The sequence below is a fragment of the Felis catus genome, chromosome C1, assembly GCF_018350175.1.
Source record: "Felis catus isolate Fca126 chromosome C1, F.catus_Fca126_mat1.0, whole genome shotgun sequence".
NCBI classification, from domain to species: Eukaryota; Metazoa; Chordata; class Mammalia; order Carnivora; family Felidae; genus Felis; species Felis catus.
Genome location: NC_058375.1, coordinates 139,854,315 through 140,112,613, shown reverse-complemented (window position 1 = coordinate 140,112,613; position 258,299 = coordinate 139,854,315). Strand labels below are relative to the sequence as shown.

General features: G+C 41.3%; 1 protein-coding gene across 12 annotated transcripts; it reads right to left on the bottom strand.

The window, feature by feature from the left end:
• Positions 1–99,913: 99,913 nt before the first annotated feature.
• On the bottom strand, positions 99,914–247,931 carry LYPD6B (LY6/PLAUR domain containing 6B). 12 transcript variants are annotated; one of them, XM_045033755.1, is made up of 9 exons: positions 247,861–247,889; positions 226,723–226,780; positions 150,708–150,780; positions 128,259–128,434; positions 126,854–126,923; positions 109,044–109,194; positions 106,181–106,279; positions 102,419–102,549; positions 99,914–100,657 (listed from the first exon to the last, which is right to left on the bottom strand). In XM_045033755.1, the coding sequence occupies exons 6-9, from the start codon at positions 109,171–109,173 to the stop codon at positions 100,493–100,495; spliced, it is 525 nt and encodes a 174-aa protein (XP_044889690.1). In that variant the 5' UTR covers positions 109,174–109,194; positions 126,854–126,923; positions 128,259–128,434; positions 150,708–150,780; positions 226,723–226,780; positions 247,861–247,889; the 3' UTR covers positions 99,914–100,492. The 12 variants fall into 12 exon arrangements, with proteins under 12 accessions (XP_044889690.1, XP_044889688.1, XP_044889689.1 ...); XM_045033753.1 differs by lacking the exons at positions 226,723–226,780; positions 247,861–247,889 and adding exons at positions 166,784–166,849; positions 166,964–167,138; XM_045033754.1 differs by lacking the exons at positions 226,723–226,780; positions 247,861–247,889 and adding exons at positions 166,789–166,849; positions 166,964–167,138.
• Positions 247,932–258,299: the final 10,368 nt, after the last annotated feature.

Here is a 258,299-nt window from a genome sequence, read left to right as displayed (position 1 = left end):
CCCTGCGCGGCTCGCCTCGCCTCACCCTCACCCTGGCTAGCAGTTGAGTGATGGAAAGCCTGGCAGTGTGAAATGGCCCCAGCCAAAACTTACTCCTGGCCACCCTCGCGAAAGCCGCAGCACCTAAGAGCTGAAAAGCAAGTCGCGCTCTGGTTGAGGGCAGACCTAGACCGCTTGACGTTTGCAATAGAAAACAATACTGCGGGGTGTAGGATGGAGCGGTGGGAGAGAGAGCCTGGGAGGCAGGTCTTCGTGAGAAAGTGGGAATCTAGTTGTGAGTTTTGGTAGGCAAAATTCTCCCACCCTCTGACAAACCTCCCTCCCAGGTAAAGCTATCCCCCCCCCCGACCCCCTGCCAATCTCTCGGAGGTATTGATTTTTCTCTTCCTTGTTGTAAATCAGGTTTCACTCTCCTGAACTTTTCAATCCAAAGACTCAAAGTGGAAAGAGAGCACGACCTTACCCTCCTCCCCTCTTAGCAAGGCTGGGGCTGGGGGTGGGGGTTGAGAGAAGGTCCCAGGGAGGTCCCCCCCTTCTGCCCAGGGTACCTGGTCTGCAAGACTATCTTCACTGTAGGACCCGCTCCAGGGGCCACATTTGCCCATCTATGAGGCCCCACTTCTCCGTGGACTTTCTATTTTTCAGGCTTCTTTTCAGGTGGGCCTGCTCTGAATCTTCCTGCTTCTGCTCTTCCCATAATCTACTCCCCCTCAACATATCGGAGCCCAGTATCTTTCTTAAAAAACTTCCATCCCTTTCCTTCTATTTGTAAGGGATTTGGATAAGATATTTTTGATTAAAGCTCCTGGACCTCAGAAAATTTTTCTCTTACTTAGTGTATGTGCACAGGTTTACACAAGCTCAGGGTTCCGGTGGGCAAAAATAATTAGCACTCCTTTGGAACCTCTGCACACACCAGGTGATCACTGCCGTGCTGTCTTCCTGCAGGGCTCAGCACGTTGAATGAGCTGTGAACACGAATTAATCAACCTGAAACTGGAAATGTCTCTCAGCAAGTAGGCAGGTTACCTCTGCAAGTTAGAATCTGGTACTAACAAGAGCGCTTGTGTGTGTGTGTGTGTGTGTGTGTGTGTGTGTGTGTGTGTGTGGTGCTTGGGGGGGGGGGGGGGGAGTATCACTGCTACTTAGTCTCCAGGGAAGAAATTCCTTCTTCCAGGGTTCCTGTCCATGTACCCGGTTCACTTGATTTTTTTACAAAGCTGGCTCACTCACCTCATAGTTTAGTCAAAACTTAATATTTGGGTTCAAAATGAAGTTCAGTATATTCATGCGGTTTATGAGACTATCAGTTCCTGATGGAGATAGAATCTTTAGGATCTCTTTTTAAAAATGTATTTTAAAAGAATGATAGGCGCACCTGGGTGGCTCAGTGGGTTAAGCACCGAGCTCGGTTTTGGCTCAGGTCATGATCTCATGGTTTGTGAGTTCGAGTCCCATATCAGGCTCTGTGCTGGCAGTATGGAGTCTGCTTGGGATTCTCTCCCTTGCTCTCTGCCCCTCCCCCACTTGCACTCTGTCTCTCTCAAAATAAATAAATAAACTTAAAAAAAAAAAAAGAATGAGATTTGTCCTTGAAACGTCAGCAGTGGTATCTCTGTGTGCTAGAATAATGGATGATTTTTTTTTGTCTTCTTCCTTATACTTTACTGTATTTTCTAAAGAACATATAATACTAATCAGGGGGAAAAAATTAAATATGTTAACTCCCAACACACAATACTCTTCAGGCATCATAAGAGCTAAAATATTAAATCCTCCTTCTACTTTACCCTTCACATCTTATCAATCACTAAGTCCCACAAATTCTGTCTCCTAGAATAGTCCGGTTCAGAACTGTCCTGTTCAGCCTCTCTGCTGCCACAGTAGCACCCTTGTCGTCTCTTACCAGGTTTCAGCAACAGCCTTCAGTCCTCTACCATCCAGTCAGTAGCCACGCTGCCTTCTCTCCTGTCACAGAACAGCGTAAAATCCAGCAGTCCCCCAAACTCCATTGCTATGAAGTTCAAACCCAGCCTGGTTGGCAAGGCCTTTGCCTCCCAGCCTGAGCCCAGCCTTCCATGTTGGCCTCATCTCCTGCCCTGACACTTGTTTCTCCACGCAGGATGATCCTGCCTCCCTGCAACTTTCCATCCTTCCCTCTTGTGTCATGTGACTTCACATGCCCATGGCTGAGGCTATACAGTGCTGGAATGCCGCTCTGCTCTCCTTCCCTTCACCCTCCCCTGCCCCCAAGCAGCGGGTTCCTATCTCTGCTTCAACACTCAGTGTAGGGGCCCCTGGGTGGCTCACTCGATTGAGCATCTGACTCTTGATTTTGGCTCAGGTCACGATCTCACAGTTCATGAGTTCGAGCTCCTCATTGGGCCTACTTAGTATTCTCTTTCTCTCCTCTCTCTCTCTCTCTCTGCCCCTCCCTTGCTTGTCGTCTCTCTCAAAATATATAAATAAGCTTAAAAAAACATTTTAAAAAGTCTCATTTCAAATATTACCTTTTTTACGAAGTCTTCAAAACTGACAGAGCACAGGCAGCAACTCCTCCTCTCTGTACCTCAATGGCATGTACTCTATTTATCTAACAACTATTTATGTAGCTCCTATTATGTGCCAGCCACGATGAAACAAACATACATCACATTTATACTCCTGGAACACACCCTGAGAGAAACAAACATTAAACCAAGTCACACGAATAAATGATTGTAAACTGAGATAAGTGTGATGAAACCACTACATGCGCAAAAAAAAAAAAAAAAAAAAAAACAAAAAAAAAACAAAAAAAAAAACCCTGCATGGTTTACTTTGAACATATGCCAACCATAACTCTTACCACATTGTGTTATAATCTGTTGATTTTTTTGTGCAAAGTTCTATCTCCCATTATATTCACCTGTGTAATCCCATGTAGAACACATGCTCATAGTATGTGCTTAGTAAAATTCTTTAAATAAATGGATAAATAAATGAATGGGTATTTAAATCCCCATAAAGCATTTTATTTCATGTATTTACATGTTATTATTCTATAAAATCTAAAAGACTTTGGTTCTGAGTTTTCTTTTTTCTTTTTTTTTTTAATATTTTTACTTATTTTTGAGACAGAGAAAGACAGAGCATGAGCAGGGGCGGGGCAGAGAGAGAGGGAGACACAGAATCCAAAGCAGGGTCCAGGCACTGAGCTGTCAGCACAGAGCCTGATGCGGGGCTTGAACTCACAGACTATGAGATCATGACCTGAGTTGAAGTTGGATGCTTAACTGACTGAGCCACCCAGGTGCCCCTGGTTCTGAGTTTTCAAAATTCTTATCATTAAGCCCTTGTCTCATCTTTCTAATTTGGTTTCCCCAACATAAATTATCTCATTTCTTCTCACTTGATGTCACATTTAGAAGATACATCTAATGTACTATTTGTAGACAATTTATTGTTGCCAGAAGAAATTTATTCTTTTGTTTTTTATAAATTTGGCTTTTAACATATAAAAATCCAATTTTAAGATCCAAAGCTAAAAGACACAAAGCACCATCCATAAAAGAAGAAATATATTGGACTTGGTCAAAATCAAAAACGTTTGCTTTGCAAGTAACACTATTGAGAGAATGAAAAGAGAGACTGGGAGAAAATATTTGCAAATCATATATCTGACACAGGACTTGTAACCAGTGTGTTTAAAGAGTTCTCAAAACCCAACAATAAAACAACCAACCAAACTGGCCAAAAGATTTAAACAGACATTTTCCCAAAGAAGATATACAAATGGCAAATAGCACCTGAAAAGATGTTCAATATCCCTAGTCATTAGCAAAATGCTAATTAACACCTCAGTGAGATGCTACTATACACTTATCAGAATGGCTTAAAACACACATGTGCGCACACACACACACATGCACACACACAAATGCTGATGAGGATGCAGAGCAGTGGAACTCACGTCCATTGCTGATGTGAGTACAAAATGGTACTCTAAAAAGTTGCACACCTTTCTCTGTCTCTCTGTGTCTCTAAAAAAATAAACAAACATTTAAAAAAATAAGGGGGGGTGGTGCCCAGGTGGCTCAGTCTGTCAAGCCTTGGACTTCAGCTCAGGTCATGCATGATCTCACAGTTCATGGGTTCGAACCCATGTTGGGCTCTGTGCTGACAGCTCAGAGCCTGGAGCCTGCTTCTGATTCTGTGTCTCCCTCTCTCTCTCTTTGTCCCTCCCCCACTTGCACTCTGTCTCTATCTCTCTCAAAAAATAAATAAATGTTCAAAAAAAGTTTTAAGTGTCACAGCTGTTCTAAAGCTCAATATATACTTAGCTATATGACCCAATACTCCTACACCTAGATATTTACCCAAGTGAAATTAAAGGCCTATGTTTGTACAAAAACTTGTTGACAAATATTTATAGCAATTTTATTATTAAAACCTTGAAACAACCCCAAAGTCCCTCAACTGGGGAATAAATAAAACTATAGTACATCCAGAGAAGAGAATACTACTCAGTAATAGAAGGTACAGACTATTGGTACAAACATTATCTACCTCAACACATCATGCTAAGTGAAGGGAAATACTCGAGAAGCTTAAATACACACGCTGGTGGGAATGGCAGAGCCATGAGATAAAAGAAGTCCAGGTTTCTCGTGACAATGGGACCATGGTTTGAGGTCTGGATGATCTGTTTTTACATGAAGGCAGTTGTTTAAACCATGGTTATTCCACTTTTCCTGTCACAAAGAGCTAAACCTCATTTCACCTAATATAATGAGGGCGGGAATTAATCAATTAATGAAAATTTCACTAAACTGTAGTCTTCGTGCAAGAAGAAACTGTGACTCTCTTATTCACTGAAATATCACCGATGCCCCACACAATGCCAGTACACAGAGTGGATACTCTGTAAATATTAGTTAGGTAAACAAACAGAAAAGGATAAAGTTGGGATTTTACAGGAATGTAACAAAATTTTCCATTCAAAAGAGTGTTTTCCCCACTCAAAGTAGCTACTTTGGTGCATTACATTTTTCATTCCAGTGACGCTGCTCCTATTTCAAAATATATTCACTTTCCCCCTTCTGCTTATTAAAATATCGCCCTTTCTTTAAGTAAAATTGTTTCCTTTAAATAAATTATTCACTCTCTTTCTTTCTCTCAATGAACAAACAATAAATTTAACATGTTTTCACATTTTACTCATTTTTCAATATCCCAATGTCCAATTTATCTTCTTTTCCTCTATCACAAATATCAGAAATTTATATAACAGGCACACAGTAAAAATAAAAACCCAGATTTTATGCAAAGCTTGAGAGATTTTTGGCTCAAAAAACCATCATATTTCCAGATGTATCACTAAAAGTAATTTTCATTTATTGGACACTGATGGTTGACATTAAGCTCTTGAAATATCATTAAAATATTTCTGCTCTAACCAGTTTGCACAGTCAAGTGACTTTTAAAAAATCATTTACAGCTAAGCTGCTGTTATGGAATTTATTATAAGAACTCAATTTTCTCTACCAGTTTTTCTACCAGGAAACAGTAATCCTGGCTGCCAGTAGAGACCCCTCAGTTGCTTTAAAACATCAATCAGTTTTATCACTTGTTTCTATCAGGGAGCACTCTTTGCATAAACACGATACGATTCTGTATGGAATTGATGCTGTAATTCTTCACATAAATAAGGTTTTCTCTTAACGACCATCTGACAATGAAAATACTAGAAGTTAAGGAGAGGAAGTTGAGGGAGATGGACAGATATATGTAAAATAAACAGGATATTGTAAAGAATGAAGCCAGAGAAGTCTAAAAGTTTCATTACTTTCATTTTTCCAAGTTTCTATCACTGTATCTGAGGTCAGATTATGCAGTATTGGTTGAATTTTTCCCTCTGCTCTTAATTCCACATTCAGGGCCAAGAAAAAATGAGATAGGTAAGATTTCAAGAGGTTGGGTTTCCATCATGTCATTAACTTCTTCCCTCATCCCCATTGCTGATACCTATACTTCCATAATGAGAGCAAATTTCTTAGCCAGATGGCAAAGAGGGTTTATCCTGCATTGAGTGCTAATCTGAACCACAGTAATGGCTGCAGGAAACACTCTTGACAAGGATCATGAAGGCAATCTGATGAGTCCATTAGCAAACCTTTGGTGAAGGAGAGCAATCATAATTTCAATTTTAGCCATGTGCAGATTGAGGTGGTTGCAAACATCCAGATAAGGCTACCCAGTGGGTAGATGGATATGCAGGTCCAAAGCTCAATAGAGATATACATTTTTGAGAGTTGTGTATAAAATTCAAACTCTCGGGGCGCCTGGGTGGCTCAGTCAGTTGAGCGGCCGACTTCGGCTCAGGTCACGATCTCGCAGTCCGTGAGTTCGAGCCCCGCGTTGGGCTCTGTGCTGACAGCTCGGAGCCTGGAGCCTGTTTCAGATTCTGTGTCTCCGTCTCTCTGACCCTCCCCCGTTCATGCTCTGTCTCTCTCTGTCTCAAAAATAAATAAGCATTAGAAAAAAATTTTAAATTCAAACTCTCACTTCTGTCCACATGACATTGTGAACCAGTCATGTGCTTGTTCCCTCCAAGCCCACACATGGCGTCTGTACCCTTCTGAGTTCACTACTCTTCATAGCTATCACAACAGATAGCTGTTGGAACAAGATATGAAAAACAATTTCATCACAAAGTATAGGATTAATCCAGGTTTAGCACTGTGTGGGTAATACAATACTGTGTGGGTAGCTAAAGAAGTTGTCTATGCTAACAAGTCACTGACCATGTTGTCTAGGTTGGATGAAGAAAGAAAAAAAATCAAGGATGGATTTACAAATGAATTCTTTTTTTCTCCCTTGTCAGTCCCAAGAAGTGAAGCCAACACAACTCTCTGTCCCTGTGCTAACCAATTCTTGGACTAGGCATACTTTTCTCCCCATATGTTAAACATTACTGAGACCAAACAAAAATAGCCTAACTATTTGCTACAGGGAATACCCGCGCCTAGAAAATAAGACAATGAGCCTATTAAACTGCTTCAATTTCAAGGCTAACTTCTCATCAAGTGAGTACTTCAAGACTCTCCCTTCACTGTGCCTTCCAAAAGTATTATGTCATCAACTCTGCCCATTCCAACTAGTTCTTGCTTTTCAAGACTTGCCTTGAAATCCCAGCCAAGACTCAAAAGTTCATAAATACCTGTAGAAATAAATGAAGGGAACCCACAGGAGAACAGAGGCTGTTTATTCAAAGTTTGCTACAGCAAGAGAGTCAGCCACCATCACTTGTATTTGGCAGAGACTAAGCACTGACAGAGAAGTGGTAAAACTTTATAGTTAAAAAAAAAAGGAGGCGGGAGGCTTTGGGTATGTTCTGATTGGAAGTTGTTGTCATGGAGAAGCTGGAGGCAGGCTTCTCTATGAAAAAAGCAGGGCACTCTATGTGACTGGTTTGAGAAGCATATATGGCTTTCTGTGGCTGGTCCTGAGTTGGGGCAGAGGGGGTAAAATTCAGGGAGCTTTTAGTCATTGACCAGTCCTGATCATTTTGGGCTAGTTGCTGCAGAGGTTGTGGGTTAGGTTTCTGTTGTTATATACCCTCTGACCATTGTTCCTTTGTATGTTCAGTCTCTCATCCATACCCTAATTTTCCAATTTTGAATCTCTATTAAGACTGTTCAGGAGGTGTCCATATTGCAGTAGAGCTAATAAATTTAGCCATGCTTGATCTACAGGTGTTCCTGGCGGTCTTTTGAAGAGTCAATAGTGAACAGTTCATACACCTAGTACTACAGGTTGAATGTTGTCATAACTATCTATCTCCTGCTTTTTCCCAATGACATATTACTTCCAACAAGGAAAGAGGATTTTCCAATAATATCGTAGAGTTCTCTAGCAGCCAGTCCTTCCTTTTCGGTGAAAAGGCATAAAGACACAGTCTTGCAAGTCTAACACAAAAGAGCTCCTTTGCTAACATTCTCCATGACAGGTAGATTGGGTAAATGTAGAGACGTTCTAAGAGTGACACTGTGAAAGTACTTAGAATAATCAAGTCTTCAAGTGTTAAAGTTCCCTGGAATTCTGTGTTAAAAGAGTAGCAGTGGGTTTTGCTGACACAGTAAATTCATTCTTTTACTAAACATTGAACAAAAGGTACATACTAGAAGCTGAAAAGACAATGATGAGCAAAACAACACAAAGCTGATGCCATGTTTCATTGAGCTTTCAGTCTCGTGAGGCACAAAGTCTTGATCAAATAATATAGCAAATAAATATGAAATATGAGCATGTTAACAGGAGAATCTGGGAGGTCTCAAGTCCCGAGGTCTCAGGAATCCCAAGGGATTCAACACCAAATTTATCATATAATGTGCCCGAACAGAAAGTATTCATACATAGACATTTAAAAACCCATCGAAAACAGGCTTAGTCGATCTCTGCTTCCAGCTAAGACAGAACAATGGGGATTGAATTTACCCTCCCACTGGAAGCAACCTAAAATTTGACAATATCTGTATGAAACAATGATTTGCAAGATACTGAACACCAGACGAGAAAGGACAGCAATCCCTGAGGGATGGGAAACATTATCTACAACATATTTACTTACTTGCCAGATTTCTCTCTGTTGGGGATGGAAGTTATAAATCTAGAAAGAGTAAAGAACAGAATGAACTCTGAAGTAACTGATTAAAATTTGAGGTGTTTATATAAACTCATTTTAAAATTTAGATAGATAGATGAAACGTATGCATATATGTGGTTGCATGTTTGCTTTCAGAGATAGACATAGATACAGATATACATATCAATATAGATATAGTCTTTTCCCCTAGTTCTATTTGAAAGGGCCTAGAAGCAATCACTTGGATCACAAGCAGCACACGTGTATGGCCAGCACGCTCAGCATCCAATCTTGATTTTTAAATTCCATTCTGCACCAAAGCACCCAGGGCTCCTTAGAAAAAATGGCTGATTCCTGAGCTAAGGTATGGAAAATATATGATGAACCAGGAATATCCTGCTGTGATAGAAAGTACAAAAAGGCTCAGAAAATAGGGGAAACATGTCAAAAGGACACAGGAGCCACCTTAAAGGGGCTGCCGCTGGCCTAATCGAGGACAATTTGAACATTAAAATAAGTAACAAAACATTATAGCTATAAAATAAAAATAAATGAGTAACAATATATAATTTATATAGTTATATATAAATAATAAAATGGTCACAAAAACAGAGTCCAAGCCCCCAACTCCCCCACCTTGAACTTGGGCAAGTAATTTATCTTCTTCAATTCCTTCCTTCTTTAACTTCTTTAATTCCTTCCTTTAGAAAGTGGTGCTAAGAACAATGCCTACACTGGAGAATAATTTAAGAATTAAATGAGATAATAGACGTGAGAAGTGCTTTGGGACCAAAGCACCCAAGCAGGCGTTTATATGTTATTCCCAGGACTTGTGTACAAGAAGAGTTTGCAGCAATGTGCTAAGCACACCAAGCTGAGAGTGGGTTGTTGCTAGAGTACCTCACCAGAGCCATGGCATGTGTATGCATGCGTGTGAGTGTGTATGTGTGTTTGTGTGCTTGTGTGTGTGTGTGCGTGTGTTAATGGTGGGATTGGATTTTCATGCTCCAAAAGCAATAATCATGATGAAGAGCCCTGCAGTGAAGGTGGTGGCTCTGAAAGCTGAGTTAAGAGTTAAGAACACACTCATTCGCCTGGGTGGCTTAGTCGGTTAAGCGTCTGACTGACTCAGGCCATGATCTCATGGTTTGTGAGTTCCAGCCTCCAGTCAGGCTCTCTACTGTCAGCACAGAGCCCGCTTCTGTCTCCCTTCCTCAACCCCTTCCCCATTAGCACTCTCTTTCTCTCAAAAGATAAATAAACATTTAAAAAAAAAAAAGAACATGCTCGTTCAGTAATTAGTATGCAAGTCATGTTAACTATGGCTAATTCTATGAACCACATTTCCAACCCATCTAATGGTACTGAAGGAGAGGGAGTTAAGTTATCCTAAAGAGATGGCAGCTACAGACCTTTTCCCTGCAAAGGCCAAACAAGGTAAATAGCTGTGAAGTATGTTCCCTGCAAACTAACCACTTCTGTCACCTTCCTCTCCAACCAATCACTTTAAAAGGATGACTTCTGTCTACAGTTAACATTATTTTCTTTTGCTATTAAGAAACATGAAGAAAACGTATGAGCAAAATCCTTTATACATATAACCTCTATACTAACATTTATTTAAATTTTTTAAAAAGCAGAAAATAAAAGAGGAAAACCACATACACTTCCCCCGCAAAGAATCCCCAATAGAAAATGCTGTCGATGTTTCTGTTCCCTGGAAGAGATAATAAAAAGAGCCCCCTCGCCATTGTGTAGGGAGGCCTGGGTGCTGGGGCTGCCCTTCAGGGGTGCAGATGTGGCCTCAGAGACTGGGAAATGCTCATCAAATGCCCAGCGCTCCTACATGGCAGGCAGGATGCCTTCCCCCTCTCATGTCCTGTCATTCTTCTATCTCAGCAATCTCTTTGCTGTCTCACTGGCCAAGTGCACTCCTTTCTTGCCTTGTTTCTTGCCCTTCCATCTCAAATGCCTTTTTCTGTTCTTGCAATAAACCTTCTACCTCAATTTCACAGAGCTTCATTAGGTTTGATGAAGTGAAGAAAATATTATTTGCCAAATTTTTAGTGGAACCTGCCAAGAGCTACCACTATTCTGTGGAAGAGTCAGTAGAAGTGAAGGACTAGAGCCCGTTTTCCAGAAGGAAGGGTGACATGTGAGGCTTTTGCAAATGGGGGAAAGTGAAGAGCAGGGTCTATGAGACCATCAAAGACTGGGCTGTGTGTCATGTCATCTCTCCTTGTGCCACTTCCAAATCAAGGATCGCAGGTGTGACAGGTCACCTTGTCCTTACTAACTTTGATGACAATCAGGGCACTTAGTTCAAAGGTCTTCAGGGGGGGTGGTGGTGGCTTGGTTGGTTAAGTGTCCAACTCTTGACTTCGGCTCAGGTCATAATCTCATGGTTCCTGAGTTTGAGCCCCACGTGGGTTCTGTGCTGGCAGTGTAGAGCCTGTTTGGAGTCCTCTCTCTCTCTCTCTCTCTCTCTCTCTCTCTCTCTCAAAAATAAGTCAATGTAGAATTGTCTTTTAGAAAGAGAGAGAGAGAGAAAGAGAGAAAGGGAGGAAGAAAGAGAGAGTGAGAGAGGAAGGAAGGAAGGAAGGAAGGAAGGAAGGAAGGAAGGAAGGAGGAAGGAAGAAGGAAGGAAGGAGAAAGGAAGGAAGGAGAGTACTTGGAAGGAGGTGGGTCTTCTCTGTTACTGCCAGTTCCTGGGTTTCTACACTGCTTAATGATAGCTAAACGTATCTCCAGCCACCAACATGGAGTGAGGGCAGGGCTTTCCCTCTCACCTTGTCTCATCTAAAGCCTCCACAATGTGTGTATGGGGAGGAGGGTAGAGAAGGAATAGGGCCAACACATAACTAGTAATCCCCAGAAAAGAAGCCACCTGCCTGGGTGGCTCAGTCGGTTAAGTGTCCAACTTCAGCTCAGGTCATAATGTCAGGCCCGTGAGTTCCAGCCCCGCGTCAGGCTCTGTGCTGACAACTGAGCTTGGAGCCTGCTTCGAATTCTGTGTCATCTCTTTCTTTCTCTGCCAGTCCCCTACTCACACTCTCTCTCTCTCAAAAATAAACATTAAAAAAAATTTTTTTTTAATTCCCTACTAAAGAATTGGGTAGCTCACAAGTAAGTTCCTGTGGGAAGTTGGAAATTTCACTTAATCAATCCCTGGTTCTACATATGGAAGCACTTTAAGACTTAGCCTTTTAAATAACAATGCCCCCTATGAATTTCTTTTTATCTCTTTAATACCACTCTTTCCCTGAACACCTTTAGAAGGGGGAGTTTCAGTTCATAAAATCTTTGTTGTACCCAACGAACTTGAGGGCCTTGACCTTCTGACGGCAGTTTATTGAGGCCTCTTTGGTTCAGCCATTGCTAGTTCTGCTAAAGTATAACTCTCACACGGTTAAAAAAAAACATGACTCTGATGCAAACATAAAATGGGTATGTGTCAAAGACTTATTCAACTCATTAGTTAATAAGGAAGGAATAAGATAGTAAAAGTAACCCAAAGAGCATTTAAGAAGTGGGAATGTGTGTTCACGTGTGTATGTATACATGCATAATTTAATAAAGAAATACTAGGATAAGATTGCTAAGCACAAAACTGGTTTATAAACCACAGCCTTAAGGGTTATCTTTCCCTCTGGACAGAAATCATTCATATTTCTACCAGAAAAAAATCTACACGGTAACATGGGAATTTAATCAATAATAACGGCTGAGTGTAACTAAGTACATTTCCCAAGATAATCTGAGGTTGGCTTTGCCCCTGTGTGGTGCTAAAAGGATGTGCTAGTCACATTTTCTCCTTATTTCTGTTTTACATAATTTTTGTGATCTTTCTTTTTTTTTAACAAGAATTTTATTTTTTTAAGTTTACTTATTTTGAGAGAGAGAGAGACAGAGAAAGCACGGGGTGGGGGGAGAGGGAGGGGCAGAGAGAGAGAGGGAGAGAGAGAATCCCAAGCAGGCTTCACCTTGTCAGCACAGAGCCTGACACAGGGCTCGATCTCACAAACCGTGAGATCATGTCCTGAGCCGAAGTTCAGAGTCAGACACTTAACTGACTGAGCCACCCATGTGTCCCATTTTGTGATATTTCTTAGGGGAAGGAGATATGCAACAGTCCCGTGAGTCATGGGAAAATGAGTGTTTTCATGCATTCCAGTCTTTTCGCCAGAGAGAGTTGCAGCTGGCTTCCTCAACCATACACCCAAGAAACTCACCACGGTGAGGTTATCCTTTCACAGAAATAGCACATTCTTAGAACTAGGGTTTATACCATGGGTTTGCATAAATTTAAGGAGCAATAGGAGTCCAGACATTCATGGTTGAACATGTTTTAAAAGTTATAATTTGGAAGGGATATAACGAAAAACAAACTGGGCTTACTTCATCAATTTGCCCGAGTCATCCAAAGGATTAAGCAAACAAAGTGTTATTTTTATAGATCCACATGAAAACTCTAATGACCTTAAAATGAAGCAACTTAAAGGAAAAAAAAGAAAATAATTCACATTCTAAGGAGATATTTAAAAATATTAAAATGACAGATGGATGAAAAAAAACATAATGAGGCTTTGAAAAATCCAGAAATTAAAACATCAATTCCTGGAAAAATGGCAAGTTGACTAAGCTATATTAAAAGCTCTCCAAATAAGTCATTGTACAGGGACCCGAGACTAGTTCAGAGGCCAACAGAGTGCAGTAGTGCATATTCCAGGCCTTTCTATGACATCATTCATTTCATTTTTCTGAACAGATGAAAACCCTTCTCACCGTGCTTCCTGTTCCACTCACTTTTTCTCTTACAAACTATGCAAAAATAAATTGAAAGTAGAGCAGGGCAAAGCAGTGACAGCTCATCTCTCATCCCCCTGGCACCAGCGGGGCGGCTAGAAGGAGGGCTGGCAGCTGGATACATCTGCTCACTCACACTTCCACTCAGTGGCTGCTGGCTTCCTCACAGCATGGCGGCCGGCTACCAAGGGTGGCGGTCCCAAGACAGAGCCAGACGGAAGCCCTTTGTGACACACTGCCTTGCGTAACTTAGCTTCAGGACTCATGCAATGTCACCTTTGCCAAAATTGTCCGGCTTGATACAAATCACCAGATTCCACTATTTGACTGGAAGAGTGTTGAAGAATTTGAGAACGTGTTTTAAAACCACCGCCAACAATGCTGCCTTGCTAGTTATCTTTTTTTTCATTTATTATACTATGTTTGGTAACAATGGTGGGAGTGGTGAGGGCTCAAACTGGAAACTCATGTTTTTGCAGTTTGGGGAAATTTTATTGATTTGAAATTTTCCTATCCTCTATTTTGTATGTTATTTCCTTATGTAATGTCTCTTAGATTTTGAACCCTTTAAATCCACCTCCTAATTTTCATATCTCTTCTCTCCGATTTTCCATCTACTATGTCACTCCTTGTTCTAGATTCAGGGAAATTCCTTCAATATTACCTTCCAATCTTTTTAGCATATTTTGAAACTTCTGCTAATCTACTTTTCATTTCTAAGAGCTCTTTTTAGTGCTCTGTTCTGATTTTATGGTAGCCTGTTTTTGTTACACAGATATAATCTTTCTCATTTCTCTAAAGATATTTACTAATTTAGCTTTTGATTATAAAATATTCATATATATGCAAACTTAGAATAATACAGTGAATGCCTCCCCCTCCATGTGCTCATCACCTTACTTCTCTTAGGAGCTAAAAGGCAAGCAAGAGCAAAGGCTGTCGTGCTGCAAACAAGGGGTTAAATGAACATCTGTATCCTAAAGCTGGATCTCAGCCCTTCTTCCTGTTCAGTTATCAGAAGCCTAACCCCCATATTGGTTTCCTAGGGCTTTCATAGCAAAGTGCCACACATTGGGTGGCTTAAAATAACAGAAACTTGTACTCTCATAGTTCTGGAGGGTAGAAATCCAAAGCCAAGGCATCCTTCTGGAGGGCTCTGAAGGAGAGTCTGCTCTGTGCCTCTCTCTCTCCCGGTTTCTGGTGGCTGCCAGCAATGCTTGCCACTCCTTGGCTCGTTGTGTCACTCCAATCTCTGCCTCCCCCGCCACACAGAAATCTCCCTGTGTGTCTTCCATCTCCTCTATTTTCTCTTCCATAAAAAGACAGGATACCAGTCATTGGATGAAGTCCCGCCCTAATCCGGTATGGCCTCATCGCAACTAATGACAAAAACCCTGTTTCCAAATAAGACTACATTCTGGGGTTCCCGGGGTCAGGACTTCAACATCTCTCTCTCTCTCTCTCTCTCTCTCTATTTTTTTTTTCCTGGATAAAATTCAACCCATAACACTCCCCTTTGTAGGAGATCAAGTAGTGGGCTTCACTGAACTCTTCCAAACCCTGTGATTTTCCCAAGTCAAGCAGCACTGGCCCCCTGTCTTTCAGGCCTTCCCCTCTTAGAATCTAAATCTTCTGGCAAACATATTCAACAATACTCTTTTCTATAACTACTCTCACATATGTCAATGCATTTCACCCTTGAATACTCACTTGGAAAAAAAAAAAAAAAGAAAAAACTTTAAAGCATTTCCCAGTGTCCCAACCCTAACTCACACGTGTCTCTAAAATCTGCCAGTCAGTTTTAAGTCCATTTTACAGCAATGTAGGAATTTGGTAACTTTCTACTTTGTCTTGATAAGCCTGAGCTGAAACTTGAAAGAAAACCTAGAGTATAGGATAACCTTTCAATTACTTAGCAAATTACGTTTTTGTTAAGTATTCCTCATTTTTTTCACACAGGCACATAGATACACATGTCTTATCGTGGATTTCTGTAATTATAGCCTGTATTTCTAAGCCAGGAATGGCATATGTGTGCCTGAGTGTGTGGTGGCTTCACACAGATTTCACATCCCTCTCCCCATTTTATAATTAAAATGCAGATACCATCGGGTGGGTAGAATCCTGAGTAATAGCCTTTTGAACAGGAGCCAAATTTCTACTATTGTTCTGTGAGCAGCCCTGTGTCTACTGGTAAGTACTGAGTGGCTAAACGGTTTGACTATATTTCTTCTGCAGATGTCACACCTTGTCACCAGCCACCCCCACCTCAGTAAGAACACCCTGCAGGCATTTGTTCCCTTTGAGTACATGCCACTCTCCACAGAGCCCTTCTACAGGATAAAACATGCTTTGCACAAAGTCCATTCCTGATTCAATAAGGGGAGCATAAAAAGCATTCTTCTCGGAGGTAAATAGATGATCTAAAGTGTAGAGGATACAAAGTTTTGCATTTTTTTCCACTGACTGCATCTTATCAAAGTGAAGATTCTTAATGCCAAATCATTAGCAACTAATGGTGTGCATTAGTTAATTTACTGGACTGAAAAGAAAAAAAAGAGGGGGGGAACTAATAAGTGTTTTGGTCGACAGACATAGGAGTCTTTCTATGCAATGAATGGAGTAAAAAAGCCTAGAAAGAGGTGTAATTTTCTGTATTTCTTCACTCTTTGCCTGGGGCAACATAGCCCCTGTCTTTGAACAAGGTCAGGTGCATTGTGCATGCCCAGGGTTTGAAGAGCATTGAAAGATTCCTGGAGGGGGTGTATCCCAGTAACAAATGGCTCTGTGGGGGAGGAAAAGGGACCCCACACAGGCTGCCTCTTTATTCCCCAAAAGAAGAGGCCTTGCAGGCTCTTAACTAGCTGGGGTGGGTTAACACCTGCTCTGAGAAAGAATGTACTCTCTCTCTGGTCACAGGTAGCTGACTTCTTGATGGGCAGGGCTGGAGGCCCTTTACATGGGGAGTTTTTCTCCTTAGATATCACTGGAAAATGGATAGTAGACAACTGTGCAATGTTTTCCAAGTTGAAAGTCAGTAGGCACTAACTCTCAAAGCATGTAGCAAAAAAAAGAGAAAAACCTAACAATGTCAAATATATACATATTTGTATATTGCATACATAGAGTGTATATTGAATACAGCTGCCCATTTTTATATTTCAACATTACATTTGAATATATAAATATTTTTTAAACATCATGGTGCACTTGTTAGAGTAATTAAAGAAATCTGAGATGGGTGGAGCAAATCAATCTGGGTTGAGACATATTGAGGCTCTCTGTGTATGGCTACCAAAAAATGTGTCATTTGGGGAATATTTTAATGATAAGTCATTTTCCCTGCCTTTAAGCAGTTAGAATATTATCTTGGAGAATGGGACAAGCACACACATAACATTTCTAACAAATCAGTAAGTACCAACTTATACAATGTGCCACAAGTATTAATAGAAGACATAAATGCTCAGGCTCTGCCAACTGGAGGAATAAATAAAAGTCAATCATGGTAGAGGATGTGGATCTTACTCCAGAGACTTGGGGTTGGAAGAAATGTCATTTATTTACCATTTTGAAATGAATTAATTCAGACTTTCATAATGATGAAAAGGCGGTGAGTTCACCTTTCTGCTCTGAACACAGAGCAATGACAGATGAAATATTTAAAGACAGGAAGAAAGAGAGAGAGAGAAATAGAAAGAAAGGAAGGAAACCAGGAAGACCCAACCACGCTTTGGTATCAGATAAAATCTCCATGGGCCAGACACAAAAGGAAAATATAAGTTGTGTACTGGCTGAGCCTTAGGAGTAGGCAACGGTGACTGGGGGCTCCGTTCCTACTGGACAAGGAGTTCTAAATGTGAATGAGGTGACTTGGAGCAGAGCCAGACTTCCTGTCTGATGCCAGAGGCAGACAGGGCTCCTTCTCTACTGGGACTATGGCTTCAGATGAAGCTGTGAGCAGCCAGGAGACAAAGGGCAAAGACAAAGTGTTACTCCCAGGAACTAAGCCAACTTCTTACATTCTGTAAATAGATCTGCTATATCCCTCAATGACCCCTAGGAGACCCTAGGGGCTGTACCTCCCAAGTTCAATTATAAAGGCTGGTTCTGGTTTAGGAGAAGGAGGGCTGGGCTAGGTAGAAACAACCACCAAACTGTCAAGGAAGGAAAAGTTTGGAGGGGATATTTGAAATGAGCTTGCAAACCAAAATTCCAAAACACAGGAAGAAGGACTAATTTCTCAAAGGACAGCCAATAAACAAAAGACTTGGAAAGAATAATTCACTCCAACTGAAATTCAGTTTAGAGACTAGTCTGATGTCAACATAAATTTCTTGAGGATGTTCAAAGAGATACATAAAGGCATTTATGATCAAAGAAATAAATTATGGAACAGAAGTAGGCAGAAATGAAATGAAAATGAAACAAACTAAATCACATCCTGAGTTCCTACATTGCTAGAAGGAATGGAAGTCAGTCCAGCCTCGGTCATAATCAGACGTCATCCACAACCTAGGAAGCAGCGATACATCTCTGAGGCTTCTACAACATAAATGGAAGGTCTCTACCATTAGTCATCTTGGTCATTGCCAATATTGATATTGTCCAGGCCCGAGAGCCCCCATGATGACTTAACTACTGAAGTACAAAGGGAAAGAGATCTCACTGAAGCTGAGGGCCTCCTAAGGCAAGCCTTTCTAGCCTGCATGCCCTCAGAACTGATGTCATTGACTTGACTTGAACACCGCCAAGGATGAGGACACGGATCCTACCACTCTAAAACACCTATCACTTCAGTGTTTAAAATGCATATGTTCTCAGGCTCTACCCAGAAACTGTGATTCCCTATATTTGGCTCAGGGCTTAGAAATTAGTGTTTCTAACAAGCTCCCTTGGGATTCAAATGCCATAGGCACAGAATTTGGTAAACCCTGATATTGTTTACAGTCCTCATTTTTCAAGTGATGAAACCAGACAGGACCAGGGGGAACAATGCCCTGGTCACACAGTTAATTTATAACAGAATAAAACCTAACTCTTTCTTCTGTTTAATTTGGGTTTAATTCCCTCTTCCTTTTCTAGTATCTTAGAAACTAAAGTTGTTGATTTGAGACCTTTCTTTTCTAATATAAGGGTTTGCTGCTATAAATATCTTCTCAAGCCCTGCTTTCGTGTAATCTCACAAATTCTAATAGTTGTGTTTTCATTTTCATTCAGGATAAAATACTTTCTAATTTCCCTTTGGAATTCTTCTTTGACCTAGGGTAATATAGAAGCATGTTATTTATTTTCCAAATATTTGGAGATTATCCAGATATCATTCTATTATTGATTTCTATTTTGATTCCTTTGTGGTCAGAGAACACACTGTATATGACTTGAATCCTTTTTAATTTATTGAGATTTGTTTTATAGCCCAGAATGTGGTCTCTCTTAGCAAATGTTCTCTGTGCCCTTGAGAAGACTGTGTATTCTGTTGTAGATGAACAGAATGTTCTAATAAATGTCAGTCAACTCAAGTGGGTTGGAAATGGGTTCAAGTTTCCTTGCTGATTTTCTGCCCACTTGATCTATTAATTATTGAGAAAATGGTAGTGAAATCTGCAACCATAACTGTGGCTTTGTCTATTTCTTCTTGTAGTTCTATCAGTTTTGGCTTCCTAGATTTTGAAGCCCTGTTATTAGGTGTATAAATGTTTAGGATTGATATCTTCTCTTGTTGAATTGATCCTTGTATCATTTTGAAATGGACTTTTTTGAGTACTTGGCAATATTCTTTGTTGTGATATCTACTTTGTCTATTATTTATACAGACAATCCAGCTTTCTTTTACTTCATATTAATATGCCATATTCTTTTTCACCTTTTTACTTTTAACCTATTTGTGTTTTTATATAAAGCTGTTTTCTTACAGACAGCCTATAGTTGGGTCTTGCTTGTTTTATCTATTCTTATTATTTCTACATTTTAATTGAAATGTTTAGCTTATTTTAAGGTGATGATTTTGATAAAGTTTAGGTTTAAAATCTGTTATCTTCCTACTTGTTTTCTATTGTCCCTTTTCCCTCTTATTCTGCTTTCTTTTGTATTACTTTTTATGATCCCCCTTTGTCTCCCACGTTCACTTATTTAGATACATCTCATTTTTTAAGAAGTTTCTTTGCGGTTTACAGTTTATGTCTTTAACTTGTCAAAGTCTACCTTGAATTGCTATAATACCATTTCACATATGAGAACCTTAAAAACAGCATAGTTTCAATTCTTCTCCCTCCAGGTTTTGTGCTATTGCTGTCAGACATTGTGCTTCTGGCTGTATTTAAAACCCCACATGACATTATTATTATTCTATTTAAATAATCGATTATTTATTAGAGGTAATAAAATAACAAGAAAAATGCTATATCCTTACCCATGTAGTAACGATTTCTGGTGCTCATCATTCCTTTGTGTAGATCTATATTTCTGCCTATCATTTTCCTTCTATCAAAATGGCTTCTTTTAATATTTTTTTGTAGCATGCAACTACTGGGCGTCCACTACTGAATCCTTTCTACCTGTGTATGTCCACCTTTATTTCTGAAAGAGGTTTTTGTCATGTATAGAATTCTAGGTGGACAGTTTTTGCTATTAGTACTTTAAGGATACTTCTCCACTGTCTTCTCACCTCCACTGTTTCCTATGAGAAATCTGTTGTCACCCTTATTCCTGTCTCTCAGTGTGTAATGTGTCTTTATTCCCTGGCTGTCTCTAAGATTTTTATCACTGGTTTTGTGCATTTTGATTATTCCATGCCTTACATCTATTTCTGTTTCTTGCGCTTTTGATTCTTTGAGCTCCTTGCATCTGTGGCTTTATAGTTTTCATGAAATTTGTAAAATATTCAGCCATTATCCCTTCAACTATGTTTTCTGTCTGTCTCCTTCTCTGTCCCTTCAGGGACTACAATTAAACACATATTAGACTGCTTAAAGTTTTCCCATAACCCACTGAAGCTCTGTTCATTAATTACTGAAGCTCTGTTTGTTACTTTAATTCCTTTGTTTCCCCACCCTCTATGTTTCATTTAGGACTGATTCTACTTCTGTCTTCAGGTTTGTTTTTCTTTCCACAATGTCCAATCTGCCATTAATCCTACCCCGTGTATATTTTTACCTCAAACATTGTAGTTTTCATATCTGGGAGTTCAAATTGCATCTTTTTCATATATTTCACTTGTCTACTAACAATCGTTAGTCATTTCTCTAGCACTTTGAACATATGGAATATAGTTATAATAACTGATTCAATGTCCTGGTCTGTAAATTCTATAATGTGTCAGTTCTGGGTTAGTTTTAATTGATTTTTTCCCCCCTTCTCATTAAAATTCTTTGCATACCTGGTAATTTTTGATTGGGTACCAGAAATTAGAATTTTGCTTTGTTTGGTGTTTGGTATACATATCATATATATATATATATATATATATATATATATATATATATACACATATATATATGTATATATATACATATATATGTGTATATATATATATATATATATATATATACACACACACACACACACACATATATATATGGTACATAATATTTTTGAATTTTGTTCTGGGATGCAGAAACAGTCCGATCCTATCAGGTTTTGCTTTTAAGCTTTAAGTAAGACCTGAGCAGAGTTAGTCCAGGGCTAACTTTCCCCACTATTGAAGCAATACCCACCTGACTACCTGATGCTCAGTGACTGATGAGGTCTGTGAGAATAGGTGCAAGTCCTTGCCCTTTATGTTCCCTCTAATACTTTCAGATGGTTCTTTCCCCAGCCTTACAAGCATGCACTGATCAGTAGTCAGTTGAGAAGCTAACCTTCAGATCTCTAGAATTTTCCCTCTCTAGCTATTTCCTGGCCTCCCTGACTCCCAGCTCTATTTCCTCAACTTAAGGAGATTTCTAGGCTCTGATGGGATTCCCCTCCCTGCACCACATCTGAAAACAAACAAAGCAAACCCTACAATTGCCCCCAGCTTATTGCTTATAAAGATCTGGAAACTCTTTCTGAGAATTTAGAAGCTGGGGCAACTGTAGGATTCACTGCATTTTTTTCCTCTCTCTCAGGTATCACTGGTCTTTGTTACCCTATATCCTACATCTTGAAAATGCTTGCTTCATATATCTTGTTCGTGTACTTAGTTGTTTTGGGTGGGAGGTAAACCTGCCCTCTGTTATTTAATTTTTACCAGAAGCAGAAGTCTCCTCAAATACATTTTTAGTGTAAAGAATGGAATTTATATAAATGAAAGTATTATGAAATTATTGGCCTGATGTCACATGAATGTGGCAAAAACCACTAAAAGCTTTGTAAATGACTGAAGTTTACAAAATACCCGTGTATGCCAAATTATTTACTACACAGGGAAGTAACTGAGGCCTCTGTGAGGCAAGAGATGTGAAGTTCACATACCTTCTTAGTGGGAGGAGTAAAACCAAATTAATTTTTCCTCAAATATGTGCAGTATTCTTGCTAACAGTTTGCTGTTTCAAACTACCCCAAACGTGCCTATTAAAAAGGAGAGATATCATACTCTTATAAAATAAAAATATACCTGATGAAATTAGAATGTCTTTGCATTCAGAAGCCATAAAAAAATGACCATTGTTTCAATCTATTTGAACCGTTATAAAAACTTTTTTAACCTCCATACAGACACTTCAGAAACAAAATTATTCACATTCTTTCCACTGAAATAAAATACTTTTGCAGTTCATCTGGAAAGGAAAGGATCGTGTCATGTTAAGTGATCGAATCTGATACCAGCCTAAGTCACCTGTTGCGAACTGTTTTCATGAGGGACAGGAAGACAAGTCAGCTGCCTCAGAAGGCACATGCTTGGCCACTAGCTCTCCAGCTGGGCAGGTCCTTTAATCTGGTACGATCATAGGTACAATCTCCTGAAACCTTCAAGGTTTCCAAGGGCCCATGGAAATATTTGAGATGTGGAAAAAGAATTGATTGCTTCCAAATGTAAAAAAGAAAATCACCAAATTAAAACTAATGCTTTTATTCCACTAATGCCACAGTGGAACGTGTGGATACAGCTCAACTCTTATGTTTCTGTCTGCATTTAATTCAATGTGGGTTGTCCGTTCATTTTAATTTGCTTGATATTGATGTGAGTGGGAAGTCCACAACAATGCTTAGGGCCAAAAGGGCTAAAAATCTTTAAAATGCCCAAAATTCAGTTACTGAAATTCCAGAGAAGTATTCAGTGTTCCTAGTTAGAAATAGTGATAAATGCCACTAAATACAAGGTTTTTTTTTTTATTTTTTTTTTCATCGTTTTTATTATTTATTTTTGGGACAGAGAGAGACAGAGCATGAATGGGGGAGGGGCAGAGAGAGAGGGAAACAGAGAATCGGAAACAGGCTCCAGGCTCCGAGCCATCAGCCCAGAGCCCGACGCGGGGCTCGAACTCACGGACCGCGAGATCGTGACCTGGCTGAAGTCGGACGCTTAACCGACTGCGCCACCCAGGCACCCCATAAATACAAGTTTAGTTAGGGTTTTTTGGTTTTCATTTTATCAAATGGGAACGCGGCTTAGGTGATTCCAAATTGGTTTGCACTTTTGTTAACTTTATCTGTTAAGCCAGTTCTCAAACGGGATTAGAGAAATCCACATCCCAACAAAAGTAGGTCTTTTTAAAAAGATCTTCTGTTAAAGACTTATAACAGATCTGAATTTCCCCCACAGCTTCTGAAGTATAATAGCATTTATATTTCTTAATATGTCTAAATAAAATTAAGTCTGTTTCCTACATGCCTTCACCACAGTTAATGAGAAGTTTGGTTATCAGGGCTTCATCGCCACTGTTAGATCTTAGAAGAATCCCAGGTTTATATCATCCAGAAGTATGGAGGACAACCCAGTTGGGGGTGGAAGCTTTCCTTAATTTCACAGACCTTTAAGGATATAAAACAAACAAACAAACAAACAAAAAACTAGTACTGTTTGCAGTCTCTCCAATAATCTTTTACATCCTCACCAAGCTCAGCTAAGGGAACCCTAGTTGGGACCCCCACCTCTATGCTGATTGACTCCTTGTTCTGCAGGTACAGTCATCCCCATCTGAGGTTCTGCCTCTCCAGAATGTTGCATGGCAGCCACCTCATTCTTTTGCCCAGTTTCGGGGAAAAGGACCACACCCCAGGGTCAGGCTTCTTTCTTCTTCCACACACAGAGCACCAAGTCGTGTCTGCTTTTACAGAAGGCAGCCCATTCTATCAATGGGTCCAGAGCAGTGTTTCTTGTAATGTGACCCAAAGAACCCCGGCTGGTGCCAGGTAGCCACACCAAATAATCTGCACCAAATAACAGTTTCATGTGAAAAAGCACCTGAGCAACTTTGTTCCCTTCCAGTTCACAAGTTGGAAATGTAAGGGTGATTACGACTTTTACTGAAATCCCATGAGATCCTTTACAATAAGCCCAAGTTTACCAAGAAGCCCCTGATGAAATAAGTGCCAAAGGGAATGTGAAGAGACATAAACTAAGAAGAGACAAATGTAAGAGACAAGTCCTTGGTGCTCTAGTCGGTAGCATTGAGCATTAACTAATGAGCCCTCTTCCAAAAGGCTGGAACAGCCTTCTCAAGCAATGTCACTCAGAATGCTCTGTTTTCTTCAGCTTCCCCGGTGAACAGGACGAAAACCAGCTGAAGAAGTCTCCTTGTTACTCACAGGGAAATGTGAACACACCTTTGAGCCAATGAGATGAAGAGCCCAGCTTTATGCCGCTAAAGTAGTAATGTGGTTGATGGTAAACGAAATCGTGTGACGAAATTTACTCTTTAAAAAAGCCCCCTGTCACTAGTACTCATGAACACAGTTAGACATTTTAGGAAAAGCTAGGGAAATTTCTAAGAGAAAAGAATGAGCTTAGCAAGTAGGGCACGACCCTAAAATCCGGTAAAGGCTTAAATTAGTACCTCTTTTCTCATGCTAAACATTCCCAGGAATGCTCAAACTCAGCCTAATATATTACAGTATTGGTTATTGGTACATTCTTTTTCTTCCAGAATTTAGGGTAAGTAATAGGATCTGATATCAAGAACATGAACTATTCTCAGAGCAATGCAATATAACCAAGAACTAGATTTTTTAGATGCTTCCAAAGAGCTGCTTCCTCAGTAGCTCTTAACAAACTGGGTGCATGTTTGTCTCTCTGTGACTGTGTGGTCTCTTTATTCTATACTATGCAATTAACACCTCATTCTACCCAATTCCATTCTCTATACTCGACCCTTTTACACTTTATTTTGTCAGTATAAAACATAGTTAATTATCACATTGTCTTCTCACTAATCACTATTTGAGATTGTTTTCCTCACTAAATGTTAAACTTCTGTAAACAAAAAATATTGAAACTCTTTGGCATACCATCATAACTAAAATAGGCCTAAGTACCTAAGAGTTACACAATTACACAATCAATAATTAATGGACTCTTAGGTTTAAACCACACATTTAAAAAAATGGACCAGAACTGCGCTATTTCTTAGTCCTGCCTCTATCCCCCAAATTAGATATAGCCTCAGAGATATTGCAAAATAACAGATCATCTGTTATAAAATATTTTTTCATTTTTTCAAGTTTATTTATTTTTGAGAGAGGCAGAGGGAAAGAATGCCAAGCAGGCTCCACACGATCAGTACAGAGCCCAACGTGGGGTCCAACTTACTAACTGTGAGATCATGACATGAGCCAAACTCAAGAGCTGGACACTTAACTGATTGAGCCACCCAGGCACCCCCTTTTTTTCTTTCACAAGTCCTTTTTGGGGGCACCTGGGTGGCACATCAGTTAAGCGGCCGACTCTTGAGTTCGGCTCAGGTCATGATCTCGCCGTCGTGAGTTTGAGCCCCACATCTGGCTCTGTACTCACAGCAGAGCCTGCTTTGGATCTTCTGTCTCCCTCTCTCTGCCTCTCTCTCTGTCTCTCTCTCTCAATAATAAATAAACATTAAAAAAAATTATTTTTAAAGACTCCTTTTTGGAAAACACTGGTCAGGAAAGTTCAATACCCCAGAGACGGTGACATCATAGGAAAGTAAAGCTAAAATGGACTTTTTCACAGGAATGAAATCGTCTTAGTTCTAATTTGAGTCCTTTAATTGGACTGATTAGGTTCAGAAGGACAGAATCGTTTCTCAGGCCTATCTGGAAGAGTTAAATTTGGGGCAGGTAGGAGTCCAAAGATACAAAGAACATGGCCCTGGTCAAAGGTCCTCCCAAGACAGAAGGCTTTATCACTCAGCCTGGTGAAACTTTTAGTGTCTGTCACTACCTCCAGAGTCCCTGGTCCTATCTGCTCTGTGTTTCAGAGACAAGATCACTGAATTGCAGGCAGATGACCTCAGTCGCTGAGTGAATCTGTCGGGCTTACTTTTCGTTGTCTTAGTATGCTTTTGTGAACCAGTTTCCCTCCTTCCCTTCCTGTCTGGTTTGCATCACTGACAAGTTCCACTTCTCCTCTTTTGAAAAAGACATTCTTCCTGAGCCCTGCCCGCGCAGAAGAGGACATTCCACTTCGAGATGAGCTGGAATGCAGCCTTCATCATAAAACAATTGTAAGTGGTTGAGATAAAGCACCCAATAAAGCAGCTGGAAGTAGAAAAAGGCAGAAAGAATGTGTGCCTTCTTGTGGAGCAATACTCCCCATCCATCAGCTGAAAAGGAAAATCTGGGACATGGCTTAAAGTTTTCATTAAAATGCAGTAGGGCGTCAGGAAGTAGGATTTGGACCGACAACAATGAGATATTTTTCTTACAGCTCCTTTCCTCTGAACAGCCTTCCTGTGGGCTTCAAAGTTCTCTCTCTGACCAAATTCAGTGAAGTTGCTTTTTCCTCCTCTCTTTGATTGAACCGGAGCTTTGGGAAGGGCGGTGAAGTAAGCCAAAATGAAATTGCCAAACTTATGGTTCTCGAGTAAATGAGATTTTCTCTAATGCTTACCAACTGTCACCAGGTCAGATGGATTTTTCTGCTTGAGGTCCCCTGATGCATTAATTTCTCTGCTGTCTTATAGTATCCCTCTGAAAGCAACCCAGCCGCCATAAAAACATAAAAAGAAAATGCACGACATAACTGGTGGACAAAAGGACAGTAAGAAATAAAAAGTCAGGAGAGGGCATTAAGAAAGGTCTTTAGAGGAGCATGCCATTTGCTTGGTTTTCAATTCAGGGGACAAGTCACATGTCACTCGGCTCGCACCCACCGGAAAATGCATCATGTGCAAGGTCTAGGCCAGCAAAACCCAGAAATCCTAAATGGTAGCTGTGCCTTCTCTGTTCTTGATTCATTTAATGCGGTGATTTAAAACACAAACAAACAAATAAACAACAACAACAACAAACCTTTAAAGTGGTGAGACCATAATCTGTAAAGAAGCTGACGGTGGAGCTGCACCAGCTGAGTTACAGGGTCTCATCCATAGTGCTTCCTCTCCCCACAGTAGCCCAGACAAGCGTCCAAACAGATGTACCGTTGGAGGCACAACTGGAAGGTTTTAGTGACCCAAACAGTGGCAACACAGGATTCAATGTCTCTGAATACAGATGGCCATCATCTAAGTCGGAGAGCAAGAAGACACTCTCTAAGGCATTCATGTATGGCTTCTTACTCTGGTTTCTTGAGCCAAAGGTCAGTATAGTTTTTCACAGATACCATAAGTCACCTCCCATCGCCTACCATCTAACCGCCCTCATCTTCCTTCTTTCAAAAAACATGTTAACCAATGCGTATTTCATGCCTCTCATATCCAAGGTACTGTCTGGTCATGAAAAATATATATAAGTAATAATAAGAACAGTAGTAGTAGTAATAGCAAACACTTATATCACACTTACCAAGTGCCAGGCACTCCCCTAAACTCTGTATATGTATTATGTATTATGTATTATGTATTAGGAAGTCATTCAAGGAAACAACACTCTAGGAAAGATATGATTATTATCTCCAATTTACAAAGAAACTGAGGCACATAGAGGTTAAGTAATTTTCCCAAAGTCACATCCAGCAAATGGAAGAGCTGAGATTTGAACTCAGGCAGTCAGGCTCCTGAATTCGCACTTTTGGCATTTGTTGCTTCATGCGTCACGTCTTTGTAGATAATAAGATGAATGAAAACATTCTCAGTCATCTCATTATCTATGCTGCAAAAGAGATGTTTTTGCTCCTAGAGCTCCAAACATCTTCTCCTATTTGGGACTTAAGAAGGAACTTACATAAGAAGACTGTATCTCTCTCAACCAAATTATTCACTGAACACCTATTCTTTGTCAGTCATTTTATATCATCAATATCGTTAATAAATCTTTCTGAGCAGATGTCTTTGCATTAATACAAATTCTTTAGATCAGCTTTGGGTCACAGCAAAACTGAGGGGAAAGCACAGAGATTTCCCATATACCCCGTACCCCACACAAGCAAAGCCTCTGGAGTACATCAATGAAAGAACTGAGGGTTACAGGAATTAATTTGCTCACTGATCTATAACTCATGATCTATAACTCAGTTGTGGCTCACACCCATCTCACTGTCAAGACCATGTCCTAACACTTTCCTATGCTGTAAGTCTTGCCTGGGAAGTCGTCAAAATTGCTCATTAATGCCTCTGGTTAATGTTATGAATGCCATGAATCCCCTTCTCCAATTTCCTTCTTGCACTGTTTATGTCCCCAGGTAATCCATACACCTGTGTATATATTTTGAAACATACATCTACAGCCTTTCACTTAGGGGCCATTGGTCATCTAAAGCTTAAGATGTGGAAGAAGGGCAGATGCTTCCCTCCCTACATCAGATGTCATGAAGAAGACACATGGCAAGATCAGAGACTTGTGCACTCCAAGTCCTGCGGTTTCCCACTGCTTCCGCCTAACCCCTGAACTCTCACCTGCTCTCAGAGGCATCTGAAAGTCTGAATGTTTACAAAATGCACCACAGAGTTCTAAGGACTTGACCGAAGCCAACAGGCCATGACAAGCCAGGTCACACCAGAAGGGTTGAGCCAGTTTTGAAACTGGACAAGAATAATGGCTCTGCCTCCATTTCAGTTGGTGTTCACTTCTCTTTCCCATGAAACCAGCAAACAAGAGGTGCAAATAACAGACATGTGATTAAAAACAAAGTGAGAGGCACCTGGGTGGCTCAGTTGGTTAAGCGTCCAACTTCGGCTCAGGTCATGATCTCACAGTTCATGGGTTCGAGCCCCGCGTCGGCTTTGTGCTGACAGCTCAGAGCCTGGAGTCTGCTTCCGATTCTGTGTCTCCCTCTCTCTCTGCCCTGCCCCTGCTCATGCTCTGTCTCTCTCTCTCTCTCTAATAAAATAAACATTAAAAAAATTTTTTTTAAAAACAAAGTGAGTAGTTCTTTCCATGATAATCAATGGTCCAACTGGAGTCTGTCATGTTGGAGGACCTCGACCCACGGGCATATGGATTTATTATATAGCAGCGCCCTGGGCTGGGCCTGCTCCACATGTAAATGCCATCCTGTCACTATGTGAGAAATTTCTTACCCCAGTCCTACTTCTTGAGTTCTATCACTTACTGTGTCACTGGGCCTACAGCAGGCCTGGGCACGGCCTACTGTGCCAACAAAATCACTAAGGTTGCATGTGTAGGTTTAAAAAGCGCTGTCCCTTCCAGATGTCACCGAGTGTCTTGTCTGGGCTCGGGGTGAGACTCAGTAGACTGTCAGCTTAAACAACACTCCTTCCCTAAAAATCTGCGTTTTAATTAACTGGGATTTTCTTGGACATCAAGCCTCCTGTCGTAGATGTTCAGTGACTTCCTTCATTACCCGAGAACTTGAAGATATTTAAAACAGGTGCCCACTAATTTCCCTTGATTTTTATGGGACCCTGGAGACTCACGTCAAAGAACTTGAATCCTGTGTGCAACAGGCCTGAGACAATACAGACTCATTGGATGCGCTAGGCATCTTCAAAAAGAAGAAAGGTATAGGAAATGAAAGTTAAACCTTTAGAGAAAAATCCCCCTGAGGGATGAAGTCTACTGAGCGAGAAGGGCTGACACTTTGGTTCTGAGTTGGGGGTTCACGTCCTCACAAGACCACCCAGGTACAACCCATCATGACCCCAGAATGCCTGAGATCTTTGTGAAGGAGAGGGATGGGGAAGAGAGAACTTTGTCCTTAGAGCCCCCACAGCTCTGAGGTAGGAAGCACTATTGAAAGAGCTGATCAGACAAAGCGGAAAGTACTTCTGGAGTGAGTGGCGGGGAAGAGAAGCAATGGTGGTGGTTAGTTAGAGGGAGTCAAGAACTGTGTGAACAGGACTCATGGGCAGCCTGAAGGTCAGTGGTCTCTGGGGCAGGGTGTGCATGGTCAGTGGGCTTGTCCCAGCTCCCATGGTGACATACATGCGGTCAGCTCCAAGGAGAACTGACAGCAGTATGGGCAGTGGCAAGGGCAGTGTCCAGGGGTCCAAGTGACAGCAGAAAGGCAAAGTGGTCGGGCTGCAAAGCTGCAGGTGGTGGCCCTGGTCGCCTGTGAGACAAACCCCAGCCTGGAACTTCTGGAGGAGGAGTCACTCTGTTCTGTACCCTTAAAGCCTAAGGAAGGAGTGAAGAGGGAACTAGGGACATTCAGGTGACACCTGTAATGCATTTAGAGATTCTCCACCACTAGGGGAGAGAGGATCATAGGAGAAGGTCGGATATCTTGCCAGTTAGGCAGGCAGGGACTTTGGAGCACAGAGGTTCAAGCTATTACTAAAATATGACACACGTACAGCCATCACCGTGTGAAACCTGGGACTTACAAATTATGTACATGACATTTGAGTTTTAGTCCAAATAAATATGCTGTCTGTGTTATTTGGAAGGAGTACTGGTAGAATCATATTTCAGCAGATAGGTCTCTGGAGTCCTCTGTAATTCATACTCTTCCTAATTTGGCAAACGTTGATTGTACATCAATTGTATGCCAGACAGTAGGCCAGGGTCGAGAATACAATACTACATATACGAAAATCACTGTGGTAGAATGTCTGACCTCAGTAATCTCAGCTTAGTGGGGAACTGACCTATTAAAGCATAAACATGGTGATAAGTGAGAAGTGTCACAGGAGAGGTATGGCTGTGTATAGGTCGATTCAAAGGAAAGGCTTGGGGATAGAAAAAGGTGGCAGCATACTGGACGTGCTACACAGGTCTTTATAGGTGACTCTGAGTTTGCTCTGACAACAAACAGGAAGAAGGGCGTTGTAACTCTAGAAGCACATAGAGAATGTCCAGCATAATTTCTAGGGTCCTTTGCTCTGCTCTGTAGCCTGGAAGTTGAACTTCTTTTATTATTATTGTTATTATTTTTTTAATGTTTATTTTTGAGAGAGAGCATTTGCGAGCAGGGGAGGGGTAGAGAGAGTGGGAGACAGAGGACCCAAAGTGGGACCCACACTGACAGCAGAGAGTCCAAAGCAGGGCTCGAATTCCTCAACCATGAAATCATGACCTGAGCTGAAGTCATACGCCCAACCACCTGAGCCACCCAGGCGCCCCCTGTGGAACTTCTATGTACTGCATCCTCCCTTGTTCTCTGTCTTAAGCTGGAGGTGAGAGGACAGCTCCCTCTGTGCCTGGCCGGGGTTTTGCAGAGCTGTGTTCCTCCATCTAAGACCACAACGGGCCCGGCCCAGGGCGCCTGGGTGGCTCAAGTGGGTAAGCATCCGACCTTGGCTCAGGTCATGATCTCACAGTTCCTGAGTTCGAGCCCCGCATCGGGCTCTGTGCTGACAGTTCAGAGCCTGGAGCCTGCTTTGGATACAGTGTCTCCCTCTCTCTCTCTGGGCACCACCCCCCCCCCTTGCTTGTAATAAACATTAAAAAAAAATGTTAAATTTAAATAAGACCATAGTGCCCTGGCAAGTTCTGGTGACAGAAGGGAACAGTTACCAAGAGGGGCAAGTTTAGCAGCTGCCTGCTGTTGCTGGCCATGGGCTAGTTGCCTTCCCTTACTGTCCATACCTTTATCAAGTACTCTTGAACTTTCATCACCTCTGTGGGTGCACAGCTGTTCCTCGTTGGGACCCTGCATGCTGCAGCTTTCTAAGCACAGCACAGCGGATAGTGTATGCAGAGGAGATGTGAAATGGCTCAGCTCATTTCAAGAACTGCCACTAGTTCAAATGGCTGGAGGTGGAACTCAAGAAGCAGAGAGAGGGACTGACGCTGGAGAGGCTCTGGGGGGCCAGGCTGCAGGGACCCTCCTGCTGGGAGAGGAGTAAGAGACCTTATCACACACTCGGCTAATACCAGTGGGGTTTATGTAGTTGGCTTTCTGGTGATTTCCTCAGAGTTCCTCAGAAACTCATATAATTCATGGCTTTGGATTAAAGGCATTGCCCTCCCACTGAAATACAGAATAAAGCTTTCAAATAACCTGCTTGAGAGGCAATAGAACTCCCTCTGTGTTATGCTGAGAAGCCCCATGATTTACTCTTAGGGTTGAAAACATAGGACTTAGTTGAAAGAAGTAGTTTTCCCCCTCTCAGTACAGAAAGTCTTTAAACAAATCATCTGCTGTGGATGCTGTGGATGCTCCAGAGTTGACTGCTTCCCTAGAATTAAAAATAGTCATTATTCTTCATCTTTCCTCTAAACAACCCCTGAATTAACCTGGGAACACGAGCCAGGTGAGAGTGATTCCAAGCTTGGAGAATAACAGGTATCCATACATTCCACATTCCTTCTCGAACTCAGACCTTCGTGTTCTCTGAGACTAGGAGGAGAATCAAGTGCGAGTGCTGTTCTTTGCTATTGAGCACATTGTATTTCACATAATAGGATATTGTTGGTGGGCTGACTGCTCTAAAACAAAGATACTTTAGATAAGCCCTCCAGCCAGCCCTGGATATTAAAGGTGGGCAGAGCCAACACCCATTCCCAACCCCTTTATCCTTTGTAAACTTCTGTCATGGAGAGTTGGAAAGTTAAATATTCACTTTACCCCCTTCCATTACAGAAAGGATACGTGGTGAGATTCTGGCTAATGCAATGTAAGTGGAAGTCTGCTGGGGGGTTTCTGTGAAAGCTTTTGCTTTTCTCATAAAAAGGGACGATTGCAGTTGACATCATCCCCTCCTCATTTCTTCCTAACTTGAACTGGGAAGGGCTGTCTGGAGCAGCAGCAGCCATTCTGTAATTCAGAGGTAATAACTATGAGGACAAAAAGGATACAAAGAGACTGAAATGAAAATGGCATTGCTGAGCAGTTAAAAAAATTACCATAATTCTACCTCTACATTTCTTTTTATATTAGAAACGATGCAGGCTACCGTTTGTTGGGCAATCTGTTCTTACAGCTGAACACATTCCTAACAAATACACAGGAATCACGAAAACCCACAGCTATTCCATACCTCTCATTTCTCAATTAGAATCAGTGCTTTCTTAAGATAGCATGTGCTCCCATAATGAGCCAGTATTTTTTTCCAGAATTACCTTAACCTGTTTCTTCACAGAAATCAATGGTGTTACCTTAACTGGCCAGCTTGGAGTCCATGGTCATCATTACAATCAGTTTTGAAAAGACCTTCCCCCCTCTAATCCCTCTTCCCACTCTCATATTCAATTGGCAAAATCCCAACACTCTAGAAATCCAACTATCCCCCTTTTCCTTGCAGGCGGCCAAGCTGCCCAATGTTGTACAGTGGTTTTACATTAAGTTCATAGTTAAAACCTCAAATGGGCCCACAGCTCTGCCCAAAAATCTAACCAGGGCTTGCTTTTCCTGATGGTTTTCATGCCCTCTACTCTCCTCTCAAATTTCCTCTTCAGTGTTCTCTCTCACTCTCATAATTTACTCAGAAACTAGGAACTGTCAAGGAGCAAACCAGGGAGGCCTCTGGACCAGCAGCGTCAGCATCACCTGGGAAACTGTCAAAAATGCGGAGTCTCTGGGCGCCTGGGAAGCTCAGTGAGTTAAGCGGCTGACTTTGGCTCAGGTCAGGATCTCAGGGTTCGTGGGTTGGTGCCCTGCGTCAGGGCTCTGAGCTGTCAGTGTGGAGCCTGCTTGGGATTCTGTCTCCCCTCAGTCTCTCTCTGCCCCTCTCCCACTGGTGCACACGTGCACACTCTCTCTCTCAAAAATAAATAAAACTTAAAAAAAAAAAAAAAATAAGGGCAGCCTTACCTTTTTGGAGATCTCAGTCCCACAGTGTGATGGTGGCTGTGCTGTTCATATCACCCATGGTATCTTGTAATGGCTGTGGAGGCTTCTGTTAAAAAAAAATGCAGAGCCTCAGGCTCCCCCCCCCCAGACTCCTGCATTTTACAACCCCTGCCCCCCGGGGTTTTACATGCATGCGGACACTAACGTTTGAAAAGCACTACTCTTGACTTTATCCCTTCTTAAGAACTTTGTTCCCTTTGTTATTCTCATTCTCCTGAGCCCTCATTTGCTTTTCCCTACTGATACAATCATAATCAATTCTGTCTAGTACTTCCGATCTGAGAGAATCAACACACCCCAGGGGCCTGTATTCCTTTGCAATGACTACTCCCTTCCCCTGTCTCCCTTTACCACCTCCCTGGGTTAGTCCTCCATGGACACTGCCTCTGCTTCCTCCTCTCCCGTTCACTCCCTGAGCCATTCTGATTTCTGTCTCTTCCATTCCACCAAAATGGCTGTTGTTGAGGTCATCCATCACCTCCATGCAGCAAAACCCAATGCTCACTTCTCTGATGGCTTCTCCCAGATCTCTCATGGCTGGGCGCTCCTGCCGCAGGGATTCTCACACTGGCCTTTTCCAACCTGCATTCTTCCACTTTTCCTCCTCAGTGGTTTTCCACCACCTCCTCAGTGGTTCCGCCATAGTTGTGTTTTGGCCAATTCCTCTTCCTTTACCTCCCCACTAATTATTGGGATTCCTAGGGCTTCATCCTGGGCCTCTTCTCGACCACGTCCTCTGGTGATCTCATCATGACTTTAAATATTACCAAAATACCGATGTTTCCCAAATGTGTATCTGTAGGCTCTGAATTCCTGACTGGTTCATTGCTTATGTGACATCTACATGTGGAGATCTTGTAAGTATCTCAATGCTGTCACGTTGAAAACTGAACTTTGGATTCTGAGCCCGTCCTCTCAAAAGCTTTTCATCCCTCATTCTTCTCTATCTCAGCGAATGGTACCACCCCCATCCAGTGGTGTAAGTCAGAGACTTAGGAATCATTCTTGATGCCTCTTCCCCTCACTCTCTACAATCAATAAAACTGTCTCCTTTACCGCCCAAGTATATCTCAGATCAGTCTCCATCTGCCCATTTCACCACCTTAGCCAAGCCACCATCACCTTTCACTGGAATCACTACAAAATCCTCTTAAGTGGGCTCCCTTCTTTACAGTGTTGCTTCCTCTAACCTATTCTCCATACGGAAACCAAACTTGTCTTTTAAAAATATAAATCTGATTAAGTACCTGAGCTGTGTAGAACTCTTCAATAGCTTCTCACTGCATTTAGAGTAAAATTCAAATATCTATAAACTGTCCACATGATGTGATTCCTGCCTACCCCCCTGCCATTCTTCCTCTCTCCTTCTATACTTGGCTTCCCTTCACTTCCTTGAAAATGTTGTCTTCTGCACATCAAGGGACATACTGTTTTCTCTTCCTGACTGCTTTAATCCTCCAAGGACCAGCTTAAATGTCTCCTCTTTAGAGAGCCCTCCCTTCCTTAACCACTATATTTAAATACTCCCCTACAGTCGCTTTATTGTCTCTTCATTACATCCTGTTTATTTTATAGCATTCATATGTGCATATTTACTTACCTGTCTACCCACTATAAGCTAGACTATGAGCACAGAGATAATACCTGCTTTATTTCCCAACGTGAATCTGGTACCTCACAAGGTGCCAGGCACAGACTGCCAGGTACAAGGTCACCTGTCAAACTATCTCCATCTTTCCAACAAAATAGGCCTGCTAAACATGTGTTTTCCCATGAATAACAATTTATTTTTTTTTAATTTTTTTTTCAACGTTTATTTATTTTTGGGGGGACAGAGAGAGACAGAGCATGAACGGGGGAGGGGCAGAGAGAGAGGGAGACACAGAATCGGAAACAGGCTCCAGGCTCTGAGCCATCAGCCCAGAGCCCGACGCGGGGCTCGAACTCACGGACCGCGAGATCGTGACCTGGCTGAAGTCGGACGCTTAACCGACTGCGCCACCCAGGCGCCCCATGAATAACAATTTAAATGTAACAAAACACAGTGACCTAGCAAAGACTTTTGAAATTGGAATGGATAGAAGTTGGAGAAAATGCTTTAAAAGTTGCAGGAATTGTTCTGTTTCTCAAGGGGTGGAAGAGTGCTTTAATCTTTGGAGAGGCAGCTTTCCTGATTTGAGAGAACTGTTAGAAGTGAACCCCTTGCTTTGACATTAAAAAAAAAAAAAAGCAAGTACCTACCAAGTTTTTCTTGGATAAACTTTTTTTTAAATTTTTTTTAACATTTATTTATTTTTGAGACAAGGAGAGACAGAACATGAACAGGGGAGGGTCAGAGAGAGGGAGACACAGAATCTGAAACAGGCTCCAGGCTCTGAGCTGCCAGCACAGAGCCTGACACAGGGCTCGAACTCATGGACCGGGAGATCATGACCCAAGGTAAAGTTGGCGGCTTAACCAACTGAGCCACCCAGGCACCACTCCTTGGATAAACTTTGAAGTGATCATTACCTAAAGGCAGATGTTTTAGTCTGGACACCAAGCCCTCCAGGTGAGCTGAATGACGGACTGTGATCACAGCCGAGCATGTGCTTGTATTATTGTTCCCCCTCGTTAATGGGTCAGGAAACTGTGTTACCGTGCAGCCCCTATCTTGTGCTTTGCCTGCCGTTATCTCTTGTTCTTTGGAAGGCATGGCATATTGCGTGTAAAAGCTCACTGCGACATGAAGACGGTAGGAGTTAAAACAGCAGCAGCTGCCACTATCAAGAACCTGCTCCAAGTGAGTCAGGCACTGGGCTGAGAGCCTGATATATACTGCCCCTGTTTGTCTTTCTTAGTCTCCATTTGACATTAGGAGAAAATGGGGCTCAGAGTGATTCAGTTATTTTTGAGATGTAATGCAGCTAGCTACCTAGCAGCAGAGTCGGAATTGGAACCTAATTCTAGGCAGTGTTAAGGGGGGTGTCTTAACTAAGTAGCATGAAGTCTGTGTTGCACACTAAGCAGTGATCTTCACCTCTCCGGGGGGACAAGCACTAGAGGAAGCAAGTCAACAGGACTGGACTGGACTGGTGTCCACCCACGTGAGATGTCACTGTAGGCTGAAAGCACGGGTGTTAGCCAATATGAGTTGGCTGAGTCATTCTCCTACTGGTGCCAGTGGGCGAGGCCTACTCTTGTGAGGGAAGCAGGCTTTCCCTACACAGAGAGTGCATTTCCACCGTCAACTATCTAGGAAATACGTTGCTTCTGGAACAGGAAATAAGGGTTGGAGAGGTGGCCCTTAGACTAAAGAAACTAGAAATTGCAACCCTTCCCTGGGCCTTGGCTCTGAAAGTTGGACATGCTTGGAGAGGTTGGAGCAGCCTGGCCTCTCCAGTGGGCCAGTGGCTGTGAGTATTGTTGTGTATAGCCAATCTAAACACAGCTGTTAAATTATTCTCTGCTCACAGTTGTGGCATCCGGATCAAGAAAAGACTCTTCTCTCAGATTTGAAGAGGAATGTGTTTTAAAAAAACAAAAAGGAGTCAACAGGCCCAATGTGAAGTTGTGCTGAGCCCTACCTCAGCAAACCAAAATTTAACAGCTAACTTAATTGCAGTTTCCAGCCCCTCCCAGAAATGTAACCTTCAACCAGTCAATCTGGAATTATCTAGTCAGCACTAATGAGGTAATCCACCTAATAGACCCCTTCTGTCACCCATAGGAAGGAGACTTGCCCTGAAACAATGTGCTCTTTCCTTGCCCCTTCCCCATTTCTGCCTATAAAATTTTTCCAATTTGTACAGCTCCTTGGGGCTCCTCTCTATCTGCTACATGGGATGCTGCCCAATTCATGAATTGTTGAATAAGGCCAATTTTATTTTCAAATGTATTCACCAGAAATTTGTTTCTTTAACAAATGACCAAGGGAAGAGCGGCTACCCCCGCCCTCCTCACAAGGCCAGATCAATGCTTCATACAGTGATCTGAGGGAGACAGAACCCTGGTGCTTTCAAAAGTGTCAGAAGCAGTGGTGTGGCAACATGAGAAAGAATAAAGAATGCTAGGGACCTCCTTCAGGGACCTGTTTCTGAGCACTGGCAAGAGAGCGCTGCAGGACCCAATATAATGGGACATTTTGTCTTCACCTCCTGGATGACAAGAATCTAGTCCCTCTCATTCATAATTTATTACTTAATATATGTGAAATTATATTTCTAGTCACAGGCTGGTGAGACCTTTTCCTGTTTAAGGTGGCATTCCTTGACTTACAACTGGCATTTTGTGTTTGTATTTCAGTCAGAAATCATTCAGGTGCCGTGACAGAAACCCAGCTCAAACTACCTTATGCAGAAAAGGGAACTTGCTGGCCCATGTATCTGAAAAGAAGTGGCTAGGAGCCTGCAGCGCAAATATATCTAAGGACTCAATGCAATCCTCTTTCTCTCTCTCTCCCGGCTTTGCTTTTCCCTGTGCTGTCTTCATTCTTACGTAGACTCCCCCATGTTGTACCAAGACAATCCTCGCCAGTCCTAAGTTTCACTCTCCTTACAGCCAGCAATCCCAAAGGAAGTATCAGAAAGGGCCACTTCTCCAAAAGTTTTCACAAATATACTGGAGTAGACTATGATTGGCTTGGCTTGGCTTGGGTCACATGCCCACACCCGAACCAATCAGAGCTCAGCTAAAGGGATGGGCTATTTTGGCCAGCCTGAGTTGTGTACCCCAGAGGAAGTGAGGCCATGGGATTGAATAGCTGCACCACTTAGGGAAAGGCAGCTAGCTCTTGAAAGGAAGAGATGCTGAACTGACAAAATTCACTTATGTCCCTTTTGATGAAAAGTACATAATCAGCTAATAATTTAACCAAAGGCTTTTACCAGTAGGAAATGGAGATGCTACATGGATGTGTGGGCACAGGGAATATAGCAGAATGACTAGGAAGAAAGGAAAAATCCAAGGGATAATAAAAGGAAAGGGATGACAAGAATTAAAAAATAAGGGTGAAAATCTGTTGATTTCAAGGCAGTTGAAAATACGCTATACACAGTATAGGTATACATGGTTTCCTAAAGGTACAGAAATGATTCCCAGAGGTGAAGCCCCGGAATGTACAACCCAAGACAAAAATCATCCCCTTCAGTCCTAAGGGAGAAATGAAGGCCATTCACAGACTGGAATTTAAGATACAAAGAGGAAAGGTGGCCATAAGAAATTCGCAGATTTTAGATTTGTTCTTTGTTACTTCCTGTAAATTAAATTTCTATGCAGGGGATCCATATTTTAAAATAATCACAGGAGTTCTGGGAAAGGGAAATAGGCCAACAGTGGCCACTTTCTTTGAAGCAGGCTACCAGTGGGATCTCTATATAATCAAACTGATACAGTGTTTTGCATGCAATACCTGGCTTGGCCAAAGACAGAAAAATTCAATCTATGTGTTAGTGATGATCTTGAGACAGTCTGAAGAAATCTTCCCAAAAGTTTTTGATCAGGTCCAACTGTTAAAGACAGCCTGGATGTGGAATCCTGTTACACAGATAAGTATCTGGAATCAGGGCAGATTTCATAAACCATAAACCATCTAGGAGCAAGCATATAAGTGTCTTTACTTCTGAATCCCTTTAAAATAAGCATGAACGTACAGAGAGTGAGGCGCCATACAGAGGAGAGAAAGATTTTAGAATATATTGCAACTGACATTTTATTTTTACAAAGAAACCTGAACGACATAACGTAGCAACATGTGTTTAATTCCGTACGACACGTGGTAGCCATAAGACTGTTGGAACATAATCACGTGACAGAAGGGTGATCATGATGGCTTCAGCTGAAGGAGGAAAAGAAAGATATATCTTATCTTCAACATTTCCACTCATCTTCTTTCCTCCACAATCCCTCTGTACCCTTATCTACAGTCATCTTCATCTTCAGCATCTACAATGCTGGGATTTTCCCTGGCCGATAGCTCTTTCAACTGCCATGACATCTAGTGATATGAAAAAGAACAGAAGTCGGGGTGCCTGGGTGGCGCAGTGGGTTAAGCGTCCGACTTCAGCCAGGTCACGATCTCACGGTCTGTGAGTTCGAGCCCCGCGTCGGGCTCTGGGCTGATGGCTCGGAGCCTGAAGCCTGGTTCCGATTCTGTGTCTCCCTCTCTCTCTGCCCCTCCCCCGTTCATGCTCTGTCTCTCTCTGTCCCCAAAAAAAAAAACAAAAAAACAAAAAAACAAAAAAACAAAAAAACAAAAAAACAAAAAAACACGTTGAAAAAAAAATTTTAAAAAAGAAAAAGAACAGAAGTCTAGAATAGGTGAGGAAGATCCATGGGGCTATGTGAGTGACGGAAAGGAAAAAAGGACACCATAGGTGTCTTCCTCTCACTCAGCCCCTCAAAGAACTAATCAGTTCCATTACAAGTCATCAAAATAATTATTTCATTGAAACTTAAACACCAGCCATCATCCCTGTTACATCATTCTCTAGGCGCCCCTCATCTTTCGACTTCAAGAGCTAGGATGTTATATCATGTGGTTCTGAAAATAAAATACTAATAAATACCACACCATGCAGATTCATTTTAATCAGCTCTGTCTTGAAATAGCTGTTTACCAATTTTGCATAATATAATTAAATGCCCAAACACTATATTTAAGAAACATTAAGGGTATCACTTATCCTCACGGGAGTTGGGAAATTCCAAATTTAGAATGTCTACAACCCCTGGAGTTGTGAAAATAAGATTCTCCATGAGGACAGCAAATTGGAACAGGAATTAGATAGTACAGCTCCCTTTCTATTAAATGCTGTGATACATCAAGAACACAAAAGGCAGGAGCTCAGGAAGGCTTAGAATCTGGTTCAACATTTCCTCCTTTAGTGAATCCAGTCCACAGAGACTGAATTTAATATTAGGTTTCAGAAGCTCCTAGCCATGAGGGTTTACAGAAAAAGGAAGAGGAGCGTGGTGAAGCAAGTTAGTTATTTATTCTTCTTTCTAGACTATTCCTTCTCCATCATTTGTTGTCTCCCCACTCCCTCTAACACCAGGTAGGAAACTTTAAGGTCATCCTTGATTTCTCCCGCTTCCCTGATGCATAGCTTTGACAGTCTCACGTCTGACCATTCCTGTTCATTCCACACAGCATTTACCCTAGTGAGGTCTATGTCGTGTCTTCCCTTATCTAACATATTGCAAGGGTCATTTGATTGGTCTTATACCCTCTAATATAATTTTATTCCAGTCCTTGTTCTTCATGCTACCTCATCTGCTCCTAAAATGGTATGTGTTTCGCTCCTTCTACTCAACTCCCACCAATATACCTCAAACTCTTATTGCAGGAATTCAAATTTCCAGGCCACGTTCCTAATATGTTTTGAATGCTCCTTGACTAAAATATCCTATTTCAATAGAATCAATCTACTTCTCTCCTAACACAGTAGGTAAAAAAAACCCCGGCAGAGTGCTTAGCACATATAAGGGAGGTTAGGAAATATTTAGTTTAACCTACTGGGAATAAAATAAAGCTATTTTATTTTATTTTATTTTATTTTATTTTATTTTATTTTATTTTATTTTATTTTATTTTATTTATGGTGTGGACTTGTGCCCACACCATTCCTCCTATTTAATGCTCTCCCTTCTCTTTGCCACTTACCAAAATCTGATTTTTCTTTTAGGAGGTCAAGTTTCAGCCTCTTTCTTGAAGCCCTTTCTATCCAACCTGTTTTGGTCATTCCCTCTCTAAACTGCAGCAGTTGCCTGTTGCAAGAAGTATTTGTTTTCCTTGCGAGAGAAAGCTGGAATATTTATCCACCAAACCCCATCTATCACTGCTTGAGCTCTGCCTCCAGGAACATTGAGTCTCTGGCATTTTGGCCTGCGCCATGCATGGGCCAAGAGTGTTTTCACTAAGCAAAACCCTCAGCAAAACCCAGCAGGTCTTGCAGTAGAAAACTTCAGAGGTGAGTGCCTGGGGATATGGCAGGGAGCATCCTTTCATTGAGTCACAGTGCAGGGCAGCACTAAGGGCTTCCCCACTGAATACACCTCTTTCAGATACACCTCTCCTTGCCCTCCTGTTGTAGCAGTAACCCTATTCCCTCAACATGTCAGCGTCCATAACTCTAGTGGCTCCTATCCCTGATGGCCAGCCTACTGGCATGAGGAGTCCAAAATAACTAGCGGCAGCAGTGGATTAGTATGATGTTCTGTGGAATATCAAGATAACTAAGATCCTTTTGGATTATAGCCTGTCAGAGAGCTGGACAGGTAACATAGCCCTGGGTATAGCTGCCATCCCAGGTGAAAGGAAACTACTTTTGAACCTACTTCCTGACGCATTCTGAAGGGTGCATGTGCCAGATAGTCATATACCAAGTTCAATAGGTCATGTTGATACATTATGGTAAAGATACCACATCAGCAAAATTGCTGAGACTGAGGATACTACTCGATTAAGTTTATGGTGGTCCTCCATACTTTGCCACAATCCACCTGGATTCTTCAAGGGATACACTGGTATATTATAGAAAGCAGTATAGGAAACACAGAATACCCTGTGTTTATACTGTGTCTGAAGCTTATCTACAGAATCTTTGGCATCTTAATGGAGGTCATAGGAATGAAAAACAAAGCTTCTTTCAACTGGCAAGAGTTGGAGACCTGAATCCATTTTTTGGCATTCTATTGTTTTGCTCTGGGAAAACCACCAGAATTGATTATTAATTCATGCAAATGATAGATAAGATTATCAGAAATAAGAGTTTTTGAGAGTCTCTGGCTATGCGTTGCTAAACTATTAAAAAGTTACCTCTGTTAGTAACACTGAAGAGATATGGGGCTGAGACCTCAAAATATGAAATGGGGGTGGGGTGAGCCTATATCCCATTTTCACCAGGAAGGAGGAATGGTGGTCACCTCTGGACCAGGCTGGATGAAGCTTTGACTGTTAATGTCTTTTACATGATGTTAAGACTGAATACCTCATACTTTGGGGAATTTAGCTGTGGATTCTGATATTTCTTTGGTGAAGATAAAAACCCAGGACCAGGGCTTTCCTTGGGAGGAACTAGCTCTTTCTATTCTCAGTGGTCCTGGGAAGAGTCAGCTTCTAGGACAAGATAAAGACAAAAGAGACAGACTTTCAAGGAACTAATACTTTGAAAAGGAGATAAGCATATAAACAAATGATTACTAAAATGAACAATTAATAGTAAGAACGGGAGAACTGGGTTATCATTATTTTCGTTACAAGTTACCTGCCCAAACAGGTTTAGCCTGAAATCCTATGAATCAGTTTCACAAAAGGGAAACACACAACCCATATCAAGGATCCACACAACTAGAAAGCATCTTATCCTGAAAAATAATTTCCAGGGTGATAGAAACTATGCCAGGAAGAAATGGGCTAAGGTCTAGGAAAAAGGAATGAGTAAAAGAGCTCAAAACAGAAGCAGCGTTCGTGTTGGGTTTATTCCTCTCAAAATCTTTGATAAGACTGGTGAACTGTCACATACTTATATTGATGCTGCTTGAAGTTTCCTACAGTACTAAAAAACAAGTTACTCTCTAACCAGACTGGGCACGTGTTTGGAGGGACATGTCTATGACTGGTGCTCTCCTTGTCATAACCTTCTTCTACTGCTTATGAGACCCAGCGGGGACCCCTATAGTCCTTTCACCAGAATGGGAAGTTTTCTCTCCACACCGCTCAGGGAACCTTCTTTTGTAACATTTTTTGATTTGCTGTATCCCAGATCCCTCGATCTCCAAGGCAAATACATGTACTGAAGCTAGTTAGAAAACCAACACTTCATGTGGTGACATGTAGTCACCCCTACCTACAGAGCACGTGCTCTTAGACCCAAAAGACGCTTTTATTATTCTACTCCCACTGGACAGATCCTAACTATTGCCAAGTCTGTTATAATACAAAGTAAGTATATTGGTCCACTCTTCACATCGCATAAAAAGATACTAAACATCACACCTGGGAATTTGGTACCTTCTTTTCACAAATGTGTCCCTTTTTCCCTTTGCTCACAGTGCTGCTAAGTGTTATCCTTTAGTCTGAAGCTAATGGATAAAGCCTCCACTCCATCTACTCTCAGCAGCTGTGGCCATCATCCAAATGAATATATGAATTAAATTAATGTGCAGTGAGTGCCTACAGTGTCCCAAACTATATTAAAAATGAGGAGTGATGGCCCCGAGGAATAAGGTCCTATTTTCTCTGAAGCTCAGAATCTGTGTGAGGAATAGATTAAAACCACTGAGTACATAGTTCACATACCAGCTGTGAACTGGAAAGATGGATACTCATAAGAGTACTTTACTCTGGTTTGGGGATTTATTTTTGTACCAATCTGCACAGGTGTGGAAGAAATTCTGCGAATTTGTAAAACTTCAATCAAAATAACAAAACCACAGTGTGAAGCACTGGCTCTGCTAAGAAGGTGTTCAATTTCTTCTTGGCAGTCCATTCCAGCCTCAAGACATTGTCACTGTAGCAGTCAGGGGCTTGCAGAAAAGAGAAGGCATGCTCTGGGTGGATTCTGGAGAGTCTGTAGGGAAAGGACTCTTTACAGACCCTTGAGTGTGATTAAAGAAAACTATAGGCAAAGATGAGGATCCCAAGGGCAGCACCAGGGGAAGTCATTACCACCCTAAGACCTGATAGGAGGAGTGGAGGGGAGGGGAGAGGACATGGTATTGGAGGCTGGGTAAGCTAAAAGAATGAAAGGGGATCCACAGGGGGAGGAACAACTGTCATGGAGGGCCATAGCCCTGACACAACCACAGTGCCAAAGTCGAGGGAGGGGGGAAGAAATACTCTGGCCTCCCCTTCCTCCTGCCCTTTGATCTCTTGCATTGTCTCACATTGGCCAAGTCCAACCAGAAACCAGAAGTGAATGGAGCCCAGATGGTGTAACCTATAGGGTCAGGATAGAGGAGGGTGGAAAATGGATTTGGGGAAAGACAAATAGTGAATGACCAGCCAATCACCATTTAGAGCAAGACCAAAAACCAACCTCTATTGAACTGTCTTTTCTCAGTCTCAGAAAATATATCCCAAAATGTAGCGGAAGGAGGGAGGTCTGTGCACAAATTCATTTGGGAAACACTGGATTGATACATTTACACAGGCTTCACTACTCCAGGAATTTTCAAGTCTGCAATTTTCATGATGAAAAAAATTCTTTTTTTTTTTTTTTTTCAATAAACAATTGTTTAGAGCTAAGATGGGCCAGGCACTAGGCTGGGTGTTAGGGATATAATGGTGAACAAGACAGACACCTACATTTGCAATAGTTACAATCAAGTGGAAGGCAGACAATAAACAGTAAACAAAAAGCTAATTAACTGCAAAGTGTTTATAATGAAGTTCTCAGATAAGGATAAAATGTGCAGCATGTCTCAAACAAAAAAAGTATTTAGCTACAGAAATCTTTGTTTCTAGAATTATTTTTTTTTAGGGAGTGAAAGGCTCTCTTTTAGAGAGTCCACCCTAAGATTTCTTGACTATCAGCTACATATTGTGATCTGAAATTTATATAACTAAATGCCTAATACCTAGTTTTTGATGACATCTTTCACCTTGACAGTCCTGGACAGTCAATTGGAGAGTAAATCTGATACTTATGGAAAATGGGTAATGGGAGGATAACATGAAAAAGGAGAAGCAATATCTTAGTTGTCAAAACCATTTAAATCAACCTAGCATTTTTCTTGCAGCATAGACTTTTTCTTGGAATCTACCCTGTAAGGCAAGATGATACTGAAATGGCCATGGGTGGATGTGTTTGAGGAAGAGAAACTTACACACCAGGTTTTCAGGCAAAGTCTACAGTGGTTGGACAAACATGAGACAAAAAGCAGAAAGTCACTTTTCAGGGAGAATTTGTTCAGAGCAGACATTTACTTGACTTTCTGTTAGAGAGAAAAAAGCTTTCTATAAGAAAATGTGGGGCCAGTTGTCCTGGATACTGCTTGGTGCCCCCCCTCGATGCCTTTACTGGGCTGGTGCATGCCGCCTCAGGTGCTTTCAGTGTTGATTGCCTACCATGGGCTCCCAGTGGCCCCTTCTCACCTGTCCCCAAACCCCATAACCATGGGGTAATGGCTTCCACCAGAGACATGAGGCCAAGGCTCAACTCTACCAGAGACCACATCCTGGCTGACTTTCTGTGTTTCACTGCCTCCCTGGTAAATTTTTCCTACAGAGCACCTCAGCTAGCTATGACCCCCTGTCTTCACTCTTTATCAAGCTCCACAGGCAACTGAGAATCAGAAGGGATTTAGAAGAAATCACACAGCAAGTTAATACAGAAAGAAAGACGTTATTAGCCTTTTTACTACTCTAAGGTACAATCTTAAGGAAATGTGGCCACATGATATTAACTATTGTCACTAATACTTGCCTTGCACATTATGATTTATAATATGCTATCACAAAATATTTTGTCTTCACAGAAACCCCGTGACCTGAGTAAAATATTGGGATTCCTGTTTTATAAATGAAGAAACTGAAGTTCAGGGATATTAAGAGAACTGCTCAGTGTCTAATAGTTATTAAGTTGCATAGTGAAGATTTGACAGAGTTGGGGTTTTTTTTATGAGCACATTTGGAGCCTTTCTACTTTATTGCCTGTTTTATCCACTTTATCATGTTTTGTCATTTCCTAAATTATTAGAGTTTATAACATCAGTTTATGGTTTAGTCATCATAAACCTCTGTAGTACTATTTGTATTTTAGAACACAAGACCTTCTAGAATTCCTACAAGTTACCAAAATAGGCTGCATAATTAAACATTTACCTAATTTCTATGTAGTTGAAGTGTCCAGATTTTTATTTCTCTCTACTTATTATAAATTTGACTTGTGGTTCTGCAAAATTAATGTCCATTGATTTCTGAGAAAGCTGTGCATTTGCTACATAAAGGGTTTGGTTTTTAGAAAAACCAAACAGTACATCATTATTGATTATGTATTGTCTTCCCTTAGGAGCTGTTGAGAATGTGAATACTCTTCTAAATGGGTGCCCAGACATAACATTTTATTTAACTCATTTCCCAAACCCAGCCTGTCTCCCAGCCAACTACAGCATAGTTTACTTTAGAAATATCAATATGTTTTTCTCGGCCAAAAAAAAAAAAAAAAAAAAAAAAGTCAAACAAGAAAACATTGCCCCAAGGCTTAGCTTTTTTACTTGGAGCAAATATATGATTTCAGCTTAGTGAGAGAGAATTGAAGCCATCTCTTCTCTGTGGCTAAAAAGAATATACCCTCCATTTGCCTTATCTCCTTGAGTTTGTGCAGTTAAAAGTGACAATGGGAATATTGATGAGCCAGAGAGGGAACACAGAGCTATTGAGGGGCTCAGGCATATCTTGGAAATTATCATTCCAAATGCCTTGTGCATTTATTTCTAACTCTTGGCATGCATGAAAGAGTCAAGCAAATTTCATGTAATTGCCATGCTCTAAGGGTTCCAGAGGGAAATTACTGATCACAATTATTTACTTAAACACAAATGGGAAACTCAAGTAACCTCAGGGTCACACTGAAGCAGCTCCAGACTTGGGTTACGATTTCTAAATTAATGGGAAAGAGCAAGCAGTAAGGCCATCAGGGTGCATTGAGCAGTCTCACCATAATTAAAGATCCACTTGCAGCCAAATGACATTACCCCCTGCTCTGGGAAGGGAGAGGGTTTAGCCATTCCAGCAAATCTCTAAACATCAGGTGGTTGCATGTTCTCACCATACAATTCTATGCCTATAAGAAGGCAGGGTTCCTTCGGTGATGTTGATGAACTGATTGTCATGGGCTGTTGTTTTAATTACTTTTTGATCCTCAATAATCATGTTATCAAAGGATTTAAATAATACCCCATGACTGGCATGGGGTTTCAGGCACCACACACATAAGGTATCACTGTACAATTAACTCTAATGAGCGTAGAGAGCTTAACTCTGCAAGCTTCAAACAAACATAATTTGCAAGTCGATCAAAAGTCACTCAGAGTTGGAGATCTGTTAGATTGTTGAAAGGTACAATCTCTTTGGAAGGTTATTACAATAACAAGATGAAGAAGGATTTAGAATGGAACAAGAAACACACACGGAGCCCCAGATGACGGAAATTTACTACTGCAAATTGGACACATACATTCAGGCAATGATTTCGTCTGTGATGGGCTGAGACCATAGTCGTCATCTGAGCATTTCATTTATCTGGGTTTGGGTTACTGTGTTGTTGGTCAAGGTCAAGTCTCTCCCCAGAGATGGGTCTTCAACACAGAAAACAGACAGCCCTGCTTGGCAGCCTCCATAAAACTCTACTTTGGCTACTGGCCCTTAAAAGATGGACCCTCCACAGAGCTTATTTTTGTGAGAATTGTAAAAAATAAGTAAAGAAGAGAACTTGGGCGAATAGCAATAGTGGAGAGAAAAAAAAAAAACTTTTCAACATTTCCTTTCAAGATAACTGATGCAATTAACCAGCAAAAATGAGGAGTGGGGTTTTGTTGTTGTTGTTGTTGTTGTTGTTTTAGTTTTTAGCTCTATCTGCATAATTGCTTCTGACTCCATCTGCAGGTCTTGGTGGTGACAGATCAGACATCTGGGTCCCTTCTCAGGGTCCAGAGGGATCTCATTAGAAACCAAGGTTGATATAGCAGCAGCTAGTTTGGCCGTGAGCAAAGCCACACATCCCTCAGTTATTCTGGCATAGAGGGGGTGACAGCATCCTAGAAAGCCAAAATAACAAGAGATTTCATTTTCACTGTACTTTCCCACATGATATTTGAAAGGAATAACTGCTATGAGAAGTTGGACGATGGGGAAACTGAGGCAGAGTTGAAGAATTATTTGCCCCAAATCAGAGAACTGGTAAAGCCAGTTATCTCAGGTGCCATGTCTTTGTCAGCGAAGTGTTTGGGATTAACCACTCACAAAGATGCTTACTGTGCAATCAAGTGGATTCTCAGCAAACATCTGAAAATGACAACCAATATTTGGGAGTCTTTCTGACTTACCAATACCTTCCTTTGTCATGGATTTCTATTTCAGACTTTTTATGTGTACATTGTCAAACTGATTTAAAATGATTAGAGAATTCTGGGTGGAATATCTGGAAGATTTGGGTTTTTAAAGTTTCCCATTTTCAATGATTAATGTTAAATCTATCTTCCCAGTGTAACTCAGTCAGACTAATAGATACCACTAGGATCCAAATACCCATATTGTTGTCAGACTACAGAAAAATTTGCTTCTTCTGATATAACAAATATTTTGTATTCTTGCTATCCAATTATCAGGCATTGTGTTAATAAATATTTATTTATTTTTTTAATGTTTATTTATTTTTGAGAGAGACAGAGCACAAGCGGGGGAGGGACAGAGAGAGAGGGAGACACAGAATCTGAAGCAGGCTCCAGGCTCTGAGCTGTCAGCACAGAACCCAATGTGGGGCTCGAACCCATGAACCATGAGATCGTGACCTGAGTTGAAGTAGGATGCTTAACTGACTGAGCCACCCAGGTGCTCCTGTGTTAATAAATATTTAAAATCTGGGGCACCTGGGTGACTCAGTCAGTCGAGCATCCAACTCTTGATTTCTGCTCAGGTCATGATCCCAGGGTCATGGGATCGAGCCCCGAGTCAGGCCCTGGGCTGTGCATGGAGCCTGCTCAAGATTCCCTCTCTCTCCCTCTGCCCCTCTCCCCTGCTCGCTCGCGCGCTCTCTCTCTCTCTCTCTCTCTCTCTCTCTCAAATAAAAATAAAAGAAATATTTAAAATCTGTCAAAGTAAACTGTTAAACGTGTAATGCTAGCTTACTTGCAGCAGAGGAGAAATGCAATGTTAAGGCACTACCTGGGTTGGCTAAGCTATGTATACATGGGACAGCACAAGAGAGGCATTCAAGATAAATTGCCTCAAGCTTAGGGTCTGCAACTACCTCCCTAGATAATAGGATCAGATGCCTCTAATTCCTTTCAAAATCTGAGGCTTTCTAAATCAAAGCTTTAAAGAGTATACAAATTAAGCTACACGCAGAGAAAGGCATTTAAAGAAGTTGAAGATCAACCCTAATATTTCACCATTCCTGTTCTCCAGAAATCCATCGTTTCCTTTTATAGTTGAAAAAAAAAGAAAAAAATTACTCACTTCAGAAAAGTAAAGTGAGATCATTTGTATTTGTCTTAATGTTTTCAATGACTGATAGGCAGGTTTGTTTGTTTGAATGTCCTTTTTGTTTTTTGAAATCAGTTCATCTGTTCTAAATGTAACGCTTCATTTTCAATTATTCTAAGACCTGAGAGCATTAATTATCCCAGCAGCAAGTCAAACCAAAACACTGGTTACAGACATTTAAACTCTGACCCTAAGTAGTAGTTGCCCTTCAAGATGATTCATTTTATTTTTTCCTTCTAGAGGTCTAATCTTTCAACCCTTCCCAGACAACCTATAATTCTGCTCCTTTGCCCTCTCTAAAATTACCCAAGTGCTGTCTGCCTTCAAGGGAGATTTACTGCTCTAATGGTAGAAGCAGTGAAGGTCAGCTGAAAACTTCAGGTCTATCTGCCTGGGGACAGGAGATTCCTAAATAATTTCAGCAGTCCCCCAAAGTAATGACTGGTTTCGGTAACCCGATGACAAGCAAAACTACTACCGCGTTGTCGCAAGGAAGCATGTTTCTTCACTGGAAAGAATTCATTTGCGGAGTTTGCGAGCGTAATGACAAGGAACCACAGGGCAGAGTCAACATGGCCGGCTGTGTAACACCATAAACAAGCCATTAGAAACAACAACTGCAGAGTGTGGGGGGGCACTTGTTACCCTTTAAGCGCGCACGACATTTGATTCTCATTCCACATCTTTGCCTGGCTTTTCCTCAGGGGCGTGCAGTGCAGGCACCTGTGTTTTATCGCTCATCGTGAAACCTCTTCAGGCCCGGCTTCCTAACTTACCTTAAAAGATTTATGAGATTATTTCAGCTAAGTTCTTTTGAGGGTCTGGTCTCAGACTAAGTTAATATCTGTAAACTCTGTGAGCTAGAAACTGACTCTGATGGTGAAAGTCAATTGTTCATGGCCTGAGAGGGGCTTACCTATGCCTGTCCCCTACTTTCTACCTGCCTGTGGGTCAGCCCATCAAACACCGGAAGGACACCAGATGGGGGTGGAATGGCAGCAGGAAGTTATCAGAGGTTGGTGTGTGTGAGTACACACTGCGGCTCAGTACTCTGCCCATGGCATTGCTCGGGCAAGTATTGACAGCCATTCTTTCAATATTCACTAAGTCCATTTATGATTAACTCCTTAGCATTTTCCAGATTTCATCCCCTACTAATTACACGTTTAAATTCTAAAAATAAAACTTGTCCACGGGTATTTTGCTGCACAGTGGCCCTCTTAATCAATTTGCAGTCTCAAGTGGACAAAAAGTATAAAGGAAAACATACCAACAGCAGAGGGCAAGGCTCTGGAGTATCAGAGTTGAGTTCCTCTGATTTTGTCGTTGGCCTCATAAAGAGCATTATTTAAAAAGAGAACTAGAATTTCTTCCAATCCATACCATCTCCTTTCAGATTTCAATTTCTGTAATTAGGATCATTCAAAAAGCACCAAATGAGTATCCCAAATGCATCACTGATGCATATTAAAGAGACATGATTTCTACTCTTGAGGAACACATAATTGGACAATTTTCTACAAAACAGCCTTCCAAAATCATTCGCTTCCATTCCTTAGCCCTCATTTGCCATTCTCAAAGGGCGATATTGGCTTCCTCCCTCGATCTGTACGAAGTCAGAGATTCTCATCTCAGTCTTAAAATGTCTTCAAAGAATTGCTCCCTCTTAAATCTCTTTACTGTCTTCACTGTTCCTTTTATGTGCTGCTTCTTTAGGTTTCCACAAACTTCCATAGTCATTTAGTATCATTCTTTCCTTCCTTTCTCTCACACTGGATTCATGAACAAATGAAATGATACAAACTATATGCATTCTTAAGCTATTTGGCTTGCATTTGTCCTCATTTTAAGGTAAAACTCACTCAGTTTTAACAGCTAATTTTTTTATATCCTAGTGCTGGTATGTCTACACTCAGAAAACACACAGAGAAAAAGCTATTGGTTTTCGAAATACGAGGCCATTACCTCACTAATTGCTATTCTTGTTTGGAGCTACTTATGCAGGCTTGAAGGACATAATTTAGTCTAGCTTCCTTAAATAAGTTTCTGCCTCATTTTTCTTCCTTTATTCAAACTTGCTTCACCCCTTTTTCATCCTTCACTTTGATTATTAATCACTTGTCCTTGTTTTCCACCAAACTTAGATTAAATTTCTTAATAAAAATCTCCCCAATACTAAATCAGCATTTCCTGTGCTGCAAAAGACACAATGACTCACGCTGTGCTGAGGATTCGCCATCTACCCACAATAACATCTGTCTCCGAAAACAAAGTCAGACATATTACTTTTGTTGATTTTTGTATGTTACTTTTTGGCTTTCTCAGAGGCTCTGGATTTATTGCTCCATTACTGTGACTTGAACCCTTGTTCATCTTTGCGTTGTTGACCCTTCCATGTACTCACTGATACAATTACTTTCCTTCAGAAATGGAAATAAATCTGCCCAACCTTGGGATGGAATTATAATTTATTCCTTTGGCTGACTTCCGTGATTAGTTTCTCCCTTTTCTTGAAAAGTAGAGGATGACTTTACACACCATCTCTTTGTCCTTGCTTGTCTACTAGAGTCAACACCCTACAGCAATTCGGTAAGAGTCAAGGCAGCGTTGGTTACACATACATTTTTCCAACCCCCAATCAATTCTGCACTAGTTCTCTAAGGTCTCATCAACATAACCCGTCTGGTACTTGGCTAAGCAAACGGGCCCATTTTGAAGTTTTTCAAGGAAGGAAACTAACATTTCCCCCCCCCCCCCCCCCCCCCCCCCCCGAGTGCCTGTCACGCAGCTGTCACCATTACCACATTAACCCATTTGAGTGTTACAGTCTCAGGAATTATGTACTATTATCTCTATTTTGCAATTAAGAAATCAATCATATCACAGGTGAAGTGACTTTGCCCGAACGATGTAGCTGCTGAGTAGCAGAAGTGAAATTAATGCCCAAGTCGGCCTGACTTTAAAACAGCAGTTTTGTCTACAATACACCATACCATTCTGTCTCTAAACAAATTCTACCCTTCCAAGAAACAGAATAAGACCCACCAACCCACTTTCTCTCCCAGTCAGAATAATAAAATAAAATCCATTTTTTTTTTTTTTGTCAACAGCCCACCATATATCAGTCCCTGGTGACTGAGGCCAAGCAAGTCAATTCATGAACCCCAAGAGGGTTCATGATAGAGAGACCTTCTATAATCATTTTCTTTTTTCTCTTTAAGTTTATTTATTTAGGGGCACCTGGGTGGCTCAGTTGGCTAAGCGTCCAACTTTGGCTCAGGTCATGATCTCCCAGTTTGTGAGTTCAAGCCCCGCATCAGGCTGTGTGCTGACAGCTCAGAGCCTGGAGCCTATTTCAGATTCTGGGTCTCTCTTTCTGCCCATCCCTGGCTCTGTCTATCAAATATAAATAAAAATTAAAAATTTTTTAAGTTTATTTATTTATTTTGAGAGAGAGAGAGAATGCACAGGAGAGGAGAATCCCAAGCAGGTTCTGCATGTCAGTGCAGAGCCAGATGCTGGGCTTGAACTCACAAGCTGTGATATCATGACCTGAGCCGAAACCAGGAGTCTGACGCTCAACTGACCAAGCCACCCAGGTGCCCCTAAAATCATTTTCTATCTTTAATTCCTAAAGTTTATTTATACCTCTATCCATACTCTCCCCTTACAATTTAGCATCACCACTAACTAGCTCCCAAATCCAGGCAAAATTTATTAGCTTGTTCTTGAACGCCATTGACTTTGAGTGTACGTAACATGTTTGCATCTACAAAATAGTCATCAACCATCAGAATGCAAAAACAACTTTTTAAAATTTGATGTGTGGCTCATCTAGCATTAAATAATTGAATATGTATTTGAGAACATCTGGATTTTCAACTACATGTCTCCATTTTCTCCCAGCTGTTTAAGATTGTGAATGTAAATACTGTCTGTCATCATCTCTTGTTTGTTCTTCCTTCAAAGAATTCCTTGGTTTTGCCTCTTTCTGTCTATTCTCATGAACCTAGTCCATGGCTTTTCATTCTTTTGTTGCTCTAAAACTTTCCTAAATGCACCTTCTCGGTCTCCAATTCATCCAACACACCCTAATAGCCAGACTAATCTTTTTAAAGCTTTGCTTTCATCCTTTTACCCCCTTGCACAAGCATTTTTTGATAGTTCTGTCTGTTCTATCAGATATAAAATTCCCCAGTCTAAATGCCAATTTTCTTTGAAATTGAGCCTTGCCTCCATCAAAGACCATGCTCACTATTCCCCAGCAAAACCCACCACTCCAGGAATGTCAGTTCTTTCTTTGGTCTTTGGTCTCCACTGGAGCCTGGGCTGCACAGCCTGGGCCCCACTTCTGTCTTATGGCCATGTGGATGCCACAGTCTGGGCCCTTCTGCACATCCCACTCACGTTTCATAACTGAATGTGTGTTGACAGGATGGCCTGTCGGTGGACAGCCAGAACCTCAGGACCAGACACCAGGAAGACCTGAGAAACACCACAGGACCTGTGCTATCACAGGAACTGACAAGCCCAGGGAGAAATGAGGAGTGGGAAGGAGGGAAGAAGGAAAGAAACTGGTGTGGAAGGGTTTAACCAGTGTTAGAATTGCCGGAGCAAGGGTGGGAGGGAAACCAGTCTTGGGGAAGTAAAGCATAAGCCTAATTCTGGGACTGTGAGAAGTAACTGCAGATCATCAGCAGTCACTGAACTAACTAGAGAGATTTCTATTCAGCTCATGTGAAAGCAGACTTACAGATGCCGAAGAGTGGCCTACCGGTAGCTGTGGGCAAAAATCAGGCTGCAAAGGTCAAAAGATGATGCCATCAGGACACCCAGTAGAGCATCACAGCACTGAGATCCCCAGGGGTGATGTGGCAGCTTTCAGGAAGACCAGACCATGAGACTAATTCCTCCTTCAACAGAGGGCATATATGCTCAATCTCACGATGCCCTGCATCTCTTTGTAACTTCAAGAACGGTTTCTTTCTTGGCTTACGTGCAATTTACCTCTGCTTATGTGTATGTGCAGTGGTGGGGTGATAATGGTGGGATCTTTATTATAAATCCTAAAGGGAACATAGCTAAGCTAGAACCATACCTTGGGAATTTTTTCCTCTCTTTCTTGAAACTCATGCATCTTTTCACTCAAATCTATGTGAGTCGGGAGATCTAGGGGAGGAAATTAATCTTCCTATGGGCTCCAAAGTGCCAAGAGGATTTTCCTTTAGGAGTAGCTGGATAGTAGCAAGGCAATCCTAAAGTTGTTACCATATGATTATGTAACCTTTTCTATGGTAGGGGAAGTCGGAGTCAGAATTTGACAGCAAATACTACATCTCAGGCAATGACCTTAACCACTCTAGGTCTGACCACATTCTAACCTGGAAAAGGAGGTTTGAAGAGACTCTTGACCATGTCATCAGCACTGGGAATTCAACACAAATTTATTTTCAATGTGATGCTCCTGAGGCAAAGTCTGGGCATAGCTGTCAAATTACTTAGCCTCCTTAAGTTTCAAGTTCCTCATCTTTAAACTGAGTGTACTTACAGTCATAGTCTGCCTTATAATGTTCTTGTGAGGATGAAATAAGACCATGCATGCAAAGTCCTGAGCATATTATTTGACATACGGTGAGTGCTTTAATATTAGCAGCTACATATTGATATTGTATATAGTAATTCCTTTTCTTGCAGCATTGCTTGGAAATAACAATGTAATTTGCAAGTAACTAAAGCCTAATTCTGTATTAAAACTTTTACATATTTGTTTTTATTGAAAATATTTCTAAAATGTGCCCCACGCATGTCTATCTTCTGAATTCCCTAACGTGAGCTAAGTTCTATTCTAGGAACAGAGCACAAGGGGCTCTGTGGGAAGGATGTTGTACTTGGCACTTTAATCTCTGGGTTTTCAGTTGCTGTATGCTTTTAGAAATTAGATCCCGAAAGGACTCTGACAAGACCTAAGCATCTCAAAATTAATACCGTGTTTGTTTCAGTCTGAGTCTTTGTTTCCATAGCCCCAGAACACCTTGCAAGTCCTGGAGGGAAGGAATTAATTTGTCCATTTAACCAATATCTATAGAGTGTCTACTATGGTTCAGAAATTTCTCTAGATGCTGAATAAACAGCAGGACACAAACTAGGCAATAATCTCTGTTCTTACAGAGTTTACATTCTGGTTGGAGCTATATTCAGGCAATAACCAAGCAAATAACTTTTACATAAGATATTAAAAGGTGATAAGTGCTTGGTGGGGAGGATTATGCTTTCAAACAAATAGTCAGGCACGCTGTCACTGGGAAGGTGGCATTTGATCAAAGACATGCAGGCACTGTGGGAGGGAACCACGTAGAGTCATTGGGAAAGAGCATTTCGGGGAGAGGGAACAGCAGCCATAAGGTACTCAGGTAGGGCCTCACCTGCAGACATGGAGCAGCAGTAGGGTAGGAAGGCTGATGATGAGTAAGAGGAGAAGGGAATGGTAGGAAATGAGGCCAGACAGGGTTTGGAAGATAAGAAGGTCATTTTTAGGTCTGTGTCTTCCCTTCTGCACAAAGGGAAAGCCCTTGGAGTATTTTGAGCAGAGGATTGATTTGACCTAAGTTTTCAAAATGTCTTAAAACTCCAGATCTTTGAAAGTAGACTCTAGGGGGCAAGGGTGGAAGAAGAGATCAGTATTGTCATGATGGTGGATAAAGAAGTGGTCATGTTCTGGATGTATTTTGAAAGTAGTCTTGTACACTTTGGAAGTATAAGTTGCAAGAGAGAATATCCATAATGACTCCAAGAGTTTTGGCCTGTGTGATTAAAAGAATTGAGTTACGATAAACTGAGATGGGGAAAGCTTATGTAGAACAGGTTTGAAAGGGGAGAAGGAGTTCAATTTGGGGAGATGTTGAGCTTGAGATGTCTATTAGATACCCAAATGGCAATGTCAAGTAAGGCATTTGAATATCTGAGTCTGGACTTCTACAGAAAGATCTCAGAAACAGCCTCTCACATTAGCAGTCAATTCTTACAAAGGCACCAAGATAATTCAACAGAGAAATTAAAATACTTTCGAGAAATGCTGCTAGAAACAGCTACCTATGTGGAAAAAAGTAACCCTGCATCCCTAACAATAAGCCATGCCTGTACATTAATCTGAGATGCATCATGCAATTCATTGTAAAAATTAACACTAAAACCTTGTAGAAGAAACATAGCAAAATGTCTACACCATCTTGAAGTAGGAAGACTTCTTAGACTGGACACACCTTCCAAAGAACAAAAACAAAAAACCTATGGGAGAGAGAAGAGATTGATAATTTAGCCTTCATCAAAATGTTTAAGTTCTGCTCCTAAAATAAACATTAAATAATTTTAAAACAAGTCTCAGAATGGAAGAAGATATTTGAGATTGATAATAGAATGATAGCCCAATTTTTTAAATGGAAAAATGTCTTGAACACTCACTTTATAAAAGAAGATATAAAAATAATCAATAAGCACCTGAAAAAGTCCTTAACATCCTTAGTCATCAGGAAAGTGCAGAAAGACCCATGAGATACTACTGCAAACCCATTAGAATGGTTACAATTAAATTTGATAATACCAAATACTGGGAAGGATGTGCAATAACAGAACTCTCTTTCACACATTCTTGTTGAGACATTCAGATGGTACAACCACTATGGAAAATCATGATGGCAGTTTATTAAGTTAATAATACATCTTCCCCTTGACCCAGAAATTCCATTCTCAGAAATTTACTCAAGATAAATGAAAATATATGTCTACAAGATATGTATAAAGATATTCACAGCAGCCTGATTAACGAGAGCCAACATTCAGAAGCAACCCCAAATTGTACCAACATGTGAATGGATAAAACCATGGGGGTATATCCATAGAGTGAAGTACTACTTGGCAATATACAGGAACAAATTAACACACACAACCACATAGATGCATCTCAAAAACATTTTACTCACTGAGAGAAGCCAGACTGCCCCCTGCAATCTATGATTTGACTTACATGAATTATAAAAATTGGCAAAATTAATCTATGACGTTAGAAAAAGCTGCCTCTCTAGTAAGGTAGGGTTCACTGAGGTGACGGAAATGTCTATATCCTTATTTGGGTATTGGTTACATGGTATATGTATTTGTCAAAACCCATCAAATTCTTTTTTTTTAATGTTTATTTGTTTTTGAGAGAGCACGTGCAGGGGAGAAGCAGAGGGAGATGGAGCAGAGGATCCAAAGCGGGCTCTACTCTGACATTAGAGCCCAATGTGGGGCTCAAACTCACGAACTGTGAGATCATGACCTGAGCTGAAGTTGGACACTTAATGGACTGAGCCCCCCAGATGCACCAGAATCCATCAAATTCTTCACTTAAGATCTCTATGTTTTATGCATTGAGATATACTTTTATTTTTTTTTTAATTTTTTTTAAACGTTTATTTATTTTTGAGACAGAGAGAGACAGAGCATGAACGGGGGAGGGTCACAGAGAGGGAGACACAGAATCTGAAACAGGCTCTAGGTTCTGAGCTGTCAGCACAGAGCCCGACATGGGGCTAGAACCCACAGATCGTGAGATCATGACCTGAGCTGAAGTCGGCCGCCCAACCGACCGAGCCATCCAGGCGCCCCAAGATATACTTTTAAATTTAATTTAATTTTTAATTTTTTAATGTTTATTTATTTTTGAGAGAGAGAGAGAGCAGGTGGGGGAGGGGCAGAGAGAGAGAGAGGGAGACACAGAATCTGAAGCAGACTCCAGGCTCTAAGCTGTCAGCACAGCCTCCGACGTGGGGCTTGAACCCACAAACCACGGGATCATGACTTGAGCTGAAGTCTGATGCTTAACTGATTGAGCCACCCAGGCGCCCCATTTATTTTAAAATTTTAAAATAGAACTATAAAACTGGAACTATAAAACTTCCACAGGAAGAGAAAGTTCTCTATTCTCTCAGCACTATTATCCTCAGAGCAATCAAAAAGTACACAAGCTGAGTATGAACCTCCCAAGCCCTTAAATGGGTGTTGCTACTTGTTCTTGGACTTTGTATTGATGGGGGGAGAAGAGAAAAGAATTTTTAGAAAAGGTAGAATTAGTTGTTATGGACTCGGTGTGGCTGAGTTAGTTCCTCCGGGAACCAGTTGTACCCAAGGTTAAAATAGCTTGGCTTAGGGGCCCCTGGGTGGCGCAGTCGGTTAAGCGTCCGACTTCAGCCAGGTCACGATCTCGTGGTCCGTGAGTACGAGCCCCGTGTCAGGCTCTGGGCTGATGGCCTGGAGCCTGTTTCCGATTCTGTGTCTCCCTCTCTCTGCCCCTCCCCCGTTCATGCTCTGTCTCTCTCTGTCCCAAAAAAAATAAATAAACGTTGAAAAAAAAAATTAAAAAAAATAAAATAAAATAGCTTGGCTTAGGTAGCTATTTCTTGTATAACCAGTCCAAATTTGAATGTTCATACTAGCAGTTTCCAAAGAGAAAAACACACGCTTGCCATGAATGTTCATACTAGCAGTTTCCAAAGAGAAAAACACACGCTTGCCAAATCATTGATTCAATTATTTTGTGAGCTGATTTAAATTTTAATTCCAGTTTATTTCTTCCATTTTGCACAGATCCTAAATAGGGACTGAAATCTATCACATAACATGCAGCTGGCAGAGCAGGATCTGAGTTTTCTCCATACTTCACCGCGACCCAGTTAAGTCCAACAGATTGGCTCTGAGTCTATGAATATGTGAATATTGATTTTTTTCAAACTTGAGTTCTTTATGAGTATCCATCACTTAGTGAAAGTCTCAGATGTTATTGAGATATTTAAAGAATTTTGACTTACGTTAAGTATTCCCAAATTACTTTGATTAGGTTTTCAAGACTACGTTGAGGTGTTTTCTCCCTCCCACCTTTTTAGTCAGGCTGATCACAGTCATTTCCTAATGTGCTCATGCTCCCTTTAAGAGCCTTGAGGTTGCATCTTATAATTTGCCAAGGGCCAGGAAACTAGAAACCGAGTCCAGTATTGCATGAATAAGTGTAAATTAAGTTCATACCCAACAATAATCAAAACTAGTATAATACTGATGCAAAAATGTACTTATGAAACATCATAGAAATCACAAAAGAAATGTGTAAATCTCAGAAATTAGAATATTTCAAAGAAATGGAAAAGGGGTGGATTTTCCACCAGATGGGTGGGTTAAAAGCCTAAATATTGGGGGAAAATAAAGAAGTCTCCCTATTTTACACCAAACACCAGAAGTAATTCCAATTTGCTTAAAGTTTCAAAAGCATAAAAAAGACACTATAAAAACAGTAGAAGAAATAGACGTGAATATTCATATATTCTTGGCATGGCGTGTACTTCCTGTCATACTCAAGGCAGAAATAATAAAGAAAAAGATTGATTTTACTATATAAAACTATAACAATTTTACATGTAAAGAATGAATAAAATTACAAAGCAATCAACAGATAGAAAAATAGCTGTATATTTATGACAGCCAAAGGACTGATAGGCTCAGTATGTAAAGAGATCCTGCAAACCAGTTTAAAATCACAAAAATGAAGAATGGACAAAGAACCTGCAAAAATAACTGATAAAGGAAATGTGTCTGCCAAGAGTAAGTATTCGAGGAATGCTCCTAGACAGATACAGGACATGGGCTTTATGACTGCCACTTGGGTCATTTTATGGTCTCCCCAGTCTCCCTTTTTGCTTCTTGAATGGTTCAATTTGCCAGTTATATGCTCACAAGTAGAGAAGGATTTTCACTGATGAAGCCACATTTTCACCAGGCTTCCACTAAGCCATGAAGCCAAGACTGCACTTACAAAACAAATAGCTTGGGCTAAGAATGCAGAGTATGCACATAGGATAGATAAAAGTTTCTTGGCTTAGCTTGGAAACCATGCTCTGCCTTCATTTACATATGTGTCCTAAGTTCCTGAGGTAAGCAGCCACAGACACCAAACATTGCCTTCCATCTCTCTGATGCAGGGAGCAGGTGTCTGGAGGCGGTTCAGTGAAGAGTCCAAAGAGAAGGACCTAGACTACTCTAGAGTCATGGCTACCTCATTGGAAATCCTGGCTCACAATTTCCAGTCTGAGTTCTTAACTTCTCTGAGCCTTATTTTCCCAACTGTAAAACAGGGGTAACAATAGTACCTACTTTATAAAGTTGCTCTGAATATTTAATGAGAGTATACCTGTAAAGCACTTAGTATTGTGACTGAAGTACTTAGGAACTTCTAGTAATTGTTGGCTATTATCTCCATTATGGACAAAGGACATTAATTCCCTTCCTTTTGAATAAAAACGTGCAAAGATATCAAAGGATAATTTAGTTTCCCCTCATGTGGACATTCGTGTGGTACACCGGGACAAGTATAGCACTTGGCACCAGAAGATCTGGGCCTAGTCTCAACTCCGCCCCTAACTAATGTTAGAAGTCACAAGCCCACTCTGGACCAGTTTGTCCATCTGTTAAATAACATCGTTCAACTACATTTTTGCTATACCCCTTTCTGTCCAACACTCTGCCCTAGAGAAATACAAAGCAACAGATAAATCAGGGTCATTAAATATGGCTAATACTTACAGGAGGTAAAAATGAAGGTCTTTGAACGAATAAGTCATCGTTTTTAGAGCCTAGAAAGAAAGTATGGATTAATTTGCTAAGCAGCTGGAATTATATCAATCCATTATAGCACTGATTATGTCACATCAATCAGAAGCTCCAATTGGCAGTTAAGCATGTGTAGTTTTTTTAATTACTTAATAAAAGGAGTTCATTTAGCGTACACAAAGCATGGAGAGCTCGCTAGTGATGAAAAGTTCACAAACTACCAGCCTTGGTGCTTCATATCGATGAAGATATCCCAACTGTTCAGAGTTACACAGGAAAGCCAAAGTCGATGCTACTTTACTCTCCAGAGCAGATAGCAATGGTAATAATGAAGATACCCAATAGAATTGGCCGTTTGTAGTGAGCCGTGAACTGTCCAAATCTTATGTGGACTATCTTCTTTAGTCCTCACAACGACCTGTTTCTCTCCATTTTACAAGTAAGAGAACTAAAATTTAAGAATGGGACCCACTGTCATCGAAAGAGATGCATCTCTTGGGGGTGCCTGGGTGGCTCAGTCAGTTAAGCGTCTGACTTCGGCTCAGATCATGATCTCGCAGTTGATGAGTTTGAGTCTTGTGTCGGGCTCTGTGCTGACAGCTCAGAGCCTGGAGCTGCTTCGGATTCTGTGTCTCCCTCTCTCTGCCCCTCCCCCGCTCATGCTCTGTCTCTGTCTCAAAAATAAAATAAACATTACAAAAAAATTTTTAAAAAACAGAAGAAAGAAAGAAAGAGATGAATCTCCAGAACTGTAGCACTCCAAGAATGAAGGAGTCTACAAAGTCACGTGAAAACATTTGAAACTAAACCCCTCTTTTTCCAGGTGAAGCACTGACAACGTGCAAGTCATACACACGAAGTAGCTGCTTCCTTTGAGGCCCAAACATTTTGGAGGGGCAGCGCTTGGCAAATCACATAGGTGGCATATGCTGGCATTTAGAAAAATTAGCTGGATTGCCCACTCAAGAATTATCACTGGAACATTTTTAGTTTACTCTTGATGCCTCCTTGCTATTTAGCACCCTCTATGCTTGTAAATTCACAGAATTAGTGTGAAAGCACTAAAAAAAAACAAAAAAAAAACACATGCATTTTAGTATTCACTCAAGCAAAAGGGAATTGAGGAAGTAAATCTACAACAGAAAAAAAAATCATATAATGGTTTGCAATGTCCAAGAAAACGGTTTTCAGATTATCTCTTATTAGGAAGTATTTTGGTCATATAACTTTCTCTTCTGCTCATCCATTTATTCACTCTGTGATCATATGGAACCTGCTAACTCCCTGGGACTTGGACCCTGACCTGAGGCAGATTGTGGAAAACTTGGATGCTGAATTGATGTTGAACAATTATTTTCACCATTATCGTCGGGGTCTCTTTCCAGGGGTGTCCTTTGATCTTTCAGTACAGATGCAATAAAGATGCAGGAAAAGGACAAAAGTCAACATTGGCCACATTCAGGGCTTTGTCTTCTGGCCAGAGAGTCCAAGGTGGATTTCCAGATCAGTCTTCCACAACCAGATGCCAGTTATCCATCAGAGTCTCACCCACCATGGATGTTGTCCTAATCTCCCCCCAAAACACAGGGGTCACTTTGAAAGCACCTCCGACTCTAAGTGGCCAGGATTACTTGCTCTTTCTGTGAAAATGCCTTTCATGTGAAGATGCTTCAGAAACATAAAAGTTAATCACCCCCTATCATGGCTTGCATCTAGCAGCAGGGTAAAGAGGAAATTAAATTCTTCTTCATTCTTTCTTACAAAATGAATTAGAACCTCACTCCATCTTCGCCATCCCTTACGTAGAAAAATAGAGCACATTCCAGTGATTTACCCTCTCTGTCTTTCTCCCTCTCAAAAAGGAAAAGGTGAAACACGGACTGTTCTACAACTCAAAGTTGGAGACGAATTCAGGGACAGCTACATCCCACCAGTGGTATATTGTGAAGGTCTGGAAATACAAGCTCTTAAGAGGCTAGGTGTCTAGCAAATGAGATGTAACTTACTGACGTATTCAACATAAACCACCGAGGCCTTCATAATGAGTAATGTTACTCTACATATTTTATTATCAATATTCAGCAAATCCTTTTTGTTTATTTTTCATGAGGATGCCCAACCCCAAATTTTCCTTCTATTTCAAACTTTTTCCCAGGCTGGCCTGAGAGTAAAATGGAAGCCTTGCGTTTTACTAACTCCAGGGTGCTCAGCTTGAGCTCTATGAATAAATTATGACTCTGATCATTAAAATGTAATAAAAGCTAGTACTTTGAAACCTTACCCTAAACAAGCCTGCTCTCTGATCTTGGGGGCAGACTTCAGCTGTTCTCACAGCGGGGCCTCCTCTGCAGAAAGCCCAGGCCTCACAAAAACCATCAAACCTGCTAATCTGAAACACACAGAGCTAAACACACAGAGCCACTTCCACAGTGGGGAGCTCCTGGTGGCTCTCAGTGCTGTCATTTTCAGGCTGCCAGAGCCACCGAACTCCCTCTCCTCCCCCAAAGAACAATGTGAGATGCAGGAGTCAAAGTTAGGTTGTAAAGAGCCTATGTTTGCAGTTGAGCGCCCCTCAATTTGACTCTTCAAAAATCTCCTTGCAGGAGAACGGAACAAGGTGACTTCTCTGTCAGCTCATTCTTTGAGGGAAAGCTGTCAACCCAGAGCCCTGTCTGAAGCAGAAAAGTAGGGGGGACATAGTTCAAAGCAGAAAAGAATGAGAAGAAACACACTGGCTTTTCCCTTCCTCCAGCCAGTGTCTCCCATCAGCTGAACCTAGCCAGAAGCCAACTGATCTGGGAGCCTGGAAAACAGCAGAGGAAAGGGTGGGGAATCAAAGACAACCAGGCCCAGGAGGGCAAAGCATACTTGAAGATAACATCTCTTCTCTGTTTCCTAGTGTTCTCACGAAGCTCAAATTTAAAAATAAATAAATTAAATAAATAAATAAACACACACACACACACACACACACACACACACACACACACACACGTATACATATATATGGGCAAATACATGTCAAACTGTAAGATGTGATCAAGAAGTATTTAGTGCAGGGGGCGCCTGGGTGGCTCAGTCGCTTAAGCGGCCAACTTCGGCTCAGGTCACGATCTCGCGGTCCGTGAGTTCAAGCCCCGCGTCGGTTTCTGTGCTGACGGCTCAGAGCCTGGAGCCTGTTTCGGATTCTGTGTCTCCCTCTCTCTCTTCCCCTCCCCCGTTCATACTCTGTCTCTCTCTGTCTCAAAAATAAATAAATGTTAAAAAAAAAAGTATTTAGTGCAATTCCCAATTATGATCCTTGGTTTATGTTTTTCCTGCAGTTATTTTTACATTATTTTCCCAAGTCAATCTGTTATTTATTACTTCTTTTTTTTTTACATTTTTTTTAACGTTTATTTATTTTTGAGACAGAGAGAGACAGAGCATGAACAGGGGAGGGGCAGAGAGAGAGGGAGACACAGAATCCGAAGCAGGCTCCAGGCTCTGAGCCATCAGCCCAGAGCCCGAAGCGGGGCTCGAACTCACGGACCACGAGATCGTGACCTGAGCTGAAGTCAGACGCTTAACCGACTGAGCCACCCAGGTGCCCCTATTACTCCTTTTAACTTAAGCAACTTAGCACACAGCAAAGAATAAAATAAAGCAATACCAATCTTATGCAAGTTATCTTCCAATCTTTATTAATGCACACACAACCCTACATTGGAATTAGCTGTTGTACATACACCACTTTATGTTCTGCTTTTTTCACTTAACATCATACCCCATTCTCAGGCATTAACACGCCATGTACATAACTCTGTTAGTGCAAACTGTTAACTTGCTGTGAATTGCAGCATCATTCCTGAATAGGCCTTAGTCTTAAAATAATTGACCAAGAAACAGAAGGCTTTAGAGATGAACCTGTGTGCTAGATACGCCCTTGCACAAAAGTGACACACTATAATCTGGGAACAGAGGCAGAGTCCACCTTCTTGGCTGAGAGAATTCTGAGGTAATACTCTAAGGAAAACAGAAAAGATGAATGTGGTAAGTGACAGTCCTGCAGGAAAGAGACCTAAATGTTGCCAAGTTATTAACAAAGAAGCACGGCTAAATTTATCACGAGTGAAAAACTAAAACAGTCGAGTGAGTAGGAGACAGTACACAAAGTGGCTCACAATTTCAGCAGCCATCTCTGAAACTTGGGCTTGAGTTCTGATTCTGCCACCAACTAGTGCCACTTATTTATTACTGGGAAGGATGCTTAACCTCCACAAATCTCCATTGTCCCATTTATAAGAGGAAATGATAGTAGTATCTAACTTATAAGATTGCTTAAGAAATTAAATGAGATAATACACAGAATGCACTTAGTAAGTGCTCAAAAGTCACTCCTATAAAATTGATAATAGGTTTCTGTATCTTAAGTATTCACAATGGTAAAGCTAAATGAAGTCTCTGTAGGGCACTCAAGGTGTAGCAACCTTGTGAGAGTCAGACATCTGCAACTAGGAAGTGGCAACTCAATTCCTTAACTGTTTTTTTTTTATTTTTAATGTCTATTTTTAAGAGAGATGGAGAGACAGTGTGAGTAGGAGAGGAGCAGAGAGAAAGGGAGACACAGAATCTGAAGCAGGCTTCAGGCTCTCAGCTGCCAGCACAGTGCCCAATGTGGGGCTTGAACTCATAAACTGCAAGATCATGATCTGAGCCAAAATCAGACACTAAACCAACTGAGCCACCCAGGAGCCCCCTTAACTGTTTTCAAAAAGTAGCACTTCATTTGCACTCACTCTGACACGATGACACCCATACCTCCTACTCTAAACCCTTGACTGACTCCTGGGTGCAAGGACAAGTATCTACTATCTCCAAAAGCCTGACCTTCTAGCGTTAAATAAAGCAGCATAGCAGCCAACCCTATTTCAAGTCTCAAGTACTTGAAATTCATCTTTAATTAGATAGCAGTATCTACTGGTGATGAAAAATACTAAAGTCCACTTCCGGACATTACAAATTCTAAACTAATTGAAAATATTTCTAAAGCTGCTAATGAGAAGTAGGTTTATCCAAGTGTGAAGGCAAATCTTGTGGTCTGGGAAGGCAAGTGGCACGAAAACAGCAGGAGCCGCGCCCCCCAGGTACCAAATTCTAGGAGTCTGAAACTCCTGAACATGCCACATACCTGGCAGCTTCAAAACACACATTCCTCTTCTTAGTGTTGACCTAGGAGCAAACAGTGGCTCCTTGTTTCCTTTGGCAGAAAAGTTAGTTTCCAACAGATAGAGAACATCAAGGAGTCAATGTGAGGAAGGAAGCTTACGCCATTTTCCTGTTTTTCCAAACTTTCAGTTTTATAGGCATAATTTATGCCCCAGCAACTTAAAGCCAAGGTGCAAACTCAATACAGTTATCCATAGGTGCACCAAAAGCATGTACAAGCTAATAAGAGTAGCTTCATTCATAAGAGGCCCAAAATGGAAACAACCCAAATGTCCATAATTGAAACGGAAAAATAAATGGTGAGGGTTGATGGGGGTGGGGGAGAGGGGAAAGAGGGTGATGGCCATTGAGGAGGACACTTGTTAGGATGAGCACTGGGTGTTGTATGGAAGCCAATTTGATAATAAATTATTTTTAAAAAAATAAAATGGAAAAAAGAAAAAGAAATGGTGGTATATGAGTATGAAGGAATAATGAATGAAGGAATAATGAATGAAGCAGTGAAAATAACTCAACTACCACTGCATGTAACAACATGAATGAATCTCACAAATATAATTTATTTTATGGTGCGATTACTTTTTTTTTTATCATTTTTATTTTTATTTTATTTATTTTTTAAATTTATTGTCAAGTTAGCTAACATACAGTGTATACAGAGTGCTCTTGGTTTTGGGGGTAGATTCCCTTGAGTCATTGCTTACATGCAACACCCAGTGCTCATCCCAACAAGTGCCCTCACAAATACAATTTTAAGTCAAGAAGTCAGATATCAAAGAATTTATACCATATGATTGCTTTTATTAAAAGCTCAAAAACTGGCAAGACTCTTCTATGATGTTGGATATTGTGAGAGTGATCACCTTGTGGGAGATGAAGGGGACAGTAATTGGAAAAGCGCCTAGTTGGTAATGTTCTATTTCTTGACCTAGGAGGTAGTTATAGGAGTGTTAACTTTGTGTGTTAACTGTAACTTTGATTTGTGCATTCCTAGATGTATATTATACTTCAACTAAAAACATATTAAAATAGATTTTTACCAAATTGACTAATATGAAAAATGGAGAAATTGCCTTCCTGGATCAGACCGATGGACAATTCAACCTAACTTTCCTATAATGAAATTATGAGATAGGGGTTGTGGTTGTTAACTATGATGTCATCAGTAAGTTAAACTTCCTTCTTTTGTCCAAATAACCTGTTCTGAAGCTCTAATAATCTAATAGTACTTCTTAATGTTATATTATTTTTATTTATCTGATTTAACAAGCTTCATATATTTATTATTGCTCTGAAAAATATTTCTATGTATTAAATGAGCTTTTTTAAGCCTCAAGTGGTATCCCACCTATCCTGGTAGCCCAAAATTTAATCAGTTAAGTTCGCTTTCATTTTTCATAATATTATCAGTGTGTTTAGTATATTCTCTCCATATTCATATTTTCAGCATCAACAGTTATAAGGTTTTAGTCTCTGTTGGTAGCACCTCAAATCTGGAGTTTCTTTTTATACATGTCCTTCTGGCTTCCTGAGCATTTTAGTTGCCCTCTATGGACCTGTTCCACATTCATTACATCTTTCTTAATTTTGCAATGTGCAGTGATTCTTTACATTTTTTAAATGTTTATTTATTTTAGGGAGAGAAAGAGAGAGAGAGAGAGAGAGAAAGTCAGAGAGAGAGAGAGAGAGGGACAGAGGATCCAAAGGGGGCTCTGCACTGAAAGCAAAGAGCCCAGTGTGGGGCTTGAACTCATGAACCATGAGATCACAGCCTGAACAGAAGTCAGAGACTTAACCCACTGAGCCACACAGGTGCCTACAATGTGCAGTGATTCTTCCAGAAGAGGTGAATGAGCCCCATAGTGCCTTCTTTTTACGTCCAGCTTGATGGGCCTTTTTGGCAGCTCTAGGGAAGATAACAACTGCCAGCCTGACCAGCCTGTTAGCTCACCTTCCGTATGTGTTATTGTGAAGTATATTATTTGTATTGCCACACTGAAGCTTGTCTGTCTACCTCATTTTGAAACTCTCACGGAGCCTTCCATTAGCTTTCTAAATTAAATCCTGCTAGAGAGTCCTGGAGTTGCTTGACTCTCTTTGCAAAGTTGACGAGATCAGTGTGCATCCCTGCCTTCAAAATAATTATAAAACACTTTAAAATACATGGACCCGGCATTGACTCCTATATGACCCCACATTTTAGCCCTGTTGATCCAGAGAAGTACTTAATTCTTAGTTTACATTTCCTGGCATTAGTCTGGTGTCTTCTCCTTGATAATGTATCTTCCGAAGTCCATAATAACATATTTCTTAAAGATTTTGACATGAAACCTAGTCTATGACTTTTTGAAAATCCAATACACATACCCAATAGTGGACACTTATCCAAATAATGACAACAAAAATAGCTAACATTGGGAGCTTACCGTGTACTGAGGACCATGCTAAGTGATCACATGCTACGTCTCTCTTAATCCTTTCTAATATCCCACGAGGTGCGTACTAATACCATTCCAAGTTTCACATTTTGGGTGAGGTCACCACCCTCTCCAATGGCAGAGACTTGATATCAGTTCAGGTATGTTTGATGCCGTCCACATTCTTAACAGATTACTACCCTGCTTTAGCTTATTTAATTTCCTTAGATAATTAAACTAGATACAACACGTTGTGTGAAATATTATGAATCTTGGGGCGCCTGGGTGGCTCAGCCGGCTAAACGTCCAACTTCCACTCAGGTCATGATCTCACGGCTTGTGAGTTCGAGCCCTGCCTCAGGCTCTGGGTTGACAGCTCAGAGTGTGGAGCCTCCTTCAGATTTGGTGTGGCCCTCTCTCTGCCTCTCCTCTATTGTACTCTGCTTCTGTCTGCCCCACAAAAATAAATAAACATTAAAAAAAGAAATATTATGAATCTTCATTATCTTATATTAAAATGAAAGCACCAGGGTGCCTGAGTAGCTCAGTCAGTTAAGCTTCAGACTCTTGATTTTGGCTCAGGTCATGATCTCACAGTTTGTGAGATCGAGGCCCACATCAGGCTCCTCAATGAACGTGAAGACTGCTTGGGAATCTCTCTCTCCTTCCTTCTGCCCCTCCCCTGCTTGTGCACACATCCACACACACGCTCTCTCTCTTTCTCTCTCAAAATAAATAAACATTTAAAAAATATATAAAAAATAAAATTAAAGCACCGTAGTATTTCAAAGCTAAATTTAACTTATTTTGGGGTTGGGAGAGACTCTTAAATTAATCTTCCACCACTGCTATTGGTAATCAAGGTTTGAGTGTAAACAGCAACAATTTAAATAGTTGGAAAATATATTTTGCCCAAAGTTTTGCCACAGAGAAAAGAAGAGAAAAGAATCCACTTTTGTCTGACTTTACTGGTGCAAGTTAATGTGATCCTGTTGCTCTGAAGTTCCTGCTAGTAAACAAATACGCAGGCAGACACGTTAGCTATCTTTAATTATGCTTTTACTTTATTTTTTTTATTATCCTCCGTTCTCAAATGATAAGACAACAGGATTAGTGTGCCAGCCACATTTTTTAATGTCAATAGTATCACTTGTGCTTTAATTTTAAAGGACTAAGATAAACACCCAGATACACTCTGCCACAATCCCAAGAAAGCAGTACTTAAACTTTCAGAGAAAAAAGGGCCAACGAGTCACTGAGAACATTATTCTAACGTATATAAAAATACATAAACAGAGTCTACTAAATTGGAAGCTTTGAACTTAACAGGTAAGGTAAGTTAGGGTCACTGTGCAAGTGGCTAAGATTGCTCCTTTGAAAGGCTCAGAGGAGGACAAGGAGATTTTAAACAGCTTCATTTGAAAGGAGCGGCAAGAAGTCTGATAATGAAGAACTTCTCTACAGAAGTGAACTGGCATGAATTTCATTCCAGAAGAAATATTTTTATCCTCAACATCATTAGCACTGTGGCTGAATCAAGAAGAACGCTTGAAAATTAATTACACATAGATTCAAAAATGGAGATGAGCCAATGCACACAGGCCAAGAAAAGGCTTATTAGCCGAGGGTGTTAATGCAAAAGTACTGAGGTCATGTAATGCTCAGTGAAAACTTCACTCACCTTTGGGAACTAGGCAACGAAGAAAGAGGGCTGATGGGACCTGGAAGATTTTTATTCATTTCAAGCATAAGCCAATTTCACCAAGGTTGAACTATCTCATTGGAGGTGATAATAAAATACTCACTAGAAATAAGCTTTTCTGTGAAGGAAAAGAAAAAATAATCCTAGCTCTCCTCACTCGGACTGCCTTGTCTGTCCTAACAGCAGTTGCCAAAGGAAGAGGGCAGGAGGGAAGGAGGGAGAAAAGGAAGGAAGGAGGGAGGGAGGGAGGGAGGGAGGGAAGGAATGACAACTCTTCCTTCTTTGTCCAGAAGACACTATGACATTTCCGGTGAGGCTGCGCGTGGTATCTACATATGCCCACCGTTGTCACATCATCTCCCTGCTATATCTTTCTTCACAGTGCTTACCAATACTAGGAATTAGCACGTATCATATTATCTACCTGCTGGTCGCCATGTATCTTCTCCACTGCAACATAAGCCCCATGCAGGCAGGGGGGTCATCTTATCGCAGCTGTACCCCCGGCTCCTAAAATGGTGCCTACAACAGTAGGCACTCGGTGTGTTATTTGTGGAATGACAAATGGATAAACTGATTGGTTCGATGATTCTTTTTAATTTTTTTAACGTTTTTATTTATTTTTGAGAGAGAGAAACAGAGCATGAGCAGGGGAGGGGCAGAAAGAGAGGGAGACACAGAAGCTGAAACAGGCTCCAGGCTCCAAGCTGTCATCACAGAGCCCGACGCGGGGCTTGAACTCACAGACCGTGAGATCATGACCTGAGCTGAAGTCGGATGCTTCGCCGACTGAGCCACGCAGGTGCCCCTTCAATAATTAATTAATTACCTGGGGTATCAAAATATCTTGATTTTTTCCAAATGTTAATATCTGGGCTTCCTTTCCCCCATCAAACATGTGGCCATGGAGGTGGGGTGATGCTAACATTATTTCACCATGCCTAAGCCCAATTTAGGACTAGCCTGTCTTAAGCCCGCGCGCGCACACACACGCACACACACACACACACACACATTTTGTTTATGCAAAGAAATTCAAGCTAAAAAGAGAAAATACACTCTGATAGCAAGTGAGAAGACAGAAGCAGGCAATTAAAACAAAAAGTAAACATATACTCTCTGTAATGATTAAAGAAATAAATCTAAAATAGTCATGACATGCCAGTTTTTTTAAATCTTTGCCACTTGTGGGCGCCTGGGTGGCTTAATAGGTTGAGCCTCTGACTTCTGCTCAGGTCATGATCTCGTGGTTTGTGAGTTTGAGCCCCCTGTCAGGCTCTGTGCTGACAGCTCAGAGCCTGGAGCCTGCTTGGGATTCTGTGTGTCTCTGTCTCTCTCTCTGCCCTTCCCCCGCTTGTACTTGGTCTCTCTCTCTCTCTCTCTCTCTCACTCAAAAATAAATAACGTTAAAAACTTTTTTTCCACTTGGATATAAAGAGGCAATATTCATTTTTGTGAGCGTACAGTGAAATGAGCACTTTTCCATGCTGCTAGTGTGTGAAGCACATTCTCTTTACTACATCTCATCTCTGAGTGGACTGTCAGTCGCGACCTCTGCCCTGCCACACAGGTAAGCCCAGGATGACCACAGCACCCAGCAAAAGGTAGGAAATTGTGCTGGGAAGACTTATTCTGATTGCTGCAGATCACTATAGTGATTTAAAGATGTTGAAGTCACTTAGACAAATCAGTACCCTAGGACTGACCCACTATAGCGCTCTTCAACTGACCATAAGTGCGGCATCATCTATGGACTTGTGGAGAAGGAGAAATAAAACGAACACTGTCCTCTTTAAGAGGCAGGCTAAGAAGGATGCAAAGAAAACTAGCCTGTAAGTATCCAGGTCTCACCAGCCACAACCTCATGGAATCCCATCACTATCTAATACACTCTAAGAACTAATAATAATATCTAATACTGCTCTAAGGAAGAGTGTTAAGATTGGAATGCCCCATTAAACTACATGCCAGACACAGTGCCAGGGACTGGATATATAGTGGTCCTCTCCCTGCTTCCTTCTCCTTTGAAAGTCAGTCGCTTTGGGGAGATCTAGGTGGCTCAGTTGGTTAAGCATTCGACTTTGGCTCAGGTCATGATCTCACAGTTTTTGGCTTCAGCTGCCCTGCTGACAGCGCAGAGCCTGGAGCCTGCTTCAGATTCTGTGTCTCCCTCTCTCCCTCCCCCTCCCCCACTCATTCTCTCTCTCTCTCTGTCTCTCAAAAATGAATAAACACTTTAAAAAAGAAAAAAAAAGTCAGTAGCTTTGCTTTGTAAGTTATAACAGGTATTTACCGATATACATATCGGAGAAGATCTGAACAACTTGGTGTCTGGTATCAACATTAAAACAATTTTTAAATGGGCTTTTGGTTTGCTTTGTGTGAACACAGATTAGTTAGACAATGAATCATTTTTCAGTCAAAGCCATATGGAATTCTCACGATTCAGTCACTGTTTTCCTAAAGTGATTTCAAGTAAGTAAATGGAAATATGTTTTTTTCTATATATTTTAAAGAGAATCAAGAATAGTCTTCAGAGTTTCTCAACAAATATCCTCTTCTGAAATAGTGCACAAGGAATGTCATATGGTTAAAGTAAATACAAACACTGCAAACGTAAAATTACTGAGTCCCTAGATCTAGTCGGTAACATTTGGGGCAGGGCTGATGGTGGCTCAGTCATGTAAGAACCTTTATCCTAGACGTACTGCTACCAACTGCCGGTGGTCCCAAGAGGGGCCCACCATAAGGGATGAGAAAAACAGTTCTTCTTTTTCAATTTCTACTCCTCTTCCCTCAGCAGTAGACCATGGGTCTATTTTCTACCATTCTCTTAAGCCAAACATAATTTCCAGAACCCCTAAGGAGGAATGGAGAAAATAATACAAAACATAACTAAGAAATCTTACCCAAACCGATTCAAAATCCTTTCCATGGAAAGGCTTCATCCACCTTTCTCCTTTCCTCCATACTCTTCCCTACAAGTAACAGAATGTTTTTCTAAGAGTCTAAAGTGAGAAAAAAAAAAAAAACTTTTACTCTTAAATCCAGAGGCTCTGGAATTCCAGAATCAGTTCTGTATCTGATGCTCTGAGTTTATCTTGGCTCTCATCCTCATAATCATAAAATGGCACCTCACCTCCAAGCATCACACTCTCCATCACTCCAGCACTATCTCAGGAAAACTGGGATGTATGCTGGTCCTACTTAGAGACTGAAGAATTTCCCAGAAGTCCCAGCAGTTTGGAAGGGGCTCACCTTTCCTGAGCATATTGCCACCCACATAGGCTTCTGTGATGTGAGCAAGGAAGGTTGGTTAGCTGTTGAGTAGGCAGCAAAGTATCCCTGCCATCAATCCAGGTATGTGACAATAAAACTGAATTTCTTCTTCAGGTCTTAGAAATGGAAGAGACCTGATTTTCTGAGGGCGGAGCCAGAGCAGAAAGTAGACCTGTGTTGGTGGTTACCATTCTTCCTCCAGACTTAAATCCTCGTGAATCCCATTATTAGACACAAAACGCCGTACTCTCCCGCTTGAGTTAGTGTTCTCAAATTGCACAGAGCAGTGCCCCATGCTTGGCACAAGTATCGAACTGGTTTCCAGTGAGTGGGCATCCCTTAGTCCAAAGCATAAGCGCCCACATGCAGGCGAGGATCCTCACGCCAACAGACATATTTCAGCCTGAGCATCGGGTTGAACGGCATTTATATTCTCAGAGTTGAGAATTCCACAATAAATACCTTGAGACTTTATTCTAGTTTCACTCTCCAAGTCATAACAATGAAGTGCTGCCTCTTATGTAATCTCTAACCACTTCATTCTTTAAATAAGTTGGTGCACCTTTTACCAAAATGCCTGAAAGTTTATTCCGAAGAATAGCAAGCAGTCAGACAGATGCACAATTAAAATCCTTGTCATCCTTTTTTTTGGCAGCACCTAAAACATCTGAAAACATAAAGTCAACATCCTGCTCCAAGACTCTGGTTTTTGATGGTGGGAACACATATGAAACCTGCCCTAAAAACTCCAAATGCTGGGGGCGCTGACCTAGTTCAAGTTCAATATGTTCACAACCAAAAGAGAAATACTCACTGTCAGATTCTGACAATGATGGCCGAGGTCCAAAAACCAAGCCTTTGACATTCAAAATGAAAAAAAAAATGCTTTAAACCTTTATTATATTTCTGTTTTTAAACCTTCATTTCTATAAGGAATAATTGACATTGGAAAGTATGGATGAGAAGAAATTTTTTTATAGTTTTTATATCATGTCTTATGTCTAACGTAAGTCAGGAGGTTAAGATAGCAAAGACCAGTTGCTGGGGCAAATGGTTTTACGAGGCATGGCATGGGATGCATTCCTTATGCATGTGTTGGTAGGGTGATGATGGTCATTCAGGGTGAATTAGACCCAATCTCCACACTTCTAGGAGTGGCGTTTCCAAAATCCACGAGGAGAGAAAATTGATCTCTGTGTCAACTGCTGATCCTCTCCCCTTGTGATGTATTGAAAACCTCTAATTTTGTAGAAGGCAATGGAAATCAGACAAGATTCTTGTGTTTTAACAGAATTATAATCCCATTATTCTAAAGTGACATGTTAGAGCAGTACCTCCCTTTCCACGAATGTATAACATGCCCAAGAAAAGAGGGACCTAACTATATTTTAGACTTTGCCTCCTGTGACCATTTACCAAGGAGGATTGAATTTCTCATAAATGTGCTCCCCAAATGATGGAATGTGTACTCTAATTAAATCTAATTAAAGCTTTTTAACCAAAATTTACTATTTCATTATTATTTTGGTCACATTGCATTGCTCAGAAACAACAAGAAAATCAACTCAAACGTTAGAAAACATTCTATTCCTCATGAAATAAAGAAAAGGGAAGCTGTAACTTTACAGTGATCCCCTTTATGGCTGATTTTTTTTTTCATGAGACAACAAAGATGATATTATAGGGAAAGATAGTAATTAGGAAAGTGCTTTCCAGGAAAACTGATTTTCTGACTTAGATCATTGCCAATGGGGGGTGGAAAGCAACTTTGTACCTGTCAGACAAAAGGAGTTTCATTCTACACGTTGCAGAGTGAACTCCTTAACAGTCTCCTGCTAAGGTCTCAGAGAGAACACTAATGTTACCACTTACAACCCACCTGCCACTTTGGAAAACCTTGACTATGTCTGTGCTTTGCAGTTCCTTGTGCAAAGATTGCATATCAACTGTGTCATCCCAGGAAAGGCACAGACGTAAAATGCAGTCTTAAGATCCCGTCCAAGCATATTAGATGGTTGACAAACAGTAAAACAGATTCACGGGTAAAAATTTTCCTCTTCTTCGATAATGGTCTCAAAAAACCTCAAAAACAGGAAGATGCTCTGTGTGTGTGCTTTTAACATGCCCCATTTATCTAGCCTAAAATTGTGCATTGCTTCGCAGAGAGGCATATTACTTTAGCCTGAGGACAAATTTCATCAGACAATGGATGATTTGCCTCAAGCTTCCCAGGCAGCAGTTAGCTCAATGGGGTTCTCGGTAAAGGCACACCTCACTCAGGAAGGCAGCTGAGGAGGAAGGGATTAGAAGACCAAACAATTCCAATAAGGAGGTTTTTGTTCCTGAGCTGCCTCCACACCCTTATATTAAAAACTAAAATCCCTAAATGTGTTGTTCTCCGTACATAAATTCATTCTGTCCTCTTCTCGATATTAATCACTCTCTTCTATAGGATTAAAGATTAAACATAGATTGGGGGGGGTCGAGTTTTCGCAATTCTAAAACTGAATTTAAGAGCTGCATAGCCAAGTTACCCTTCAAACCCACAGGAATGACTCTTCCATTCGAGCACTTTCACCTCTGCATTACATAGTGGCATTAAAAAAAATACTAGTTTTTTTAATTAAATGGAAAACTATGATACATAGAAATAACACTAAGAAAAGATAGTAATTCTTGTCTATAAAACTATAAGTACTATTTATATTTTGCCTTATTTTTCAAATATTCTTCGAGATCTTCAGTAAGTATGTTATTTGCATAAAAATGCACAGAAAATAGTCATAATAATTATATTGTTGACATATTCTCTTTCGAAAAAGCTTTCTAAAAAGCTTCCGGATTTTTCTTAATGCAGATTGTATGTAGTTCCCCTTCAGGAGGTTAATTTTCTACTCAACTTATTTCACATTGTTTATTTCTTTAGATTTTCCAGATTAATTTTACTTTAGTTTGGGAAGAGCTGTCTCCTTGGACCTCTTCAACAGAACCCTTAGACGTTAGTTGAATACAAATAGGTGTTGTAACATATAAATATCTTCCAAGCATCTACGTGTTGCTCCTTTACAGAGAAATGTCTTGACAGCAGGGGAATTATTTGTCTATGCATTGTGTACACCTGTAACTAAGGCCTTAGGTGGAAAAATAATACAGAACCTGTTCTCTTCCTTGAAAGTTACATGTATTCATTATCTGCTCAAATGTTCCCAAAACTAATCAGCTGAAGTCCCAGGGCCCTAAACGATAAAGTGTGGAAGAGATGTTCTAGATCTGCAAGATTCTGAGGACAGGGTTTATCAACTTTCCGCCGCTTCCAAAATATAACTTTAATAGTGTTCCCGTAGAATACTTGATTTCTGAGGAAGGCTGCATACCAATGAGTCTGCCAGGTCAGTCAGCTACAAAATGTACTTCCAGGTAAATCATTTAACCGTGCCTTTCAATGCATTCTGAGAGCCTCCTTTAAACAGTTTCTGGATTGAATTGTAATTATTCACGTATGTCTAGCCCTTGGGATACGAGGGCTCCATGAGGGCAGAACATTTGCTTCTTCTTCCCATACAGTCCTTATGAGGGTGCTTAGTGCAGAGTAGATATTTCTTAAATATTTGTTCAGTGATTCATTTAGCAGCATATTGATTATTTTCATTTTGGGGTAAACAAAGCTATAATGAAAAATTCTGTTTTAAAGAGAACTGTGTAGGGGCACCTGAGTGGCTCAGTCGGTTAGGCATCCAACTCTTGGTGTCGGCTCAGGTTGTGAGATCCAACCCCACGTCCGGCTCCGTGCTGAGCATACAGCCTGCTTGGGATTGTCTCTCTTTGTCTCTCCCTGACCCTCCTCCCCCCACCAATAAATAAATAAATAAACTTAACTAAACTTAACTAAAATAAAAAGAACTGTAAAAAACAAAACAAAACAAAACACAAAACTATGTGATAGACACAGGTCAGCCGTGGCATGATATTTCAATATCTCCCTCTGCCCAATCCTGCTCCCCTCCCTTTCTCTCACAGGTGCTGATCCCTCATTAACATCATGCATCCTGAAGCCTGTTTCAGCATCAACTTGCAGAGAATTCAACCCATGATTGCCTGGAACTCAAATATAAGACAAAGCAGACTTCAAGGCCAAACACTTTAACGGCCTCTGCAGAAATGTCACATCTTCAAAGAGGCCCTCCCTAAAACCTCCCTAAAACAGGTTCCCTTGATCACTCACACCCACTCTACCCCTCTTCATTCCCCTGAGGTTGCTTTAGTTTTCTTCTTAGCAATCTCCCTTCCTGGATTGTGTGCCTGCTTACTGTCTCCCTGCACTAGAAGATAAATTCCATAAAGCAAAGACTATGACTTGTTCATTGCCGCACACCCAGCACCTGAGAGCACGCCTGGAATATAGTAGGCATTCAAAAAATATTTATTCAATGACTAAACCATTGCTTGATTTATTATCTTAGAAACATAAAGGGAAAACCTAAAAGCCAGTTTCCATATATTGAAATTTTAATAAGAGTTTCTTTCTATGATTAAAAAAAAAAATCATCGAATGTACCAAATAGTTTCAGCAGTTAATTGGATTCAACAGTTATGACTATAAGCCTTTGTGCAATCATGGAAATAATTACTAATTCATAAATCCCCAACAAATAAAAATCTGAGGCAGACCTAAGAGGATCATCATCTACCTTCCCTTTGGTTTGGTTTGATTTCCATAACCTCTTTTGTGTGTTGTGTTGTTTTGTTTTGTTTTGTTTTAAGAGAAAACTCTCAAGAGTATTTGTTTCAGAAAGATCTCATTCTCTCATAGGCTACAAAGGGAGCTCAGAATACAGAAGAAAAAGCAATGGCCAGGAAGAGAAATGTAGAATGTTATTTGATGTGGGCTCGACCTATCCATTAACTCACTTTAAAAGTATGTATTTAAAAGAAGGGCACCTGGGTGGCTCAGTCAGTTAAGCATCTCTCTTACGATTTTATGGACCCCCAAAGCTGTGTTCATTTTTCTTCTTTTCTCTATGTTCTCCAGATTGAATACTTTTTATTGATTTGTCTTTAATTTTTTTTTAACATTTATTCATTTTTGAGAGTGAGAGAGACAGAGCATGAGTGGGGGAGAGGCAGAAAGAGAGGGAGATACAGAATCTGAAGCAGGACCCAGGCTCTGAGCTGTCAGCCCAGAGCCCGACGCGGGGCTCAAACTTACAGACTGTGAGATCATGACCTGAGCCGAAGTCAGACGCTCAGGCAACTGAGCCACCCAGGCACTCCTATTGATTTGTCTTTAATCTCACTGACTATTCTTCCATCTTCAGTCTGATATTAATTCCACCCAATACATTTTTTATTTAAGTTATTATAGTCCTCGATTTTCAAAAATTATATAATATATAAGGAGAGATGGAAGGTGCAGAACAAAAGGGAAGTGGGATGTGGTGAAAAAGAGGAGAGATTCACCTTCAGCAATTCCATAATGAAAGAGAGCAAGAAGAGAAGACTGGTGCAAATGATGATGGGCTTTCAGATTCTTTCGCGAGGCTATTTCAGAACGCTGTTTGATAGCTTCTGATTTTCGGTGAAATATGAAGCATGTTGTCAACTAGAAAGGAAGGGAGAAGCTTGAGATAGAAGATAGTAATGAGTTGCGATCTTCAAAAGTAGGAAGTTTTCTTTCTTTTTTTTTTTTTAAGAGAAACCTTTATTTTTTTAAGTTTATTTTGTGAGAGAGCGAGAGAGAGAGAGAGAGAGAGAGAGAGAGAGAGAGAGAGAGCAGGGGAGGGTCAGAGAGAGAGGGAGAAAGAGAATCTTAGTGCAGGGCCCAGCTCAGGGCCCAGCATGGGGCTTGAACTCACAAACCACGAGATCATGATCTGAGCCAAAATCCAGAGTCAGATGCTTAACCAACTGAGCTACCCAGAAGTTTTCTTTATTAAGGATATGAGCACAGTTTGCTATATGAAGACTGTTTTCATGATGTTCTCATAATACTGAGCTACATTAATAGAGATAATTTAAAGTTTTTCAGAGGGGTATGACAGAGGTAGAGAGTGGTAATGGGCTTGAGTGCACTTGATACCCAGGATAGGGCTAAAGTAAAAAAAAAAAAAATGGATACAGAGCAAAGTGAAGACACAAAAGAACTGATCACTTATGAGAAAGTGTTAGGATCAGCGAAGTGAAAGTCACGATGGGTTTGAAGACTGGTGCAGTGAGCGTAGAGGCACCAGGAAGGAAGCCTTGGGCACAATCAAAGGATGGGATGTTTAAAACCGGTAATTTAAATTCGGTACAGTTTTTAACGAAGAGACACTTAGGCTATGAACACGGGAGGGGTTGTGGTGCAGTAGGTCAAGGAACTGAGATGTTAGGGTACCAAGTGGATAATAGGGCTTGGGGGGTGAGAAATTCTATGAGACAAAAGGTGAACCAGGTACCAGGAAAGGACGTTGAGGGAGGAGAGAAACTACATGTGCCAAGCTGTATGCAGAAGAGTCCAGGTGATGATAGATCCTTGGAAAAGAGAATGGAACTTCTGGAAAAATCTGAAACAAATAGAGAGGAAACATGATAAGACAGGTTTTGAAAGTCCCTGAGAAGGTAAGAACTGACTTCTAGAGTTACAGACCTAAATATTTTGTTCCTCCGGCAGCAAAATGATTTGTGAAAACTATGAGTGATTCTTCCAAAGGTCTCTGACACAGGCTTGGATAAGCTGATGATAAACTCTACTTCAATGGCAATACCTAATCCACCAAAAGAGTTCTTTTTAACTCATGTCCTAGGTCTAGATTTGAGGTTCCCCAACTATCCCTAAACCAGGTCAACATAATAAATTTGACAAATGTACAGAGGGATATCTGTTTTTCAATTTAAAGGAGAAATTAGTCTTAGAGCTATTTTTATCAATCAGCATGCATCTGAGTTTGTTCAGGAACAAAGCAGCAGCATGTACCCAGAAGCCCTATCACAATGAGTTAAAAATTTTTTTTTATGTTTTTAAATTTATTTTTGAGACAGAGAGAGACAGAGCATGAGCAGGGGAGGGGCAGAGAGAGAGGGAGACACAGAATCCAAAGCGGGCTCCAGGCTCCGAGCTGTCAGCACAGAGCTTGACACGGGCCTCGAACTCACGAACCGCGAGATCATGACCTGAGCCGAAGTCAGACACTCAACCGACTGAGCCAACCAGGCGCGCCCCCCCCCCCCCCACAATGAGTTTATCACACTCAAATGTGTTTTACAAATACAGTCTGGAGAAACTTACTGTACTCTTCATATTTTGGACCAATGAAGTAATATTGAAGAGCAGCATACATGTTAGAACTTGAACTCAACATGTCCAGCACAAATCCTTAATAAAGCAGCCCAGCCTCCTTCATGCTTGCATGCTAAACAAGCAAACTACAGTATGGGGTTTTCTTTTGTTTTTTAAGACTCTTCATTACCCAAAGGAAGAGCAAAAAAGTCAATCATCTCATATACATTTGCCCAAAAGGACCGTCTGAAGGTAAAGCCATTCCCATTTATAAGATAGGTGCCCATTCCATGTACTCTGGTTTTTTGACAATTTGTATTTTGATTATTTTATTTTATTTTATTTTATTTTATTTTATTTTATTTTATTTTATTTTATTTTATTTCAGTCTTCCCTGCTGCTCTTAGAGTAGAACCTGTTGTTACAAAGACTAATAAAACCTTGTTTATGCCCTCAATGTCTGACATGTAGCATGTATTTAAGAAGGATTTGTTGAGTGAATGGATGTAGGCAAGCAAAGAAGACAACTAATGTCTGGTAAGAAAATTAAAGCTGTAACCTCTTAAATCCAAGATCTGTGATAGGATAACAGTTCGTCTTCTCCATCTGTTTTCCATAAAAAGTAAGAGTTAAAATAATGTCATGAGTAAGAAAAATGATCAGACCCACTCTTAAAACTAAGTTTTGAATAGCACTGCCCTAAAAAAGAGAGTCTCAATGCTTCCAGGACAAAGGAAATAAAAAGAATTTACTGACTTCCAAAAATGTGCCAAGGAGTTGACTAGATCAAAATGTTGTAAGAGTTCGTACAGAACTTGTAGAAACAGGGAGGCATTTGATAGCTGGTCTCTGTCTTGGCTTGGGCTGCTATAACAAAATGACACAGCTTGGGTGGCTTATAAACTACAGATATTTGTATCTCACTGTTCTGGAGTCTAGAAGTTTGAAACCAGGGAACCAGCATGGCCAGGTTCTGGTAATGGCCCTCCAGATCGTAGACTACCATTGTATCCTTGCTGTATTCTCATGTGGCAGGAAGAGTATGAGAGAGCTTTCTGGGGTCCCTTTATAACTAGTAAGTAATATATAACTAATCCTATTCGTTTATAACTAGTTATAACTAATACCGTTCATGAGGATTCCACCCTCATGACCGATCACCTTCCAAAGGCCCCACCTCCAAATACCACCACACCGCTGGTTAGGATTTCAACATATGAATCTGGGATGCGGTGGGGACATGCTCAGTCCATAACAGTCTCTACTGACACTACATTGAGCATAGCGTGTCTTGGCATATTGCAGAGATTCACTCCAGAGTGACAAATAAAACAGAGATGTCGCGGTTGGCAGTAGCAGCACCATTGGGAGTTTCAGGTTCATTTCTCTCCTCCTGGATGCTATTTCATATGGCTGCGTGTACCAATGGCTTTTCTAGTCACTTCAACAGAAAACGGAAAGGGGCAAATTGTATCTCAGTTCAAAGGGAAGGAAGCTGGTATACGAATATACACTTTTAAAGGAAAAAAATACTGTGAATTGGCAATATATTCAATATATAGAAATCACTGTATCAGAAATATTAAAGGACAAAAATCCAGATTTTGCTTCCATAAATGATACGGCTAGGCAGCCCAAATAGTAGCAATGGTAATACTCCCCCTGTGCCCCACCACACATCTGTGATCCCAGAGTAATTCTCTGCATGGCCCTTTGCGGCCACAGCACTTCGCACTGACTTGTGTATTTCCTTTGTGGACATCAAAGTATTTTCATATATATGAGTCCTGTTTTTCTCATTACCATAAAGATTTACAAAAGGAGATGTGCTTCCCCCTTTTCCCCCCTTTCCTCTGTGTCTCTGCCCTTCCAGCTTCTTTCCAACTTTCTCTTTAAGTAGTTTCCAGAGGGGTTGTCTCAATTCCTAGGTCTCTATTTATGAGCACCTCCTCATCCTCACCCTTAACTTCCCGGTTCTCTCAGAATCTGAAGACTTTATTGGGTAAAGGGGAAAGCGTTCCACTCAGAAGGAACAGCAAGAATTGATCTTGGAGAAGGGGAAGGAGTTTACTTAACCCTACCTCTTCTTCAGTGTACCCCTGTGAAAAGATGGTGGTTTACTTTTAAAATAATGTCATTCACCCCAAGGCAGGAAAAGAATGTTGGGCCTTGGACTGAAGAGCAAAAGATCATATCTGATCTCAAGGAGGTGGGAAAAGAAGGGCTCATTCTAGATGTTGTATGTAGCCAAGACTAGAAATTCCTTAGGCCCATCTACCTGCCACGGTACCATAAGAGTGCCAGGGAAGACATGTGTACTTATAACCCAAAAGAGCCGGTAACTTTTGGAGCCCAGCTCTGGGGAGGCTTGGAATGACTTTAAGTGAGCAAAACAATTGAAAATAAGGACTTCAGATAAAGGTACGTTAGAAGATGAAGATAAACATATGGTCAGTGGCCCTACATCACCAAAATTCTCTTCTTTACTGGGCAGCTATCACCCCAGGCTGCCCGGCTATTGGACTTCAGTGCTGTGCACGTCTCCACGTCACTGCAGTTTCCAGCAATGGCTGGCATGGCACCAGGTGGCCCGATCGTCAGTGTTCCAACAGCATAAAGGCAGCAACAACTACCCCCAAAATAAGAGGACTTTTAGTGGACCGAACAGGTTTCCTGGATTTGTCAATAGAAGATTATCAACAACAACAACAACAAAAGACTATATCCTGGGGCAGAGTGAATACTGCTGGAGTTTTTGGAGAAATCCCAGGAAGGAGAACATGTGGGAGAGAAGAACGATATATTTGTGATCGACAGAATAAGACTCCATGGCATTTAATATGACTATTTAAAGTAATGAGCTGCTATTCCGGGCCTTGAGCTGAGGCTGGGGCTGGGCTACCCATTGCCCCTGGCAGACCCAGAGGTCATATGCAGACAACTCCCCCACAGAGCAGAGCTTCCAGAAGCTCTCTCTGGAGGGAGCAGGAGCATGTTCAGTCAGCACGCAGGACACCCCAGAAGGGCTGGAGTTCACACCCAAGAGTGACCTCAGCCAGCAAATGGTGGGAATTGTTGGAAAAATGCCTCAGGTTCCTCACTTCTCAAGGAGACCATTCTGAGGTATAACCCACACGGTTTATCATAAGGTCTGAGGGAGACTGAGTCCCAATTGCCCAGTGGTAACCTGCTTATTCATATTCTCCAGCGTGGCTTTGCCCTCTTCCCTGTCCTGCTTCCCCACTCCCTCAGAGCTTTCTGGGACTGTCGGGCACCTGGGGGGTTCAGTCAGTTGAGCCTCTGACTCAGCTCAGGTCATGATTCCAGGATCATGGGGTTGAGCCCCAAGTTTGGCTCTGTGCTGAGCAAGGAGCCTACTTCAGATTCTCTCTCTCTCCCCCTCTTCCCCTCTCCCCAACTTACATGCTAACTCTAAAAGAAAATAAGGGCCCCTGGGTGACTCAGTCGGCTAAGCGTCCGACTTCGGCTCAGGTCATGATCTCACGGTTTGTGGGATCTCATGGTTTGTGCTGACAGCTCAGAGCCTGGAGCCTGTTTCAGATTCTGTTTCCCTCTCTCTCTGCCCCTCCCCCACTCGTGCTCTGTCTCTCTCTCTCTCTCTCTCTCTCTCTCTCTCTCTCTAAAAAATAAATAAACATTAAAAAAAGTTTTTAAGTAATAATAAAATAAAAGTGCTTCCTGGGACTAGCTCCCCTCTGGAAAGGGAGAGGGAGAGGCTCCCACTCAAATTCCTTTTTTAGGGTTTGGTTTTCGGAAAACAATTAAACCTTGGGGAAGCAAAATTAAAAACAAGTGTAAACTGTGAAGGGGGACGTATATCTGTTTCATCTCTCCTCTATATCTGGCTCTCCACTAGACTCAGCTCTTTGGGGAAAGGAACTTTTTTTTTTGTATTTCTGGCACCTTCCATATCCTCATACTTGTCAGGTTCTTAAATATTTGCTGAATAAATGAATGAGGTACCAGAAAATATCCATTTAAGCTATCACAAATTCAGGTTCTGGTTCAAGAAGGCAACGTAGGAAGCCTGACTCGCCTCTCCCCTCAGAAATACACAGTGAGTCTATAGCTACAGATGGAAGTTCCTCTGGAAAAGAAACCTAAAGGCCACTGAGAAGGTAGAAGAGGCTGGGACGCAATCTCGGCATAAACCCACTCCCGGCACAGCAACCTAGAGTCTCTCCTTGAGGAGCCAAGGATGTGAGCCTGATCTCATCACCAGAACTTTTAACACCTGCACCAGAGAGACGAGCCCCCAAAACATCTAGCTTTGAAAAACAACAGGGCTCTCGGCCACAAGACTCGCAAAGCCCACAAGACCTACTAGACTGTACCCATCGGGGAACCAGCTCTCCCAGGCCTCTGGGACTCACCCCACCCTAGGGCCCAACTCACCTGCCCTAGGTGAGTCAAAGCAGTCAGCCCTGCTCACACTGAAAGAGGCTCATTTGCTTATAGTAACGAGAGGCCCCGAGAGGCGGACTGCTAATTTAACTCACACTTGTAGGAGCCTGCTGGAACACCCCGAGGTCAGAGACTGGTAAGCGCCATCTTTATTTTTCTTCCTTTTTCCTTTCTTTTCCTTTTTCGTTTCTCTCCTTTTGTTTCTCTCTCTTTCCAGTGGGCACCATCTTCACACTCTCCCTCTGCCATGCTACAGAGCACCAGTCCCTCCCAGAAGAAAGCTTTTACACACATCCAGTGCCCCAATATTTGCGGCCACGGCCAGGGGACAACCCTAGCTCGCCTGGCTGTAGGCGCCAGGGAAGCTGGTGTTCCTGAGCCTCATGGGATTGTAACGATCGGTCTCACCCAGAAAGAAGCTGTTACCTTTGTCTGGCACCAGGACTTTCTCACCTCCCGTCAGGGAACTCCTCCACCAGCCCCAGCTCTGGAGGCCAGCAGGGCTTGCTAGCAGGCCCCACAGGACTTTAACCAGTGGAGAAAGAACTCTTAAACCACTACTGCCCAGGGCATGGTGAGAGGCAGCAGACCCAGGGGCCCAGCTGTCCTGTGAGGGAGGCCTATTAGCTAATCCTCATGGCTGCGGCCTGGGGGGCAGGCTTCTAATTAACTATGCATCTAAGAGTTGACCGCATTCTTCCTTTCCAGAGACCTCAGAGAGGGGCGCTAGCTTCGGGCTCTCCCTCATGGCCTCCCCCTCCTCAGAGCTCCAGAATGTCAGTGTTTCCTGGAGGGGAGATTTTGCATGTGTCTGGTGCCCTGTTTGTTGTGGTGCCCGCTCCCCTCCCAGGGGCATCCCTTAACTGCCACTCTTTGGTGGCCAAATGGACTTGCATTGTGGGTCCCAAGGGTCTCTAACAATCACAGTTCTCAGCAGGCTACCACCCTTAGGGCACTGCGCACAGACCACAGGCTGAAACACACCCTCTGTCTTTCTTTTTTTCCAATGAACAAATTTATTTTTGTAATCCTATTTTTATTTATATTTATTGTCAAGTTGGCTAACATAGAGTGTATACAGTGTGCTCTTTGTTTCGGGAGTAGATGCCCGTGATTCATCACTTACATACAACACCCAGTGCTCATCCCAACAAGTGACCTCCCCAATGCCCATCACCCACTTTCCCCTCTCCCCCACCCCCATCTCCTGGCTCTGGTGGCCAAAGGACTTCGGTTTGCAGCCCCACAGGACTGCTTCTAACTAGCCTGGATCTAGGTGCTGAGATCTCCCCCTCAGAGACACTAACAGGTTTTAGCACATCCTCAACTACTGGGAATGTGTTATGAAAAATAAACTGGGCTGCCTGGACAATCACAAAAATTCAAGAGACAGCCGAGAGTTGAGGCAGGGTTGTATGACAAGATTCATCTCCTACATGAGGCCACCCCTTCAAGATTTCAAGACTGAGAGAGGTGGTAGTTTCATCTACCGTGTGGAAACCAACCAAGAATCAAGCAAAAAAACAAAACAAAACAAAACAAAAAAAACAAACCAAAGAAATATGTTCCTAATGAAAAAACAAGATAAAACCTCAGGAAGAAAACTTAATGAAATGAGGTAAGTAGTTTACCTGATAGAGTTTTTTAAATAGTGGTCATAAAGTTTCTCTCCAAACTTGGGAGAAGCTATCATACTTTCTTTCTTATAAGCACAGTGCTCAGTTTATTGAGTAAAAGCAAATGGGTGACAACTATTGTAGCCAATGAAAAGTGGTACCTACTTCAAGAAAAAGACATCCACTTAGTTTTTTATAATGAGAAGCAAAGATGATCTCACAGCCTAGGCCTAAGAGTTCACTGAGGGATTTTTCACCACACACACACATATACACACACACACGACCCCCCCCGCCCTGGCCCCGGTGCTATAACAAGGCCACACCAATATCATGCATGCAATGAAGGTATACAACAGAGCTAAGGCAAAATGCCTATACAAAAACATTCAGCAAAGCCTATCCAGGCTGGTGAAAGACACTCAGAGTTTACCGCCCACTCTAGCAAGTAATACCTGCTGTCTCAACTGACTAGCTGCTGCCACAGGGGAGAAACATCTGAGACCCAATGCTGAAAGACAATAAATAGCTCCAAATATCATTTCTATCCTTTCCTACTCTCCTAATATTTGCATCTTTCTCTTTTTTCCACTCCCCCAAATTAACATCTGGAATAGGTCAAAGAATGGTCTGACATCAGTGCATTCTTAGTTTTTCAGTCTTAACTAGCACTATGTTTTATATAATTATTTTTGAGGTGGGGCGCCTGGGTGGCTCTGTTGGTTAAGCGTCTGACTTAGGCTCAGGTCATGATCTCGAGGTTCACAAGTTCAAGCCCCACGTCAGGCTCTGTGCTGACAGTTCAGAGCCTGAAGCCTGCTTCAGATTCTGTGTCTCCCTTTCTCTCTGCCCCTCTCCGGCTTGCACCCGGTCTCTCTCTCTCTCAAAATAAATAAAAACATTAAAAAATTATTTTTGAGATCAACAGACCACAATGTGCCATAAGAAGTGGGGGTGGAGTCTCTTAAATGAAGTAGACTTTCCTATGTGGTCATCCTGGGGCAGGCACAGAGGCCTGGGAGACAGACTGTAAACAAAAGAGAAGACACCTTCCTTTCTCCGTGCCAGGTACAAATGGATCCTCAAATAATTAAAGCATTAAGATGCCCACTGGAGTTCTGGATGTTGAGATGTTGTGGGCCAGGTAGAGAATGAGCAGTGGCCATGAGCTGGCTGCTGGCACTAGGTAAGCAAGCCAGGGGGGAGTCAGGACTCCATGGAGTGACCCTATGCAGCCTCTTTGAGTATCAGCAGTCAGTCATTTGGTGTTGCACCTCTTCTCCAAGATCATCTAACTTTCAATGACGTTTTGCTCAGATTGGCAGCATGGTCTTAGCTATGGAGGATTAAGGGAGAAGATTCACGTGGGGGGTGGGGGCATGCCCGGCTCTCTAACTACTAAATGGTGTTAAGAGGATCAGGCAGTAGAGCGGATTGTGTTGGGGGCAGGGGAAATGGAGCAGAAGGACTTAAGGGACTAGTTCCTACAGAAAACAACACTTTGGGAGAATTTTTAGAAATGACTAGAATCACTCTTTATTTGTTGGTCCCAAGTCCCCTCAAAGTGGGTGTGCTGAGCATCTCGTGGGTATCTCTGGTTACATGAGATTACATCTATTAGTTTTGCATGGTGATGTGAACACTGTATAACTCAAGAGAAACCTTTAGTAGCAGGCCACCTAGAAGTGATTGCTCCCTCTCTTGAGTGGCGATTGCAAATATTGTCTAGACACTTCTCATCTCCTATTTGGTGGGAAAGAGCAAATACCATTTATTGATTATGGTGCTGGTTCATTGCAGTGACCAAGGTTAATGATTTGTTCCTTTACACTAGTATGATGTGTTTGTATTAATCATTAAGGTCCAGAAGCAAATATTAAGGAATTTGAACTTTCAAACATCTACTTGAATTTCTCCTTGACCTTGGCATTTGAAAATGTAATTCCTCAATCTGTGAATTCTTTACTGCCATTTGGACATTAACTTGTTGGACTTTGTCTTTTATTTAAATGTTTTACTGGGTGTTAAATTCTAATTCTCTTCATGAATTTCTAGAGCTTCTTGCTCTACACCAACCGAAACAAAACCTACACACAGATTTTCGAAATGCTTTGAAATTTGAATAACGAATGAGACAATATTTCTAAAATTTTGATCTTGGAATGTTTTTCTGAAAAAGGTCTTATCCACTGACAGTCCAAATCTCTTAACCTTCAGGGATCAGGAGAGACAACACTTTAGCCAGTCCTTGGCCTAATTCAGTTGAGTCCCAGAGCTGACATTATTTATTGAAACATAAGCAGTTGGTTGGATGAATGCCCAGGGGCCTTGGCATTATAGATACTTAAATAAATCAAATGATCCAGAAAACTGGTATTATGTGAGACCTCCACTTGAACTGCCATACCCACTGGTAAATCCAAAAGACAGGGAGGACCCTCATCCATTATAAGGGAGAGCAAGGCCAGGCAGAATGAGAGGAGGACCAACAAGTCATGTCTGGTGATAAGTGACACGAAGACCTTGTAATAATATCATGATGGGAGTAGAAAGAGACCCTATCCCTGAAATAAGAAATGCTACTTAGATGGTTTCTGGTGCAGACTTAACTTCCAGAATTCAGGCTGTTCCTCAGGACCTTGCCCTGAAGCTTTACCGACGCATACACCACAAGGTCAGACAGAAGCAAGAATTTACATTTTAATCAGGTTTTCATTTTCATTAGTTCTATCATTTTACTAAACATCCTTAACCCTGTGGTTTGTTTTGCAAAAATCTGGTTATCTTGCAGTCAGAGATTTCTCAGAAACTTTCTCCTAGGAAACTAAATCCTAGTTGAGAATAAAGAAATGCAATCCCACCATCTAAAACTTTGGAATAAAGACAAAAAGGCCTAATTGAATATTGACCAAACAAACTATCTTGTTACTCTTTAATACTCTTTCTTAAAGCAAACATTATCAGTCTGGCTTTTGTTCTCAGTTAGAAAGACCCACCAGCAAGATGAACAGGAAATTGGAAATGCTGCATTAAGATATTTAGATCGTAAGTCTCCAGAAGTAGAGCCACATTTATCTTCCAATTTAGTATGGATACTTGGAGAGACCGATGGATATTATATCAATTATCACAACAGCAACACCAGCAAACAGGCAGTGAGTTACAGCTTGAGTACATTCAAGATGGACTTCACCTCTATGAGATTTAATTAAATGCTATGCATATAAATAATCTCACACATTCTAATTCCCTATTGCAGTCAGAGTGACCCTGGGCTTGCAGCCTCTTGCTCGGCTGCATGAGTAGGTGTTGATTTGAAAACTGAGAGCAACTAATAAAAGGGTCAGGCTCAAAGGAAAAGCAAGAATTCTGGTCTGTCACCTCTATCATCTCCCTTGTGGCTCTGGGATTTTATCCTTTTATAAACATAGCCCCACTGTGTAGAACATTAGGACACAGAGTGTTTCCCACACCACTTCAAAATTTTAAGCCATTGAAAATGTGATAGCTGGCAAGTCATGGTCTCCTTAATTGAAATTCCAATGCCGGTGGAATGAATTTGATGTTGGGGAAGGTTGGGATGTGAAGGTAAAAGAGAGACCACGAGAGAAAGATGTACCTATATTGTCATATTTAGCTTTAAAAAGATCCTCCAAGGTATGGCCTCACATTTTATTTGGGGTTCTGATCAATCATAGTAGCTAGCTCACCCATCACCACTACAAGGGAAACTGCCGTGCCTCACTGCCTTCCAGAGAGAGAACCCAGGGAGCCTGCTTTCACACCTGTGAGCCATGCTCCCCCTGCCCACTTGTGGACCGCAGTTCCCTGGACTGAGGTGGCCAACCTCTAAAAGGACAAGGGCCCATGGAAGCCTGGCACAGAAATGACTTCCAAAGCAAGGAAGTGCTGAGCAATTCAGCTTGTGCAGCAGGAGTAAATGCAGAAAGGTCATGAGGTTGAGAAGTGACAAGGGTCCGGAGAGCCAGAGTCATGAAGGATTCAAATGTCTGAGTAATCAGCAGCCACACAACAGAGAGGGTCAGAGAACCGGTCCTCAGGAGGAGGGGCAGAATGAGAAGACACCAAAAAGCGGTGTGGTGGGAATGTCACATTAAAGGCAGCACAGTAGACAGAAGATCCAAGTTCTTGTGCTTTACGTGGGTCTTGAATCCCAGGGGGTCTTTAGTTCCAGGCTCAAAGAGATCTGCCTAAATCAGGTTCTGTTCTGCCGGGAGGCCTGATTCCTACACTGCCTTGTAGCTGAGAAAGTTTCTTTTCCCCACATATGCTAAGATGCAGATAAGTTAGGCTAATGCTCTTCTAGTGGGCATATTAAAGTCTCCTTATGTGACAAGCATCAAGGGCAGTATAGGAACACTTGAGATGAATTTACTTTTAACTGTCAGGTGCAATAGAACTGTTACCCATCAACATCTTGAGATGTAGACACACACAAAGAAAGGATAATTAAAACTAGCCTTTCAAATCAGCATCATTGCAAAGGTTACAAAACACTGCAGTATTGCCAGACTTGGTGAAATCAATTTCCATTTTGTTGCAGTGTGTGTCATGCAGAGATTGCTGAAACCAACAAAATGAAAAGCATTAATAATTGGATTAATAGCTTGTATAAATTAATTTGCTTATTTGCCTAAAAGAAAATTAGGCAAACAATTAATGGAATGGAAGCCCTGCACATTGCATAATGTACAGCTTACACCTCCTATTATTTTCAAAAATGAAAACAAGCATTTGAAGTTTCAGGAAATCTAACCTCAGTGAAAAGTAACTGAGAATCTCTCTGCCAATAAAATGAAATCAATTTGATGAGGGTACAGGAAGAGCATCTTAGTGACTTCAAAACCAAAGAGTAGTGTATAGGGGCGCCTGGGTGGCTCAGCAGTTAAGCATCCGTCTCTTGGTCTCAGCTCAGGTCATGATCTTGGGTTTCATGAGTCTGAGCCCCACGTCAGGCTCCTCTGTGCTGACAGCGCAGAGCCTGCTCAGGATTCTCTCTCCCTCTTTCTCTGCCCCTCCTCTGCTTGCTCTGTCTCTCTCGAAATGAACAAATAAACTTAAATTTAAAAAAAGGGTAGTGTACAGAATGTAACAGATAGACTTTAAGTAAGATGGAGATAAATCAGTTCATACTTGTTTGCAGCACTTGCTGACTACCAGTACTTGAGGGTCATAACTATTCCTCTGCAATGCCTAGGAGGAGGATGAGGAATAAGTAATAAGCACAAATGGGACATCAAATGCTGGTGATATTAAGGACTTTGTGAAATGTACTTATTGTTGGGCCAAGCCATGGTTTCCCTGCCATTGGCCCTATTACAGGAATCAATGCTGGGCATGGTGGGAGGGACAGGAAGTTGAGGACCCTCTGTGCCCATGTTTTTGTTCATAATCATATCTCTTGTCATATGCCCAGGCCACATCCGGTTCTTTAAGAGCTATGCCAGAAGTTTTGAAGACTGTTGGGCTCTAGGCTTTCTTGATTCCTCCTCTCTTCTTGCCTGTCCATTTTTATTAAGAATTCTGCCAGAGGTTGGTTTCTACCTGCTCCCAATAAAGGACAAACACATCAGAACCTGGGTACAATATCAAAGTCTTAGAAACTTATCATAAAAATTGGGAAGGAGTTTAGTCTCACGGAACAAAACAAGGGGTGGGAAGAACCTAATTCTCAAATGGGATAATATATTACATTGCAATGCCATTTCCTACTCCTATCTTGTAAATAACTCACGTTTACACCTACTGACCCACTCAATGTCATCCACTCATGCTTGGTCAGAGAGAACCACAGGGAATAAGAGCCATGCCCATTCAACCACCTGGTCCTGAGTATGGTTAGGATGTTAGGGCATAAGTCATTCAGACCCTGACCACTCCTAGAGCTAAACTGTCTAAACAGAGCTGCCATGGCTAAAGCTCCCCAAGTGTATGTGACCTGTTAGGCCAGCCATGACTGCGGCCCGTAAGGTGCCATTGAACCCCAGCACAGATTCCAAGAGAGCTAGCACTGTGGAGCCCCTCCACACTTGAGGTTTTCTGTGCAAATCTCAGATTACATTTCCCTCAAGGCACTGTGGGCTGCTCTGAGTAAAAGAGGTAAATGCTTATTAGGATTCTGCACGTGAGCCCCGAGAGCTGCACCCTGAGTACCTAACACTGCCCTTACGTTGTTGGCACAAACATGTCCCCACGTCTGACAAGGGACACCAAACCACATCAGTAACTACATTTGCAGAGCAGTTGATATTGAAATGGGGAAGGCTAGGCCTTGCCCCTTCCCTTGCTCCACAAGTAGATAAAATCTAGCATTCTTGCTTTAAACAAAAATAATAGTCAAGAAGGTTTTGCCTCAAACTATTTGACTATTTTCTCCCTAATCATGAACTCTTAAGTTTTTACCATGTTCCTTTGTTTGCAATATGTGCTTCATTATCTTATTTAATCATGGATTATCTTTCCACTTAATTAAACTCACTTTTCATTTTGAAACTTTGCATTAAAAAGAAAAATACAGATGTCATGTAGAATTATTTGACTAATCTATTATATCAATCAAATAATTACTCCCTGGCCCCAGGTAGTTAAAGATGAGACATTGTTGATCAAAATCTCCCTCATGTCTGTCTTCAAATTCCAGAATTTTTAAAGCCAACTAAGTATAAAAGACCCAGATCATGAACACTGCTGAAAAACATCTTCTAAAATCAATGTCAGACACTTGGATTTCGGATTAAATGCAAGAAAAGATCCATCAAAAGAAATGCAGGTTTACCTAACTCGGGCAAAATGCTATGTTTTTCCCTCACTTTCAACTTAGTTGTATCTTTGTTTTCCTTTGTTGGATAACATATGGAAGAACTTGCCTTGAGAATCTGATCACATCCCTGACAAATCTTCGTCTTCAGTTCACTAATAAATTCTAGTTTAAAGTAATTAGTTAAAAATGAAGATAAATAATTAATATTCAAGACCCATCTCTGACTCAAGATTGATTTCATAAAAAATCAAAAATATTTACAAATAACAAATGACGACTTCAGATAATTCTTCAGGGGGCATATGGAAAGAGAGACAACAATAAAACATAATCCTCTGAAAACATGGTATTCTTGATTGGTTTAGAGTGGAGCCCAAGGAGCCGTGGGCTCTCCAGACCTAGAGGAAACTGCTATGAGTGGAATTAAAATCCGCTCAGGACAATGAATAGGTCAACAAACATGAGAACAAAGCCGAAAACAAAGTATTTGAAGTTACCCCCTTTTAAGGTGGGTTTCTCAGTTTTCTACCTCTGCTCAACTAAGGATATTGGAAATAGGTCTGTACAGGACAGAGCCCACAGTCTTGGAGAAATGGGTGTTTCTGAAGGGTTCAAGGTTCATGCACTGAAAACACTCTCATTAAAGTCCCTAGGATATATGCATATTTTAGGAGTCAGTGTCTTACCCATCCCCATGTTCTTATTTCCTTTCCCTTATTTCTCTACATTTGCAAAGTACTATTGGCTAAACAAAGTATGTTCTATGGAATCCAGATGCTCAAGGAAGAAAAGCTTCTCTCATAGAATAGTTGACAAAGTGTTGCAAACCCTCTCCACTCCTTGGGGATTTACAATGTACATTAATCAACAATGTGGTGGAAATCGCAGCAGGTAGGAGAGTAGATAAGGTCTCCGTCTAGCTGGCCGTGTGGTTAGGGCAAATCTGCACAGCTCTGGAGGGCTCAGCTCTCTCCTCTCTAACATGAGAGTATTTTCTCAGCCACCTTAACAACTGCCTTGGGACATGGCCTAACTGTGGGGCTCTGGAGCAGACATTTCTGGCTGCCCACCCAGAACCATTTCTTCCTTCCTCTTTTTAAATTCCTCTTTTGTTCAGATATCTACCCTCTGCCAGGCACCCCACATGCCTCAGGGAACAGTGAGCTCCCTTTCGCTGAACTAAGCCAAGGGTGACCACATCCTGATGGGTACAGCTTTCTATTAAAGGTACACACCTTGGGGACCCTTACCAACCTTACTAGGACCTACTTCCCCTGTGTTGCCTATCCTCTTTTGAAGAATATTTGCATTGGATTTGAGTTTTAGTCTTTGGCCACTCTGGACGAGCTCACCTTGCCCTTCACTTTACATTGCTTCTTCCTGCCTCAGTCAATGGTCAGAACCATGGACATCCAGCTTGCGTGGAAGAGGCCCCAGGTTTCCCAGAGTTCCCATTTGTCCTAGCCTCCCAGGACCCTTCCCAGCATGACAGCTCTGCCAAACCAAGTGTCCTCCAGGGGCAGACCTGTGTCCTTTCCTTAGCTGAGGCCAAATTTCATAGACCAAAAAAGCACAAATATGGAGGGTTGTGCAGCGCTCTCAGCTTACTATTTCTAAGATGATGCCCTCAAATGACCAGTATCCAAATCACCAGTCTCATGATCAGATGCTGGCTGGAAATGCAGATCCCCAGACTTGCTGAGTAGTATTCCCGGGTTTAAGCCATGAAAGCCCTCGTTTTCACAGCCTAGGCCATGACTAGTTCACATTCTGGATTACTCCGAAGATAGTTTGGCTTCCAGCCTCAGCCTCTGATGAAATAGAGACCAAAGCAGTGAGAGAGGGGGTCTGGGAAGGAGACAGAATTACGAGGTGAAGAGAGAATCAGGAAGCATGATGGGAAGATGCTGGATGGTTTCGGATGCACATAGTGGAGTTGTGCCCAGAGGCAGGTGCAAATTATGACAGCCGTGTGCCTTCCAGCTTCACTACTTTTACCTATGTGCATGCTCTACTAGCTTTTGCTTCTGGCAAGATTTGCACCCAGACATGCCCAGCAGCATGATGTATCCGTCCACAAATCATAGAGTCGATGACAAGTAGGTGAAGAATAAAATGTCCAAGATCAAAAGGTCAAAGTTTTATTAAATGGCAATCTACATGTCACAAAACTTTTGCCTAAGAGTTAGTACTCTCACAAATGTGAAATACATTTTCCCAGTCCCACACTACACCTCATTTCCCAAGTCCGTGCCAGTTCATATCGCTCAATTCATGCTTCGTGTGGCTTTAGAAATTCTTTCCCAGTGAAGAGAAAACCACCCACCTCCTTCCCTCTTCTTATGAAATACATATTTCACAGTGACTGACACAACAGAATGTAGATTGTATGGAAAATAACACCTATAACTTCTGACTGCTAACTTCACTCAGAAATGGATGTAGGAAGAGTTTAGACACAGATGGGGGAAAAAAAGTGTTCAGTACCATTCTTTTCTTTTTCAGAAAATGAGTCATGGAAGGGAATTGAAAGTTTATTCTAGAATCTATTCGGGAGCCTAGACAAAACAGACTTTTGAGAGTTCATTCTCTCAGACCCTCCTATTTATAATTCTCTTTTCTAACAACAAACCTACCTCTTCTTTCCTGCCCCCACTACTCCAGTTCTCATTGGATATTTTGACACCAAAGTATTTTTCAGTTTCTTGCTCACGAGGGGCAAATTAGTACAAGGTCTGGGACACTTGGCCACCGTTCCAGATTCTTATGCAATGGACTAAAAAATTCATGCAATGGACTCTAATGATTGGATTTATGTCTTGGATTCTAGTTTTAAAATTACACTGGAGACACCACCAAGAATCAACTTATAATGCATAGGGCTTTCATGTTAGAACTCAAAGTCCAGGTATTAACGTCTGGGCCTTCTGGTCACCATTGCCACTTCCAACTCCACTCTCTAGTAGCTCCCAAAGTGGCTGTGTATCAGAATCACTCAAGGATTTTGTTAAAAATAGATTTTCTGACTCAACTCCAACATAAAGAATCTGAATTTTTTTTTTTTTTTGCAAGCTGCCTAAGTGAATCTTATGCAGTCACCAAGGACCCATTTACTGAAGACATTTGGGAAGCACTTCTCTGGTCTAGTGGTTCTTGAACTTGTATGTGCTTCAGAGAGACCTAAAGGACTCATTAAAATACAGATTGAACCCTCAGAGTTTTCAGTAGGTCTGGGATGGAGTCTGAGAATGTGCATTTCTAACACGTTTCCAGATGATGTCGATGCAGATCTGGGGCCATGCTTTGAGAACCACAGCTCTAACCTAGGTTATTTGTACACATGTTTATTATTCATTAGCTCTTATAATACATGGCCAAGCAAGGCCTGGGCTTCAGAGGAAGGAATTATCTTCTCAGATCAAGGGTAACACTTGGCTGAGCATCATAATCACCTAGGAGCTTTTATTTTAACACTCAGTTATTGGAATTAGGCTTCTGCTTCACCCCAGATCTACTGAATCGACATCTCCAGGATGCTCTGGGAATTTGTATTGTTTTGAAGTAAACCAGAAGTTTCTGATTACAAGGATTTGAAAACACTGCCTTAGATGAGCCAGATTTGTGACTTTATGAATAACTTATACTAAAAAAATCATTTATCTGAAATTCAATTTTAATGGGGTATCCCATATATATTTTTTTGTACATCTGGCACCCCTAGTGACTGAGCTGTATATCTGTGAAGAGTTTGTTTCCTCTGTGTGTTCCCCCTTTTGCTTAACACAGCCCTATTTTAAATGCTCAAGAGGGTGGTGGTGAGGAGTAAAATCCATGCAAACAGGATATGCAGGGTGAAGAAGAGAAAATGATTTCCTCAGGAAACACACACACACACACACACACACACACACAGAGAAACTTCATTAATCGAGACAGCAGAAACAAAATCAGGAAGGAAAAAAATACTGTCTGCTAAGGGCTTTTTAGCAGACGATTCGTCAATTATACAGTCAAAAGAAACCCTGGGGAATAAAAAGACACCAAAGATGCTATTAAAATGTTCCAAGTGAAGCCATATATAATTAATTTCAAACAAGCATAAGCTATGAAAACTCAAATACTTCAAGGTGCTGAGTGAAAGGAAGGATAAATCTGCACCAGGCTTCAAAACCAATGCGTCCAGGTGAGTCTAAGATTAAGCCAGAGACAGGGAGATAATGATGTCTGCTCCCTCCCTGTTTTATTGGAAGCTCAAGAGAGCCTTAAGACAAGATGCTCCCAGTGCATCAAGGACGAGAAGACAGACACATATAGGCCAGCACCTGACATCAGCACATAACAACTAAAAACTGAATCAAATCAGTGGAACAAAATCAAAACAGAGAAGAAAAATTCACTGACGCAGAAGACAAAGAATATAAAGGATGCAATTTGGCAAACCACTGCACAGGCTGAGTAACCACCATATAAGAACCATGGTCCCTGCAAAGCAAGCAGGTTTCTCCCTGTTCTGTTTTACCAATCCATAGGTTAGGCATCAGCAAAGTTTTACTGTAAAAGGCAAGAGAACGAATCTTTTAGACTTTGTAGGCGATATACTGTCTGTTGCGTCTACTCCTCCTTGCTGTTGTAGCATGAAAGCAGCCATAGACAACACATAAATGAAGACATGTCTGTGTTCCAAATAAAACTTTATTCACAAAAATAGGTGGCTGCTGTGGAACTGAATGTTTGTGTCCCTTCAAAATTTATATGTTCAAGCTTCAATTCCCAATTTGATAGTATTTGGATATGAGGACTCTGGGAGTTAATTAGGTCATGAAAGTGGAGCTCTCATGAATGGGAATAGTGCCGTATAAGGGAATGAAGAGCCAGTCTCTCTCTGCATTCTGCCCTGTATGAATACAAATGGTGGTCTGCAAACCAGAAAGAATGCCCTCCTCAGACACCCGATCTGCTGGCACCTTGATCTTGGACTTCTCAGCCCCCAGAACTGTAAGGATTAAAATTTTTTTAAGCCACAAAACTAATAGTGTATTTGTTACAGAAATCCAACACTAAAAGTGGTAGGACGTATGTGGCTGATGAACCATAGTTTGTGGACTCCCACCATAGGTGAGCCCACATGGTAAGGATAGTGTCATTAATGGACTGACTTGATGGAGTACTCAGTCTCCCGATGGTAGATGCTCAATTAACAAACAAAAAAAAATACTCCATTATCCCCATACATACAAGGGCAGAGTGTTTAGAGCTCACCCCAACTGCAAAGGCAGGAAATCAGGATTCTGAAAACAGAAGTTGCTGAGACTATTATAAAACGGAAAGAGGAGACAAAGGGACCAAACATTTTAGCATGTTTTTAGAAAGGTTCTCTTGGTGGCCCTGACATTCAGAGAAAAGCTGACTGCATGGGGGAGGGGCCCTCTGGCCAGTTTCTTTGAAGTGAAGCTGCTACCCCTGAGCGTACAACATGTGATAGGGCTTCATCCTCCTCCATCAGGAAGGTTTCCTGACCTTTTCAATTGACTAATTACCATTTAGCATCCTAAGAAGTATCCTTCCTGAAAAATAAAAAGCTAAGTCACTTTGGCAGAGAATTTCATAATTCAAGCTGGAATAGATTACCCATGGTGCATGGAAACTTAACTTCAGTGACCTCCTTTACGACACTGGTAAATGTTTTATCCGAGGTCGCCAGGTCAGTCAAGAAACACACAAGCATGCATTCTATACCGTATAATTTAAAAGCTTTATTTCCCCCCACAATAGTAAATGGGTTTCATATTAGTTCAACTGAAGTTTTCTTCCTATAGTTAGCTGCCTTTCGCACTGACTGTGTCATTGGTGGGAAAATTGCTTTCTCATGATGGAAGAGTTGATTTCATAGGGACACTCTGAGCTAATCACAGAAATGAGAGAGTCTGACCCAGCAGATTCTGAAGGAGTCTTGAGGTCAAGCAGTCCATTCAGCTAAAGGCCTGGTCAGCAGGACCAAAACAGGCTGCTGCAACCTCTCTGTTGCAGATACTGGCAGGATCCTCCCTGCAGAAGAAACAAGATGCAGCCCCTCTAACCAGGAAGCCTGGAAGCCAGACAATCCCCTCACTTCCTGCTACATGCTCTTCCTCCACCCTGTGGCCCGACATAGGAGTGCTTTAGCTCATCGAACAACTGGCTTCTGCTTTGGGGTCGTCCAAGGTGCACTCTTCACCAAGTGCAAGACTGGTCTTCACTCAAACGTTCAGCGTTCACACAGTTTTTGGCTTGTGCTTCGGAGGGCGGTTTCTGTCTCTCTTAGGAACAGTGGCTTCATGTCAGCAGAGGCACGGAGACCCAGGCCAGCACTGGTAGGTAGAGCGTGGGGGCACTGCTGCCGGATGTTCTCTGAGCATGCATCACGGCGAAGACTGCATTAGTGTGGTTGGTGGGTAACTCTACATTACAGATCATTCCTTCACAGCAAGACCTACACTCCTGTTACAGAAGCAAGGGGAGAGGGGAAAGAGAGTAAGTAATGGGAAGGAGTGGGAAGGGCAAAACAAAGAACAAAAGAATGCTTCCACAGCGCTGAGGACGGACAGAATTAGTTACCCAACTCATCCGGTCTATGAGATACTCAGGCCCTTGAGTACCTTTCCCCCACTAACCCGAAAGTAAGGACTATCTTGAGAGTCTTTTCATTTTAACAGTGATTTATCTGTAGCAAGCCAAGCATAAGCAAAGGAAAAAAGAGGAGGAGAAACTGAATAAGATTGCTTGATTGAGTCAACAAATCTTCTAAGGTTTGTAAGGAAAAACACTGACATGAAAATGAAAGCTAGGAACCTTTTGGATTGGCCATTGATTTTCTTTCTCAGTACTACTTGTTAAGGGATAATAATGACTTTGTATTGTCTATACTAACAACTGATTTCTATCATTACAACAGCAAGGGCTTGCTAATTATGGCTGCTGAGGAGTGGAGAAGGCTTGCTCCCTCACAGCACAAGGTGTTCTCAGAGGAAGCAATCTTCTGTCATAATACCTGGTACAAGGCTTCAACCTGATAAACTTAGCCATCCATAGAGGCTTCCAGGATGACTAAGAAAAGGGCAGCAATTCTACATGTCTTTATCAGCTGCTTTCAACCCTGGCAGTAAGAACATCAGAATCTCCTTGGAGAACTTTAAAAAAGAAAAGAGAGATGCCTGGGTGGCTCTGTTGGTGGCTCAGGTCATGATCTCCCTGTTCGTGAGTTCAAGCCCCACATCAGGCTCTGTGCTGATGTCTCAGAGCCTGGAGCCTACTTTGGATTGTGTATCCCTCTCTCTCTCTGCCCCTCCCCTACTCGCACTCTATATGTGTGTGTCTGTCTGTCTCTCTGTCTCTCTCTCTCTCTCAAAAATAAAACTTTTAAAAAATAAAAAGGAAATAAAAAAGAGCCTAATGCCCAAGACCCCACCTGAAGTTCAGTTTCAGCTGATCTGGGATGTTCCCTGACCACCACCAATATAGCTGTGAAAACTCCCCAGGTGACTCTCCAACGTTGCCAGAGCTAAAAGCTACTGGTATCAGAAGCACTTTCTGTACACAGTAACTAAATCAAATTCAAAAATCTCATAAAATTAACATACTTTTCAAGTAATTTTTTTTGTCAAACATTTCACAATTCCGGGCATATAAAAGAGTGAAATTGCTCATTTTAGAATGATAAAAAATTAAGGAGATCAACTGATCTGAAATATATCTATACTTCATCATATTAAACTAAGATCAATTCTTTCAGACTCTCACGTCCCCATCTAAGCAGAGGTAGGGGTTAAGACCAGGTTTCCTTAGTAAAAGGCATCCCCATTTCCCTCTTTCCACAACCCAGCTACCCTGTGCATTGTTCTCGGTGATATCTGGCCATAAACAAAATACATGAGCTGGTTTCTGTAGCGTTCATCACTCTCTCATGGATGGTTAGCTCTTGGGCTTCCAGAACAGACTTCAAACAAATCAAGTTCGAGGTCTAGGATGGAGCTCTGTGGTCCGGGAATTATCATTTGTTTTTAGTGACATTTTTTGTTGAAGGACAGGAAGTCTTCAATTTCTCTTTGGTCTCCACTACATCACTGTAAGGGAGTCTTTCCTTAAAGACTACATGTATACAACAGGTTACTTTATCCTTCCTGCCTTTCCATTATGTATAACTAATGACAAGTAGGAAAAACCTTAGGACAGTAACCTTACACATACACACACACTCCTTACTGTATGTTCAGAATCTCGGCTGTGGTGGCAGCCAACAAAATGACATTCACTTCTGGAGGCACATTTTTTGGTAATGGATGTACTTCTTCCGTGGCTGGTGAAGTGGTGAACTGTCAGACAGTACCGTGTATCTAGGCAGGGGGAGAAAAGGCAACGTCATGTTTCACGCTGCAAAAGAGAAACTCAACAATCACTTCAGGAAAGACTAAAACTCAGGATGATCCTTAGGTTTCTAGGCAAGAAGTTTAATGGCAGGAGTGGATGCCTCTCCTTTGGTGCCAGCTAAAGTTGAGAAAAAAGTTGAACAAGCTTTTCATCAGCACCTTAGGTCTGCTCATTTCGTATGAGAGTGCCAGCATCTCTGTCTCTCTCCCTATGAAGCACGTGTTCTAGAACTCCAAAATAAAATGAGAGTTGTAAACGTAAAATGCAGTGGGTTAGAACACATCTTGGTGTATTATTCAGCATTTGTTTCTTGTATACTAACAGACATGTGGTGGAATAGAATGAAAACAGGTGCTTCAAAGTATACATCAAGACCACCTTCCTGACCCATCCACTTCTTACTCATGCTCTAATCCTCCCTGCATGTTTGACTTTTCCGGAGTATTCCCATTTTCCTACTCTCTCTGCCCCTCCCTGCACAGAGCTAGCTCATGTCTACAGTTTTCCCTATAGCTTTAAGTACTCACATTTTACTACTTTTAAAGAAAGTGATTTCATTCAATATGCTAGGACCCGCCACTTCAGTTTTGCATCTCTCTCCAGTTATCTCAGACCAATGCAATGCCCCTTAGTTTATTGAGAAGGGACTACAGCAGCAATGTCATAAAATGGGGGGAAACCTGACTAATGTGGAGAGCACTTGGTTTTAGAGAATTCTGTCACATGTGAGCACTATTAGGTCCTTAAAGCTCACATTCTTTTGAATAAAAGATGATAACAAGTGTCCGACATTTTGATAGGGTTGTGGTAAGCTTCAAATAATATTAACACGCCATCAGCGAGGCACTCTAACAGGTATTCACTCAGTCAATCCTTACAATAAGCCTTAAGGCAAGTCATATTAATATCATTTTACAGATAGAAAAGCCAAGGCACGGTTTCTTGCCCACAGTTACATTAGACAGAAGGTGGTGGAAGATAGGATTCTAACCTAGGCAGTTTTCTAGGGTTTGTACTCTTAGCCAGAACACTATTCCGCCTCTCAGCATACCTAGTGTTAAACTAGATGATGCTTTGCTGTGCTCTAGGAGAGTAGCTGACTTCTGCCTTTAGAAGGACTGGGAACCACTGAATGTTTGGGAAAGGCATTTCGACCTATACTTCACATAAAGAAGAATCGGAAACTGGTAGCTGCATGTGTTCGTATAAAATGCCACACATGCTAAAGCACCCTAGAAAGTCAGAATAGAAGCCAGGGTAAATAAAATAAGAAATGTCATTCTTGTCATATCCTGTTACACAGAGAACCTCTCTTAACAACACTGACAGACCACAGAAGTAAAGCTCTAAGGTAAAAAGGAAACCTGAGCTGACAAAGAACAATAGCTGTGGGCCAGTCTGCCCCCGAGAAATGGTTGACTATCACGCCCCTAAATGATGACTAACTGAAAAGCAAGAAATTATACCCTCAGGTAGAATTCCAGATGGTTAGTATCTTTGGGGCTTGACTGGAGCACAGTCAAAAATGTACTGTCATGCACACTGGAATGTAGGGTCGTTCCGTGGCAGTCTTGTTAAGAGTCAACTTTTCAAGTTGGACTTGGAAGAGCCAACTTCCTTCACCCTTCCCACCTCTGGCGTTTCCTTGCTGATGGAAAGCTGCAGCTCCCTTCTTCTGCTCACATGTTTCAACAGAGATGAAACTCTGCAACCCGGAAATATCCACGCACGTTCCCATTCAAGACGGCTTTGATTCATGAATGACAAATCAGAGTACTGTGCTGTTCCTAGTAGGAACAGTGTTTGGATACAATTCAAAATGATATAGTCCATGAAGACGAAGTACAAGGAGTTGGACATCAGTGCCGTAATTTGCTACTGTTACAATCCTTACCACCCGGTTTTCAGGGGCATTTAAAGCAAATAGCTAAGAATGGTACCCACCCTCTGAAGTAAATTAGTAAAGAGAGGCATTGGCTGGGGCGCCTGGGTGGCGCAGTCGGTTAAGCGTCCGACTTCAGCCAGGTCACGATCTCGCAGTCCGTGAGTTCAAGCCCCGCGTCAGGCTCTGGGCTGATGGCTCAGAGCCTGGAGCCTGTTTCCGATTCTGTGTCTCCCTCTCTCTCTGCCCCTCCCCCGTTCATGCTCTGTCTCTCTCTGTCCCAAAAATAAATAAACGTTGAAAAAAAAAAATTAAAAGAGAGGCATTGGCCAACCTTAAAAACTTTGCAATTACTAAGATAAATTTCTGTGCAAAATGTAGAAACAAATCTCCAAATGCACAAGATACATAAATGTACTCAAACACACACACACAATTTAAGGTCACTCTACAGAAATGTAAAAGAACCTCAAGACAAAATTAAAATAATTAATTACTCTTGAAAAGAAATCATGAAAAATACTGTCCAGAAGCACGTGGGTGGCTCAGTTAAGTGACCCACTCATGGTATCGGTGCAGGTCATGATCTCGTGGTTGTGAGATCGATCGCCACATCTGGCTCCATGCTGAATGTGGAGCCTGCTTGGGATTCTCTCTCTCTCTTCCTCTCCCCTTCTCACTCATGCTTGCTCGCTCTCCCTCTCTCTCCAAATAAATACACATTAAAAAAAAAAAGAAAAATACTTTCCAAGTAGATGTCACAACCATTTGTGCTAATTTACAGCCTAAGAGTCTCAGGCCCCATAGAGGTCTGCAGTGTGTACTAATCATTGGTACCATACACTGGCTTTATCTGGAAGAGGTAAGGCTATTTTACTGCTTTATAGAATATGGTACAAATATTTCCAAAAGAGTCAAGGTAATAGTACACCAAAACTGGTAATCTTTAGCTCTAGGAGAGTTTGTTGGTCGGTCGGTTTGCTTTTCTTGGCCTTTTAGGTCTGAAAACCTAAAAAATAGTACTTCCTAAAAATCTGAATAGCCTCATCTCATAGCTCTAAGTAGAGCTTTCCAATTCCAAATCATCCCTCAGCACATCCCGTCTGCTTTACCTCCAAGTTTATATATGTTAAATCATTCGACTTCTTGTCCCTCTATCCCTACCACCATAGTCCCAGTAGTCATCTTCTCCCGCCTAAAGACAATAAAAGACCCCACTTGGTTTCCCCTCTACTTTTGTCCCCAACCACTAGGGATGTATCCGGGAGCTAAGCAAACTAAAAAGTTCTCAAATGTTTGTCAAATGAATGAATGAGTTACCAAGGCACCAACGTATCTCAAGAGTATAAAAACCCTTCTTTGCTTTAGCCAGTAAGTGTGACTTTTCTAGAGGTATCAAGCATTTCTGAAATTCTTAGAATGCCTTAGACAACACTGTGGACTATTTGTTCTGCTTGATAAATACTATTTAAGAAATCCTCCCTGGAGGCACACACAGCACACACAAACTGAGGTTATACCATCAGTTTCCAAGTACTCTCAGAGTAGTCTGATACCTGCACAGTCTACTAAAAGAAATCTGATTTTGATATAACATCATCAGCCTGTTGATATATGCTAATCCCATTATATAAGGCAGGTCTGCTCACGGCCAGTTAAGAGAGACCTAAATGAGGTATAATCACCAGAGAGTATTCCAAACTCCGTGCACTTACTTTGTGGGCACCATTTGTCTTCTGCCCATCGATTGCAGTTATAATTATCCCTTGCATTTTCACAGGTAAAACACTTGAAGCTATTTGGAAATGGCGTAGCTTTAAAGAAAAACGCACAGTGAAACAGAAAGGTTAAAAAAGACAAAAAATTTAAACATCAAAGATGGCACAAATTAGCAACTTTTATTAGATCAAACGAAATTTACAAACCATCATCCTTAGAGTTTTCGTTGCCAAGGAGCTGGAGTTAACTGCCAGACTTCGGGGCATATTTATTCTCTTTTCTTTAAATATTTTGTCTGTGCTTATCTACTATAGAGCAATGAAAATGGTTCCACAAGCCACTTTGAAACACCCATGGTATTGTTTCATTACAATTTATAATTTGGGAATAAGTGGGGGTTGAGAGCACAGGAAAGGGTGGTGGCGGGATTGGAATCAATGATTTGGTTTAGTGTGGCCCCTGAAAAGAACTGGAGTCAGATTAACCTGAGCTTGAATTCTGTTCTTCCTACTGAGTAGCTTTATCATTTTTAACTTCCAGGAAATAATAATATTTAGAGAAATGCTAACAGTGAAGATCCCCATGACTTGCAGAGGAATCATGAAGATTAAACAGGAGGCTGCAATAAAAAATATCTAGCATAGTCCCTGGCACATCAAATCCTGCTGGTTTCTGTCTACACGCACTTCCATTACAGCCATCTTCAACCTCAATCAAGCAATCTCACTTGATATACGTCAATTATCACAACATTAGACCTCAATCAGGAATGTAACATTTAATGTAAGGATGATAGCAATTCTCAGGCTCTTATGCTCATGCTGGTGTTACATAAGAAAGCAGGAATTATGACTGCTGGCAGTCTGGATTGAAAGCAACTAGAATGTCCTTTTGGTCTTTAGGTTTTTGTGTTTTTTTTTTCCCCAACCTTGTATCTTGTTATTTTAATGGGCAAGAAGTCAAAAGTGTAATAAATTTGACATTTCTTTATAAGCCATGGCATAAAGCCTTATGTAAAACTTCCAATTCTTCCATTTTTGGAGAATAAAATGGATAAAGATTAAGGAAAATGTCCGACCATCCTAGTAAACTGATCACGTTAGTCAAATATTTCTATTTTTTTAATTTTTTTAATCATAAAATTTTATTAGGCTTAAAGTTTCAAAAATTTGTCTATAATTTAGATTTTATGGAAATCTAAATGTGTTTGTGCCATGTCATTAAGCTATTAGTATACAATCATTACCAGTTTAGAAACATATAATAAATGATAGTTCAAGGTGTGTGTGGTATATATGCGATATATGTGTGTATGCACACACACACGCAGTGTCACATATAATAAAGAAAACACAAAGGGAAGAAGAGTAATATATAGGCTTCATTTAGAAGTGGTATAAAGACAGTGGGTCCCAAACCTGGCTGTGCATGAATAGTATCAGGAGAGCTTTTTTAAATTTTTTTTTTCAACGTTTATTTATTTTTGGGACAGAGAGAGACAGAGCATGAACGGGGGAGGGGCAGAGAGAGAGGGAGACACAGAATCGGAAACAGGCTCCAGGCTCTGAGCCATCAGCCCAGAGCCTGATGCGGGGCTCGAACTCACGGACCGCGAGATCGTGACCTGGCTGAAGTCGGATGCTTAACCGACTGCGCCACCCAGGCGCCCCAGGAGAGCTTTTTTAAAAAGAAGAGGGTTTGGGGGAGGGAAAGAAAAGAAAATAATTTACATCCCACCCTTCTGACTACTGAACCTCTGCAGAGGAGACCAAGGAATATGTCGTTTTAAAGGCTTTTATCATGATTTTGATACTCTTCCAGGTGTGGGAACTACAGCCATTCATCTTTATACCAATTGGTGTCTATAATCTTTCTCTAATAAAGTATATCAGAGAAGTCTCACTTGTGTGAAGAGAGAAAGGAGATGCTATATGTATAAAAGTACAAATATTCACATGTATGCATATAAAATATATTATCCTATAGATAATGTTCACTGATATTTGCTTCTGTGTAAATTATTAGTGGAAAAGTTGAATTTTATACAGCCTTTTCTAATGGTGACTATGCATATTAATGAAAATCCAAGTATTATTTCCCACCTAATTTCAAATATACAAATCTGTTTCAAAATTGTTAATGGTCATTTGAAAGAATATATCATTTAGGGGTGTCTGGGTGACTCGGTTGTTGAGCATCTGACTCTTGATCTCAGCTCAGGTCTTGATATCGGGGTCATGAGTTCAAACCTCATGTTGGGCTCCACAACCATATATAAATTATATATGGAGAAACTTCCTTCCTACAGCCAATATCCTTCTCCATTGAAGAGATCAACAAAGAACACTGTCTGCTAAGCCATTCGTGGTGACAGTGTTCAAGAGATTATTTTACTTTTTCATTTTTAAAAATGTTTATTTATTTTTGAGAGAGAGCGAGCGAGTGCACGTGAGTAGGGGGAGGGCAGAGAGAGAGAGAGGGAGACAAAGAATCAGAAGCAGACTCCAGGCTCCCAGCTGTCAGCACAGAGCCCGATGCGGGGCTCAAACTCATGAACCGTGAGATCATGACCTGAGCCAAGTCAGATGCTTAAACTGAGCCACCCAGGCACCCAAACAGAGTATTTTAACCAAGAACCATTTTGAGACTGCAGCAGAAAGCTAAAGCATTTTAAAGAAATGGAGAAAATTTCTGTCATTATGTACTACTCCTCCTCACCAAAGTAGTGAAGACTCTCTGGCTTATTCTAGGTATAAACCAAATATTCCAGAGCAGGCAAAGTTATTATAGGTGGAAAGAGGGACTTCGAATTGTCGCCCTGACCCTAGAGTCGTGAACCAGGACACAACCACTACTTACGGTCCAGAGGAGGCCTCACGTTGTAGAAGTTGATGTTCTTGGCCAATGCCCAGTTTTCTGACAAGATAAAGATCTGGACAACAGCTACAGCCAGAGCATGACGAAGGGGCAGCATTCTGACCTTGGTCATGGGAAAGTCCAAAACTCACATCTACAATGAAAAGAGAGACTGGTCTCATTTATCTGCATTTTGTTTGTCAGGAGGAGCAGGCTTTGCTTCCATTTGGGAAGCCTGATTATTCAAATCTATCCAACCATCTACTTGTTCTATAGGACCCGCACCTGTAAGCAAACTGCATTCTTTTTCACAGATGAAAGCTAAGTAATTACTGCCTTCTACTGGTCAGGCCTCTGCACTAGCCAGTTAAGCTCTAGCAGGACACCCAAAGGCCTTTCAGGTTCCGGAAGAACAAGGAACAGCACGGGCGTGGCCGCACCCCATTCCCTCACTGCCTGAGGCTAGCCGGCGTACTTTGTGCTGAATCAGCCAATCACTTAACAAACAGGGTTCAGAGGCACGTTCACCTGAAGTTACTGAACCACCTATCTGTCAAGTCCATCCTCTGAGTAAACACTTGTGTTTGAGAAATTTTGCAACGCTTTCAAAACCTGGAAGAAACCTTAAGAGTCAGAGCACTAGGAAGGGCAGTGCATAAATGTACAACGAGTTTGGGAAATAGAGTCTCTGCTGGACCCCAGAGCACAAAGACAATGCCATCCCCATCTGTGTCTGTCACACTGGGTGCAACAAGCTGCCAGGAGGTTCTAGAGAAACCAGAGTAAGAGTTGTTTGAAATGCTGATGTGATGTTAGTCCTAGCCCACAAATACTGCTTCTGCTTTAAAAGAGGTGAAGTAGGCAGGTTTGATACCCAGTGAAACAACAGACATCCGCAGCGCACTGAGGAAGATAGTACATCTTAAGTCCCACTGGTTCTACCCTCTAGAAGCAGACCTGGTAGTAAGAAAATCTTCAGGAGAGATGCTGAGAACATACAGGATCACCACAAACAGGTTCTCTTTGGCAATGGAGAGGTGTGGGAAGCAGAAAAGGATGTAACTTGGAGTCCAAAGACTTTGGTTCAGGTATTGGCTCTGCTATTTATTAGCTGTCTGACCTTGGGCAAGCTCTTTAAGCTCTATTAACCTCAATTTCCTCATCTGCAAAGTGGTTTAATAACACCCATTCTGCCCACACGTTTGGATAATTGTAAGCATCAAATATAGGCTCAGGTAGAATCACATAGGATTGTGAAAGTAACAGCACTTGTAATACAAGTCTGTGAAAATGCTAGAACCTTAGAGTTCAATAATATTGCCTGAACTCATTTTCTTCTTGCTGAATCAGCCGGTCTCTGTGGGTTTAGGAAATTTTTCAAAGAAGAAAAGTTTGATCTCTGCACATATGAGCATAATCCTTCACATGGATATTTTGTTTGAAGCCAGGATAATAACGCACAGAATCTAGGGATTTTACCTCCCCCTCGTGTTGTGAGTATATTGGTTTTGCGTGTATAGCTAATAATGCCTACCTACAAAGATGGAACTAGATAGCAGACAAAATATAGCCAACAGCATCCCCATCCCTATAGATGGCTTCTGCCACCAATTGAACATAGTCTCTAAGAAGTACTCAGTGTGAAGGAAAACCTGGAAGGTTTCGAAAGCCAATAGGGCTAAACTTCCTATACTGCATTTCAGCTCACGACAGAATGTGACCTACTGATATGTAAATACATATATAAAATTCTGTCCTGGTTCATTTTAGAAACCAAAATTGATCATTCACAGTTATTAGATTTCTAAATCTTATTTTTATGCTCTTTCTGAAGAAATGGACGTTTCTAATAGCTAACTATATTATTCCTTACAGACGAGTCATTATGCTGGTACAAATTCTCCTTCTCCTATTCCTTTCTCTAAGTTGGACTGCTCCATATTCATTGTGAATCTGGAGCTAAGGAATGAAGACCCCTGTTTTACACCAGTGGAGAAACTTTGAGTAGGAGAGACTCATCCTTTTTTCACAAATCTCAAATTCATTGTGTTCCAATAGCAACCCACATTCAAGTAATATGGAAATAATGCCTAAGATTATACATTTCAGAGTCCTATCTTCTACATTCAGTCCCTTTTCCATCACTAACAAATATGGGGCCTCAGACAAATTGCTTCAACTTTCCGAGCCTCGGCTTGCCCATCTGTAGAAGAGGCACAATAACAGTCTCTACCTCAGAGTATAGAAGCACTCAGCCGAGTGCTGGGCACATGGGCACTTTCAGGTAGAGTACAGGCTCAAATACCTGCTTCTAAACCTACTCTCTTTGTAGACCGGTGCAAGTTCCTTGACCTCTCTGTACCACAACTTTTGCATCTATAGAATGGAAGTAATGATATTAATACCTACCTCATAGGGTTGTAGGAATTAGTTAATACACATAAAGCACTTATCTAATTAGCTGTGTTTGCCAGTTTTCAATCCTCACTAGGTAGCATTCGCTGTTAAGAACATATCTCCAAACAGGAATCACAAGTCAGAACCCCTGGTTTTCCTCATGTAATCTCTATGTGAGACAGAAGCTCATTTATTCATTCAAATGCCATTACTGACATGTAGTGCATAGAAAGAAATTGTTATTACTGGACCTCCAACACGGCCTTTGCTCTCATGAAGTGTGCATTTTAGAAGGAGAAGACAGACACTAACTACGGGGAAAATGTAATTTCAGATAGTCATGATTCTGAGATAAGTACAATAGAGAGACGTGTGGGTGAATAGGAGGACCTACTTTACATATACAGTGGACCCAGTATGAGAAGAAACCACCCAAGCAAAGAATCATGGGAAAAGACACTAGGGTTCCAAGATAGGAAGAAGTGCACGTGCAGGGGGGAGGGGGCAGGGACAAAGTCAGAGGTGGTGGGACCAGATCATACAGGCACTTACTTACAGGCCATGGCAAGGATTTGGGATCTAACAAAACCAAGGAACTGTTTGGTTTTAGATTATCTGATTTTGAAAAAATGCTTGGTCTCTGCAGAGCAACAGGTCCCAAATCCCTAGCCTTATTTCTCACTCCCAGAATAAAGGGATGCCAATAACAGACAACATAGAGGAATTTAGGATTCACAAAGGTTTCTCTGAATAAAAGAGTGATTGGATGGCAGACGACTTTAAAACAACCAAATGAACAGCAAGCCCAAGGATTAGATTTGTATTTTGTTTTTTCCATTCTTCAAAACAGGACTGTAGGGAAAGTGGCATCATTACCATTGTACAAGTGAGCTTAGGAGACAATGTGTGTAAAGATCCTAGCACACTTCCTGGAACACAGTAACCCCATCAAAACAACAGTGAAAAGTTGCCATATGGACTAGTATATTTTTATTTCCTTTTTTAGCTAAAACAGCATAGCCTTATTGTATCAAAATTCGCCAGAACTGCAAAGGTTTTACCTATCAAATGAAACAAACAAACAAAACACTAAATAAAAATGTCTGCTATTTTCCAGAGCCGGCTTTATAATCTATTACCAATACTGCTTTCCCCTAAGTACCTATATCTATCTCTATCTATTCTGCAGTGGATAGGTTTGTGTTAACATGACTGTTTTATCTTTCACAACCAAAAGACATTAGGATAATGAAAAAGCAAATGACTAACTATGGTATCTGAAAGTTGTTTTACATTTAGAATCATTTCACGGAGACTCTGAACTAAAAATTATCTGCTGAGACTTTGCTGAGTAGGCTCTCACTGCAGTCTTTGTTGCAGAACAAGGTTACAGTAGAGCTTGTATTTTGCTCCAGAAGGAAAAAAAAGAAGTCTTTAAGATGAGTCAGACTAAACCATTCTGATATTTTCTCCAGGACCATCATACAGAGCAGAGTTCTTCAGAGCAGGGAGGGGTGACTTGTAAGCTTGTTAGGGTTATTTGCAAAATATTGTGTCTATATAGATTTTTCCCCCTGGGCTGAGGATCTCAAAAGGAATCTGTTAAGGAATCTGTTAATCTTAACATAACAGTTAAGAACTGCTGCTTGCTGTTTCAGAATACAACTGTCAGGATTTGGCTTCCTGTGACTTAGATGGTTTTATATTTGACACTAAGAAAGTTCCACATATACATTAGGTATCTGGTATACACTCAAGTTCAAGGATGGCTCAAATCATTCCTCCCCAGCAGAGCACAATATTTTTATCCATTTTTCCCCACAGATGGTAGGCCTGGTCAGAAACCCCTCACCTGTGGTGCTGGCCTTCCATTTGGTTTATGATCCTCTCTTTGGCAGGTAGGATATGCTCCAGAATGCCAAAACAAAGGGGTGCTTTCTGCAAAGGCAGATTCAGCAGAGATGGGCAACTCTCAGGTACTCCAGGGAATGGCAGGTAGCCAGATGTGTACATTTGCAAAGCCCACCTGGCCTATTACTGCCCAGAGTAAAGGACCTACACGGCACTTGGTCCAGAAGCGTGACTATTTCCCAGGTCTGAGTCATAATCAGCATCTTATCCTACATGTGGCATTTTCTGCCTCCACGGAAAATATGCAAAGATGATGGGGGTTTCAACAAGCAGCATGTCCTTGACATCATAAACTCTCTTTTGGGGTTTGTAGGGAAATGTAGGGAAATGACCTACATTATTTTTGAAACTATTTTTTAAGTCCCTAGGTCTAGGCTCAGTGCATGGTAAATATCCAATAAATACTTTTTTTTTTTTTTAAATAGAACCAACATCTTAGCTATGATCTTAAGGAACTCTTTTCTTAACAAGACAAAGATTGTGGGCAGTAAGGAGTTGATGGAATGTCCAAAGATGAAGAAATGGTCTCAAAAGGAATGGACTCAAAGGGAGATTTGAAAAAGAAGAGACCAAACAATGTGGTAAATACTAGTACTTCCTGCACAGTTGCTAAAAATGAGTCAGCAAGCCAAGGCTAACTCCAACTGCCAATAAAACAAATGAAATGGATAATTTAGAGGAAGCAGCTCTACTAAGTCCAACATGCCCATCAACACTCATATTCACACTTTCCTGAAAGCATCACTTATCCCGCAGTAAGACACTTTAATGACAAACTTTAATAGGCCCGGCTTCCCTTGTAAAAAGAATAGAAGGCCAAGTGGAAATTCAAAATGAGTGCTGAAATTTTACTAAGAAGGACAAGAATAGATGAAAACACTCCTCTCAAAAGAAGAAATCTGCCCAAACAAAAAAAACTTTATCGTCTGCAACAAGGATTGTGTTACTTGCTTCTGGCTATTAGGCCAGGTTGGCCAACGGAGACACTCTGGTTCCTGTTACATTTAAGAACAGTGTTCATAGGATTTATGCCGAGACCCTGTTGTAGTTCCCTTCCTTGCAGGGGGACTGGGGTTTCAATTGCTAACCTTCCTGGGCATCGAGAGCCCAGCTCCTACGCTGCAGCTTCTACCTTCTCCAACAGGTGTTCTATTTCTGGTACACAAAAAGTTCTTTTGTCCTCCTAAGTTTAAATATGAATTTCCTTAGAGATATTTAATCTAGCTTTTGTAAGTGCCGGAAGCAAAATACAAGAGAGAATTTTACCTTATACCCACCCAATCCATTATCTTCCTCTGAAAATACAAAATACCCACGGAGTACCATGGACTTTATTCTTAACAACATTCACTAGGAAAAAGTAGGATCATGATTCAACCACTCATACCAGCTTATCCAAATCTTGAAAATATTAGGATAAATCTTGCATTTATACCAGGTATTCTGCTAAGCACTCAGAAAACAATAAATAAGAGACACAATGTCCGTACTCACATACATTACTGGGGCCAAAAACTCAATTTGAGATGTGTCTGCCAAGGGTTAATACAATCATCTTAGAGAGGAGGAAAAACAATGGGCTTTAGATTCAGAAAGGGCACCCAGAATAAAATTCTGGTTCTCCTTTTTGTTTTGTTTTACAGGATCAGCATTTTTTAAAAGTTGTTGTTTAAATCCCAGTTAGGTAACATACAACATAATATTAGTTTCAGCTGTACAACATAGTGATTCAACACTTCCATACAACACCCAGTGCCCATCACACCATCATCTATTTCACCCATTCTTCACCTACCTCCATGCTGGTAACCATCAATTTGTTCTCTATAGTTAAGAGTCTGTTTCTTGGTTTATCTCTTTCCACCCCCACCTTCCCCCTGCTTTGCTCATTTGTTTTGTTTCTTAAATGCCACATATGAGTGAAATTATATGCTATTTGTCTTTCTCTTATTTCAGTTAGCATAATACTCTCTAGCTCCATCTATGTCATTGCAAATGGCAAGATTTCATTCTTTTTTATGGCTGAGTAATATTCCTGTGTGTATGTATATAAAGGATATATATATATATATATACACACACACACACATATATATACACACACACATACACAACCCTCCAATCTTTATCCATTCATCAGTTGATGGACATGGAGGCTGTTGCTGTAATTTGGCTATTGTTGATAATGCTGCTATAAACACCAGTGTGCATGTATCCCTTCAAATCAGTATTTTTGTATCCTTTGGGTAAACACCTAATAGTGCAATTGCTGGATTGTAGGGGAGTTCCATTTTTAACTTTTTGAGGAAGCTCCATACTGTTTTCCGGAGTGGCTGTACCAGTTTGCACTCACACCAACAGTGCAAGAAGGTTCTCCTTTCTCCACATCCTTGCCAATACTTGTTGTTTCTTGTGTTGTGGATTTTAGCCATTATGATAGGCGTGAGGTGATACCTCACTATAGTTTTGACTTGCATTTTCCTAATGCTGAGTGACATTGAGCATCTTTCCATGTGTCTGTTGGCCATCTGTATAGTCTTCTTTGAAAAAAATGTCTACTCATGTCTTTGGTCCATTTTTAAGCTGGATTATTTGTTTTTGGGCGTTGAGTTTTATAAATTCTTTATAGATTTTGGATACTAACCCTTTATCAGATATGTCATTTGCAAATATCTTCTCCCATTCCACAGGCTGCCTTCTAGTTTTGTTGACTGTTCCCTTCACTGTGCAGAAGCTTTTTATTTTGATGCTTTTTTTTTTTTGAAGTTTGCTTTTGTTTCCTTGCCTCAGGAGACACATCTAGAAAGAAGGTGCTAAGCTGATGTCAAAGAAGTTGCCTGTGTTCTCATCTAGTATTTTTATGCTTTCAGGTCTCACATTTAGGTCATTAATCAATTTTGAACTTATTTTTGTGTATAGTGTAAGAACATGGTCCAGTTTTCCCAACACCATTTGCTGAAGAGACTCTTTTTCCCATTGGATATTCTTTCCTGATTTGCCAAAGATTAATTGACCATATAGTTGTGGGTTCATTTCTGGGTTTTCTATTCAGTTCCATTGATCTATGTTTCTATTTTTACACCAGTACCATACCACTTTGATTATTACAGCTTTGTATTATAACTTAAAGTCTCAACTGTGATGCCTCCAGTTTGCTTTTCTTTTTCAAGGTTGCTTTGGTTATTTGAGGTCTTCTGTGCTTCCACACAAATTTTAGGATTGTCTTTTCTAGCTCTGTGAAAAATGCTGATGGTATTTTGATAGGATTTTGATAGATATTTTGATAGGATTGTATTCAATGTGTACATTGTTTTGGGTAGTACAGACATTTTAACAATATTTGTTCTTCTAATCCATGAGCATGGAATGTCTTTTCATTTCTTAGTGTCATCTTCAATTTCTTATGAAAACTACAAATTGTTTCTACATTTACTAGCCACATAACCCCATTTGTCAATAAGATAAGTGAGGCTTAGAGCCATGTGGATAAATTTCTTAAGCTGTTGTGGGGATTGGGTATAATTACATAGATAAAGTACCTTTCACTTAGATGGCATTAAAGAAATGTTAAGTGGGGGCGCCTGGGTGGCTCAGTCGGTTAAGCGGCCGACTTCGGCTCAGGTCATGATCTCGCGGTCCGTGAGTTTGAGCCCCGCGTCGGGCTCTGTGCTGACAGCTCAGAGCCTGGAGCCTGTTTCGAATTCTATGTCTCCCTCTCTCTGACCCTCCCCCATTCATGCTCTGTCTCTCTCTGTCTCAAAAATAAATAAACGTTAAAAAAAATTAAAAAAATTAAAAAAAAAAAAAGAAATGTTAAGTGTCTGCTTCCCCTCATGTATCTTCCTTCCCAGTTCTTCAGATATCATTAGCAGGAGAACAGAGATAAGATCAAGAGATATAACTGTCCAACTTCATTCCATATTAGCTGGACCAAATCTGGTAAATAGTGTTGAGTTCTATGCACTAATTTCTAAAGGGGATTCAGGAATTATCTTTCTTGCAACCAAATGAAAAGTTGGAATGAATGACTGACAAGGTTCCTTCCCCTTCTAGGATTTTATGATTTCTATGGAAGGATATTAATGAAGAATTCCAGTTATACCATAAAAAGTCATATGTAATACAGTATTCCCATATTTCAGATCCCTGCTATAATGTTTACAAGGATAACTTTAAAAATCTCATCATAGGATCAAAACTTCACAGAAATGAATATTTCATTTCCAAGCATAAGGCTGTACATTTTGTAGTGCTAAAGATGGTTTTTTCTACTACATACAACCTGATAAAATAATATCTAAAAACAGTGTTAATATTAAAATATTGTTATTATGGAAATCAACCTTAAAGCTAATCATGAGTTAATATGGGGCAATAAGTGTTCAATGGGTAGAAAATAGTCTAATCAATTTTAAAGGCAACTTTCTAAATGTGATTCAAATGTTAAGAAAAAAAAAACTAAAAAAAAAACCCTTCCCAAGTAATAGCTTTACAGCTGCATTTTTGTCAAAGACACAAGTTTACATCTTTTTTCAGAAGGCTTTGATGACACTAGAGGAGAAGGTTAAGAACTCCACATGAACAAGATTAAAAAGCTTAGATGATTGGGAATTGGAAAATGTACTCCTTTTAAAAAGAATCCAGATGGGTTTGCCATGTTTTATTGAACTATTTAGACAAATGGTAGAAACCTAATAAATATATGCTGATTAAACTTGAGAATATCCTTCACATAGGTGAAATAATTGTTGCCCAGTTTGTATCCACAAACGATTTTTAGGAGGCTTATGCCAAGTCATTTCGACATTAAGGCTCTCAAAATACAGAGTAAAAACCCTGAGAGAGGAAAGATGTGAACCACTAAACGTCCATGCATGGTGTTCCTCTGCTGTGCATTACATTTCACTTTGTACCTTTCAGGCGTTAAGGGAGATGCATATGGGACACATATTCTCATTATTTGATAAAAGGAAACTCTTCCTGGTATTTAATTCTCAAACTAATGGGCGCTATGTGTTATACAGAGAGCACCAAACAACATATGGATAATGCCTGAAATTTGTTTCAAAGAGCTGCAGAGGCATCCTTCAATTGGCCATTTCTTAAAAAAAAAAAAAAAAAAAAAAAAAGCCAAGGGCATGTATTAATTCTATAGAGGTATTTCTGCTATCAGGGAGGTAAATGAGAGAGATTATTTTCTTTTCCATGGAAGCAGGGGGTCTTTAAATTTGAGAGAAAGATACAAGTGGACTGAAGTTCTGCAGGAAAGCTGTGGGCGCACAGGTGTTTGGTACTGTTAACGAGCAATTCCACTGGCAGAACTACATAGACATAAACCAAGCAGCAACAAAGGCTGGGCATGGAAGACATTGTTTTTATGTTCCATATCCTTGCTTGCTTTGCCGAACCCATTTCTTTTAATAACCAATCAAAGCTCTCATAATAGAAATCTAGGCTGGAATGTCCAACAGCTGGCTAAGAATCCATTATTCTACATTTGTTGAGTGCAGGAATGTTTCATGCGGAGCATGCATTCTCTAATATGTGGCATACACAACTCAACTGAGAAAATTTAGCTTTCAGGGTCAGAATACAGGCGATGGCTAGGACTTTTGACTTCATTTAGTCTCAGCTGACATAAAAAAGGGACCATAAAAATAAAGCGTTCATACAGATGTCCTTCTCATTTGAACCTCTCTGTATAAATTCTAACATAAGAGAATGTCTATACCAAAACAGAAATCTTCGGCAATAAATTCATTTGGATATGTGTACATGCATATATGCACACCCACATACATACACGTACGTATGTGCTTCTACACAAACATAGATTTTATTGAATGACTTGACTGTTTAAGTGCTAATTATGTGCCAGGTTGTAAAAGTGTCCCTAGAACTCTGTATAAAAGACTGTATTGCCAATCATGTCAGCTGTTTCCAGGACCCATATTGTTATCTTTCAGTTGGGAGATCTTCAGGATATAGAATTGTTACTATACATTTGGCTTGTCATCTTTCTCCTGTGCTAGGGCTTAATGTCACTGACCATTGTTTATAGAGCTCCCACTAGCTCAACTTTATTCTCGATTCTACAGCTAAAAATATATCACACAAGTAAAGGACATGTTCGTGGGTTTCATTCTGAAAACAGGAGGGCATTTTAAAAAACAACAATAAACTATGTGCTTTGGCAAAAGACTATCATGCTGACTTTTGCATAGTCACAAAATTCAGGACAGATTATTCAAAGAACTCTCTGGAAGCTGACAAGCTTATAAAAGCAATCCTAATAAAAAATTTCTGCATTCTGCATATATAACAAAGTTACAGCATGTCACTTGCTCTATAAATTGTCACTATTACCGCTTGGAGCAGAAGGAAGTGTACATATATAAAGATATATATGTGCATAATTTCATATTCCCAGAGGAAACTGAAAAATTATGTGCATTAAATAGTGTTTTAATTGCAACAAGAAAAACTGCATTTAAGCAGTGGTTCATAATCCCACAAGGATAAAGTCAAGTGTAAATGCTGTCTAGTATAATGGGGGAAGAATGGCCTTTGTAGGCACGCAGGCCTGGGTGCAAGTTCTGATTCTGTCACTTGTTTGATCTACTCTAACAAACCCCTCTATTTCTCTGAGACTCTGTTTCCCTATCAGTAAAATAGAGATATTAAATATCTGTTTTGCGGAAAGTCATGAAAATTGAAGGAAAAGTCCCTACCCATTGCTGTTTTTGTCAAATTATTAAATCAGTTGGAAAGCTAAAAGTAGAAATTTAAGGTTGGTTCTTCTATGGATTACACACTGGAAAATATTAAGATCATGCAACACCTACTCAACACTGAAATTCAATACATGTTTTACAGCTATCAAATTCTATGATTGTCTGAGCATATATGAGAGAAGTTTGTAAAATTCCCCTGAAGAACAATTTTAGGAAAACTACCCTAGAACACACGTGGCACAATGGGCCTAAGTTGAGCATTTCATTTATCTGTTTTCTGATAAATCTGTATTCTTTGTGCTTACATAAGATGCAATGGTTCTTACAAAGTCTGCTTTAAAAAGCAACAAGTTCTGTGCTCTCACATGCATCCTTACCCATACTGACAACTCCTCTTTAAAGGCCTAGTTCCAATATTTCTCATTCATTTAACCTTACCGTGTCTGTTCCAGCCCATGGGTTAGACTCTACTCTGAAAAAAGCTTGGGTTTGTCTGGGGACATAAGACCATATCCTTTCTTGCTTAGCACTGGGTTGGGCACAACAAGTTTTAGTCCTTACTTGTAAATAAGCTAAAAGTTTCTAAAGGTCTTACACAACTGTAGGCATTACCAATAAAAATAAATTGAAAAAAGAAAAAAAGGGGTGTCTGGGTGGCTCAGTGGGTTAAGCATCCAACTTCAGTTCAGGTCATGATCTCACGGTTCGTGAGTCTGAGCTGCACGTTGGGTTCTGTGCTGACAGCTCAGCCTGGAGCAGGTTTCAGATTCTGTGTCTCCCTCTCTCTCTGCACCGCACCCCCCCCCCATTAGTGCTCTCTCAGAAATAAACATTAAAAAATTTTTAAAAAGTGTTCATTTTCTCTACCAATAGAACTTCCATTTAAATTGTTTGTGTAGATTTTAGGTTAACCATGTGGAGATTGTAAGAACTCTATTCACAGCAACTGAAGGTCTACTCAACTACAACCTAGTCTATTTCCATGTTGTTCAACACACACTATGTCAGGCTTTAAAAATGCTATGACCATCTTCCCAAGCTATCCTCACAGGATGGAAGGGAAGTGAACCCTGCCGGGTTTCACCTTTTGCCCCTTGAGACCCAACCTCCATCGCTCTCCATGCTGCTCTGTGCCTTGGGAAGCCAAGTTATGAAGACCACTCCGTTTTTTTTTTTTTCCCATGGGCTTCTAATTTGGTTTGGGTAATGGCAGAAACTGGGAGGTTGGAGAATGGGAAGAGACTGAGACTGGGGTACCTGTTCCCTGACTCACTCCCTGCCTGGTTATTAGCACATCCCTCAGTTCCTGTCAGGTGGCCAACTCCAGAGCTACCTTCTCCTGGGTTCTGACAGCCATTCTCTCTCCTTGTCCTATAAGCCTACATAACAGAAATAACTCTTCTCTGTTGCTAACTCTGGCGTCTGGTACTATCTCCTGCTGGTTTTCCCAAAGCTAGCCATACCATTATAAATAACCTATCAATTCACCAGACTGAATATACCTTTGAATGTGCCATCTGCCTGCCTGGTGTCTGACTGAGCCTTGAATCTAGTCTTAAAATACCAAGAGTCACTTTGGACCAAAGTATCATGGCTTATTGTTATAGCAGACTTATAGTAGGAACAGCTGTAGTGAATAAACAGTACTACTTTACTAGGAGAACATAAGAGCGAATATTACTGTTGGCTTATAGTAAAGCAACAATTGAATTTATGCTATAAACCAATCGAGGTAAGAACAAAGGCTTTCGAAAGAAAATGGGAATATTAAATAGATAAATCTAGCTGAAGAATATGTTATAATCTCATGCAAATATCACAAACCCATCAAAATTCAGCTTTTTCTGCTCCTACCATCACTGAAGAATATCATTAAACAAACAGAGGGATAGGGGCACTTCTGTGGCTCAGTCCGTTAAGCGTCCTCCTCTTGAGTTCAGCCCAGGTCATGTTCTCATGGTTGGCGGGCTCAAGCCTGGAGCTGTTAGCCCAGAGCCTCCTCGGGATTCTTTCTCTCTGCCCCTCCCCTGCTCAAGTGTGTGTACGCAGGCTCTCAGAAATGAATTTTTTTAAAAATTTAAAAAATAAGTAAGCAGAGCATAGGCAAAATTCTTGAACTTCAATCAAGAAGCTGCGAAAAAAGAACACACGTTGTTATGGACACAGTACTGAAGCCCACTGAAGCCTTAGTACATTCAGGTTTCAGTATAGTACCTCCTATTGCATTGTAGCACCTGTAAATATCTACACAGAAATGTAAGTGTACGTGAGTATAATAAATCCACTGTAAACTGGAATCCCATATTAATGCAATGGTGCTTTGCCCTATAGTCTCCTTCCTAAGATGTTACATTTTGAGAAACAACACTAATTTTTACGTGACTATGTTTTCTTGAAATGCCCCCTTTGGTTAGGCATCTGGTAACCTCTCATCTTCTGTGGTACCAAACCTTCCTACTGGAATAATGTTCCTGGTAGCCTCATTTTCCCAGAAAAGCCCTTTACTTCACCTCCCAAGGTTACTCATACCCACCTTTCTTAATTTTCTTTCCCCCTCCTTCTCTTCCATTCCCTCCTACCCTCACTCAAGGACAACTGAAAGAGGGTGGAGGAAAAGTTCAGCTCAAAATGTACATGGAGATCTCATCCATATTCTGTACCAATTTCCAGACCATAAAACTCCTTACTGGCAGAGAAAGTGTTCTGTGATAATGCCTAAAATAGTCCCTTTTACCTTGTACTTAAAGCACACCTTGAATGTAGATTTTAAAACAGTGGCATGCAACAAAGTCAAAAAGGCCAAAAAAGGGAGTCTTTTCTAGTTCCCTTTTGTTAGTGGATCCAAAGACTCCCTTCACTGAAAGCATCTTAAGGGGAAGACTAGCTTAGGGATGTGGTAAGGATGGCACCTGAAAAGTGAAGAACTGAGTAAGCACCCATGACCCTACTTACTACTCAGTACGCCGGAACATGGAGCCCACTGTAATTGATGCTGAGCTCACACTATTGATGGCAGATGATTTCTAGTCCAGAGTTGCAGTTCTGGGCTTTTGTTCGCCACTGTGGGTAATAACCATTCTAGCAGTAAGTACAGTACCTGCCTTTCAGGTTTACCACTCCTTGGTAACCCCCCCCCCCCCAATGCACACAGCACCCACTATGACTGCCTCATACTGTTTGCACAGGGCAGACAGCTAATAGGTGTTGAATAAATGCTTGACTAAGGTTGACTTCACACATTCATTCAATTTGCAAAGCCCATATCCTTGACGCTGAGGCAGAACGATTTCCACTTACCCTCTAGTGTCAGGGTTTGGGCAGCAGGCTGCTACCCCAAGTCATGGCTGTGCAGACTCAAATTAGCACACTATACCACATGACTGATTGTCAAAGAACTTTCCCATCGAAAACTAATTAATCTTCCCCATACATCCCTGTGAAAGGTAAGTTTTCTGTGCTCATCTGCAGGTTATAAAGAGGAAACTGGAGATGAGAAGGTCATGGGCTGTGTCAACGGCTATTAAGGGTGTCTGCTGGGGAATGAAGTCATAAAGCAGTGATCCAGGTTCAGTATCTATACCCACTCCAAACCTAGGCCTTTTCTCCATGTTTTGACCATCTTAACATTCTCTGGGCTTTAATGAGGGTATAGACAGAGTATAGCAGATATGTGTATTTCAAAGGGGGGAGAAATTATGATTTGACCCTACTAAATACTTTGGATGTATTTCCAAGGAGAATTTATAGTAATGTTTTTATTTTTGAGAGAGAGTGCAAGTTGGGGAGGGGCAGAGAAAGAGACACACACAGAGTCCGAAGCAGGCTCCAAACTCTGAGCTGCCATCACAGAGCCCAATGCAGGGCCTGAACCTACAAACAGTGAGATCACGGCCTGAGCCAAAGTCAGATACCTAACCGACTGAGCTACCCAGGCGCCCCCCAAGGAGCACTCGTATTAGAAGTCCTCGCTCTCAGATCTTTTTCAGCAAAGATATCTTGTTAGGTAGATTTAGTACTGTCTCCTGGAAAGAAGGCTGAGAAGTATCATCTTCACTGCCCTTCCTGAGATATGCATGGGGGGGCAGGGAAGGGGGGGGTTCACCCTTGCACCCACAGAGACACAAGTCTATGCACAGACTTCCCACAGAGTCTAGACCTGTGAACTGCCCAGAGCAGAATGACAGCACGGGCTGTTGCTCTGCGACAGATTTCAAGTCTCTGATCAGTTTCCCGGAGCATACATACAGCAAATATTTCAACCTTCTCTATTATCAGCCTTCCGACTTTGCCAAAGAGAACCAGGATTGGCTATTTAAAAGGGCAAAGCAAGCTTCAACCACCAGAACCATGTCCTTTTTCCTTTGTGGGTTCCTCTTCCTCATCCCACCTTCTAGATGAGGACCTGCCCTGAGTTTCATGCTCTTATGAAATTACTATTTACCTTCCTATAGTATGTTAATAGTACTACTCTCCTTGGGGACCGCCTTCACTCGCACAATTCCCATTCCTTGTCAACTTCTAAATCAAGTCTATCCCTGACCTGAGGAGGTTGGATTACCAACTATAATTTTCTCCCATTTTTATAGAGCATGACTTGGAGTAGATGACTATCTCATTTAGGGAATAACTACTCTAGATAGACATTAAAACATTCTCTATTGCTATAGTAATTAAAACAGCATAGTATTTGCACATGAGTAGTTAGACAAATGGAACAGCAAATCCAGAAATACACTCAAATACACATGGGAATCTGTTATTATCTGTTATTATCCTAATTTCTCTAATGTGCTTAAAATTTTCCATAATAAAATTTTCTTAAGGTACCAGAACAAAATATGAGTGACTTCCTTGGAGGGGTGAAAGGCCTTTCCATTTGTAATTCAAAACTCAGAAAGTATAAAATTAAAGTTTGATACATTCAATTACATTAAGTAAGTTATGTGTGACCAAAAGATAGTATGAATCGAGAAACAAGTAACAGCCTGGAAAAAAATTTTTTTCAACTTATGTCACAGACAAAACAACGGATAATCTTGCTAATATGGAAAGAACTACTAGAAATCAATAAGAAAATTATCAGTAACCTAACAGAAAAATAAGCAAAGAACATTAACAGCCTTTTCATAGAAAAATAAACAAAATGGTCTTTAAACACCAGGAGAAAAGTTAAGCATCTTTTCAAATAGGAGAAATGAGAACCAAAAGTATACTTTAAACTTTCAGATTTTGACTAGTCTCATATAAAAATGTATTCTAATTCTGTGTTTTAAGGAGACCATGGGAAACCAGTTATTTGCATACATTGATTGTGGAAAGATGACCCCTTAGAAGCAATTTGGTAATATTATTAAACTTTTTTTTTAAATTTTTTTTTATTTTTTTATTTTTTAAACGTTTATTTATTTTTGGGACAGAGAGAGACAGAGCATGAACGGGGGAGGGGCAGAGAGAGAGGGAGACACAGAATCGGAAACAGGCTCCAGGCTCTGAGCCATCAGCCCAGAGCCTGACACGGGGCTCGAACTCACAGACCGCGAGATCGTGACCTGGCTGAAGTCGGACGCTTAACCGACTGCGCCACCCAGGCGCCCCGACATTATTAAACTTTTAAATGTATTTACCCTTTACCCAAAATCTCACTTCTTGGAATTTCTTCAAAAGATGGCTTGTACACATGCACAATGATAACACTGTCATCAGAGTCATAGCAGCACTATAATAGCAAAGGATTGGAAACAGTCTGTGTCCATCAAAAAGAGTGTGTATGTGTGTGTGTGTGCATGTTTAAAACTCTGCATACACAATGGAATAGAACACAGCAAAGACGTTCCCTGTATGATGCTGTGAAAAAGCCCTAGGATACAGATTATATATATATGAATGGAGAAAGATATAGAGATGTGAATATCACGTTATTTTTGTGTGTTGGAGAGAAAACAATAAAAATTACTATATGGGGGCGCCTGGGTGGCTCAGTTCGTTAAGCATCAGACTCTTGATCTCAGCCCAGGTCATGATCTCATGGGTTTATGAGGTTGAGCCCCACGTCAGCCTCTGTGCTGACAGCATGGATCCTGCTTGGGATTCTCTGTCTCCCTTTCTCTCTGCCCCTCCCCTGCTCATGTGCTCGCCCTTGCGTGTGCATGCTCTCTCTCTCAAAAATAGATAAATAAACTTAAAGAATTACCATATGCATTTACTTATATATGCATAAATACACTCAGTAACAATATACAGGAAACTAATAGGAGTGATGAACTGTAGGTGAAGGAACAGGGTAAAAAATAGTATAAGGGATGTCTGGGTGGTTCAGTCAGTTAAGTGCCCACCTTCAGCTTGGGTCATGATCTCACGGTTCATGGGTTTGAGACCCACATCGGGCTCTGCAAGTGCAGAGCCTGCTTCAGATCCTCTGTCTCCCTCTCTGTCCCTCCCCCACTCGAGCTGTCTAAAATACATAAACATTAAAAAAAATAGTAAGAGGGGGCAAAAGTAGGAAGAAGACTTCTCAGAGTATACCCCATTTTATTGGTTTGGTTTTTTTACCCACATAAATCATAAAAGACTCAAAATTTAAATTCAAACAAAGAATTCTTTTGGCTCTATAGTTTATGATTGAGTACCTACCATCTAGTTAAAGCTCAATAGTTCTACTGGACCAGGGGCTTGGAAAAGCCAAAGATGAGATGACACAAAATAGCATTTTTTATTTGGCTTTGAAGTGTATCATGTGATGGTAGGGATGTGGACATCAGAGAATTCACCAACCTGATTACATTTTACAGATTTCATCAGTAAAGTCTCCCCGAGACCTTAGTAAGAACACGGTCACAGTGATCTGTAAGAACAGAAAAAAGTAGGTAAGATAGATAAACATGTAGAAAGCACTGCCTTCCTGCAGAAGAGAAACATGCTATCCATTTGAGTATGTTGTGGTTGTTGAGTATAAGCAACACATCTTCTGCACAATAGTCCAATAGGGGCTAATGTTTCCATCTCCAAAGTCCATTTCTATTTTGCCCCTATTCCAGACCCTAGATTCCGTGTTTAGAATGATTTAGCTAAACCATATGTAGAAGATAGTTACCCACCTTTAAGATTAAAAACATACAATTGCCATGAAAAGTATCTGACCCACACAAGATAACTAAATTATTAACATGATACATAATTTTGACAAACGCAAAACAAAATGTTTTTATACACTTAATAGCCCAGGTTGTTTGGCTGCCCGTAAGTGAACAATTTCTGTTAGGTTCCTTGAAATATTAGAAATAGCTCATCCCCATGACTCCGTTAGAGGTTCTGAGATTCCATATTTCAGGCTTTCAAGTAGAAAAGAGGCAGCAGCCTGGGAACCCTTTCTCTTAGTTCCTGGCATCAAGTCTTCATGGTAAGAGGGGGCTATGACTTGCTTCCATAGGAAAGGAAGCAATGGTTCCTTGTGCACCTAAAGCAAGGGGCAGATTCCTGCTCTTTGGCTGAGTGACAAGCTAAATATTTTTCTATACCTGGTCTATTTCTCAGGATTTCCGTTTCCTTACACATAATCAAGCGTTAAAAGTTAGTGCAAGCATTGGACAAGTCGCTTAACCTCCTTGTGCCTCAGTTTCCTCATTGTAAAAAGGAGATAAACAATAATGACCTCAAGTGAGTGACTTAATATGTCTCAAACACTTAGAATAATGTCTGGAAAATAGTATGAACTTACGAACTCAAATATTAGCTATCCACATGTAACATCTTAGAGATGAGTTTGAAACTCTCTCTTTAGAACCAGGGCTACCTCCTGAGAAGTTATAGAACACATCCCCTGCCACCATTTCCTTAGACTAATTAGCTGCACTACAAATGGAAATTACTTTCATAACTTAAGCTTTACTAGTGTTGAATGATTTACATAATCCTGTAGCTAGGAGGTCCCAGAACTGCATTCCTTTCTTTGGCAAATTTGTATACCTTCCTCCAAAGGCAGTATTTGTTCATCACGTCTGGTGTAAGAAATGACTTCAGGCTAGGGTTAGGTGGAGAATGCCAATCCCTTTCCCCTCCCTCTGTGCAAAAGCTTGAAACCCCAGGGACCAGAGGAAGATACTGCCCACAGAGAAGGGCAGAACCAAGTAGCCCATGGATGGTTGGTTCAGAAGAGACCCCCCAAGTGGGGCCTACTTATATATGAGAGAGAGGTATTGCACCTCTGAGCCTCTGCCCTCCATCACAAGGGGATACTAAATTGTCACACTCCGGAAGCAAATGGAAGAAGAGTATTTATCATCAGTAGTTTAAACGTGTGCTTCTCTCACTCCTACACAATCTAAACAGGACAGCAAAAGAACGGGGAATCCGCACCTAGGAAGAGACTATCTAGAATGTTACAAAAACGCTCCCCAAATCATTTGGTCTTAGGGAAAAAAATGGAATCAAACTCTGTGTCCCTGATGGGCAAAGGGAGAAGGAACATTTTCCTGGCTAAAAGTTTCAAAAATACACCTTTGCCACACTTGAAATTTTCACCCATTATTTCCTTATAGTCATTTAAAATGCACATTTCATCAATAACCTAACTTAAACACTCTAAATGGACTTACTACATTTAGTTATTCAATCAATATTTATGGAGCACCTTCGTTCACAGCCATTGCATCAGTGCTTAAGATAAAGTTCCTTCTCTCAGAGAGCCGACTTTCCAGCGACTAGCTGGTTTTCCCCATGTGTCCCCCCGCAGGATGACTTCCTTTTCCAAGCTGACATCTGTTGAAGGCTATGGGTGTCAGGTACCTAACACCATTAGTTCATTTAGTTCTTACAACATCCCTGTAAGGTGGGCACTGTTGTCCTCCCCACTTGACAATGAATTTAAAGTTTAAAGAGAGGATAAGTAACTTGCTCAAGACTACAAAGTAAGTCATGGATAGAATTTAAATTGGGCTCCAATTCCAAACGCCTCCATTTCGGTCCCCACCCTAGAGTACTTTCAAAACTTCTCAAAGACAGCTTGCTATGATGGATTTCTGGTTTGAAATTGGTCTCCTTCTGCATTTTCCCCGTTTGGTATGCTAGGATTCTTCTCTTTTTCTGTACAATGCCTTTCTAGCATCTAGAAAACGATCATTTAAAAGCAAGGGTATCAAGTCATGGGACCATGGCAGAGCAGGCCAAGAAATAACAGCCAATTATACATAAATATTTAAATATATGCACTCCACTCCACTTAGTGCATTATTCAGATTCTGGGCTAACACAAAAAGGTTTCCAGAACTTACCAGCTGCTTCCTTTTGTGATCTCAATGATTCTCACCCAAACAAGACTCAAAGGACCCATTTTCCAAATCAGCTTCCCCGTATTTACACCTTGTCATTGATGTCATTCTCCTTTTCTGCCAACCCTAAACTGACTAGAGGGAAGAATTCGAATTCTCTCTCTCAAATTGTTTCCTTTCTCTTTCCCCAAACCTTGCATTTTTTTCTTCCCCTAAAACTCCCTAAGCCCAAGGCATAGTCCAGTGAAGTGAGTGTGATTAAGCAAATTAAGAACCGGCCCAGGGAGCTGCTCTAATTGCTCTAATCAGGGGTACTTTCCTGGTCCTGCTCATGGGAGGCCTGGCCGGCCTAGAACATTCACTGTCTGTCTGTGGGTGGCATGTCAGCAGATGGCAATCACTGCTGCTATTTTTCCAGGTTAATATGAGATTAAGTTTGGGGCTTTGGACCCTAATTATTCTTCTCAGTGATTTCGTTTAATTGGTCTACCGAAAAACACTTGGCTAATCCCTGAATGCCACACAAGCCCATGCAGCCATTTGGACTAGGTGGTCAGATTCTTCAATGGGGAGAAGAACGTGGGCACAAAGGGAGGGGGTCCTATCTCCCTCTCTTACCAAATCAAGCTCCCTGAAGGCAGGCCTAGTCTAGTCTTTCATCTCCAGCAATGGGCTTGGCACAGAGCAGGGCTCCAAATGTTTGCTGACGATTGTGAAATGAAGAAAGGAGATGTGAAAGGCACATTTTAAGGAGCATTTTATGAGACAATGGATTTAACAAGGGGGAAAAAAAAACTTGCACAGGGGATATGCACGTTATATACTACACTTAGAATGTAGAGAAGACATAGCCAGTACTCAGGACATACTTTACAGCAACATCTGATTTCTGACCATTAACCCCAAACAGTTAAAGGTTCAAGTCTATATAAGAGATAGAGGTTGATATACAGAAGTATCAAACTGACATCAAATCAGGAGCTTCCGTGAGGAGAAAGCAGTGGCAAGAATAATCAATATTCCAATGAGCTTGATTTGGCTATGAAATCCTTCAAGGAAAAATCCAGAACCGCAGGAATCTAATAGCTAAATGAGGGCTACTAGGTGGTTGTATATTTAAATATTGCTACCCCTGCTTAGGCTTTTTGCTTAACTTTCTATAGCTTTTGGCAATGGTAGCTCATGAAGGACAGTTGGGAGAGCTGTCATGAGAATTCCTTTAGGCCTGGGTTCACTGGGCCCTGCAGGACAAATCTAAGAAAATGTGGCAATGTTCTGCAGCTGCAGCATGGTCACATAATGTATTCCTCACTTATCTGGCTTCCTTTCATGTGGGTAATTATGTTGAGTATTGGATTAGAAGTGTTATGTTTTGACTTAATCAATCCACATTTATTTTGGAGGTTTTTCTTAGCTGAGAAAGTAGTCATCAAATAAACTTTTAAAATGGAAAATTCATACATATATATATACACATATCTGCAGACAAAAATATATATACATTTAAAATTCATTTTAGTCATTTTTATTTCATTTTATTTTTTTTATGCATTTAATAAGCATTCTTGAACACCTACTGTGCACCATATGAGGAACCAGAAATAAAAATTTAAGACATGGTCCATGCTCTAAAGTGGTTTGAAGAGAGTGATGAAGGCAGTCCGTGTACAAACAGCAAACATGCACCAGTTGCTATGGAAACAATGGATTATAGAGTGTTAACTAACTCTACTACCATCACTTTTCTAAAATGCTAGTGATTCCTATAGCTTGTAGTAGGTAGGGAGGCATATTATTTATGCTGAAACCATGCAGGGAGGATGCCAGAAATAAGCAAATCTGAAAAGAACAGATCTAACACATTTAGTTTGGCCAAGTAGAGGAAATGCCTCAGGAAAAATGTTTCCTCTTTAAAAAAAAAAAAAAAAAAAAAAAAGCAGCCTGGGTGAGACTTTCCACAGATATCCCCAGAATAAATGAAAGGGTGCACTTAGGTTTGCAGACTATTATGTTGATGCTCTGTTTCCATATCCTAAACTAGGGATTGGATAGCCTGGTACTTTGAGGATTTCCAACACTTAATAGCTCCCATGCCCCCAATTCTTGGCTCAGAAATTTCACCTGCCAGGGGCACCCGGGTTTTTCAGTCAGTTAAGAACCCAACTTCAGCTCAGGTCATGATCTCATGGTTCATGGGTTCGAGCCCCACGCCGGGCTGTGTGCTGACAGCTCAGAGCCTGGAGCCTGCTTCTGATTCTGTGTCTCCCCCTCTCTCTCTGCCCCTCCTGCACTCACGCTCTGTCTCTTGCTCTCTCTTAAAAATGAATAAACATTCAAAAAAGAAACAAAAAGAAATTTCACCAGCCAACAAGTTCATTTCTTCCAGAAACATCAGGTACACACTAAGTCAAGTTTGGAGGCAGGGAAATCAAGTTTTACTGATCACCAGCTTACCCACTTCAAATTAAATCTCCAGTGTAGTGAAAAGTATCTCGCATTCTCCTGCCCCCTGAGAGTTTATACCAGCATGTTCACCTTATCTTTCTGAAGTTATTCCAGTTATTAAAAAAAAATGGTATCTTCCCTGATGATTCAAAGTGAAGTAATTTTCACTTCCATGAAGAAGTATTTGCCCTCCACTTACTAAGACACTAACAGCACTCACTCTTCTATTTAGGAGACACAGCCTCCTCAGTGAATCCTGGTGTAGTTCTGACAGCCCAGGTGGCATCCTCACTCACTGGAACTTTCTCCTTATTCGTTGTGAGCATGCAGAGGTTTGGTTTTTTTGTTTTGTTTTTTTACGTTTTATTTTTGAGACAGAGACAGACAGAGCATGAGCAGGGGAGGGGCAGAGAGAGGGGGAGACGCAGAATCTGAAGCAGGCTCCAGGCTCCGAACTGTCAGAACAGAGTCCGACGCGGGGCTCAAACCCACAAACCGTGAGATCATGACCTGAGCCGAAGTCGGATGCTCAACTGACTGAGCCACCCAGGCGTCCCAAGCATGCCAAGTTTTTAAAAAGCTATGCTGACCAAGGACTGACTGCCAGCCTCATTATGACTGGTCCCAGAACAGAGTTCTACCTTCAGTTAATCTTCAAAAGAGTATCGCACCCAGATAACTTATTTACCCTGCTTCTAAGATCTTCCACACTCATTTTAAATCCTTAGAATTTCAGTCTTGTTTTGGGAGGATGCCAGAATTTCAAGTATGCTCTGATAATTAAGTGACCCCTTCTGCCAGCACCCAAAAATGATTGGCTCTTGGAATTTTGACCTCCAATATTTTCCATTTAACAAATCCACACAAACTACCTAATATGTGATCAGCACTGTGATAACCACTGTAAAGTTGCACTGGAATTAAATTTTAAATTTAAGAAAAATCTTTGACCTAAAGAACTGGCCAGACTAGATATCACACATGAAATGACTGCAGTGAGTACAGGGTCAAGTGCTATAGGAGGAGACAGTAAGGAATAATAATACCCTACTATTATTTAAGAACAAAAATGAAAAATGAAGAGTCCCTAATTAGATAAAGTGCATTCACCTATAATTTTTTTTTTTGATTGTTACAACTGCATGGTGAGGTAGGCAAAGGAGATATTAACCCCATTCTACAGATGAGGTAACTGAGACCCAAAGAGGTCAAGGGGGTTGGCCAAGGACATCTTGAGAATAAGTGGGAGAATTCCAGGATTGTAGTTCTAGTGTGGTCTCCCTGTTGTGTGGTTTTGCTGCCACACCATGCTGCCACCTTGCTGAGTACCATGGGAGGGAGAAGATGGAGCATGGAAGGACCAGAAGGATGAGCTATAGGCAACAGAAAGGATGAAGGGTCTTTATGGGGAAAACAAGACAGACAGAGATGGGCAAAGAGCATGACCACAGGTTTGGAGGCAGAGACTGGGGGAAATAATGACTTACCAAAATAGAATGTATATTAAAACGAAGTGGGGAATAGGGTTTGAGAGGAAATTAAATAATCATGGATCTTTCAGAAAGTTGGTATCAGGAGGTGAGTTTTGGTCTTTCAAACAATGCGGTTATTTTGGGGGGGGAGACTGACATGATCAATGCAGAGGTTGAGAAAGTTGATATACTTTTTGTATAGGACAGGGTTAGAGCGGGGGTGGGGGGGTGCGGCAAAGAGTCTGGGTTTCTGGAATCCAGGCGGGGGTGGGGGAAGGGCTAGCATCGTGAAATGTTGACGTGGGTATACTTCACAGAATTCATCACCCACGTTCATTTGCACATCACTGAACAACAGCAAAGCTAAAAATACTCTGGTTACAAGCAACAGGGTATATAAAAGAATGATTGGTGCTTCCAAGTTTATGATGAATTAAGCCATTTTAGGTTGGTTGACTTAAAATTTGTAAAATACACTGTCTTCAGGTTTGACAAAGGTAAAATCACCCGCTTTTTTAGGCTTTGCATTAATTCGACTTTCTGCATTTTGTCAGCCTGTTATCAAATTGGAATGGAGGTGGCCCCACAGGACTGCTGGGGTTCTGACAGATTAAGGGGATTTGAGTGGGGTAGGGGGAACTCTGGGTCCCTCACCTACACTTAAATGAGAATAGGTCAGATTTTGTAAAACTGCTTTTATTAGGCTAGATTACAGCATTTCATATGCGTGAAAGGTTCCATAGATTAAAACATCTGAAAAGCCACGGATCTAGTCTAATCTCATCCCAAACAGAGGAAGAAGCAGAGATAGGCCCTTGAAGGGCTTTGTTCAAGGTCACAGGGCAAGGAAGACCACCTGAGGGGCATTTTTGTATAGCAAAGAAACTTCAGTCAACAAAATGAAAAGGCAACCTCCCAACCTGCAGCATGGGAAAAAACACTTAGAAAGCAATGTCTGCTAAGGGATTAATACCCAAAATACAGAACTCGTACAACTCAATAGCGAAACACCAAATAATACAATTAAAAAATTGGATCATTAGGGAAATACAAGTCAAACTGTAATGACATATCACCTCACACCTGTCAGAATGGCTGTCATCAAAAAAGACAAGACACAAGTATTGGTGAGGATGTGGAGAAAGGAGAACCTTGTCCACTGTTGGTGGGAATATAAATCGGCCCAGCCACTATGGAAAACAGTATGAAGGTTCCTCAAAAAATTAAATGGAACTCCCATATGATCCAGCAATCCTACTTCTAGGAATATATTCAAAAGAAATGAAATCATTATCTCAAAGAGATATCTGTACTCCCATGTTTACTGCAGCATTCTTCACCACAGCCAAGATCTGGAAACACCCAAAGCGCCCATCAATGGATGAATGAATTAAAGAAAGTATGGTATTCATTTCCTTGGCATATACATATGGAATATTATTCACCCATAAAAAAGGAACCCCTGATATTTGTGACAACATGAATGAAAGTGGAGGTGTATTATACTAAGCAAAATAAGCCAGAAACAGAGAGACAAATCCTGTATGCCATCACTTATAGGTAGAATTGAAAAACGTCAAAATCATAGAGTAGAATGGTGGTTGCCAGGGGCTGGGGCATAGAGGAAATGGGGCACTAACTTCCAGTTCTAAGAGAAATAAGTTTTGGCACTGTGACGTGGAGCATGATGACCATAGTTGACAATGCTGTATTGCATATTTAAAATTTGCTAAGAGTAAATTTTAAGCGTTTTTGCCAAAAAAAAAAAGGGGGGGTGCAAACCTGTGAGGTCAAGATGGAGGTGTTAACGGACTGAATTGTGGTAATCGTTTCACAATGCATACCTATATGTATCAGATCCTCACGTTGTACAGCTTCACACAATTTTGTCAATTTTATAGACAATTACATTTGCCGATTTTACCTCAGTAAAGTTGGGGGTGAGGGAGAAGAATTGGGGCCACTGAGAACTCAGAAAACAAAATCATTTCACAGCCTTTGGCACCCAGGCTTCCCTCCAGGCCCGTTCATGTGCCTGCAGCAGAGCCGGTCCCCAATGCCCCAAGCGGGCCAGCCCAGGCAGCCAAGGGCCGCCATGGGGAAACACATGGCCAGGCTGGGCCCAAGCAGCAGAAGCTGGTTTCAGTGGGAAGCCTCCCACCAACAAATGAAACATAAGGTGCTTCTAGTCAGAAAAGGGTCTGCTTAACACTCTTCTCCAACTCATTCATTTTTCAATATTTGCTTACTTCTCCTTTCCCCTCACTTTAGTCCCCTTTTGAAGACCGTCTAAGGTCAACCCCCCCCCACCCCCATACTACAACAAAAAACCAACCAACCCACCAGCACCACCCAAAAAAAAAAAGCCACCTTGAGAAAGAGAAGATAAAGAAGTGCTGCAGGTTTGGAATTTTCACTGTTTCCAAAGAATTATGACCCAGAAGCAGAGAATCATTAAACCCGCTGGTTTCACTTGTACAACAGCACATAACGCCGTATCGGAGACCGCGCTGCCCGCTGAATCAGGAAGTTTAGAGGGAGAAGGCCCGGCAGAGCCCCTAGTAAATCTGTCTTTTTGTATTCTAATCATAAAAAAGTATTCCCCTCACTTTCTCACACAGGGCCTAACGTCACCTTAACAGTGTTTATCAAGACAGACAAAGTGTCTTCACCAAAGCTAGAACATTTGTCTTCTTTGACAGCAAATGCTGATTAAATCTTCCCAGAGAAAAGTTAGGCAGACCAGAATCCACCTTCTTGCCAGGTACAAAGGGACGGACTACAATTCTGGTGTGTCCTCTCCTGTTCTCCTTGTCAGGAAAAATAAATAAAGGTGATAGAATTTGGTAGAAAAGGTCTCCTGAAGATACAGCTGTCTCCGTTTTAACTTAGGTTCAACTATTTCTTGCCAGCTTTGTGAATTATCTCAGCTAACTAAAAGAACCCCTAAAGGAACCATGCTACGGACTGTAAACTGAGGAAAACCCAAGCGCACACAGATGGCATACAAACCGGCCATTGCCAGATGAGCCTTTTCCCTCTCGGGGCCATTTCAGGGTGGATCCCAAGGGGACTATGACTTCGCTTCCGATGACGTTAGTGGTGAAAGAGGCTGTGAGTTATGAATTAACAGCTCTCTGTGAACTAACTCTTCCATATTCAGAACGCCCACTTAAAAAAAAAAAAAAACAACAAAAAAATCCAACTCACCTTTCCAGGACTCACCGACGTGGCAAACAGAAACACACCCGGTTGGAAATCCAGGGAAGAGAATCATGTCTGTGGCCTTTGTGCTGATCTGAGCAACAAAGCCTGTTTTTTTTTTTTTTTTAATCACCCTTGTCAGAAATAGAAAATCTCCTTAAAATATGGGACATAGCTCTCTGTGCTTCATGAGCAATTCTACACAAAAGCTGTAGACCTCGCCACACAATGTGGTCATCGGCACCATCAGCTCACCGACAGTCATTCAGATGGTGGACTTGGTGAAATCTCTCCTGGGGCCTTTGTAACTCATCTGCATAATTGCAGAGCTTTCTAATCCCTGTCGCAGAGCTGTAATTGTGTCAGGATAAAGTAAGGCTCTCTGATCCCCGGCCTGGTAACTGGAGGCACAAACCTCTCATTCAATTATTCCTGAACGATGGCACTTAAGCGTAACTGTGGGAAAGGGAAGCAGACCCCCCAGCACGTACTTCTCTCTTTTGCCTGCCACTAGTGGAGGAGTCTGACTTCAGTGGGCAGAGCCGGAACGCTCTTTCCTGACCTCCAACCTTGGGTATTTACCAACTGGCTAATGAAGAAACAGTAAGTAACCTCCTGCCCACTGGAGAGCCAGACAAGAATGAAAACGGATATATGTACACTTTTATTCTAGAGCTGGAGAAGAAAAGTAATTTCCATCCCACTGAGCTCTAAAGCGCTGCCTTTCATCCCACTGGGGAAGGTGTGAAGCCTGCTTTGTCCAGACTGGCCTGGCCTTTGATGGATTTATTGACCAGACCTACTGGCTGGAGGAAGTGTAGGGACACACCTTTTGTTGAGAAAGAAGAACGTACACCACCAACAGGCTTCCAGGACCTCATAAAACGGTCGTTCGGCTTAGAAGATCAGGTCTCCCATGTATCAGTATCGGGAGGAAAGCATTAAAGGCATTTCTCAAGTTTAAAGGAAAACAAAATTTCAAAAGCAAGGTGAGTTAGCTGCCAGTGTTTGTCAAATTGCTGGGGATGCAGAGTCTAAGTCTGACAGACTGCTCTGTGAACAGGGTATAGCTTCTGCATAACTTCATCAATTATGTTATTTGTCATGGGCTAAAGGACATGACACATAGGGAGCACGGTGTAGTCTCATCTGGGAAGGGCAGGAGAAGGCGAGATGATCAGAAACTGTGAATTAATTTATCCCTAGATCCCAGCGGTGACAAGATGCCTTCTACTATTTTACAATTTCAATAAAGCTCTGACATTACTACATGGCAACAAAGGGAAGAACAAGGAACGGCTGCCTATATGCTGCATTCTGCATAAAAGGCTATGCTGGAAGCCTAATTGCTTCTCAGCCGGAGTATTTAAGTCTCTAGACCCCAGTGGAACACAAGTCATTCTCAAGGTGTGGTATGTTCTGCATTTAACTGCAGTCAGGGAACCCTCATTCCGATCCTGAGCTTAGGTTCTCATCACCACTGGTAGGAACCGATTAACCTCAACAAGCTACTTAAGTCTTCAGAGTCTCCACTGCCTCATCTGTAAATCATGACAGTGCACTTTAAATTTCAGGACAGTAGTGAGAAGGAAATAAGGGACAGTGAAAGTTAAGTGAATTAACTATAGTTAAGTACTCAATAAATGTTAGTTCCCTTCCAATTTTTGTTTTTCCACTTTTGATTGCGGCAGCAGAGAAATTCTTAGAGGAAGGAGACAGAGCCAGGTAGTATAAGAAGTTGACACTCTTTGAGCTTTCTTGCTGCTGGGGCAGCAGATTTAGCTGAACCACTATCAGTCCTATAAACAGGCTCTGTGTACCACCTACTGAAGTCTCTCATGACAGGGAAAGTGCAATAAAGTGCCCAACAGGCGAGAGATCGGTTCAGAGCATTAGCCATCTATCCCAACCCCTTGTGGACCCCACGGCAAAGCTTCTTGCTACTGACTCCCAAAATGTCCACCCTCTAAGCCAAAAAGCAAGGCATGAGCGATTTCACTGCCATTGGTCATTTACATCCATTTCCTATATAAAAAGCAATGCTACTGACTCCCCAAAAAATGAAGTGAAGAAGAGTAAGAGACAGGAGGAAATGGCCAGATGAAAGAACAATGAAGGTGCCCGATTACAACAAACATCACTTTCCTGCCAGGACACCAACAACAGGATCCCAGCCAGCCTTGTAAGTTGCGATCTCAGCCAGCTGGCTACATATCTGATGGAAAGAGTGGCCCAACAGTAGAAAAACAAAAGCTCTTTCCCACCAAATGGGGAGTGGTCAGAAAGGCATGGGAGGAAAACCACATTGTGGTGTCCCAGATTTATTCTGTCTACACAGCACGGAATGCATCTACATAGCTCATAAGCTTGGGGGCCGTTTCTCTAACTACCGATGCTGCCGATTCCACCTGCAATCTAAAAACCAGGCTGTACATCTGCTGCCTCATCTCTCCACATGTAATAACCGAAACACTATTTTTCACGCTCCAGAAAAATGCAAACACAGCTCCACCGATCCACTTCAAATCTCCCCAAACAATTCAACTGAGGACGAAAATCAAGGAAACATTTCAAAGCAAAGAGCGTTGGGTGTCTCAAGGCGTGGGGATAGGCGGTGTGTGTACAGGGGAAGGTCTCTTTTTAGTAGAGTTACTGTTGGTTTCAAAGACAGGTGCTACCCTAATTTTAAAGTTTGTCAGATACGCATCCTATATGACTGGTGATACCCTTTAGGGTTATAATATTACCGCCTTCTGTAGAATCCACGGGTTGGCTGTCATGCTAGGATGTAGGTGACTATCAGACAAGTCCCGTCAATCATCTCTACTTACCTGATTAGACTAAATGCCCCTCCAAAGTCAAAAATCAGACATAGTTTGGAAGTCTGTGAGTCAACTAATTAAGGTAAGGGCAAAAAATCAATAGTTAACATGACCAAGTACAAGTCACACGTCTGGCAGGCAGGAAGTTACAGTGGCAGACAGAGGGGCCTAGGCACACGAGGGTCCGGAATCTAGGCACCAGCCACTTAACAATAGAGTCTTTATTCCTTTCTTTGAATGCTTTCCCATTCTTCCTAAAACTAATCATCAACTCCTTGAAGGATCCTTGAAGGTAAGGACCCTGCATTCCCTTTCAATTCTCTGGTCTTCACTGGAGCTGATGGGGGAGGGACCTGAGGGGCAGGAGACAGAGATCTCAGACCACTCAGTTGCACACTAAACTCACTAAACTCAGCTGCACACCCTCACGTGCTGCATCAACTCAGACTTGAAACCCCGCTTCCCGGAGAACAGCTTTGCCCCTTATGAACCCACATGTGGTGGAGTAGCTTTTGTGACTCACGATGACTGGTCTGAATATCCTGCTGCTGACACCTTAATGCAAGGAGCCATATGGAAAATGAGGCAGAAATGAGAAAAAGGGGAAAGAGTAGAAAAACTGAGCCTGCCAGCTATAAAGCAGGGAGCTGGGGTGCAGACCTGCAATTCAGAATGGAGAGGGGTAATCACAGTGCTGTGGGCTCTCACACAGATCATTGGTTTTTACTGTAGATATGGGAAAGAAACCACAGAGCAAATATCAGCTGTAGAGAATTTTCTTCTTAAACCAGTACAACCCATTACACTTTACCACCAATGGCTCCACAGTTTTTATACCTTAAATAGTGGAGAACAGCTTTGAAAAAAATATTTTTTTCTTAATTGAAAACCTTTCCCTGCAATTCACATGACCTTTCTCGAGTCCCCCTTTTCCCATCCCCCGTCTCTTCCACCCCCTCCACACACAACAACAGGCTTGAGGATATAGACCCTACTTCCCCTCCCCACCCCCCCAAAAAAATCACATAGGTCCGGGAGTGGGGTGAGCCTTCACATAAGAAATGAGAAAAACAGGATTCTTTTCCTTGAGTTATAAAAACTGAAAGGTACGAGGAATTTTATAGACCCAGAAAGTGATGAAATGAAGAGAAAGACATCAAGTCTACCCAAAAGGTGATAAAATATTTTATTTGTTTTTTGGTTGTGAAAAAGAAAATAAATCATTAAGATGACTGTCAGAATGCCTCAAGGAGAAGGGCATCGAATAGGACTTGGCTATAAATGTTGGAGAGTGTAATAAAAGAGTTGGGTTTGTTTCCTTAGCATTTGTCTGGGTTGAGCCTTCCTGTTTCAACACAGGAATCAGGGGCAATGATAAAAATCCATCTACCGTGGGGTATGCATTATTGCCTTTCCATGCTGGCCCCGTCCAAAGATCCCAGAGCAGCTGCTCCCGCCTTTACCCTGGCTCCCACCGAACACTTACACTACAGGACATGTTGTCAAATGCCAGGATGTCAGGATCACAATTTCCTTTATTTTCATGATTACTTTATACCTGCTTATAAAACAGAGTTGGGACAGGGCTGGGTGGGTGATGGGGGGCAGGGGGTGTTATTTTTCTTGGTCCTTCTTGGTCCTAGGAATTCAAGATGAAGAAGGCAAGGTTCTTGCCCCAAGCAGCTCAGTCTAAAGTACTTTGGGTTAATTCTGATATTGTTTAGTGATGTATTACAAGTGCCTGAAAGACAGAGAAAGGTGACAGAATAGCTGTTATTAAAGCAACTGCTGATTTTATTTAAACCTGGAAAGGATTAGTTATGAATATGTAAAGGAGGTAGGATTTTAAACTAACCCACAAACTTGCATTCAGCATTTTGCTTTATGTTCTTTTCTAGATGTCAAGCTGTCCTATAAACATGGGATGGCTCAACTGAGCCTTAAACGTTAAGACTCAAAGCTAAGTTTCTATCTGTAATGAATATAAATATTATGAACTCAGAAATCGGGGCACCTGGGTGGCTCTGTCAGTTGAGTGTCCAACTTCAGCTCAGGTCATGATCTCACAGTTCATGAGTTCGAGCCCTTCATCAGGCTTGCTGCTGTTAGTGCAGATCCTCTGTCTCCCCCTCCCTCACACTCTCTCAAAAGTAAATAAAGCATTAAAAAAGAAAGAAAGAACTCTGAAATAAACTGAACTTTGGAAAGACCTGGAACACATATGCCAGTCAATACTGATCTCCACAGTTATCCATATAACCAAATTTGATCTGGGACAGTCTCATGTTTGTCCTCCAAATCATATACAACTGGACCCAAGAACAGTACCACAAACGGCACCATGAAAGGGGACGGGTAGTATCTGTATAAAATGGAAATGACTCCAGCTGCCTTGCAGATGTACCCATCTATGACGGCACAGGTCTTAAGTGTTAAGGTGCTCTCCCCACCATCACAAGGACAAGGACTTAAAGTAGCTTTATGGAGATGACCACTGAACACTCCATGATCAACCTACAGGACCACTAAGCAGGCAGAGATGCTCCAAATCACCATTCATTTTAATAGCTATATCTTTGCCCTTTAGATCCACAGCAGGCAGGCTAGAGGTCTGGTAAGTCATATAATCATTTTCTACTGACCATTATAATGGCCAATTTTGAGTATACCAGATGATACAAGGTACCAAACAGACACACGGCTGAAACCTGCACCTATGAAGTATCGTTCCAGAATGAGACATGACTCCATGTCCGAGGTACGTTTATATAACTAATATTACCAAACAGGTACCTTGGCCCTCAAGTCCACTGCCTGAAGACTCTTACTCATTTGGAACCAATATGAGCCAGCCTAGATGACTCAGGGGAATGGTAATGATGGGATGAGTAATCGTTCTCTTGAAGTCACCAGTTAGGATAAAAGCAGTTGTTCATTACCTGACAAGACAGGTTCCTCAGGCTGGCCAAAAACAGAACAAATAAATCAATGTCACTTTCCTCCCTAACATATCAGAACTCTGTATTTAAAGTCTGCATTTCAGCTCATGGTTCAAGGAAAGCTATCCACAGAACTATCAAGGAGATAGGAGAGAGGTGGCAGAGAGGACATCTGGAATCTTAGTGGAGCAAAATCCTATAGGAACAGCATCTGGCTCTCTGCTCTTGGTCACTGCTTGGTTATTTTAGGAATCCTTTATATAAAACTAATACAAGGCCTTCTTCTAACAGAGTAAACACAAACCGATGTACGAAAGCCTCTAACATGGCAGTTCATTTTAAAGACTTGAAAATCTTTCTGAGTATAACCCATCTCAGGAGTAAATCCATGAGTGCATTAGGGATTCTCATTTCCTAATTAATCCGCATCTCCCCACTATTTTCCATGTTGCATTACTCTAATTTACCCTTTGGAGAGACACGTTAAAATACTGTTTACTTGCAACTAGCAGACAAATGAGTCCTGGGGAGCTAATGCACAGCATAGTGAATATAAACAATGGTGTGTTATATTCAAACTTACTGAAATACTAAATCTTAATTATTCCAACCACTAAAAAGAAATGGTAATTATGTGACACGATAGAGATGCTAACTATCATTACAATGGTGACCATATTACAATATATAAATGTATCAAATCAACATTTTATACCTTTAAATTACACAATGTTATATGTCAAATATATTTCAATTGAACAATTTTAAATACTGTTTAGTTACAAATGAAATGCTACTGAAGGCAGGCAAAAAATAAACTGATTTAATAGATGGCAGGTAACTCATATTAGAGTTCCTTTGGATAAGAGCGGAATAGGGCTTTTTTTTGTGAGTTTTATTTATTTTTGAAAGAAAGAGAGAGAGAGCACGCGCGTGAGCGAGCATGAGTCAGGGAGGGCCAGAGAGAGAGGGAGACACAAAATCTGAAACAGGCTCTAGGCTTTGAGCTGTCAACATGGAGCCTGACGTGGGGCTTGAACTCACAAAGCACAAGATCATGATCTGACCCAAAGTTGGATACTCAACTGACTGAGTCACCCAGGTGCCCTGAGCACTGAATAGGTTTACATACGATGTGCGATTTTGGCAAAAATCTGATTGAATATATTGCTGAGACTAAAGTAAACTTAAGTAAAAAGGTTTGACCACACATCCAAAGTATACCTGAAACTTAATAGCACAAGAGAAGCTAGGCTCCTGGGATTGAGTACATGTTGTGGGTAATATTCCTGTGCAAAGACATTTATTCATCACCCAGCTGGTGGTGCCACACTGAGTGGTTAATGCAGATCTGCCACATAGGAGTAACCACCTTACTTTGCCTTTTCCTAGCAGGTACCCATTTGGAGAAAGGGTGGGAAACATGGCTAAGAAGTAGACAGGACTTGATGTTCACAGTAAAAATATGGAAAGCGATCATGGTGAAAACAGGAGAATCATGCATGGGCTTGCCACGTTTAGACACAGAGGAAGTTTTCATCTCTCTTCTGGAAAGATTTCCTGAAGATGCAGTTGCAAGAGCTGCTTAAGGTTAAATTTGAAATGCTCTGCTTTAGCTGGACTACTGATAACAACCTTCCAAGGAGGAGCCCCTGAGGATGACAAGAAAGTTGCTGAAGTGCCTGGTGCTATGGGTTAGAAGCTGAGCGAGGCATGTGCGGATAGGTAAACGTGCATTCTAACCACTGAAAATGCCTTCTCCAACTCAGACTCCCTTGCCAAGAGCCAGCCTAGAGCAAAGCTCTGTCTTGTCTCTCTCTCTTTTTTAACTCCCTTTCTGTGTTTATTGTTAAGCAATCCTCTTCACCGCTGAGGGGAAAAAAGGGGAAAGGCTTATACAAACGTTCAGGTATTGTCTTCCTACAACATTGGTCATAAAACCAATGAGAAAGGCGAACAATGAAACCCAGCAATCCTAGGGTGGAGTCAAAACTGTAGTGGATTCAGGCTAATACCATGTCTGAAATGTCCTCTGTGGGGACAAGGTGACTCAACCTCCCCTTCGGGAAACAGGAGGACTTTTGTGTGCACTCAAGGACCCTGTGGTAAACCAGTTTTCTAAGCGCACTACATCATCCTGTCCACCACTGACGCAGAAGGCCCACCTGCCTTTCACCCACCCCCTCCATCCTCCATACTCACATCCCACTCCTGTGCATCAACAGTGCCCCAAAACAGGCAATGTTAGCCACAGCCAAAGGAAAGCTAATGTTCATCAACCAACCAAGCCTACAGGAAAACGAAGGTGCAGGCTTTGGTAGTCCCTGTTGGCCACACAGGTGGGAGCTAACGAGGTACTGGCCTGCTGGACAGATCCATCCCAGGAAGCAATTAAGTTTATAGCCAGGAAAGAACAGCCCCAAAGGCCTTGGAAACAAAAGAAGCTTCCTGCCTGTGTTCCGTTCCCTAATTCTATCATAAAGACAGGCTGAACCATTCAGTTGTAACCATGGACAGTAAGGCACTGTCTGTAGCATGTCTGCTGTAGAGACCTGTCAGGTTTTCATTCCTATGGGACAGATTAAACTGTCCCAGCTGGTTCAAATCAGAAAAAAAGGAAGTACCCCAAAAGGAAAAAGTATTTGACGCAGGACACGATTATGAACTCTGTTCAAGATTGGCTGAAGGAGAGGCACCTGGGTGGCCCAGTCAGTTAAGCGTCTGACCTCGGCTCAGGTCATGATCTCATGGCTCGTGAGTTCGAGTCCCACGTTAGGCTCTATACAGACAGCTCAGAGTCTGGAGCTTGCTTCAGATTCTGTCTCCACCTCTCTCTGCCCCTCCCCTGCTTCATTCACTCTAACATAAATAAACATTTTAAAAATTAGAAAAAAAAAGATTAGCTGAAGGAAAAGACTATAAATATAATGGTTTCCACCAGTAGGGAGACAGCATCACTAGGATATCTTGACAGTCAAGGGATGTGGCTTTCAGGGAAGTTCCTGGTGTGGGAAGGTGAGGGGTGGTGGGAGGGGAGGGCAACCAGCAAGGTCCTCTCCATCGTCCCTACCCCACGTTCCACCTTCCCTGGTGGGGCTGTGCACGTCTAGACTGCCTACTGTTCCGCTCCGATTCTAGATGGGGTCTGTATTAGGGTGACCATGCAGGTTCTCACATATGCAGAAGTTGTGGCAAACACCTTCTAGCAAGGGGAGAAGTCAGTGATGCTAACCTGAGTCAAAGTAGGAAGACAAGGACATCAGAAGGAGGTGGCTAGTTGTGGAACCAAGAGGCAACAATGAGATCTGATGGGGAGAAGATGCTAGGTGGCGGGAATAAGTGCCCTCAAGTCTTAGCCTGGGAGTGTCTCCCCCATTCTACTGCCAACTGCAAAGTCCTGGCCCCTAAATGTGTTCTGAACCCGTCAAACTAAGGAAGGGGCTATGGGCCACTTCACTCATGGTGACAAGGGTAATCTTAAAAATGTCAGTAAAATTTGTCATTTTCCTTACATAAACCACCTGACGCCACCTAGAGACTGGACTGGATGTAGTTCCACAAATGCTGTATAGAAGCGGCTGTCAACCCACCCTTTCCCTGGGGTCATCCTTAAACAAGAAGCTGAATACATTCTTTTCTTTTGAGCTTAGGCCGATTACCTGAAGCCAAGAACAAGAGACTATCTGGAAGGCTAGCAAGGACATTATTAAATATTCTCGTCCTTCAAACATCTCCCCAGAAGACGAGCAGAGTGACAGCATGACCATGACCACCATCACTAGACGTCTGCACCCACACCCACACACACACCCTCTTTCAGGAGAGTTAGTCTCCATTCCATAGGACAAGTGTCATTACTATCTCCAACTAGGGATCCATTTTTGGCCACATGTATATACCCAGAAAGGTTATGTCTCTCTCCAAATAGCCAATGTCCCTGCCTCTAGAAAAACTACATGTCCAAGGGAGAACTCTGCCAAGAGTCAAGAAGATTTCATTTCCATTAACCTGAGAAGCACTTCGGGTTAATGCAGACTCTGGAGCCAGTGTGCCTGGGTGGAACCCCACTTCTGCCACTGAGTAGCTTTCTGACATTGGGGAAAGTTACTTAAGCTCTCTGTACCTTGGTTTTCTCACCTATAAAATGGGCATAAAAATAGTACCTACCCATAAGACTGTATAATGACCAAATGCGTTATGATATGTAAAGGACTTAAAACAGTCCTTTTGACATATAGTAAGAACAAATTAATATTTGATGTTACTATTACTATCTCTATTATTATCATCATTATTATATTCTTGAGTATGTTACACAGCATACTGTTTCCCAGACTTCTCTCAGGTGGGCTGACAATACCATCCCTACTCCAGGATAGTTTAAGGCAAAATAAAAAAATTTCAGATTGCTTTCAGATCAAAGTTAAGAACCTATGAGAACTTTTACCTGGCCATGAATTCTTTGCAGCTATTCCATTAAGAAGTGAAGTCTATTTTCAACTCCCTCAGAGGTACCAGCTGGGTATGGTGGCGTGAGGGATGCCGGACAACATGAGTCAGAACCTAGCCCAAACTGGTGACCCACGGTATCATGAGCACATAAAATGGTTGTTGTTTTAGGCCATTAAGTTTCTGGTGATTTCTTATATGCAACATATAACGGACACAGAGCCCTAAACAAATGAGGCTTTATTATCAATAGCATTTCAAAAACAAACGTTCACATGAAACCAGGCCACTTGTCCGTCAGCAGGTTAACCAACCTCCACGTGGTGCTTCCAAGATCTCATCCCACTCACCTAGGGCCAGTAAGGCCACCACAGTCAGCACATTAACTTGGGAAAAGCTAAGACCAGTGCATGATCAAATCTGGAGACACAGAGGCAAGCCTTCTGTGCCAAGGAAGGGGCCAAATTAGGTCCTTGCAGAGGGTAAGGTGGATGGCATGGAAAAAAGGATTTTGTTCCCTTTAGTCCACGATACAATCCAGGGCCCGAAATGGCAAGATATGGCTTCCCTGGAGGTAGCTTTATACCATGTGTCTTAGATATTATATGATGAAGTGGGTAGATGCCTTCAAGGCACAAGCAAACCAATTCAAGGTCAGCATCACCAAGTGAGAATAAGGGGGAGCCAGTCAGAATCAACCATATAAGCCCCATAGTCCTGATATGTGGCTCCAAGAATACAGGGAGCCCAGAACATCTTCATCTTTTCTGCTGGTCACAGCAAGAGAATGATCACATTCCAAGCTTTGATTTTGCTGTGACCAAACCAAAAAACCTATCTCACCCCACAATACAAAAGGGGAAAAAAAATTGCCAAGTTCCATAAGTCAGTGTTCTGTCATCTGTAACATGTGGTAAGAACTGATAATCAACTTTGTAGGAGAATCACTCTGAAATACATTAGGAGAGACTTCGGAAGCTTAAGTTCCTGTCTGTTATAAGCAAAACCACCACATCTAAATGAAAGCAATCTTATTAATCTGGTAAGTTGGATGACCCGTAGTGCTAAAGTTCCTCAGGTGAAGACCAGTAGCATTTATCCGTCCACGTATTTGTTTATTCATGCCATATTTGTTGACCACATACTTTGTACCATACAGTTCTGTGGGTGTCTAGAAATGAGAAAGTTGAGGAAGGAGGAAAGCACACGAGTGAAGATAGCAAGGATTATATAAAAGTAGCTAAGACATTCCACATTCCAAGAGCTTACAGGTCTGGTTATCTCAAAAAACAAAATTTCCTGCCTGAAGCAATTCAGAGTAATCCAGCTGAGCCATGCCCAAATTGCAGCACCGATTGGAACTGATCACGTTATAAATCAAGGGAGTTCAGAAAACTGATTTCATGGAATCACAGAGCTGAGTGGATGTAACTGGTCTGCAGATGAAGATACTAAAATGAAGTAATTTACCCAAGAATTCACAACTGGTTTCAATGCAGAGCCAAATCTGGGTCTCCTGGTCTCAGTCCAATAGGACTTCCACCAACCCCATAGAGACCCGTCTCAAGACACAAGGTATTTACAGTGTGAGAGCACAGAGATACCCCACAATTCTAACCCATCTTGCAGTAGACACACTAGCTATCCAACATAATGAGCAGAAACTCTGCACTTGTCACATGGGAAGAACCCAAAGATACAACTTCTTGTGGAATTAACTAAAGAGCCCTCTAACCACGTACACTCAAATGCTCAGCAGCCCTTAAAATAGGCTAATGAGACAAAGGCACAAAACTTGTTCAATTTCAAAACTTAAATCCATAGGAACTATGTGAACAAACGATACACAAAGGTAAAAACAACAGTAAAACACACTAACATGTTCGTGACTGTAACGCTGGCATCTTTTAAAACTGGGAGAATTCTTCATCTTTCTGCTGTTCCCTATAGACCAAACATTCTTTAACATTCTTTTTTTTTAATTTTTTAAGATGCTTATTCATTTTTCTGAGAGAGTGGGAAAGAAAGAAAGCGAGCAGGGGAGTGGGAGATAGAGAGAGGGAGGGAGGGAGGATCCGAAGCAGGCTCTGCACTGATAGTAGAGAGCCCAATGTGGCATCTGAACTCACGAACGGTGAGATCATGACCTGAGCCAAAGTTGGATGCTCCATCGACTGAGCCACCCATGCGCCCCCCCCCCACCATATTTTTGGACTACTTATATATTTTTTAATGTCTTGGCCAACTCACTGGGAAGAGACACACTGTCAGTGACAGGTGGTGGTCAGGAGGCAAAGGGCATGTGAGCAGGGGCAAGCGTAAAAGTCAGGTGGAGTGCCAGCCCCGAATGTCTGCAGGTGGGTCAAAGCCTCAGTGTGCTTGGACTCTGCTCTGTGCTGTTCGGTCAGTTATATTCCTGGTCTGCTGCTTCCGGCTTGGCTAACTTTTGGGCAGCTCACCTACTTCATTTAATCCTCCACTTCCTCAACCGCAAAAGGTGGGCACTAGCAGGACCTTCTTCATAGGAAAGCCGTGCATATGGAGAGAGAAAACAAAATGCTTAGTCTAGCGCCTGGCAGAAAGTAGGAGCCAGCCAGTGTTAGCTGTCATGATGATGGTGATAGAGGTGCTAATAGAGTTATTATTTTTTATTGCCATTGTTATCATTATTATTATGCTGATCAGTATTATGGTGTTCCTAATACTGTTTAACGCTGTAACTAAAAAGGCATTAAGTTTCCTTGCTTTGGAAGACAGCCCAAAGCTCTCCATATATCTCACTGTTGGCCTGTCCCTTCTCTCATCTCCATATTCTTTCGGTTTATTAGTAGTAGACTCTTAAGTTGAAGTAACAGTTTGCACACCACCCAGTACGCCCTGGGGGAAACAGTGATAACATACAGATTCCTACATGTTTTTTGGGGCCTAATTAGGATAGTACAATGTCATCCTTTTTACAAAGGCAAGGAGCAAACCATCTTAGTAGATATTCTACAGAATTCTGCTTTGTACTTGAAACATGTAATTATCATTAACAAACATGGGTGCTAATAATTCTATCTGCTCTTTAGACAAGAAACAGGAAGATTTCTGGCCCCATCAGCTCTGATGGGAGACAACTTCTCTTGGAGGCTGCCTCCCCCACGCATCAGATGCAAGGTGGGAGGTCTGTTTGCAAGGCAAAAGGTTTCTGGGCTAGGAGCTAATAGCCCACACCAGGAAGAAGATTCCTCAGTAGATCAGGTTCAGGTCCCTGAATCCTCAAAGAGACATTCTGAGGCCTTGGCTGCCTGACATCAGAAAACCAGACCTCAGATTCAGTTTTGTTTTTTGGTTTTTTTCACTGAGAAAAAAGAGGCCTGACAAATGAACCTGGTCAACATGTGTATTAAGCACCATACCTAAACCCACAAGGGCAAAAACGAATGAAATAAAAAGCAGTCCTCAGTAAAACGTACAACTTGAAACATGCCCAAGTAGACAAACATGCTCTTGCCTCTTCTTTGTTGGGGTAACACCTTCATCCTCTTTTGGATCAGGAAATATTTTCTAATCTTTAACATTTAAATGTTCTATAATTACAAATGCTCAATAATTAATACACACAGTTAACTAAGGAGAGTTAGCAATGTATTCCACTTGATATAGACATTTCTGAGCATCACTCCCTATCCCCCACATATTCCCGCTCCCATCAGTGGGATAGTTCCTCTAGAAGATGCTCTTGTAATTGACCAAATTAGTATGTGGGAAACAGAGAAGTCTTTCATCCACTAATCATTCCCTGGGCATGGGGACTCCCTCCTTGGGTTCACCAGAAACAGGACTTAAACCAAAATCTGCCTTCCAACTCCCAGGACCAAGTGAGCAACGCATGCTTAGGATGGACTAGAATACATGGCAAATCACCCAGGAGACGGGGAAAAGGTAGAGTCCCAAGATGTTCCAGAGTCCGCGTGGATCCCTGATCATCTAACCCTGAGCTCCCAAATGAAAAGCCAACGACTGTCTGTAATCGCTTCCATTCTTACCTCAGACAGAACACGACTGTCAGGCTCCTCTCTCCAATGGTGATGAGGTCTGTGCCCAAACAAAGTAACCAGCCTACCAAAGATAAAAAGATAAGGTAAGAACTACTGCTGGCGAAGAGTTACATTCCTCCACATCTGGAATGTTTTCTAACAAAAAGCAGGTCTCTGGATGTTTGAAGACCTTTCAGACTACAACAGCAGCAACATAATCAATTGAACAATACAAATGAATGAAATCCCTGGAATCAAGTCAGGTGAGACTGTTAAAGTTAGAGAGTGAGCTAACTTTTTTATTAACACACACCTGGGGCCTAATTGGGAATGGTAATAACTGGTGAAATCATACACTTCATCACGTCCCTCCACAAAAATGGCTGTTTACCAAGGAGCTGGCAGAACTTTGTATAACACTTACATATATCAGGGTATGTTGGCAGGTCAGAGCATTCACACACTCAACACATCCACACACAAAGAAGACTCTATGCCATTTAACTAACCCTGCTTTGGAAGACGGCCCTACCAGCTGATGAAATAATGACAACACGAGACTTGAACCCAAATAAGGGGGTGGGAGGGAAGTGCAATCTTCTTCTACAAGCACTCAAATCTGCAAATGTAAAAGACAACAGTTGTGCCCAATTCTAAGGAAATCCTATTATATATTTATAGCCCTCATCTGTGATGCCAATTTCAGGTGTTTAATCAACTTGACTGGGCTATGGTGCCCAGTTGTTTGGTCAAACACAAGTGTAGACATTGTTGTAAAGGTATTTTTTAGATGTGATTAACATTCACATCAGTAGACTGGGTAAAGCAGGTTATCCCTGGTGGCATGGGTGAGCCTCATCCAACTAGCTGAAGCCTTAAGAGAAAAGACTGAAGTTCCTTTAGGAAGAGAGAATGCTGCCTCTATGCACCTTTGGACTTGAGATTAGGACATGAACTCTTCCTTGTGTCTCCAGCCTGCCCTGCAAATTTTGGACTTGCCAGCCTCCATAATCATGGGAGTCAATTCCTTAAAAATCAATCTATTGATCAATTGCTAGACACACACCCACACACACCTTATTGGTCAGGTTTCTCTGCAGAACTCTAATATACCACCTAATGTCAAGAAAAAAAATGCATTAATTTATAAAATATGTATACAACATGAGGACAACACAGAAAAGAGACTAGAGCATGAGGAAAATTAGTCCACAGAAATGTATTTTGTAAGGTATTAAACTATTTCTTCATGTGATTGATAAATTAGGTTCTGAGCATCCTATCGGCCAACACAATGAAGAAAAAAGACACAAGATAATCATGTGGACTTGAAGATAAAACACAATGTAAGCACTTCAAGACTGTTAGCCTTTTTTTATTGTTAAGAAATTTCTCCCAAGGTGGGTGCCTGGGTGGCTCAGTTGGTTAAGCATCTGACTCTTGGTTTCAGTTCAGGTCATGATCTCACGGTTTGTGAGTTCAAGCCCCATGTTGGGCTCTGCACTAGCAGCACGAACCTACTTGGGATTCTCTATCTCCCTCTCTTGGGATGTTGCGCCCTCCCACCCTCTCAAAATAAACAAACGAAGAAGGAGGAGGAGGAGGAGGGAGGAGGAGGGAGGAGGAGGGACAGGGAGGAGCAGGAGGAGGAGGAGGAACAGGAGGAGCAGGAACAGGAGGAGCAGGAGCAGGAGGAGGAGGAAGAAAGAAGAAAGAAAATCTCTCCCGAGGTGTTAACCTTCCCCTCCTTGGGTAAATTCTTCAAGTATCCTTTAACATCCACACTGAAGGGTCAGGAGGCAAAGTAATTAGAAGGGCCTCTACATATATAGTCTCCTATAATGCCTCTTACTGCATCCCTCAGTGAGACATGATGCCAAAGCACAATTCACTAACGTGATTTAGCAAGGCCAAAAAGAAGCCCAAGCACACAGCAATCTGATCATCTGGCTTGATCCAGGGATAAAAATGAGAATTGCTGGAAGAGTTAATGAACCCCATATCCTTTGAGATAGTTCCCAGAAATATTTCTCCACTGCAAAGCTGGGTGGGAAGTGGCCTACACTACCTTAGGCTGTGTTCCCTGGCAACTGCCTGGAGTAAAGGTTTTCTCTACTGATGATCAGGGGCAGAGCCACCAAAAAACTGCCTTCAGACAGGTTAATAAAGCTCAGGCAATGCAGGTCTAAAAAAGGGAAGGTTTAACTATGTTTGAGTCTGTAGAAGTCTTATAGATCCTTCCTGCACTGGAATCAATTTTCAAGACTTTTTTATTGTGGTAAAATATACATAACAAAAAATTTACTATTTTAACTATTTTTTAAGTTTTTGAGAGAGAGAGAGAGAGAGAACGCACACATGCACATGAGGGTCAAAGAGAGAGGGAGAGAGAAAAACCCAAGCAGGCTCTGCACTGTCCACACAGAGCCCACGTGGGGCTAGAACCCACCAACCGTGAAATCATGACCTGAACCAAAATCAGGAGGCAGACGCTTAACTGAGCCACCCAGGCTCCCCTATTTTAACTATTTTTAAGTGTAAAACTGTGTGTGGCACTAACTATATCTACAATGTCATCCAACCATCACCACCATCCATTTCCAGAACTTTTTCATTATCCCAAACAGAATCTCTGTATCCATTAACAATGAGACCCCCCCGCCCCCTCCTACAGCCCCGGGTAACACCTATCCTACTTCCTGTCTCTGTTAAGTTTGTCTATTTGGTACCTCACGAGTGAAGCAATGTAATATTTGCCCATTCGAGTATTTCACGTAGCATGTTTTCAAGGTCCATCCATGTTAGACCATGTACCAGAATTCCATTTTTTATGGCTGAATAATATTCCATTGCTAGTATTTACCATGTTTTGTTTACCCTGGAATGATTTTTTTAATATAATTAATTCAACAAGTATTGAATATTTACAATGTGAGAAGTTTGATTTTTTTAAACATTAACTTTATTCTAAGAACAGTATGTAAGAGCCAGAAGTGCTACTCCACAAGGAGCCAATTAATCACATGAATCCTCATTTCAGAACCGGTAGCAGCAGCAAGGAAACAAAAGTCTAAGTAGTTTTTCCTCCCTAAGGGTCAGGGGAATCTCACGCACAATCTTAATGAATGTTCTTCATGTTCAAAGCTGAAGTGAGACCAGAGTACCCCCACTATGCGGCCAGTGTGCTCCACAGTGCTTCTTATCATGGTGCCCACAGCTTACACAGTGTCGTTCTTGACCCCCGACCCTGTGATAATGAGCTTCTAGCCGAGCAGCTGATGTCAACAGCCAGAAACTCCCATCCCTGCAGATAAAATACCCTGACAGAATCAACTAGAAAAGCACATCTTCCCGTAGCTGGCTTGCCATGCATCAGCTTTGCATTTCTAGGCACATCCATCAGGGAACAAGCCTTCTGTGTGGAAACATGGGTGTTTCCACAGCACCTCCCCAGCAAGACAGTGTAACAGTTGAAAGAGAAAGCGAGAACCTGCACCTCACTCCAGTTTTCACCTTTCGAGGGTATAAAAGAGCAGGTGGTGCCAAGGGGGGATGCCACCACACACCTGAATTCACACAAGTGGCCCAGGATGAGTCATCAAAAGACGTCCACGGGAAGTTGACGAGAAACAACCAATTCTGTACACTGATGAGGGAATCGCAGGCAAAAATCAAGAACCACAGAGAATCGAGGCCACTTTGTTCGGCATGAACTTCTCAGCTGGGAGGATCTGCTGTCATCCCAGATTGTTAACAATTGGCTGAGCTGAAGTTCATCACTACTTTTGTGTTCGGTTGACGGGGACTATGTCATCCGACCAACAAAAGTGGTTTTACAAAAATATAGACAATTTAGCCTGGAGTTCCTCCTGTGTGTTTTAACGTTTTATTTATCGTGAGGGGCACCTGGGTGGCTCAGTGGGTTAAGCGTCCGACTAAGCACACTGTCTCTCTCAAAAATGAATAAACATTAAAAAAAATTAAATACTTATTTTGAGAGTACACAAGTCAGGGAGGGAGAGAGGGAGAGGATCTGAAGTGGGGTCTGAGCTGACAGGAGCAAGCCCGATATGGGGCTCAAACTCAACAAATGAGAGATCGTGACCAGAGCCAAAGTCAGACACTCAGCCAAATGAGCCACCTAGATGCCCCCTTCCTGTATGTTTTTTAAGACAGACTTCAAAAGCAAGAGTTTTTTGTAGATAAACACAAAATGAACACTGTTAAGATTGTGCCTTTTAGTATATAGGTAAAGAGTCCATTGCCTCTGAAACAAGAGATATTTCCATGGGTTGTAGAAGCCGGCCCCAAACAGGCTGAAAGTAGGATGCTGAAGTGAAGGATCTCCAACTAGTCTAATCAGGAAACCCCAGCATGAGAAGGCACTCAGTTCTCTGTCACAAGTAATTACTCTACCCCTCTTCCAAGGGCATCAATAATATGCATTTGGGATGTGGATGGGGGCACAACTTGAGTATGAAAATTTCATCTGTGGTAATTATTCGGATCCTCCAACTTTTGTTAAGTTCATTCAAACCTTTCTTGTGCGTAAACACACACATACTCTCAAAAATATTGTCCCGTGGCCTGGATCCATTTTCAAAGATGAGAATCCAATAAGGCAATCAGGGTTCATCAGAGGACACAAAATTAAACTTGAACTTGGTAGAATGCCAATTACTTTCTGTTATGGGCTGAATTGTATCCTCTTTCCTCCAAAATTCATATGTTGAAGTCCTAACCCCCTGGTACCTCAGAATGTGACTATACTTAGAGACAAGGTCTTTAAATAGGTGATTAAATTAAAATGAGGTGCTTAGGGTGGGCCCTAAACCAATACGACTGCTGTCCTTGTAAGAAGTAATTTAGACACAGACCTGTACAGAGGGGAGATCATGTGACGACACAGGGAGAAGAGGACCATGGGAAGTAAAGGAGAGAGACCTCAGAAGAAACCAAACCTGCCTACACGTTCATCTCAGACTTCCAGGCTCCAGAACTGTGAGATAAGAGATTTCTGTTGATTATGCCACCTAGTCTGTGGTACTTATTATGGCAGCCCAAGACAACTAACACTCCTTCCCCTTTTCTTTCTCCTCTGATTTCCAGAGAGGAGACTGTGCAGGTGGCAAGGACACTCTTGTCTCCTATTCCTCTTAAGGGCCTCGCTGTCATTCATTTCCTTATCCCCAACCAGGGCAATCTCTAAATCCAAAGTGACAAGTAAGAACACCTCACAAATACCCTGAGGTCCCCAACTATAAAACAGGGGACCAATGCCTGTCCCAAGACCTCTGACTTCCAAAACTATAGGAACTCTCTCTGCCTTTCCCAAATGCTCTCTACTAACCAGAAGTCAGCCTGCAAACAATTTTTAAGATACTTTTCCCAGAAACCATGTCTAAATTTCTCTTGCCTTAATACCTAAGGCTGGCTCAGATGCCTTAACCCACATTAGTTCCCTCTCTTTTTAAAAGGAAAGGAGAGGTTGGGCACCAGAGAGCCTTGCACATTACAGAAACAAGTCCAGAGCAAGAGATTATCAGGGGCAAGAGGACTCCCAGTTGCCTCAAGACGATTACAAGTAATTACTTTCTACTTCACTGGAGAAGTTCATACAGGAGAGCCGAAGTCCTTTGTTAGCACTGGGAGCCATGAACACCATAGCCTAATTTTCGTTCTCCATAGATAATGTTTAGCCTATAGCATAGGTAGGCATTGGGTCTGGCTCCAGGTGCTATGGCTTGAAGGAGACTGCATTGCACTCAGGGGAGGAACCACAGACTGAACCAGAGACTGGACTGTTGGCAGTAAGTCACCAGTGACAGAGGAGGCACAAGGGGGCAACCTAGCCTGTGCTCATGTTCCAGCTCCGTTAGTTTCCTCCAGCTCTCAGTCTCGCTCCGGCCACCTCCCCAAGCCAACACAAGCTCGACACGGCTTTGCCTGGAGTGTCCTGAAACAAATGTGAAATCTATTAGAAGTAATACCCCCAAGCACTCCTGGGGTCAGCAAACAAGTCTCCTGGGTCCTCTCAGGGCTGTGGTCATGGGGTGGGGGCTCCTGTCCAGGGTGCATTCCAGTGGCAGGGGACCACTAACACTCAGGCTAACTCTCAAGCCTGCCAAGTCCCAGCCCCATGGAAAAAAAGAACAGACTGATGCAATTAGCCAGGCGAATGGGAACTTGTCAAACCATTTAGATAAGACAGCACTTGAATTTATTCAGTTCCCATTACCGGAGGGTGATTGTGCTCCCACCCCCTGCTGATTCTGCGGGCTGCACAGCATTTTCCTAGCAAGGAAGTGAGAAAAGGAAGGATGATTTCTCAGCCTACAAATTCCAGGGCTCTGCTGTTAAATCAGCATGCATCGTGCCTTCAACCAAGGGGTAATTTGACCTTAATGGAATCAAGGGACACATACTGTTGAGTGACTCTGTCACAGAATCTGAAACTCAATGATGAATATTTAAGTATCCAATTAATAACAGTAAAATAAAATAAAATAAAATAAAATAAAATAAAATAAAATAAAATAAAATAAAATAAGGTTCCTTATCCAGGTCAATCTTCCTTATACCTCTAACAACTTATTACACATTCACTTTGCTAATGGCTCTGTTTCAAGTACTGAGTTGTGAGCACCTCAAGAGTCTATAGAGAATCTTATTCTTATCTCCTTTTTGGGGCCGAGAATAGTGTTGGACACAAAATGCAAACTCGGTAAGGGTTCATTAACTTTTTTTTTGCTGCTTGCTTTTGAAACAGTTTTCCCTGGAAAGGAGAAAATCCACTCTACCTGCTTCATTTAATAAAAAACACAACTCCCTCCTCTCTCTGACCCCCACCCCCTCACTGAACTGAGAACACCAACAGGATCGTCACAAGAATGTCCACAGAGGATCCAGTGGATCAATCATAGAAGACAGCAAAATTGCAGATGAGCTTCAAGGTTGGTAAATTCTTGTCCTGTTTTAAAATCTGAGCATATCTGTATGTTTCCTAGGACTGCTGTAACAAAATACCACAAATTCAGTGACTTGAAACAACAAATGTTTATTTTCTCACAGTTCTGAAGGCCAGAAGTCCAAAATCAAGGTGTCAGCAGGGCCAAAGCCCTCTGGAAGCTCAGAGAGAACCCATGTCCCTCCTACTCTCTGGTGGCTGCTGACACTCCGTTGTGTGTGTCTGTATAACTGTACCTACACTCTGTACCTCTATCTGCCCATGCCCTTTTCCTGGGGTTCTGGTCACCTCTCCCCCTCTCTTCTCAGGACATCTGCCGCTGGACCTAGGGCTCACCCTAAATCCAGCATGAGCTCATCCTAAAATCCTTAACTTGTTTACATCTGCAAAGACTTTTTTTTTTTTTTTTTTTTTTTTTTGAGAAAGAGAACACATGCTAGTGCACGAGCAGAGGAGGAGCAGAGAGAGGGAGAGAATCTTAAGCAGTCTCCATCCCCAGCAAAGAGCCTGACACGGAGCTCGACTCAGGGCTCTATCTCATGACTGAGAGATCATGACCCAAACTGAAATCAAGAGTTAGACCTTTAAATGACTGGGCCACCCATGTGCCCCACAGAGACCCTATTTCCAAATAAGGTCACATTCACAGGTACTGGGGGTTAGGACCTAGATATATCTAGTTTGGAGAATACTATTAAACCCACTAAAATTCGAAGTCAGAACATATCCTCTGTACCAGAAGACCCCATCTTCTTCCCAATGCTCTTCTTCATATTAATGGACTCATTTCCTACTCAGGACCCAGGCTGAACTCTTTGAGTCATGGTCAAGGGTGTTCACCTACTTGCTCCCCAGTTCCAATCAGCTCCATAATTCGCAGTGATGAAGTACAGTTCAATCAGTTCTATTCTACAAAAGTACTTATGCCTGTCCCCCGTTTTCCAGGCCTGATGCCTAACCAGCCTGCCCCCAGCTGGATTCTCCTGTCTCCTACCTGCTCTGCCAGCTTTCTTAACTACCATGCCCTACGCTGCTGCTTTCAACAGAGCCCAAGCATGCCGCAACCCTGTCCCCAAACTTTCAGTGGCATCTAACCAAATGAAGCCCAATCTCTGTACAGTTTAGCATCCAGGTCCAGTAGAATGAGCCCAAACCCACCCTTAGCCTTATTTTCCACTGGTCCCCTCCACTTGGTCTAGAGGCAGTGGAAGTAAATCATTGAGTGATCTTAAGTAGAACTCAAAGTTCCTCCAAGACTTTCAAGCCCCTCCGCCTAGGATTTATTCATTAATTCAACAAGCTTCTATCTTGACCCACGTCCCCCTGTCCATGTCTTACACAGAATAGCTCAACTCAAAAGACAACTCATCTATGAGTCTTTAGTGAGTTTCATCAACCACATTGGACTTTTAAAATTTAAAAGTCTGCCAGACAGAGAAGGCATGTTCTCTCCCCTCCCTGTAGAGACTTGAACACTTGTCACAAAACTTGTAACAGAGTCTGGGTAGAACTCTGCTTTACTCATGTCCATCTCCCCCATAATCTAGAACAGCACCTTGCATGTCACATGTGCTCAGAAACAGCTGATCAATAAAAGTTATATTGAGGGGCATCTGGGTGGCTCAGCCGGTTAAGCATCTAACTCTTGATTTTGGCTCAGGTCATGATCTCATGGTTTGTGGGATCAAGCCCTGCGTCTGGCTCCACACTGATAGTGCAGAGCCGTCATCTTGGGATCCTCTCTCTCTGTCTCTCTTCCCCTCTCTCTTCCCCTCCATTACTCATGGCTCTCTCTCAAAATAAATACACTTAAGAAAAGATACATCAAGGAAATAATATAGTCCCTGCCTTCAAGCAGGTTACATTTGAGGACAGGGACACACAAAGGTGGATAACAAAGGCTAATACAATATTATACACATCATAGAAGCAATATAGATGAAATTCTGTGGGAAATACAGAAAGGGAATTTTAAAAAGGAAAAGAGTTTCCTAGAAGAAGTAGAACCTAAGAGAGATCTTGAAGAATAAACAATGAGTAAAAAGTGGTTCGTCAGGGAAGAGAATAAAGTACAGAAGCAGCAGCATCTGTACAAGAGCCCAGGGAAAGCAAACGGCATTTTCCAGCTTCCATGAAGAACAGAGCTTTCTGGCCCACTGACTGAATGGTGGGTAACGGAAGACAAGGCTAGAAAGGTAGGCCAGCATCTCGAATACTATGCCAAGGAATTGAAATGGACTCTGTAGGAGATGGGCGTCATGGAAGGCTTTCAAACAGGTGTGATGTGGTCACATCTGCATCTTTAGATGAGCACTTATACAGTACTACAGGACTTGAACTGGATAGGTATCAGAATCATCTGTAGAATTCCAAAATTGCTTAATATAGAAGGAAAGTACACGTAATATGACAATTCTCCATTCGCAATAAAATCACGTTGATGCTTCGCCATTTTGGCTTTAGAATTTTTAAGATAAATAAGACAAATATTCTTGAGCTCCTTTTCGCTCCCTTCCCCAGAAATAAACACTTCCCTTCAGTGCATATCCTTCTGGTCCATGTTGATACAAAGAAAGAAACACGTAGATACATGTGTATGTCCATAAAAACTATATAATATTGCTTTTTGTGTTAAAATCACAATACATTTAGCAAATATTGCTCTAAATTTGCCTTACTCACTGGAAGAATCTTTAAAAATTCAGATCCCTGCATCCCACCTAGATCTAAAGATTCACAGTCCCTGAGCAGAGGTGTCTAGAAATATGAAGTTTTTAAAAACTTCCTGTTCATTTTCATGTCACCAGACCTGGACTGGGGAGTCACGGGAGTAGAAGATGAACCAAAGAGAAGATCAAGCAGAGGTAGGAAGAACAGCAAGAATGATAATTCAAGCGGGGGTGACGCAGTCCTAACCAAGGTCAATGCAAATGTTAACAAAAGACAGGAGACATAGAACTACTCTACAATCCAGCAATTGTACTACTAGGTATTTATCCAAAGGATACAGGAGTGCTGATTTGAAAAGGCACATGTGCTATATTTATAGCAGCACTATCAACAATAGCCAAATTATGAAAAGAGCCCAAACGTCCATTGACTGATGAATGGAGAAAGATGTGGTATATATACACAAATGAATACTATTCAGCAATGAAAAAAAAAAAAAAAGAAATCTTGCCATTTGCAACAATGTGGATGGAACTAGAAGGTATTATGCTTAGCAAAACAAATCAGGCAGAGAAGGACAAATGTCATATGATTTCACCCATAAATGGAATTTGAAAAACACAACGGATAAACGTAGTGTAAGGGAAGGAAAATAAGATAAAAACAGAGGGAGGCAAACCATAGGAGACTCTTAAATACAGAGAACTGAGGGTTGCTGGAGGGGAGGTGAGTAGGGGGATAGGTTAAATGGGTGATGCGCATTAAGGAGAGCACTTCTTGGGATGAGCACTGGGTGTCATATATAAGAAATGAATTATAGCGTTCTACTCCTGAAGCCAAGACAACACTGTTGTTGACTAAATTGAATTAAAAAAAAAAAAAGACAGGGGACAGATTTTGATACCCTGTGAAGGTAAAAGCAATAGAAACTTGCAATGAATTAGAATCTGGGGTGAGAAGTTGTAAATAAAAAATGGCCCTAAGGATTTTAACTTGAATGAGTTGGAGGACAGTGGCACGCTTAACAAAAATGGAAAACACAGAAACCCAAGAGCTGCCCATGGGAGAAAAGATGGATTTGGTTTTAGACATGTGCATCTGAGATTTCTTCAGGTTCTTCACATAAGTATCTCTAACAAGCATTTAGAGGAGCTAGATTAAATCAAGGGAGAAGGTTGGGGATCTTAACACAGATCCAGGATTCCCTACTTAAAATTTAACAGCCATGCACTTGAAGCTGGATACATTTGTTTCAGAAGAGAGAAGAGACCCTTGGGCATGTCCTTCAGGGATGCATATATTTAGGGCAGAGCACATGAAGAGCAAGCTGATGAGACAGAGAAGTGGTCAGGAGTAGAAGGGCCACCGGAATCAGGAAGCCACAGGAAGGCTCAAGGGTCAAGAATCCACCATGACCTGAGTGTGATAAAGAGGAGGACCGAGAGAGATTGCAAAATTGGACAATCAGGACCTTCCACGGAGTAGTAGCGATCATGGCGGGAGAGGTCACAGTGTGACATGGCCTGAAAAATACCAGAAGCAGCAACATTAAGCTACTCTTCAGCGTTGAAACTTGCAGTCAAAAAAAAAAAAATAGTGGAGGGATAATTATTTTAGGGTTTAAAACAGGAGATCTGAGTATGTAGAATATGAGAAAGGAACCAGCAGTAAAGAAACTGAAAAGATCTTATTTCTGTAGAATTCTTCAGAGATTCAATGCCTGAGGACACCCAGTAGCAAGAAGGCAGGGGTCAATCCCAGGTTGAAAACAGCAATTATTTAAAAGCAGAGCAATTTAGACCTTTGGAACATCTCTTCATCTCCTACAGAATACTAGGGCTTTGTATTTTGGAAAAATTTAACAAGAAGATTCTCTGGATTCAGAAGTGTTGGGCACACTGAACAGTGGGATGAAGTATAAAACTGAAAACTGGGAGTTTAGCAATAATCTACATACTAAAAAAGCTGCTCCTATAACAGTAGCATCCAACTATAGGAAGACATGCATTCTCCCTCCCGGTCTCCCTTCATGTCCCACCCCACCCCTCCTCCCTTGTTGACTGGATAATTCTTCTCTGAAAAAGAGAAGCATCTGTATATACTCCTCACCCATTCACACTGAATTTTCAGTCAAGGATCATCACACATTTGAAGAAAGCCTCCCACATGAAAAAGTGAAGCAAAACTAAACAAACACATCACATGGAACTCAGAGACCCTATGGAAGATGAAGACTCTAGAACTATCTAGAACTACAGTGGCCCAGAGAGAGATTAATTTGGCCACTTTTTTTTCCATTAAAGAAATGAATTTTTTAAAAACACACACACACACAAATCTGTATTTCTAACTTGTCTTACGAAATCAAAAGGCCTGGCCGTTCTAGACTCACATGGAGCCTGGAGCTAAGAGCAAGAAAGAGACAGGCCAAGGAAGTATGAGCCCAGACATTCTTTTGAGGAGAGCACTCAGAGGTATTACCAGATTCACAAAGGAGTCTAGGACTCAAAAAAAAGGTAAGAGCCTTGAAATAGGCCCTCTTCCTTTCTCAACATCTTCTAGGGAAAATGTAACAGTTTAGAGTGTACCTAAAAGCTTTTTAGAAGGAATATCCAAGATTTGATGTGTTAAATCAACTTCTCACATGCAGCTACCCAGTTCAAAAGAGAAAATGCAGAGCACTCCAGGGAATGTGAGGAATTGGAACCTTGCATACAGATATTACTCTATCACTGCTTGCACACCGAAACTACATAGATTAATGGGTCAGGAGAGGTCTGCTCTTGCAGCCATCTAGAAATATCCTAAAGGAAAAAGGAAGAATTGCAAGTACTCACAGCTCAAACACGTGACTACTAACATCACTGACTTGGTTAGAGAAGAGCGCGCGCACACACACACACACACACACACACACACACACACACACACACACACGGGCTCATGTGCATACATTTGCAATCAGCCAAACCTGCTTTACCCAATCCTAAGGCTTCCTGTCGTCAGACAATTTGTTCTGACTGGAGGTAATCACAATACATAAATAAGTTCTACCAAATAAGAATTAATTTAAATTCTGTTCAAAGCTTTTCAAGAGATAGAAGGGCTGCCCTTCAGAGATACCTTCTCCTGGGCTAATGAGTTGAATTACTCTGTTTATCACAAGCCAAAGGTAACTTGGTAGTTATACTGAAAAAAATTCTTTCTCAAATTGCTTCACCATGGGTTTCTGCTTTGCTTTGTTTTGAATGTACAGAGTTATGGGCCACAAAACGATCCCCAAAGCTCCTAGAAGCAGAATAGGCATTGGGGGCTCAGGCACAGTAATTCTCAAACAGAATTTGAGTCAATGGTCGGGAGGAAGGAACCATTAAGAACCTGGGATTGTGCACCTTCCCGTGCAGAGTCCTGGTCCAAGACTGAATGAGAGAAGCCTTTCACCTGCCCATCACCCAGCATTACCACTGGTGAGATGGGGCCTCAGAAAGAGGTCTGTATTCCACATTCAGTTCTAGAACTTTCCATGTGGGCACCCCCAGTTTCTCTCCCTACTAGACAATGTTACTAGGAAGTCTAAGAGATAATAGTCTTTAAAAAAAAAAAAAAAAGCTCTGTATCACTTTGAAAAATGTTCCTAGGGCCAGCAAGTTAGTGTGAGGGTCTCCCACAGCTACCAGTCCAAAAGCCTCTAATGACTCTTGTTTGTTACTTCAGGGATTTTCCTGGAGTTGTTTTTCCTTCACATCCTTGGGGTCGTTAATATTTGAGTGTTTCAGGAATGGCTCCAAAAGTCACAGTTCTCATAGGACAGTCTCAAGCTCAGAGGGTCTACAAAATCTGGGGGTTTTCTTGCCTGGGTTTTCCAAATTACCCCTAATGTGATTATAACCTTTTACTTAAATTCCTCCAGCAATTTCCCATTGCTCCTCAGAGAAAAGAGAAACTCCTTTCACACAGCCTGGCATGGCCCGGCCACATACACCCAATCTCCACCCCAACCGTTCTCCTTGGTGCTCTATCTGCTCTGGTCACATTGGCCTCCTCCCTGACCTTCACCTTTTCCATGTTCCACCCTACCACAAAGCCTTTGGACATGGTGTCCCCCAATCTAGAAAGCTCTCCCATCTCTTTCTCTTGCCCTTAGCTCTTACCAGTCCTTCCTATTTCAGTTTGTGAGCCATTTTGCCTGGAAAGCCTTCTCTGACCTCTCTCACTGTGCTCAACTCTATCTAGTAAAGGCTCTCAAAGAAGTCTACTTTTCATTCTCCTGGGAGTGCTTAACATAGTTGCAATTTTACATTTGCTAGTATGATGAAGTGATTAATATCCATCTCTGGCACTGGATTTTAAGCTCTGTGAGAGGAGATACTATGTCTGTTCTTGTTCACCCCTATACCCCCTTGGCACAGACTAGAAGCTTAGTAAGTATCACATGGACGCATAGGAGGAGGAACACACAACCTCAGCAGGACTAGCTCCTTGCCTCTCTCCACTCTCTTACTTTTACTTTTGGTAATAGGTTCCTTCTGCCCAGAAGTTCTGCCCCCATTCCACCTGCTGCTTCTTCAGAGGTCCGCCTTTTCTGTTACTAGAAACTAAGCCTCGTGTACCTTCTCTGATTCCATCAAGTCTACCTCCAATTTCCCTTTGTGTGACTGTCATCTCCACTTTCACTGGTCACCCCCACACACACACTTTTGGACTAGACTGCCACACTGTGGAGTGCAGTACCCAGCTTCCTGACCAGGTCGTGAAGGGTGGAGAATGCCAGCTTCAGACAAAGCAGAGTTGCCGCTTCACGTGAAAAATCACCAACGTGAAAAGGACACGAAGTGAGGCCAGCAGATAAACCCATTCTCCTTTCTCCCTCCTAGGAACGTTTGGAGGGATAGCCCCTCCGTGGAACCCTCCTAGAGAAGTGCTGGGCCAGGTGATCAAGCTACTGGGAGACAGATACAGTTCTTCATGGCTTGTGGAAAGGTACCAGCCAGCACACCCGAGCAGCACCTCCATCCCTGTCCCACTGCTCTTCCCTGGTGCCCACACCTGGAGCTTGCGTCTTCCAAATAAATTACTGACACCTTGATCCTTCTCCATCCTGCTTTCTCGAGCATCCAGACCGACATCCTCTGATAACCCCTGTATCCCAGAAAGACACAAACTGCACCTGGAGCCCAAGAACATAGTACTTTGAGAGGAGCTTCTCACTACACATCAAAGGAGAGAACAAAGCTATTGTAATCCTGGCCTGGATTAACAGAAGGGAATTCACAATCCCTCTGCTTGATTCTGCACTGGTCAGACCCAGCATCAGCAGGACTGACTGTGGTTTTGAGAAATCCACTTTAAAACAGTTTCTCAGGGTGCCTGGGTGGCTCAGTTGGTCAGGCGTCTGAATTCAGCTCAGGTCACGATCTCACGGTTCGTGAGTTCGAGCCCTGCATCGGGCCCTGTGCTGACAGCTCAGAGCCTGGAGCCTGCTTTGGATTCTGGGTTCCCCTCTCTCTTTGCCTCTCCCCCACTTGTACTCGGTTTCTCTCTCTCTCTCAAAGAGACATAAACATTAAAAATATTAAAAAAAAAAGTTTCTCAACATTTTTGAATGACGGACCTCTTAGAGATTCTAATGACAGGTTCATGAACCCTATGTCCAGGTCAACACGAGTTCATCGGTTGGCTTTCACTTTAGGGGTTCTCAGAACCCCTGAAGCCCCAGCCATAGGTTTAAGAAACCCTGCTTTAGAGATACAGAGAGAAAAAGGAATACAATCAATACACAGCAACAAGAACAACTGAAGCCATGTTTTCTAAGGAGCAGATGAAAGAATAAGTCTTAAAAGGAAAAAAAAATCAGAGGAGGAAAAGAGGAAAGTTGGTATATTTGAAGGCATACCAAGTGGAAGGACTCAGATGTTTAGTTCTGCAATTCCTCATATGGGGGTTACTTCCTTGACATCCCCAGTCTGATCTAGCTGTGTCCATGTAGCCCACAAGTGTGCTGCAATTCTAACCCATAAAACACTAGGCTATTATCTAAAGGGGCAGATAGGGGCTCTGCTTTAGCCAGAAGCACCCCCCAAAAAAGCAGTGGTGGGGGACCCCATACCCATCTCTGTATGCTCTTTGCCTTATAAAAATCATTCTCAGCTCATGGGCCACTGAAAAACAGGTGGCAGGATAGCCTGGGTCCCACGGGCCACGGTTGGTCATCCCCTGCACTAGGCTGCAGCCACTGAAGCATCAGTTCCCCCCCCCCAAACTGGGAGCTCCCCCAGGGCGAAAGGCATAACTTATTTCACCCAAGGGTCCCGGTCCTAACAGTGACGGGTACACAGTCCAAGCTTAATATATGCATATCAAGTGAAAAATCCTGCTCATCTTTCAAGACTGAGCTCAGGTGATACCTCCACAGAGACAACCCTCACCCTCCAGGTTGAATGGATCTCACCTCACCCGGCAGTGCCTGCTGACCACCATCAGGCCCCCACCTAGGCTGTGGCTGTGTGCTGTCCACCTGCCGAAGAGAACGAAGATGAGCGGCTTGGGCAGAAAAAACAGAGAATTCTGTTCTTGCCAATCCTCAGGCTGGTTTCTCACTTTATATGTGAAATATAAAACAAGTACTCACTATGTGTTTCCATGAAGTAGCCTTTTTAAAAGTCCCATCAAAAGTGGGGATGGCTCCAAGAAATCCGTTAAATATTCTTGTGCAGCTGTTCACATCTTAGCATTTCATTAGTTATCATTGCAATTTTAAAAACAATTAAACTCTGTGGGTGTTATTTACTGCCTCTCATGATGATTCCATCTTTCTGCTCCTCAAAAGAGAATCAGACAGAGAAATCAGGGTCTAGAAACTACCGGCATTGAAAAGACAAGTTTTTGTCACACACAGTTAATTTCCTTTGCCATTCTTGTGGGGTGATTTGAGAAAACATCATTCTGTAGTTTCATAAGACAAATTTCTAAAACCATCAAACAGGATAGCCAAAACTTGGTTGGTGTAGACTTGTGGTTTTTACTGACATCCTCCATACAGGAAGACCAAGAACAGCCATTTCCCACCAAACATCCTATTGCCCTGATGAAAAACTCAATGGCATTTATGTTCTGAAAACCCAATCGGAACCAAAATTTACATGACACTAGCCAAGAAGCTGGGATGCAAAAACCAAGGGGAGTTAAAGTGTGTTGATGTTCTTGTTTTATCAGAAAGACAGCTACTCAATGACTTTATGAATAATTTTAAAAGACCAGAGATAGTCCACAAATGTAATGTGGCATCCTAGATGGAGTCCTGGGACAGATAAAAGACATTAGGTAAAAACCAAGGAAATGTGAATAAATATGGACTTTAGTTAATTATAACTTATCATCATTGGCTCATTAATTTTGATGGATGTACCACATTAATGTTAAGACGCTAATAACAGCAGGAAGTAGGTGTAGGGTACATGGGAACTCAATGCACTATCTTTTCACCTTTTCTATACATCTAGAACTTAAAGTAAAATGTTAATTTTTAAAAACAGAAGTCCCTAAAGAAAACAATTAAGATCTGTAAATTTTAATCAATCAAGTAGAGAGAGAAAGGATGAATTTGAGAGTTTTAGTCCAAGAAAATGTAGGAAATAAGAAAAGTATATCAATGGGGTGTACAGATGGGTAAGCCTATCGCCCAGCAAACAGAAAAGTGGCAAAAATAAAGAATGTTAAGGATGCAGTATCTCTTATTTCCCTGATTAAATGCTGGGATGCCACCCTCCAACTCCCTTCACCCTCCTAATTTTTTTCACTCATATCGCAGGTAGTTGATTAGTGACTTGTGATTAGGTCAACCGAGTAAGAAACGTTAACTGAGTCTCAAGTAGAAGACCTTCAGAAAATGCTATGGGACCTCATTCCCAGAAAAAGCAAGGACCTTCCTCAGTTGCGCCCCCGCAGACCTAGCACGGCCTGCAGATGGCAGGTGCCTCACAAACATGTGGAGAGATTAGCTAGGCAATCCCCTGGCTGGGCAATGAACTCACCTGGGGAGCTCTTAATGAAGACCAAAGCCCAGAGGCACACCAACAGATTCTAATTTGATTGGTCTGGAGTGGGGGCTAAAACATCAGTATTTTTAAAAAAGCATCCCAGGAGGTTCTAACATGCAGCAGGGTTGAGTATATAGGGTAAGCCTAGAAGATGAACTAGAGCAGGGCAAGCCTGGGTATTAAGAGATCAGTTAATTTTTTATGGATGTGGGAATTTCAAATCATTACTATTTTCTCTTCCTCCACAGTGTAATTCACTGTGTTTCTCTCCATCAGCTGACACGTGTAGTCTGCTTTTGAGTTAAGGGTGTAAGGAGGGGACATCGCAGTCGCCTAACCCCCACGGTCTATTGGACGGTCAGATAAGAAGTGCTCCTTATAAATTCAGATACTATTTTAGTCCTCAAAGAGGAGAAATATATTCTGGGGTAAAAACTTTTAAAAATGTACTCACCCTCCCTCAACAATTGATAGAGCAACTAGACAAAATATTGGCAAGGATATAGAGGAATATAAAAGGACAATATCATCAACCAACAGAATCTAACAGACATTTATAGAACACTCCAACCCAAAACAGAACACCCATTCTTTTCAAATTCTCATGAAGCACAGACCAAGAGAGACCAGATCATGGACTATAAAACAAGCTTCTACAAACAAGATTTTAGATCAGCCAGAGCGTATTCTCCAACCACAATAAATCAAACCAGAAGCCAGTAACAGAAAAATACCAGGAAAATATTCAAATAATTGAAAACTAAATAACATAGTTTTAAATAATCTACTGGTCAGGGGTGCCTGGGTGGCTCAGTCAGCTGAACATCTAACTTCAGCTCGGATCATGATCTCATCTCAGTGCTCATGAGTTCAAGCCCCACGTCAGGCTCCGTGCTGACAGCTCAGAGCCTGGAGCCTGATTTGGATTCTGTGTCTCCCTGTGTCTCTGCCCCTCCCCTTCTCACTCACTCTCCTCTCTCTCTCTCTCTCTCTCTCTCTCTCTCTCTCTCTCTCTCTCTCTCTCTCTGTAAAATAAACATTAAAAGTAAATAAATAACCTGCTGGTCAAAGACAAAGACTTAAAGGAAATATTAAAATATATTTAACTGAATGAAAATGAAAATACAATATATTAAAATCTGCACAACAGTTAAAGCAGTTCAGAGAGGAAAATTCATAGTATTAAATACAAATATCAGAAAAGGTCTCAAATCACTCTAAGCTCCCACCTCAAGATTCTAGAAAAAGAGCAATATAAACCCAGAGCAAGCAGAGAGAAGGAAATAATAAACTAAGAGCAGAAATCACTCAGGGACCCATAAGGAACCAGGAAGGCAGGGATTGTAGCGATGCAGCTGCAAACCAAGGAATGCCAACAACTTCCAGGAAACTACCAGAAGCAAAGATAACCCAAGAAAGGATTCCTCCCCCAGCCTTCAGAGGGAACAAGGCTGAAACCTTGATTTCAGACTTCTAACCTCCAGAACTGTGAGAGAATAAATTTCTAGGGTTTTGAGCCATCCAGTTGGTGGCACATTGTTACAGTGCCCTAGAAAACTAAATGAGCTTCTAATGAGGTGTGTGTGGGTGGGGTGGGGGTGGGGGATCAGATTAATCCAGCAAAAGCTAGAAACTATTTTTTAAGTAGCAAAAGGGAAAAAAGGGCTTTATATAACAGATACAAAATACAGCAGAAAAATATTCAATGTATCAGTAATTCAGAAATTATGACCCTATTAAACTCATCTATCAGAATACAAAATGCTAAATGGGTTTACAAATGTGATTCATTTATAGTCTTCAATGAACGTTTCTAGAATATCAGAACAAAGTGATAGAAAGTATGTAAGAATGTGAAAAAAGATACCAAAACCACCTGAAGAGAGAAAAAGCTGGTGTAACAACATTAATATCTAAGACAAAAAGAAAACAATTCATGCTTAGAATACCCCAAGAAGAAATAACTACAATGTTCCTAAACTACATAGCCTACAAAAATATCCATCGAAAGCTGACAACTGTAAGGACAAATGGGAAGATGTACTGAGTGGTAGATGTTCTCTTCTGAAAGAGGTAATCTGAGAAAATATGCAGAAAACAAATAGTAGGGTTAGAGACAATGTGAACTTTGCCAGTAAGATTAATCTAAAAATGTGCTCAAAACCCTATTCCCAACGAAACAAATTCACTTTTCTTTTTAAAGCACGGGGGAGCATTTATAAAATTATCCATGTACTAGGTTTCCAAGAAGTCTCAACACACTTCAAAGAATCCTGGTCATACACACCACATTCCTTGACCAAAATACAATATTGTTTATCTCTGGGGCACCTGGCTGGCTCTTCAGTAGAGCATGCAACTCTGGATCTTGGGGTTGTAAGTTCCAGCCCCACACTGGGTGTGGAGATTACTTAAAATCTTGAGGAAACAAAACTACAATATTGTTTATCTCTGAATTCAACTTCACTCTAAGAGAAATGCAAATTAAACTACAATAAAATAGCACTTCCTGCCTATATTAGAAACACAAAATAGGGCAAAACAAGGTGTTGGTTAGGTTGTAAGAAAACATGAACTCTCAGCCAGGGTGAGAATGAAAATTGATATGATTTGGCAGTATCTATCAAAATTTAAAATGCACATTTGCCCTATGCCCGCCAATCCATTCCCAGGATTTTCTCCCTATAGATACTTACAAATGTGCAAAAACAGAAGAGTGTGCAAGGATTTTCATCACAGTATTGACTGTTACCACAAAAGACATAAAAACCTTAATGTCCATCAATGTGGGAATGATTAAATTATGGTCTTGTCAGATAACCGAATATTAGAATGAGGCAACACAATGTTTATGATATGGAAGAGTTCTAATACCTGCAAGATGTGAAACAATGTGTACAGTCACATCATTAAATTTTTTTTTTTTTAATAGAGGGGAAGGGTATTTGTTAGAAGGTGGAGGAGGGTCAGTAATGTAATGTATCCTCCAGACTGAGAAGGTTCTTTAAAGCCAAAAAACGAAGCAAGCCATTCCGTACTGTTTATACAGTTTTGTTCAGGGTAACTCGCGGACAGGGGCAATATGGCGGGTGGGTGGGCAGGAGGACAAGCAGACGATTGAGGCGGTAATATGTGGCTATTCTCTGCCCCTATTCTCGGCACCCAACTTTTATGGAGCTAGAGACATGATGGTGAGGTCACAGGCTAGTTCTCTAAAGTGGCACCACCTGTGCCTCTGAGGTGAGACCAGGATGGAGGGCCAAAGACGGAGTCAGTGTTGTCAACGCTACTTGCCGTCTTCACATTCTAGAAACACACCCCACTAACACAGTCTGCTAACAGTAGTTGTTTCTGTAAGTACGGAGAGACAGGGAAGATTTAATTTCACTAAAAGATGGTATCTGCATTTTTATGATGTTCATATTACTATTCAAATAAATAGGCAGAAAGCTTTTAGTCACATTATTCATTTAAAATACAGCACCTAGGGGCACCTGGGTGGCTCAGTTAAGTGTCCAACTCTTGATCTTGGCTCAGGTCATGATCTCATGGTACCACAGTTTAGCCTCACATCTGGCTCCCTCACTAACGGCACGGAGCCTGCTTGGGATTCTGTCTTTCTCTCTGTCTCTTCTCTGCGCTCACTCACGCTCATGCTCGCGCTCTCTCTCTCTCTCTCTCTCTCTCTCTCTCTAAATAAATTGACTTTTAAAAAATACTGCATCTAAATAAAATGAAGTCTCTAGTGATAATCCTAATAAACTGTAGAAATTCCAAATTCCTTTGCACATTCCCTTTAAATTCCTTCTTTTGATGAACTGTCAAGGCTAACATGTCTGTGCAATTAAACCAGTGAACATGTTCAACAAGGTTTCCAAGAGGTTCATTATCTGACTGGTATGTGTAAAGGTGCTCAGTCAAAAACTGCAAAACAGAACCAGTACAAACAAACGGAAGACTGCTTCCTTTCATTCCAAACCAACTTGATGAATCCTGGCTACCTTTCTGATCTCTTTCCCCTGCCTACTCCCAAAAAAACACATCAAGTACTTTCTGGCCCTGCCTCAGGACCTTTGCATGTGCTATCCTGTTTCCTGGAATGATCCTATCCCCTCACACCCCCACTAAACAATACATGGCTTACTCCTTGGATTCACTGAGATTTCTGCTCCAATGTCACCTATTCAGAAAGGCCTCCCATGACCAGCTGATCTAAAACAATACTACCTTCCCAGATCCTCTGTATCTCCCTATCAGCTTTATTTCTTTTTTCCTTACTTATCACTACCAGACATGATTTCACTACTTATTTGTTTGCTTCCCACACTAGAAGATAAGCTCCATGAAGGCAGGGTTAACTGCTACCCACCAGTGCCTCGTAACACACAGTAGGCACTAAATGAATGTCACATAAATAAAATTTGCAGATGGTAAACCTAGAGCATAAATTTATGTTCTAGCTATAAATCTCACATTTCTCTCACATATATTTATTTTTTCCACCTGTAGCTTTTTCTCCTTCTATGCATAGCCAATGATCAAAACTGGGGCAAACAAAGAAAACTTCTCCCTGGAGAAACAGCAGACTCAAGAACAGAGAAAGAACTTGTACCATGATGCTGGATTTTGTTGAAAGTCGCCAGGCTAACATGTTACAAGTTCAGAATCAGCATTTATTTTCTCAGTCATCCAATCATAAAAGTTAGGGGAATTCTTTTCAGACAGTATGAGGAATAAAACCCAATGCTACAAAAGGATTCTAAAACAAGGCTAAGTTTGAAGAAGTTGTTTGAATCTAAGCATGTGGAAGGACCTTGACCTTCATGGTCCAGCAGGTGAGTCAGATCTGGCTAAGGCTCTGAGAGTCAAGGATTCAGCTTCCTGTCCCCTGGAGGACACCCCCCAATCCATATAAAATTCTGCTCTTTATTAGGTTTTTCCCATTTTCCTTCTCTAGGCTTCACTTATCAGAGAAATGGCACTAATCTAGGCCAGAATCCATGGACACAAAGAAGTCTCTCTACCCTGTTGCTTCCAGACAGGTCTGTTCTGAAGGCAGCCCCCACCATCCTCTTAAGCATGGAGTCACAAGTTCATCCATTACCCTGTTTCCCAGCTCCAACCTAAATAGAAGATGGTGTTAGCTCTATGGCACTGAGCCAAATGTCAACTGTCCCCAGCACTTCCCACTACATCCTTGTAACCCACTAAACAGAGAATGACCACCCCAATTCCCACTACACCCATGTGGTTCTCTGAGGACAGGTTATATACTTTGGTGAGTTAGCACACAGTCTGGTATCAACCCCCAAAACCGCTCCTGAAACCCAACTCCCATCAAGACAGTAACTGCTTATTATATATATATATATAATATATATATTACATATATATATAAAATACATATATATTATATATATACACATATATATTATATAGAATATATATATAATACATATATATTATATATACACATATATATATTATATATAATATATATATTATATATATATAAAAGGAATAGTTGAGTCTGCATCACCCCCCCACCCACAGGCTTCTCTAATCTCTAGTCAGCGAGCTCTCAGTCTAACCTAATTCCTCCTTGAATCAGTTTAAGACTTAGATTTCTGTTTTCACTGGAAAAAGAGAGAAGTTCATAATTATTGCCTATCTTATATATCTTCAAGTACTTAAGGGCTCCTTTCTGCCTTCTCTTCTCTAAAATAAATGAGCTCTCTTCTGTAAGTCCATGGCAATCATCCAATCTCCTTCACTGTCCCCTTGATCTTGAAAAAGTACAAGTGTGAATCAGAGATAAAAAGTTATATTGCAAGTTCTCCTCCTCTAACATTTAAACCTGCCCAATTATTTTTTTTTAATTTTTTTTTAACATTTATTATTAAGAGACAGAGCGTGAATAGGGGAGGGGTAGAGAGAGAGGGATAAACCTGCCCAATTATTACACTTCTTTGCTAGCTATTCTTTAAACAGAGCAGAGAATGAGAAAACAATTGCTTTTTCGAGCATCTTGCCGCCACTGACCCTGGGCTACCTCGGCAGTGCATGCTTGCAGCACTTACCTAAGATTATTAAGTGCTCCAGTGACATTATTACAAGAGGGGGCAGGAACAGTGTCAACCTAATGAGGTGGCAGATTATATCTGATGGTCTCCATCTGAAAATCAGTGCAGTCCAGGCTGTGTGCTAATCAACTCACCAAAGGCCCTTCACCCTGGGACAACAGCAGCCTTTGTCTACACCTGAGAGGAAAATGAGCTGCCTCCTTTCTAGTGCTAATAAGTTTAGTGGAGAGAGGGGTTATGTTCCATGGGAAAAGCTAGGCTCTCCCCTTCTAGGGCAAGCATCCAAAGCAAGGCTCAAGGAGGCAAGATATTCCTTCCTGAGTTGGAACTCGAACCACCTTGCTGGAAGGCAGACGTTGTGTCCTCGAGCTCATAATCACAGGCACTGTTAGAGTGCTTGGTATGTAACAGGGACTCCATGTATATGTACTGAATAAATGAAAGAATGAGTTATTAAGATTTACATTTGGTTCAGAACTTCCCAGTAACCAAAGCAAAAATGGAATATATTGGTTCACACAGTTTTCGTGTGTGAATAAAGGAAGAGAACACCGCTCCGGAAGATAAAGCACAGCTAACATTGTTTTGAAGCATGTTGAGCACAAGTTTCTGTGAGTTCTTTAAAATCCTCTGCGGAAAGCCCATGAAAAAGGCCAGCAACAAGTCTGTGCTCTTTAGAGTATTTGCTAGATGGAAGGACCTATTGGTTACCCATATATTTTCCCATCCACTCTGCTTCTGGGACAAGTATCAAGGTCAGGTATCCTAACAGCCAACAGGAACATCCTATGGTATCTCATTCATTCACACTGGTTGGCTAGGCTGGGAACAAGAGAGCACAGGGTCCCACAGGCAGACCATTCCCCCAGTTTAGAAATGCATCCATGGTTTCTCAGAAGGAGGGCAGATTCCACTTGTTAATGACATACAGCGAACTCTAGACCAACGACAAGAGACAAAGTCCCTGTATTCAAACAAGGGTGCAGAGAGTAATAAAGAGGACATAACTTATCGAATAATATCATCCACATACTTTCAACCCAGGAGGGGAAAAGCCATACTATGTCGTCCTAAGCTTCTAAGCAGGACAAATAGAAACTTAGATGAATCATGAAGCCTTCCAAATTTTGAAATTTAAGGATACTGCAAAAGAACAAAAAGCGAATGAGCTGAATTAAAACAGCTTTCTGAACATCCATCCAAATGAGATCTGTGCTATATTTTCAAACATGAAAGCTCTACAGTAAAAGTTATTTGAAACATGGGTCGCTGCCTTTGGAGTAAAATGATCAGAGAACATTTCATGTAAGTTCAGGTGGGGAATTTTTGAGTTATGTCCACATTCAAGTGGAGATCAAAGAAACCTAACTAAAAGCACTATGGATTGACTGACAATGAAAACTGTGGTTTGAGCAAAAGTTCTTTTAGAAAGGCTATCTTAAAGATAGGGACTCAGACTTTGGAGGAACTAAGGTGATTGGCAGTGGGAGAAACTACTTGTCAAAGTCCTTAAGTAAAAACTTACTGGCTTAAAAAAAACATACATGCATACATAAGAAGGAAAAGCCTGAGAGCTCCGGACGTCAGCCAGGTTGAGGAACAGATCACTTACATGCTGTAAGAGGTAGTGTCATTGATACAGTGTGCCAAACTGCCCCCCAAAATGTTGTATCAGGACCTAAAATAGGTATTCCTTTGACCCAGCCATCCCACTCCCAGGAATCAATTATAATGAAATAGAATATTTGTTTATAAAGGACAAAGATGTATATATAAAGGATTTATTTGTAGCAGGTATTAGTATTGCTTTTGGAAGAAAAAAATGGAAACAAGTAAATGTTATTAACATGAAGTTGACTAAATAAAGCATGGCATATGGGGCTCCTGGGTGGCTCTGTCTGGTTCAATGTCTGACTCTTGATTTTGGCTCAAGTTATGATCTCACAATTCGGTTTGTGTGTTTGAACCCTGCGTCTGGCTCCACAGGGACAACACAGAGCCTGTTTGGAATGCTCTCTCTCTGCCCCTCTCCCCTCTCTTTTTCTCTCCCTCAGAATTAATAAACTTAAAAAAAAAAGCATGGCATAAACAACTATAATGATTCTTTCACTTCGAGTGCACAAGCATTTATTAAGCCACTATGATGTCCAGCCTGGTTCTAGGTGCTTGAGTTATAGAACACAAAGCACAAAACAATCCAAGTTCTTGTCGAGTTTCCAGTCTAGATGGAATGCTTATAAATAAGTTTTTAGTGGGAAATTCCAAAATGGCTACATATTTTTGAGACACATACATACCTGTATCTGTAAGACATGTACTTTTGTATACACAGATAATGCTAGATGTGTCCTTCAATGAAGCCCCTTGCAAGAGCTCTGAAGCCCCAGTGGGTTCAGAGCAAAGGGGAAGCCACTGGAGTATTTTTAAACTTTAAGAATAACACCAGCCTGAGCTCAGAACACACGAAGCGGATGTGATATTGCCTTTGATAAAGTACACGCTAACAATTTCCTTACCCTCGTTAATGCAGTTTTCCCTTGTGTGACTCACAGAATTACCCTAAGAGTTCAGAGGAAAAGAAAAATGTCTCAAACTCTTTACAAGATGCCTGGAAAATAGTAGATACTCAATAAACATCTCTTTCTCACCCCTTCTTAGAATGCCTTGGGATTCAGAACGGTTAGCCACTCAGTGTCTTCTGTACTAGTTGATGATCCAACTTAAAAGAAAATACATCCTTTAAAAACATGTCAGTAAATACTATTGCTGGATCAAAGAATTTTTCCAGTATCCCCTTTCTCCTCTCTCACCCACACAAAAAGCAAGCCATCCTCTTTCTCTCCGCAACTATATCTTCATTGTTCTTAGCCCTACACCCTCTTCACAGAGGCAATTGGTTAAAAAATATTTCATTAGCAGACATCCTGCAGCTTACTCTCACCTGTATTCCGCTATCCACATTTGTCTCCACGAAACAGTCCTCTCCTCAGAAAGCCTACAAGTCAGCAAGTGCAGTTCGTCTACAGAAACAGGAGGACCCACACCCTGCTCAGGCATGCTGCAAATCCTACACTGACGACAGCAACCTCACAATTTGCTTCCTTTGGATGTTTTCGCTTAATTCACACGCATCAGTTATAGTAATTACTCACACACACAGTCAGCCTACAGGCACAGTAAAATCTTTCAGGAGGATATCTGCTAGATAGTTGCAATCATGAGAATAACATCCAGGGGCATAAGAGAAGCCGGCTTGTGGGGCCACTGCCATCTGGGAAAGTGACATTCTGGCAGGGAATCCGGTTCGAAGCTAATGAAAACCCAGATTCTCTTGGTGCCAGAGCTGGCCTCCAGCTGCAAGGCTCTACTGAAGCAGCTTATGTGAATTCCTTCACTTAGTCCAGGGCCGGAGTAGCATAATGCATATGGAAAATGACATTTCTTGAAACTCACCGCCTTGATACTGTGTTTCATCAGATAAATACTTTCAGGAGCTTAGCACCAAGAAAAGAATTGTACCTTCTGAAGTAGTGCTGTTTAATCTTCTTTGCCTAGGAGAACTGGACAATTGATATATATACATTGTATACATACACACACACACACACACACACACACACACACACGGATTTTTTTGCTTTGGTTACCAGGAAGTTCAGAACCAGATATATCCCTTAACTCATTCATTCACTCATCCATTCAATAAACATATATAGAGTTCCTTTTACATGTCAAGTATCACATAAAGTGCTGGCAATTCTGTCCTCTAGGACATAGTTTTTCAGAAAGCCTTGGACAGATACAGAATTAACAAGTGGCCAGGGCGCCTGGGTGGTTCAGTCGGTTAAGCATCTGACTACAGCTCAGGTCATAATCTTGAAGTTCATGAGTTCAAGCCCCACGTCAGGCTCTGTGCTGACAGCTCAGAGTCTGGAGCCTGCTTCAAATTCTGTGTCTCCCTCTCGCTCTCGCTCTGCTGCTCCCCCATGTGTGCTCACTTATGCTCTCTCTCTCTCGAAAGTAAATAAACGTTTAAAAAAAAAGTGGCCATTACTATCATTGGGATATACATTAGTATGCTCTGAGAGCTCGGGGGAACGGCATCTCATGAAGCCTGGTGGTGGAGGGGGGATAGGAGATGGAAAGGAAAAATCAAGAGAGGTACCCGTTAAAAACACTATCAGCTCTGCTTCTTGGTAAATTAGCTCTCATTTGACTTCTGATGTTTCTGAATCTTTTAAAATGTCTTAAGCTTTCATAGAAATAGATTGAAAAATACATATTTATTCATTCATAAGAATATTTAAATACACACACTAAACAATATCCTTTTAGGGGCCCCTGGGTGGCTCAGTCGGTTGAAGCATCTGACTTTGGCTCAGGTTATAATCTCAAAAGTTTCTGAGTGTGAGCCCCACGTAAAGCTCTGTGCTGATAGCTCAGAGCCTGGAGCCTGCTTCACATTCGCCCCCCCCCCCCCACCCTTCCCCTGCTGGTGCACTATCTCTCAAAAATAAAAATAAACAGTAACAGTATTAAAAGGTTAATATCCTTTTAACCTAGAGGAACCCTCAATATTTACAAAATACAGCTTACAATGGGGTATTACAAGGGACCCTGGGAAAAGTCAGATGTAACTAGGAGTAATCTGCTTTGAGGAGTTGATTCTTGAATATTCCATGAATATTCCCCATGATTCTAAAATGACTTTGGTTTAAAAATATGAAGGTATCCTCTTATTAATTTAGCATAGGCTTAACTTTGTCTGCTTCACTACTGTTTACACCGGTATGCCAACCCCAAAGATCTCGATTCAATAGCTCTGGGCTGGTAGATAGTGATTGACAACAAGGATTAACTACATGGTTTCTAGATGGATCCTGGCTTACTTCCAGATTTGGCTAATGCTAAACCAGTGCATTCCTTTGCCTCCCCCTGCACCAACATTTCCCTCTGCCACAGCATACACTGTGAGAGAATGGGGTTGCTGGCATAATTTCAAGTTATATCATTGATTCAAATCTATCCCCAAGCAAACCTGCTTTTATTTCAGATGAACACTCTAGTGATCTGAATCGCAGGGGCAGTAAAACAATTCTACATTTATGTAGCATTCCCATCCCCAAAGGAATAGTTTTCTATGCCTACAAATACCTTAGAAGCAATAAGGAGTTTGGTGGGTTGGAGTCTCTTTGTGCCTGTGGTTTTTTAAAAAAATCAGAATTCCATGTAATAGAAATATGATGAATTCGGTGCTTAACAACAACTGCTCTAATAAAGTATATTATATGCATAATTCTCACTTAGTAGTAACTACTGCACAAACCTATGGTAAACGTGATAATATTCAGCTTATAAATCAGGAGCAGCAAGGAAAATAAGTTGTGCCTTTAGGGAAGAGCTGCAGGGAGATGCGGACTACTTCCTGGGGCTTCCTCTGCCCAGAACATTCTCCAGCTGATATCCACAGGGCTTCCTCCCTCCCTCCCTCCGGCTCTCTCTGTCCAAGTGTCCCCTTATCAGAAAGACCTTTCCTGACCACATTTCTTTAAAATAGCAATCTCAGCATTCCCCAACCCCCTTTCTCTGCTTGCTTGTTGCTTTGAATGCTTTCTTTCCATTTATGTATTTGTTTGTGCACAGCACTTACTACCACCGGAAACATGCCTGTTTTCCCTCTTCCCCAGATACAACATATGCCCAGAAAGCAGAGGCTATGTTTTGTTCGATATTTTATCTCCAACACCTGGCACCAAGCGGGCATTCAATAAATATTTGATGATTGCATGATTTTTATTTATTTATTTTTACTCTTTCAGCTCACAGCGCTCCCACCCGAGATCCCAATACAGCAACCAAGGCCCAGAGAAGGTAGAAATTTTCCTAACATCTTCTTCTCCCTTATTCTAGCAAAGAACAGCTCTCTACAAAAAAGAGAAATCCGATTGAAACAAATGCCCCAAGAATTTCTGTTAATCCTGCAGCAACACATCTAGAACTACCTGTACCTTACAGAGCAACAACTGAATGTATTTTGACTCTGACGGTCTTGAAACCTGCCCACTTGGCATGGTTCCCGAAAATGTTCTCTAAGCGTTCCTCCAAAGGACAAATCAACCACTGTATCTAGTTATCACCTTAAAACAAGACTAATTTATACTAACCCCACTGACTCCCTGTCCAGCATTTTAATAGGGAGCAAGGGACTAAGACCAGTGATTATCCATGACACTGTATGTGCATGAACTTCATTAAATTGACCACACAGCTCCAGTTTACTACAGCTACTTCACACTTCAGAATCTCTCCAGCTAAAACCATTCACCTTCCTGAATACGAGTCTGTAAGGCCCTTTAAGTCTTAAGTGTAGCTAAGAGGAAGCAACCCAGATATGCAAGAAGTGAGAGGCCATGGGGCGCCTGGGTGGCTCAGTCAGTTGAGCATCTGACTTCAGCTCAGGTCATGATCTCACGGTTCATGAGTTCGAGCCCTGCATCGGGCTCTGTGCTGATGGCTCAGAGCCTGGAGCCTGCTTTGGATTCTGTGTCTCCCTCTGCCCTTCCCCTGCTCGTGCTCTGTCTCTCTCACTCTCAAAAATAAACAAACATTAAAAAATTGTTTTTAAAGAAATGAGAGGCCATGAATCACTTGAATTACAGGAGGTCTAGAATCTACTAATAACAGAACTGTGGAATACAACTAAATAAGCAGTCAAGTGTCTGATCCATAATTGTTCTTGGTTCTGTTGCTACAAAGGCACATACCATAGGAAAAAATTTAAGAATGAGTAAATTAATAAAAACATCAGTCCACAGAAGCTAGGGGGCTTTGAGCAGACCATAATTCTAAGTCCCAGTATTCTGTCTTGACGTTTGCTACTCAAGTGTTCTACTAAACTGCCTTCCAAGGAGCAATGAAGCAGAGCCCTAGCAATTCTTTCAACAAGCTACTGAGATTGGAAGGCTAATTTAATGGGGCAGGGCCAAGTGCACTTAACAAACTGCCCATCTGTAAGATGGAAATACGTTGTCCTCGCCTTTAGCAGTAACTCTCCTCACTAAGTAGCTCTGAAAGAGTTTTGAAGCCTTTCTCCTTCTCAGCGTGTAGCTGCCAATGAGTTCACTTCCATCTGTGAAGAGAAGAGGCTGCCAAGATGTGGGGCTTTGCCTAGGACCCACTGGAGCTACCATGAATTGAGAAATTCAAGCTGCATCTGATCCCTTCCCTGGAGAAAGAATACACGGAATCCTCTTCTACATGTTATTAACCTAGATACCTTTTCTAAGCCCCCTTCCTCTTGCCCAAACAGAAATCGAATGGTGGTGGGTGGAAGGGAAGTGCATTTCCACGTCAACCTTTCGAGTGTAAGCCTGGGCTCCGCTTACAGTGTTGCTTCTGTTTGCTGTGCCCGGGGAGAGTCTGGCTCAGCCAAGAAAAAGAGGAGTTTAAAATGCTATCATCTGCTCACAAAGATGAACTCCACATTACCATAGCTATTCTTTTGATGTAGTGAATCAAACTCCTGCCTGCCCAGTTGTATGTGATACTGTGCAACACGGCTCTGACTTGCCTATGATTACATTTCTAGAAAAGTCAGCATGACTGTATGGAAAATGCTCATGATACACAGCTTTGCTCATTCCCCACTGGGCAGCATTGGGCACATCGCTTCTCTTCTTTTGGTCTTGGTTTTCCCATCTCGAAAGAAAAAAAAAAGTGAGACCAAATGTTATCTGAGATTGCTGTCGACCTTAAGATGCTCTGGTTCTGTGGGTTTTTCTGGGATCTCTCTTTGAAGGTAGTATTTTCATCATCAATTCTTCCTGGCCTTTCTATTTAGACCTTATTTATCCCCAGATTGGACTAGTAGATGTCCTTTGCCTTATGCTGGAGAATATTCTGTATGACTCTTCAAGTCACAAAAGAGACTGACCTAAGACACAAACGTATACTTTCTTTTGGGAACCTTCAGAGAGACCCTTGCTAACCCTTGGCTTGTAAACTATGATGCAGGAGACTTGTAGCCCTTAATTAGTGACCTTCTCAGAATGATCCTCTCTTCTCTCCCTTCTCTTTATTTTTCTCATATTTTCTCGATCTTTTTTCCCCTCCATCTTTCTCATCTTTTCTCACTTGGTCCTGCCAGCACAACTAAGGGAGTTATTTAGACCCACCGGTAACCCAGAGGAAAATAAGAAATTGCTGCTTATCTTCATTGAACAGAACCACAAGACTAGGACTGAAAGTTATTTGAAGTACATTCATGTTGACAACATTAAGAAAGCCGTAACATAAAAGCACAGATGAAATGAATTCAGGATCGCAAATTGAGATCAACAACCACCTTCATGTCGAAACAGTCTCAGACACAGCTTTGTGTCACAAATTCTTTCATAAAAAGTCGATGATTAGACTAAGATACAGAAACCACAGTATTTAACCCATGTGCAGGCAGCAGAACCCCTGCGATTAAGGTAACTCCAGATCACAACTGTGTAATATATCTTTGCTAAGCAGGAGTAGCTCGTGTGGTGAGGATTTGGAGTTCAATCAAATTATGTTCTCTACACCCACTTGTGAACATAATACTCACAACATCCATGTGATTAACCAAAGCAGCCTAGTTCAGGAGGGCTGCCAACAGCAGGCAGAAGTGTGGTGTATCTAAACAAGTGAACATGGAAAGGTATCATTATAACTGGTGTTACAGACATCTGGGATAAAAGTTTATTTTAAGGAAGTAGGAAACTTTGGGCAGAGGGCGAGTCTCAAGGAGGTCCTTAGGCTCAGTAACCTTCCCCAGCCATGCATCAGTTGTAAGAATGACCCGGACTTCAAATAGCATCCTTGTGTCCCCAGGTACAAAGATCTGGTGGGATGTAGATGAAGTGGATGGAAATTTCAAGTGGTGGTTAGAATAGGAGGAGGAACACAGTGGATGCTCCTCTACCCCCCAGTCACAGAGAATAACTTAATCTGGCCCTGCTGTAACTCAGTGCGACCTTCTCTTTCAGAGGCACAAGCCTTTGGTTTCCCAGCAAGCACCTTGAACTGTACCTGCAGGTGTGAAACAATTTGCCAGGTGCCTAAGATGGATGACTAACTTTTGTCCCTCCTTGATTAATCACTTTGCAAATGTCTGCCTAAATAAACTCCTATGGAATGGCTACAGGACACAAGCCAAACCAGTCTGATGTCCAAATTAAAGCACTTGACTTTTCCCCCTTCCCCTCCCCTTCAAAAGGCACTTAAATTTTTACTTCCTAGAACAATAGGATCATAATACATCTGGAAATTTGCCATTATGGCAGCAGGGGCTGGAGGACAGATCAACAGAGCAGCACAAACTACGTGCTGAGCAATAGCCAAAGCTCCTGGCTGTGTCCTAGGTAAATCCAAGCAGGTGTGTCCTAAGGTGTGGAGGGAGAAGAGTTACTGCTCAAAGTCCTGGTGCAACAGACCTCTTGAGGGCATCCAGGGAAGAGACAGATGCATTTACTATATTTGAGCACAAGGTCCTCCTGGACCCAAGATGAGGGCCTGGGATGGAGCAGAAGTGTAAATCCGGGGGAGTAAAAACAAAGAGCCTTTTTTTCCCCTCGCAAAAGGGAAAACAGTACCAAGAAGGACTGGGACCATGACAAAAGGAAGACCACAACAAGGTTTGTGTTCAGCATGCCAGCCCTCCATGTCAGGTACCTGTCTCTATGCCTCCTTCTTCCTCCTTCCCAGGTGCCTCAGCCCTGCTGGGAGGCCAGTACTGACATCCAGTACTCAATAGTCAGTACACACAGAGCCCCTACCTTGCACCAGGCATGGAGTTAGAAACAGAGGACACAAAAGAATTCTACGGTTCCCTGAAGATACAAAGCCCAGCAGAAAAGCTGGATAAAGTCCACCGGGGTCTCCTCTAGCTCATGATCACCACCAGGTGCAGATCCTGCCAACATCACAAGAAAGGCCTGGGACTCTAGAAAGCACTCAGCTCTCCCCACTCCTCCTTCCCAGGTTAACTTCCCCTCCCTAGTAGATATCCTTGCTATTACACAAAACTGGAGTTGCATTCCCTTACTGAACGATTATCAACTTTTGTACCTCTGTACAAAGGAGTTAACTGGATCCATCCCAAAGAGAAGATTTTTTAGATGGCAAATTTGAGCATTGGTTCCCTAAAAGTAGTGGGGTGGAAGCGAATACAGAGGGCAGCCCAGGCCTGGCATCTGTCATAATTCCTTCAGGCCATGCTCCTAAAAAATACCCTTCTTGCTATATTTTATATTTTCTCAAGCTTGGAAAACCATTAATGCTTTAAATAATCCCACATGCAGTAACTCTTAGATTTGTTTTCTTATGAGGGTCTTAGAAGTCTAGAGGAGATGGCTTTTTCAAGAACCTTACTAAATTACAGATTTTGGTCATTCATGCCCTGCATGTCCCCAGGAGATAACCAGCAGAGGACCTCCCTGTGTTTGAAGTACATTCCCCATATGCTGAGCTTTAGGAAGCATGCAATGGACCCAAGGTTGCATATGCTTTTTACTATTCACCCACTCAGGATATCATTTCAGTCAATCAGGAATTAACAATTTATCATCAGAAAAGAGAGGAGATTCCCCTGGCGAGTTCTCCCTTCCTCTCATTGTGAGGTTAAGGGAGGTGGCCTACATAATTCTCATCAGATTTTCTTCCGGTGTACAATCAAAAGGATCAGAACACTAGGCAAGATTAGAGCAGCCTCTCAAGAGAAAATAAAAGAGAGATGTTATGTTCTTCCTTAGCATGTCCCTATTTTTTAAAAAATTTTTTTTCTTATTTTTGATAGAGACAGAGCACAAGTCGGGGAGGGGCAGAGAGAGGAGGAGACACAGAATCCGAAGCAGGCTCCAGGCACCGAGCTGTCAGCACAGAGCCCGAAATGGGGCTCTAACTCACAGACTGTGAGATCATGACCTGAGCTGAAGTCGGACGCTCAACAGACTGAGCCACCCAGGCGCCCCTTCCTTGGCATGTCCTTGAGCACCTGAACAGTAAACAGATACAGAACTTTCTACCACCCAGCCTATTACTGGGTAATGGCTCTGTAATTGCCCTAAGAAATTCTGACTTGTTCGGCTAAGCATCTGACCTTGGCTCAGGTCATGATGTCGTGGTTTGTGAGTTCAAGCCCCGCATCGGGCTCTGTGCTAGAACCTGGAGCCTGCTTTGGATTCTCTCTCTCTCTCTCTCTCTCTCTCTCTCTCTCTCTCTCTCTCTCTCTCTCTCTGCCCTTCCCCTGTTCTCACTCTGTTTCTCTCTCTTTCAAAAATAAACATTGAAAAAAATTTTAAAAAGGAAATTCTGACTTGGTTTGAAATGTTATTTTTGAAAAGAGAAAATTTAGGACATGTTCCACATTCAAAGACCCTCTTACCATTACTCACTGAGAACACAGAGTACCTTGCATGCTCCTTTCAAAGGTCTCTATCCAGATGAGGCAAAAAACACTGAAGATTGCCTTGATTAACATGATATAAAATAATGCAGTTCTATCTCCACTTTCCATCCTTGTGAGACTCTCCCAAGTAATCCTAGCAGCTGCCCATCATTAATATGAAGGGAGATGCAGTACCAGTAATTAGAACCAGGACAAAGAATCAGTCTCCAGGAAATATCCCTCAAGTCCATGATTGGGATCTATAACTGAAGCCAAATAACCTGCTCTATTGAGACTGGCCTATCGGGAGATTTCAAATGCTATCTGAAGATACAGTTTTTGTGTCTGAATTCAATAAAATCTTGCAGGAAAAAAAAAAAAACCTACATGCCATACCCAGACCTCTGAAAAGCCAGCTAGAAAAATGTACTTCAATTCCAGAAAAATCTATCAAATGGTAGGCAAAGCCAGGTAGAAAAAAAATGAGACACACACCTAAGTTTCAAGAAGCAATGATGGCAATACCATATCCAAGTGGAAAGAGCCATTTGGATAATGGGCTATGTTTTTTCTTCTAAGTAATCAGTTACATGGCATATGTTAGCTGAAAATAGGTATTTTAAAGAAATTCAATACCTAATCACGGGATCCGATATTTTTCCTTGGGGGAAAAAAAAAAAGTCATTTGCCTATGCAGTACTGTATTTTGAAAACATCCCCTGACCAGTGACCTCAGGGATATCAGTAAAGAAGATGATGAGGTAATATGTGAAATGTTGGGTGATTAGGGCACCATTATACCCCATAAGCCAAAAGTAGTTGCAGGACTCAGACTATAATCAGGCACAAGTTAGCTATAACTAATGACTGAGGACACAAGGAACTGGGGCATCCTCTAAAGAGATCAAATTTTCTGCTTCTAGCCCATACTCAGGCCCTCTTGCTATAACAAAATCCTGGATAAATAGAACAAACTTTATCTTGCATTCCTGACCACCAAAAAAGTACAGAAAGTATGCAAATGGGCATATGCACAAATACAAAAAATGAGAGAAAGTGAGAGCACACACACCAGACAATGAGACACAGAGACAAAATTTAATCAAACATAAGCCCTCAAAAAAAAATTCCTCAAAACACAAGAGAATAAACCAACATAAATGAGAATTTCCAGAAACAGAAGTACACCCTTAATTTCCAAATATTCAGCAGTCTCACATGTAGAATACTTCAAATTAAATACTTCATGTAATAAAATATGGAAAAATGAACAGTAAGAGACTTTCAAAAAAGTGACCAGAAATATTTGCAAATTAGTCAAAAAGAATTTTTAGAAACAATGTAAAATCACTGAAATTGAAAACTCAATGAACAGGTCGTACACCTCATATTGACCATAGCTGAAGACAGAATCACTGAACTAATAAGAGTTCAGAAAAAAAGTGATCAAAATGCAACAAAGAGAAAGTATTAAAAGGATATTAAGAGGCATGGAGGGTAGAATAAAAAAATTGAACATAAGTCCAATGGAAGCCCTAGGAGAGAAGTGAGATTGGAGGACAGGCAGTTTTGAGACATAATGGCCAAGTTTGGTGACAGACACCTATACAAAGACACAGAAAACACTAGACACTAAGCAGAATAAAAAGTATTCCACGTCTATGTGACACTGCAGAATACCACAATGACATTATAAAATCCGCCACAAAAAAGATCAACAATTAGACTGAAAGATTTCTCAACAGCAACAACTGAAGTCAGAAATGATCCAGTCTTCAAAGTGCTAGGAGAAGAAAACTAACTATGTTAAAAAGAAACCCACAGGTCCAAAATGGCATCACTTAGGCCAAGTCACCAAACCGGGGCTTACCACCTAACTGCAGTTTCAATCTCCCTCAGAAATGTAAGCATTTAACAGGTCAGTCAGGAATTTTCTGATAAGCACAAATGAAGTACTCTGTCATATGGATCTCCCATCTCCCAAAAGAAGATGAGGAAAATCACCTACTAAGACCCCTAGCCTTCTCCTAAGGTATGGTGACCTTGCCTAGAACAATCTTATCTTTTCTTTCGCTAATAACTTTCTTGAGCCATTCTCCTTCCCATAAAACCCTTCTGTTTTTACAAAAATTTTTTTAATGTTTATTTTTGAGAGAAAGTGCGCACACACACGTGAGCAGGGAAGGGGCAGAGGGAGGAGGAGACACAGAATCTGAAGCAGGCTCCAAGCTCTGAGCTGTCAGCACAAAGCCCGATGCAGGTCTCAAACCCACAAACCATGAGATCATGACCTGAGCCAAAGTCAGCCGCTTAACCAACCCAGGCACCCCCCAAAACCTTCCCTTTTGTACAACTCCTCAGGGCTCCCCTCTACTTACTGAGCTTGAGGGGATGCTGTCCAAATCATGAATCCATTAATAAAGCCAATTAAATCTTCAGATGTACTCGGTTGAATTTTTTCTTACTATTACACCCAATGAAGCCTTTTTTTTTAAAAGGAGAATGGAATTCTTATAAACAAAACGGAGAGTTGATGATCAAAAAAAAAAGCTCCCTGAAGAAATGCCTTCAAGGATGCACTTTAGGAAAGAAAATGAGGGGCGCCCGGGTGGCTAAGTTGGTTAAGCATCCAACTCTAGATTTTGACTCAGGTCATGATCTCATGGTTCATGAGTTCAAGCCCCACATCGGGCTCTACGCTGACAGTATGGAGCCTGCTTGAGATCTTGCTCTCTCTCTGTCCTTCCCCAGTTTGCTCTAAGTAAATCAACAAACTTTAAAAAAATTTTTTAAAGGAAGAAAATGAACTCAAAGGAATGTGTGACATACAAGAAATGGCAAGCAGAAAAGATGGTAAATACATAGGTAATTTTATATGGATATTTTTACTGGTCTCTATAAAATAATACTAAAGCTAAAGTGGATCTTGTGGTGGTAAAAGAAGTCAGAGCTAAAATACTGGACAATAGTGTAATTCACGGGAGTGATTCAAGTACTCGGAGAGGCTGTGCCACTTTGTGAATGAACCCCATGCACAAAGGGGGAAAATGGCACCAGAGCCCTCATCAGCCTGGACCACACCAGGACTCCCCCCTTTCCCTCTCACCTTAGACCTGCCCCTCCCCAGTTTGTGATCTAGGTGGGAAGAGCAGGGAGGTGGGGGGAAACCAGCAGAGTTGACGGGTTTCCTGACAGAATGAGATTCCTGGGTCAGATCCTGAGAGAAGATGAAGAGTCGGAGCCAAGAAAAGGCCTGAAGGTGGAGGACAGGACAATGTTTTGGCAGCCAAGCTTTCAGCTGTGTCTAGAAAGTAATCCACTTATTCACTTGCAGACTTGTGAAGGGCTTTGTTGGGGCTAGACATTGTTTGACTTCAACAAACAGGCTTGGAGACCAAGGATTTGTAAAGTCATCGCACTAACTAGTAGGTAAGGATGTGTATGGGCTCCTGGGTCTCACCAACAGAAGAGTTTTGGGGTGGCAGGGAAGATGTGACATGAGAGGTCTACATCTGGCTGAGAAAACCCTATTTCCTCCTGGAATTTTTCTGTTCGATGTAATCTGACCTCATCAACCCACATTAGGCCACAGCCTTCCTTCTTCAAAGGCATCCTTGGGATTTGGTTACCGAGCGTGGGTCTTGAGAGTTTGGGTAATTTTCCTGGAGGCCAACCCTAAGAAGCTTTTTGTGGCCAGATCTTCCTCACTTTTCATCATTTGGACAGCGGGGTGATACAGGAGGAGCAGGTGAGGAGCCGCCCTACAAGTGCAATTCTAACTTATGGAATGCAGCCTCCTTTTCACATAGTCCTCAAGCAAACAGTAAAAGGTCCACTGGCAAAGGAGCAACTGAATAACACGTTTCAATGCCAGGTCCAAGTTATTTATGAATTATCTATTATTTAGGTTATCTCTGCTTCTGAGGATCTCCATTAGAACAATCAGTGAGCAGAGACAGCAGTTAATAAACACCCTGTTACTACAACCTGAGAAGCATTAGAAGCTATTCTAGTCTTTTTTATTATTTAAAAAAAATTTTTTTTTCAACATTTATTTATTTTTGGGACAGAGAGAGACAGAGCATGAATGGGGGAGGGGCAGAGAGAGAGAGGGAGACACAGAATCGGAAACAGGCTCCAGGCTCTGAGCCATCAGCCCAGAGCCTGACACGGGGCTCGAACTCACGGACCGCGAGATCGTGACCTGGCTGAAGTCGGACGCTTAACCGACTGCGCCACCCAGGCACCCCTGAAGCTATTCTAGTCTTGAGAGCGGCTAAGGACAAAAATGTATTGCCCAGTTAAGACTACCAGGCCACTCTAGCATGTGCACCTGTTCATGGTATCATGCAATGCCTCCATTACATTATGTGTTTTATAACCCCTGTCTAAAAACTGGATCCATGCATTAATACCAAACACAGCTTTACCTGTTTTTACCCCAAGTGCTTGCAACATTCTTGGCTGTTAATGTAAATTATCTGCTATGAGCACAGAGAAGACAATGCCCAGTAGAAAAATTGTCACTGGTAACTATAAGGCAGTTTCTCCCAGCCCCAAAGAAGACTATATATTGGTATCCCTTAAGAAGTGCTGTATTCAAAATCCACACAACATGGCAGGGGAGTGGGGCAATACAATGAGGAATTAAGAGACATTCTATAATATTTTCCACCAATGAAATTAATGCTTCACAAAAATCAGTCACCAAACATTTACAAGATTTCACTATACTACGTGGTTATGGCAGCAATAGGAAGAATCAGCCTTGGATTCCACAGCAAAGAGTCCTGAACAAGAAAATCATGAAGGAAATGAGCCACGGGGATCCTATTGGCTAGTATCCTATTTCCTAAATATGCACTACTAAATCATTCAAAACCTCACAAATTCTTGATATGAAGATTCATAAAGTCTTCTTAGCACTAAAAGAGGTTTTTTAAAAAAAAATTCAATGGGGAAAAACAGAGCTTTTTCCCTGAGATCAGGAACATGACAGAGATGTCCACTCTCACCGCTGTTGTTTAACATAGTGTTGGAAGTTCTAGCATCAGCAATCAGACAACAAAAGGAAATCAAAGGCATCAAAATTGGCAAAGGTGAAGCTTTCACTTTTTGCAGATGACATGATATTACACATGGAAAATCCGATAGACTCCACCAGAAGTCTGCTAGAACTGATACATGAATTCAGCAAAGTTGCAGGATACAAAATCAATGTACAGAAATCAGTTGCATTCTTATACACTAATAATGAAGCAACAGAAAGACAAATAAAGAAACTGATCCCATTCACAACTGCACCAAGAAGCATAAAATACCTAGGAATAAATCTAACCAAAGATGTACAAGATCTGTATGCTGAAAACTATAGAAAGCTTATGAAGGAAATGGAAGAAGATATAAAGAAATGGAAAAACATTCCGTGCTCATGGGTTGAAAGAATAAATATTGTTAAAATGTCAATACTACCCAAAGCTATCTACACATTCAATGCAATCCCAATCAAAATTGCACCAGCATTCTTCTTGAAGCTAGAACAAGCAATCCTAAAATTCACATGGAACCACAAAAGGCCCCGAATAGCCAAAGTAATTTTGAAGAAGACCAAAGCAGGAGGCATCACAATCCCAGACTTTAGCCTCTACTACAAAGCTGTCATCATCAAGACAGCATGGTATTGGCACAAAAACAGACACATCGACCAATGAATAGAATATAGACTCCAGAATTGGACCCACAAAAGTATGGCCAACTAATCTTTCACAAAACAGGAAAGAATATCCAGTGGAAAAAAGACAGTCTTTTTAACAAATGGTGCTGGGAGAACTGGACAGCAACATGCAGAAGGTTGAAACTAGACCACTTTCTCACACCATTCACAAAAATAAACTCAAAATGGATAAAGGACCTGAATGTGAGACAGGAAACCATCAAAACCCTAGAGGAGAAAGCAGGAAAAGACCTCTCTGACGTCAGCCGTAGCAATTTCTTACTTGACACATCCCTAAAGGCAAGGGAATTAAAAACAAAAATGAACTATTGGGACCTCATGAAGATAAAAAGCTTCTGCACAGCAAAGGAAACAATCAACAAAACTAAAAGACAACCAACGGAATGGGAAAAGATATTTGCAAATGACATCTCAAAGGGCTAGTATCCAAAATCTATAAAGAGCTCACCAAACTCCACACCTGAAAAAACAAATAATCTAGTGAAGAAATGGGCAGAAAACATGAATAGACCTTTCTCTAAAGAAGACATCCAGATGGCCAACAGGCACATGAAAAGATGCTCAACGTCGCTCCTCATCAGGGAAATACAAATCAAAACCACACTCAGATATCACCTCATGCCAGTCAGAGTGGCCAAAATGAACAAATCAGGAGACTATAGATGCTAGAGAGGATGTGGAGAAACAGGAACCCTCTTGCACTGTTGGTGGGAATGCAAACTGGTGCAGCCACTCTGGAAAACAGTGTGGAGGTTCCTCAAACAATTAAAAATAGATCTACCCTATGACCCAGCAGTAGCACTGCTAGGAATTTACCCAAGGGATACAGGAGTACTGATGCATAGGGCCACTTGTAACCCAATGTTTATAGCAGCACTCTCAACAATAGCCAAATTATGGAAAGAGCCTAAATGTCCATCAACTGATGAATGGATAAAGAAATTGTGGTTTGTATACACAATGGAATACTACGTGGCAATGAGAAAGAATGAAATATGGCCCTTTGTAGCCACGTGGATGGAACTGGAGAGTGTGATGCTAAGTGAAATAAGCCATACAGAAAAAGACAGATACCATATGTTTTCACTCTTATGTGGATCCTGAGAAACTTAACAGAAACCCATGGGGGAGTGGAAGGAACAAAAAAAAGAGGTTAGAGTGGGAGAGAGACAAAGCATAAGAGACTCTTAAAAACTGAGAACTGAGGGGTTGATGGGGGTGGGAGGGAGGGGGGGTGGGTAATGGGTATTGAGGAGGGCACCTTTTGGGATGAGCACTGGGTGTTGTATGGAAACCAATTTGACAATGAATTTCAAATGTTAAAAAAAAAAAATCCTTCCTTCCTTCATCAGTTCAGAGACAGATTACCAGTACAGTGTTAACTCCATGGTAATTGTCCAACTTGAATTATATACAGACTTTTTTTGTAAAAGAAAAAGGGGTGCCTGGGTGACTCAGTTAAGTATCTGACTTCAGCTCAGGTCATGATCTCACGGTGCATGGGTTCAAGCCCCACACTGGGCTCTGTATTGACAGCTCAGAGCCTGAAGCCTGCTTCGGATCCTGTGTCCCCCTTTCTTTCTGTTCCTCCCCCACTCATGCTCTTTCTCTCTCTCAAAAATAAACATTGAAAAATTTTTAAAAACAAACAAGTTCCCTTAATTTCTCTAATGTTAACTTTGTTTTTAGTGTGTTCCTTAGAAAACTGGGTACAAAATCATTACATGTATCACCCTTTATCTATACAAACCAAGGCACATGTATAAGCAAATGTGACTCAAACTATAAAATCAACAGCATTCAAATTAAAACTGTAATTTAACATGCTAGGTGATGTTCTGCTGAAACCACCCTGCTGCCCCAATGGGAATATATGTGGTACTGGTCCCTGAGTGCTGCGGCATGGGTTCTTTTGAGCTCAGCATTTAGTGCCATGTTCTACATGAAGTCTGCATTCCTCATTCACTTCTCCTTCTAGAACTACTGTGAAGTCTTTCTTCATCAGCCTACTCTGCAGGCATTTGGTCTTTAAATGTGAACAGTGCTTTGGCATCAAATTAATTCTACCCTGATTTTTCTTAGGAATTCTCCACATTTAAATGGGTTCTTTCAACACTCATTTGAAGACAAACCTAAATGTAGATTGGAAATCATGTTCCAGTGCTCAGTTTTAAGACAGTTATCTAATGATCACGATAGGTCTAGATAAAATTTTTATTGCAATCCAACTGAAAGCAACATCTTAAAATTCTTACATAAGACTCACAAACCCCCAAGGTCACAGAGGCTCAGAGGTCTTCAGCTCCCAATGTGAGAAACTGCCCTGTGGAATGTTGTCTGTGACCAGGTTCCTACAGATAATCTGCCTTTGGTGTGTCCTTGAAACTAGAAACCTACTGGGATCAAAACCTTGAGGGGTGAGGGCAGGAGCTGGAAGAGATGTGGAAAAGCTAGTGTAAGGAATAACATCACATCTGACCTAAGGTAACTACAAAGACTGCCAAAAAAGCAAAAACAGCCTACAGACTCGAGACTTATTCTCGTCAGTGCCGAGTGTTCTTTCTGAGTCCCCTGCGCTCTTACCGTGACCTAGTTTTCATAATAAAGGAAATGCAGTATTTAAGGCCTTTTTCAGAAACTAGAGTCCGGAGAGATGTTAAATATCATCCATCCAAACTTAAGATTCTACAAAATAAGCCCTTTACTGCCATTGAAACAAACTTTCCATCATCACTATGCTACTTTTATTTGTTTTGGGTTTTGGTTTTTATTTTTTTGTCGTATGTACCTTCACCTCCACCAGCCTGAGATCCATGGTTTGCCCTGTCTCCCCCTCCTGGGTGACCCTGCAGACCAGATCACTCAGGCTCCTGTGGCAGCTGACTTCTGATTGGGTTTGGCTAATGGAGGCAGTGGCAGAAGACCAGAGCCAGGGAAGAAAGGGAGATTGGCTGGCGGGGGAGGGGGCGGGGGTGTTAGTCGGTCAAGTCCAGCATCACCAGGTAAGTGGCATCCCTCTGCAGAACCAGCCCTAGCAAGCAGTGCTTCCTCCACAGCCACGGCTCTGAGCGTTCACGAAACAGTTTCCCTCCCTTGTCTCTTCTGTCCAGAGCTGACCATAAGCCCTCATGGAAGGTTTCTTCTTTCTCTTGTCCCCTCAGCTTGGGATTCACATGGATTTCTACTGCTGTACTCCCCTGTCCTTTCACCCTGCACTGACTCTGTGGGTACAATCCACTGAATTATTTTCATTTGAACCAATGGTGTGAATTCTATGTCCTGCTGCGGCCATTTACTGACACAATCATCAAATTTGGTCAGGCAAATCAGTACTATATTAACCCCTAGGTACAGAATGGACTCTTCAAAATAAAGAATATAAAAGAGAAGAAAATCACCATCTTTCAGGGAAGCAAACCCATGAAGATAATCACATAAACAATGAAAGTGGCCTTGACCCTTTAAATCCAGTTGTGAAAATTTTAGCTACAAAAATAATACCTTGAGAAATAAACAGGCTATATTCATGAAAAAGTTTATTATGTTATCATCTGTAGCAGAGGAAATTTTGGAAACAACCTATATGTTCTACAGTAAGAAAATAAATGACATATCAACTTGAAGGACTAAGATGCTACCATGAAATACTACTAAGACTTTATAGCAGCAAAAAACTTTATAAGATGGGTATTTGAACAGATTTTGTCCATACATTTGAACATACAATTTAATTGTGCAAAAACAAACATGCATGTGCCTAAACATTAAATAATTAAATAAATTAAATAAATTTCACAAAACTAAATTCCATGCTGGAGGATTCCAATTCTAAGTACTGTGTATTTATTTTCTAAAATTTCCTTAAAAACAAAAGAAATAAAACAAAGGGCATAATATCCAGAGACATCATGGCTACAGCTAGTGATAGGAGAGGGACACTGTGAGAATTTAAAGCTCCTCCAGATTATTTCCCAACCTCCGATCAATAAGCAGCCTTCAGCTAGACATTTAACGTCTGTCTCCGTTTCTTTCCTCTGCAGCAGGACTACTGGCCCACTTACAAGAATGTGAAGTTAACAAAACCTAATAAAACTGCAAAAATATATATGTGTGTGTGTATGTGTGTGTGTATACATATATATGCGTGTGTGTGTGTATATATATAGCTCTTGTGTATCTGCCTCATTGTATGTACTAACTGCATATGCCGACTCTAGCTGGGACAATTTAAAACGAAATCATTTTCTTAGACAAATTTCGTGGTGCAGTGACTGTGAGCTCTGCTTCAGAGACTGAGCACTTTCATTAGAAAGCGGTAAGATGAACATTGTCATTTGGGGGCCTTCATTGGAGGTTTTAAAATATGTTTCATGCTCCTCCTTAAAGAGATCCCATCTAGCAGAGTGATAACAGATTGATGGCTATGACCTTCTTCACATTCTTCCAACTCCTTTTAAAATGAAATCAAGGCTCTTGCTGCTGCTAGTGTCTGTGGGCCGGGTGCCAAGGAGCAATAATGAGGACTACACATCGTCCCCCACCCTCAGGACCGCCATCTCAGTTCATCATTAATGTGTTAATGCCACCAACAAACACATCAAAAGAGAGGCAATCCAGGAGAAACCTGCTTTCCCCATTCCCAAGGCTGGTTTTCTTTACACAGCAGTTGTCAGAAAGACAATGTCTTCGTACTGAAGATGAATAGGACACCATATCAACACTACAACAAAATGCTTTTACAGACATAAAGCTCTTTATGCTTTAATTTTAAACTGATGATTTGATATCTTCCTAAATTATACATTTTAGCAGAGTTTCCTGATCTAAAACATTTATTTGCCTAGAATATATATTAACTTGAAATACTGCCATTCCTATTTCATAGCTAAGCAGATGATAATTTTCTTTAATTACACATTAATTCCAATGTACTACCTGGCGAGGCAGTTACTGTTTTAACGGGGTAAGGATTAATGGGCAGGTGTTCTGCTATAATCGGACTAAAGAAATAGAGGAATTACACGATTCATTTTCTTCTCTGATCTGAATAATATTAATAACACTGTCACCTTACATTTATAAAGCACTTTTCATTTTCAGAGTGCCTTCATATCTGGGATTGCATTTTCCTGAATCTTTTACCTTTGACGAATTTTTCCAGATAACACACAACTCTAGTTTTTCAACTTTCTGATGCCCAAAGGTTTTATGTGCCTATGTTTATATCAACAGGATGCAGTAAGAGGTAGTAGAATAACCATGGCCTTTGGAGACCGACGAACCTGGGTTCAAATCTCAGCTCAACCATCTTACTACCGCATGACCTTGGATGAATCACTCTGATCAGCAGTTTCTCCATACTTACAAGGAGGATAATACCCACTTCCATGAATGGCGATTAGAAAACTAAATAAGATGTAGTTTATGAAGAGTCTGTTCTATATCTGGCACATAGCAGGTAGTTAATAAATAAAAGTTATTGCTATTATTAGCAGCTATTTTCCTCTGTCTTCAACATTGTCTTGTCCCTATGGGACTTATTTTCTTCAAAGTATTTGGATTCAGAGAGGTATAGAGGAAGTAGAAAAATCAAGAATAACGTTAGACCCCAGTATTGGGGTCCTACATTGGTGCAATCCCAAACACCTGTCCTGATGACATCTACTCAAACAGTCTCCTGACACTCATCCACCTCGTATCTTTTAATAGAGCATCAAGTTAACAGTGCCTTGGATAAAATCCAATACTCATCAGTTAGCATTCCTATATTTTAAGTTTAAAAGTGTGTATCAAACCCAAGAAAACATCTCAGACACATAATACCCTTTGGTTACTGTGGTACCCCAGCCTCACTTCATGGTAGTTGTGCCCTTAGCAGTGCCCTCCCCAACATCCAACACATACTCTGAAGCAGAGCTGGTCTGTTATACAACCAGCCAATGACATGAGGTGGAAGTGATCATGTCTGACTTCTGAGGCTAGGTCATAGAAGACCTTGGAGTTTCTGCCTTGGTCTCCTAGATAAATTGCTCTGGGGAAAACCAACAACCATGTCATAAGGACACTCAAGCCCACATGAAGGGAGACCAACTTGCCAGCTACATGAGTCACCTGAGATGTAAATACACGTGGTGGGAAACACTGCTCCAGAATTGCCCAGCCAAGCCACTTTTGACTTCCTGATGCACAGAAACCATGAGAGATAATAAATGAATATTGGTGCTTGACGCAGCTAAAATTGGGGGGCTTTGTTACACAGCAATGAATCATTATAGGAACAAGGGTAATTTAGCAAGAATATGGATTGCAATGACAAGATTCTTCACCAGGTAACTACCAACCCAGAGAACATGTCCAAACTATGATGGGTGAGCAACATGTCCTTGATATGTGGCTTTAGCATAGAAACCAATTTCCTATTTGAAGCATCATCACATCACACATTAACTAATCCCCCAAATCCCACACTAATTCTGAAAACCTTTTTTAAAATGACATTTTATTATGTAGAAATGTAAAGTGCCTACATGGACAAACTGTCAAGTAAAAACCTAGTGACAAATGAAGAAAATTATCAGCAATATATGATAGAGGGCTAATATTCTATATAAAAGACAATGCCTAAATCCATAAAGTCATTCAATAATAAAACAAACAGCAGATAGGACTGAAAGACTCAAAAAAAGCTCCAAAGACTGAACTCTGGGGCACTCCAATATTTAGATATTAAGAAGAGGATTCAACAAAGGACATCACAGAGTAGCCACTAGGACAGAAGGAAAACTACAAGATGCTGGTGTCTAGGTAGCCAACGATCAAAAAGAACTTCAAGAAAATGGGAGTGACAAAACTTGCCAAACCCTGCCTTCAAGGCCAAGTGCACAGAGAACTGAGTGTTGACTACTTGATTTTGCCACATGGAATCACCGGTAACAACCATATCATCCTGTTTCTCTTCCTATTGTCAATAAAGTTTTGTTGACTATTCATTAAATGCAGATACAGTACTTCTTGCACATACCACCCCTTTTTTCATGTTACAACTTCTTTATACCTAGACCTGTCTGGATGAGTTGGGTTACGCTGCGGTAACAAACAATCCTCAGTGTCTGATTTGACACAGTAGGTCTACCTCTGGCTGATTCAAAGCCCAAGTGGATCCAGGAAACTCTCCCAGATTAATGAGCTTCCATGTACTGTCTTAGCATTCCAGACAGCTCTAAATGTGGCACCATATTTCCACAATCACCACGACAGGCAAAGAGCCCTAAAGGGTCTTACATTGACTAATCAGTCTGGCCCGGAAGTGACTGGTGTCCAACTACAAGCCACTGCTCAGGAAGAGTCATATGGCCTGCCCAATTGCAGGAGGAGCCAGGGAGAGAACTTTTCCCATGAAGATGAAACAGATACAGGTGAGCACTGTATATTCCAGTAAAGCAGAAAGTGAAGTGATTAGAATCTCAGGTTACAGATGTGAAAATTGAGATAACAGATTTAAAAAACTTGTCTGATTAGTAATAATATCTAATTTAAATTGTTGTAGTAAGGATTGCCTCCCAGCTCCATGAGCTTTCTTTTCACAAGTCCATGCTGCCATCAACTTGGAAAAAAATCATTAGGATCACTGATATCTGTGGTCATGTTATAAATAAAATATGCCAGAGAACAAAATACTACATGATTTTCTAAGTACCATATACAAAAGCAAGCCCTTTCAAACAGCTAGGATCAGTCCCTTCAGACATATTCTTGGCAATGACTGGCTGATGCCTAAAATAAAAGTCAAAAGTGCTCAGGAGGGAAGGCTTGGGTTTTCGTAACAACACTTCAGGCTCCTGTCTCTGCATCTGTCACTAAAGATTAGCCCTCAGAATAGCATTGTGTGAACCCCCTTTATGTTAAAGATGAACTTTAAGTTTCAACATTCCCTAGAGTGCTAATTTGCAGGCTGCTGACAGCCCAGCTTTAACAGAGACCAGCCTTTACAACTTCTGTGTTAAATCTTAAGGTATAATTTCCTTCTCTCAGATATATCGGGTCTTGATAGGATTTCGGGATAGCAGGGAAGAACTGTATTGGAGTTTTCCTTTTTCACTACTTAATTTATCAGGACAAAGTAACATTTTGCAAAAATAAATACATATCCAAGCCCTGAATTCCTAGATCAAAATGAAATATCACTTGGCATGGAGATAAAAGCATTATTTATACGGATAAGACTTCTCCAAAGACTGTGCATTTAGGGAAAAAAGTTGAAAGAACAATTAGTGATAAGCTCTTATTTTTTCTTTCAATCCTTAAATTCCATAGTATAATCCCTTAATTTAGAATTTGGTATGTGAATAAAGTACTAAGCAAGAGCTTCAGATTGTATCAAGTCAACCCTCTGAAGCTCCTCTAACTGTTCTGTCCACAGCTTTCCTTCCCTCTGCTTTACTGGGCTTTTGGGAGGAGGAAAAGGGTGCAATGGAATTTCCAAGGTTAAAATAAATAGCAGGTACCCAAATCTGACAGTAGTCAACCAACTGCTATTCTGTTTGGTGGCTCATTTGTATTTAAAAACATCTTGGAAATGGGCAAGGATTTCCCGTCTAAAACGCAACTTCTTCTCAATACCTTATGTAACAAAGCCACCTCAGGGAGTGAAGTTCACTTGGTCTCCTAAACAAGGAACCAGGCAGTCCACTCCCAGGAAGCCACCTAAACTCACTTTTTGTCCTAGTCAGAAAAAAAATCTTCCCTGGAGAGCACGGCAAAGGCTTTCCGACGTGTGTGTTACAATGGAAAGAGCATAAGGAGATTTGGGTTTTGTTCTAAGATCAGTTACTAGTGATTCCCAAACCTATTTAGAACACCAAACTAGATATTATGGTGAGACTCAAATGGAACAGTCCAGATGACAGCACTTTTCATTTGAACAGAGCCTTACTGTTTGCAATGTATCATACTTACCATGGCTCCCTCTGATCTATATTAAGAACCCTCACTTATACTGCCCATCTAGCCAGGACAAAAAAACTGCACTGTCCCATCTCAAGTGTTACCTTTCTCAATTTCATCACAGAATTGAAATCTGGAAGATGACCTGGACATCCTTTTAATCTGACTGACACCATCCAACTCTCCATCTCAATAAACAAATCTTTGAGCAAAACCATCCAAGAGCATTAGTGAGTCCTGCGAAAACTTCTGCAGGTTCCACATCCCTTAAATAGGGGGACCTTTGAATTTATCATCCACACTGGGACGCTTCTGGAAGTAAAAGGGGACTTTATAAGTAAGGACACCAGGGCAACAGTTAAACTGGAACTGTCCTTACGAGGCACCCTCTTCACAAGCCCCACATTAGACCTCAACTCAGGCAACAGATGCAGGCCTTGAAGGCTTTCTATAAATGAAGTCACATTTCACTAACCTATTTTTTGATGCATTGGATTTTCTCCAACTAATTTTTCAGATGGTAGGTACCATCTGAGCTTGCAGTCCCTCCTCCTTTTCTATACACCCTCTGCCCTTGTTCAACAAAAACAGTGGTGACCTGGACAGAAAAAAAAAAAAAAAATCACCTACTGTTTCTATTTAAAGAAACTATTTGTTGGCTTGTTTTTAAAAGCACAGAAACCATACTGAATGGAAAATCACCTAGAACCAAACACTACTAACTGTTGTTCTGGTCTGTTTTCAATGTTTCTAACTTTTAATTATATGACTAACTCATGAATATCTTGTTCCTGTTAAAACATGAGAAAATAGGGGGCACCTGGGTGGCTCAGTTGGCTGAGCATTCAACTTCAGCTCAGGTCATAATCTCATGGTTTGTGAGTTCGAGCCCTGCATTGGACTCTGCTTTAGCTCTTCTGTCTCCCCTCTCTCTCTGCCCCTCCCCTGCCCATACTTTCTCTCAAAAAATATTTTTTTAATAAATAAATAAAACATGAAAAAATATGGAAAATTCAAAGGAACAATAATGGCCCAGGAACTACCAATTTCCAGGCACTTAACATATTATTCCAGTTGAGTTTCACACTAACCCTTGATGATAGTATTTTTATATATTACTTACAAATAAGGAAGCCAAGGCCAAGAGGCATGAAGTGATTTGTATGGAAGCTCCTAGTACTTCAATTCCAAAGTTCAATGCATTTATACATTTTAAATATTTTATGCATTTTCTTCCTGTCTTTTCTCTGCATGGTTTTTTCCAATGGTTCATCCTAATCACACTATGTATACCATATTCTATCTTTATACATATATTCATGTATTGATAAGAGCACTGCAAGCTTGATGAAGAGAAAGAAAAATCAAACAATACACAATGTTTTCTCTATGTAGTCTGTACCCAAGTCTGCCCACCCTGTCTTCCAGAGGTAACCACGAGGTGCCCTTTCTTGTGTCTCCTTTAAGACATCTAAGCATGTCAGGCATATATATCTGCTTACACTCCATTCCTGTATTCCCATTCATAAGATGTTCCAAAGACCATCCACACTCACTGTTGCCAATTCCTCTCCCCAGTCTCTCTGCAACTCGTCCCATCAGACTTTCATCCCTACCACTTCCACAAGATTGCACTTGTCAAGGCCACCAATGTCCTCCACATTGCCAAATCCCAAAGTCAATTCTAAGATGTCGTTTTCTTCAACTCTGAACAGCAACTGACATAGTATATTCCATCCTTTTTCTTGAATCACTTTCTTCTCTTTGCTCCTAGGATGTCCCTTTCCCAGGTATCACCCTTCCTCTGTGGCCATTCCTTCATGGTCACCTTTGATGGCTCTTCTTCATCTTCCTAATCTCTACAAGTAGGATAATCCTAATCTTCAGCCTTCTTTCATTCTCCACGTATACTTACTCCCTATGTGATCTCATTTAGGCCTATACTTCACATGCCTTCTACATGTTGATGGCTCTCAACCCACACTCCAGTCCAGACTTTCCCTTGAACTCCAGATTTGTATGTTTAACTGGACATCGTATAGGGAATCTCAAACTCAACATGTCAAACTTGAACTCTTGATTCTTCTCCACCAGTATTCTCCATCCTAGTAATGGCAACTTTTTTTTTTCTTGTTGTGAGCATTAGGAACGCAAGGAGAAGAGGCAAAAACCAAACAAGAAAAGTACTGAGGAGCCATTCTTAATTTCATTCTCTTTCTCTTAATCCTACATCTAACCCATCAGCAAATCCTGCTGGCTCTAACTTCTAAATATATTCTGAATCTGACTATTTCCCTATCACCTTTACCACTACCAACTCCTTTGGCCCAAGTGATTTTAACAGCTTTTAATCTAGTCTCCTTGTTACTGCCCTTTACCTATAGTCAATTCTCCCTATGGCTACATTACATGCCTTTAAAAAGGTAAAGCAGGTCATGCCATTACCTTCCTCAAAACCCCTAAATTATTTCTTTCACCCTTAGAGTAAAACCCAAAGTTCTTACCACATGCAGCAAAGCTTTCTACGATCTCCACTGTCCTGATGCTCTTTCTCTGCCCTCACCCCCACCCTTCCTCCCTTTCCTTTCTATCAGCACCCCAACCATACTGGCCTCCTTGATCTTCCTCCAGCAAGCCAAACCCATTCTCCTCACTTATTCCATCTCAGCACTTATTATTTCAAATACCTAGAATGTCCTTCCTAGAATGGTATGTTCCTTTACCTCATATTCTAGTCTCTGCTCCAATGTCATCTTTTCAAGGAATTTTTCCCACTCATATTACTGTACCCTCTCCCACTCCCCATCATGTCCTCTCTCCTTACTCTGCTTTACTTTCTTCAAAGCACATATCACTACCTGACCTATTATTTACCTATTGCCTTATTATAAGTCTCCAGTCATAGAATGTACACTCTTTGAGGGCAAGGATTTTGTTTTATTTGCTCTTTTAGACCTGATTCCTATCACATTGTATATATATTCATAAAACAATCACTAAATAAGGAAAACATCTGTAATATGTGTATATTTTATATTAAAATGGAGTATAATATATAACGTTCTACCAATTGCCATTTCCATTAGTTACATTGCAATACCTCAGAATTCATGGGGCATAGAATATAGTCCTCAGAAGCATCTTCACTCAACAACAGGGAATACTTCACTCTAGACTAAATGCTACTCGGGGCGCCTGGGTGGCTCAGTCGGTTAAGCGTCCGACTTCAGCTCAGGTCACGGTCTCGCGGTCTGTGAGTTCAAGCCCCGTGTCAGGCTCTGGGCTGATGGATCAGAGCCTGGAGAGTGCTTCCGATTCTGTGTCTCCCTGTCTCTCTGCCCCTCCCCCGTTCATGCTCTCTGTCTCAAAAATAAATAAAGGTTAAAAAAAATTAAAAAAAAATGCTACTATGGTCCTGACTAGCTAATAACAAAAGAGTACTAAAAATGGTCAAACTTTCCAAAAAATTTAACTGCATCCTAGAACAAAGCTCAAGAATTTGTATAGGGATACAAAAACATCCAGCACCCAAGAAGGGAAAATTCACAATGTCTGGCAAACAAAGATTATCAGCCCTAAGAAGCAGGAGAATACAACATCATTCAAAACCACCCAGAAGAGACACAGATGTTAGAATTAAGAGATATTAAAACTATTATAACTAAAGTCTGTATCTGCTTAAGTCAACACATATAGGAAAAAAATTTAAAGCCCCAAGTCAAACTTCTACAAAAGAAAATTTCAACATCTGAGATGCAAAACACATTGAATGCAATTAATGACTAAACATTCCAGAACAGAAGATTAGAAAATCCGATAACATAGTAATAAAAACTACCCGAAATTAGGGACACCTGGGTGGTTTCGTCAGTTAAGCACCTGACTTCAGCTCAGGTAGTGATCTCACTGTTCCGGAAATCAAGCCCCACATCAGGCTCTCTACTGTCAGTGCAGAGTCTGTTTTGGATCTTCTGTCCTCCCCTCTCTCTGCTCCTCCCCTACTCGTTCTCTCCCCCCCTTCCTCTCTCTCTTTCAAAAATAAACAAACATTTAAAAAATTACCTGAAATGAAACAAATAAAAAGCATCTTAAAAACAAAAAGAGCATTGGGGCACCTGGCTGACTCAGTTGGTGGAGCATGTGACTCCTGATCGCAGGGTCATAAGTGTGAACCCCACACTGGGCATGAAGCCTACTTAAAAAAAATAAAAATTGTTTTAAAAAAATAGACCATCAATGAACTACAGAACAACTTTGTTGCCTAAGATACATATAATTGGAGTTCTCTTAAGAGATAAGGTTAGGAGAAATAAACATAGGGTAAAAATTTTCCAAATTTGATGAAAACTATAAACTTAGAGATCTAATACACTCAATGAACCTAGAGCACAAGAAACATGAATAGAAGTATAGCAAGACACATAATTATCAAACTCCTCAAAACCAGTTGTAAAAAAGAAAAAGTTAAAAGCAGTCAGAGTAAAAAGACACATTATGTACAGAGGAACAAAGGTCAGGAGGACAGAGATTTCTCACCAGGAACAATGCAAGTGAGAAGATGGTTGAACATCTTTAAAGTACTGAAAGGAAAAAACCATCAACATAGAATTTTATACCCAGTAAATATTTCAAAAACAAAGGTGAAAACCTTTAAGAATTACACTACAAAAATTGTCAAAGGAAGTCTCTCAAACAAAAGAAAAAAGATACTAAATGGAAGATGGATCTACACAATGAAAAACATCCAAAACGATAAGTACAAGAATAAATATATAAGATGCACTTATAAAAGAGATTTAAATAAAAAACATTTAAACAAATTCTATCAATGTAATAATGTGGGGTTTCTTACATATACATAACTAAAATGTATGAAAAATAGCATTAAAAGCTGGGGAGAAAAATAGAAATAAAAGTATACTACGGTTTTTACACTGAATTGACATATTATCACTTTGAGATGGACTATAAGTTAAAGACATAATTTAAAACCTAGCATCCATTAAAACAAATAAAGCTAATAAGCTTTTAATTAGCTAATGAGCTAGTAAGCTTTATTTAGCTAATAAGGCAGCTAAAATGAAATCATTTTTTAAAAACCTCAGTCCAAATGAAGCCAGAAAAACATGAAAAGGGAACAAAACAAAACAAAAAAACCACCCAAAAGGACCAATTAGAAAACAAACAGCAAGCTGAAAGACTTAAACTTTGCCATATCAATGATCGCATTCAATATAAGCAGTGTAACACCCCAAATGAAAGTCAGAGGTTATCAGCTGAATAAAAAAGACACACACCCAACTATATACTGTTTATAAGAAACACAATTTAGATATGAAGACATAAATAGAAAACTAAAATGATAGAAGATACACCACGCTAATAAAAAAAACAAAAAAAATAACAAAAAACAAAAAACCAAAGAGTCAAAACATCAGACCATGTACATTTCAGAGACAAATGTGTATGTGCATATATATGTGTGTGTACATGTATATACACATATATACACACAAATATATACATACACACACACTTACACATATATATATATACATACACACATATATATAAAATATCAGACCATTAGACCTTGTACATTTCAAAGAAAAACCTTTTATGTATATAAATTTATTTCCAGGAATAAAAATAGCCATTAGGTAATCAAGAGGACAGAATATTCCTAAACATTTATTAGGCTATTAAACAGAGCTTCAAAGTATGTGGGGAAAAAACTGCTTGAACTGCAAGTAGAATTAAACAAATCCATAATGATAACTGGAGATTTCAATATCCTTCTCTCAATAATTGATGAAACAAATAGAAAACCATTAAGAATATACTATCAATTTGGCCTAGTTGGCAATTATAGAATACTCTACCAATCAAAAGTGGAATACATTCTCTTCACATGCACATGGAATACTTAGCAAGACAGAACATATTCTGGACCATAAATCAAATCTAAATAGATTAAAAATATTTCAAGTCATAGTTCTCTGACTACATAGAATTAAATTAGAAATCAGCAATAAAGTCCCCCAAATATTTGTAAACCTAAAACATAAACCATGGGTCAAAGAAGAGGTTAAAAATAAAATTAGAAAGTATTCTGAATTAAGTGAAAATGAAAACAATGCAGGGTATACGGGATTCTTAGAAAAAAATTATAGTACTAAATGCCCAAATACTATTTCAAGAAAGCCTCAAATCAATGACTTCTGCTTCCACCAATGACCTCATTCCACTAAAAATGAGAGAAAATTAACCCCCAAAATAAGCATAAGGAAGGGAAAAAAGCAAAAATTAAAAGAATGGAAAACAGAAAAATAGAGAAAAGTTTATTCTTTGAGATCAATTTTACAACCCTGTATATAGATTAGGAAAATAGAAAAAAAAATTAAATATCAAGGAATAAAGAGTTGACATCAGAACGTATTCTATAGATGTTAAAAACAGGAGAGAATATTATGAACTAACTTATGGCAATAATTTCAAAATCCTAGATCAAATGAAAAAAAATCCTTGAAAGACCCAACTACCAAAGCTTACTTACTAAGAAGAAATGGATGGCTTTAATAGCTCTGTATCTATTCAAGAACTTAGATTTGTAGTTAAAAACATACCAACAAAATACCGAGATGCTTTCAATAATTCTACCAATCATTAATGAAGAAATAGTACAAATTTACACAAACTCTTCCAGAAATACTAAGAAGGAGAGAATACTTTTCAACTCATTCTATGAGACCACAATTCTCTGGTACCCAAAGCAGAAAAGGACATTAAAGAAAACTTCAAACCAATACCCACAAGAACAGGTGCAAAAATTCTAAACAAAATTTTTGCAAATTGAACTTAATATATAAAATAATGTATCATGACCATATAGGTTTTACTGCAGGACTAGAAGGTTGGTGTAAAAGTCACCAGAAAAATAAAAACCAATGTAATTTACTATATTAAGAAACTTTAAAAGAAAAACCATATGTTTATCTCAAGAGAAAAATCACTCGACAAAATCCAACATCTACTGCAGATAAAAAGAAAAAAAAAAAAAGCTTTCAGCAAACTAGTAACAGAAACGAACTTCCTAAAGCTGATAGAGTATCATACAGTGTCTATGAAACACCTAGAGTTAACATACTTAACAGTGAAAGACTGAATGTTTGCCTCTATGATTAAGTATATCTCTTCTCATCTCTTGTGTTCCACACTGTACAAAAGGATCTAGCCAGTAGAGCAAGTCAAGTCTAAGAAATAAAAAACAAACAAAAACAAAACACCCAGACAGAAGTAAAACTATCTTATTGTAGAACATCATGACCAAACATGTAGAAAACCTAACAGCTCAAAAAAGCTGCCGCTGCCACTACTAACTACTACTACAAAGACATGACTTTAGTAAGGTTTCAGGATACAAGATCAGTATTAAAAATTTGTATTTTTATATACCAGCAGCAAACAATCAGAAATTAAAACTTTTTTAAGTCAATTAAAGTTCATTAAAAACAAAAACCACTGAAGGATAAATCTGACCAAAATGTGAAGGGATGGTTTACTGAAAACAAAACATTACCGAAAGAGAGCAAAGAAAACCTGAATAGAGAGTACCGGCCTTATTCATGGAAGACAGACATTGTTAAGATGGCAATTCCCCCCTAATCAGTCCATAGATTTAATACCATCCAATCAAAATTACAATGGCTTTTTATATAAAGTAACCGGCTGATTCTAAAATTCATATGAAAATGCAGACAACCCACAGTCACAGAAGCAAATACTTAATTTCAAGACTTACTACACAGTGAAGTAATCAAGTCAGGATAGGCACATAGATCAATGAAACAGAATAGAGTTCAGGAATAGACATATTAATATACGAACAATTGATTTTTGACAAATGTGTAACGGCCATCCAATGGAGAAAAAAAACATTTTAGCAAATAGTGCTGGGTCAATTGGATGTGTATTTGCAAAAAGTTTAACCTTGATCCATACCTTGCATGAATTGAGAAAAATGAAAATCACCACAGATCGCCGACCCAAATGTAAAATTTGCAATTTTTAAATTGCTAGAAGAAAATATAGGAGAAAATATTTGTGACTTTAGGTTAGGTAAAGATTTCTTAGATGTGAGACCAAAAGCAAGGTCTGTAAAAGAAAAAAACAAATCAATAAAGTGGATTTAATAAAAATTTAAAACTTCAGTTCTTTGAAAGACACCATTAGAATAAAAAGACAAGCCACAGTCTAGGAGAAAATATTTACAAAGCACATACCTGATATAAGATTTTCATCTTGAATATATAAAGATACTTACAAATGAATGAGGAAAAAAAGACCCATTTTTTAAATGTTTACACATCAAAGAAGATATACAAATGGTAAATAGCACATAAAGAATGCTCAACAACATTACTCAGGAAATATTAAAACCACAAAGAAATAAAATGGCTTCTAGGTTGTCAAGTATTGGCAAGGATTCAGAGGAACTAGAAAGCTCATACACAAGAAATGGAACATTCATTTTAGTGGGGACATAAAATGGTATAACTCTCAAAAACAGTGTGGTAGTTTATTAAACCTACAACTACCATATGATCTATTCCTAGGTGTTTACCTAACAGAAAAAAAAATATACATCCATACAAAGACTTACACATAAGTGTCCACATTAGCTTTATTTGTAATAGCCCAAAGCTACAAACAACCCAAGTGTCCATCAACAGGTGAGTGGATAAACAGACTGTGACGTAACCATACAATGGAACATTACTGACAAGTAAAACAAAATGAACTAATGATGCACACAACATATGTGAATCTCAAAATAATTATGCTGAAAAAAGCCAGAGACAAATAAGCATATACCATACTTTCAATACAAAACTCTAGAAAATGCAAACTAATTTATAATAACAGAAGGCATTTCCCCCACCACGGAAAGGGGCAGGAGGTTGAGATAACCAAAAAACACAAAGCATTTGGGGTGATGAAGGTGTTCATTATCTTGATTATGCTGACAGTTTCACAGATATACACATGTCAAAACAGCAAATTATACTCTAAATATGTGCAGTTTATTGTAGGTCAATTTTATCTAAAAAAAAAAAATCTGTTAAAAAAAAAAAAAGAAAAAGATGAGACTGCCAATTTGAGGTTGCCCTTTTGCCAGCCCAAGTTTTGGCCTCATTGCAAAAAATTTCTTGAAGAGCATTTAGGAACAGACTGACATTGTTAAGCTTAATGCTCTGTGAAATAGTCTCAACTAATTGTTTCAAAGGCCTGTGGCAGCAGTTTTCTGAGATTATATCAGACGACACTTTTTTTTTCTTTATGTAAACATAAGCTAATGTTGCCACTGGATACCAAACAATGCTTTTACTGCAGTTATCTCAACCATATGCACACTAACAGCTGAATGTGTCAGTTCACCTGAAGAGGTCTGAAAACAATGCCCTTAGTTCTGCATGTCAGGAGGTCCCTTGTGCATAACATTCTACAAGGAAGACTGCAGATCTGAATCACTGGTGGACTAGCTGAGGGGTATGTGGGGAAGGGAGGGGGTGCTTGGGGAAGGGAGGGGATGTGTGGGAGCACACTCATGTGTGAGAAAGACAGAGAAAATGAAGGAGACACAGAGGGACATATGAAGTCAAGTATCAAATAGCTGTGTTCCTCTTCTCGAACTTTCTGGCTTTAATCCAGCCATTTCTTCCCTACAGAAAAAATGTGGGGTCAACTACTTAACATCTAAATAAATGCATCTCCTACATCTTCTAGTCCCACCCTCAGGAATTCAGAACATTCACAGTCTCTCAGTTTTCGTTTATGCAACAAGTACACACAAATACAGCAACACACGTGCATACTTGCACATTGGAACCCCAAACCCCTCCAACCACAGTGCAAATGTTTCCTTTTATTCTCTTAGCAGAAGTTATCAGAAACCAGTATTATACTGTAAAGACCTCTCTTTTTCACACTCAAATAATTCCTTCTCACATTTGGTCTTTTTACATGAAATCGGAGGTGTGTGCTAAATTCAGTCCATGGGAGTGACAACTTGGCTTGGACGAAAACAAGAAATCAACTCACTGGCAAAGATAGCTCATTCTAAAAATAAACACACCAAATATTCAAGCTGGAAATAAATGCCTATAAGAATTTCCTGTGGCTCTAAGTCCACCTCTCTTTGGGGCTGGTGTGGCTAAAGCTAGCACTTGCTGATGCCTCCTTGTAGCAAACAGGCACTTTCTTCTTGACTAATGAGTAGAACTCAAAGAGTTAAGGGAAGGAACTCCTTACATGTGTTGTCATGTGCACACTGAAATCGTCTCGTGCCATGGGGGTTCTTGCCTTCAGGGATCTCTGAGATCTCCTAAGCTCCTGAGGCCAAGATGGCTTCCGAGTTCAGCTTAACAGTCTGATGTACTCTGAGGACAAGGGAGCAAGCACTAGGGCCCCCATTAGCCCAAATGGCACTGTTATGCAAGTTAGGAAAAGGCGCCCAACCAGGGGCAGATGAACTCTGCGCGTGTGTACACAGCTTGGTGAAATGACAGTGTCTGTGCAGGCATTTGAAAAAGGCCTCCTTCCATCCAGGCCAACATTGCCTTCTGCCAGACAGAGAAAGGGTTGGATCTTGGCCCCACTTAACCCGTTGGCTTGGTGCCCTTGTGCAATGAACAATAGGTACAACTCTACTTGATGGCTTGCCAAGCATTACCTAAGCCTCAGCATTTCCACTAGTTGCTACAAAAGTCGTAAATCAGTGGCTGAATTTCTAGGGCTACTTGCGGTGACTCTCCCCACACCCAAATTTCTTTTACTTTCCAGCCTTTGAACTGTGCCAGGGCTTCCATGGGGATGCAGAAGGGGAATATATTGGAACAAAAGGAAGCCACCAGTTTCCTTGACGGTTCCAGATTTCCTCTGGTTTTGGCACATCCTTGCTAGCCCCGTCACCGTCACCTGCCACATTCAGGGCTGGCTCTGGCAGAAAAGCACCCCTTCATGAAAATGGCTAGGTTCCTTTCAGCTGTGCGGATATTGGAAGCTGAGTAATTAGCCGAGTTTGGAGGTACTCTGCTTTTGCCAATGGCATGCACTAATGAACATCGAGTCAAGATAAATTATTGAAAGCAGCAGAACTGACAACAAGAGCGTCTATTGTCTAAGTGAATGTGTTCTAACTGTGTGAAGACACAGCTCAGCATTGCAAGATTAGAACATGGACAAGGGTAGGTTCAAACAACAGGAGAATTAAAAATGCCACAGAGAGGGGCACCTGGGCGGCTCAGTCCGTTAAGCATCCAACTTCAGCTCAGGTGTGGGTTTGAGCCCCACGTCGGGCTCTGTGCTGGCAGCTCGTGCGTGCTCTCTCTCAAAAATAAAATTTTAAAAATTAAACATTAAAAATTTATTGATGTTTATTTTTAAGAGAGAGAAAGAACACAAGCAGGGGAAGGGCAGAGAGAGAGGGACACACAGATTCCGAAGCAGGCTCCAGGCTCTGAGCTGTCAGTACAGAGCCTGATGCAGGGCTCAAACTCACCATCTGTGAGATCATGACCTAAGCCGAAGTAGGACACCCAACTGACTGAGCCACCCAGGCGCCCCAATAAAAACTTTTTTTTTTTTAATGCCACAAAGAGGTGGGTAGCAGGAGGCTCCTGGGTTACCAGTAGCTCGGACGGGAAGCAGATTTTGATTGCTTTGCTTTTTACACTCCAAATTCTGGGCAACTCACAGCCCAGCCTGCATGATAATTTTGAAAGGAGGATTTTAAACTGTAAGGTCAACAATGGATTCATTTAGCTTTTTACAATAGCTTACACCTAGCTACTGTTCTAAAAGTCCATATAGTAAGACAGACTTGGTTCCTAAAGCCCTGGGTAGGGAGGAAGAACAACCCCAGAAGTGGGGATGGTGGCTGATTAGTTCTAGTTGATACTAAGCCTCTACAGGGTCCTCCGGCCCCAACACAATGGCCCACCACCCACTGGTAACAGGACAAGGGTTCGTTATGCCCGATCCCTTTTGAAACAGACCACCCTTCTGTCTCCAGACCTGGCCCTTTTCTGCCAAGGCTGAAGGCCTGCTTTTTAAAAACCCATAGAGCTGCTTTTGGAGGCAAATTTCTAGAGAAATCAGCAGAGAAAAAAAAAATCTTTCTAAACTCCAAATGGCAAACTGGCATCAGCTCGTGTGTCAAGGACAACTAATTAGCAGTGACTATGTGGAACATGGAGTTGAGAAGCATTCTGGGGACACACCTGGGCCCAAAAGGGCTACAACTCTTTTAATAACTTTAAAATATAGTATGATCCCGTTTAGACTATCACACCCTCTGCCACACCCCATCCCTTCCCAGCAGCCCCTGGCAGATATCAATAATCAGTCTTTTCCTGACAGGAAGTAAGTTGGCATAAATGGTCCTTTTTACAACAAGAATGTAAAATTCTGCATGCTGAACATAATGAGGACAAACTGCCCATTCAGAGCAGCAGCCCTGAAACAATGGAGAGACCACTCCTATTGAGAATAGCTCTCTGTGGCCTGTATGAATCTAAGAAGTAACTTTTGACCAAAGGCCCTGGCCACTTAAATTTTTAACGTTTATTTTTGAGAAAGAGACCGAGCATGAACAGGGGAGGAGCACAGAGAAAGGGAGACACAGAATCCAAAGCAGGCTCCAGGCTCTGAGCTGTCAGCACAGAGCCTGACACGGGGCTCAAACTCACAAACTGCAAGATCATGACCTGAGCTGAAGTTGGACTTTTAACCAACTGAGCCACCCAGGCGCCCCCCCTGGCCACTTATTTAGTAAATACTACACTGCTGTGCCAACAAGCTTACAGGTGCTCTAACTCAGGTTGAGCAATCAGGTGTCCCCTCACCCATGTGCTAGCTGTCTTTCCCATCTTTCAGAAAATAAGGTTTTTGAAAGTCCCTAGGCTTAAGACTGTATTCCTGAAGATCAGCCACCACAAAAAGCAGCATTCAGTCCTAGACTGGGCATTGCTCCTGGTGCTACACACAGAGCTTTGGAGATCTCTGAGAAGCCTGAGATGGGCATCGTTACATCCTGGTTACCAGGACACTCCATTATTCGGAAGTATGGTATTCAACAATGTTATCTATTGGGTTCCAGGCTCCTCACGGGGGATTGAAGGCCGGGCGTTGGAGATCTTTGAACATGTGTTACCTCTCACTGGCACTAGTGTGGCCCTCCCGAGTCTTCAGGCAATTCAGAGATCCACTCTAATCTCGGAAGAAACAGATGCCAAAGAAGTGCTTCTGTCCCTCTGAGGGGCTTTGCCTGCCTTCCCTAGTCCAGTGGATGACACTCACCAATTTTTATAGATTTCACTAAAGTATAGACAGTACAGCTTCAGAATCTCAGCTCATAACCAATTGTATAGAGGGGATATTAATGGTGGTTGGACATCAGGAAACATTTACTTAAGCAATTGTTCTGGCAGCTGGTCAGGAATTCAGGAGGCATTCTGAGCCACTGATCATTGCTGTGACAGTTCAATATGTGGGAAAGGCATTTGAGAGCCTTGTAAAAGTGCAGGACGTGGCAGTGCATCAAAGTCCCGTCATCTCACATCTGTCTTAAACTTTTCACTGTTGAAGCAGTGTGACTTTAAAATATCTATCTACATATATCTCTATCTCTACATCTCTGTCTATAGATATAGACATGTCAAGGTTCTACTGTACTCAAAAAGCAAACAAGCTTAACTTAGAAATTAGTGCAAGAAATCCAACCCATTTTTAATCCCCCTTGGTCAATGTACTATACAACTCACATAGGGAAAATAGGCTTGTGAAAGATGGATCCAAACCCATTTGAGAACGTAAAAGTTAGGGTAACTTCAGAAGATTTAAGTCTCAGGAATTCACACTGAAACTCAGCATGTATAAACACTGATAGCTGTTCACAAAGAGCACTGGGGCCAGGTCTCTTGACTCCTAGGATGTTCTACCACTCTATGTTAACTCCCTTAAAAAGCAAACAAAAGGCAAGGTTACAACAAGTAAACAATTACTATTTTCATTTGCAAGTTCTTTAAAAGATACTGCCTCAAAGTAATGAGAAAAAACAGTACTGACTCCATTTTTTTAAAAATTATACTCCCTTCCATTTCCTTGTTAAATAACTCTTGTGTCTGTGCATTAAAAATCATGTAGGGTAGTATATGATGGAATGACCCAATAGCCAAACAAAACAAAACAAACCTGCTGATGATTAGATTCAAGCACACTTGTAATTCTTGCTGATGAATCAACAGCCATTGACTTTTCCTAACGTCAGTACAGCAACCTAATTTAAGAGGCTTGTTTTATTGCCTGCTCTAACTTGTATAAATCTCTGATGAGATCCAGTCCAAAAATTCTGCCTTCTTCCTTTTATAGTTATTCCCAGTTATATCTATGCTACCTTCTGGAGGAAGGTATAAGGATTCTAGAACACATAAACACATCATAAGCCTGGGAACGAAAGGCTCACTTGCTGCCAAGCCAAGACTGTCAGGGTCTGACACTCCCTAAAGGAGAGGATGCAACCTGGGTTGCCAGTTGAGCCAACAAAACAGAGGGTGTGCAGTTAAAGTCCATCCGGATGGGTCAAGAGCCATTGCCTTTTACTGAGAAAGCCAAAGTCTAAACGGGATCATACTATGTTTTAAGTACTTTTTTTCATTTACTGGGAATTGCAGGTAAACAATGAGTAAAACATTTGTTTATCTGAACTTCGAGTATAAGTGGGTGTCCTGCATTTTATCTGGCAACCCTTCCACCTCTCCCTCAGGAGTTTCTGCTTATGGCGCACAGAAGAGATTCCTAACACCCTGCTGATAGTGGAACTTTTGCAAGTGTAAAGTTGAACTGTGCCTACATCTACACCATGTCCTTGAAGGCTTCCTATTTGAATGAGTTTCAAAGGGGCTTTGTCCTGCTGTCATGGTGGAAGAGGTTCTCTTTTGGGGGGAGGAGGCAGGGAAGCAGGAAGACAAGGTACATGGTGCCACCAGAGCAGCATGCCTACAGGCCTTTCAAGTTCTACTTCTGCAGTGACGCAGAGCTCCATGGCACTTTATAGAGGATGACAATAATAATCATATGTTGCTATTTTTGAGCACCTGTTTACTAATTGCCAGAAACTGAAATTGGCTAGCATGTTGGGTTGGCTCCCACTGAGGATGGAGATACAGCTCCATTTTTGAAATTTGGCTCAAAAAAATACACAAACATGAAAACAAATGGGGTTTAAAGTTTCTATTCACACTTATTTAAAAAAACAAACTTTCCTTTGGGCAAGAAAACAGCTGATCTTTTAGTTTTCAGTTCTAAAACATTCCATTCATTCCCTTCTCCTTTTGACCGTACCTTACCTACTATTCCAATGAAAAACGCGGCAGCAACTGATTTTTTTCCACCTGCAGAAGTTTGGAAAAGAAAAAAAAAACTTAAAAAAAAAAAATCAACCACCTAGAGATTCCTGAGAGGTTTAATTATTGCCTGGAAAGCAACACCTTTTCACAGCCTCTTTAAGACTAATTTTCATAATTACTTACTGATTGAAACTGGGACTTGCAACAGGGTAAACTCATTTCCATATTAATATTCAGTAATGATTAACATGGCTCAGGACCCAAGTTCCAGATCAGAAAGCATGGACTAAGTGGAAATAAATTTAACTCATAGGGTAATTTTGCTACTGGACTCCAATGGTTTTCCATTCATTAACTGGCTTCCAATAAACTTACATTTGCTACATGAGGACTCTCCAAGAGGGCATTTGGACAGTAACAAACACGAGACCTCCTCAAACTTGTTCACTCCCTACCTCCTACTTTTCTCCTCGCTCTGTCCTTCCCCCGCTTGGGCTTGTTTCTGCATACTCACTCCCTCCTTCCCTCTCTCTGTGACCATCACCTCCTCCTCCTCCCCACCCCATTCATCTGTGGGTCCCTCTGGTTTCCCTCATTGATGTATTCATCACTTTCTCCCCCTTTCACTGTTACACTGGCCCTCCCTCCCTTCTACTTCCTCGACATCTCTTGCTAGGTCTTGTGTTCTCTTGCATGGCCCCATTCATGTGTTGGCTGTCAGTCTGAATCCAATGGCTTCAACATCAAACAGAGCAATAATTAACCCGATTAGCAAAGATTAAGTTTTATTATGCAAACCAGGTACATACAAATCACTACTGTACTTAACCAAACTCCCATTTGGGAAGAAAAAAGTCCCCCACCCCCCACATTTTCACTGAGAGAATGAAAGGTCTTTAACTGTATCTGGGAACATGCTATCACATGGTACTGCACACCACCCTTGTAAAGAGGGAAATGTCCTTTCAACTTCTGTCTTTCCCTTAGTCCATCAACTATGTTGTCTATGCTGTCATCTTCTAAAACAAAATTTCTTAAACACTCAAAGTCATACAAGGGGCGCCCGGGTGGCTCAATCAGTTAAACGGCTAATGCTTGATTTCGGCTCAGGTCAAGATCTCACAATTTATGACACTGAGCCCCATGTTGGTCTCTGCACTGACAGCATAGAGCATGCTTTGGATTCTCTTTCTCCCTCTCTCCCTGCCACTCCTGTTCGCATGCTCTCTCTCTCAAACTTCAAAACATAAAAAATAAGATGCAAAATTATTTGTAAAGTCACACAATCCAGAACAATGCATAGATATGATTTTTTATTTTTTGATAACTATTTTTGGAGTTGCTACTTGATACAAGCCCATCCTTCTAACGTTTATTTATTTTTGAGGCAGAGAGAGACAGAGCATGAACGGGGGAGGGGCAGAGAGAGAGGGAGACACAGACTCGGAAGCAGGCTCCAGGCTCTGAGCCATCAGCCCAGAGCCCGATGCGGGGCTCGAACCCACGGACCGCGAGATCGTGACCTGGCTGAAGTCGGACGCTTAACCGACTGCGCCACCCAGGCGCCCCAAGCCCATCCTTCTTTAATGTCCTTTAACAAGTGGCTAAGTAATGCCAAACAAACAAAGGAACACCATGGTAATTTGAAGCCCCCTCAATATAATGAACAAGTTAGGCCTACCAACTGACAAGGATCAGACATGAAAATAGCAATTGCAAATGGTGCTTATGTTCTTATTGTCCATAAATGTGATTTAAAATAAGTAGGGACTCCTGGGTGGCTCAGTGGGTTGAGCATCCAACTCATGATTTCAGCTCAGGTCATGATCCCAGGGTTGTGGGATCGAGCCCTGTGTTGGGCTCCATGCTGAGTGTAGAGCCTGGTTGAGATTCTCTCTCTCCTCCTCTGCCTCTCTCCCCTGACTCGCACTCACTCTCTAAAAATAAGGAAATAAAAAAAAAAAAAAAACATAAAAGATTATGAACTCTATAAAAAAATAAGTTTAAAGTAAAATCTAATTCTATTCTTTCTTCTTTCCAAAGAAGAATCCATCTGAGAGTTAATGAATGCTCTCAAGAATTCCAGTCTTATGGGAAATACAAAATAGCTTCTGCTCAAATAGCTACCAATATCCTAAACTTAATACCCAAGTGGTTAGCCCCAGAGTGGCCATCGCCTCTATTCATTTCCATCTTCCTGGGGTTCAGGAGATACTTTTCAGACAATCCTTTGGCTATTAGCTTCAGCAAATCTAATTGTGATCTCTACATGTAAAGTATGTCCCCTAGATTATATCCTATCCCTGGCATTCTAGAAGTGAAGTTACAAAGCTTGATTCAATTTTTTCTTATGGGAGCCAGAGTCCAATCATTCCTATGTCAAAAGTTCATTCACATTTAGTGAAATTGCTTTCTGGTATTAAAATCCTCACGTGAACATTTAAAAAGGAAGAAAAAAAAGTTTTACTCTACATACTATTTATTTATGTCTTTTCATTCACACACAGGGACCAAAAATAATTAAATTTTGGTCCTGATTTAGGACCCAAAATTAAGTAGATAATTATTTTCTGGGAGAAATCTCATTCATTATACATGTTTATTTTACCCGTTTATTGCTTCACCACTTTATATCAACTCCATGATACCAAAGTAATATTCCATTAGAATCTATCAGGTACCAAAAAAAGTCAAGAAAATTCTTGTTCCATTATAATTAGAAAGACAAAGTTGATGTAAAGGAGTCTCAAAGTGATTGATAAGAATCATAGATGAAGATCACCAAACCAGTGGAGTTTGTAGTAAGTGGGGAAAAAAAAACTGTAAATCAGCAAAAGAAAAAAAAAATCAAATTATTCACCAACAAGAGCTGAAAAAGTAAAATACAGATTCCTAATATATGCAATAAATATCAAAGCAAAGTCTTAGGGAAAGAGAAAAACAGATTTTAACAGCCATAGGTAATGACAAAAATATGATGTTAGCATATACAGATGGAAAGAGAATAAAGACATCCAGTCCTGTCCAGATAACGAACAGCGAGCCATGTGCAACTCAAAAGATCAAATCCAAGGTAAAATACCTACCCTTGATCTTTAAAGAGACGGCCTATAAGCATTTGGAGAAAGAGCAGAGATCATGAGAAACCACCAGAGATTATCCCAGTACACTGGGCACTGTATTACCTTTATTTCCTTTTTGAACACTGTTCCCAATCTTATCCACAAAAATTCCGATAGGGTATCTTGACTATCATGATATCCCTTTAGACCAGGGCTTATTCTTGTCCCAGGCCTCACCACAAAGAGACGTTACCTCCAATTTGCTATGGTCATCAGGCCTCCCACCTGTTTAGGGTTGGCTGTATCTGTACCAATACCCACCACATCAAACATGGAGTCCTTGAGGTCAGCTTCAATGACCTGCCTTGCATCCTTGACTTCTTTGATCTCCGCCAAGAGGTAAATTCTTATCTCTGCGTTCCCAAACTATTCCCCATTCTTGCTTTCTTTGGCAGCTATTTCCCTCAAAGCTTTCCACTGTACCTTCTGGCAACCCTGTTCCCAAGTAAAATAGCTGTTCAGCATCCATAAGCTCTTCTCAGAATATGGGTTGCACCTTAAACTGAAATCTGGTTCTCTTAGAGCTATTGCTTCTTCCCCTGCTGAGGCTACCTATCCTCTCCTCTCAGTCCTGAGCTATGTGAAGGACTCATTTGACTATGAGGGATAGAACCCCAGAACCCCAAGATAGAAATGGTTATAGGAGATATTTGTTTCTCACACACACATAAGAAGTATCTAGGGGTGGGCTTCACAAAGTCAGGAGGAGCCAAGGTTAGCTCTTATCTTACTGCTCCACCACCCTCAGCAGTATCTTCTACCTCGTGGTACAAGAGGGCTATCATTTCACAATAGAGCACAAGCACATTCAAGGTTGCAGAAGGGAGAAAATTTCCTTTCTAAGGAAGCTCTGTGTCCACTGTGAGCAGCACTCCCCTACTTATAGTCTATGGGTCAGAACTTAATCACATGACCTTACATAGTTGCAAGGTAAGCTGAGAAATGTCGTCTTACTCTGGGCAGCTACGTGCTCAGCTAAAAATCATGATTATACTGTCAAGGAAGAACAGATATGAGGAGTCAACTCACAATATCTGCCTCCTATGAATCTCAAATTCCAAGGTTGCTTCCACAGCTGTACACCTGCCTTGGCTTACAAAGATTGCCTCATCACTTCCGCATTTTCAGTGACACCTGCTTGGTTCAGAGTCTTCATCACATCCCAAGTCCTGCTATTATCGAAGATTACCGTCATGCATGCAAAAAGCCTACTCGGCACCTTAGCATCACAATTATTTGGCTCCTTTAACACCAACATTTTCGTCGTCCCTGCAGTTCTGCTGTTCTATTCCTATACTAGATCTTGTCATGATCTTTGACATCTTAAACTCAACCTCCCACACCAATCCTCACCTCCCATCCTCCTAGCTTTCTTACTTTTCTACACATTAATATGGCTAGGCCCTAAAACCTGCATTCCCCCCTCCACCAGTCTGTCAGGATTTCTAGCAATCTTTTTCTCCTACTTACTCTTCTTTCCCCCTTAACCAATCTGGACACCACAGTTGCTCACATGAACTATCACCCTACCTTCCCAGCAAATCGCCATCCTGAATCAACTGTGGCTAAACCAGTGGTCCTCAAAATTGGATTTGGTCACATAGGATGCCTGGGTGGCTCAGTCAGTTAACCATCTGACTTCAGCTCAGGTCATGATCTCACAGTTAGTGGGTTAGAGCCCCACGGAGGGCTTTGTACTGACAGCTCAGAGCCTAGAGCCTGCTTCGGATTCTGTATCTCCCTCTCTCTCTGTCCCTCCCTTGCTTGCGCTCCAGAGCTCTCTCAAAAATAAACATAAAAAAATTAACACACAAAAAGATGGTCACATAGTCTAAGGGCACCTGGGTGGCACAGTCAGTTAAGCATAGAACTCTTGATTTTGGCTCAGGTCACCATCTCGTGGCTCAGGAGATTGAGCCCCACAGTGGGCTCTGTGCACAGGCCACAGAACCTGCTTGGGATCCTCGCTCCTTTCTCTGCCCCTCCCCTGCTCACTTGCTCTTGATCTCTCAGTCTCAAAATAAATAAACATTAAGAAAATTGTGACATAGTGTCAAAACTATCCTTTTAAACTACTTTCACCTGTATTTGATTACAACCTGTGTCTTTTCTAGCTTTTAGTTCAAAAAGTGGCAAAGTATGTGATTCACAGGAATCACATTGGTTTATGGGTAAATGTTCATTAGTTTGTGGGTAGAATGATGGACGGATGAGTGATTTGATGACAAGAGGAATATAAACTGGACTGTAGTATACTTAGGTGGATTTGTAATGATGTGAAGCAAAGAATGCCAATTATGATTAATATAAGCCCAAGGGAAGCTCATGAAAGGCATAACTCAAGACTTGATCATTGGACTTGTCCTGCTAACACTGAGGATACAGTTGACATGATTATTAAAAATACCAAACACTTGAAATGAAAAGAATGAAATTAATATGCCAGAAGCAAGATCCAAAGACTTTCAATAGGCTAGAATGACGGTCAAAAATCAATCTATCATACCTAGATAGATGGATAGATACATATATAGTCTTTTTAATCACATATTCATTCACTCAATTAAACATTTTTCTTTTTCTAGGTGCATTATGTGGGCCATGACTGTGCTGGGTTTATTTTTTTAATATATGAGATTTATTGTCAAATTGGTTTCCATACAACACCCAGTGCTCATCCCAAAAGATGCCTTCTTCAATACCCATCACCTACCCTCCCCTCCCTCCCACCCCCCATCAACCCTCAGTTTGTTCTCAGTTAAGAGTCTCTTACGCTTTGGCTCTCTCCCACTCTAACCTCTTTTTTTTTTTTTTTCCTTCCCCTCCCCCATGGGTTTCTGTTAAGTTTCTCAGGATCCACATAAGAGTGAAACCATATGGTATCTGTCTTTCTCTGTATGGCTTATTTCACTTAGCATCACACTCTCCAGTTCCATCCACGTGGCTACAAAGGGCCATATTTCATTCTTTCTCATTGCCATGTAGTACTCCATTGTGTATACAAACCACAATTTCTTTATCCATTCATCAGTTGATGAACATTTAGGCTCTTTCCACAATTTGGCTATTGTTGAGAGTGCTGCTATAAACATTGGGGTACAAGTGCCCCTATGCATCAGCACTCCTGTATCCCTTGGGTAAATTCCTAGCAATGCTATTGCTGGGTCATAGGGTAGATCTATTTTTAATTTTTTCAGGGATCTCCACACTGTTTTCCAGAGTGGCTGCACCAGTTTGCATTCCCATCAACAGAGCAAGAGGGTTCGGTTTCTCCACATCCTCTCCAGCATCTATAGTCTCCTGATTTGTTCATTTTGGCCACTCTGACTAGCTTAAGTATTAAACACTTTTTTAACGTTTATTTATTTTTGAGAGAGAGCGAGTGAGCATGAGCAGGGGAGGGGCAGAGAGAGAGAGGAAGACACAGAATCTGAAGCAGGCTCCAGGTTCGATGCGAGGCTCGAACCCAAAAAACATGAGATCATGACCTGAGCCAAAGTCAGACGCTTAACTGACTAAGCCACCCAGGTGCCCCATCACTCATTTATTTATCATCTAAGCACAAACAAAGTCCTTCATTTCACTTAGGTCGTTTACTTAGATCTGAAACTCCAACTTCACAAGATGCAGAGATATAATCGAACAAAATTATACAAGTGAAAACATATGTAAGACTCTACTGCAAAACCTCAGTTTGAATGAAGAGTTCTCCCAAACTTACTTCTATTTTTTAGACACAAGGCATCAAAAACTGAGTGCCAATTTATTCCGTATGTAATCACACTTCAAGCGCTGTGTTCAATGCAGGGCACCCAGACATTTTCAGGATAATTCTGACCATTGCGAGCAAATTCAAAGACAAGTAACTTCACAAAACTCACAGGAAAGGAATGCATCATTATTATCTGTCCCCATGCTTAGTGCACTGATGTTGCTGAATGCTGGAGTATATATACTACCTGTGGGTTTCAAAAAGATCAATGCCTGTCATGTAACAGGCACTTTTTAGAAATCAGTGAATAATTACTTGAATAAAGACAGGGGCACCTGGGTGGTTCAGTCAGTTAAGGTCCGACTTCAGCTCAGGTCATGATCTGAGCTGGGTTTGAGCCCCATGTTGAGCTCTGCTGACACCTCAGAGCCTGAAGCCTGCTTTGGATTCTGTGTCTCCCTCTCTCTGCCCCTCCCCCCTGCTTACACTCTGTCTCTGTCTCTCAAAAAAAGGTTGTATTTTTAAAAATGCAAACTCTTAGTCCTTTTGTATCAAGTTTGAAAGATTTGACATGCCTCACTTGCCTTATATAAGCAATATCATTGGTTCTCCTGAATTATCTTCTCTAATTGTCTGAGATAACCTTAAGAAACAGAGTATTCTTCCAAATAAGAGATTTTTATAGGAGGTCCACTTATTTAAGTCTTTTAAAAAAAATGTTTTTAATGTTTATTTTTAAGAGAAAGACAACATGAGTGGGGGAGGGCCAGACAGAGAGAGAGACAGGAGGACACAAAGCAGGCTCCAGGATCCAAGCTAACAGTGGAAAGCCCTATGCAAGGAACTCAGGAACTGTGAGATCATGACCACAGGCAAAGTCGGACCCCCAACAGACTGAGCCACCCAGGTTCCCCCCCTTATTTAAGTCTTATACGTAGAATTGTGTTATGTCTGGTTTATTATCAACAATCCTGCATGAAAAAGCTAAGAGTACTGATCCTATCAATAAAGATCATTTCCATTCTTAACATTCTATGAATACCTCTGACCTCTGGCTTGAGCCAAAACAAAACAAACCTAAAATGGAAAGCAGTGATCCAGAAAGACTGATTTAATCATATTATTTAAGTGCACATTGATTTCATTTTGCCATGTAAGTCATTAGGATCCAGTGGCCAGTTGAAAATTGAACCACTCCCAGAAGGTCAGTCCGTTTGCTAAAAAGCCTATATAACTGCATGTGAGTCTGTGTTATGTTAATGCCTTAGACCAAACTTAAGTCCTTCGAAGGATGGATTCATTTATCTCTGAAATATTAAATCTTTTTTTCAGGATACACTTGGTATCATTAATTCAGCATCTTGTGGGAACACAAAATTGTCACTCCAGGGAAAATGGAAATATACACAGGGAGAACCAAAAATTCCCTGACTCCTCCAATATACAAATCAAGGCAGAGGCACAGATTTTAGGTTCCCAGAAGAGGTGGTCTCCATCCCCATCACACTAAGGGAAGTAGAATAGGAGCACCAAGGGCCGAGATTTCTACCACAGCTACAGAGGAAAAATGCACTTGGCTGCCACAACCGCGTTCCAAACACTCCCTCATCCAGCTTCTGCACAATTAAGCAATTTTTGCCTTTTCAACAGTTCTTTTTTTTTATTGCTTTTTATTGAATCACTTAAATATTTTGAAGTATGTGTTTTGAAGAAAAGCCTTACAAGCTGTAAGATGGGCAAGACTGCACAGGGACAATCAAAACCAACAACAAACAAAAAAACAGGGATTAACAAGAGGAGTAACTTACTTCCTCCACTTATTCAAAATGAGGCTTTCCTTACATTTTCAAGCATATCCAGTGAGATGTAATATGTTCAAACCATAAATATATGTAGTGTGGAGGATCAGCCAGAAAAAATATGATCAGAGTTTAGTATTTTAATTATCTTACAGAATCATTTGTTCATATCAAGTATAAAAGGATATGAAGAAAACATTACTAGATCAAAGAGCTTAGCTGTGAGTTAGGAGACTGGGAAATGGATGCATGCCACCAATCTTCCCTCTGGGACTGGAACAGACACAGCCAACCCCAGCACTTCCCATGGCATCCAGAAACAGCCTCACCATCCCAACCCAGCAGGACATTTAGCCCCTCTCAACCTGAAAATATATTAACTCTGAGTTGAATGTGTAATAGATTTACAAACAACTTAAGATGAACTAATTGCCTAAAATAGTCTCTACCCATGTTTGTTACACCACACGCCAAGTAACCATTTCAATATTAAAAAATAACATTCACAGAATCTTGGACATACACACAAATGCAGTTAGAATATGCCAGGCAAAGCATGTGTTGGATCTTTTGATCCTCACTATTTTAAGTATGGTTATTGTCCCCATTTTGAGGGGAGGAAGCAAACTTTGAGAGGTGAAATAGGTCCTCTAATGACACCCAGGAACTATGTGGTAGATCTGTTCAGTACTCATTCCTAAAACTGTGCTCTGAGCCACCACAATGTACCGTCTGCCCTTTTCTTCTCAAAAGCCCAAACTGTCTATTTGATACTACTTACCTTTGACAGTAAAACTTCACACTCTTCGTCTTAGTATCTTGGCTCCAACAAAGTTAAGGAGTGCTATGAAAATCTCCTAAATTGTCAGGCCAACTCCACAACACTCTAACCCTTGCATGTGGTCCTAACACTAAAATACTGACCGCTCAGTTTAAATCCTATTGTGTGTACTATCCAAAATGAAATAGTGCTTCAGAGAATTCCTTTACCTAAAAAAAAATATACTTTGAAGAGGGATGTCAGTGTGGTAGAGATGCACATGGTGATCACGTTCTTAGGCTGTTAAAAACATGGGTACCACCACCAAGAAGCAGGAGACGAGGCACTGTGGCTGGCATTTCCTCTTACACGTTATGATTTTCTAAGTCACCAATGGTCCAAAGAAGAAATTATCAACAAGACAACATGCTCACATAATTAAAATTTAAAACTAAAAGATAAACTTGAGACAAAAGAACATTTATTATATTAACATATCCATTGATATTTTACTCCCCCTACCAGGACAACCATATTGTGAGATGGTGTAGTCTAGCCTACACTGAACACAGACAAGTAATTAGAAAAAAATGTACCCAATTAACCTTGGTCCTTTTCAAAGAAAACCTCCAAGAGTTACATGCATACCATTTTCTAGATGCCCTAGAAGGTTCTAGAAGCTACCCACCATCACAGAGAAGCATGATCCCACAGAAATGGAATACTTGCAGAGGCAAAGAGCAGGGGTGTGAAGGCAAGAAGACATCAACCCTGTTCCAATTAAAGGTAGATGTGAAGGTAAGAGGAGCGAGACCAAGAACCAAAGCATTACATAATTTCCCTACAACAGTATTTATGAGAAGTGAGAGAACAGTCACCACCTCACGGTGACACAGAACAACACATCCTGCCACTAGTGCAGTCCTCAAATTCTATTTGCCAGAGAATCTCCTGAGACATGTTTAAAATGCAGATTCCTAGGCCCTACTTCCAAAGACAATGATTCAGTAGATACGGTGTAGTGCCCACAAGTGAGCATTTTTAAAAAGCACCACATGTGATTCTGATACAGGTGCTACCAAATGGAGAGGCCACAGAATTTCCTTTGAGCTCTAGGTCCTAATTCTGATAGCTGCTACCAAGTAACTGAGTATCTGTCTGGCAAGGCTCTCCACTGTATGAGGGACTTACACAACATACATATGCGCACTCTCGCTCGCGCACTCTCAGACCCACACTCACACACAGTGAGAAACTTCTGTTGTTCACCCAGTACCCACCTGTGGTACTCTGTTATGGCAGCCTTAGAAAACTAATCCATTTCCCCACACAAAAAGCAAGGCAATTCTTTTACACTTAATACCTTAAGACAATGTACCTTGTCCTAGTTCTGAAAGGAGGCCAGTCGTGTTCAGAGCGGACACTCTGGAGTAAAACTGAAAAAAGGAAGGAGAGAAGGAAGCACCAGATTTTAAACTTGTCACTTCGTGATACCTTGATGCTCAGGACACCATGACAACTCATTTCCTGAGGCTCTCTTCCCCTCCTAGGTCTGGAAGGACAGAGTGGGATGTGTGAAGGGGAGGACTGCAAGAAAGCCCCCAATTCACAAACCAAACCAACTGGCTTTCTCCTTGCCTTTCTCATCAGGGAGACCAGGGGAGGCTCCTTTCCATTTTCTAATGTGGCCACCTTTGGCTTTATTATTACTAAATGTATGAGAATAGGGATAGGCTGGGGCACCTGGGTGGCTTGGTCGGTTAAGTGTCCGACTTCAGCTCAGGTCATGATCTCACAGTCCGTGAGTTCGAGCCCCACATCAGGCTCTGTGCTGACAGCTCGGAGCCTGGAGCCTGTTTCAGATTCTGTGTCTCCCTCTCTGCCCCTCCCCTGTTCATGCTCTGTCTCTGTCTCAAAAATAAATAAACGTTAAAAAAAATTTTAAAAAAAAGAATAGGGATAGGCTGTTTTACTTTGGGGAATTGTTTATGTGTATGAGGGTGGGGAAGTATATTTTGCAAACATTTTGAAAGTAAAAAAAAGAAAAAAAAAAAGGCTGCATTCCATTCTGGTCTAAACACTTCAGCTAAGGTATACCCATGCATGGAGAAAACCCAGGCACTGCACCTGAGAACATTCTGTGCAATGTCTTGGAGGTTGATGGAATTGTTTAATGGGCCTTCCTCCTGCTGCCAGTATTAACCCAGAGGCATGGAGAGCCTAACTTCCTCCTTGGGGGAATCCCAGTCCTCACTGATGAGCTTTCTGAACGGAGCTACCTTCCTGTCCCCTCCCATGGGCCTCTCCTCATACTTCTGTATCCATGACAAAAAAGTTGAGAAACGATAATGCTCAAATCACAAACAGACTGAAGTCACCTTAACATAAGTCACCAGATGAGGGGCACCTGGGTGGCTCAGTTGATAAAGCACCCAACTCTTGATTTTGGCTCTTGGCTTTGATCTCACAGTTCCTGAGTTCAAGCCCCACACTGGGCTCCATACTGGCAGGGCAGAGCCTGCTTGGGATATTCATTCATTCTCTCTCCTCCTCCACCCCCCCCCACCTTTCTGTCCCTACCCTGCTGGCTCTCACTCTCTCTTCTAAAATAAGCTTTAAAAAAAAAAAGAAGAAAGAAAGAAAATCACTAGATGAAATCCTCACTCTCCTCTTTGCTTTGGCAAATTCCCAGGATCAAAGCTCTTCTTGGGTTCCTCAATTTTATAACTTCCCCCAAACAAAGCTGATTTTTTTTAAATGTTTATTTTTGAGACAGAGATAGACCATGAGCAGGGGAGAGGCCGAGAGAGAGAGAGAGAGAGAGAGAGACAGACAGACAGACAGACAGACAGACACAGAATCCAAAGCAGGCTCCAGGGCTCGAACCCATGAACCATGAGATCATGACCTGAGCCTAAGTCAGATGCTTAACCCACTAAGCCACCCAGGCACCCACAAACAAAGCTGATTCTTAAAGAGAACTAACCCCCCCCCACACACACACACACATATACACCCCATGGCTGGAACATTCTAAATACTTTTGAACATGCCAGTTTTTAAGCCAGTTGCCTACAATTAAGCTACCTGAAAGGGCTCCACCTTTATACAAACAGAACTTGTCAGTTTATAAAACTTCTTTGTGCCCTTCAACATAGAGGGCATATGTAGAGGATCAAGAAGGACAATGGCCAAAATTGCTTACAAAATAAATATACAAAAATCACCAATCTATAGTGATACTCAGAAGGGTGAGTGAGGAAAATTCTCTAAAGAATGCCAGCAGCCATGTAGAAGCAATGAAAGAATTACAAAATCTCCATTTTGCAACTCCAGTGTAATAGCTGATTGAGGCAGGGATCAAAGGAAGCTAAAATCCTGTTTGAAAAGTTGTTAGGAAACAGGGTATTTGCACTTTGCCAAAAACCACCCCACAAATGCTTACTAATTGCTAAGGAAAATGTGCTTTTACAGTAGAAAGATCTGGCAATTCTATCAGTTAACACTAGGACAGCGGGACATTCTGCAGTAGCAAATTCACAGCATCACCTACAACAGTTTGGGCAAAAATGTTTGCTAAGGTCTATAATATGTTTGTGTCCCCCCAAATTCATAGGTTGAAATCCTAACTCCCAAGGTGTTATTAGAGGTGGGGCCTTTGGGATGTGATTAGGTCATGGGGGTAGAGCTAACCCCATGGATTAATTAGTGCCTTATAAAAAAGCCCCCCCAGAACTCCCTAACCCCTTCTACCATGTTAGCTACAGGACAGTCTGCAACCCAGAAGAAGGCCCTCACCCAACCTGCTGGCACCCCAACCTTGGACTTCAGCCTCCAGACCCGTGAGAAAAATTCTTGTGGTTCATAAGCCACCCAGTCTATGGAATTTTTGTTGTAACAGCCTGAATGGACCAAGATAATGTTTAACCTGAATCGATTCCCACTTCTAGACCTAACTTCCACTTAAAAGGAAATACGTAAGATATAGGAATATGTAAATAAAACATGAAGAATCCGTCAAGAAATCCTAATGTAGGACACACTCCAAAACAACTAGCCTAAACTCCCCAAAAAGTTAAAGACGAAGGTGTACAGGATGTTCTGAGAGAGATTAAGGACACATGACAAATGTAATGAATGAACCTTGATTAGATCCTAATGTTAAAGCTCTAAGACATTTCTGAATTAGCAGGGAAATTTGAAAATACTGGGTATTACATAACAAAACAGTCACTGTTAATTTTCTTGGTATAGCATTATAGTCTGGGCATTCCTGGGTGGCTCAGTTGGTTAAGCATCCAACTGTTGATTTCAGCTCAGGTCATGATCTCATGATTCGTGGGTTCAAGCCCCGCATTGGTCTCTATGCTAACAGCATGAAGCCTGCTTGGGGATTCTCCCTCCCTCCCTCCCTCCCTCCCTCCCGGCCGGCCCCTCCCCTGCTCATGCTCTCTCAAAACTGAACTTTAAAAATACATAAGATTTTTTAAAAGTATTATATCTGGTAATGAAGGGAAAAGGTCCTTATTCTTAGGAGATGCATTCTGAACTAATCTAGGGATGAAATGCTCTGATGTCAAACTTGAGAGACAAGAGCAGATAGAGCAAAGTGCTATTTGCTGTTGTAGTGTAGTGGCAGGGTATGCATGACGTGATTTCCATTTGTCATAACTGATCTATAGTTATGCCCCCACTGTGCCACTTTATTCCCATTTAATGGTACTCCATCCAGGGTCTCCAGACTCTAACCTGGAGACATAGATGTCTGCGCTGGCTTCGGTTATCTAACAGCAGTTGCATCTACTCCCTGTGCTGGCATCAGGTTTCCTTTCTGGAGGCACACCCAGGTGCACCCAGGCAAGCAGAGAGAAAGCTGTTCCACACCCTGGATTCCTTATTTCCTACAGGCAATGAGGTAGAAAGGGAGGCCTGAATTATGGCTGTAGCCAGCCAGGTTCAGCTGACAAGCTTTTCCAGCTGCCTAACTACATGGTAATTATTAACCACACAATGGAGTCCAACCAGCCTTGGGTCCCCTGCTGGCACAAGGAAAACCCCCAATAATTTCAAGTAACAATGATACACACAGTTCTTGAGTCCTTACTATGTGCCAGACACTGTTCTAAGTGCCTCATATGTCCAACAATGTATGGATTTCCAAATGTGGTCAACCTTTATCAAATCATCATTAAGTACTACTATCAACCACTGACAAACTCATTGTAAACAAAGGCTAAAAAGTACTTGGTAATATCATTACTACTCCGAAGGCTGAGTAAATCATTTTGCTTGAAAACAAAATAAAATAAATGGTAATTGGTACTGGTGGGCAGAAGGAGGTTCACTATTTCTCCCCTAAAAACCATTAATGCAAATCGCCCCTCAAATTCTTGCATGTCTAGGCATCCATAACCATTTATCATCGGAAAGAATGTACCACAATTAAAATCACAGCTTGCTTCCTGACGGCTACCACAGCAATCAAAGCACGAGAAGCAAAGATGTATTACTTTACCCAGTTGTTCCTCCCGGCCATCGCTAATCGGGCCATTGCTAATCGGCCACTTGCCATTGCTCACAGCTCTTCACACATTAGTGGCAGAAAATTCAGAAGACTAGAACAGATGTTTCCCTCCTCAAAGTTACTGCAGATAGTTATTAAGAGGGTAAAATTAAGCTTCAAATATGCCACGAGGATAGAATAAAGAGGAAAAAAGACCTTCAGACACCAAGGAAGCAAGGCAGGCATTCGAATCTTGGAGGGCAGCAGCTGAATTACGTGAACACGTACAAAAAAAGGGTAGCAAGCCATTCAGGAAGTGACTGCAGTATTTATCTACATAGGAACTATACAGAAAGCAGTAACCAATAGGAAGGCCCCGCTGGAGTATCCTACAGTGACTAGAACTAAAGAGCTGCAGAATATGGCACCCCAAAATAGGACCATAGGAGTTCAGGACTTGCCACTCAAAGTATGCACTTAGAATGTGGTAAGCTTGAGCCATAGGCTCTTGAAAACCAGCAAATGCAAGGAGAGGCTGCGTCTGAACTCTATCTGCTTCATCCTCCACAAGGAGCTCAATTGCCAGAAGTCCCTTCCTGGGAGTTTCATTAACTAGGAAGACCGATGGTTATCACAGGAAAGAACACTGGAAGTTAACACCACACCCAAACAGACTTTGTCACACACTATCATACCTCTCATCTGTTCTGTTAAGGCCCTTTCATCTTTCCTGAAAACCACTTGCCTTCCCCTCAGAGGCCTACATCTCACCTCCGTTTTCCTAAGATATTTAATCCTGAATTCTGAACCACCTCAAGGAGTTACTTATTTTTCCCCTTGGTGTCTCTGATGTATGTATGAGATGTACATGTTAACAAACCACTGTTTTTCTCTGGCTACTCCTTTATTACAAGGTTCTCAGCCAAGAACTCGGAAGAGCAGAAAGAAAAGCCTATATCGTCCCTTATAGAATAAATGGATATCCTTAGAACCAACAACATGGAGGAAATCTCCTATAATGATGACCAAAGGAAGCCAGGCACCATAAAGTACATACTGGGACTATATAAACAAGCACTTCATTTAAAATTTTAAGAAATTTTAGGGATGCCTGGGTGGCTCAGGCGGTCAGTCATCTGACTTGGGCTCAGGTAATGATCTCATGGTTCAGGAGTCCGAGACCCACATCAGGCTCACTGCTGTTGATCACTCTTCAGATCCCCTGACCCCCTCGCTCTCTGCCCCTCCCCCCACTTACACTTTCAAAAATGAACACTTAAAAAGCAAGTTTTAAAGAATTTTAAGATACTTTAAATGTATTTCTAAGTATGCATATAAATAAAATTCAAACCAAGAAAAAAAATCACTAATGCTGTTAGAATTCAAAATAATGGTTATTTTCAGAAAGGGAGTAGTGAGTAGGAAGGGGCACGATGGGCAGGGGAGGGTCTCAGGGTGATGGTTACACAGGTATATTCAGTGAGTGAAAAATCATTAAACTATTCTTCTCTGTGCACTTTACCATTTATAGGTTATACTTCAACAAAAAGCTTAATTAAAAATATGAAGACAAAATCACACTGCAGTATCACCTCACACTTGTGAAAAAGGCTATTATAAACAACAACAACAACAACAAATAACAAATGTTGGCAAGGATGTGGAGAAAAGAGAACCCTTGTATGGTCTTGGGAACATCAACTGGTACAGCCACTGTGGAGAACAGTATGGAGGTTCCTCAAAAAGTTAAAAATACAAATACCGTATGACCCACTAATTCCACTTCTGACTATTTACCCAAAGAAAATGAAAACACTAACTTGAAAAGATATATGTGCCCCATGTTCATTACAACATTATTTACAATGGCCGAGACAGGAAAATAACCTAAGTGTCCATCAACAGGTGAATGGACAAAGAAAATGTGGTACACATTTTTATGTATAACACTATTATTCAGTCATAAAAAAGAATGACATCTCGCCTTTTGCAACAATATGGATAGATCCTGAGGACATTATGCTAAGTGAAATAAGTCAGATGAAGAAAGAAATTCCTATGATTTCATCTATGTGTAGAATCTAAAAAAAAAAACAAACAAAAAACCAAGCTCATTAGATACAGAGAACAGATTGGCAGTCGTCAGAGGCAGGAGTGGGTGGTAGGGAAAATGAGCAAAGGGAATTCAAAAGTATAAATGTTGGGGCACCAGGGCGGCTCAGTCAGTTAAGCAACCGACTTTGGCCCAAGTCATGATCTCATGGTTCGCAGCTTCAAGTCCCGTGTCAGGCTCTGTGCGGACAGCTCAGAGCCTGGAGCCTGCTTCAGATTCTGTGTCTCCCTCTCTCTCTGCCTCTCCCCTGCTCACTCTCTCTCTCAAAAATAAACAAAAAAAATTTAAAGTTAAAAAAATAAAAGGTATAAATGTCCCGTTATAAAATAAGTCATGGGGAGGTTAACATACAGAACAGGAACCACAGTTAATACTATGTTGGAGGGGCGCCTGGGTGGCTCAGTCGGTTGAGCGTCCAGCTTCGGCTTAGGTCATGATCTCACAGTTTGTGGGTTCGAGCCCCGCATCGGGCTCTGTGCTGACAACTTAGAGCCTGGAGCCTGCTTCAAACTCTGTCTCCCTCTCTCTCTGCTTCTCCCCCGCTCATGCTCTGTCTCTCTCTCTCTCCTCCAAAAATAAAAACATTAAAAAAAACAAATACTATATTGGAGAGTTGCTAAGGGAATCTTAAAAGTTCTTACCACACACAAAATTTATTATGTAGTGTAGAATATTAACTACACTTGTGATCATTTTCCAATCCATACAAATAAATAGTTACAGGGGTGCCTGGGTGGCTCAGTCTGTTAAGCATCCGACTTAGCTCAGCTCACGATCTCACGGTTTGTGGGTTCAAGCCCCTCACTGGGCTCTGCACTGCTTGAGATTCTCCCTCCCTCTCCCCCCCATACCCCACTTGGACACATGCATGCTCTCCCTCTCTACCCCCCTCCCTCTCTCTCAGGATAAATAAACTTAAAAAAAAAATCATTACATTGTGCATCTCATGTGTAATGACTAATGTTTTATGTCAATTGTATCTCAAAAAATGTAAAATGTAAAAATTAGGAAGTCAATTAAATACGCCACCAAGAGACAGGACTTCTGAAACCTCCTCAGAGATGTTGTTACACAACATCATACTTTTAAATTTTTTTTTTTAACGATTTATTTTTGAGACAGAGAGAGACAGAGCATGAACACAGAAGGGTCAGAGAGAGGGAGACACAGAATCTGAAACAGGCTCCAGGCTCTGAGCTGTCAGCACAGAGCCCGACGCGGGGCTCAAACTCACGGACCCCGAGATCATGACCTGAGCCGAAGTCGGCCGCTTAACCAACTGAGCCACCCAGGAGCCCCCACATCATACTTTTAAAGCAAGTGAGAGTTCAAGGCACGTAGAAGCCAACATTTAAACCTGTATGTAAAGTGAAATTAGACACAGTGCCTGCAATAGCCATATAAATAACTCTGCAGGCATTAGCAGGAATTGCTGGGGGTGGGGGACAATAATTACAAAGGCCTTTAATCCTCTAGTGTATCTTCTATCTGGGATCTCAAAGGAACCAGCAACCAACAAAGCCCAGAAGTGCTCTGGAAGAGGCGGCTGTGTTTCCACCTGTTTACAGCAGCAGACCCAGACCCCGCACCCTTGCACAGTAGCAGCTGAAGTCAGAAAAAGACTGGATGTTACTAAGGCCCTGATATAAAAACATCCCGATTAAATCAAGACTCCACGTACCTTAACTTCAGTCTGTTTTGTTTTGTTAAGTTTATTTACTTACTTTGAAAGGCTGGGGGAAAGGAGAAAATGAGTTGGGGCGGGGGGGGGGGGGGGGGGGGGGAAGGGCAGAGAGAGAAAATCCCAAGCAGGCTCTACAATGTCAGCACCCAGCCCGAGCCAGGGCTCGAACTGTGAGATCATGACCGGAGCCAAAATGAAGAGCTGAACACTTAACCCACTGAGCCCCCAGGCACCACTTCTGTATGGTATCTTTAGACAGGATCCCAGTCAGATAGCAAACGCACGTATCCCAGGTTGGCCATTCTCCTATTATACTGGATTCTTAAAAAGCAAGGAAGAACAGAGAACTTGAGAGAAATAACCCAGCCTGCTATTTCAGATCTCCCAATTCTATTTGCCCTTCTTGCCTAATGTTATGGGCTGAACTGTGTCCTCCCCACAAATTCATACACTGAAGTCCTAACACCTGGTACCTCAGAATGTGACCTTATTTGGAGGTAGAGTCATTGTAGAGGTGACTAGTTAAGATGAGGTCATTCTGGGGCAGGGTGGGCCCTAATCCAACATGACTGGCGTCCTTATAAAAATGGGAAAACTTAAGCACGCACACATACACACATACATACACACCCCACAAATAACACCGTCTGACGACTGGAATTAACGCTGCCCCAGAAAGTACCAGAAACTGGGGGAGACACAGGAAACACCCTCTTCCTTAGTGCCTTCAAAGGGAAGCACAGGCCTGCTGAGAGCTACATCTCAAACTACCAGCCTCCCAACCATGAAAAGATACATTTCTATTGTTTAAGCTGCCCAGTTGAGTTGCTGTTAGGACAGCCCTAGCAGACCACACATCTCCATAGCCCAGGCCTGGCACCGTCCGCTAAGAGCGCGGCTCTAGACTGATCTTGGAGATGAAGACACCAGGACAGAGAAATAAAGGACACTGCTTAGACACCAAGCCCTCACTTACCAAGATTAGAACTCAAATCAAGAAAACAAAAAATCTGCTGCAAAAAGTTGTGAGAAGTAAAAGCATGAAAGAAGTTACAAACTCCCTTCCCTGGAAGCCTGCTAACTCCTGAGATGGCTTAGGGTGGTTCTGTCTAAAGAGAAAGGTGCCTCCTAGTCCTACAAATCTCACCACCCTAAACCCCCCCACCCCAAACTCATAATTTCCACTGCAAGAATGAATTACTTTCAAAGGCCTAAATCTACTAAAAAGAAGGCAGCTACTGAAAATTGAGGCAAGAAAAAAAAATGTGAATAGAAATGGCATTTTAATAAGTAATAAGACTTTAAGGGAGGCTAGGAGTTCAGACTCACTTCTGAACTTTAATATGGAATTAATCCACAATGTCTTCCAAAAACATCCATCCAGCAAACCTTGCACAATGGTGTCCATTTCAAATACAGCCATAGAAAATACAAATGAACCTCTAAAAGCAATCAGTGTTAGGGTGGGTTTTATGAATTGATCTCTGGTATGTGCCAGCTATGGCTAAAGTCCAAATTACAGCAAGTGTCAGTGATATCTAGACTAAATTTAGTATTAGCTAGAACAATATGGTTAGAGTTAAATTTTATGAAATGGAAATATACTCACGGAAGAAATATGGAGCACGTGTGAATGCTGGCTACCAGTCCATGCACCAAAAATCAGATCCAGGGGTGAATAAAATAGACCCTAGCCTGCCCTCATAGAGCTTAGAACAGAGTTCACAAATAGAATTCAGTGGTACCCCCACAGGGTGATAATATCTCCTGGTCTTTAAGGGTGAAAATCTCAGGGCACCTGGGTGGCTCAGTAGGTTAAGCGTCCGATTAGGGCTCAGGTCACGATCTCCCAGTTCATGAGTTCGAACCCCGCATCAGGCTCTGTGCTGACAGCTCAGAGCCTGGAACCAGCTTCGGATTCTGTGTCTCCCTCCCTCCCTCTTTCTCTCTCTCTGCCCCTCCCCACTCATGCTCTCTGAAAAATGAATGTTAAAAAAAAATTAAAAATAAAGGTGAGGAAGCAGCAAGATGGCGGCTTCGGAGGACGCTGGGCTCACCGCGCGTCCTGCTGATCACTTAGATTCCACCTACACCTGCCTAAATAACCCAGAAAACCGCCAGAGGATTAGCGGAACGGAGTCACCGGAGCCAAACGCAGATGAGAGGCCCACGGAAGAAGGGCCCCTCCTGAAGAGGATCACCTAAGGAGAAGCGATCTAAGCCTGCCCCTCCTGCCCCTGTGCACCTTGCCTACCCACCCCAGCTAATACGCCAGATCCCCAGCATCACAAGCCTGGCAGTGTGCAAGTAGCCCAGACGGGCCACACCACCCCACAGTGAATCTCACCCCTAGGAGAGGGGAAGAGAAGGCACACACCAGTCTGACTGTGGCCCCAGCGGTGGGCTGGGGGCAGACATCAGGTCTGACTGCGGCCCTGCCCACCAACTCCAGTTATACACCACAGCACAGGGGAAGTGCCCTGCAGGTCCTCACCATGCCAGGGACTATCCAAAATGACCAAGCGGAAGAATTCCCCTCAGAAGAATCTCCAGGAAATAACAACAGCTAATGAGCTGATCAAAAAGGATTTAAATAATATAACAGAAAGTGAATTTAGAATAATAGTCATAAAATTAATCGCTGGGCTTGAAAACAGTATACAGGACAGCAGAGAATCTCTTGCTACAGAGATCAAGGGACTAAGGAGCAGTCACGAGGAGCTGAAAAACGCTTTTAAACGAAATGCATAACAAAATGGAAACCACCACGGCTCGGCTTGAAGAGGCAGAGGATAGAATAGGTGAACTAGAAGATAAAGTTATGGAAAAAGAGGAAGCTGAGAAAAAGAGAGATAGAAAATCCAGGAGTATGAGGGGAAAATTAGAGAACTAAGTGATACACTAAAAAGAAATAATATACGCATAATTGGTATCCCAGAGGAGGAAGAGAGAGGGAAAGGTGCTGAAGGGGTACTTGAAGAAATCATAGCTGAGAACTTCCCTGAACTGGGGAAGGAAAAAGGCATTGAAATCCAAGAGGCACAGAGAACTCCCTTCAGACGTAACTTGAATCGATCTTCTGCACGACATATCATAGTGAAACTGGCAAAATACAAGGATAAAGAGAAAATTCTGAAAGCAGCAAGGGGTAAACGTGCCCTCACATATAAAGGGAGACCTATAAGACTCGTGACTGATCTCTCTTTTGAAACTTGGCAGGCCAGAAAGAATTGGCACGAGATTTTCAGGGTGCTAGACAGACAAAATATGCAGCCGAGAATCCTTTATCCAGCAAGTCTGTCATTTAGAATAGAAGGAGAGATAAAGGTCTTCCCAAACAAACAAAAACTGAAGGAATTTGTCACCACTAAACCAGCCCTACAAGAGATCCTAAGGGGGACCCTGTGAGACAAAGTCCCAGAGACATCACTACAAGCATAAAACATACAGACATCACAATGACTCTAAACCCGTATCTTTCTATAATAACACTGAATGTAAATGGATTAAATGCGCCAACCAAAAGACATAGGGTATCAGAATGGATAAAAAAACAAGACCCATCTATTTGCTGTCTACAAGAGACTCATTTTAGACCTGAGGACACCTTTAGATTGAGAGTGAGGGGATGGAGAACTATTTATCATGCGACTGGAAGCCAAAAGAAAGCTGGAGTAGCCATACTTATATCAGACAAACTAGACTTTAAATTAAAGGCTGTAACAAGAGATGAAGAAGGACATTATATAATAGTTACAGGGTCTATCCATCAGGAAGAGCTAACAATTATAAATGTCTATGCACCGAATACCGGAGCCCCCAAATATATAAAACAATTACTCATAAACATAAGCAACCTTATTGATAAGAATGTGGTAATTGCAGGGGACTTTAACACCCCACTTACAGAAATGGACACATCATCTAGACACACGGTCAATAAAGAAACAAGGGCCCTGAATGAGACATTGGATCAGATGGACTTGACAGATATATTTAGAACTCTGCATCCCAAAGCAACAGAATATACTTTCTTCTCGAGTGCACACGTAACATTCTCCAAGATAGATCATATACTGGGTCACAAAACAGCCCTTCATAAGTTTACAAGAATTGAAATTATACCATGCATACTTTCAGACCACAATGCTATGAAGCTTGAAATCAACCACAGAAAAAAGTCTGGAAAACCTCCAAAGGCATGGAGGTTAAAGAACACCCTACTAACGAATGAGTGGGTCAACCAGGCAATTAGAGAAGAAATTAAAAAATATATGGAAACAAACGAAAATGAAAATACAACAATCCAAATGCTTTGGGACACAGCGAAGTCAGTCCTGAGAGGAAAATACATTGCAATCCAGGCCTATCTCAAGAAACAAGAAAAATCCCAAATACAAAATCTAACAGCACACCTAAAGGAACTAGAAGCAGAACAGCAAAGGCAGCCTAAACCCAGCAGAAGAAGAGAAATAATAAAGATCAGAGCAGAAATAAACAATATAGAATCTAAAAAAACTGTAGAGCAGATCAACGAAACCAAGAGTTGGTTTTTTGAAAAAATAAACAAAATTGACAAACCTCTAGCCAGGCTTCTCAAAAAGAAAAGGGAAATGACCCAAATAGATAAAATCATGAATGAAAATGGAATTATTACAACCAATCCCTCAGAGATACAAACAATTATCAGGGAATACTATGAAAAATTATATGCCAACAAATTGGACAACCTGGAAGAAATGGACAAATTCCTGAACACCCACACTCTTCCAAAACTCAACCAGGAGGAAATAGAAAGCTTGAACAGACCCATAACCAGTGAAGAAATTGAATCGGTTATCAAAAATCTCCCAACAAATAAGAGTCCAGGACCAGATGGCTTCCCAGGGGAGTTCTACCAGACGTTTAAAGCAGAGATAATACCTATCCTTCTCAAGCTATTCCAAGAAATAGAAAGGGAAGGAAAACTTCCAGACTCATTCTATGAAGCCAGTATTACTTTGATTCCTAAACCAGACAGAGACCCAGTCAAAAAAGAGAACTACAGGCCAATATCCCTGATGAATATGGATGCAAAAATTCTCAATAAGATACTAGCAAATCGAATTCAACGGCATATAAAAAGAATTATTCACCATGATCAAGTGGGATTCATTTCTGGGATGCAGGGCTGGTTCAACATTCGCAAATCAATCAACGTGATACATCACATTAACAAAAAAAAAAGAGAAGAACCATATGATCCTGTCAATCGATGCAGAAAAGGCCTTTGACAAAATCCAGCACCCTTTCTTAATAAAAACCCTTGAGAAAGTCGGGATAGAAGGAACATACTTAAAGATCATAAAAGCCATTTATGAAAAGCCCACAGCTAACATCATCCTCAACGGGGAAAAACTGAGAGCTTTTTCCCTGAGATCAGGAACACGACAAGGATGCCCACTCTCACCACTGCTGTTTAACATAGTGCTGGAAGTTCTAGCATCAGCAATCAGACAACAAAAGGAAATCAAAGGCATCAAAATTGGCAAAGACAAAGTCAAGCTTTCGCTTTTTGCAGATGACATGATATTATACATGGAAAATCCGATAGACTCCACCAAAAGTCTGCTAGAACTGATACAGGAATTCAGCAACGTTGCAGGATACAAAAATCAATGTACAGAAATCAGTTGCATTCTTATACACTAACAATGAAGCAACAGAAAGACAAATAAAGAAACTGATCCCATTCACAACTGCACCAAGAAACATAAAATACCTAGGAATAAATCTAACCAAAGATGTAAAGGATCTGTATGCTGAAAACTATAGAAAGCTTATGAAGGAAATTGAAGAAGATTTAAAGAAATGGAAAGACATTCCCTGCTCTTGGATTGGAAAAATAAATATTGTCAAAATGTCAATACTACCCAAAGCTATCTACACATTCAATGCAATCCCAATCAAAATTGCACCAGCATTCTTCTCGAAACTAGAACAAGCAATCCTAAAATTCATATGGAACCACAAAAGGCCCCGAATAGCCAAAGTAATTTTGAAGAAGAAGACCAAAGCAGGAGGCATCACAATCCCAGACTTTAGCCTCTACTACAAAGCTGTCATCATCAAGACAGCATGGTATTGGCACAAAAACAGACACATAGACCAATGGAACAGAATAGAAACCCCAGAACTAGACCCACAAACGTATGGCCAACTCATCTTTGACAAAGCAGGAAAGAACATCCAATGGAAAAAAGACAGTCTCTTTAACAAATGGTGCTGGGAGAACTGGACAGCAACATGCAGAAGGTTGAAACTAGACCACTTTCTCACACCATTCACAAAAATAAACTCAAAATGGATAAAGGACCTAAATGTGAGACAGGAAACCATCAAAACCTTAGAGGAGAAAGCAGGAAAAGACCTCTCTGACCTCAGACGTAGCAATCTCTTACTTGACACATCCCCAAAGGCAAGGGAATTAGAAGCAAAAGTGAATTACTGGGACCTTATGAAGATAAAAAGCTTCTGCACAGCAAAGGAAACAATCAACAAAACTAAAAGGCAACCAACGGAATGGGAAAAGATATTTGCAAATGACATATCGGACAAAGGGCTAGTATCCAAAATCTATAAAGAGCTCACCAAACTCCACACCCGAAAAACAAATAACCCAGTGAAGAAAACATGAATAGACACTTCTCTAAAGAAGACATCCGGATGGCCAACAGGCACATGAAAAGATGTTCAGCGTCGCTCCTTATCAGGGAAATACAAATCAAAACCACACTCAGGTATCACCTCACGCCAGTCAGAGTGGCCAAAATGAACAAAGCAGGAGACTCTAGATGCTGGAGAGGATGTGGAGGAACGGGAACCCTCTTGCACTGTTGGTGGGAATGCAAATTGGTGCAGCCGCTCTGGAAAGCAGTGTGGAGGTTCCTCAGAAAATTAAAAATAGACCTACCCTATGACCCAGCAATAGCACTGCTAGGAATTTATCCAAGGGATACAGGAGTACTGATGCATAGGGCCACTTGTACCCCAATGTTCATAGCAGCACTCTCAACAATAGCCAAATTATGGAAAGAGCCTAAATGTCCATCAGCTGATGAATGGATAAAGAAATTGTGGTTTATATACACAATGGAATATTACATGGCAATGAGAAGAAATGAAATATGGCCTTTTGTAGCAACGTGGATGGAACTGGAGAGTGTGATGCTAAGTGAAATAAGCCATACAGAGAAAGACAGATACCATATGGTTTCACTCTTATGTGGATCCTGAGAAACTTAACAGGAACCCATGGGGGAGGGGAAGGAAAAAAAAAAAAAAACAGGTTAGAGTGGGAGAGAGCCAAAGCATAAGAGACTGTTAAAAACTGAGAACAAACTGAGGGTTGATGGGGGGTGGGAGGGAGGAGAGGGTGGGGGATGGGTATTGAGGAGGGCACCTTTTGGGATGAGCACTGGGTGTTGTATGGAAACCAATTTGTCAATAAATTTCATATTAAAAAATAAATAAATAAATAAAATAAAAATAAAGGTGAAAATTTAATGACTGCTATTTTAGAAATTTCTATTTGCTCTTCTGAATTTTAAAATTAGTCAGTTCTCATGACTCTCCTTGAAGTTAGTAGCAGAGGCTGGGCCCTAGGCTCCTCTCAGGTAGAATGTACAGGAGTGTTCCCCTTAGTGTGTGTGCCAACCTTAGAAGCAGACCAATATATAGCTTGAACAAACCAAGGTCACTGATTTAAGACCCGAAGGACCAGGTAACTTCAAGAGACTGCACTTATTATTCTGGCAGACAACTCCACATTTCAAATCACTGCTTTACAGAAAGGAATTATGGCCCCCAACATACAGACAGATGGTATGGGCAAAGCATTTCATGAACAGAGAGGGAAGCAAAGATCAATACAGATGCGGATCTGGTTACAGAGGGGGAAACAGGCCTCTATCCAGGGATCATGGTACCTTTCGGGGGGGGGGGGGGGGGGGGGAGGGCGGGCAGGCAGAGGGCAGTGGTGCAAGGTGAGGGCAGCATTCACCTACATAGGAGATTCCCTCAGTCCTTCCAGGACCCTCTTTTGGCCTGACATTGTGGAACTACGACCGACCTTGTCCAGCCAGCCTACCAGGCAAACTAAGTGTTCACGGTCACATTCATGTGACTTCTAGGATTTCCCTTTCCCATGGAGGGCTGAACAGTTCATAAACAGCCTGTTAAACCAGCAGCACCTTTTGCTTCAAGGTACAGCGGCTCAGTTTTAGCCACAGGCTACACCACCAGGACTGGATGCATTCCAATCGCCCTTCTTCCTCAATGACATCAGATCACTTTCAGCAAATGACAAGCTGAAAGGTAGATGGCAGTGTGATTAACTTCAGTTTTATGTTTTTAAATTCACAATTTATCCACTGAAAAGATAGCCAGCACTTGGAGGATAGGGGCTCACACACTGTACTAATGGTGTTGATTTTTCACTGTGGCACGGGTAAGCCCAAACATGGGGCAATCCTCTCTGCATGTGTTCATGTGGACATGCTCACGGGCATTAAATACACAGGAGAAAAAAGGACAAAAACCTTAAAAGCCACTCGCTTCAAATCACTTTAAAGAACAGCCCTTAGAATGGCTCCTGTAGAGTCCTAGAGAAATTTTTAAGAATCATAGTTACTACTTCTTGCTCTATGTCACAGTCTTTTTAAGTAAATAAAATAAAATTTTTTTAAAAAGTCAAAGTGTTACAGAAATACAATGGTCTCCCAATACAAAGGGAACATATTTCTTAAAGTTAATCTATTATGTCCAGATGGCTATTTAAGCCACATCAGACACCAAAGCCCTCACCTCCCCGGGCTACTGCAAAGTCCTGAAGTTGCACTGCTCTCCAGAGCTTCCTGCAGACATCCCTGGGGGCCACTAATGTTCGAGTGCACCCCCACTAGGGTTTCTTGCCTCATCACCTCATTATTGCAAGGGACTTCCTGGGAATTAAAAAGGAGCTGTCAGAGCATTCTGTGGCATTTAACAGGACACTGGCCACGAAGTCGTCCGTGGCCGTCCATTCCAGCCAGCCAGCGGCTTGGCTATCTACAGCCAGAAGCACATGGGGGCCATCTATGCGCATTCTAGGTTAGGAAGGTTCTCACTTCTCCCTATGGAGAGCTTCTTCCTCCTCCCACCTCTCTACCTAACTAACTCCAACCCCAGCACATTCTAAGGAATTTACAAAAATGCCTTGAACACCTCAGATTTCAAATATTCATTATAACATCTTCCACTGAATAATGACACACAAGTTTTGTCCATTTTCAACTCTTAGTCCTTTTTTAAAATTAGGGTGAGGATTTCTTTACTTTTTCCACATAGTACATTCTCACTATAGCACATTAGATCCAGAACAGTCTTTAGAAAATCCCATCACACAACCACCACTAACATTGCTTCCTGTTTTTCCAAACAATCGTTGTCCTGCTTCATACCTAATTTAGAAGACATCATAAATATTGCAGTAGCTGTAAAGCATCCCATCCTATGGCTGTACAATTTACTTATCCATTCCCTTTTGGTTAGACAATTAACTCACTTTCCATTTTTATTGTAAGCTATACCTTAAAGAACATCTTTATGCCAAAGATTTTTTTTTTAACTTCAGACATTGCTTGAAAATATATTTCTAGAGTTAGAATTAGTCCAGGTGTGAGTAATTATCCAAATGAGCAAACGATTTTGCAGTTGTCAGTAACACACAGCCAAAAAGGTTCTCATGCATTTCAGTGTTAAATCCTGACATTTCACTTTCCCATATTTGATACTCATTCTTCCCTATAAAATCCCTTCCTCTCCTGGACTTGCTCCTCCCTTCAGCCTCCTGCCTCCTTCTGCAGAATTGGCCCCAACTGCCTAGGCAGTAGTTGTCTCACCTGTAAGAGGGTAAAGTTTCCTTACTGCTTGCTTTTGTTTCTGCCGGTTTTCATTCATCCTCCAACTCTGCCACGACCTTCCCCCAAAGTATTCCATTAGCATGGTTTAGGATACTTATGGATTATATATGTATCTCATATGTATCTCTTATATTCTGTAGAATATAAATCCTTTAGTGATTAGAAACATTTTTTTAATTACCCACCTTCCCTAAATATAGTTATGACCTACATTCTTACTTCCTTTTTGTTAAATTTTTCACAAGTTCCTAGTCAAACTCAGTCATAGTCTAATTGTTTGCACTAGTTTACAGGTACATCTATCATAGGCTTCCAGTAATTTTGGCCCTCTTTCTCCATTCACAAAGAACAAGTTTCCTTCTCCTCCCAACCCCGCCAGAAGTTTGATCACTTTTTAAAGGTTGGTCTTTTTTCAGAATCCCATGACCTATTTAATTCCATCACACTGAGATTAGCCCAAACATATACACTAATGGCTCATCTCAGAAACATGAAGTTTAATCAAATGTACACATACTGCAAAACAATACAAAACCACAGTCATAAACACATGTATCCATCAAAATACAAGTTGTCAATGTAAACCTGACTGGCTGTTTTTTCTATTATTTGTTTATAGTGTATTTACTTAGCACCAGCACGGCCCCATAAGGAAGTTACAGCAAGTGCCAAAGATTTGAGAACTCATGAGAAATGAAGTAAAGGGAAAAATTTTCAATTTCACAGATCATAATCACAAAATGTATAGACCACCTAGATCTGTGGCCACAAATTAAGAAGCGATCACCATCATTTAACTGTAGCAACAAATATGAAGAGTGATGTGGGGAGAACTCTACTTCTAAGAGGGTCTCCCCCTCCCCATTCCATGTGGACCTCAGTCACTCTGCCACCTGAGACCAATGCTGTGGAAATGAATCACAGCAGTGGCTTCAAAACTTCGATGTGCCTCTGAATCACCTGTGATCTATGAAAGTCTGATTCTGATTCAGGAGGTTGGGGGTGGTGTCTGAGATACTGCATCCTAGCAAGCCCCCAGGGCTCGCAGTGTAGACCACACTCTGTGTAGCAAATATATAGATTTCAGCATCTAGGAATTTTATAATCAGTGGAATTATAATTAAGTTTACAAATGGCTATAAAGGATTACCTCCCTTTATTTTATTAAAGGCAAGCTGCTTAGAGAAGACATTTTTTTAAGTTTATTTATTGAGAGTGTGTGTGCATGCATGCAAGTGGGGCAGGAGCAGAGAGCTACACAGGAGAGAAACAATCCCAAGCAGCCTCTGTGCTTTCAGCACAGAGCCTGACTCTGGCTCAAACTCACAAACTGTGAGATCGTGACCTGAGCCAAAAATCAAGAGTGGGATGCTTAACCCACTGAGCCACCCAAGTGCCCCACATTGTTTTTGGTTTTGTTTTTTTAATATTATTAACACTGATAGATTCTGAAATACATCAGAAAATGGTAACATGGGTTGCCTTGAGGAAGGAACTGGCCTACTAGAGAAGTGGGAGGGTTTCACTGAATATTGTTTTGCAGCTTTTATTTATTTTTCTTTCTTTTTTATTTTTTTTTCAGTAGGCTTGACACCCCTTGTGAAGCCCAACACAGGGCTTGAGATCAAGATCTGAGGAGAGATCAAGAGTCTGACACCCAATGGACTGAACCATCCAGAAGCCCCTTTTGCAGCTTTTAAATGTTGAACCACATGAATCAATTACCCATTCAGAAAACAAATTATATTTTAAAACTTTAAAGCATTTCATAGGATATTCTGAAAGCTCAATAAACATTAACTGAAATTAATCCATTCCCAGGAAAGTAAATGGTGAGCCCAGGAGACCACATACCTTAAATAACCTACCATTTTTCTTCAGAGGGAACATGCCTTAGTTCACCCATCTTCTAGAATCATGCCAACATTACATTTTTATTGTCATAACCCTTTTCAACCCAATTACTCTTCTCCAGCACTGGAAGGGCCCCATAGCATACCTTCCTTCATACTAGATTCATTAAAAAAAAAAAAAAAAAAAAAAAAAAAAAAAAGCTTCTATGTGCACCCTAGTAACTCCAGTCCCACTGCTGGGAACAGGGAGAAAATGGCAGAGAACTTTAGATCACCCAACCTCTGTTAAGTTGGACCTATTTGCTCTATAACTGTTCCTACAAACAGCAGTCAAGTTGGACTTTTAGATCAATACAGAAGCAACTGCAGCTGAAATCAGAAACCAAAAGCAGGAATGGGCGAGACTATGTGTGTCAGTATGTGTTCTCATGGGTGTGTCCTCACAGAAGTGACCCTCCAGCTGACCCTTACAGTAAACATTAACTAGACCATCTGTTTTCATCTTAACCCATATTAACCTGGCCCCACCTGCACCCTCACAGGGTCTCCAGGGTAAACACAGTCTTCTTAAATAACTTGGTCATGACTCAGCTCTAGGACTCTCTGAAAGTGCTCACTGCATTAGCAACTTCTGAATCAATATTCATCTGTAAATCCTGAAATGCCTGCTTTGACTCTATTTTTTACCAAGTCACCACAAAGCAGACTCTACCACATTCTGTTGAGGCTTCCTTCCCCCAGATCTCTCACTTCCGCCCTCTTTCTCCACTCACACTGCTGTCGCCCTGGTGGGGGGTCTTCATCCTCCACCCCAGGTGGAGTCCCTCCTGGATTCCCATCCTCTCCCTCTCAGGTATGGTCTGTGCTTGTGACTGAGCAGACCAGCTGCACCGGATAAAGGTAAAGGATCAAAGACAAATGCAGGCTGGACGGAAACCCATGTCATAGCCCTGCCTAAAGGGGTTATGGCAACAGTCCAGCAGGTGTGTCTAAAGACCCAGAGTCAACCACACCCAATTCCAGTCTCCACGTCTGTTATCTAGGGAGACATGGCAATAGTAGAAAGAGAACCAAAATCATTGGTGAGGGGGAAGGGGAGGGGGAGAGGGAAGGGAAAGGAGCCCCTAGCAGCGTAGTGGCTCTTCCTAACTCTCCCCAGAGACCCCAAAAGCTTCAGATACAGCCCAGAACCAGCACTAACTCCCAGCAACAGAGGAGTAGTCCTGGCAGAGAGGATGGTGAGAACCAGACAGAGCCAAAGACCCAGCCAAGAGGGCTGTGGTTCCAGCAGGAATGCCTGTGCCAAGCAAGAAATAGAAGAAACGCAGAACGAGAATATATTGTGAGGGTTGTGGCAAGGGTGTCTCCAGCGCATATGGGTGCTCTCACCCAGGGCCCGAGCTTGTGTGGCTGAGTTCTTACCTGCCAGGCAGTGGGTATGAAGCTGCCAAAACACCTCTGCCCACGTCAGCAACGGATCAGGAACTGAGAGCTGCTGCCGGTTAAAAGCCAAAGGAGCTACAGCTGCACGTGGCTGGAGAAAGTAGTTACAGCTGTGGAAGACCCATTCCACTTACTCAAAACTCACACCAGCTCCTCCTACATCACAGCACCACCAAAAGCAATGGTGACGAGGCATGCATTGCCTATGAAGACGTCACCTGCTACCATTCTCCTCCCTGCTTAGTATTCTGTAGCCACTCTGATGTTTCTTGAACAAATCAGGGAAGTTGCCACCCCAGGGCCTTTGCACCCACCATTCCCTTGGCCTAGAAAGCTCTTCCCACAGGAGAGCTCTTTCTCTCTCCTCCAATCTTCACTCAAATGCCTCAGTTAGTGTTCCCTGACCACCCTATTTAAAATTACAGATCCCCTCCTCCACCACCTCAGCACTGTTTCCTTTTTCTGTCTTTGTTTTTCCTCAAAGCACTTATCACACTGACCTCCTGCATGTTTTGCCTACGTATTTGTTTATAGCCCCCTTCAGCAGAAGCACGTGTGCTGAGAGTCTAGGAAGACTAAAAGAACTTTCAAGAGACACAAATGATTTTACAAGCAAAAGCAACAAATGCCCATTATGCCCTTTTTTTTCCTCCTTCCCCTTACACAGCCATTCCCGGTTTTCAGATGTAGATTGAGAGACGTCCTTCTTAAAGTTTTCCTTCACGTGTTTCTGCTTCCCTGGTCCCCCTTTCTCCAAACTCTCACAGCACTGTCTATTTATGCAAAATTCACTCTAAGCCAGTAGCGCCTGCCTCACTGGGCTACTGGAAAGACAACATGAGTGAGTTCGTGGTTAGAAAACCCCTAAGACCGTGCTCAGTGCTATTTGTCATCCAGCAATGTAGCCATCATTATTATTTAGCACATAAATCTTGTCTCACATTGACTGATTAAAGCCTTATTCCCACAGCTAGATTATAAGCCAACTGAGGGCAAAGATCTTATTCTGTATTTTGAGATCCCCCGAACCACTTAACCCAGTTTTTAATAATTATTTGTCAACTGGCTGAAACATAAGGTTTCCACTGTTAAAGATTTGTTTGAAACTCCTTAGAGTCTCTATTTAAACAGTGATTCTAATCCTTCCAGGACTGACCTGATGTGTAAATACAGCAAATCCTTGAAAATGGCATTTATAATAGGAACTTTGCTATAGCACAAACAGCAGAGCCAAAATACTATATGAAAGATCAAACAAATATTGACTCAAAAGAATTTTCCCCAAGGCAACTGTTATAGTCTTATCTTGAATAGAATGTTTGCAGTTAATTAAGTATTGCCAGGGACTCAGAAAAATCCCAGGCAGACCCTGCCAAACTGGGTTTTACACTCCTATCATCTTCTTATTTACAAGTCCCTCTCCTCACACACCCCTCACCTATCACTACTGTTAATGCTGTGTGTGGGATTAAATGGTCAGTAAGTCATACACCTTTTATCCGTGGAGAAAAGATAATGGAATCTCAGTGCCAAAGATTCCATTTACCTATCTCACAGCAAATACACTCTGTCTTTACCCTTCCAGAAATCAATCAGGCTGTATCTATTACTACCTGTTGACTTCTTGGAAATGTATGAAATAGTAGAACCGTGTAGAGAGGGGGCGTTTACTGGTTTCGCGGAACATGCCTCTATACACCAAATACTAATGACAATTCACCAACCGTGAAGACTGCCAGAACCTGGGAGCCTCCAAATTTACCTCAAGATCAGGCTGTGCCGTGTAGGGAGTGGGCTGATTGCTAGCTTACACTGGGTTGTCTAAAATGTGGGGGAGGTCAATTATGACAGGGGGAAGCCAACAAGAGTCACTCACAGCCTTTCTTCCTTCCCTCCAGCCTTCATTTATCAAGTACTTTATGTGATGACATCATAGTCATTTGATGGTACAGGCACCATTCTAGGCACTGGGAATACAAGAGGGAATAAACCCTACCATGCCCTCAGGAAAGTTATACTCTAATGAGAGACAAAGAGAGATCAACAATAAGTAAAATTTATACAGCTGGACCTTGAACTACAGCAGGTTTTAACTTCTCTGGTCCACTTACATGTGGATTTTCTTCAATACAGTACAGTACTGTAAACATATTTTCTCTTTCTTGTGATATTCTTGACATTATATATATACTGAACAATATATATAACATACAAAATATGTGTTAATCGAATGCTTATGTTATCAGTAAGGCTTCTGGTCAACAGTGGGCTATTAGTAGTTAAGTTCTGGGGGAGTCAGAAGTTAAACATGGTTTTTCAGCCCAGGGGTTGGTATCCCTAACCCCCTTGTTGTTCATGAGTCAACTGTACTGTGTTAAATGCTAACAAGCGGTAAGGAGAAGAAAAGAAAAAAGAAGGAAGCAGGATATAAAATATTACAGGGCCAAAGAAGGGGGTAAAATTACAGATGAATTACAGGTAGCCAAGAACAGTGAGAAGCTCATATTTGAGTCTGAAGAGTGGGAAGGAGCCAGCTTTGCAGATAAATGGGGAAAAGCATTCAAGACAGCATTAAATACAAAGGTCCTGTGGCAGATCACGGCTGGCATGTTGGGGAACATCAAAGAAGCCAGTGTGGCTGGAGCCTAACATTCACAGGGAGAGATGTAAGAAACAAAATCAGAGAGAAGCAGAGAGCGAGATGTATGCTTCTAAAACACATACCTGTTTATCCATCACAGAGAAAAGCCACCCATTTACCAAATTTTCATTTACTTAAAACTCCACAGTAGTTATTCTTCAAAAAATGCATATCTCTATATTTCAAGAGAACAACAAAAAGAAGAAAAAAAGCCAACCTACAAAAGAAAAGAAAAGAGAAAGAAAAAGCCAACATATTTGCCTGGGAAAAAAATCCTAAGTTTCTATTAATAAAAATGAAAACTGTTTGTGGCTTTGAGAGTAGCTTCTATAGAACTGGGACCGAGCACCACAGTGGAGAACACAGCTTAGCACCACGGGCAACTGGATGTGCAACAATGCTATAAAAAGATGTCACGCTGGTATAAAAGAATAACATGCAGAATTACAGGAGAGAAAAGCATTGAAATTCACCACAGGGACATTTTTTTAAATGTTGCAATGCCCCAAAAGTCTTTGGCAAGTTTAAATGCCAAGCTGGCTACTGCAATATCCAGACCACACATCCTTCCTGCCCAACCAGCTTCTCCACATGAAGAAGATGCTATCAGCCAAGATCTGTGACACAGCAGGGTTTGGGGGTGGTGCCTTAAGATCTGCTATCTTTCAATTCCATTCAGTCCTAATCAACCAGTTTCGTGTATATCGTAAACAGTATTCCAATGAAAAAACACTCATAAATTCTCAATAGTTCGGTGCAGTGACTCCACTGTTCTTAAAGAACACACAGTCTGTGTCACCAAGGCAACAAGCACGGACCACAGGGCATACTCTGAAGCATGTGTAACAGAAAACAGCTATTATTAACCACTTGTCACAATCCCTCCCCCATCAGGTTCTTCAAGGCCACGCCCCCTCCCCACCCACAAAATGGACAAACTCCTGTTGGTGGCTCATTTCATGGCTATCTCTCGTTGGAAATTATCAGAAAGAAAACTAAAAGAAGTCAGTAGGACTAAAGCGATCTACATAATAAAGACTGCAGGTAAAGATGTGACTGGAACTTCAGAAAGGTACGAGGTGATCTGGAACGGTGCGAGGCAGGAGAGATGGGAGAGAATTTTTACAGATATTACTTAGAATTTTTAGAAATATACATTAAATCCCTATTAATATTCTCTGAAAAAAGTCAAATAAAGTTCGAAATTTGGAAATACCTGTTAGTTGGTTACTTTAGCTTCTGAACTGTGTTCCTCTGGATGGTAAATTGTATGAAGTACACTTGCAACAACCAGACTTGGGGAAAGAGTCTAGTCCACGGACATAAAAAATGCAGTGAATTCTTTACTTAACATAATACATTCTGCAATATCAAGGGCAATGATGTATTTCAAAACAAAGCATGGTAACGACGTTACAGGGAAAATCACAACCAGATGTCCCCTGCCCTGCCTCAAACGCTGAAGCCAGTTATTCTACAGATGTTAAAAGTCACATGCCAATTTATTCCCAGACTACCTAAAAAAGCAGAAATTTGGACAAAGATTGTCTTCCATTTTTCTAGTCTCAGCAAAGCACCCAAGTAACAAAAACCCTGCTTCCTTGCAGTGGTGTTCCCCAATCATCTAGAAGTTTCTACTCAGTAAACCTAAGAAAAAAAAGGATTTTCTCTTGGTATCATTGAATCTTGGAATCCAACCAGTCCCTCCTTTTCTCCTTCAGAAGACAACCTATCAGGCAAGTTGAGAGCAGGGTAGTCACACATCATCAAAAGCAAAGGCTTTGCTACTCACCAAGAAGTTTCTGGTCAAAGAGGATTCATAAATAATATAAAACAATGCCCCAATGGTAAGAAGTCAATTAAATTTTTCAATTGCACAAAGAAGTTAACAAATTCTCCATTCTAACCGGGAAATAACTATTTGAGGCATTAATGATTATAAAATAGATTATATAAAATTAATAAATAGAAATCTATTTAAATTACATAAAATTTTAAAAAATAAGTGGAGGGCCACCTGGGTGGCACAGTCAGTTAAGTGTCTGACTTCAGCTCAGGTCATGACCTCATGGTTCGTGAGATCGAGCCCCACATCAGGCTCTGTGCTGAGAGAGCCTGCTTCAGATTCTCTGTTCCCTTATCTCTCTGCCCCTCTCCTGCTCCCACTCTCTCTCTCTCAAAAATAAATAAATGTTAAAAATAAATAAAAAATAAGAACAGAACCTGTAAGTCTCATAAGAACTAAAAACAGAGATTATCTGAGAAGATCCTCTAAAACCAAAAGAAAGAAGCAAAGACTGAAATACTGCGTCATAATACTATGTAACCCCCAAACACCTGTATATAAAGGATGGTTTTTGTCTCTTATGTTTTCCTCTTTCCTTTATTTTCCACAAGGGTAATATAGAAGGTCTACAATTGGTGCGCGGGGGAGGGGGGGTGGGGAACAGAAACATGAAGTTTTAAAAAAAAATTATGCATAGAGAAGACAGAAAATGTCCCTTTAAATGTTATGAATAAGTGTACTTGAGGGATAAATTGCTCCTTATGCATACTTTTCTGTATTTCCTGAAGCTTCTATAATAAGAATGTGGTAATTTCTAATAAAAAGAAAATTTTAGAAAGAGGTTTAAATTATTAAAATGTCAAAGAACTAACATGTTTATTAAGGGTCAAAATGTACACATGAAAAATATGACCAGGAGAAAGGATTCAGCACTGAGAAAGCGACCTTTCACAGTTAAACAACTCAGATGCTCTATACCAGTGCTTCTTATACTTGAGCATGTCTTATGCTTTCTGGGGTGTTGTTTGTTTGGGGTGCCTGGGCGGTTCAGTCGGTTAAGCATCTGACTCTGGATTTTAGCTGAGATCATGATCTCATGGTTCATGGGTTCGAGCCCTGCATCGGGCTCTGTGCTGAGAGAGTGGAGCCTGCTTCGGATTCTCTCTCTCCTCTCTGCCTCTCCCCTGCTTGTGTGCACTCTCTCTCAAAATAAATAAATTTAATTTTTTTTTTAATTAATAAAAGAAACACAGGTGATGGGACCTGAGGAGGTGCACTTCTAACACACTCTCAGGTGATACTGACACTGCCAGTCTGCAGACCTCACTTGGTGTAGCCAGGTTTGAAGCAACAGGAAGTAAGTAGAGTCCAGCCTGTGTTCTCCCAGGAAGCATGCCAAGCTCATTCTAGGCTGAACAAAGAGAAAATGAACTCAGAATTTCACCTTCTTTCAACATTCTAAAGCAAGGGCATAGACTCCTCCCTCTGGCGAATGCTTGGTGATTAAATACTTAGCTATGTTCTTTAAAAGGGGGGGGTCTCAATGAAATTAAGATCATCATGATTCCAGGACCGAATGAGTTTGTTAAAGCAACCAATGGAACCAGCCTTTGGCCCAAGCATGGCAGACAGTCTCTGAACACCCTAGAATCCACAAACATACCAAATCTCTTGGTGGTACTTTTCAACCACATTGTTTCCTACGATGATTTTGTTAGATACTTAAGAATAGGAGGCAGTCCACAAATTCAGAATCTGTCATTCACAGGGAGACAAAGCAAGGCAAACATGCCCTCCATGAGCTTACCAGCACTTGCCAGGCGACTCTGAGAACTCTGGAGCACGGGAAAAGGGGTGAACTTGTAAGGAGTCAGAACAGTGCCTGCCCTTTCACTATCAACCTCGTACTTCTTGCCACCTCAGGGTCCATCAGGAGCTGACAGCAAAAAACATGCTCACAAACTCCGTAAAGCCTCAGTAAGAGATTGCACTGCCTAAGAAATGACTCAGGTCCACACCCAATATCCTCCACCTTGACAACCCATCAAAGCAATAGAGGGTGACCGTGGGGGGATTTCTTTCACCCTAAGGAAGAAGGTACCTGGCTGAGAGGCCTCCAAGTTCTGTGCACTGAGAACCTCAGCAAGAAACTAACTTAATGAACCACTCAGAAGAGCACAGAGAATTCCCACCAGCCTCCATGTCCCTAAACACAATGCCATTTATCCCCAATGCTGTCATTTCCTGCCTGCAGTGAAGTAATTACACACAGTGGGAATTCTGGAGCTGCTGGTTCTAATGTTTACCTGCTGTTAACTTGTTGTGTGACCTCAAAGATATTTCTCTAGTGCCTTGATTCCTCTGCTATAAAAACAAGATAAGGGAATGACATGCTTGACAAAGTGCCCTCGTAGAATACTCAAGTCATTGCTATCCTAGAGATGCTCACAGGGATGGTAATTAACGTGTCTCTTTCACTAAGGCCTTCAGTAAATATGATGGCACGTTGTGTAAAGCATGGGATCCCAAATGATATTTCCTTTCTTGCTAAGCCAGGTTTCAGTGGCAGATGCTACCTATAAAATTGTTGATAAAAACTGTATAGAATGGGCTTCTTTGTAAATCACTATTTCATTCACTGAGATGTATTTTTCCATAATCATGGCTCTAACAACAGCCATGGCTTCACAAGTAGAAGAGACACTAGAAAAATCACCTTAAGTTATATTTCTAGAACCTTAACATCCAGCATTAAAAACTTAGTTAAGTAAAATTGGGCTGTACTTCTTTACCAGTGAAATAGTTTGTAACCACTGAACACCATGTTTTAGAAGACTAATTAGTAACATAGTCTGGGCATGTGAGAAAAGCTGGTTATAAAACACTCTGTATGTAAAACAATCACTATAATCTGATTTTGTAAATCTATGCAGGCATAAAAAATACTCAATAAATGGTAGCTATTATATTTTACATCTCTCTTTAGGGCCCCAGCCCTTTTCTTATATATTTGAGTAAGTTATATATTAAAGTTATGGCACATATTAATCATTTATGTGTCACAAATGTAATGTGAATTTTCCCAGTCTGTTGTCTCTTCATTTATATAGAAGTTTTAAATTTTAATATATGCAAGTGAATTTGCTTTTTCTTCACTGGTTGCTTCTCTTGCTTTAAAGCCATAAAAATCGTCATTCCTAGGCAGACCTAATAAATATTTTCTGCTAGCTTTTCTATTATTCAATTTGTAATAGTCAACCCTCTGGACTTTATTTGTAAGGTATCCTATGTTTGGTGGGGTACAAAGTGATATCTTGTTATGTCCAAAGCATGTCTTAATTAATCTATTAGACAATGCCTCCTCATTGCCTTTTTGAAAACTTTAGCACATTGGTGTTATACGTAGTTAGGAAATTATTCCAGTTCACTTTTTAAATAACAAGTACAAAAACTTCAAAGGAAAAACCCAAATATACATAGTAGTTTCATAAGAAATCTCAGTAAAAGATTATAAACAAATGAAATCATCGTCATCATCAAGCCATTTCATCTTCAATGGGGCATCAGTCAGCTAAGTAATAATTGCTATTTAAAATTAGTTCTTCCCATTTAGTCGAAGGCTTTGAAAATATATTTGTAAGGCATAGAAGTACATGGTAGCTGAGTCACCAACCATTGGTTGAATTCTCTGCTTATTTTATGGGTAGCGTCTACTTCTTGGGTCACAATGTTATTCTCACCCCAATACACCTGAAAAGAATGCCCCATGGCCTGAAAACACAAAAAATAAAAGAAGTTGAAGAATTCATTGCTTAATTTAGTGAAGATTTAGAACTATCATTTTCACTCTATTGATTTTCCCTCCAGATATATTAGAAACCTACCATACACAGTATGTACTATATAAATTTGGATGTGTTTTTTTTTCCATTTCTAATGTCTGCATCTTGCCATTTCCATTAAGATATAAGCTCCTGGAAAGCAAAGGCTATGTTTATTGGAGAAGGAAGGAAGGAAGGAAAGATGGACTCGTTTGCTGAGCCTTGCCCACAGTAGACACCCAGGAAAGGCTAACAATGGACCAACTATTTTAGCATTTCAGCCATAAATAGTGCTTAAGGGGAAAAAAATTATATATATATATATATATATATATATATATATATATATATACTATGCCACTGAATGTTTTCATCTAAATTCATCTCTCCTACTAAGTAACATGGACAGATTTTTGCCATCAACTCACACCCTGAAGCACAAGACATGATGATCTTTCTTTTCATTTGCATAGCTACGACTCGTCATTATCCAGTCCTATTTTTTGACTCAACAAAATAGAATTGCACCATTAGGCTTTCAGCATGTCTGTTCTTGCACTGACTATTTTGAATTGTGCCTTTTAGAAAAAAAACATTTCAAGAAAAAAGAAAAATTGTAACTCGTTAAAGTACACAGCCACTTGGCTTGGTTTTAGAACCTGAGCTTTTCTGGGTTCATTTGCCTGTTGCTTTTCCATGTAGGGAAGGAAAGTGTGAGAGAGGTTCCTCTGGAGCAAGGCAGTGGGTGAGAGTCCTCAGCCCTGTAATCTCTGTCTGTAGTCCCCTCCACCCATGAAGGGACCAGTTCTCTAGACACTATGCTCATCATCATCATCATCATCACCATCAGTGCTACAATTTACTGCGCATTTTATAGATGTCAATCATACTGCTAAATGTTTTACTTGTTATTTCCAGTGGTGTTTTCATTACCAAAAAATTTTAGTATTTCCTCCCCATTTCTAAAACGATTGCTCAGTGTGATACTATGCATAAGTAAGTGTAATTTTAGAGATCTTGCTTAATTTTTTAATCTAATAAAGGACTAGCATGTTAAGAAATTTGATATTTAATTTCATAATATACTTCTTTCTCATACATAAAACAGAAAAGTCTAACCTATAAGAACATCTCGCCGTCCCTGTTTCTCTCTTCTCTGTTGGACAAGAATGGATGTGTCTGTCAGGCAGCAGAAGGAGGCCCAGGAAAAGCAGAGAGATTATCTTACACGTTGGCAAAGCAACTGTATCTGACTCCTCCCACCACTGTCCCTATCCTGCTCCCAAGCCCCGAGGAGTATGGGAGACCGGGGCAGAGTTACATCCTCATAAACACTAACCAGACTGCCTCTCCCTTGCCTCTCTCTCAGCATTTGCCTACGGGTGTCCACTGGAGAGGCAGGCACGCCTCACAGGAGGTTCCCAGGGAATAGAAAGCAAATGCCAGGGAACCCAGGGAAAAACACAATTCCTTCCATTGTATCAGGAAAGAGGCATCTAAAAACACATATAAACACACACCTAGTGTACTCTTGGGTTTAAGCAGTAAGCCTCCTCATTGCTGTTCATATCTGCTACAAACCATGTTCCAGAATATCACTGCAGCCTGCGAAGTCTGAGAGGCTGCGGAACAATCCTGTAGAAACACCTCTGCTCCTTTCCGATGCATATTATGGGAGAAAATTAGCATCCCCGTTTCATCCCACAGAGTCTAGAGTCAAACCCACACCACTACAATGTGCGGTCTCCTCCAAAGACTCTGAGAAGCGGGAAAAACAATGCATTTGCAAGGCCCGGAGGTCAGCACTGGGACGAGGGCAGGGCAGTCGCTAATTGAAGCCAGGCCCCTGGGGTTCAGGTTTGCCCAGGCTGAGTGCTGACTTTACTCCTCACGGAGCAACCCCTTGGAAGTCGCAGTTGCAGGAGACACGAGAGCAGCCTGCAGAATATCACACTGTTGACCTCGGTCCCTCGGCCTTCCCTGTGTTCATGCCCTTCCCCAAGTAGCTGTGCAGCTCCTCCCACTGATGGGAGTCAAAATAATCGCTTGCCTCTTGATTTCAGGCTTGGCCTGTGAATGGCTTTGGCTGGAAAGAACCCAGGCGTTAAGAAGCCTTGCAGGTTTCCTCCTCTTACCCCTTCCAGTTCTGCCACTGCCTTGGCAAGAGCTG

Excerpts from the sequence above, each read along its gene's own strand:
- LYPD6B (XM_045033751.1), bottom strand. The coding sequence starts at position 109,173 with ATGACCAAGGTCAGAATGCTGCCCCTTCGTCATGCTCTGGCTGTAGCT. Across the intron at positions 102,550-106,180 it reads AGACAAATGGTGCCCACAAA|ATACACGGTACTGTCTGACA; the intron begins GTAAGTGCACGG and ends CCCCCTGCCTAG. Across the intron at positions 100,658-102,418 it reads GCCGAGATTCTGAACATACA|GAGTGTAGGTCTTGCTGTGA; the intron begins GTAAGGAGTGTG and ends CTTCTGTAACAG.